Source organism: Pelodiscus sinensis, chromosome 30 (assembly GCF_049634645.1).
Source record: "Pelodiscus sinensis isolate JC-2024 chromosome 30, ASM4963464v1, whole genome shotgun sequence".
Lineage (NCBI taxonomy): Eukaryota > Metazoa > Chordata > Testudines > Trionychidae > Pelodiscus > Pelodiscus sinensis.
This window is the reverse complement of record NC_134740.1, coordinates 1,441,992-1,713,806: the sequence shown is the minus strand read 5'-3', so window position 1 is coordinate 1,713,806 and position 271,815 is coordinate 1,441,992. Positions and strand designations below refer to the sequence as shown.

General features: G+C 57.8%; 19 protein-coding genes and 1 long non-coding RNA gene across 35 annotated transcripts; 11 read left to right on the top strand and 9 right to left on the bottom strand.

The window, feature by feature from the left end:
* Positions 1 to 2,653: 2,653 nt before the first annotated feature.
* Positions 2,654 to 4,311, bottom strand: LOC112546365 (uncharacterized). Its single transcript, XM_025186429.2, has 2 exons — positions 4,250 to 4,311; positions 2,654 to 3,676 (listed from the first exon to the last, which is right to left on the bottom strand). The coding sequence occupies exons 1-2, from the start codon at positions 4,274 to 4,276 to the stop codon at positions 2,654 to 2,656; spliced, it is 1,050 nt and encodes a 349-aa protein (XP_025042214.2). The 5' UTR covers positions 4,277 to 4,311.
* LOC112546366 (uncharacterized) lies at positions 4,303 to 11,529 on the top strand. Of its 2 annotated transcripts, none has more exons than XR_012898118.1 (3): positions 4,303 to 4,435; positions 5,110 to 5,296; positions 8,681 to 11,529. It is a non-coding gene; the product is annotated as an uncharacterized LOC112546366 (long non-coding RNA). The 2 variants fall into 2 exon arrangements; XR_012898119.1 differs by having other exon boundaries at positions 5,110 to 5,886.
* A 3,005-nt stretch (positions 11,530 to 14,534) lies between these two features.
* Positions 14,535 to 25,059, top strand: LOC102450336 (rano class II histocompatibility antigen, D-1 beta chain-like). Of its 2 annotated transcripts, none has more exons than XM_075912017.1 (6): positions 14,535 to 14,972; positions 15,119 to 15,373; positions 16,721 to 16,981; positions 17,105 to 17,338; positions 21,348 to 21,452; positions 21,733 to 25,059. In XM_075912017.1, the coding sequence occupies exons 1-6, from the start codon at positions 14,903 to 14,905 to the stop codon at positions 21,738 to 21,740; spliced, it is 933 nt and encodes a 310-aa protein (XP_075768132.1). In that variant the 5' UTR covers positions 14,535 to 14,902; the 3' UTR covers positions 21,741 to 25,059. The 2 variants fall into 2 exon arrangements, with proteins under 2 accessions (XP_075768132.1, XP_075768131.1); XM_075912016.1 differs by having other exon boundaries at positions 14,547 to 14,972; positions 17,069 to 17,338; positions 21,733 to 25,056.
* Positions 25,060 to 30,874: 5,815 nt separating this feature from the next.
* LOC142821197 (DLA class II histocompatibility antigen, DR-1 beta chain-like) lies at positions 30,875 to 46,373 on the top strand. Its single transcript, XM_075912036.1, has 6 exons — positions 30,875 to 31,004; positions 34,176 to 34,442; positions 34,898 to 35,158; positions 35,247 to 35,534; positions 37,956 to 38,060; positions 38,361 to 46,373. Exons 1-6 carry the CDS (start codon positions 30,935 to 30,937, stop codon positions 38,396 to 38,398), a joined length of 1,029 nt encoding a protein of 342 aa, XP_075768151.1. The 5' UTR covers positions 30,875 to 30,934; the 3' UTR covers positions 38,399 to 46,373.
* Positions 40,770 to 41,702, bottom strand: LOC102453994 (putative olfactory receptor 10D4). Its single transcript, XM_075911879.1, has one exon. It carries the CDS (start codon positions 41,700 to 41,702, stop codon positions 40,770 to 40,772), a length of 933 nt encoding a protein of 310 aa, XP_075767994.1.
* Positions 46,374 to 47,159: 786 nt separating the features above from the next.
* On the top strand, positions 47,160 to 49,210 carry LOC102453755 (putative olfactory receptor 10D4). The gene is made up of 2 exons (XM_075912252.1): positions 47,160 to 47,972; positions 48,053 to 49,210. The coding sequence occupies exons 1-2, from the start codon at positions 47,965 to 47,967 to the stop codon at positions 48,996 to 48,998; spliced, it is 954 nt and encodes a 317-aa protein (XP_075768367.1). The 5' UTR covers positions 47,160 to 47,964; the 3' UTR covers positions 48,999 to 49,210.
* A 4,945-nt stretch (positions 49,211 to 54,155) lies between these two features.
* LOC102453517 (olfactory receptor 10D3-like) lies at positions 54,156 to 55,088 on the top strand. The gene has a single exon (XM_006126710.3). It carries the CDS (start codon positions 54,156 to 54,158, stop codon positions 55,086 to 55,088), a length of 933 nt encoding a protein of 310 aa, XP_006126772.2.
* Positions 55,089 to 64,672: 9,584 nt separating this feature from the next.
* On the top strand, positions 64,673 to 65,684 carry LOC102453264 (olfactory receptor 10D3-like). Its single transcript, XM_006126709.2, has one exon. The coding sequence runs from the start codon at positions 64,673 to 64,675 to the stop codon at positions 65,615 to 65,617; it is 945 nt and encodes a 314-aa protein (XP_006126771.2). The 3' UTR covers positions 65,618 to 65,684.
* A 5,805-nt stretch (positions 65,685 to 71,489) lies between these two features.
* LOC102453006 (olfactory receptor 10D3-like) lies at positions 71,490 to 72,422 on the top strand. The gene has a single exon (XM_006126708.2). It carries the CDS (start codon positions 71,490 to 71,492, stop codon positions 72,420 to 72,422), a length of 933 nt encoding a protein of 310 aa, XP_006126770.2.
* A 7,189-nt stretch (positions 72,423 to 79,611) lies between these two features.
* LOC142821041 (uncharacterized) lies at positions 79,612 to 81,490 on the top strand. The gene is made up of 2 exons (XM_075911802.1): positions 79,612 to 79,814; positions 80,407 to 81,490. The coding sequence occupies exon 2, from the start codon at positions 80,421 to 80,423 to the stop codon at positions 81,471 to 81,473; it is 1,053 nt and encodes a 350-aa protein (XP_075767917.1). The 5' UTR covers positions 79,612 to 79,814; positions 80,407 to 80,420; the 3' UTR covers positions 81,474 to 81,490.
* Positions 81,491 to 86,087: 4,597 nt separating this feature from the next.
* KHNYN (KH and NYN domain containing) lies at positions 86,088 to 104,268 on the bottom strand. 5 transcript variants are annotated; one of them, XM_075911796.1, is made up of 9 exons: positions 104,175 to 104,268; positions 100,466 to 100,532; positions 98,113 to 98,354; positions 91,244 to 92,775; positions 90,303 to 90,433; positions 89,810 to 89,906; positions 89,150 to 89,257; positions 88,891 to 88,992; positions 86,088 to 88,434 (listed from the first exon to the last, which is right to left on the bottom strand). In XM_075911796.1, the coding sequence occupies exons 3-9, from the start codon at positions 98,338 to 98,340 to the stop codon at positions 88,113 to 88,115; spliced, it is 2,520 nt and encodes an 839-aa protein (XP_075767911.1). In that variant the 5' UTR covers positions 98,341 to 98,354; positions 100,466 to 100,532; positions 104,175 to 104,268; the 3' UTR covers positions 86,088 to 88,112. The 5 variants fall into 5 exon arrangements, with proteins under 5 accessions (XP_075767911.1, XP_075767912.1, XP_075767915.1 ...); XM_075911797.1 differs by having other exon boundaries at positions 100,466 to 100,529; positions 104,175 to 104,262; XM_075911800.1 differs by lacking the exon at positions 104,175 to 104,268 and adding an exon at positions 101,870 to 102,412.
* A 10,294-nt stretch (positions 104,269 to 114,562) lies between these two features.
* LOC102452236 (ubiquitin carboxyl-terminal hydrolase CYLD-like) lies at positions 114,563 to 128,557 on the bottom strand. Of its 2 annotated transcripts, XM_075911985.1 has the most exons (16): positions 128,476 to 128,539; positions 128,238 to 128,295; positions 126,265 to 126,697; positions 125,669 to 125,998; positions 125,455 to 125,560; positions 123,409 to 123,716; positions 123,066 to 123,234; positions 122,808 to 122,949; positions 121,048 to 121,170; positions 119,988 to 120,079; positions 119,734 to 119,797; positions 118,410 to 118,551; positions 118,217 to 118,325; positions 117,373 to 117,491; positions 117,052 to 117,268; positions 114,565 to 115,515 (listed from the first exon to the last, which is right to left on the bottom strand). In XM_075911985.1, exons 2-16 carry the CDS (start codon positions 128,249 to 128,251, stop codon positions 115,331 to 115,333), a joined length of 2,553 nt encoding a protein of 850 aa, XP_075768100.1. In that variant the 5' UTR covers positions 128,252 to 128,295; positions 128,476 to 128,539; the 3' UTR covers positions 114,565 to 115,330. The 2 variants fall into 2 exon arrangements, with proteins under 2 accessions (XP_075768101.1, XP_075768100.1); XM_075911986.1 differs by lacking the exon at positions 117,052 to 117,268 and having other exon boundaries at positions 114,563 to 115,515; positions 128,238 to 128,557.
* A 3,975-nt stretch (positions 128,558 to 132,532) lies between these two features.
* NFATC4 (nuclear factor of activated T cells 4) lies at positions 132,533 to 151,249 on the top strand. The gene is given in 13 exon segments (XM_075912303.1): positions 132,533 to 132,697; positions 137,389 to 138,299; positions 138,301 to 138,326; positions 140,971 to 141,133; positions 142,533 to 142,703; positions 142,705 to 142,733; positions 144,942 to 145,114; positions 145,205 to 145,345; positions 146,104 to 146,159; positions 148,883 to 149,009; positions 149,105 to 149,307; positions 149,309 to 149,618; positions 150,496 to 151,249. Coding segments are annotated over 13 exon segments (2,397 nt in total). The 5' UTR covers positions 132,533 to 132,678; the 3' UTR covers positions 150,564 to 151,249.
* A 4,968-nt stretch (positions 151,250 to 156,217) lies between these two features.
* RIPK3 (receptor interacting serine/threonine kinase 3) lies at positions 156,218 to 169,105 on the top strand. Of its 2 annotated transcripts, none has more exons than XM_075912305.1 (11): positions 156,218 to 157,380; positions 157,475 to 157,635; positions 158,215 to 158,264; positions 161,886 to 162,056; positions 162,186 to 162,268; positions 164,832 to 164,997; positions 165,738 to 165,829; positions 166,116 to 166,185; positions 166,655 to 166,743; positions 166,946 to 166,970; positions 168,792 to 169,105. In XM_075912305.1, the coding sequence occupies exons 1-11, from the start codon at positions 157,093 to 157,095 to the stop codon at positions 168,893 to 168,895; spliced, it is 1,299 nt and encodes a 432-aa protein (XP_075768420.1). In that variant the 5' UTR covers positions 156,218 to 157,092; the 3' UTR covers positions 168,896 to 169,105. The 2 variants fall into 2 exon arrangements, with proteins under 2 accessions (XP_075768420.1, XP_075768419.1); XM_075912304.1 differs by having other exon boundaries at positions 156,219 to 157,380; positions 168,789 to 169,105.
* A 4,656-nt stretch (positions 169,106 to 173,761) lies between these two features.
* On the top strand, positions 173,762 to 198,283 carry ADCY4 (adenylate cyclase 4). 4 transcript variants are annotated; one of them, XM_075911804.1, is made up of 26 exons: positions 173,762 to 173,885; positions 175,009 to 175,437; positions 177,625 to 177,822; positions 177,944 to 178,105; positions 178,392 to 178,541; positions 180,061 to 180,203; positions 180,400 to 180,511; positions 184,212 to 184,339; positions 184,436 to 184,594; positions 186,072 to 186,204; positions 186,677 to 186,859; positions 187,110 to 187,153; positions 187,536 to 187,622; positions 187,899 to 187,968; positions 189,723 to 189,820; positions 190,276 to 190,360; positions 190,548 to 190,685; positions 191,196 to 191,300; positions 191,406 to 191,590; positions 192,706 to 192,790; positions 193,062 to 193,220; positions 195,589 to 195,735; positions 195,928 to 196,035; positions 196,281 to 196,395; positions 197,310 to 197,434; positions 197,751 to 198,283. In XM_075911804.1, the coding sequence occupies exons 2-26, from the start codon at positions 175,282 to 175,284 to the stop codon at positions 197,901 to 197,903; spliced, it is 3,228 nt and encodes a 1,075-aa protein (XP_075767919.1). In that variant the 5' UTR covers positions 173,762 to 173,885; positions 175,009 to 175,281; the 3' UTR covers positions 197,904 to 198,283. The 4 variants fall into 4 exon arrangements, with proteins under 4 accessions (XP_075767919.1, XP_075767920.1, XP_075767918.1 ...); XM_075911805.1 differs by lacking the exon at positions 173,762 to 173,885 and adding an exon at positions 174,006 to 174,159 and having other exon boundaries at positions 190,551 to 190,685; XM_075911803.1 differs by lacking the exon at positions 173,762 to 173,885 and adding an exon at positions 174,006 to 174,159.
* A 1,759-nt stretch (positions 198,284 to 200,042) lies between these two features.
* LTB4R (leukotriene B4 receptor) lies at positions 200,043 to 209,382 on the bottom strand. The gene is made up of 2 exons (XM_075911807.1): positions 208,743 to 209,382; positions 200,043 to 204,100 (listed from the first exon to the last, which is right to left on the bottom strand). The coding sequence occupies exons 1-2, from the start codon at positions 208,747 to 208,749 to the stop codon at positions 203,037 to 203,039; spliced, it is 1,071 nt and encodes a 356-aa protein (XP_075767922.1). The 5' UTR covers positions 208,750 to 209,382; the 3' UTR covers positions 200,043 to 203,036.
* A 4,274-nt stretch (positions 209,383 to 213,656) lies between these two features.
* Positions 213,657 to 219,906, bottom strand: LTB4R2 (leukotriene B4 receptor 2). Of its 2 annotated transcripts, none has more exons than XM_075912029.1 (2): positions 219,786 to 219,906; positions 213,657 to 216,856 (listed from the first exon to the last, which is right to left on the bottom strand). In XM_075912029.1, the coding sequence occupies exon 2, from the start codon at positions 216,820 to 216,822 to the stop codon at positions 215,707 to 215,709; it is 1,116 nt and encodes a 371-aa protein (XP_075768144.1). In that variant the 5' UTR covers positions 216,823 to 216,856; positions 219,786 to 219,906; the 3' UTR covers positions 213,657 to 215,706. The 2 variants fall into 2 exon arrangements, with proteins under 2 accessions (XP_075768144.1, XP_075768145.1); XM_075912030.1 differs by lacking the exon at positions 219,786 to 219,906 and adding an exon at positions 218,480 to 218,802.
* Positions 219,907 to 225,777: 5,871 nt separating this feature from the next.
* Positions 225,778 to 245,843, bottom strand: LOC102449606 (uncharacterized). 2 transcript variants are annotated; one of them, XM_014575298.3, is made up of 6 exons: positions 245,683 to 245,843; positions 231,807 to 231,845; positions 230,952 to 231,251; positions 229,615 to 229,935; positions 229,409 to 229,510; positions 225,778 to 228,160 (listed from the first exon to the last, which is right to left on the bottom strand). In XM_014575298.3, exons 1-6 carry the CDS (start codon positions 245,705 to 245,707, stop codon positions 228,003 to 228,005), a joined length of 945 nt encoding a protein of 314 aa, XP_014430784.3. In that variant the 5' UTR covers positions 245,708 to 245,843; the 3' UTR covers positions 225,778 to 228,002. The 2 variants fall into 2 exon arrangements, with proteins under 2 accessions (XP_014430784.3, XP_075767909.1); XM_075911794.1 differs by lacking the exon at positions 245,683 to 245,843 and adding an exon at positions 235,119 to 235,289 and having other exon boundaries at positions 225,779 to 228,160.
* A 549-nt stretch (positions 245,844 to 246,392) lies between these two features.
* Positions 246,393 to 257,582, bottom strand: LOC102452743 (uncharacterized). 3 transcript variants are annotated; one of them, XM_075911791.1, is made up of 7 exons: positions 257,427 to 257,490; positions 255,873 to 255,911; positions 255,101 to 255,255; positions 253,999 to 254,298; positions 252,272 to 252,592; positions 252,061 to 252,162; positions 246,393 to 250,526 (listed from the first exon to the last, which is right to left on the bottom strand). In XM_075911791.1, the coding sequence occupies exons 3-7, from the start codon at positions 255,216 to 255,218 to the stop codon at positions 250,333 to 250,335; spliced, it is 1,035 nt and encodes a 344-aa protein (XP_075767906.1). In that variant the 5' UTR covers positions 255,219 to 255,255; positions 255,873 to 255,911; positions 257,427 to 257,490; the 3' UTR covers positions 246,393 to 250,332. The 3 variants fall into 3 exon arrangements, with proteins under 3 accessions (XP_075767906.1, XP_075767905.1, XP_075767907.1); XM_075911790.1 differs by lacking the exon at positions 255,101 to 255,255 and having other exon boundaries at positions 257,427 to 257,582; XM_075911792.1 differs by lacking the exons at positions 255,101 to 255,255; positions 255,873 to 255,911 and having other exon boundaries at positions 257,427 to 257,570.
* Positions 257,583 to 262,490: 4,908 nt separating this feature from the next.
* LOC142821092 (basement membrane proteoglycan-like) lies at positions 262,491 to 270,317 on the bottom strand. The gene is made up of 7 exons (XM_075911878.1): positions 270,188 to 270,317; positions 269,562 to 269,882; positions 268,444 to 268,764; positions 267,445 to 267,765; positions 266,207 to 266,527; positions 263,932 to 264,036; positions 262,491 to 263,703 (listed from the first exon to the last, which is right to left on the bottom strand). The coding sequence occupies exons 1-7, from the start codon at positions 270,315 to 270,317 to the stop codon at positions 263,609 to 263,611; spliced, it is 1,614 nt and encodes a 537-aa protein (XP_075767993.1). The 3' UTR covers positions 262,491 to 263,608.
* Positions 270,318 to 271,815: the final 1,498 nt, after the last annotated feature.

Genomic DNA, 271,815 nt, shown 5'->3' with positions numbered 1-271,815 from the left:
ATCACATGATCCCTCCCCTGTCACCCACCTCCAGAGAAACAGACGCGAGGGACACCATTCCTACCCAGCCTGGCTAATAAGTATTGTTGGACCTCATCTCCGTGAACCTATCAAGTTCTTTCTGGAAGCCTGTTAAAGTCCTGATCTTCCCAACATCCTCCAGCAAGGAGTTCCACAGGTCAACTGTGCACTGTGTGAAGAACATTCTGCTGCCCATTCATTTCATTGGGAGGCCCCTAGTTCTTATATTATGGGAACAAGTAAATCACTTTTCCTTATTCACTTTCTCCACGCCACTCGTGATTTTTATAGGCCTCGATCCTATCCCCACTTTTCCAAGACGAAAAGTCCCAGTCACTTTAATCTCTCCTTGTCCGTAAAGGGTTACACAGGGAGAAGATGTTGCATTTGGGGCTGTGGTTTCATGTCTAAATGTCTGACCCGAGGTGAAAATGGTTCACAAAAGGCAGAGGGTTGGTTGTCTTGTGCTAGCAAGGCTCACGAATTGACCCTAGTTGTGACTTTAATGGTAAGAAATGAATGAAATTTCCAAAGAGGTTCCCCTCGTGGATCAGCACTACCTTCAATGCTGTGACAGGCCCCAGGAAGTCCCCAAAGACCTCCCATCCCCCTGCCCTAAGCCCCCTGCCCCGCACCATCCGCCCTCTGCCTTAATTTCTGCACCCACCAGCCCCGACTTCCGTTGCTCTTAGCCCTTCTCTGGCTCATCCTCCGCCCACCCCCAACCCGGCTCTCTGCCCACACACCCCTGCTCTCTGTCCTTAGCCCCCCATCCCTGCCCTGACCCCCCCCTTAAACCCTTTGCCATCAGCCCCCAACACCCTGACCTCTCTAGTGCACCCCCACTCCCAGCCCTGAGCCTCTGTCCTGACTTTGGCACCAACACTCGCTGACTTTTGCCCAGACACACAACGGGCCCTCTGCCCTTACCTTCACCCCCTGCCCACACTGCTGCACCCCTACCTCCCTGCTCTGAGCCCCACCCACACCCAGCTCCTGCCATGACTCCTGCACCCCCACACCATGCCCTGAGGCCCCCCCCACACCCAACCCCCTCCCCTGAATCCTGCACCCCCATACCCTGAACCCCCCCACCACATACAACCCCCTGCTCTGAGCTCACCATCCCCCACACCTCCCAGCCTCCTGCATGAATCCAGCACCCCCATTCCCTCCCCTGAGACACCCCCACACCATCCAATCCTCTGCCCAGATGTCTGCACCTTCACAACCTGCTCTGAGCCCCCATCCACTTCCCTGTCTCCTGTGCCCCCAACCCCTGCACTGAGCACCCCACCCCTTGCCCTCAGCCCCACAAACACACAATCCCCTGCCCTATACAATCAGCATTGACATAAAGCGTATACAATTTTATTTTATTTTAAAACCTGATCATAGTTCAGGACCGGAGCAACGTTGGGTCAGTGTGCCAATGTTTTTATATAAAACTTTTTACAGAGATTAAACATAAAACTCTTGACCGATTCCTCTGGTTTCTATTGGATTCTTCCCCTTCAGGGGGCCCAAATTAACTTCCAATCTGTGAGTAACTGTAAAAATTGGAGCGAGAACACGCTATTCCATCGCAGTCTGTGCAGACGATATTTGGAAGGAGGTTTAGGTGAGGCGCTGACAAAGGCTGGAAACGGCCGACGTGGTGGAGAGAGAAGTTTGGGTGGCCCATGTGTCGTCATTCCTCAAGCTGGCTGAGATATTGGTTTTCCAGGGACATTGGGTGGTTTTGCAAAAATATGGACTTTTCTTGGAAACAGAGTCATTTTTTGGAGTCAGGAACCCCAAAAACGCTTGGCAAGAAATGAAATATGTCTCCATTTTCAGCCAATAGATATGTATCTGTTGGAGCAGCCTTTTGCCAAACATTTTGCTGTCAGTCGTTGGCATGTTTTTTGCTTTTCTTTTTTTACTGTTTTTGGTCATTTTCTGCCCAATTTTCTGCAGTACCAGCATGTTCTGGGCCCCTTTTTTTGTTTTGTTTTTTTCAATAGAAAGTCCACATTTTCCATAAGGAAATCAAACACTTTTTCTCATCAGCTGTATTAACGATACTAGGAAGGAAAGGAATTTTAATTAAGCTATCCTTGTGCTCACCAAGGCTATGTCTAGACTGCAAGCCTCTTTCGAAAAAGCCTCTTTCGAAAGAGAGCGTCTAGACTGCACGTGGAATTTCGAAAAAGCAAGCCGCTTTTTCGAAAGAAAGCACCCAGTGAGTCTGGATGCTCTCTTTCTAAAAAGCCTGTTTGCTTTCAAGAACGCCTTCTTTCGAAAGAGCACTTTCGAAAGAAGGCGTTCTTCCTCGTGGAATTAGGTTTACCACCGTCGAAAGAAAAGCCGCATTCTTTCGATTTAATTTCAAAAGAACGCGGCTGCAGTCTAGACGCAGGTGAAGTTTTTTCGGAAAAAGGCTACTTTTCCCGAAAAAAACCCTGAGTCTGGACACAGCCCAAGATTTGGGTCAAGCTTGGAGACAGGAGGAAAATCAGGTGGGGAAACAGCTGGGATCAGGTGGATGAAATGTTGGGCAGGGAAAGATCGGAACGGGAAATATTACAAAGAAGAAGTTGACCTCCATGCATTCAGAATAGCAACATGGTGTCAACTTCCTCCTGAATACTTAGAGGACTGGAGGCAACGGGATGTGGTCGGGCGGGATGTCCTCTTTGGTGAACTGCATGTCTCTACAGAACAAGACGGGCTTCTGGCCAATGCCGAGGTGGTACTGCCAGATGTAGAGGCTCTTTTGGGGATCCAGGGGCACTTGGAGTGACTCCTCCTCATCCTGGGCTTCGTTCCAGTCCTCCTGCTCCGTGCGGACGCTTCTCCCACCGTACTCTGTGTTGAGGGAGAACTGGAGTTGAGTGATGAGTTTGGTGAGGTCTCCTATCCCCAGGGACATATCTGCTGAGATGCTCCAGCTGTGCTCGATACTGGACATCTGCTGCTTGGTGTAGCCCACCTTGCGGACGACCTTGTCAGACCAGGTGATGGTGGAGTCGGACGTATTGTGGAGAGTTTTGATGCACTCCCAGCCAGCGGTCGAGGCCCCCTGGGTGCAGGCCAGGCCCCCGGGGAAGAAGTTCAGCACGTTAGGGTGGATGGAGAAGTAGGAATCCAGGAATTGAAATCTCTCATCCCCATACAGGAAGAATTGCACCCCCCACTTCTCATCCAACTTGATGATGGTGAGGTATTGATCAATCCCGAAATAGTAGAGCCCCTTGCAGTATTCCGGAGGCAGGACAAGGTCGGTTTCGCCTCCAGCTGTGCTCAAATCGTCCACTCTGCGGATGACACCCCGGCCTTGGAAAATGATGAAGAAAGCCCAACGAAGCCTCCCGTAGTGGTCCCCTCCACGGCACCTGGGATGCAGCTGAAAGATCTGAGCTCCCCTATCTGTGCTCAGGTCTTGTACCACCCGGTAGGAGTCACCCTTGAGGATGTAAATATCGGGGTTCTCCCTGCTGGCCACGTAGTGGTCCCCGCCCTGGCAGGCGGGGTGCAGTCTGCGGATCGTGATGTTGCTCCCTTTCTCCAGGAAATCAGGTGTCTGCAGGTAGCAGCCCAGGTCGGAGCGGATGACGCAATCCCCGCTGTCATTGCGGAAGATGTCTGTCCCACGGGAGTCCTGCCGAGGGACCTGGGGCGGGGACGAAACGGGGTGGGGGAAGAGAGGGGAGCAGATGAATAAAGGACGTATGGGAGCTAGAGAAGACGATGGTGGGCCTGAGAGACGTCAGGGGACTTCTCCGTTTCGATCAATGGAAACATTTCTCAATGACATCCGGGCAACAATGAGACCTCTTGCATCACAATGGAGCTACAGCCAATAGAGAACACTGTTGAGGGAGGGCATTGACACCCATGGAGCTGTGGCCCATTCACACCCAAGCTGGCGCCTGGCTCACTGACACCAACAGAGCTATGGGCCATTCACACCTCAACAGGGAGCTGGCCCATTGGCACAAACGGAGCCACAGACATTTGACATTAGCTCCTCTGATCTTATGGGAATCTCTGATGCTTGAAGAGTCCCCTGGCTCCAACCGTGCCCCACACCGGGGATAAGTCTGCAGTGAGGTCTCCTGGATGCGCCTGGGGCTTTCAGCCGCATCTCCATGAGAAGACGTCTCCCTGAGATAGGGAGGGAGGGGAGAGCAACAACCCAGATCCTGCCTTGGGGGCGTCTGACATCCCACGGGAGCCCACTTACCACCGTTGATCTCCTTGACTGGGCCATGCCTCCTCCGCCGTCTGACCTGGCACCTGCAAACTGCTGTCCTCTGTGTGGATGAAGAGGGGAGGAAAGATCAACTGGATCCCGAGCTGTTAGAAGCAAATGTTCTACGGTTTCATTGGCGAGGGCTCACATCTTCCATATCATCAAAGACCAATCAATGTCAGCATTGGAATTTATGTTGAGAAAGAGAGACGGGGTGTGTGGGGATGGATAGATGGACGGGGTGTGTGGGGATGGATAGATGGACGGGGTGTGTGGGGATGGATAGATGGACGGGGTGTGTGGGGATGGATAGATAGATAGATGGGGTATATGGGGATGGATGGATAGATAGATAGACGGGGGAGGGTGGGGATGGATAGATATATGGGGATAGATAGATAGATAGGTGGTGTGTGGGGGGACAGATAGATAGAGGGTGTGTGTGGAGATAGATAGATAGACGGAGGAGGGTGGGGATAGATAGATGGATAGACAGGGGGGGTGGGGATAGATGGATGGATGGATAGATAGATAGATAGAGGGGGTGTGTGGACATAGATAGAGGGGGTGTGTGGAGATAGATAGATAGATAGAGGGTGTGTGTGGAGATAGATAGATAGACGGGGGAGGGTGGGGATAGATAGATAGATGGGGGGTGTGGAGATAGATAGATGGATAGACGGTGGGGTGGGGATAGATGGATGGATGGATAGATAGATAGATAGAGGGGGTGTGTGGACATAGATAGATAGAGGGGGTGTGTGGAGATAGATAGGATTTTTAGGTGTGTGCTAATGTTTCAATTTCAATTCAAATTTCCAGCAGAAAACTAAATGTTTTTTCCTCACTAGAACATTTTGAAGCAGCTAGATCTAGTGGAGAAGGTCGGCATTGACAACACGGGTTGGCTTTGACCCCAGGAGAACGAGGGAGTTCAGGGGAAGAGAGGGAAATCCCTCATTGTGCTCCCCCCACACCTCTCTGGAGCCCCCACTCCTGGCTTGTCGACCCTGGCTAGCCCAGCTGGCTGCTCCCAAGGTTAGATACTCACTGTTGGGAGCAGAGTGTGGTATCCTGTCTGAGGGTCTCCTGGTGGGGTGGGCGGAGCAGGGGACCTCTGTTGAGGATCCTCTACCACATGAGACGGTCACACAGAGAGCTGGTGAGACAGGGCTGGGCTGTTCATTCCTATCGTTTTCCCCGACCGATGTCTGTCTGCGCAGCCAGTGAAGTTGAGGGTCCTGGTAGGTAGAGTATAAGGCAGCTCAGCAGTCCTATAATCTAAACAAGTTGGAGGGGAGCACAGAGAGATGGATTCAGAAGAATTTAAAGAGCCTTGAGAAAATTTAAGGAACAGAAGAGTTGAACACAAAGAAGCCCAAAGAAAACCCAACTCAGCTCAACAATATGTGTATTTATAGGGTCTTGGGCAGCTAAATTCTAACCCATCCTACTATGACCTTCATTGATTTCCATACACTAAGAATGGACAGGTGCATTTCTATAGGTTAGTTAGTTATGATGCGTGCTACTGCATATTCATTAGCATGATCTCATACACGATTCCAGTAACGTTTTTGCTTTGCTTTCTCTTTTGCAGGTACTGACTAATTCTGGTGTCTAGCAGAGTAAGTCAAAATAACTGGTTCCTTAATTTGGTTCCCAAAAGTAAGGGACATCTGCGCTGAACAAGCATTATATATGGGCCAGAAGTTGGTTATGCAAGTCCCTGCAATATGCTTTTGCTGCTCATATAGAATATGATGGGTCTGAAAAAGGGAATAAGGAAAGGTTATGTCCTCATTCCCACAATATAAGAACAAGGGGTCACCCAATGAAATGAAAAGGCAGCAGGTTTAAAATGAGCCAAAGGAAGGTTTTCTTCACACAGCGCACAGTCAACCTGTGGAACTCCTAGCCACAGGAAGTGGTGAAGGCTAGGACTTTAACAGGTCCAAGAAAGAGCTAGCTAGATTCCTGGAGGTTGGGTCCATCAATGGCTATTAGCCAGAGTGTCCCTAGCCTTTGTTTCTCTGGAAATGGGTGACAGGAGAGGGATCCCTGTTGTGATCCCTCCCTCTGGGGCATCTGGCATTGGCCACTGTTGGCAGACAGGACATTGGGCTGGATGGACCGTTGGTCTGATCCAGTCTGGCCGTTCTTCTGTTCTTAATATAAGAACGTAACATAAGAATGGCCAGACTGGGTCAAACCAAAGGTCCATCTAGCCCAGTATCCTGTCTGCCGACAGTGGCCAATAGCAGGTGTCCCAGAGGGAGTGAACCGAACAGGGAATCATCCAGTATCCCTCCCCTGTCATCCATTTCCAGACACACAGACTCTAGGGACACCATTCCTACCCAGCCTGGTTCATAAGTATTGATGGACCTATCCTCCAGGAATTTATTTAGTTCTTTTTTTTTTAACCCTGCTAAAGTCCTGGTCTTCACAACATCCTCTGGCAAGGAGTTCCACAGGTTGAGTGTACAATGCATGATCCAAAACTTCCTTGTGTTGGCTTTTAAACCTGCAAGCTATTCATTTCTTTGGGTGACCCTTCGTTCTTAGGTTCTGGGAACAAATAAATAAGTTTTCCTTAGTCACTTTCTCCATATCGTATCGGATTCAGATCTGTAGATTTCTTGCATTCCAGCTATATGCAATTAATACCTTTAACATAACATCTACTAGAGCATTTTTTTCCTTCCTCCCTCTCCCTTTTCCCCATTTTATTTTGGGTCTGCACATCCTAAACTCCAGTCATCTGAGGAAGTGGGCTGTGCCCACGAAAGCTCACAATATCATCTCCATGTTTTGTTGGTCTAAAAAATGCTACCAAACCATTGCTGTTTTTTAAGTTTAGGGTACAGACTAACTTGGCTACCCCCTGACACTTCTAAATATAATGAATACAAGAATGGGTATAATACAGGTTGAACTTCTCTAGTCCAGCACTTTCTGCTCCGGAAACATCCGTCGTCTGGAATTATTTTAGTTACTCAGATGTCCACGTGTCATGGATGTGGCCAAGTTTCCTGCAGCCCCGTAAAGTTTGTTTATAGCCACCAGGCCTGGCGCTCAGTGGTGTGTGCTGTGATTTAGCTCTATTTTACCCCTCAATGTCTGCTAAGAGCCCAGTAGGTCGTGGAAGTGTTGGTCAAGCTTCTAGACCATATTGACCTCCTGCAGTCCAGAATATTTTCTGGTTCGGAACCGGTCAGGTCCCGAGGATGTCCAACTAGAGAGGTTCCACCTGCGCTAAGTTAATATAAATCAGCCTATGATTCAGGACGGAAGAGCTGAAATATTATGTGTAGGGGGGGAGGGTGTTGTACCGAGCTGTGTGTTGGTACCGAGTGGTAGACCTCTAACAAGGGCCCATCCTGGTACCCTCTGTAGAGTGTCTCTCTGAGCCCAGCCTCTCAGTCGGTTTCCCCTCTGTCTCATTCTCCGCTCAGTAGGAGAACAGTGTCTCCAGGCCTTCTCCTGGAGACTGTGCCCTCAAGGGCACCCCGCTCTGAGCTGTCCCCAGATCTGCCAGCCCCCCCTTCTAACCTTCTTCCTTCAGATCTGGGCTGCAACTCAGTTGCCTCTGATGCTGCAGCTTCTCTTAGGGTGTGTCTAGACTACAGGGTTTTGTCGGCAAAAGTGGACTTTTGTCGACAAAACTAAACCTGCGACTACACTACCGCTGAGTTCTCTCGACAAAGCGTCGCCAGAACTCAGCAGTTTGGTCGACGCTGGTAAACCTCATTTTACGCGGCATAACGGCTTTTGTTGATAGAGTTCTGTCGACAGAAGACGTTATTGCATCTAAACTGTCCTTTGCGTCTACACTGCCATGTCGACAGAGCGGCTTGCTTTGTCGACAGAACTGGATGTAGTCTAGACGCTCTTTGTCGACAGAAGCTTTGTCGACAGTATCTGTCGACAAAACTTCTGTCGACAAAAGCCTGTCGTCTAGACTTACCCTTATAGTCCTCCCCATCTCCTGATTGGCGGGTTACTTCAGGACCTCTCTAGCTTCCTGGAGGACTTCTCTATGGCCCATTACACTGTTTCACTAGGCGGGTGGGGAAGCACTGGGATGGGTTCCCTGAGGAGGGGGTGGAATCTCCATCCCTAGAGGTGTTTAAGTCTCGGCTTGACCAAGCCCTGGCCAGGTTGATTTAGTTGGGATTGGTCCTGCCTTGGGCAGGGGGCTGGACTTGATGACCTTCTGAGGTCTCTTCCAGCTCTATGGTTCTATGACCTAGCACCTCAATGGGCCGAGTATTTCTGTAATATCGGTCCTCTTCTTGCCAACTTGTGTGAGCAGGGCCTGCCTCTCACACTCAGCTTCACTCTGCTTTCTGTTAGGAAGGTCTTGGCCACTGCTGTCTAGGCCTCCAGCCTCACACCCAGCCTGGGCTTATGTTTCAGGCTCTCGTCTCGCTACAATGGAGTCCCTGTCCTGACTACCTCTGCATCCGGCGCCGCAGGAGGTCACGGCAGGATTCGGTGGAATTGCTGATGTAAGGGGTAAGGATCTGGGGAGCTCCTGGACTCACCGTTCCCATCCCCTTTGTGGCCTGTGGCTTTTGTGTGAGCTCTTCCCACCCCGTGAGAACCGTCTTCCAGCTTCCTTGCTGAACTTTCAGGGACAGGCCAGTTTCTGCTGTCGTCAGGGACTTTTCTGGCCTCTTCTCTCACACTGGTGTGAAACAAGTGCAGGAGGGGGCCTAATTCATATTTCCAACAGGCTGGAAGTCATAGAATCCTAGAACACTTGAACGGGAAGGGATCTCGAGAGGCCACCCAGTTCCGACCCCGCCTCCCGCGGCAGGATGATGCACCGTCTAGATCATCCCTGCATGAGCAAACATGAGCCTCACAAGAAACACTCAGTCATGTCCTTGTTGCCAGGTGGCAGGGTGTGGGTCACATGGGCTCAGACCCAGACTGCTGAGTCATAGAATAATAGGGGCATAGAATCCTAGGGCTGGAGGAGACCTCAGGAGTCATCGAGTCCAGCCCCCTGCCCAAAGCAGGACCAACCCCAACTCGATCATCCCAGCCAGGGCTTGGTCAAGCTGGGACTTCAACACCTCTAGGGATGGAGATTCCACCACCTCCCTAGGGGACCCAGCCCAGCGCTTCCCCACCTGCCTAGGGAAATCGTCTTTCCTAATCTCCAACTTAGACCTCCCCCGCTGCAACATGAGCCCATTGCTCCTTGTTCTGCCATCTGCCCCCACTGAGAACAGCCTCTCTCCAGCCTCTTTGGAAACCCCCTTCAGGAAGTTGCAGGCTGCTCTCAAATCCCCCCTTGAGCTTCACTTCTGCAGACTGAACAAGCCCAAATCCCTCAGCTTCTCCAAGTAGCTCATGTGCTCCACCTCCCGAATCATTTTGGTTGTCCTCCCCTGTACTCTTTCCAATGTGTCTACATTCTTTCTGTAACAGGGAGCCCAGAATTGGACGCAATACTCCAGATGTGGCTTCCCCAGTGCTGAATAAAGGGGAACAATCACTTCCCTAGATTTGCTGGCAATGCTCCTCCTAATACCCCCCTAATATGCCATTCGCCTTCTCAGCTACAAGGGCGCCCTGTTGACTCATCTCCAGCTTCCCATCCAGTGTAATCCCCAGGTCTTCTTCTGCAGAATGGCTACTTAGCCCGTCGCTCCCCAGCCTGTACCAATGTTTGGGATTTTTCTGTCCCAAGGGCAGGATTCTGCCCTTGTCTTTGTTAAACCTCATCCCATTTCTTTTGGCCCAGTCCTCCAATTTGTCTAGGAGTCGTCAGTAGCTGAGTGCTGATGTGTGCGCATTCTCCGAGGTTCAAGAGTGAGATTAAAAGTATATATGAGAGGTGACAGCTCCTTTCTAGGTGAAAAGTGGGAGAAATTATTCTGTTAGCTGATCATAAAGTGCATGGAGACTTGTATAATACATTGGACCAATTAATGACTTTCAAAAAGGCACATAATCTGATTTTTTTAGGACAGCGATTAGATAAGGCCACTCGACCCAATCAAAAGTTTTCTCTGTATCTAGAGACACATCTGATTTCAGAGTTTTCGGGATCAAGGGATGGATTTTTCTGATATCGAGCAGTCAATCTCCCTTTAATGACTCCATCTTAATCTGTGTACAGTCAATGAGTTTGGGAAGTGAGGGTTAGCTTGGTGGTTTGAGCATTGGCCTGCTAAATCCAGGGTTAGAATCATAGAATCATAGGACTGGAAGGGACCTCGAGAGGTCATCGAGTCCAGCCCCCTGCCCTCAAGGCAGGACCAAGCTCCGTCTACACCATCCCTGACAGATGTCTATCTAACCTGTTCTTAAATATCTCCAGAGAGGGAGATTCCACCACCTCCCTTGGCAATTTATTCCAATATTTGACCACCCTGACAGTTAGGAATTTTTTCCTAATGTCCAATCTAAACCTCCCCTGCTGCACTTTAAGCCCATTACTCCTTGTCCTGTCCTCAGAAACCAAGAGGAACATATTTTCTCCTTCCTCCTTGTGACACCCTTTTAGATATTTGAAAACCGCTATCATGTCCCCCCTTAATCTTCTTTTTTCCAAACTAAACAAGCCTAGTTCATGAAGCCTGGCTTCATAGGTCATGTTCTCTAGACCTTTAATCATTCTTGTCGCTCTTCTCTGTACCCTTTCCAATTTCTCCACATCTTTCTTGAAATGTGGCGCCCAGAACTGGACACAGTACTCCAGCTGAGGCCTAACTAGTGCAGAGTAGAACGGCAGAATGACTTCACGAGTTTTGCTTACAACACATCTGTTGATACAACCTAGAATCATATTTGCTTTTTTTGCAACAGCATCACACTGTTGACTCATATTCAACTTGTGGTCCACTATGACCCCTAGATCCCTTTCTGCCATGCTCCTTCCTAGACAGTCGCTTCCCATCTTGTATGTATGGAACTGATTGTTCCTTCCTAAGTGGAGCACTTTGCATTTCTCTTTATTAAACCTCATCCTGTTTACCTCTGACCATTTCTCTAACTTGCTAAGGTCATTTTGAATTATGTCCCTATCCTCCAAAGAAGTTGCAACCCCACCCAGTTTGGTATCATCCGCAAACTTAATAAGCGTACTCTCTATCCCAATATCTACATCATTGATGAAGATATTGAACAGTACGGGTCCCAAAACAGACCCTTGAGGAACTCCACTTGTTATCCCTTTCCAGCAGGATTTAGCACCGTTAACAACAACTCTCTGACTACGGTTATCCAACCAATTATGCACCCACCTTATCGTGGCCCTATCTAAGTTATATTTGCCTAGTTTATCAATAAGAATATCATGCGAGACCGTATCAAATGCCTTACTAAAGTCTAGGTATAGGACATCCACCGCTTCTCCCTTATCCACAAGGCTCATTATCTTATCAAAGAAAGCTATCAGATTAGTTTGGCATGACTTGTTCTTCACAAACCCATGCTGGCTATTCCCTATCACTTTATTACCTTCCAAGTGTTTGCATATGATTTCCTTAATTACCTGCTCCATTATCTTCCCTGGGACAGACGTTAAACTGACCGGTCTGTAGTTTCCTGGGTTGTTCTTATTCCCCTTTTTATAGATGGGCACAATATTTGCCCTTTTCCAGTCTTCTGGAATCTCCCCTGTCTGCCATGATTTTTCAAAGATCATAGCTAAAGGCTCAGATACCTCCTCTATCAGCTCCTTGAGTATCCTGGGATGCATTTCGTCAGGACCTGGTGACTTGCTGACATCTAACTTTCCTAAGTGATTTTTAACTTGTTCTTTGTGTATCCTATCTTCTAAACTTACCCTCTCTCTGCTTGTATTCACTACGTTAGGCACACCTCCAGACTTCTCGGTGAAGACCGAAACAAAGAAGTCATTGAGCGTCTCTGCCATTTCCAAGTTTCCTGTTACTGCTTCTCCCTCCTCACTAAGCAGTGGGTCTACCCTGTCCTTGGTCTTCCTCTTGCTTCTAATGTATTTATAAAAGGTCTTCTTGTTTCCCTTTATGCCTGTAGCTAGTTTGATCTCATTTTGTGCCTTTGCCTTTCTAATCTTGCCCCTGTATTCCCGTGTTGCTTGCCTATATTCATCCTTTGTTAGTTGTCCTAGTTTCCATTTTTTATATGACTCCTTTTTTCTTTTGAGATCGTGCAAGATCTCCTTGTTAAGCCAGGCTGGTCTTTTGCCATATTTTCTATCTTTCCTACACAGCGGAATTGTTTGCTTTTGGGCCCTTAACAACGTCCCTTTGAAATACTTCCAGCTCTCCTCAGTTGTTTTTCCCTTCAGTCTTGCTTCCCATGGGACCTTACCTACGAGTTCTCTGAGCTTATCAAAATCCGCCTTCCTGAAATCCATTACCTCAATTGTGCTGGTCTCCCTTCTACCTTTCCTTAAGATCATGAACTCTATTATTTCGTGATCACTGTCCCCTATACTGTCTTCCACTTTCAAGTTCTCAACTAGTTCCTCCCTATTTGTTAAAACCAAATCCAGAACAGCTTCTCCTCTGACATCTAGTGGTTGAGTGGGGGACGTGCCGTGCAGAAGCTAGCCTCATTTGCATGAACATGCCCACTGTGCCTAGGAACTCAAAGGGATGGGCTTTTGGCTAGGCTGGGTCACAAATCTCTTTGTTCTTGGGGGAGGGAGGGTTAGCAGGGTGATATCCTTGTGGTATAAATCAAGGGGAATGGAACCCCGATAATCACCACAACCAAATAATTATGTGTTGTACAAAGTTTACCTTAACAAGAAGTGCGGTGACATTTAAAGATTAAGAAAGTCATTAGGGCATAAGCTTTAATGGGACACACCCCACTTCTTCAGCTGTGACTTTTAAACCTTTCCAATATTGACACGGCCAACACACTTCTAGCTGGCTTCCTTTGTAGCTCTAACAAAACTGAAAACTGCTGCTCCCACATGACTGAAAGATATTTGAGGGTCAGAAAGCTCTTGTCACATGGTTGAAAGATATCTGAGAATGAGGAAGCTCTGAGTGCCCAGAATGAGCAAAATCAGAAACAAAACTTTCTTGTTCACATGGGGAAAGCTGCCTTCTACACACAAAGCATGAAAGTTGTGTGCATGAAGGTAGGGGGCTTTCAGACTTTGGGTTCAATCTTGTAAAGCTAGGCTGGCATCTGGCTATGAGATTTTTGGTTTAGCTGGGCATCTGTAGTACATCCGTGTGCAGCTTCCAGTAATGAGGTTCGACATTCTACTCATAGAAGGGGAAGACACCGTTGGCTGGGGCCACCTTATTTGCGAATGTCTGGTTTTTAGCAGTTTCAGTTTTGCTTCTCCAGTTGTTCAGCTGTGGGCTGACCCCACCACCAAGCCACCTTCACGCTGCATGAACTGTTTTGGTTTTGACATGAAATGTCCCAGGTTTTTCTGAAGAGGGGCAGAAACTCTATTGCTAGGGATGAAGGTGGCCAAGGTGGTATTTGCAAAATAGGGAACAGTTTTCTTAGCACCCCGTCCTCATGGTATTATCATTATTTACTATATCTTTTAGAGAGTTTGTGTGTCTGTCTTTCTGTCTGTGTCTCCGTCCGTTTGTCTGTGAGGGTATGTCTACACTACCCCGCTAGTTCGAACTAGCGGGGTAGTGTAGACATACCCTGAGTCTCTTTATTGAAGAACTTCTCCTAAACGGGAAGAGCCCAAGCCATGAAATTCGGGATGCAGCTTCCTCTTATGGTAACTGAAAGCAAGATCACGGTTTGGTTGTGCCAGGACATGGGATGTGGCTGGAATGGGATTGGTTTGCATTAGATGAAAAGGGAGGGGTGTGATAGAAGGGACAGTTATACACAGGAATGATAATAGGGGCGCAGCAAGCAAAAGGGAGCAATTGTTGGCCGGCAGCACAGCCCCCAGCATGCCAGGCTAGCCCTGGCACCAGGCAACACCAGGTAAATCTTCTAGTTATCAAGAATAACAACCACACTAACAGGTTTCACCTACATTCCCTAGGGGTGTTTTTTGCTGCTTGGTGTCATCTGCACCGAAGGGCCAGGATTTGGAGGGGAGCGGAAAGATGCACCCTGGAGTACCAGCCTATGCTGACTGAGTGCGGGATGGGCCATTTCCAATTGAACTCAAGAGCTGTCCCTTGTAACGGCGGCCTGCTGGCCCCCTCGGGAGCTGCACAGACAGACGCCCTGAGCTGCTAGAAAAGCGTCAGTGGAGCATTTACTGCGGCAATGATTTTCCAGCCACCCCCATTCACCCACAAAGCCCCGTGTTCCCGGCAAGGCACGGCCGACGCTCACAGCCGTGGGTTGGCGCAGCTGGGGGCTGTTCTCGGGCAGTCACAGAAACCTCCCCAGAAAATAAACTCCGGTTGGGCCGGCGACAACTTGTAGACAGCAACTGGAGTTGGAAAGGGTTAATTGTGCGAGTGGGGAGCCAGGCTTCTTGTGAGCCAGTGAGCGAGGCGGGGGAGGGACGGCTGATTTCAGTTCTTGATGTTGCCTCCGCTTGTGGGCGTGGGTTTCCTCTCCTGTGTTTGCTGCCACAGAGACAGAGAGCCTAGCACATGGTGGGCAGCCATTGTATTTCCTGTTGGCTGGGTCCTGAAATCAGCCGCGCCCCCATAAAGCTCCTTTCCTGACCCCTCCAGGGGCATGGCCCCTTGGGTCAGGCGTCTCTCCGTGTCTTTCTGGCTCCTGAATTTCAGCTTCGTCACCTCGGCGGGTAAGTGGTCCTTGTGCTGCCGGATGCCTGGGGCCCATCCCCCATCCCAGCCCCTTGCTTCCAGGGCTGGGTTCAGGAGGGTCCCTTGGGATACTGTACAAAATCTCGGGGTGCCTTTTCCATCCCAGTCTCTCTCCTTCCTGCAGGGCTGCATCGTCTCTCCTTTCTCCAGCTCGTCACCTCACAGGCGGCCCCTGGTCTTCCCAGGCGGCTGAGTGTGGAGAGGGTGAACGACCTGGTGCTCTCCGTCTATGACAGTGAGACCCGCCAGCTGCTTCCTCGCAATGGTTACAAGCAAGACAGGCAGGACTTTTGGAGCCGGTGCCAGGAGTGGGACAACTGGGTGCAGACCACATACCAGGTCCTGACACAGGAGGTGAACACCAGCACCCCACAGTCTGGTGAGTCCCTTGGACCAGCACCAAGCTCAGGAAGGGGGTAGTTGGGCAGCTGAAAGGGAGCTGGGAGAATGGGCACCTAGCTGTTTGAAAGGGGGCAAAGGTGGAGGAAGGTGCTGGGATGCAGGAGTCTTAGGCTCTGTCCCTGGGTCTAATGGGTGATGTGACCTCATCTCTGGGGCATCTCTGGAGGATACCGGGGGGTCTGGCCCAGCAGGGCAGGTGATGGGGTACCCCGGGGGGCAGTAGGTGGGATGTCAGTGACCCGTTGTTACACCGTCTTCCTGAAACATGGAGTTGACGTAATCGTCTTCAACTGTATTGAAAATGGCCTGAAGTCTTGGAAAATCACCTCCAAAATGAAAACGTTTACCTTCAATAGGAGCCTTTTACTCTGTTTGATGCTGTGAGGACTGGCCAGATGTTTTAATAGACACCAGTGCTGTCAAATACATGCTAGGGGTCTTGGATGGTTTCTGTTGACAGATGCTGGGGGCTTCTGTTGGAAGTAGTACAGTGGGATGACATCACCATCAACAATAAAAATATAGCAGCTGATTTTAAAATAGACACCAGTTGAAATCTTTCTTCAGGCTAGAGGTTATCGAGTGAGCAATTTGTGCAGTAAAGTATGTAGCATAAATGAGAAGAAGGAGCCGCAACTAGTTGCTATCAGCACACAAGACATAAGGCTGGATGGACCTTTGGTCTGACCCAGTCTAGCCGCTCTCATGTTCTTAGGTTCAGTCTGACGGAGAAGGTGCTTTCCAGGAGCAATAGCTATTACAAAAGAAATCACAAATGGTTTGAAAATGGAGCTAGTTATTCAAAGCGAGGAAGGCCCGCCGGGGAAAGAAAGGGTTTCAATATGAAGCTGAGGATGAAATTTTGGAGATCCAAAATAATCAAAACCATGCTCAGAGTTGGTCTCCGTGGCAAGTGACACTCGGTGGGTCTGGCCAGCTGGACTCTTCAAAAAGAACAAGGGTCCCGTAGCACGTTACAGACAAACACAAACATTTATAGCATCATAAGCTTTCATGGGCACAACCCCCTCCTTTAGATCAACTCAACTAAGTTTGACTTAAACTACCGGCCTCACAATCTTTGTGACTGGGCCTGATTTTAAGGGGGTCTCTGTGATACAACCCACCACAGCTGGAGCAAAGGAGGCTGGGAGCTAGGACTCCTCAATTCTATTCCCAATTTAAGGAAGAAGGGAGGTTCTGGGTGTGTGTTTGGGGGCAGGGAGCAGAGTGTAGAATTTGTGCGTACAGTACATGGAAGAACTTCCCCCTCCCCGATATCCAGCTGCTGCAAACTGAGGTCCAGCATCTGTTCTGTCCCCAGAGCCCTTCTACATGCAGATCTTGAAGAACTGTGAGCTGGATGATGCCACCGGCGCGGTCCAAATCGTGACCAGATATTCCCTCAACGGGGAGGACGTGCTGCGGTACCAGTCAGACCAGAACCACTGGTTCTCGGTGCACCCAGTGGCCCGGTCCCTGGCTGAGCACTGGAACCGCACCAGGGAGACTTTTGCAGGGCTCACCCCTCAGCGATGCAAGTTCTTGATCGAGGAGAGTAGGGAGTTCATCACTGGGAAGACAGGTGAGCGCTCTGCTGATGCTCCTCAGTCCCAACACACTGCCCTTGCTCTCCCAGGCCCAGTGATACGTAAGCCTCTTTCCCCCACAGCTCAGCCCAAAGTCCGTGTGATCCCTGTCCCAGCAGCCCAGGACCAGCCACACCGCCTCATCTGCCATGTGACGGACTTCTACCCCCGTAACATTGAGGTGACCTTAGAGTGGGGGGAGCAGCTGAGCAGCGGGATCCGGCCCAACGGGGACTCCACCTTCCAGATCCAGGTGTCCATCGAGCTGGGGCAGGAGCGGGCCGGCCCCACAGAGCACGTGTGTGTGGTGAGACACAGCAGCCTGGGAAACACCCCCCTGAGAGTGACCTGGGGTGAGTACTGGGGGGCAGGGCATGGGGAGAGGCTGGCTACTGAGGGAAAGGTCATGGCAGAGATTGGCCCATGGGGTGGGGGGATAAAGGGGAGGTGGGAAAAGCAGAGAGGGCATTTTGGGTGCACCGGGGATGAGTGGACAGAGAGAGGCCTACAGGGGAGTGGGCAGACGTTTTGGGGGGCTCAGAGGAAAGGGAAGCAGAGGGAGGTACTGTGGGCTCACACACCGGAAGTGAGAGGCAGAGAAGAGACGAGACGAGACGAGAAGAGACATGGGAGGGAGCATGGGCCATAAGAGCAGAGACAAAGGGGGACAAGGCAGAACTGGGAGGCAAAATCCAATCAGTATCTTAGAGGCCTGTGTACAAATGCGAGGAGTGTGGGGAATGGGCAGGAAGAACTTGAAGAGCTAATAAATGAACACAACTGAACCCAATAAATGAACCCAATAAATGAACCCAAGCTAGATAATTTCATGGAGGTTAGGTCTATAAAAGGCTATTAGCCAGGGGATAAAATGGTGTCCTTGGCCTCTGTTTGTCAGAGGCTGGAGAGGGATGGCAGGAGACAAATCGCTTGATCATTGTCTTCAGTCCACCCTCTCTGGCCACCTGGTGCTGGCCACTGTCGGCAGACAGGCTACTGGGCTAGAAGGACCTTTGGTCTGACCCAGTACGGCCGTTCTTATGTTCTTAACTGCACCATGGCTGGTATCACAGAGACCTGGCCGGGTGATACACACAACGGGAATATTGGTTAGAAGAGTCCAGCTTGTTCCAGGAGGACACGTGGGGAAAGCAGGGAGGAGGTGTTGCCTTGCATGTTACAAATGTTTCTACTTGGACTGACGAGGAAATGAATGTCGGAGACAGACGTGTTGAGAGTCTCTGGGTGAGGTTAAAAGGGGTGAAAAACAAGGGCGATGTCATGGTAGGTGTTTACCACAAACCACCTACCCTGACAGAAGAGGTGGATGCAGTTTTTTTGAAATAACACAATCATCAAAGCGCAGGATTTGGTGGTGATGGGGGACTTGAACTACACAGACATCGGTTGGGAAACTAACACATCAGGAGACAGATTATCCAGTAACTTCTTGGACTACATTGGCGACATTTTCTTTATTTCAGAACTGAGAAAAATAAACAGTGGGGGAAGCTGGTCTGGATTTGATTTTAAGAAATAGGGAGGAACTAAGGGTGTGTCTAGACAGGGTTTTGTTGACAAAAGTGGACTTTTGTAGAAAAAACTATACCTGCGTCCACACTGCCTTTGAGATATGTCGACATAACGTCGACAAAACTCAGCAGTTTTGTCGACGTATGTAAACTTCATTCTACGAGGAATAGCGCCTTTTGTTGACAGAGTTCTGTCGATAGAAGGCGTTATTGCATCTACACTGTCCTTTACGTCCACACTGTTATGTCAACAAAGCGGCTTGCTTTGTCGACAGAACTGGATGCAGTCTAGATGCTCTTTGTCGACAGCAGCTTTGTTGACAGTATCTGTCCACAAAACTTCTGTCGACAAAACTCTGTAGTCTAGATGTACCCTAGTTGAGAATTTGAAAGAGACCATGAAAGAAGAGTTAGTGATTCTAAGGTACGGTAGAAAGGAGAACAGCAAAATAGAGACAATGGATTTCAGGAAGGCAGATTTTAGTCAACATAGGGTACGTCTAAACTACATGCCTCCGTCGACGGAGGCATGTAGATTAGCCAGATCGGCAGAGGGAAATGAAGCCGCGATTAAAATAATCGCGACTTCATTTAAATTTAAATGGCTGCCCCGCTCTGCCGATCAGCTGTTTGTCGGCAGATCGGGGCAGTCTGGACGCGCCGCGCCGACAAAGAAGCCTTTCTTGATCGGCACAGGTAAACCTGGTTTCACGAGGTTTGTCGGCGCGTCGCGTCCAGACTGCCCCGATCTGCCGACAAACAGCTGATCGGCAGAGCGGGGCAGCCATTTAAATTTAAATGAAGCCGCGATTATTTAATTTGAAATAAAGCACTATTTCGAGATATCCCTTATTCATCATGCAATGAGGTTTACATATCGGTTATTTAGCATATTGGTTATTTCAAAATTTATTTCGAAATATCGGACACATTCCTTGGACGCAGAGTAGCTTGTGGAAGAAAACATTCCCTTATTCCCTTTTTTCCTGCCTCCACAAGCTATTTTGGGATACCTCTGGGATCCGGAAATAGGCTTGCAATGTAGATGTACCCTTAGAGAAGTTAGATGTCTGCAAGTCACCAGATTAGAAAGGCAAAGGCACAGAATGAACTCAAACTAGCTACGGGAATAAAGGGAAACAAGAAGACTTTTTATAAATACATTAGAAGCAAGAGGAAGACCAAGGAGAGGGAAGGCCCACTGGTCAGTGTGGAGGGAGAAACAGTAACAGGAAACTTGAAAATGGTGGAGATGCTTAATTACTTCTTTGTTTCGGTCTTCACCGAGAAGTCTGAAGGAACACCTAACATAGTGAATGTTAGTGGGAAGGGGGTAGTTTTAGAAGGTAAAATAAAAAAAGAACAAGTCAAAAATCACCTAGAAAAGTTAGATGCCTGTAAGTCACCAGGGCCTGATGAAATGCATCCTAGAATACTCAAGGAGCTGATAGAGGAGGAATCTGAGCCTTTAGCTATCATCTTTGGAAAATCATGGAAGTCAGGAGAGATTCCAGAAGACTGGAAAAGGGCAAATCTAGGGCCCATGTTTAAAAAAGGAAATTAGAACAACCCAGGAAACTACAGACCGGTCAGTTGAACTTCTGTGCCAGGAAAGATAATGGAGCAAGTAATTAAGGAATCCATCTGCAAACACCTGGAAGATGCTAAAGTGACAGGTAACAGCCAGTATGGAGCAAGTCATGTCAAACCAATCTGATTGTTTTCTTTATTAGGTTAACAAATCTTGTGGATAAGGGAGAAGCGGTGGATGTAGGATTCCTAGACCTCATAAGGCATTTTATATGGTCTTGTATCACCGTCTTATACAGGCGGTCCCCGGGTTACGTACAAGGGTACGTCTAGACAACAGGCTTTTGTCGACAGAAGTTTTGTCAACAGATACTGTCGACAAAGCTTCTGTCGACAAAGAGCGTCTAGACGACATCCAGTTCTGTCGACAAAGCAAGCTGCTTTGTTGACAAAACCCTGTAGTCTAGACACAACCCTAGATGCAATAACACCTTCTGTCAACAGAACTCTGTCGACAAAAGGCGTTATGCCTCGTAAAATGAGGTTTATCAGCGTCGACAAAACTGCTGAGTTCTGTCGACGTTATGTCGACAGAACTCAGCGGTAGTGTAGACGCAGGTATAGTTTTGTCGACAGAAGTCCACTTTTGTCGCCAAAACTCTGTGGTCTAGACACACCCTAAGATAGGGACTGTAGGTCTGTTCTTAAGTTGAATTTGTATGTAAGTCGGAACTGGTATATATTGTAGGGGAAACTCTAGCCAAACATTTCTCCAGAGCTCAGTTTTATTCTCCCACACCTCACTTCCCTCAGGCCTTTATTCTCAAGCTGAGGTGTCTGCTGAGAAAAGCCGCTCCGCGTCTCCCTGGTCTGCTGGGGGGGGCGCTAGCTTCGCGTCTCCCTGGTCTGCTGGGGGGGGGGCGCTAGCTTCGCGTCTCCCTGGTCTGCTGGGGGGAAGCAGCTAGTGCGGGGTTGCCTCACCCTGTTTGTAAGTAGGGATCCGATGTAAGTCGGATCCATGTAACCCGGGGACTGCTTGTAAACAGAACACAACCTAGATGGGGCTACTGTAAGGTGTGTGCATAACTGTCTGGAGAACCGTTCTTGGGAGTTCATAGTCATGCTGGAAGGGCGTAATCAGAGGGGGGTTGGGTTGTGTGTAGGAGGGACAGGCCGGCCGGAGGAAGGAGGCACTAGTTCAGGATTCCTAGGCAGGGCATGTGGGGGTGGGAAACACCCTATGGGAGAGGAAGGGCACAGGGAGTGTGGAAGATCCTTGACTCAGTCTGTTTTGGGACAGTTCCAGAGTCCCAGCCCCCAAATGTGACTGGTGTCCTGGTACTTGTGGTTGGCTGCATCCTCGCTGTGATGGCTGTCGGGGTCTGTTCACCATGGAGGAGGCCAGGTGAGTGATGCTCCCGGGAGCACAGCGCCCCCTAGAGACCACCCTGCGTCAGCAATAAGAGGCAGAGGAGAGCGCCCCCTGCTGAGTCCCCCTCTCCCAGCCAAGTATCCGCCAGCCTGGCCCTGCTTAGCCTGGGATCCCTGGGGCTCCCGGCTGAAACCTGGCACGCAGCTCCGATTCCTAGTTCCTGTCCCCAACACACACTGGCTCCAGGCATAGGAGGGAGGCCAGGTGTCTGAGTCTCCAGACAGGTCAATTCCTGCTTTGCTTTCTCCTGCAGGGGCCTGAAAGGGACCGTATCACCCAGCACCGACACAGCCGGGGACCCTCAACTCTGCTCCATCCACGGCAAAATCCTCATGCACAAGAGCTTCCTCCAAAGGCGAAAAGTGACCGGACACTAAGTTGGCTCTGCTGGGCCACTGGCTTGTGCTGGGAACACATAGATTATCCCTAGAAAAGAGGAGGTGTTAAGGGGCTGCAGCTAATACCAATACTCCTGAGGTTGCAAAGAGGGAGGTATCTCTGCCCCACCATCCTTTGCTTCTCCCATCCTCCAGTCACCTGGTAAGCTATTGCTAACACCCTCCTGGCAATCGTCTCCCAGGGCCTGTCTACACTCGGAAGTTATTTCAAAAGTACTAAAATCAATTGTCTGTCTCCGTGACGATGTCCTTGAGGCCACTGTGATGAAGGAGGGTTAATTCTGCGGCCAACTCACTAGCCCTGGTCACCAATCGTGTTTGCGCCTTTTACCTGCCATGACAGGAAATGAACTGTGTATGGTCTGCCTTTACAAACTTTACAACGTTCCCTGGCTATGTCACCCCCCTTCCCTCGTCCAAGGAGCTCCCTGTGTTGTTACTACGGATGCCTGTAGAACCCAAGGAGGGATTTCTCACATTACTCCACACGTAAGCCCTGTGGGCTGCCCCGAAGGCAATCGGCCATATTAGAGAGGCGATCACTGCACGGAGGATATGGTGGCCACGGATGGGGAAGGGCTCCTGAAAAGTCCTTGTGCCAACAGGAGTCTGTTTGTGGTTGCTGCAGCGGATCATGTGTCGGGGGAAATTCACAAGTAGTGTGACGGGGGACCGCAAGTGGCTGTGGTACCCACTGCTGTTCCGCTTATCTCCCGCTGAATACACTGACTGTGTGGAACATCTTGTGTGTGTAGGCCCCATTGCTATAGCAACCTCTGACTTTGCCTGGGAGGGTCCTAGGTGCTGCCATCCAGCCCGGGAGACTACAACTCCCATGAGCCCTTGCGAAAAAGGAGGGAAACGGTTGCTCTCTCCCAGGCAGTGCAGGGAGAGAGCTGGTAGCCCCAGTTTGGAGAGAGGAGCCGGCTGGCCCGGGCAGGTTCTGGAGCCTGCTGGGGCTGGGATGTCGCCGGCTGCCGCAAGGCCCAGAAGGGATTGTCTCTGGCGGGAGGAGGCCCTGGTGGAGAAGGGCTGCGGGGAAGGTGCTGGGAGTCACTAGGGCTGTTGGCAAAGTGCTGCCCAGGACACAGCCCACGAGCCAGGCTGACTCTGGGTCCAGAGAGCGGCTGAGGGAGCTGCCCAGGGCCCCAGAGTTGCTGGTGTGTGGTGGGGACTGCTCTGGAGGCAGAGGGATTGTGCAATTGTTGCTCCCTGGACTGACACACACACACACACACACACAGACACCCTGCCCAGGGTTGTCTCCGCACCAGTTGCCAGTCTCCGAGCACGCCCAGGCCAGGCAGTATCTGGGACTCTGAGAGCCAAAGGAAGATAGTCACTGAACTAGGGTATATTGGGACTGGGTAAATAAAGACACGTGTTATTTATTTCCGTGTGCTCGGTTAATTGATTGCTGTCCATTGACGTCTGTTAAACTCTGTGTCTTAATGTTGTTCAGTAAAGGCGTGTGAATTCTAATCTAAGCCACCGGATGTATATTAGTTATAAGGGTTGTTTTGGAGTTGGATCCAGATTATTCCTGGAATAAGTTGATGCCTGGAAAAGCAACAAGGAGTCCTCTAGCACCTTATAAAATAAGGGTGTGTCTCGACTACAGGGTTTTGTCTACAGAAGTGGACTTTTGTTGACAAAACTATACCTGGGTCCACACTGCCTTTGAGTTATGTCGACATAACGTCGACAAAACTCAGCAGTTTTGTCGACGTATGTAAACCTCATTCTACGAGGAATAACGCCTTTTATTGACAGAGTTCTGTCGATAGAAGGCATTATTGCATCTACACTGTCCTTAGCATCCACACTGTTATGTCGACAAATCGGCTTGCTTTGTCGACAGAACTGGCTGTCGTCTAGACGCTCTTTGTCGACAGAAGCTTTGTCGACAGTATCTGTCGACAAAACGTCTGTCGACGAAACCCTGTCGTCTAGACATACCCTAACAGATGTATTGGAGCATAAGCTTTCATGGGCAAAGACCCACTTCATCAGATGCATCCTACGAGGCATAACGGGGAGGTCAACAAAAGGCTTTCCTGTCTACAGGGGAACGTCTAGACTACCCTGATCTGCCGACAAACAGCTGATCGGCAGAGTGCGGCAGCCATTTAAATTTAAATGAAGCCATGATTATTTAAATTGTGGCTTCGTTTCCCTCTGCTGACCACCCTCATCTACATGGCTCCGTCGACGGAGCCATGTAGTTAAGACACATCCTAAGGTGCCACAGGACTCCTTGTCGCTTTTGCAGATCCAGACTAACACAACTACCCCTCTGATACTTGATTCTTGGAGGCTCCCAAGACGCACCAGTAAGTGTGGAGAGGTGGAGGCACTGCTGTTGTTTATGCCATTAGGAGCAAGGGACTGCAGCAAGGAGGAACAGAAGGGTCCCCAACTACCCAACATCCCCCCTGGGATACTCAGGGTCTCTTTTAAGGTGAAACTCACCAGGCACCCAGGCACACAGGGGAGTAACCCCGGGAGGAAAAAGGGGGTGACCCGTGTGTTTAATTCTGGGGGAATCCCCAACTCTGAAGCAAGGAACTGGGGGTGATTCTCGGGTTAGAATTCTTCTCCAAAGATACCAGCCTGTGAAAGGAGCGAGGGGTGGGGTAGGCCAAGCCAAATAAATCCATACGGGAGGGAAATAAAGACTCGGCAGGATGCTGAGTGCAGGCCAGTACCGCCCAAGGCTATCCCTCGAAACAAGCAGACTGGTGTTAAAGGAGGGAACTGAGTAGATGGGGGTGTATGGGGGAGTGGGGTGGAGGCATGTGGTACCTAATGGCAAACTCCATGTTTATATTCATGGATCTGGCCCCAGGTGGGTTTCGGAGCCAAGGAACACAGCAGCAGGAAAGAGAAAAGGCAACCGATGTGGGTCCGTGTTAGAGGCTCTAATTAAATTAAATTAAACTGTATTTGCAGTAGCTTTGTCAGTTTGCTTTGTACGCGCTGGGTTTCATGGGAATGCACCTTCCTTCCTCGGGCAACCTGCCTGTCCCATCAGGGTCCCCAGTGTAAGCTGGGTCTGTCCTAGCTCTCCCCTGACACCTAGTGGTCGAGTGGGGGACGTGCACTGCATAAGTCAACCTCATTTGCATGAACACACCCACTATGCTTAAGAGGTCAGAGGGATGGGTGGGTTTTGTCCAATTGATTGCTTTTGGCTGGGCTGGGTCACAAATCTCTTTGTTTTTAGCGGGAGGAGGGTTAGGGGGTGTTATTCTTCTTGTGCGAATCCAGGACAGTGGGACCCCCATAATCACCACAACCAGATAATTATGTGTTGTACAAAGTCTGCTTAAACACAGAAAGTCCAGTGATCGAATAATAGAATACGAGGACTGCAAGTGATCTCGAGAGGTCATCGAGTCCAGTCCCCTGTCCTCAAGGCAGGACCCAGTACTGTCTAGACCAGGTACTTGAAAGACTAATAAATTCATTAAGGTATAAGCTTTTGTGAGATGGACCTCACTTCTTCAGATGCTTGAAGAGAAAGGAGAAAAAAAGGAAAGGTACAGAGGTGGCAGTGTGACATCGATGCTAATTAAACCAGAATGGCCGTGGCTCATCTCCAGCCATGAGGAGACAGTGAGAGCACTGGAAGAGGAAATTACCGATTGCCGTGTGAGAGCCGTTCTGTGTTTTTGACAGTGTCAAATTCATTTATGAATTCCTGCTTGGCCGTGTCCCCTCGCAGTCTGGTTTGGAAGGGTTATTTTTCTATGAACACAGCAAATTGTGTAGCCTTGTGAGGTATCATTTAAACGCCCAGACCTGCGGCGCATGGGGGAATTCGTGCTCTGTCCCTGTGTGTGAAGATTTGCTTCCTGCATTACTGGAACATTGAGTTTGGGGCTTCCCCAACTGTACAAGACTTTATGTTGCCCCAAAGGAGTCGACGTCCATTAGTAGACAGGTGTGAATGGCGAGTCAACACCCGACCCGTTATCCCCCAGTGTAACATGGCGCGATTTACCCTATGGGCGCCCCCTGCTGGACACTCTGGGAATTGGCTTTTCAGCACTGGAACACCCCATTCTGGCTGATGTCTCCCCCGCTGTTAGCTGTTTTTCTCCACCTCCGTGTTTAGAACCACGTCCCCTTCCAGATCCGTGGTGCTCTCCCCTCTGGGTACTGCCCTGCCACAGAGCCTCCCAATTTCTAGGGACCTACCCCTCTGGGAACCCCAACTCCCTACGCCCATTGTGCCTCAGTGACCCACTGCCGGTTGTCATCTATCCCCTGCCTCAGGGGCAAATTGCAGCCTGACATGGCCACTCACTATTGGCAAGAAGGGGTTGACCTCCTGCCTTCTGCTGTCCTGGCTGCCCCCCTGCAGCCTTAGAATCATAGAATTCATAGAAGACCAGGACTGGAAGGGACCTCGAGAGGTCATCGAGTCCAGTCCCCTGCCCCCATGGCAGGACTCAGCACTTATCTAACCTGCTCTTCAATATCTCCAGAGATGGAGATTCCACAACCTCCCTGGGCAATTTATTCCAGTGTTTAACTACCCTGGCAGGTAGGAACTTTTTCCTAATGTCCAACTGAACCTCCCTTGCTGCAGTTTAAGCCCATTGCTTCTTGTTCTATCCTCAGAGGCCAAAATGAACAAGTTTTCTCCCTCCTCCTCCTGACACCCTTTTAGATACCTGAAAACGGCTCTCATGTCCCCCCTCAATCTTCTCTTTTCTAAACTAAACAAACCCAATTCTTTCAGCCTTCCTTCATAGGTCATGTTCTCTAGACCTTTCATCATTCTCGTTGCTCTTCTCGGGACCCTCTCCAATTTCTCCACATCTTTCCTGAAATGTGGTGCCCAGAACTGGACACAATACTCCAGCTGAGGCCTAACCAGTGCAGAGTAGAGCGGAAGAATGACTCCTCGTGTCTTGCTCACAACACACCTGTTAATGCCTCCCAGAATCATGTTTGCTTTCTTTGCAACAGCATCACACTGTTGACTCATATTCAACTTGTGGTCCACTATGACCCCTAGATCCCTTTCCGCCATGCTCCTTCCTAGACAGTCGCTTCCCATCTTGTATGTATGGAACTGATTGTTCCTTCCTAAGTGGAGCACTTTGCATTTGTCCTTATTAAACTTCATCCTGTTTACCTCAGACCATTTCTCCAATTTGTCCAGATCATTTTGAATGATGACCCTGTCCTCCAGATTAGTCACAATCCTTCCCAGCTTGGTATCATCTGCAAACTTAATAAGTGTACTTTCTATGCCAATATCTAAATCGTTGATGAAGATATTGAACAGATCCGGTCCCAAAACAGACCCCTACGGAACCCCACTTCTCATACCTTTCCAGCAGGATTGAGAACCATTAATAACTACTCTCTGAGTACGGTTATCCAGCCAGTTATGCACCCACCTTATAGTAGCCCCATCTAAGTTGTATTTGCCTAGTTTATTGATAAGAATATCATGCGAGACCGTATCAAACGCCTTACTGATGTCTAAGTATACCACATCCACCACTTCTCCCTTATCCACAAGACTTGTTATCCTATTAAAGAAAGCTATCAGATTGGTTTGACATGATTTGTTCTTTACAAATCTATGCTGGCTGTTCTCTATCACCTTACCACCTTCCAAGTGTTTACAGATGATTTCCTTAATTACTTGCTCCATTATCTTCCCTGGCACAGCAGTTAAAGTAACTGGTCTGTACTTTCCTGGGTTGTTCTTATTTTCCTTTTTATAAATGGGCACTAGATTTGCCCTTTTCCAGTCCTCTGGAATCTCTCCTGTCTCCCATGATTTTCCAAAGATGACAGCTAGAGGCTCAGATATCTCCTCTATTAGCTCCTTGAGTATTCTAGGATACATTTCATCAGGCTCTGGTGTCTTGCAGGCATCTAACTTTTCTAGATGATTTTTGACTTGTTCTTTTTTTATTTTACCTTCTAAAACTACCCCCTTCCCACTAGCATTCCCTATGTTAGGCATTCCTGCAGACTTCTCGGTGAAGACTGAAACAAAGAAGTCATTGAGCATCTCTGCCATTTCCAAGTTCCCTATTACTGTTTCTCCCTCCTCACTGACCAGTGGGCCTACCCTCTCCTTGGTCTTCCTCTTGCTTCTAATGTACTTATAAAATGTCTTCTTGTTTCCCTTCTTTCCCGTAGCTAGTTTGAGCTCATTCTGTGTCTTTCCCTTTCTAATCTTGCCCCTGCATTCCTGTGCTGTTTGCCTATATTCATCCTTTGTAATTTGTCCTGCTTTCCATTTTTTATATGACTCCTTTTTTATTTTTAGATCATGCAAGATCTCGTGGTTAAGCCAAGGCGGCCTTTTGCCATGTTTTCTGTCTTTCCGACACATCGGAATAGCTTGCTTTTGGGCCCTTAACAACGTCCCATTGAAAAACTGCCAACTCTCCTCGGTTGTTTTTCCCCTCAGTCTCGATTCCCATGGACCTTACTTATCGTCTCTCTGAGCTTACCAAAATCCGCCTTCCCGAAATCCATTGTCTCTATTTTTCTGTTCTCCCTTCTACCCAGCCTTAGAATTGTGAACTCTGTGATTTCATGATCACTTTCACCCAAGCTGCCTTCCACTTTCAGATTCTCAACCAGTTCTTCCCTATTTGTGAGGATCAAATCTAGAACAGCTTCCCCCCTGGTAGCTTTTTCAACCTTCTGAAATAAAAAGTTGTCTCCAATGCAGTCCAAGAACTTATTGGATAGTCTGTGCCCCGCAGTGTTATTTTCCCAACATGTATCTGGAGAGTTGAAGTCCCCCATCACCACCAAATCTTGGGCTTTGGATGATTTTGTTAGTTTTTTGAAAAAATCCTCATCCACTTCTTGCACCTGGGTAGGTGGTCTTCATCCTCTCCAGACTGGCTTCAGGCCCTGCAGCCTGGGAGTTTGCCTGGCCAGAGCCCCCCAGCCCTGCCTGTCTTCACCCAGCTGTGCTCTAAGTCAGGAAACCTCCAGCTTCCATGGCAGCCAGGTCTCTCCTGCTCACAGCCAGAGCCAGAGTGAGTCTGTCTGCGCCCCTTCAGGAACCCCTATTTATACAGCCCCAGCTGGGCCCTGATTGGCTGATTTCTGCCTCAGCCACTGGCTCCACCACTCCATGGCTCCAGCCTTCTCCCAAGGCTGGGTTTAAATCCTTTAAGGGCCAGTGTGGGGCAGATGCCCCATCAGACTCCAGCTTCTCGGAGGAGGCGTGTGCCCTGCGGCCGGACGACTGACTCAGCTCACAGGGAGGAACTTTCCAGGAGCTGAAGGAAGTACAGAGGGAGGGAGGGTGATATAATCATTCATCCTCTCCCCACCTCTATCTCAACACATGTTGGCACATCTGGAAGAGAAAGACTTTGAAGGGAGACGTTTGGTCCTGGTCTGGAAAGCCGGCCCCATAGGGGCCTGGGAGAACCATCGCTCAGCAGGAGACAACTCAAACCTGGCTTCATTCCTTTGCATTCAAATTAGATTGTGGGTTTAGGGACCATGCTTGGCGTTTGGGGCAGTTGGGCCCCTCTCTGCCTGGAGCCCTCCTCCCCGGTGGCAGACCCTCAAGAACTGGAGACAATGCCCCTCTGCCCTGTAGCTCCAGCAGCTAGGCCACCCTGCCCTGAATTCAGGGGCCACTGTATTGACTCTGGCCATTAGGCCATACTGTCCTGTGCTGCAGGGCGAGGGGACTGACATCTTATATCTTTGTTGGTTATCATGACACCTTGGGTACGTCTAGACTACAGGGTTTTGTTGACAGAAGTTTTGTCAACAGATACTGTCAACAAAGCTTCTGTCGACAAAGAGTGTCTAGACTACAGCCAGTTCTGTCGACAAAGCAAGCCGCTCTGTCGTCATAACAGTGTGGACGCAAAGGACAGTGTAGATGCAATAACGCCTTCTATCGACAGAACTCTGTCGATAAAAGGCGTTATTCCTCGTAGAATGAGGTTTACATATGTTGACAAAACTGCTGAGTTTTGTCGACGTTATGTCGACATAACTCAAAGGCAGTGTGGACGCAGGTCTAGTTTTGTCGACAAAAGTCCACTTTTGTCGACAAAACCCTGTAGTCTAGACACACCCCTTATGAACTCCAATGAAACTCTCCATCGGGGAACACCACACTGCTCGTTTATAGCCCGTTCCGCTGGGGATCGGACTTTTGCGCATAAAACCACAAAGCCCAAACCCCGACTCCTCCTGCAGTTTGAGTAGTGAAAGGAAAGAGCAGGAGGGTGGACTTGGGTGTAGTTTCAGGGCAGCAAATTCCTTGTCCTAAAATTGAGATTCACATATCGGGACTTGATCCACTGCTGAAAAAAGAAGACTGTTACACCTTACAGATATTAACCAGCCCGGTACACCTACAGCTCACTTCCTTATGGCTAAAACAAAACCGGAGGCCGGTGCTGTGACACGGTTGAGCAATAGTTAACAATATAGTAGCTCTTATCACAGCCTGGGCTGTGTGTGCAGTTTGAGCAAAGACAGAAAAAAACTTCCTTGTTGAGGGTGGGAGAGGCCATTTCCCATTGAACTAAGAGCTGTCCCTTGTCAGACCAGCCTGCGAGCTGCTGGGACAGACGCCCTGAGCTGCTGGAAAAGCTCCAGTGACCTGTGGAGCGTTTACGGAGGCAGTGGTTTTCCACCACCCAGAGCTGACCACAAAGCCCCGTGTCCCTGGCGAGGCCCAGCTGAGGCTCACAGCTGCGGGTTGGCACGGTCAGGGGCTTTCCTGCCTCCCTCACAGAGACCTCCCCAAGAAATAAACACACAACAGCTAATGCAGCAACTGTACTTTGAAAGAGTTAATTGGGGGAGTGGGGAGCCAGGCTCCTCCTCCTGAGGCAGCAAGCGAGGAGGGGGAGGGACGTCCAAGTGCTGTTTTTGTCATGTGCTCAGCTTGTGTGTTTGGGTTTCCCCGTCTCACTCTTCCTGTCACAGCAGCACAGAGCTCAGTACAGGGAGAGACAGCCGTGAGAACTTCAGTCCTCTCAGGCTTGGCTCCCGAATTCCCCCTGTTTTCTCATTCCCCGCAGGGCGATGGCTTCTTGGGTCAAACCCACCTGGGTCTCCTTCTGCCTCCTGTCTCTCTGCTCTGACGTCTGGGCTGGTAAGTGACCCCCGTCCTCATCAAGTTCCATCCCCCATCCAGGAGAGCTGGGCCCAGAACTGCACTCTCTTGAGACCTGAAGTGGTTCAGTGTTTGCACTGCTTCATGGTGGGGGCAGGAATCTCAGCTCAGGGCCTTGGCCAGGGGAGCTGGCCCAGCGAGACAGGGGGTTGACAAGCCTCAGAGAGTGGGAAGGTGAGTGGCAGGGCCCATGTCAGCATCCCGGACGGGCCCCCTACCTGGGCTCTCCTCTGAGCTCACCCTGTACCACAACTCACTTCTTTAGATGCTTGAACAGAAAGGAGAAAAAAGGAAGGGTACAGAGGTGGGAGTTAATTAACCCAGAGTGGTCGGGGGTCATCTCCAGCCGTGAGGAGACGGTGAGAGCACTGGAAGGGGAAATTACCGATTGCCGTGTGAGAGCCATTCCATGTCTTTTGTGGGTGTCAAATTCGCCTATGAATTCCAGCTCAGCCGTGTCCCCTTGCAGTCTGGTTCGGAAGAGTTTTTTGTTTGTGTGAACACGGCAGCTTGAGTTGCCTTGTGAGGTATCGTTTAAATGCCCAGACCTGTGGAACATAGATGTATAAATTGTTCTCTCCTGTGTTACTGAATCGTGCGGTCTGGGATCTCTCCAAATGTACAAGACTTTCTGTTGCTCCAAAGGAGTCAACATCCATCAGCAGACAGGTACTAATGGCAAGTCAACTCCCAACCCATTATACCTCAGTGTAACACAGTGCGACTCATCCTACGGGTGCCCCCTGCTCGACACGTTGTTAACCGTCTTTTCAGCACCAGAGCGCCCCCTTCTGGCTGGTGTCTTACCCACTGTTAGCTATTTTCCTACCCTTGCAAGTTTGGACCGACATCCTAGTCATCTGGGAGAACTGGGAGAACTGGGAGAACCGTCTCTCAGCATGAGATGTCACACAACCCAACACCGGCTTCGTTTCTTTACATTCCAATTAGATTGTGGGTTTATTTTTCTTTCGCAGGGAACTAACTTTGGTCTCTATGCCGGCTTCTCGTGCTCACCTATAATCTGTCTCTGCCGTGACTCACTCTGTCGTATATCCAACCCAAAAGGGTGTGTTTTAGCTTGAAGTGCTTGAGGGACTCTCAGGACAAGTTAGTGAGGCCAGTTTCTCTTTGGTCAATGAGGATCCAGACTTCAGAGGGGCATCTCCGTGAGCTCACCTCCCCCTGGCCCAGAAGGGTTTCACCCCACACACTGGTGGAGGAAGACCCGCCCCTCGGACTGCACTGAGCATGCTCCAGGGGATGTGCGGGTATAAAAGGGAGTAACCGAGCTCCATCTAGGCTGACCACCGGAGAGGGAGGACCGCAACCCTTGCTCGTGGGAGCTGGAGGTCCCGAGGTCTGGTCCTGAGATCCGTGGCCAGCAGAACTCCAGGGAATTAGGCATGAGGAGGGGCCCAGAGACCTTGATGCCGCTTGGATGGAGTCTTCAGGCAGCGTGGTAGGACGTGACCCAGGGAGAGTGAGCAATTGGCATCTCCCACCCTTTTGAGGTCAAGTTCACTGGGATTCCCAGCTGGCCCAGAGGAAGACCACTGGAGCACTCATAGGGGCCATGCTCAGGGCCTGGGGGAGTTGGCCCCTCTCTATCTAGAGCCCCCCCACTCCCTAGTGGCAGCCCCTTGAGAACTGGAGACGATGCCCCTCTGCCCTGTAGCTGAGGGCTGCCCCATTGACTCCAGCAGCTAGGCCACTCTGCCCTGAATTCAGGGGCCACTGGCTTGACTCTGGCCACTAGGTCATACTGTCCTCTGCTAGAGGGCGATGGGATTAACTATGGACAATATGCCATGTGGTCCTGAAAGCAAGGGATGCTGCATTGACCCAAACCATCACATCACACAGCTCAGAACCCAAGCCCATTGATTTGGCTCCCACCCTTGGACCTCAGCATGGCAAGGCCTCAGACGGTCGGGTAGACACAGACCCAGCACCAGCCAAATTTGATTGCTGGGCCACACAGCTCTGTCTGTTGGACACCGAGGCAAAGCAGGGGTGCCTGTGTAAATACAACATGGTCCTGGAATCTTTTCTCCTCCTCAACTAGCTCTCAGAGTCTGTTCAGAAGCTGCCTACATCGTTATGGGTCATCATCATGCCTTATGAACTTCCACTCATTTCATCCAATGAAACCCACAATTAGCGAACATGCATGGGCCCTCTTAGCCCAACACAACTCCTCATTTTTATGTTCCGTTCCACTGGGGATCAGACTTTTCTGCATAAAAACCACAATGACCCAACTCTGACAACTCGCTCAGTTTGAGCATTGAGAGGAAAGAGCGGGAGGGTGAACTTGGGAATAGTTTCAGGGCGACAAATTCCTTGTCCCAAAATTGGGATTCACACTTCGGAACTTGATCCAGTTCTGCCAAAAAAAAGGGACTGTTCAACCTTTCAGAGATTAACACGGCCATCACACTTACAGGTCGCTTCCTTCATAGCTAAAATGAAACTGAAATTGCTTCTGTTATATGGTTGAAAGATATGAGACAATCCGGTAGCTCGTGTCCTGAAAGAGCAAAAGCAGAAAAAAAACCCTCCTGTTTGCTCACTGAAAGTACCCAGAGCATGAAAGTTGTGCACACCAAGACAGGGGGGTTCAAACTTGGGGTGGCAGCTTGGAAGGGTAGGCAGCTGGTGGACTGTGAGATTGTTCGTTTAGTTGAGGGGAGGGGAAAGTGTTATTTGTGTTCGTTGGTAGCCAGGCTTCCTGTGAGACACTGAGCAAGGCGAGGGAGGGACGGCTGATTTCTGTTCTGGATCTTGGCTCAGCTTGTGGGTGTGGGTTTCCCCTCCTGTGTTTTCTGTCAAAGCAGCAGAGAGCTCAGTTCAGGGAGGGACGGCCGTTTTATCTCCAGCTCTCTGGGTGCAGACCTCGGCCTCACCCCATAAAGCTGCTTTCTCGACCCCACGAGGGGCATGGCCTCTTGGGCCAAGCCTGTCTCCATGTATGTCTGGATCCTGAATTTCTGCTGCATCACTTTGGCGGGTAAGTGGTCCCTGTGCTGCTGAATGTCTGCCCCATCCCAGCCCCTTTCTGCCAGGGCTGGGGGACGGAGAGGCCCCTCAGGATGCTGTCCCAATCTCAGAGTGCCTCTCCCATCCCAATCTCTCTCCTTCCTGCAGGGCTGCACCGTCTCTCCTTTCTCCAGCTCATCACCCCACAGGCAGCCCCTGGTCTGCCCAAGCGGCTGAATGTGCTGAAGGTGGACGACCTGCTGCTCTCCGTCTATGACAGCGACAGCGGCAGAGTAGTTCCTCGCAATGGCTACAACCAGGACAGACAGGACTTTTGGAGACCGATTAGGGCTGAGTGCCTGTCCTGGGACTCCTGGGTGGAGACCACGTACCAGGCCCTGGTGCGGGAGGTGAACGCCAGTGCCCCACGGGCCGGTGAGTCTCTGAGACCCAGACATGGCTCAGAAAGGGGGTGGGTTGGCAGCTCAAAGGAGCGAGGTAGGAGCTAGGACATGAGGGGGAAGGGACTTCCCTAGTACCTACGTCTTAGCGTGGGGGAAGGGGCTAAGATCTGGGACTCGGAGGCTCTGCCTCTGTGACTAGTGCTTAGTGTGACCTGAACTCTGGGCCATGTGTGGAGGACACCGGATGATTGGTGGGGTGCCCCAAGGAGATGGTAGGTGGGTATTTCATCCCATCAAGTGACAGTCCCAAGGGGATCTCTGTGAGCCAACCTGCAAGACTTTATTGCCAACCCTGTGAGGGACGTGTGTGTTTATGTGGGGGCAGAGGACTATAGGACTCCTGGGTCCCATGCATGGGAGAACTTTCCCCTCCCCCACATCCGGCTAGTACAAACTGAGTAATCCAGCCGTCCCCTCCGTCCCCAGAGCCTTACTACATGCAGATCCTGCAGACCTGTGAGCTGGACGATGCCACCGGCGACATCCGAGCCATCACCAAATATTCCCTCAACGGGGAGGACGTGCTGCAGCACCAGTCGGACCAGAATCTCTGGTTCTCGGTGCACCCGGCAGCCTGGTCCCTGGCAGAGCGCTGGAACCGGGCCAGGGAGACTTTTGCAGAAATCACCCCACAGCGATGCATGTTCATTATTGAGGAGAGTGGGCTGTTCATCACTGGGAAGACAGGTGAGTGCCCTGCCACTCCCTCTCAATCCCAACCCCCAGCCTCTGCTCTCCCATTTCCTCTGACCAATGACTCTTCCTCTCCCCCCAGCCCAGCCCACAGCGCATCTGACCCTCGTCCCAGGGACCCAGGCTCGACCGCACCACCTCGTCTGCCACGTGACAGGCTTCTACCCCCGCCCCATCGAGGTGACCTGGGAGCGGGGGGGCCAGGTGGCCCAGGGGGAGCAGCTGACCAGCGGAATCCTGCCCAATGGGGACCTCACCTTCCAGATCCAGGTGTCCATCGAGTTGGATGAGGAGGGGGGCAACCCCACAGAGCACGTATGTGTGGTGAGACACAGCAGCCTGGGGAACACCCCCCTGAGAGTGACCTGGGGTGAGTACTGGGGGCAGGACATGGGCGGAGCCTGGGAAGGGGGCACTGGCTACTGAGGAAAAGGTCATATCAGAGATGGACGCATAGGGATGGGGGAAATGGGAAGTGAGAAAAGCAGAGAGGGCATTTTGGGGGCACCTGGGGTTGGGTGCACAGAGAGAGGCCTACAGCAGACTGGGAGACATTTTGGGATGATCAGAGGGGACAGGAAGCAGAGGGTGATACTGGGGGCTCACACAGGAGAAGGCAGGGGCAGAGAAAGCAAGACACACGGGAGACAACGTGGGCCATAAATGCAGAGATAAAGGGGAACGAGGCAGAACTTGGGGACAAAATCCAATCAGTATCTTAGAGGCCTGTGTACGAATGCTAGGAGTGTGGGGAATGGGCAGGAAGAACTTGAAGAGCTAATAAATGAACCCAACTGCGCCATGGCTGGTATCACAGAGACCTGGTGGGATAAAACACAGGACTGGAATATTGGTAGAGAAGGGTCCAGCTTGCTCAGGAAGGACAGGCAGGGAAAACAGGGAGGAGGTGTTGCCTTGTATATTACAAATGTTTCTACTTGGACTGAGGTGGAGATGGACCTAGGAGACAGACGTGTCGAGAGTCTCTGGGTGAGGTTAAAAGGGTAATAAACAAGGGTGATGTCATTCTAGGGGTCTACTACAAACCACCCAGGTGGAAGAGGTGGATGAGAATTTTTTTTAAAAAAATCTCAAAATAATCCAAAGTGCAGGTTTTGGTGGTGATGGGGGACTTCAACTATCCAGACATCAGTTGGGAAACTAAGGGTATGTCTACACTACATGGCGCCGTTGACGGAGCCATGTAGATTACCTTTGTAGACATAGGAAAATGAAGCGGCGATAAATAATCACCACTTCATTTAAATTAAAATGGGTGCCGCGCTGTGCCGATCAGCTGTTTGTTGGCACAGCGCTGTAGTCTGGACGCTCCGCGGTTGACATCAAAGGCATTTCTTGACCTCCCCAGTAAACCTCATCCCACGAGGCATAACGGGGAGGTCGACAAATGCCTTTGATGTCAACCGCGGAGCGTCCAGACTACAGCGCTGAGCCAACAAACAGCTGATCAGCTCAGCGTGGCAGCCATTTTAATTTAAATGAAGTGGTGATTATTTAAATCACCGCTTCATTTTCCTATGTCTACAAAGGTAATTTACATGGCTCTGTCAATGGAGCCATGTAGTGTAGACATACCCTAACACAGCAGGGCACAGACTATCCAACAAGTTCTTGGACTGCATTGAAGACAATTTTTTTTATTGCAGAAGGCGGAGAAAACTATATGGAGGGGAAACTGTTCTAGATTTGATTTTAACAAACAGGGAGGAACTGGTTGAAAGTGGAAGGCCACTTGCGTAAAACTGGTCATGAAATCATAGTGTTCGTGATTGCAAGGAACGGTAGAAGGGAGACAAGCAAAATAGAGACTCTGGATTTAGGGAAGGAAGATTTTAATAAACCCAGCTAGTTAGTAAGTGAGGTCCCATGGGAAGCATCACTCAAAGGAAAAAAATTGAAAAGAGTTGGCAATGTTTCAAAGACACATTATTAAGGGCCCAAAAGCAAACTATTCCACTGTGTAGGAATGATAGAAAGTCTGGCAACAGACTGCCTTGGATCAACCAGGGGATCTTGCATGATCTACAAATCAAAAAAGGAGCTGTAAAAAAAGTGGAAACTTGGTCAAATTACAAAGGATGTATATAAGCAAATAATGCAAGCTTATCCTAAAATACTCAAGGAGCTGATAGAGGAGGTAACTGAGCCATTAGCCATGATGTGTGAAAAGTCATGGAAGTTGGAAGAGATTCCAGAAGAATAGAAAAGAGCAAATTTAGGGCCCAGCTATAAAAAAGGAAATAAGAACAACCCAGGAAACTACAGATCAGTCAGTTTAACTTCTGTGGCAGGGAAGATAATGGAGCAAGTAATTAAGGAATTCATCTGCAAACATCTGGAAGATGATAAGGTGATAGGGAATGGCCAGGATGGATTTGTAAAGACCAAATCATGAAAAACCAATCTGATCACTTTCTTTGATAGGCTATCAAGTCTTGTGGAGAAGGGAGAAGAGGTGGGCGTGGGATACCTAGGCTTTAGTAAAGTTTAGGTATGATCCTATCAATAGACTAGGGAAATGCAACCCAGATGGGGCTACTGTAAGGTGGGTGCATAATTAGCTGGAAAAAGCGTTCTCAGAGAGTAGCCCACAGTCATGCTGGAAGTGGGTACCAGGCAGGGTCTGGGAGGAGCAGGCCGGCGGGAGGAAGGAGATGCTGGTTCAGGATTCCCAGGAAGGGAACGTGGGGGTGGGAAAGGCCCTGTGGGAGGGGCGAGGCACAGGGAATACGGAGGACCCTTGACTCAGTCTGTTTTGGGACATTTCCAGATTCCCAGTCCCCGGGCCTGCCTGGTGTCCTGTGGATCGTGATTGGCTGTGTCCTCGCTGCCCTGTCAATCGGCACCCTTGGATTGTTCCTGTGGAAGAGGCCAGGTGAGTGATGCTCCCAGAAGCACAGCGCCCCCTAGAGACCACCCTGAGTCAGCAGTAAGAGGCAGGGGAGAGCGCCCCCTGCTGAGCCCCCCTCTCTTAGCCAAGTACCCGCCAGCCTGGCCCTGCTTAGCCTGGGATCCCAGGGGCTGAGCCCTGGCTGGAGAGCAGTGTGGTGGGAATTTGTCCGCAGCTCCGAATCCCAGTCCCCACCCCCAGCACTCACTGGCTTCAGGCATAGGAGGGAGCCCCAGGGGTCAGAGTCTCCAGACGGGTCAATTTCTGCTTTGCCTTCTCCTGCAGGGGCCTGGAAGCGGCTGTATCGCCCGGCACGGACATAGCCAGGGACCCTTGACTCTGCTTCGTCCACAGCAAAGTCATTAGGCGGTTCCTCAACAACATCTTGCTCAGATGACACCGGGTGACCCAACACGAACAGGCTCTGCCATGCCACCGGCTTGGGTCCACATTACTGCCTTGATTTTCTTGGGTGCTCTCTATGATTTTCTCTGCATGGCTCAAGTCTGCGCAAGCACAGGTAGCCTATGGCAGTGGTGGGAATCCTGTGGTCCCGTGTTTACTGTTGCCACCTGCAGGGAGGCCAGATTTTGCTGGTTTGCATCCACATTGTTTTTTTCTGACGTGACCTGCACAGAAAACCAGGGCGTATGAGGTGAGGTGGACGCTGGTAGCCCTGCTATGATTTAATCAGCACCTCCCGTAAATTCTGGGGATCCAATCGTCGTTAGCAAAACTACCCTGTTCTCAGAGACTTTGTTACAACAGTCTTAACTGCTAAGACACAAGGTCCCGTCGCAGCCTGCAGCCTAGGAGGCTGAAGGGTGCCCCGAATGTTTAACGTCTGTGTCTTTACCGCTAGGACCAGGGTCCCGTCACGGAGGGCAGCCAACAGGCTGACAGACACCCCAGAGTTTATAGGAAGAGCTTATTACATCTCTTCCAACCGCTAGGATACAGGATCCCTTCGCAGTGGGCAGCTAGGGAGGCTGAGAGATGCCCCAACGGATCTATCCTCTGGAAGCGACACGATCCAACGCTCAAGCTCCCCCTATACCTGTCCCTTATGACCAGCTGAAGTTCTTTTAAATTGTGCTTGGTTCTGTTAGAGCAACTGAAGGAGTCAGGTTAAAGTTTAACCAGTTACAGGTTTATTAAAAAGGCTTATAAATCATATGGTCACAATGGCTATTACGCTACTTCTTAACTGCTAGCAAATATAGATCTTAAAATGGTTACAAAGGAAAAGGAAGATAGAAAATAATGGTACCAAGTGACAGCTTAATCTTTAAAGAGCTCTAATTCTATGCATGCACTACGACGAAGGACATATACAGGTACAATTTTTACCCCCTTCTGTGCCTCTCGACTCCAGCGAGTCAGGCCAGGGCCGGTCCCTCAACTCCTCGGAAAGATGAATACGAGGTGGGCGTCCCCTTGGAACCTCGGGATGTCAAACACCAAACCCAACCAGCAGATAGATGGTAGATTGATTGACACTCAAAGAAAATGTGCTGCTGGACCCATCTTTATACCCCTAGGGGCCCGTATCCTCTTTCTTATCTAAGATGCCAAATTGTACTGGTCCGTTTTGTGGTGCCAGTTCTTACAAGGGAGTTTCAAATAATTTACACTTGTAAGAGAGAGAGATAGCTAAATTAGGAGTACCGGACATTCTTTGCTGGGTGGGAGATTCTTCCCCCCCGGACAAGTGTGTGTTCGTATCAATATGGGTTTCAGTCAAGGGCACTCCTCGGGAGCCTCTTGGTCAGCGATTAGTTCGACCAGCCTCTTATCTCTGCTTACAGTTGTCCAGGGTCACTGGATGAGCTAGCATATCTGAGCCTCCTGTTCAAGGCTTTCAAAGACCATGCTGTTTTATTGCTCTGTGTGCCTTGCATGCTTTCAAGCAAGCAAAGATGGATGTTAAGGGGGGAGGTTCATGTCTGGCTACAGCAGCCAACTTCCTTAGCCTCAGTTGGCCATCTCAGGGCTATGGCCCGCTTTGTGCTTTTTACCTTTCCAATCAGGAAATTAACTTTCTCTTGTACAATTACCAAAAAATGGCAACATTATATATCTACGTAGCTCCCCAAAGAGCTTGCTTAATCCTGGTCTACACTAGGGAGTTTTTCAAAATACCTCCCCCCCCATATGTCCAACCCCGTTATTTTGAAACAACGGGCTGGTTATTTCAAAATCTCTACTTTTACTTTCCTCAGGGAACAACGCTCATTTCAACATAGTTCTTTCCAAACAGCCGGTGCTGCTATTTCAAAATAACGACTCCCGGGCATCATTTGAAGTAGTTACTCTCCAGTGCGCCCTGGGGCTCTAAGTCGAGGTTGCGTATCCACATGAACGGAGCCACCTCGGGCTCATTTTGAGTCTCCCCCCAGGTTCAATAGGGAGCAGGTAATAAAACCTACGGGCATCGACACTAGAAGTTGATTGTGAAATTTGATCACTCCCAAAACAACAACATCAAACCAGCATCTCCACACTCCTACGCAGCTTTGAAATTGTCTCCCTAGCAGCATTCCAAAGACGGGTGGGGATTTTAACAGCATTTTGAGAACTCCTGATGGATCGATGGGGAAGGAGAGAGACCCAGAAACTCACAAAAGCCACGTCGGTGTATTTGTGGATGCATTTCCATGCCACCCCAATTGCTACCTCTGCAGTGGCTGCACATCAATTTCCAGACGTCTGACTGCCTCTCAGTTTTCTCAGAGCAGATTTCACGTCCTTGTTGCGCAGTGCATAGATGGCCGGGTTCAGCATGGGCGTCACCACGTTGCCGAAGATCTGAACGGGCGGCCCCAGCACCTGGCTCAGGTGGGGCTGGGTGTAGATCAGAGCGCAGGGTCCAAAGAAGAGCGTTACCACCGCCAGGTGGGAGGCACAAGTGGAGGCCGCTTTGCTCCACGCGTGGGCCGAGTTCATCTTGAGGACGGCGTAGACGATGCGGACGTAGGATGCGAGGATGAGGAGGAAGCAGGTCAAGGGCACCAGACCGATGTTGGTGAAGGCCACGGTTTCGAGGACACGTGTGTCCGCACAGGCCAGCTTGACCACGGGGAAGATGTCACAGAGGAAATAGTCTATCACGTTGGACCTGCAGTAGGGCAGCGTGAAGGTCAGGCCGGCAAGGACGGTGGCGTGGAAGGAGCTGGCAATCCAGGAACTGGTGGCTAGGAGGGCGCACACCCGCTGGTTCATGATGAGCAGGTAGCGCAGCGGGTGGCAGATGGCCACGTACCGGTCGTAGGCCATGACGGTGTAGAGCAGACACTCGGTGCTGCCCAGAAAGTGGCCAAAGAAGACTTGGGCCATGCACCCACCTAGGGAGATGACTCTACTCCGTCCCCAGAGGATGGCCAGCAATTTTGGGACACTGACGGAAGAGAGGCCAATGTCCAGCACAGAAAGGTTAGAGAGGAAGAAGTACATGGGTGTGTGCAGGTGGGGGTCGCCGAGGATGGCGGAGAAGATGACCACGTTGCCCAGCAGGGTGCAGAGGTAGAAGGCTAAGAAGGTGAAGAAGAGGATGGTCTGGAGACCCTCTGTGTTGGGGATCCCTAGGAGGATGAAATGAGTCACTGTCGTGCCGTTCCCCAGCCCCATTTGGGTCTCATTCCTGGGTGGAGGAGAGAGATAAGACCAGTGAGTGACTGAAATGAACATCCACCCTCCCGTGGCCGCAATGCTCCCCTGTCCTTCCACCGCCTCCGCGACTCTACCTCTTTGGGCTTGGTGTGTATGTCTGGCATTGTCATGCCATTTGGGGTGAACGCTGCCCCGGGATGGTGCTGATCTTGGAGGGAGGAAATATTGGCCTGGAGGAGCCTATGGTCCGGAGATGAAAAGTCAAAGGAAACGTCTATTCTATTCTATTCTATTCTATTCTATTCTATTCTATTCTATTGACCTATGCCAATTACTTCTTTTCTATCCTATCTAGGTCCTTACTCCCAAATCTACCCAAGTATCTTTGAGCCTTCCATTTGTCCTAATATTTCTCATTCATGCCATTTGGGGTGAGGTTCTACCCTGGGCTGGTGCTGATCCTGTAGGGAGAAAATATCACCTTTGAAGACCCTACGGTCCATTGATGAAATGACAACGGGAACGTCTAGTCTAGTCCAGTTCAGTCCAGTTTTATCTAGGTTTTTCTTCTCTCCTGACCTATTGCCATTCTGTCTAGGCCAGGCGTGGCCAAGAGGGGTTCCGTGGATCAGATCCAGCCCTCGAAGTGAGTTGATCCGGACCGTAGAGGCCCTACTGCTCCTTCCACCCCCAAGCCAGTCAGCGTCCGTGGTGGCAGGAAGCGTACAAAGTCTCCTCCCGCCCTGCAAATGCTCCCATGTCGTTTCGAAGAGCCGTGTGCTCCTGGCAGGATGGGAGGAAACTTCGCACACTCCCCCCAACCCCAGGCCAATTAGAGATGGCCTAGGGCCACTTAAAAATGTCTGAAGTGGGCCCCGGTCAAAAATTATTGCCCACCCTTGGTCTAGGCTCTTCCCCCAATTCTATTCTGTCTACGCCCTTCTCCAAATTCTAACCAAAGTACCTTAGAGTGAAGAATTGTCCTGGCTTTTTTAATGATGGGGACAGTTGGGTGGGCATTGTGGGGTCCAAGCAGGCAGGAGGGAGAATTGTGGGGTGTCTAGACCCCGCTACACAAATTCTTGGGCATCTTGGTCAGAGCCAGCTGGAAGGGCTGTCTATCAGTAGAACCCACAGCTGGACATCTGTAAAGCTGCACAGTCAACTTGTGGAACTCCTTGCCAGAGGGTGTGGTGAAGGCTTGGACTTTATCAGGGTTCAAAAAAGAGCCACATCGATTCATGGAGGTTAGGTCCATCCAAGGAGCTGGAACCGAGGACGTGGGGGTGTATGCCTCCCTGGCTTGACATGGTCTCCACCATACCCAGTTCGGTTCATTGGTTCTCTAGACACCACTACACAAATTCTGTCAGCACCTCTGGCCACAACTTGTCCTCACTCTGCTATCAGCGGGAAGCTGCCTTCATGCTGGAGGGTGTGGGGATAAGATGAGATTTGCAGGCCAATGAGGAAAGGTTTGCATTTTGCTGGAGAGTTTCCCTAAGCAGGGGACAAAGGGCCAAGGGGAGACACTGGTAGGTCAGGGCTATGGGGAGAGGGAGGTGAATGAGGCAGAGACGGGCAGGCGGGTGCCACATAGGGGAGGACAGAGGGACCAATTTCGCTCCAGGGACGATATTTCGCCCTGGCATGAGGCGGACAGTGACCGGTTCACAGACAGGCAGAGAGAGAGAGAGAGATCTTTCCCAAAGCAGGAGCCTTACACTGGCTGCATCGGGAGTGGTCCTTCCAGCTGATGGCAATTCACCCTTCCTGTCCCCCGGTGATGGCTCTAGCATCTTCTGTCTGTCTCATCTCAACAGCCCCTCTGCCAGGACGGGGACACAGCCTGGGTGCTCGGTGTCCGGACGGGAGCCTTAATCCCCTCCAAAGTGAGTGCGGACATCCCAGAGCACACCGCCCCACGGCAACCTCACCACTTCCAGCCTCCCTGCAGCTCTCCTTGGTTTTTATAGCCCATCCGGCCCCATGGGACCAGGGCTTTGTGTCTCCTCCTGGCTCCTGGTCTGAAGCCTCAGCAGAGTCGTCAATTAATTGAGGTTTGGCAACTTTTTGGCTCTGGAAGCCGGCCCCTCAGGTGGCATAAATACCCATCATGCCATGGGGCAGAAAGGGCCCCATCCGCTACTCCACTAGGGTCCCAATTTTGCTCCTGCTCCCGCTCCCCTGCCTAACATTTTTGGGATTTCCAGGACAGGCTCTGCCCAAGAGTCCGTATTCGCCCATCAGGAACTCGCTGAACTCTTCTTTCCCTCAGTTTCCCCTTGTTATCAACCCCTTTCACACTGAGCTACGCCCTGGGTATCCCCTTCCGGAGTCTCCATGTGTCTGTAATGGGGGCGGCCCACGGGGGCCCCCGTCTCGGTACCTTACTATAGGCCCTACCCTAATCCCGAGGGTGAAAGCCGTGATCATGCCAATAACAAGAGTTGAGTGCCCTCCCGGGTCTGGTGTTTGTGGAGCCCAGCTGACACCAACCAAGAATAACTTCCAACTCTGGTCCCACCCTGGGAACTCGTTGTTAGTATCAACGTTTTAATTAACCCCACGGGTAATTACACACCCTGTGGGTGACGTATCACATTTGCATCTGCCTCGGCATTCTGGCTCCCAAATTAGCTGCCCTCCAGAGGATGGGCAGGGAACGAAAACGATTAGAGGAATCACAAAGGGCCTTGTTAAAACTGCCGGTGCGGGAGCTGGAGTCGATAGATGGGGGAAATCATTCCTAGGGGTGGGAAGACAGCCTGAGACTTGAGGCAGTGTAGCAGAGGCCTGCGGTGAGGTCTGAAGCCTGAGCTAAAGTAGCCAACTCTTTGCAGCTGTTCACATGGGCAAAATAACGGGGCACACCCGCATACAAGAATGAGCGACACCCTAATACGTCACTTGTTCATCTCTCTGCATAAAGACGTATCTCAGAGGCCGTGTGTTTGGCCAGGGTGAGAATGGAAATTTCCACTGTTCACCGAGCTGGTCCATTGTCACGGACCTTCACATGTGAGTGTTCTTTAAACATAGAGCGGGGAATGGGAGCCATGAGTTGCTGGCAACACACCAAACCGGGGGTCTTCTCTGAGAACCGAGTGTGTGAATTTCTTGTGCAGGTCAGCGCCGGCTGGATGGGCTGTCTGTCAGTAGAGCCCACAGCCAGACATCTGTCAACCTGCACCGTCAACCTGTGGAACTCCTCGCCAGAGGATGTGGTGAAGGTCAGGATTTTAACAGGGTTCAAAAAAGAGCTAGATAGATTCATGGAGGTTAATGGCTATTAGCCAGGCTGGGTAGGATTGGTGTTCACAGCCTCTGTTTGTCTGGAGGTGGGTGACGGGGAGGGATCAGGTGAGGATTATCTGTTGCGATTCCTTCCCTCTGGGGCACCTGGCATTGGTCATTGTTGGCTGACAGGACACTGGGCTGAATGGACCTTTGGTCTGCCCCGATCTGGCCGTTCTTGTGTCAACCCCATAGCATCCCTTGTCTCCCTAACCAGGTGCTGTCTCTGCCCATGAAAGAGTTTCCCACCACTGTAGCTAACCACCACCAACCCCCAGAGCATGTAGGAATGAGGCAGGTAGCTATTCTTGCCCAGTGACAAGCCAGTTTTGGTTTGATTCAATCAGCCACCATGCTCTAAAGAACTAGGGGTCGCCAAGTGAAATTCATAGGTCTCAGGTTGTAAACAAACCACAGGCCGTTTTTCTTCATGCAGTGCACAGTCAACCTGTGGAACTCCTTGCTGGAGGATGTTGAGAAGACCAGGACTTAAACAGGCTTCCAGAAAGAACTAGATAGGTTCATGGAGGTGAGGTCCATCAATACTTATTAGCCAGGGTGGGTTGGGATGGTGTTCCTCGTGTCTGTTTGTCTGGATAGGGGTGAGAGGAGAGGGATCGCCTGATGATTCCTTGTGTTCCCTCCCTCTGGGGCACCTGGCGCTGGCCACTGTTGGCAGACAGGACACTGGGCTACATGGACTTTTATTCTGACCCAGCCTGACCGTTCTTGTGTTCTTCTGTTCCTAAAGGCCCCTTCTCCTGAACGCTGACTGTGCAAATGAGAAAGACACAGAGCTGTGTTCAGCCCCAGGAGAAGACGAGGGTGTTACGGCTAACACGCAGCCTGGAACCTCAAAAATCTGGACCCGATTCCAGTCTCTCAAACAGACAACTATTGCGCCCGTAGGCAGCTCAATCAAGATGGAGAGTTTCACCAAGCTAGTAGGAAGGAGGTGCCCAGTGAGATGGGGGAGCCTGGCTCCTTTACCCGGAAAGTCTCTGTGCCTCAGTTTCCCTTTGCACAAGAGCCTCCTTACTGTGTTGGTGAACACTGAAAGGTGGGGTCCGTTCCACATTGTGTCTGAGCAGCATCCGGCCCTGGGACAATTCCCTGGTTTGTGTTGCATGGCAGGAGGGCCTAAGCGAGCAAGAACATCCCATCCACCTGGGAATGGCTGGGTTCGATTCTCAGCTGGCAGAATCGACACGCCTCTCCTATCCCAGTGCAGTTTCTCCTGAGTGACACCAGGCATGTGGCAGGGAAGGGACACAGCCGAAGGGAACCCGATGGGGTTCCCCTGAAGTGGGGCTGGCCCCTAACATTTGGGCACCTGAGGCGGGGAGCTCAAATGACGCCCCCATTCCTCCTTGCTTGGGCCAAAACTTGGAAAGGTCTCAATTTCCGTCCCATGGTGCTACGGCTATTTATGGCGCCTAGGGGCCGGGTCCCAGGGGCCTACGACCGTGATCTGAAATGCTGCCCAGCCTCAATTAATTGGCGACTTTGCTGAGGTCTCAGACCGGGAGCCAGGAGGAGACCCAAGGCCCTGGTCCCATGGGGCTGGATGGGCTATAAAGACCAAGGAGAGCCGCAGGGAGGCTGGAAGTGCTGAGAAAGTCATGGGGCGGGTAGCACCATGGGGCGATGTGATTCCAGCAGCCCTTGTTCACGTCAGAGGGTATTAGGGCTCCTTGCAAGCACCCAGGCTGTGCCCAAGTCCCAGCCAAGGGGCCGTTGGGATGAGACAGACTGAAGATGCTAGAACCATCGCTCGGGGACAGGAAGAGCAAATTGCCGCTAGCTGGAAGGACCATTCTGGATGCAGCCAATGGAAGGCTCCTGCGTTGGGCAAGTTCTTCTCTCTCTCTCCCTGCCTGTCTCTGAACCGGTCACTGTCCACCTCGCATCGGGGAAAAATATCGCCCTGGAGTGAAATCGGTCCCTCCGTCCTCCCCTGTGCGGCACCCGCCTGCCCGTCTCTGCCTCATTCACCTCCCTCTTCCCATAGCCCCGACCTACCAGTGCCTCCCCTTGGCCCTTTGTCTCCTGTTTAGAGAAACTCCCCAGCTAAAGTCAAACGCTTCCTCTCTCGAACCCCCCTGAAAAATAGGAAGCTTTTCCTAAGGTCCAACCTCAACCTCCCTTGCTGCAGATTAAACCCGTTGCTTCTTGTCCCATCCATAGAGGCCAGAGAACAATTTTGCTCCTTCCTCCTTGTAACACCCTTGTAGATACCCGAAAATGACCTAGGAAGAAGAAATACAGTAATTCCTCATTGAACACTATAGTGAATGTCTGAAAATGTTCATGCTAAGCGGAAACGTGCTTTGCGGGGTCAAATTTCCCATTAAAAATAATGGAAAAGACGGGGGTCGCATGTCAGGTGATGGTGGCAACGTCAATTTTTTGTTGGTGCTGGGACATCAATGTCAACATCAGATATCTAGCAAGACAAGTTGCCAAGCTTTGTTAAAACACAAAGATAAATATGTGAGTGAGCGGAGGAGCACTGTGACCATGTATATTCATCCGCTCGTGCATATTTACCACTGTTTTTGCCAACCCATACTGCCGCATGAAGTAGTCCGTCACTTGATTATTTCGTGTTATTTCGGGGATGGTCGTATTATTCGAAAAATGTCCCCCACCCCCAAAATCAAGCTATTGCAAAAACGTGTTAAGTGGGCACGTGTTAAATGAGTAATTATTGTATTAGCCATGAATGTCAGGCTTGAAGGTTAGAACTGGGGCCTACGTAGGATAGAAAAGAAGCAATTGGCATAGGTTGGAGGACTAGACTAGACTAGACTAGACTAGACTAGACAAGACATCCCGTTTCTCCATTTGTATTATGGACACTACAAAGCAGACCTTTCCTTGTCCCATGCTCAGATGTAGCCCTGTGATGCCTTCACCCCAAAAGGCATGACCATGAGAGAACTATGCACCACGTCCAAGGAAAGATTCGCGAGGGCAGTGGATGGAAGGGTGAGATTTACCGTTATAGGACAAAAGGTTTTCTAAATTATTTCAATGATTCTCTGTCCTTATTTCTCTCCTCCACCCAGGAACGAGTCCAAAATGGACCTCGGCAACCGCACGACGGTGACTCATTTCATCCTCCTAGGGATCCCCAACACAGAGGGTCTCCAGACCATCCTCTTCTTCACCTTCTTAGCCTTCTACCTCTGCACCCTGCTGGGGAACCTGCTCATCTTCTCTGCCGTCCTTGGTGACTGCCGCCTGCACACCCCCATGTACTTCTTCCTCTCCAACCTCGCTGTGCTGGACATTGGCCTCTCTTCGGTCAGTGTCCCGAAATTGCTGACCATCCTCTGGGGATGGAGCAGAGTCATCTCCCTAGCTGGGTGCATGGCCCAGGTCTTCTTTGGCCACTTTCTGGGCAGCACCGAGTGTCTGTTTTACGCTGTCATGGCCTACGACCTGTACGTGGCCATCTGCCACCCGCTGAACTACCTGCTCATCATGAAAAGGCAGGTATGCACCCTCTTAGCCACCGGTTCTTGGATCGCCAGCTCCTTCCATGCCTCTATCCTCACCAGCCTGACCTTCACGCTTCCCTACTGCGAGTCCAATGTGGTGGACTATTTCCTCTGTGACATCTTCCCCGTGGTCAAGCTGGCCTGCGCGGACACTCATGTCCTTGAGACCATGGCCTTCACCAACGTTGGTCTGGTGCACTTGATCTGCTTCCCCCTCATCCTCGCCTCCTACGTCCACATCTTCTATGCCATCGTCAAGATGAACTCGGCCCACGCGTGGCGCAAAGCGGCCTCCACTTGTGCTTCCCACCTGGCGGTGGTGACGCTCTTCTTCGGGCAATGCGCCGTGATGTACGCCCAGCGCCAACAGAGCAAAGCGCTGGTGACCTCCATACACATCTTCGGCATCGTGGTGACGCCCATGCTGAACCCGGTCATCTACTCACTGAGGAACAAGGAGGTGAAAGTCGCGCTGAGAAAACTGTGGGGGGATCTCATGCCGGCACGTTGATGTTTAATTTAATGAAATTGAATGTTGATAAATGTAAAGTGATGCACATTGGAAAACATAATCCCAACTCTACATACGATGTGATGGGAACTAACTTAGCTACAACTGCTCAAGAGAGAGATCTTGGAGTCATTATGGATATTTCGCTGGAAACATCCATTCACTGTGCAGCGGCAGTCAAAAAAACAAACTGCATGTTAGGAATCATTAATAAAGGTATAGTGAATAAGATGGAGAACATCTTATCGCCTCTCTATCAATCTATGGGACGCCCACGTCTGGAATACTCCATCCAGATGCGGTCGCCTCATCTCAAAAAAGATCTCTTGGCATTGGAAAAGGTTCAGAAAAGGGCATCAAAACTGACTGGGTCCCCTATGAAGAGAGATTAAAAAGACTTGGACTTTTCAGCTTACACAGAAGGAGCCGAAGGGGGGATAGGATAGAGGTCTGTAAAATCATGAGCGGTGTGGAGAAAGTAAATAAGGAAACGTTAATATTTGTTCCGACAATATAAGAGCTAGGGGCGAGGTTGAATATCCAGAGGTTCCTTTCCATGGGTAGAACACAGAACCAGCTGGCGATGCCACCTCGTGACCTGGGCCAATTTCACAGCAGACCTGGGTTGCCTACCAAGTTAGTGCTTCCCCAGAGTGGGAGTGTAGAGACATCTGGATAAGGAGAGGGTGGTAAGTCAGTGTCGACCCAAGGAAACATGGCAAACAGGGTTCCTCAACCTGATCTGTGAGCAAAAGGCCCACCCAAGTCAGCTGGGAAGCCTCCTTTTCCCTCTGGGTGGTGACCTGTAGGTGCATCCCTCTCACAGTCGCTGTCCTTGGCCAGGGCAGAGCCGAGCTTCAGAGGGGCTTCTGCAAACTTCACCCCCCACCTACTCACTTGCTGCATTGGCCACTCATTGGCCACTGCTCACCACACCCTCCACCGGCCAGCCAGCTGGCTGTTCATCGTTCCTTTCCACCAGCCGGCTGTGCCTCCGACACATCACACATGCTCAGTCCTAACCTTTGCCAGGAAGGCTCTTCATGGTTTGTAGCTCTGGGTGGAAACACCGTCCCACCACCAAAGAGTTTGACTTGCTCTCATTCCAGCGGGCAGTGGGAACACACCCCTGCAGCCGGGATCTATCAGCATTCACAGGGGTGTTGTGAGCAAGACACGAAAAATCATTCATCTGCCCTGAGTAGGCCTCAGTTGGAGGATTGTGTCCAGTTCTGGGCATCACATTTCAAGAAAGATGTGGAGAAATTGGAGCAGGGCCAGAGAAGAGCAACAAGAATGATGAAAGGGCTGGAGAACATGAGCTAGGATGGAGGGAAGGCTGAAGGAATTGGGCTTGTTTAGTTTGGAGAGGAGAAGACTGAGAGGGGACATGATAGTGGTTTTCAGGTATCTAAAGGGTGTCACAAGGAGGAGGGAGAAAAATTCTTCTCCTTGGTCTCTAAGGACAGGACAAGCAGCAATGGGCTTAAATTGCAGCAAGGGAGGTTGAGGTTGGACCTCAGGAAAAACTTCCTAACTGTCAGGGTGGTGAAACACTGGGATAAGTTGACTAGGAAGGTTGTGGAATTTCCATCACTGGAGATATTTAAGAGCAGGTTGGATAGACGTCTATCAGGGATGGTCTAGATGGTGCTTGGTCCTGCCGTGAGGGTAGGGGACTGGACTCGATGACCTCTCAAGGTCCCTTCCCGTTCTGGAGTTTTGTGATTCTATCTCCCTGCACGGAGCACTTGGTGGTTATAAAATAAAAGAGCTATGGATTCTAGGACTGCCCTCATAAAATTGGGACATCTGGTCACCCTTCCTCAACACACTTCCATTTAAGGAGCCCATGGGAATTATCTGTAAATAAGACAATGCCTAGCAGAGAGGGCACCTGGATTCCAGTACAGACTCTTTAGAAGTGTCCCTATTTGCCCACGAGTAACAGATTTCTCCCTTTGTTATCCCACCTGTTAAACAGGGATTATTCAATCCTTGATCACGCTCGGCCATTGCATGTGTGTCTCATTCAAGCGGGGAGAATCTCTCTCGGTCTGTGCTTGGTGTGGCCCAAAGGGTCCCACGTGCCAGTGCTGGACTGTAGGTCCTACCATAATCCCCATGATAAAATCAGTGATGACACCGATCACAGCAGTCCCAGGAAGTTCCAACTCTGGGGTTTGTGACAAAGAATTCAGCTGATGCAGAGGTAACTTCAGATCCTTTCGAGTAGCGAAAAGGCTCTCCAGCAGCTCTGGTGCCCTGGGCAGCTCCCTCAGCCACTCTCCAGACCCAGAGTCAGCCTGGCTCGTGGGCTGCATTCCGGGCAGCACTTTGCCAACAGCCCTAGTGACTCCCAGCACCTTCCCCGCACCCCTTCTCCGCCAGGCCTCTCCCTGCCAGAACCAATCTCCTCCAGGCCTTGCAGCAGCCGGCGAGATCCCAGCCGCAGCAGGATCCAGAACCCGCCCGAGCCATCCGGCTCCTCTCTCCAAACTGGGGCCACCAGCTCTCTCCCTGCACTGCCTGGGAGAGAGCAACGGTTTCCCTCCTTTTTCGCAAGGGCTCATGGGACTTGTAGTTTCTAGGGCTGGATGGCAGCACCAAGGGCCCTCCCAGGCAAAGTCAGAGGATGCTATAGCAATGGGGCCTACACACACAAGATGTTCCACACAGTCAGTGTATTCAGCGGGAGATAAGCGGAACAGCAGCGGGTACCACAGTCACTTGTAGTCCCCCGTCACACTACTTGTGAATTTCCCCCGACACATGATCCGCTGCAGCAACCACAAACAGACTCCTGTTGGCACAAGGACTTTTCAGGAGCCCTTCCCCATCGGTGGCCACCATATCCTATGGGCAGTGATCGCCTCTCTAATATGGCCGATGGCCTTCCGGGCAGCCCACAGGGCTTACGTGTGGAGTAACGTGAGAAATCCCTCCTTGGGTTCCACAGGCATCCCGTAGTAACAACACAGGGAGCTCGTTGGGTGAGGGGAGGGGGGGTGACGTAGCCAGTTCATTTCCTGTCATGGCAGGTAAAAGGCACAAACATGATGGGCAACCAGGCTAGTGAGTCGGCTGCACAGTTAACCCTCCTTCATCACAGTGGCCGCAAAGGATGTCGTCACGGAGACAGCCAATTGATTTTAGTACTTTTGAAATAACTTCTGAGTGTAGACAGGCCCTGGGAGACGTTTTCCGGGTGGGTACCAGCAATAGCTTACCAGGTGACTTTGAAAGGTCTCAATTCTGCCTTCTTCCTGTTCAACTCCTCTACACAGTCTGGCACCTGAGGCGGCCGTCTCCGTTCGCCCCGTGGGAAGGCCAGCCCTGCACTGGAATCAGGGCAGGAGGAGCAAGAGCAGAATCCGGATGCTGGTGCAGCGGGGGATCGGGCCCTTTCTGCCCCACGGCGCTACAATTATTTATGCTGCCTGAAGGCCAGGTCCCAGGGGCCTATGGCCATGATCTGAAATATTGCCCCATCTCCATTAATCAGCGACTCTGCTGCGGTCTCAGACCGGGAGCCAGGAGGAGACTCAAGGCCTTGGTCCCACAGGGCTGGATGGGCTATAAAGACCAAGGAGAGCTGCAGGGAGGCTGCAAGTGGTGAGGAAGCCGTGGGGCGGGTAGCAGCATGGGGCGATGTGCTTCCGGCAGCCCTTGTTCATGTCAGCGGGCATTAGGGCTCCTTGCAAACACCCAGGCTGTGCCTCTGTCCCGGCCGAGGGGCCATTGGGATGAGACAGACGGAAGATGCTAGAGCCATCGCCGAGAGATAGGAAGGAAGAATTGCCATCAACTGGAAGGACCGCTCCCGATGCAGCCAATGTAAGGTTCCTGCTTTGGGAAAGATCTTCTCTCTCTCTCTCCCTCCGTTTCTGCCTGTCTCTGAACCGGTCACAGTCCATCATGCGCTGAGGCAAAATATCGTCCCTGGAGCAAAATCAGTCCCTCCGTCCTCCCCTGTGAGGCACCCGCCTGCCCGTCTCTACCTCATTCACCTCCCTCTCCTCATAGCCCCGACATTCCAGTGTCTCCCCTTGGCTCTTCATCGCCTGCTTAGGGAAACTCCCTGGTGAACGGCAAACCCTTCCTCACTGGCTGCAGATCTCACCATAACCCCTCCCTGGCATGAAATCTGACAAACCCTCCAGCCCCCCAACTTCCAGCTCTTCCAGCTGTGCCTATTTCCCTTCCGCTTCGTGACTCTTCCTACCGTGTCGGACATCATAACGCCCACCCAATCGCTCCCGTCACTAAGGGTACGTGTCTACTGCAATGCTATTTCGAGATGCCGGAGGTATCCTGAACTAGCTACCCCGCATCTTTTGAACGCATCCGCTATATCAAAATATAGCAGACGTAGGTTTCGGCATCCCTGTAACACCCCATTCCTCAACGAAGAAGGGATGTCTCAAAATGGCATTTTATTTCGAAATTTGATGCGGCGTAGATGTGCCAGTTTTTGAAATAGCCTCTTCTGAAAAAGAATCGAATACAGTGACGCCAATTATTTCAAGCTAAGGGTATAGTATAGATGCACCCTAACAGAGTGGGGTCTGTGTTCCATTACATTCATGGGTTTGCGTCTTCCATCCTCCTCCTCTTCCTGAGAGCAAACACAGAGTGGCACAGGCATTCAGAACAACCCCCAGCAGAAACTGAGCACTGCCCTGCCCACATGGGCAACACTTGGCAGAGAGGGCGTGTGAGAGAGAACAAACCATGAATGTGAAATATTAGGACAAATGGCAGGCTCAAAGGTTCTTGGGTAGATTTGGGAGAAAGGACCTAGATAGGATAGAAAAGAAGTAATTGGCATAGGTCAATAGAATAGAATAGAATAGAATAGAATAGAATAGAATAGAATAGAATAGAATAGAATAGAATAGACGTTTCCTTTGACTTTTCATCTCCGGACCATAGGCTCCTCAAGGCCAATATTTTCTCCCTCCAAGATCAGCACCATCCCGGGGCAGCGTTCACCCCAAATGGCATGACACTGCCAGACATACACACCAAGCCCAAAGAGGTAGAGTCGCAGAGGCAGTGGAAGGACAGGGGAGCATTGCTGCCATGGGAAGATGGATGTACGTTTCAGACACTCACTGGTCTTATTTCTCCCCTCCACCCAGGAATGAGTCCCAAATGGGGCTGGGGAACTGCACGGTGGTGACTCATTTCATCCTCCTAGGGATTCCCAACACCGATGGCCTCCAGACCATCCTCTTCTTCACCTTCTTAGCCTTCTACCTATGTACCCTGCTGGGCAACGGGGTCATCTTCTCCGCCATTCTCGGCGACCCTCGTCTGCACACCCCCATGTACTTCTTCCTCTGCAACCTCTCTGTACTGGACATTGGCCTTTCTTCCGTTAGCACCCCGAAATTGTTGGCCATCCTCTGGGATCAGAGCAGAGTCATCTCCCTAGGTGGGTGCATGGCCCAGGTCTTTTTCTGGCACTTCCTGGCCAGCACCGAGTGCCTGCTCCTCACCGTCATGGCCTACGACCGATACGTGGCCATCTGCCACCCGCTGCGCTACCTGCTCATCATGAACCGGAGGGTGTGCTCCCTCCTAGCTTCCGGTTCCTGGATTGCCAGCTCCTTCCACGCCACCATCCTCACCAGCCTGACCTTAACTCTGCCCTACTGCAGGTCCAACGTGGTGGACTATTTCCTCTGTGACATCTTCCCCGTGGTCAAGCTGGCCTGTGCGGACACACACGTCCTCGAGACTGTGGCCTTCACCAATATTGGTCTGGTGCCCTTGACCTGCTTCCTTCTCATCCTCGCGTCCTATGTCCGCATAATCTACGCTGTCCTCAAGATGAACTCGGCCCATGCGTGGCGCAAAGCAGCCTCCACTTGCGCCTCCCACCTGGCGGTGGTAACGCTCTTCTTTGGACCCTGTGCCCTGATCTACACCCAGCCCCACCTGAGCCAGGTGCTGGGGCCGCCCGTTCAGATCTTCAGCAACGTGGTGACACCCATGCTGAACCCGGCCATCTATGCACTGCGCAACAAGGAGGTGAAATCTGCTCTGAGAAAACTAAAAGGGGATCGGACACATGCACGTTGATGTGCGGCTAGTGCAGGGGCAGGAAGTTGAGCTGTATGAAAACGCATCCACAAATACATCTGCATGTCTCCTCTGTGGCTTTTGTGAATCTCTGTGTCTCTCGCCTTCCCTATCTGGTCTATCTGGAGCTCTAGAAATGCTCCTAAAAATCCCCAGCTGTCATAGAATCCTAGAACCCCAGGGCAGGCAGAGACCTAAAGAGACATCGAGTCCAGCCCCCTGCCCAAAGCAGGACCAACCCCAACTCAGTCATCCCAGTCAGGGATGTGTCAAGCCGAGACTTAAACACCTCTAGGGATGGAGATTCCACCCCCTCCCTAGGGAACCCATTCCAGTGCTTCCAACCCACCTAGGGAAATCGTTTTTCCTACTATCCAACCTAGACCTCCCCCACTGCAATGTGGGACCATTGCTCCTTGTTCTACCATCGGCCACCACTGAGACCAGCCTCTCTCCATTGTCTTAGGAAACGCCCTTCAGGGAGTTGAATGCTGCTACCAAATCCCCCCTTGCTCTTCTCTTCTGCAGACTAAACAAGCTTGAATCCCTCAGTCTCTCCTTGTAGGTCAGGTACTCCAGCCCCTCCTCGTAAGTCAAGTCCCCTTCCCTTCAAGAGGGACCTTCCAAATTCTTGGCTTTCTTTCCAAATTGGAAGGAACCCGGATTGTGAGCCATGGAGATCCTCCATGAAATAGGATCCGCTCTCCGTACCCATCCAGCTCAGCATGAATGAGGTGCTCACCTGGCATGGAAACAGAGATGGGTCAGCTTCCCACTGACAGGCTCTCTTGCCCCGATTGTTTTTGCCAGTATTTGCATGTGTACGAGCCAGTATCCACCATGTGAAGCAAAGGGAAGAAAAGTTGGGCTCCCCTTTGGTATCAGGATTCCTGGAAAAAGTTTCCCCATTTCCTTCACTGTAGAATCTGTCCATTTGGGGATCCACACAGGGGAGCGACAGTTGTTCCCCCACCAGGTATTTGGGGCAAGGCGGGTCCACAGTGAGCAAGGCAGGCGCTGCTCGGTATGCACAGGAGCACAAGGGGAGAGTGGAAAGAACGTGAGTCTAAGAGGTACCCCGACACTGTTCCAAACAACCCCACGTTTTTGGTTCCTATCCCCTAGCTAGTGAACCATCCCCTCATCTTTTGGTAGAATCCAAGAATCCTAGAATCCCAGAATCTGAGATTCTGCCAACCCAGTCCCCACAAGATCAGAATCCTAGGATCCCAGGTCTGAACAAGACCTCAGGAGTCATCGAGTCCAGCCCACTGCCCAAAGCAGGACCAACCCCCACTCGACCATCCCAGCCAGGGCTTGGTCAAGCCGGGACTGAAACACCTCTAGGGATGGAGATTACACCAAACGTCTTCGACTTGCTGAAGGGCGAGCATTGCTTAAGGGAGATGCATTGAATTCAGTCGGCACCGAAGAGCACAGAGGACTTTGAAAATCTCCAGCGCAATGCCCACACCTTGAACTCTTCATGTGTTTCGTTATGGTTACGTCTACACTGCAGTGTTTGCTGCAAAAGCCTATGCAAATGAACCACGGATTAGCATATCCCCACGCTTCATTTGCATAATTTATTTAAGCTGGTTTTGTGCAAAAACATGGACTCTTTTCTTGTGCAAAACCCCTGTTGTTTTTGCACCAAAACCCTTGCACAAAAACGGCTTGAATAAATTATGAAAATGAAGCACGGAGATATGCTAATCCACACTTCCTTTGCATAGGCTCTTGCAGCCAACGCCACAGTGTCGATGTAGCCTATAGGTGTCACCCACACACATCTCTGCCGTGTTCTGTCCACCCAACAGCAGGTGAGGCCACTCCCAGGCCGGAAGGTACAGAACTCTGCTCCACAGCCTTTCCGATGGTCTGGGGGACTTTTGGCGCCTGCCATAGAGGCTCACGCCTTTCACTCCAGAAGCCACTGTTTTGATCCCACCCACAGACAGCCCAGGAACGTAGGCCGCCCAACGCTCTCTTTTCGGCCAGGTGCAAGATCCAGAGGTTCCTTTCCATGGGCACAACACAGAACCAGCTGGTGCCACCACCCTGTCACCTGGGCCAATTTCACAGCAGACCTGGGTTGCCTCCCACGTCAGTGCTTCCCCAGCGTGAGAGCGTAGAGCAGGGGTGGGCAATAATTTTTGGCTGGGGGCCACTTCCAAAATTTTAGAAGTGGCCCCGGGCTGGGCCGGAAAGATCAGGGCCTAATACAGAAGAGCAGGACCAGAATTCTTCTAGGCTTCCCCACCCCCAGACCATAATAATTGGTCTGGGGGTGGGGGAGCCCCTTTGCACCCCCCTTTCCACTAGGCACCCACATGGCAAACAGGGTTCCTCAACTTGAACCCTGAGCAAAAGGTCCACCCAAGTCTGTTGGGCGGGGTCCTTTTCCCTCTGGGTTCTCACCCATAGGTGCATCCCTCTCGGGGTCACTGTCCTTGGCCAGGGCAGAGCCAAGGTTCATAGGCCTTCTGCAGACTTCACCCCCCAGCAACTCACTCACTGCATTGGCCACTCACTGGCCACCTGCTCGCCACACCCTCCCCTGGCCAGGCAGCTGGCTGCTAATTGCACCTTCCTTGCAGCTGGCTCTACCTCCCACACATCACACATGCTCAACCCTGGCCTTTGCCAGGCAGGCTCTTCCTGGTTTGTAGCTCTGGGCAGAAACACCGTCCCACCACCAGGGAGTTCGACTTCCAGGGTGTGTCTAGACTACAGGGTTTTGTCGACAAAGGTGGACTTTTGTCGACCAAACTATACCTGCGTCCACACTGCCTTGGAGTTATGTCGACATAACGTCGACAAAACTCAGCAGTTTTGTCGACGGATGTAAACCTCATTCTACGAGGAATAACGCCTTTTGTCGACAGAGTTCTGTCGATAGAAGGCATTATTGCATCTACACTGTCCTTTGCGTCCACACTGTTATGTCGACAAAGCGGCTTGCTTTGTTGACAGAACTGGATGTCATCTAGACGCTCTATGTCGACATAAGTTTTGTCAACAGATTCTGTCGACGATAACTTATGTCGATGTAAGCCTGTAGTCTAGACATACCCCCACTGATTTTAGCCTTCAGCAGGCAGAGGGGCGCGCGCGCGCGCGCACACACACACACACACACACGGTGCCTTGAGATAGAATCCTAGAACACTAGAACTGGAAGGGACCTTGAGGGGTCATCGACTCCAGTCCCTGCCCTCATGGCAGGACCCAGTACTGTCTAGACAAGCTGTGGCCAACCCGCGGCTCACGAGCTGCATGCGGCTTTTCTCCCACTGTTCATGCAGCTCACGAAGTCGCCCCTGAGAATGGCCTCTGCCTCCCGGCTCCCCTGTACTCCCAATATGGCAGCAGCTGGAGGGAGCCTGTTGAGGCCAAAAAGCATAGAAAAGCACTTCTTGCACTTCTTAAAGGGGCAGGCCTTTCTTTTTTCTTTTTTTTTGTTTTTTTGTTCTACAACTTTTCCCTGGCTCTTTGTGCTGGATCCACTAATATCTTGGCTCTTTGTCCGGAATGAGTTGGCCACCCCTGGTCTAGACCCCATCGCTGACATCCCTCAGCATCTCACTGCACAGAGTACTACATGCTTAATATACCTAAAAGCTCCAAAAACTGGGACATCTGGTCAACCCTAACTCAACGTCCATTCATTTAATGAGCCCGTGGGAAATATTTGCAAACCATGACCTTGTGTTTAAGACAAAGGAGAGGGGTGCAGGGGATGTGAAGTCCTGAACAGGCTCTGTCAAAGAGTCCCTATAGGCCTTTCAGAAACTCCCTACAGCACTACGTGCCTCAGTTTCCCCTTATGTTACCCAGGGAGAATTCAGTCCTTTGATGTTCTCATCTAGGACACGTGTGTTGCATTCAGGCTGTGACCCTCTCTTTGCATCTGTCCCGGGTGTTTCCCAAAGGGTCCCATGTCTCGATGGCAGGCTGTAGGTCCTACCATAATACCCATGCTGATGGCAGTGATTGTACACATTCGAAAAGTCCAATCTCATTACAGCTCTGGAGTTTGTGAGAGGGGACACAAGGAACGCAGCTGATGCCAACCCAGAATAACTTCTGAGTCTGGTCTCTGGGGCAGTGAGAAGGCCCAATCTGGCACTCATTAGAAATATCAAGATTTGAATGAACTCCAGTGGCTATTGCACCCTCTGGGATGTGTTCCCTGGGCTGGGGACGACACATCTACAGAGATTAATTATCCCGTCTGCTTCTACCTCTATCTTTGACTCCCAAATTAGGTGCCCCCCAGAGTAAAGGGCAGGACATGATAACAATTAGAGGAACCACAGGGGGATTTATTAAAACTGCCGTGCGAGCGCACGAGTCGAGAGGGTGAGGAGATCATTGTTGGAAACACCTCTCACAGTTGAAGGGGGCCTGAGACTTGAGGCTTTGTAGCAGAGGCCTAGAGTGAGGTCAGAGGCTTTGGCTAAAGTTGCCAGCACTTTGCAGCTGCACACATATACACAATAATTGGGGGAGGGGGTACCCGCATACATGAACGGGTAACCCCCTAATATGTCACTTGTTTGTCTCTGTGCAGAAAGACGTATCTCAGAGGCCGTTTGTGTGGCCGAGGAGGGAATGGAAATTTCCACTGCAGCCAAGCGGAATTGTCCCCCCAAGGCAGGCCCAGCTCGCAGAACCTGGCGAGACTATGGCTGGGGTTGCAGAAACGCACGTGCCAGAAAGGTGGCACCAGCATAGGTCGATCCCAGACACATTCCCCATGAAGAAGAGGAGCGCGCTGACCCATTATAAGGTCAACACGTTGGGGGCAGAAGTTTTGATCACCCCCACACCTACAAGTGAATGGGCAGTTGTGTCCATCAATAGATGACACTGCGACATCAGGGGTCTGTTTTGGAACCAGTTCTGTTCAATATCTTCATCAACAATTTAGCTATTGGCATAGAGAGGACGCTTATTAAGTTTGCAGATGATCCCAAGCTGGGAGGGGTTGTGAGTGCTTTGGAGGATAGGGTCATAATTCAAAACGATCTGGAGAAATGGTCGGAGGTCAACAGGATGAAGTTTAATAAGGACAAATGCAAAGTGCTCCCCTTAGGAAGGAACAATCCATTTGACGGTGTGGGAAGCGACTGTCTAGGAAGGAGTCCTGCAGAAAGGGATCCAGGGGTCAGAGTGGATCACAAGCTAAACAGGAGTCAACAGTGTGATGCTGTTGCAAAAAAAGCCAACATGATTCTGGGCTGCATTCACAGGAGGGTTGTGAGCAAGACGTGAGAAGTCATTCTGCCGCTGTACTCTGCAGCTGATTAGGCCTCAGTTGGACTGTTGTGTCCAGTTCTGGGCAGCACATTTCAGGAAAGATGTGGAGAAACTGGAGTAGGTCCAGAAAAGAGCAACAAGAATGATAAAAGGCCTAGAGAACTTGAGCTAGAAGGAAAGACTGGAAGAATTGGGCTTGTTTAGTGTAGAAAGACCCAGAGGAGACGTGAGAGCGGTTTTCAGGTATCTAACAGGGTATCACAAGGAGTTGGGAGAAAAATTGCTCCCCTTGGCCTCTAAGGATAGGACAAGAAGCAATGATTCGGGGCTGCATTCACAGGAGTGTGGTGAGCAAGACACGAGAAGTCATTCTGCCGCTCTACGCTGCGCTGATTAGGCCTCAGTTGGAGGGTTGTGTCCAGTTCTGGGCACCGCATTTCAAGAAAGATGGGTTAGATGGACGTCTATCAGGGATGACCTAGATGGCACTGGGCCATGCCATGAGGGCAGGGGACTGGACTCGATGACCTCTTGAGGTCCCTTCCAGTTCTAGTGTTCTAGGATCCTAAGATTCGGCGCAAGATGTCACCTGTTTACACCTACATCTAAAGATGTATTTCAGAGGCCAGGTCATCTTCTGACCGAGGGAAGACACAAAGACCCACCGTTCATTGATCCAGTCCATTGTTATGGGGAGACTCATGGGAGTCTACCTAGAACCACTGAACGGGGCAGGAGAACCATGCCTCGTGGGCCATGAACCCAACCGAGGGTCCGCGCTGCAAACCGAATCAATGGATTTATTCGGCAACTCGGTCGGAGACAACCAAAGGGACTGTCTGGTCAAAGCCTCCGTCAACCCATTAACTCCATAGATTCCCGTGTGCCACTCACCTCCCCCTCTGTGCGGCGGCTCTGTATCGGAATCCATTGTAGAGTTTCCCACTACTGTAGCTAACCAACGCCAACCCCTTCGCACAGAAGCCACCCCAGACGTGGGAATGAGGCTGGGATGTTTTCTGCTTTCTTGGCGGGTAGCGAAGCAGGTTTGGTTTGGGTCAATCGGCCGTGATGCTCGAAAGGCCCTTTTTCCTGAACCCTGGTTGCACAAAGAGGAGGAGAACCGACCACGTGTGAGGCCCAGAAAGACACACAGCTACATGTGTCCCAAAGAGAAGAAGTCAGGGTCACAGCTCAAGAGCTGGCTGGACCCCAGGAAATCCACACCAGATTCTAGTCTCTTTCGTAGACACCCATTGGGACCTTCCGCAAGTCAATCAAGATGGAGAGTTTCACCAATCCGGTGGGAATTCTGTGCCCAATGCTGCTGTGAGATGAGGGAGACCGGCTCCCTTACCCGGAAAGGCTCCGTGCCTCAGTTTCCCCTCACACAACGGGGCAGAACCTCCTTACTGTGTTGGTGAGTTGGTGAACTCTGAAAGACAGGGTGTGTCCCGCCCTCCATCTGAGCGGCACCCGGCCCAGGGGCAACTCCCTGGCTTGTGTCGCACGGCAGGAGGTCCTAGGCGGGTGAGAACATCCCATCCACCCTGGGATGGCTGGGTTGAATTCTTGGCTGGCAGAATCGACACAACCCCTGTGACTCCGATGAAGTTACTCCTGTTTGACACCAAGTGCGTGGATGGGAAGGGACACAACCGTAGGGAATCCCATTGGGTTCCCCTGGAATCAGGGCAGAAGGAGGAAGAGCAGAATCCGGTCCCTGTTGAAGCGGGGGATCGGGTCCCTTCTGCCCTATGGCGCTACGGCTATTCATACCGCCTGAGGGCCGGCTCCCAGGGGCCTATGTGTGTGATCTCAAATGGTGCCCAACCTCCGTTAATTGGAGGCTCTGCTGCGGTCTCAGACCGGGAGCCAGGAGGAGACCCAAGGCCCTGGTCCCACGGGGCCGGACGGGCTATAAAGACCAAGGAGAGCCGCAGGGAGGCTGGAAGTGCTGAGAAAGCCATGGGGCGGGCAGCAGCGTGGGGCAATATGCTTCCGGCAGCCCTTGTTCAGGTCAGCGGGCATTAGGGCTCCTTGCAAGCACCCAGGCTGTGCCCCTGTCCCGGCCGAGGGGCCACAGGGATGAGACAGATGGAAGACGCTAGAGCCACCGCCGAGAGATAGTTAGGGAGACTAGCCGTCAGCTGGAAGGACCACTCCCGATGCAGCCAGTGTAAGGTTTCTGCTTTGGAAAAGATCTTCCCTCTCTCTCCCTCCGTCTCTGCCTGTCTCTGTACCGGTCACTGTCCGCCTCGCGTCTGGGGGAAATATTGTCCCTGGAGCAAAATCGGTCCCTCCGTCCTCCCGTGTGCGGCACCCGCCAGCCCATCTCTGCCTCATTCACCTCCCTCTCCCCGTAGCCCCGACCTTCCAGCGTCTCCCCTTGGCTCTTCGTTTCCTGCTTAGGGACACTTCCTGGCAAACAGCCAACCCTTCCGCACTGGCCCACAGGTCTCACCTTAACCCTTCTCTGGCATGAAATCAGACAAACCCCGCCAGCCCCCAACTTCCAGCTCTTCCAGCTGTGCCTGTTTCCTTTCCCGTTCGTGCCTCTTCCTTCCTTCTCGGACCCCATAACGCCCCCTCCCCAACCGTCCCCCTCACTAACAGAGCTGGGACCATTCTCCATCACATTCCCTGGTCTGCCTCTTCCATCCTCCTCCTCTTCCTGAGGGCAAACACAGAGCGGGCTGGGCACGCAGAACAACCCCCAGGCGAAACAGGGCGCTGCCCTGCCCATATGGGCACACCTGGCAGAGAGCATGTGTGAGCATGATCCATAGAATCATAGCGCACTAGAATAGGTAGGAAGATCAAGGGGTGATAAGTCCAGTCCCCTGCCTTCACGGCAGGACCTAGCATTGTCTAGATCAGTGTTTCTCAACCAATGGTATGACTACCATTAGGGGTAGTCAAGAGGAGTCTGGGGGGTACATCAATGCAACCGAAATTTGGAGAAAACTGAATTTTTCTTTTACGTCTTGTAGCACTTTATTATATTGGTACTCTTTGCACCCCAAAATGTCATCCCCTGCCCAGCTATGATTAAGTTATTTAAACAAACGTGTTGCAACAGTAGAAAAAGTGTGTATCTGAAAATTGTACGTACTAGGGGTACTGATAATTGTTTTTTTTAAAGGGGGTGTGACATAGTGGGGGGTACCTTGCTGGTTGCTATGCTGGGGCTGTGGGTGACCCCCGCTGGCTGCTGTTTGTAGCACGGCCCAGCAGACAGGGGATGAGTCACTAGGTAAGGGTCTCTCAACCTGTCCGACCAGCTACCCCCCAGGGAGAGAAACAAAGGAAGGTGGAAAGCCGCCCTGGCTGGGGGCAGGGCTGGAAGAGTTTTAGTTTCTGTCTGGGAAGCAGGGGAGAAGGAGCTAGGGAGGGGGCTGGGATTGTAGGGTCCAGCGACCCCCCCATCTCAAGGGGGGCACTGAGGCCTCTTAGCCCCAGTTCCTGTAACCAGATTACATCTGTGCTGTGCTGTATCCTGGAGAAGCAATAAACTCCCCCTGTTCTACTGGCTGGTGGAGTCTGTCCGTGCCATTACGGGGGTGCAGGAGACGGGCTACCCCAACGCGCCGTCACAGGGAGTACTTGCAATATTTTTTAAGAAACACGTATTTTATTTAAAAAAAAAAGTTTGAAAATCACTGATCTAGACCATCCCGGACAGGTGTGTCTCTAACCTGAACTTACATGTCTCCAGGAACGGAGATTCTGCAACCCCCCTCAGCATCTTATTCCCGTTTTTCACCTCCCGGAGGGGTAGGAAATTTTTCCTAGTGTGCAACCTCAACCTCTCTTGCTGCAGTTTAAGCCCATTGCTTCTTGTCCTGTCCTCAGAGGCCAGGAAGAACAATTTAGCTCCCTTCTCCTTGTGACACCTTTCTCAGTACTTGAAAATAACTAGGACTGAGAAATATTAGACACAAATGGCAGGCTTGAAGGTACTTTGGTTAGAATTGGGGGGTACAGGCCAAGAGAGGATAGAAAAGAGGCAATTGGCATGGGTCAAAGATATAGACTAGACTAGACTAGACTAGACGAGACTAGATGTCCTCTTTTTCCATTTGCATTGTGGGCCCTTCAAGAGACACCATTCCTTGTCCCATGCTCAAATGTAGCCCGGTGATGCCTTCGCCCCAAATGGCATGACCATGACAAAACGATGTACCACAGCTAAAAGAGATTCGTTGGGACACTGGATGGAAGGGTGTGATTTACCATTAGGGGACAAAAAGGCTTTTTAAATTATTTCAATGATTTTCTGTCCTTATTTCTCGCCTCCACCCAGGAACGAGTCCAAAATGGACCTCGGCAACCGCACGACGGTGACTCATTTCATCCTCCTAGGGATCCCCAAAACCGAGGGTCTCCAGACCATCCTCTTCTTCACCTTCTTAGCCTTCTACCTCTGCACCCTGCTGGGCAACGGGGTCATCTTCTCCGCCGTCCTCGGCGACCCCCGGCTGCACACCCCCATGTACTTCTTCCTCTGCAACCTCGCCATTCTGGACGTTGGCATCTCTTCCGTCAGCTCCCCGAAATTGCTGGCCATCCTCTGGGGAAAGAACAAAGTCATCTCCCTAGCGGGGTGCGTGTCCCAAGTCTTCTGCTGGCACTTCCTGGGCAGCACCGAGTGCCTGCTCTACACCATCATGGCTTATGACCGCTACGTGGCCATCTGCCACCCGCTGCGCTACCTGCTCATCATGAACCGCAAGGTGTGTGCCCTCCTGGCTGCCGGTGCCTGGATCGCCAGCGCCTTCCACTCCGCCATCCTCTCCAGCCTGACCTTCACGCTGCCCTACTGCCGGTCCAACGTGATAGACTATTTCCTCTGTGACATCTTCCCCGTGGTCAAGCTGGCCTGCGCGGACACTCGCATCATTGAGAGTGTGGCCTTCACCAACATCGGTCTGGTGCCCTTGACCTGCTTCCTCATCGTGCTCATGTCCTACGTCCGCATCGTGTACTCCGTCCTCAAGATGAACTCGGCTAGCGCCTGGCGCAAAGCGACCTCCACTTGCACGTCCCACCTGGCGATGGTGACACTTTTCTTTGGACCCTGCGCCCTGATCTACACCCAGCCCCACCTGAGCCATGTGCTGGGACCACCCGTTCAGCTCTTCAGCAACACAGTGACGCCCATGCTGAACCCGGCCATCTACACGCTGCGCAACAAGGAGGTGAAAGCCGCGCTGAAAAAACTGTGGGGGGACGTCACGCCGGCACGTTGGCGTTTAACGTAACGAAATTGGATGTGGATAAATGTAAAGGGATGCACATTGGAAAACATAATCCCAACTCTATGTACAATATGATGGGGACTAATTTAGCTACAACTGCTCGAGAGAGAGATCTTGGCGTCATTATTGATATTTCTCTGGAAAGATCCACTCACCGTGCAATGGCAGTCAAAAAAAACAAACTACATTTTAGGAATCATTAATAAAAGTATAGTGAATAAGATGGAGAACATCTTATCGCCTCTCTTTAAATCCATGGGACACCCACATCTTGAATACTGCATCCAGATGTGGTTGCCTCATCTCAAAAAAGATCTCTTGGCATTGGAAAAGGTTCAGAAAAGGGCATCAAAAATGACGAGGAGTTTGGAACGGGTCCCCTATGAAGAGAGATTAAAAAGATGGGACTTTTCAGCTTGCACAGAAGGAGACGAAGGGGGGGTGGGGGGTAGGATAGTGGTCAATAAAATCATGACTGATGTGGAAAAGTGAATAACGAAAAGTTATTTACTTATTCCCACAATATAAGAACTAGGGGTCACCAAATGAAATCAATAGGCAGCAGGTTTAAAACAAGCCAAAGGAAGCTTTCCTTTACTCAGTGCCCAGTCAATCTGTGGAACTCCTTGCCAGAGGATGCGGTGAAGGCCAGGAAATTAACAGGGTTCAAAAAAGAGCTAGATAGATTCATGGAGGTCCGTCAATGGCTATCTGTCGACAAAAGCCTGTCGTCTAGCCAGACCCTCAGTCTCCACACCTTCCTGTGTTGCATCATAGGTGTAACCCGTGCACCTCCTGCCAGCCGTGTTCTGTGTTCTATCCCGCTCAGCAGCAGGTGAGACCACTCCCAGCCCCGAAGGTACAGGAGTCTGCTCCACAGCCTTTCTGATCTTCTGTGCGTCTTTTGGCACCTGCCATAGAGGCCCACTCCTTTTGCCACCGTTTTGATCCCACCCTGGAACAGCCCAGGGGCGTACGCCATCCAACGCTCTCCTTTCGGCCAGGTGGAGCCAGCAGGAACCAGGGCGAGGTTGAATATCCAGAGATAGCAGGTTTAAAACTAATAAGCCAAAGTTCTTCTTCACACAGCATGTAGTCTACCTGTGGAACTCCTTGCCAGAGGAGGCTGTGAAGGCTAGAATTATAACAGAGTTTAAAGAGAAGCTAGATAAATTCATGGAGGTTAGGTCCATAAAAGGCTATTAGCCAGGGGGTAGGAATGGTGTCCCTGGCTTCTGTTTGTCAGAGGCTGGAGATGGATGGCAGGAGACAAATCGCTTGATCATTGTCTTCAGTCCATCCCCTCTGGGACACCTGGCAATGGCCTCTGTCGGCAGACAGGATACTGGACTAGATGGACCTTTGGTCTGACCCAGTACTGCCGTTCTTATGTTCTTGTGGTTCCTTTCCATGGGTGAACACAGAACCAGCTGGCGACGCCACCTTGTGACCTGGGCCAATTTCACAGCACACTTGTGTTGCCTCCCAAGTTAGTGCTTCCCCAGAGTGTGAGTGTAGAGACATCTGGATAAAGGGAGGGAGGCACGTTGGTTTTAACCCGAGGAAACATGGCAAACAGGGTTCCTCAACTCAACCCGTGAGCAAAAGGCCCACCCAAGTCAGTTGGGCGAGGTCCTTTTTCCCTCCGGGTCCTCACCAGTAGGTGCATCCCTTTCAAGATCGCTGTCCTTGGCCAGGGCAGAGCCAAGATTCAGAGGGGCTTCTGCAGAGTTCATCCCCCACCTACTCACTCACTGCATTGGCCGCTCACTGGCCACTGCTCCCCACACCGGCCAGCCAGCTGGCCGCTCATTGCACCTTTCCACCAGCCGGCTCTGCCTCCCACACACCACACCCACTCAACCCTGGACTTTGCCAGGAAGGCTCTTCATGGTTTGTAGCTCTGGGCAGAAACACCATCCCACCACCAAAGAGTTCGACTTGCTCTCATTCCTGCAGGCAGCGGGAACGCACCCCTGCAGCCGGGGATCTATCAGCATTCACGGGGGTGCTGTGAGCAAGACACAAGAAGTCATTCTTCCGCTCTACTCTGCACTGATTAGACCTCAGCTGGAGTCTTGTGTTCAGTTCTGGGCCCTACATTTCAAGAAAAATGGGGAGACATTGGAGAAGGTGCAGAGAAGAGCAACAAGAATGTTGAAAGGTCGAGAGAACATGAGCTAGAAGGAAAGGCTGCAAGAATTGGGTTTGTTTAGTTTGGAAAGGAGAAGACAGAGAGGCGAAATGATAGCGGTTTTCAGGTATCTAAAGGGTGTCACAAGGAGGAGGGAGAAATATTATTCTCCTTAACGTCTGAGAATAAGACAAGAAGCAATGGGCTTAAGTTGCAGCAAGGGAGGTTTAGGTTGGACATCAAGAAAAACTTCCCACCTGTCAGGGTGGTGAAACACTGCAATAAATTGCCTAGGGTGGTTGTGGAATCTCCATCACTGGAGATATTTAAGAGCAGGTTGGACAGACACCTGTCAGGGATGATCTAGACCAGTGGTCCCCAACCTTTCGTGGCTGCTGGGTGCCCGGGGGCGGGGCTACTCATGCACTGTGCTTCTGGGGGCGGGGCTACGTATGCGCCGCATGCCAGGGGGCAGGGCCACCCACACACCACACACCCGGGGCGAGCACTGTGCACATGCTGCGCGCCCGGGTTAGGGGCCACCCACGAGTCCTGCACCCGAAGCTGGCACTGCGCATGTGCTGCGCGCCCGGGACAGAGGCCGCCCATGCGCCACACACCCAGGGCAGGGGCCGCCCACGTGCCCGGAGCTGGCACCACGCATGTTCTGCATGCCAGGGACACGGCCAGCCCAATGTTTCAGCGAGCGCACATAAATGCCCCGGCGGGCGCCATGGCACCCACGGGCGCCATGGCACCCACGGGCACTGCGTTGGGGACCACTGGTCTAGACGGTGCAGGGTCCTGCTGCGAGGGCAGGGGACTGGACTCAATGACCTCTTGACCCTCAATGACCTCTTCCAGTTTTAGTGTTTTATGATTCTATCTCCCTGCGAGGTTTACCAGAGCAATCGATAAAGGGTTCTTTTGTCGACCACACCACGTCTAGACTACCGCGCTGTGTCGGATCAGCTGATCGTCAGCACAGCGTGGCGGCCATTTTAATTTGAACAAAGTGGGGATTATTTAAATCCCCGCGTCTTTGACTATGCCGAGTAAACTACTTTACATCCTCCGTCGACGGAGCCATGTCGTCTAGACGCACCCCTGTATGCATTGCTCTGTAGAGCTTACTGACTAATAAATTAGATTATCTCTAATCGGCTCTGTGTTGAAGCAAATCCAGAATCTTGTTCATCTGTGGCCCTGGGAGTTGACCACAGGAATCGATACAGCTCCTCCAATTCCACGGCAGGGACACCTGATTGACGTAGCTGGGAAGGAGCTCCCCAGAAAACAGGACAGGAGGACCAAGAGCAGAATCTGGACCCTGGCGGAGCTGGGGATCGGGCCCGTTCTGTTCCATGACAATACACGTGTTTATGAGGCCCATGGGTCCATGAGTTTATCTGACATAATTCCCAAGCTCTGTTAATTGGCAACTCTGTCAACATCTCAGACCAGAATCCTGGTGTGATTCCAGGCCCTGGTCCCAGAGGGCCCAAAGGGGATATAAAGCCAGTGAGAGCTGTAAGGAGCTGGAAGTGGTGGGAAAGCTGTAAGGCGGGCAGCAGCGTGGGACGATGTACCGCGGGGAGCCCTTGTTCGCTTTGGCGTGGGATAGGGCACCTGGATGACTACCAAATGCCCAGGCTGTGCCCTTGTCCTGGCCGATGGGCCATTGGGCTGAGACAGCCGGAAGACGCTAGACAGGAATCCTAGGAAAGGAGAATTCCCGTCAGCTGGACGGACTACTCCCGATGCAGCCACTGTAAGTCTCCTGCTTTGGGAAAGATCTTCTCTCTCTCCCTCCAGCTGTCTCGGAGTCTGTCACCATCTCATGCTGAGGGAGGTATCAGCTAAATGTTTTCTTCAGAGGAAATTTGATCTAGCTGTCCGTCCGTCCATCCATCCATCCATCCGTCCATCCATCCATCCATCCCTGGGCTTCCTGCCTCTGTTTCATGGATCTCCCCCTCCCCATCTGTCCTGACCCCAACCTGACCATGCCTCCCCGTCAGCCCTGCCTTGTGAACCCCGCCAGCAAAACACAACTGAGCGCTTCCCTATGGTCCTTCCGATCTCACCCTCTGTCACACGACCGGACCTAGCCTGCTGATCCTGGCCGAGCGATGACCCACTGCAGCCAAGGAGACCAGAACTATGTGTGCTGTGGGGGTGCTGATAAACACTGGGACAAACAGTGCACTGTTGGGGAAACCTCACTCCCCTGGGATACAGAGTCCCCAGAAGGGTCCGAGGCTGGAGGTCAAAGCAGTGAGGCAGGAGAGAAACCTAGAAGGAAAACTTTATTCGGCAGGCAGGCAGGCTGACAGCTACCAGAGTGAGAGCAGCAGCAGCCCCGAGAGACAGGTTCAGGGACCCTTTATACAGTATGCTCAGACAGTTTAGGTGTTGATCATTTTCTTTAACATAGCAAAGTCTCAGCAGAAGTACTCGGAGACGTTTCTGTTCACACCAGGAGTGCTAGAAGTCAGTTTTACAGAACAAAGCCACATGAGAACATGAGTGACAAAGCAAACTGTGACAAAGATAAGAGTTTACATGACAATTTGTGACAGACTAGGCGTCGCCATGAAGTTGAGATAGGAGGCATTGGAAGGGTCTTGGTTAGAGTTAAGATGATTTTTCTCGGTTACAGGGAGAGAAGCCTGGAAAACTTTTAACCCTGACAGCAGTTTTCTTTTAGAGAGTTTTGATTTTTCTCCCACAGCACCCTGGCTACGATGTAAATCACGTCAAGTCAGGCAGTACGGCCGCTTCCCTAGCGCCCCTCGTTCCAGCCTCAGGGACTATATCGATTTCCTTTCTCTTCCTTCCTTTTCCTTCTCTAGCCTCAGCAAATACCCCTCACACCATTAACCAAGTTGGGGCAGCTCTTCGCCACGTGCTTTGCACGTCCCATCCTCCCCCTCTTCCTTCTCACGACCACGGTGCATCCCGTGTAGTTATAACAACAAAACCCGACCAAAACTCGATGCCAAAACACACGGCCTCTCCGGAGAGGGTGAGCGTGAGAGAAAAAGAACAAATCACAGATGGGAAATGCTACTCACAAATGGAAGGCTCTATGGCAGGGCTGGGGGAACCTTTTTGGGGTCAGAGGCTGCTGACCCACAGAAAAATCAGTCGGGGGCCACACACGTGAAAAGAATAAAAATCCCACATTCTCCACACACCAGATTATGGGGGGGGCCACCCTGGTAGTTTTTGTGTGCTCCAGCCGCATGGTGGGGCAGCAGGGGGGCTGGAGCAGCAGCATAGGTTCCCCAATAGCAGGGGGATGCCCCAAGCTTTGAGGGGCCAGATCTAGGCAAGTTGGGGGCCGCCCCCAGCCCTGAGATTCCACACCCCTGCTCTCTGGTACTTTGGTTAGGATTGGGGATAAAGATAAAAACAAAAGTAAAGAAATTAGAATAGAATAGAATAGAATAGAATAGAATAGAATAGAATAGAATAGAATAGAATAGAATAGAATAGAATTCCCCTTCGTTTGCTCCTCTTTCTACCGTAGGACGGTCAAGGCATTCCATGCTTAGCACCAGCGCGGTGCAGCGCTCACCCCAAATGGCATGACACTGCCAGACCATGCCCAATGAAAGTGAGTCATGGGGGTGGTAGGAGGAAGGGGGAATCTTGCAAGCAATAGGACGACAGATCTTTTCGTTTCAATGACTCACTGGACTTCTTTCTCTCCCCTGCCCCAGAAATGAGACCCACATGGGTCTGGGGAACGGCACGGCGGTGACTCATTTCATCCTCTCCGAGCTCCCCAACACCGAGGGTCTCCAGACTGTCCACTTCATCACCTTCTTAGTCTTCTACCTCTGCACCCTGCTGGGCAACCTGCTGATCTTCTTCGCCATCCTCGCCGATCCCCGCCTGCACACCCCCATGTACTTCTTTCTCTCCAACCTCGCCGTGCTGGACATTGGTTTTTCCTCCATCAGCACCCCCAAAATGTTGGCCAACCTCTGCTGTCAACACAAGGTCATCTCTCTGGGTGAGTGCATGTCCCAGGTCTTTTTCTACCACTTTCTGGGCAGCACCGAGTGCCTGCTCTACACCGTCATGGCCTACGACCGGTACGTGGCCATCTGCCACCCGCTGCGCTACCTGCTCATCATGAACCGCAGGGTGTGCGCCCTCCTAGCTGCCGGCACCTGGATTGCCAGCTCCTTCCATGCCACCATCCTCACCAGCCTGACCTTCACACTACCCTACTGTGAGTCCAATGTGGTGGACTATTTCTTCTGCGACATCTTCCCTTTAGTCAAGCTGGCCTGTGCGGACACGCACATCGTTGAGACTGTGACTATGACCAATGTGGGTTTGGTGCCCTTGACTTGCTTCCTCCTCATCCTCATGTCCTACCTCCGCATCATGTTCTCTGTCCTGAAGATGAGCGCGGGCAAAGGGAGACGCAAAGCGGCTTCTACTTGCGCCTCTCACCTAGCGGTGGTGACGCTCTTCTTTGGGCAATGCGCCCTGATCTATACCCAGCCCCAGCGGAGCAAAGCGCTGGTGACCTCTGTGCACATCTTCAGCAATGTGGTCACGCCCATGCTGAACCCGGCTATCTACACGCTGAGGAACAAGGAGGTGAAAGCGGCACTGAGAAAACTGAAGGGAAGTCAAACACCTGCCCATTGACGTGCAGTAGCTGCAAGGATAGTAAGTAGGACTTCATGGAAATCCATCGTCAAATACATTTGTACGGCTCCTCCATAGCTTTGGGGAACCTTGCCCTCTCCCCACACAGCCCCATCTGTCCATCTGGAGCACCATGCATCATAGAGATGCTCCCCCAAATCCCTCGAACTCTGTGGCATGCAGTCGGGGAGACCGTTTTAACACTTCCCAATGGAATCAGAATTCCAAGCAACTGGAGATTTTGTCGATTTTTGTCAATCTCTGCCGTGTTACACAGCTCTGTAGAAGTAAGCGCAGCATCTTCTTGCCAGCTGACAGTCAGGGCAGTGTCTGTGTGTGTGTGTTTCCTAGAAAAGGTTTAACGTTCGTGTTTTTACTGCTAGGACCGGGCCTTAAAGGTGCCCCAACAGATCTGTCACCTGGGAGTGACACAGATCTAAATGCTCAAGCTCTTCCTATGTCTGTCCTTTTATGACCGGCTGAAGTTCTTTTAAATTGTGCTTGGTTTTGTTACAGCAACTGAGGGATTCAGGTTAAAAACTTAAACAATTACAGGTTTATTAAAGAAGCTTATAAATCATATGGTTACAATGGCTATTGCTCTATTTCTTAAATGTTAGCAAATATATATATAGATCTTAAAAATGGTTACAGGAAAATAAAGATAGAAAATAGAAATAATGGTACCAAGTGACAGCTTAATCTTTAAAGAGCTCTAACACTATGTATATATATACTTAAACAAAGGAGCACATTCAGGTACAATTTTTACCCCCTTCTGTGTGTCTCGACTCCAGCGGGTCAAGCCAGGGCCGGTCTCTCAATTCCTAGGAAAGAGGAATATGAGGTGGGCGTTCCCGTTGAACCTCGGGAGGTCAAACACCAAACCCGACCAGCAGATAGATGGTAGATTGACACTCAAAGAAAATGTGCTGCTGGACCCATCTTTATACCCCTGGGGGCCCGTATCCTCTTTCTTATTTAAGATGCCAAATTGTACTGGTCCGTTTTGTGGCGCCAGTTCTTACAAGCAAGTTTCAAGTTAATTTACACTTGCAAGAGAGATAACAAAATTGTGAGTACTGAGCATTTTTTTACTGGGCGAGAGATTCCTCCCCCCGTGGACGGCTGTGTGGTCGTATCAATATGGGTTTGAGTCCAGGGCACTCTTCAGCAGCCTCTTGGTCAGCAATTGGCATATCTCTATTTACAGCCATTCATGGTCACAGCAGCCTGGGCCTTCTGTTCTGTGTTCCCTGTATACTCCAGGCAAGCAAAAATGGATGTTACAAGGGGGGCTTTGAAAAGAGGAGAATCCGGGGGGATAGGAGAGAGGTCTTGGAAAGAGTGAATAAAGAAATGTGATTTACTTGTTCCCACAATATAAGAACTAGGGGCCACCAAATGAAATCAATAGTCAGCAGGTTTAAAAGAAACAAAAGGAAGTTTTTCTTCACTCAGCGCACAGTCAACCTGTGTAGGAATCTTAGTGTCTGCTGATCTTGCAAACGGCCTCTTACAGCCTGTAGCAGATTCCTTGCATTACAGCTCTTAACTATTGCCTCTATACTGAATCTACCCCTTCATATATTAATGAATGAATCGAAATCAGCACGACCAGATAATTAGCACGATAGGCAAGTCGCTTGATGGGCTACGCTCTCCGTGGTCCTGGAAGCAACTGACATGTCCATGTGGATCCTAGGCAGGAAAACTCTGCCCGCCACCCCATGACTCCCATTGGCTGCAGCTCCTTATTCCCAGCCAATGGGAGGTGAGGAGTCAGTACTTCGGGCCAGGTGTGGGGGCAGCATGCAGAGCCTCCCTTCCTCCCTACCACCACCCCCCGCCCCCTGGCCCTAGACAACCTGTGCAACTAGATTCCAGAGATGTCACTTTGAAGAGCCTCAAACAGTCAGGGAAGGCAGGTAGGTCCACTTAGCTCCTCTATGATACCAGACTTTTAGTGGCCAAAAATCTCCCGGATTGGGGTTAGCAATTTTGAGGGGTATCCAACCCAATTCCAGAAGACCCCCAGCCAATCTGGAAGGGTGGCAACCCTAGTTTACTTGATGCTGTGAGACGGGAGTGGGGTTACCAGGCTAGATCGTGGGAAGGAAGGGCTGGGAATCCTCTTGTAGTACCACCTTGGAGTCTGGAGGGGAGCAGGATCTAAGGAGAAGAGTGGAGGTGGGAGGGGACTGGAGGGTCCAGACACCTGATAGGAGGACAGGGGGTGGGGCTGAACCCCCAAAAAAGGCAATTGAATGAACTGATTGCATACAATGTCATAGTGCAGAAATGTATGTCTGGTAAGGTCTTGCATGGAAGCATGTAGCGGTCTGGACTTGAAGGCCAGGCTGAGGTCTGAATACAGACTGTGGTTATGAATCTCGGTCTTTAACAGTATGCTTAGGACCCCTGCCACAAACCCCAACCCTTCCCAACACAGAGTAAGGTGGCCACCTGCCTGGTTTTTATCCCTCCCCAGCCTGGCGAAAATGAACAAGGGAAGGGGAGGGGAGATGGAGTGGGTGAGGCAGGGGTGTTTGCTTTGAAAGTTGGCGATCCTATGGGCAGCATGGTGGAATTTTCCTGAACTTGTGTACACAGCCTTTCCAGGATCTGAACCCTAGAGAAATCAGTCTGACACCTTATAGAGGTCTACACAGTGTAACCTCATGAAATTCACCCTTTTTCTCCATGTAAGGAGAGACATATGCACAGACTCCTCTCCCCAGCCTCCAGGCAGTAATTACTTACACTGGGTTTATTGCTACGCAAAAGTGATTGTATTAGGTATAAGTGACGGATGGCAAAACAAGGAGCAATGGTCTCATGTTGCAGTGGGGGAGGTCTAGGTTGGATATTAGGAAAAACTATTTCCCTAGGAGGGTGGGAAGTGCTGGGATGGGTTCCCTAGGGAAGGGGATGGAATCTCCATTCCTAGAGATGTTTAAGTCTCGGCTTGACAAAGCCCTGGCTGGGTTGATTTAGTTGGGTTGGTCCTGCCTAGAGCAGGGGGCTGGACTTGATGACTCCTGAGGTCTCTTTCAGCCCTAGGATTGTATGATTCTAAGTGGTTATCAGAGATAGCAGACAAAACAAAGTAGGTAACTGAGCAAAATAAACAAACATGCAAACCAAGCTTAATGCAGCAAAGAAATTCATTGCATGTACGATCGCACTCTAAATGTGGTTCAAATTATCTTCACACCCAAACGCTCTTCCTGTCTAGCCCAGGTTTCTTACCCCACTTTGGTCTTAGCTGTTTTCAGCCATCATCTTGGATGGGGTAGCTGGGGAGAATTGATTACCAGGATCACCTAACTCCTCCCCCTTAAATAGGATTTGCAAAAGGCAGGAGTCTGACACACCCTCACCAGCTACTCATAGAAAATTACCGAATTCAAGATGGGTTCCAGCATCAGCCGACATGGTCAGATATCTGTATAGCCATTCGGAACAGGCTGACTTACACGTTCCCAGTAAGATTTAGCTCTTTTACAGTTCATTGTCTCTCACTGCTGGGCCATCAACAGTGGCCACTTTCATTGTGATATCTGAGGCGTCATCCGTGAGTGTGAGCCAAAGCAGCAAATATTAAATTACAGACGCATCACTTAATAGCTCTAACATGTATAAAAAAGATACGTGCCTATAACTAGGATAATCATATTGGCTACGTCTAGACTGGCATGATTTTCCAGAAATGCTTTTAACGGAAAAACTTTTCCATTAAAGCATTTTCGGAAAAGCACGTCTAGATTGGCACGGACGCTTTTCCACAAAAGCACTTTTTACGGAAAAGCGTCCATGCCAATCTAGACATGATTTTGTGCAAGAAAGCCCCGATCTCCATTTTCGCCATCGGGGCTTTTTTGTGCAAAACAATTTCAGCTGTCTACACTGGCCCTTTTGCGCCAAAGCATTTCCGGAAAAGGGCTTTTTCCCGAACAGGAACGTCGAAGCATTTGCGCAAGAAGCACTGATTTTGGACAGAAGAACTTGCCAGTCTAGTCGCAGCCTGAGGGTTTAACACGGCCTCTCCGCCCGGCGTTCAGCAGGCACACGGATTCCTTCTGCTCGGATCAGCCGAGTGAGCTGAGCAGAAAGGCTGGCCGGCTTTGGGTTTGGTTTCCAGAGGGGGGGAAGGTGGCAGGTGGGGAGCGACACCAGGTGGAGGGGAGGTTACATGCAGGAGGGGCACCCCAGCTCGCACCCAGGGCTGCAGGTGCCTTGGGGGGCAGGGCAGGTGCCTGAGCCATTGCACGCTGGTCGGTGGTGTAACCTCGTGGGCAGGAGAAGGCAAGGCCCGGGAGGCTACACGCAGGAGGGGCGCCCGAGCTCATGCCCGGGGCTGCAGGAAGCAGGGCAGGATCCCAATCAGGTCCAAAAGTACCTTAAAACCTTCTCCTGGATGAAAGGTTCTCCCATGCAAAGTTTGGTTGCGGTAGCTCTTATAGTGTCCAAGTTATTAGCACACAAACATACACACATTTTCCTTTCTATACTAGATCACAACTCTACAAAACCACAATCTCCCATGTTTGTCTCCACAGACACTTCAACTCCCAGGCCCGTCCTGTCTCCCAGTCTCTTTCCTTCTTTGGCTTCCATTTCTGACCCCTCTGTAGACCTCCAGCCAAGGAGAAATTCAAGGAAATTACACCCCAAGAACTTGGTGAAAGTTGAAAAAAATTGATTCTTTATTCGGACTTGACAAATGCTTTTTAGCAGTAGATTCGAACCCAGAATGAGCAGAATTCTAATGTGGGTTATACCAAGAGATGACAGAGATTATGTCATGCAATGATCTGCCTTGGTAACGAGATTTGGAGAGAAGAAGGGGAAGGGTTTGGGTTGTGTTCGGGTTACGTGCGACTCCGAAACTTTCAAGGAAGTGGAGGACACTGGAAAGTGGTAAGAATGGATTTGAAGAAACTGACAGGATCCCATTGATTTAAAAGGAAGCCAACACAAGACACAAACTAAGAAGCTTTCGTTCCTGTAGATCTCCAAGGGGTTCAGAAAAAAAAACAATTTTCACCTTTTGGCATCTACATACTTTTCAAAATCTGGCCTACTATAGTTATGGGCTCTATACTCACGTGTCTGGATTTTTTTTTCTTTTTTCAGCTGATTGTGTCCCTCAGAAGTAGGAATTGTGTTGTCAAAAAGCAAATAGAATTCTTAAACATATGTGGCTGTGTCTAGACTGGCCAGTTTTTCCCGGAAAATCAGCCGCTTTTCCGGAAAAACTTGGCAGCTGTCTACACTGGCCGCTTGAATTTCCGCAAAAGCACTGACTTCCTACTGTTTGAAATCAGTGCTTTTTGCAGAAATACTATGCTGCTCCCGTTCAGGCAAAAGTCCCTTTTGCACAAAACTTTTGCGCAAAAGGGCCAGTGTAGACAGCTGCGATTTGTTTTCCGCAAAAAAGCCCCGATTGCAAAAATGGTGATCAGGGCTTTTTTGCGCAAAAGCGCATCTAGATTGGCCACAAATGCTTTTCCGCAGAAAGTGCTTTTGCAGAAAAGCGTCCGTGCCAATCTAGACGCGCTTTTCCGAAAATGCTTTTAACGGAAAACTTTTCCGGTAAAAGCATTTCCGGAAAATCATGCCAGTCTAGACGTAGCCCTGTGTGACTCCGAAACAAAATTTGGTACATGAGGGCCATCTACTGTTTCTCAGAGAGAGAGCTGAATTAGTTGGTAAGTTTCGAAACAATTTTTAAAAAAACAAGGAGTAGTCTGCTGGTTCACGGCAGAAGCAACAGAGACAGCAATAGGTTGGAAATCTACGGGTTTCCGAAAGAAGAGGATTGCTATCCTCATGTGAACCCCAAATCAGGCGATAGAAATTAGAGCCAGCCGGGTGAATCTCACAATATCCTAGGTCACCAATGAAGCTGGAAAACCCAGCAGCGAGATGAAACAAGTAGGCAACCCAAGTGTCCACCTCGGCCCGTATCTCAGGGTTCCATGAGAGGACACGGGGAGCATGGAGGTCAGGGACGGCTCTGAAGGAAAATCGGATTTTTTTGGAAAAAGGAAAATGTTGGTTTCACTGAGAACCTGATGCTGTTTTCTCAGCAAAGTGGAAAAACGTGGTAGAAAAAAGAAGCATTATTCACTAAGGCTATGTCTAGACTGCAGGCTTCTTTCGAAAGAGGCTCTTTCGAAAGAATCTTTCGAAAGAGCCTCTTTCGAAAGATCGCGTCTAGACTGCAGGCGGATCTTTCGAAAGAGAAATCCGCTTTTTCAAAAGAGAGCACCCAGCGAGTCTGGATGCTCTCTTTCGAAGACAGCCTCTTTACATTGAAGAACGCCTTCCTTCGAAAGAGGAACTTTTGAAGGAAGGCGTTCTTCCTCGTGAAACGAGGTTTACCGCCATCGAAAGAAAAGCCGCGTTCTTTCAAAATAATTTCGAAAGAACGTGGCTTGAGTCTGGACGCAGGGGAAGTTTTTTCGGGAAAAGGCTACTTTTCCCGAAAAAACCCCTGAGTCTGGACACGGCCAAAGGCTGGGTCTACACTGCCGCTTTTTTCGAAAAAAAGCTACGCGCCATGCACGCCACAGTTTGTGTAGCTTTTTTTGATTTTTTTGTTGGAAGAGGCTTTTTCAACATTTGACCCATCTAGACTGGGCCAAATGTCGGGGGAAAAAAACCCTCTTTTGGAAGCCCCCTTATTCCTTATGGAACGAGGAACACAGGGCTTGCAAGGAGCGCATTTGCTCTTCTGCAAAACAAGCGGAAGAGCAAACACATTCTCTGGACGCGGAACAGTTCTTCTGTTTACTCGCGGGACCGGTTTAGAGCCAGCTCCCAGCCAGCCCCAACCGGGATCCAGATGCCCCCCGGGGCCTTAGCCTCCTCCCCGCCTCACACACCATTCGGCAGGAGTTGGCTCATGGTGGCCTGGCCCGATTCAGGGTGTAGCCCCCACCAGGTCTGGCCGGTCTACCCCAGAATCCCCCCCTCCCTCAGCCCCCCAAGATCGGGATCGTCCCGTGGGCAGACTCCTCCCCCAACTCATAGACCCTTCCCTCGTCTCCAAGGTGGGGCAGGGGGAAGGACCCAGGCGCCCCCCCCCGCCCCCCCCCCCCAGCGAAACCCCGTTCCCGGCCCTTTAAGGGCTGGGCCGTGGGAGGAGCCGCCCGGCCGCTTCCCCTCCCCGTTAGCTACAACTTCCGTAGAGGGGCGGCCCCTCGCGTCCCCGGCCCGGAGAGGCCTTGAGCGCAGCGCTTTGGAGAGGGGCGCACGGACCCGGGAGCGCAGCGCTTTGGAGAGGGGCGCACGGACCCGGGAGCGCAGCGCCTTGGAGAGGGGCGCACGGACCCGGGAGCGCAGCGCTTTGGAGAGGGGCGCACGGACCCGTCTCCCTTCCCGGTGAGATCCGGGGGCCAGGCCCGCCCCTTTCTAGGCTGCCCCACAGCCCCTCCCCTGGGGTCTCTGCACGTGGGGCCTGTCCGGGGGGGGGTCTCCACCTTCTGGGCTGGGGGAAGCAGTGGCTTCCACACCGCTCCCCCCCACCCGGACTTTAGTTCCTCTCCCCCAAAGGCCTGGGCTCCCCCACCCCCACAAACCCAGGGTCTGGGCTCCTCTTCCCCCCCATAGACACCCCACTTAGGGCCTGCCCCTCTCCCACACACTGGCAGGGCCTGGTCCTCACACCCAAACCCCGGTCTGGGGTCTGTCTTTGCACAAGCCCAGCCCCAATCTCTGCCTGCCCTGAGCCCCGGGTCGGGGTGCTCTGCAGAGCTGTGGGAAGTCGGTGGGGGGCTGCCCAGATTTTGTGCCTGGCCTCCAGGGATCCCCTCCAGTTCCCGGCCTGAGCTCCCGCGTGGCCGCTGGCCTTGGGCCAGGGGGTGCTGGCAGCCAGGCCCGGTTGGAGCAGGGGTTGGGGGGTTCCTTTCTCCCCACTGCCCTGGAAGTTCTTCCCCAGGATCTCCCCTCACTCTCCTCCTCTGCTGCCCCCCAGGCTCTGAGCCCTCCATGGCTGGGATCGTCCCGCGGGCCGGCGCCCCCGGCACCGACGTCTTCGCCACCCCCGACGGCTTCTTCGTGGTGCGCTCCGACCTGGGCTGCTTCCTGCGGGCGCTCACCGGCCTCGCCCCGGCGGGGGCCGAGATCTGCCGCCTGCACCCTGCCTGCCAGGGCGGGGACCACTACGTGGGTGAGGCCTCCGGCGCCGCCGTCTGCATCCTCCGGGGGGAGGCCTTCCAGCGCACGGCCGACCTGGGTGCCGCCCCTGGCCCCGAGGCCTTCCCCCTGCACCCCGCCTGCCGCGGCGGGGACCACTACGTCTCCGGGGGCGGCCGCTTCGTCGTCCTCTTCCTGGCCCGCGGCGTGGCCCTGTCCGTGGCCGACTTGAGCACGGGGGCCGGGGCGGAGGAGACGCCCCTGGACCCCGCCGCCCGCTGCGGGCTCTACTACTACGCCCCCGACGCGACCCGCCTGGCGTTGCTGCGAGTGGACGCCCAGAGGGGACTGTGCACCCAGGTCGGCTCCGGCTCCGGCCCCGGGGAGGTCCTCCCGGTCCCGGCAGCCGTGGCCAGCTTCCTCCCCGGCGGGCTGGCGCTGGTCCACGGGGCCGCCTTCGGGGCATGGGAATGCATCCAGCGGCTGGAGAACGACACGGACGGGCCGCTGCCCGGCAGCTACGAGCTCAGCCGGCCGGTGGGGTACGTGGAGCAGAAATGGGCCGACTGGACCTTCTCCCCGGCCGGTGCCCCGGCGCCCGCGGACCTCGCCGGGGCCCTGCTCCGGGCCCAGTTCGCCCTGCCCCCCGCCTACGGTGGGCTGGGGCTCCGGACGGAGCAGGAGGAGTGGGAGGCGGCGGCGGAGGAAGGGGAAGAGCTGAGGATCATTCTCCAGCCCCGGCAGAAGCTCTATTGGTGGCAGTACCGCCTGGGCTTGGGGGCCCGGCCTGTCCTCTTCTGCCGCTCCCTCAAGGTGACCCGGAGTCTGGCGCCGCCCGACCTCCTGCCGCTGCCCCGCTCGGGCACAGGGGCCGTGACTAGGGAGGGGAGGCTGGTGGCGGAATAAATGCACTGTTGGCGGTGGATGGCTTCGCTCCCTCCCTGGGTGGGGAAACTGAGGCACGGGAGGAGGCCGGGGTACGGCGGCTCTAACCACTGCACTGCACTTCCAACCTGGAAGTGGGGGGGGGGAGAAACTCCTGTGTCCTGGCTCACTGGGCTCTAACCACTAGGTGCTGCTCCTCTCCCCGAACCGAAGTCTGGATTTCCCCACCCCCCATCCGGAACCAGGCAGACAAGCTGGCAGCAACTTTTCTGACGGTGCCCCCTAGTGTCCTTGGTGGGCATCACCCCCATGGGGCAGGCTCCACCCCAGTGCGATCCACGTCACAAGGGGGGCGGGGGTACAGGGGAGAAATGGGGTTTGACTCAACAGGGACCCCCTCTCCGCCTTCCTGCTCTAGTTAACAGGTTTGGATCAGTCCTATGAAACTTACGTGTGGTGGGGGAAGGGGAGTGGAGCTTTGGGGTGACCTGGGATGAATTTGGGGGAGGGAAGCCCGGCTGTGGGATGCTGGGGGGTGGGCTTTGGCATGTGGGAGCTGAGGAAGGTGGGGTGTTCAGAGGAAGCCCCGTGCCTGTTCCTGGGACCTCGTTCCCCCCCAGAGCTGGTCGCAAACCTACATGCTTTGGCATGGTCTCTGCGACTCAGTTTCCCTGGCTGTGAAATGGGGTGAGGAGCCCTCTTACCATCCAGGGTGGGGCGGTTGAATTGGGACCACCACGTCACCGGATCCGGCCTGTGGCTTCCACCCCATACCCTGCCCCAAGTGGCCAGCTGTGTGGGACCCTGAGTCCTCTGCACACCACCCTGCACTGCCCCGCCCCCAGCACCAATTCTGCCACTCCCATTGGCTGGAAACTGGCCCATGGGAGCTGCTTGGGCTGTGGTGGTGGGGCGGAAGGGATGTACCTCAGAGGGCATGGGGGGGCCCCAAGAGTGTGGAACCCCCCAAGCAAGTGCCTCTGTGCCAAACTCCCAGCCCCCCTCCTCCCCCGGCACCCCACCCCCCTACCAAGCTGACCTCTGTAGCCAGCCTTCATCCCTAGGGAAGAATGTGACCCTCGGCCCCTTAGCCAATTCTTGGAGCGCCCCCCCCCCCATCAAAAACTATACCCCCCCCCTCAGTCCCACGAGATGGTAAGACCACGGGGGAGAGGGCTAGTTTTCAGGAGGCGTGGGGGCACCCGGCCCTGATCTCAGCTGGCGCTCTCCAGCCTTTTTAAGGTGGGGGGGGGGACACCATCAGCCCCTTCCTCTTCTTCCTGCACAGCAGGCTCCCAGGGGAGGGGGGCAGCTCGGCCGTGCCGGCACTGGAGAGCCCCCGGCCAAACCGTCAGGATCAGCTGCCGGAGGTTCTGAGAGCTGCTGGCAGATCCCGATCCACTGGGTGGTGCCCCCGGCTCATGGGGACACCCCAACTCAGCCTCTCACTCTCCATCCGCCCCATCACCTCGCCACGTAGCTCCCTGCCCCCCACCCTGTGTTCGGGCATCTCCACCCCACCCCAGCAAGGCCCATCCGGAGGGGTGAGGGGGGCCCTTAATCTCTGGCTCTCTCTAGGGACAGCGGCCAGCCTGTGTCCTGGGAGCAGGTGACCTTCCATCCCTCTGGAAGAGGGGACAGAGCTCCTGCCAACAGCCGCTTGCTGCCCCATCCTGGGATACACTCCCCCCCCAACCGTCAGTCTGGAGTCACGCCCACCCCCATTGGTACAGGGCTGGATTCAGATCTCCAGCTGCTCCCGACGCTGCTCGCACGTTAGCCCCTGGCTGCTCAGGGTTTGTGCTGGAGGGTTGTTGGGCGGATGTTTGGGGCATCGCCAGGACTCCTGGGTCCCATTCTGGGAGAGGCGCGATGAGCCTTGCTCAGCCCAACTTCCATCCCCCCACCTCCCGGAGTCTGAAAATGCAGCGTCCTCCCAATTTATTTCCCAGCGTTATCAAAAAATGCATTCCTACCTCGCCCCGGAGAGAGTCTAAAAGTCGATGAGGTGGGGTAACGGGGGGCCGAGCCCTCCCCCTTGGGGAGAGAAGACGGGAGGAAGACAAGACCCAGGGCTGTGTCTAGACTGGCCAGTTTTTCCGGAAAATCAGCCGCTTTTCCGGAAAAACTTGCCAGCTGTCTACACTGGCCGCTTGAATTTCCGGAAAAGCACCGACTTCCGACTGTTTGAAATCAGTGCTTCTTGCGGAAATACTATTCTGCTCCCGTTCGGGCAAAAGTCCCTTTTGCACAAAAGTTTTGCGCAAAAGGGCCAGTGTAGACAGCTCAGATTGGTTTTGCACAAAAAAGCCCCGATCGTGAAAATGGCGATCGGGGCTTTTTTGTGGAAAAGCGCGTCTAGATTGGCCACGGACGCTTTTCCGCAAACAGTGCTTTTGCGGAAAAGCGTCCTGCCAATCTAGACGCGCTTTTCCGAAAATGCTTTTAACAGAAAACTTTTCCGTTAAAAGCATTTCCGGAAAATCCTGCCAGTCTCGATGTAGCCCAGGAGAGAGGAAGGCAGGGGCTGTGGTCGGGAGAGCGCCGTTGGATGGCAGGAAGACGAAGGCTGAGCTGAGGGTGGCGGATCGTCTCCGAGCACGGAGCGGAGAAGGGGGAGGCGTAGGGAGAGCACGGCCAGCGGGGAGGGGGGTTCTTGAGGGGATGGCGTAGGGAGGCCATAAAATCAGAGAACACTAGAACTGGAAGGGAGCTCGAGAGCTCCTCATGGCTAAGACATTCGAGGACGCGCTCTAGGCACCAGCAAAACAAGCAGGTGCTTGGGGTGACACGTGGCCAGGGGCGGCTCTCTGGCCCGCAGGAGGAGCAGGGGGGGAGCCCCGTACCTGGCTGCTCGGAGCCTGCCCTGGAGCGATGGGCATTGTGTGTGGGCACCCCCTGCTGGGGCGTTTCCTGGAGGGTGGCCATGGCTGCTGCGTGACACTGAGCCCGGCAGGGCAAGCCCCGGTTGTGGTGGTTGCTCCTAGCAGCCGGCTCCTGGCTCGCTGGAGTTGAGTTCAGGGGCTCGGCGGGCGCTGGGACTCAGCCACAGCAGAGCGGTCACGACAGCCGTTCCTGCCACTGCCAAGCAGCTAGGGAGCAGAGTGACAGCGAATAGCAGCCAGGCACACACGCAATCCTGACCCCCTACTTCCCCGGGGGTTCTCCAGCAGCCTAGCCAAAGGCGGGGAAGTTGGGGTGGGATACAAAGGAACGAAAGAGAAGTCAGAGTCCCGTGTGAATACCAGGCGCTCAGCCTCAGCCGTAACATCCCCTCCCTCCCAGCCCTTCCTTCTGTATCCGACACAGCGCGGCTTTGGGTGAAAGTGGCTCCTCAGCCTCGTAGGGAGGGAAGGAGAGAGAGAGAGGGAGGGGCTTTCTGCTCCGGTGCACACAGATTTATGGCTCCCAGGATGCACCTGGGTCGTAGGATCCCGAGTTCCTTTTTCTCTCAATACTCAGAGTTCGGAAATAAAAGCCCAAATATTCCCCAGACTGTCACAACCGGGGAAAGGTTGCAAGGCAAGCCCATTCCCTCTGCTTAAAAAAAAAAAAAGCACTCCTCCTGTGAATGATGAAGAGCTGGTTAGAAGGAAACACGCCTACGCAGTCTAGGGAACCTTCCACCTAAAACCGATACACACTCCTTTAAAGGAGAAGATAAACCAGCTCGTCTCCAGGGCTTTATAACCACTGAATGCATCCTGAGTTGCACCTGCAAATTTCGCTACCTGGGCGGTCGATTTACTGATCACCCTGTCCTGGGCCATGATGGATGGCTGTTGTTGTTGGGTTTGATAAGCTATAGATGTGTTCTCTATTGGGCACGGTATGGACCAGGTATAGAAAATCCAAATAGTCTCCCGCAAATGTTTACCAATCCATTGGATACAATAGGGCTGTGTCTAGACTGGCAAGTTTTTCCGGAAAATCAGCCGCTTTTCCGGAAAAACTTGCCAGCTGTCTACACTGGCCGCTTGAATTTCCGGAAAAGCACTGACCATCTAATGTAAAATGATCACTGCTTTTCCGGAAAAACTATGCTGCTCCTGTTCGGGCAAAAGTCTTTTTCCGAAAGACTTTTGCGCAGAAGGGCCAGTGTAGACAGCACAGGACTGTTTTCCTCAAAAAAGCCCTGATGGCGAAAATGGCGATCGGGGCTTTTTTACGGAAAACCGCGTCTAGATTGGCCACGGACGCTTTTCCGCAAAAAGCGTTTTTGCGGAAAAGCGTCCTGCCAATCTGGACGTGCTTTTCCGAAAATGCTTTTAACGGAAAACTTTTCTGTTAAAAGCATTTTCGGAAAATCATGCCAGTGTAGACGTAGCCTAGGTGTCACCATCTTTATTAGCTTAGAATCAGAAGGGTCGCCCTGTTCATCCGAATCTGCATAAACAACCAGAAATCCTGTGGCACCTTACAGACCAACACATTTATTGGAGCACAAGCTTTCTTGGGCATAAGTGGGTCTTTTGCCCACAAAAGCTCGTGCTCCAATAAATCCGGTGGTCTATAAGGTGCCATAGGACTTCTCCTTATTCGCCCATTTTCTGTAAGCATGGCTTTTGGACCTCCCTCTCGGGTCTAGCAATTTAGTTTGGTAATTGTGATGTTATTAAAATTAAATGAATACGCTAGTAGGAAATTGTTTTATTTCACTAACTACACATTTTCCGTTTTTTTTAAATTTTAAACAGTAAAAAAAATCATTGGAAAGTGCAAACGTGTAAAAAGCCAGCAAAAAAGGGAGCGGCCAAAAACGTTTTTTGCTTCGGGCGGCAAAAAACCTAGAGCTGTCTAGATCATCCCTGATAGACATTTCTCTAACCTGCTCTTCAGTATCTCCAGAGATGGGGATTCCACAACCTCCCTGGGCAATTTATTCCAGTGTTTGACCACCCTGACAGGTAGGAACTTTTTCCTAATGTCCAACCTCAACCTCCCTTGCTGCAGTTTAAGCCCCTTGCTTCTTGTTCTATCCTCAGAGGCCAAGATGAACAAGTTTTCTCCCTCCTCCTTAGGACACCCTTTTAGATACCTGAAAACGGCTCTCATGTCTCCCCTCAATCTTCTAAACTAAACAAGCCCAATTCTTTCAGCCTTCCCTCATAGCTCATGTTCTCTAGACCTTTCATCATTCTTGTTGCTCTTCTCTCGACCCTCTCCAATTTCTCCACCTCTTTCTTGAAAGGAAGTGGGACTCTAGGAAAGGCGGGTGGAGCAAAGACAAGGGTGTTGACCGGGATTTTAGGCCTGGCTGTGGGCCAGAGGAAGGAGACAGGCGAGCACGGTGGCCAAAGCCAGGAGAGAAACTCCACCAAGACGTTGTACCTCTTACAACCAAGCTGACTTTGAGCGCCCGCCGTAACAATTTGTGTTTTAAGGTCCACGGCGGGCCTGTTGCTCAGAGGCGCTTGGAGCTTTGACGACATCGGAGCCAGGCAGAGATAGATCTGGAGGGAACAGGGCATGGACTTGGAAAAGTATCCCCATACGGTGGGCTCAGAACACAGACCAGCAGGGAAGCCCGGAGTGACGGCCCCTAGAATGGAAGATCTCCATGCATCAGCAAGATGTGATGACCAGCCTCCTACAAGGGGCAGATAAAGCTGGCACAGTGGAAGGGACATTGAGTGAGGAAGTCAGAAGTGGGGTGGAAAAGTAGAAACTCAACCTTGGATTCCTCCAGCTCTCTCGTCAACTTCTCCCCGCCACCAACTGCAACGACGGATGGTGACCATGCCCACGCCCGCTCCGTCAGCCCGGCTCTGGGCCTCCAGCGTGGCTGGGTTTGGAGGCCCACCAGGAGGGAGTCCCCAGAACTTGGTTGACTTGGAGAACCAACACTTCTTCTACAGGGAGTCTTTGGTCATAGCTTTTAGGTATTGCGGTCAGTTTTCCAGAATAAATACACCGTGGCCGGTCCCTTCTCCATCACGGGGGACGAGCCATGCTCAGGTGAGTTCTACTAGTCTCCACGACTGCAACAATATCTCCTCTGGGTACCAGAGAACGGTGTTGCGTGTTTCTGTCCCAGAAGGCACCTTCAATGAATTGTCCTTTGAGGTTTGGTGAAGTCCAAACTGGGGGCACCTGGATCAGCCACCAGGCCCAACCTAAGAGGGATGAGAGGAGGTAACCCACCACCAATGCGGGTGGGCCACAGAAGCAGATAACAGCCTACTGCTGCTACCCAACCATGAGATGTACTTCTGCATCTCTGTGATGTTGGCACTTACGGTGGTGGCGTCAATCCCTGCCGGTGACTCGGTAAACCACGTAACGTGCTGGTTTGCAGGCTAACAACCTACTGCTGCTACCAGCCGACAGCCTTCCTCCCGCAGCTCCGTTAGTTAGGACTGTGCAGTCAAGCCCTCTGGCAGCCTTGTCCACGTGACAGGATAACAGCTTGCTACTGCTACCAGCCGGGGGAGTTACATGGGACAGTCCTCCTCAGTTGTGGTCCTGAAAATCCTCAGCTCTGCTCTGGTTCGGCATGTGCCATGGGAGATGGTCACATAACGAGGTGGTCCAGGTAGGAGGTTAATAGCATTCCGTGGCTCACGACGTTCAGCTGGGATTTTGGGTGGATCGGCTCCCTGCTGATGAGAAGAGAAGGGTGGACCCCCGGAGGGGCCAGAAATAGTCGACAGGGACATCTCAGAAGTTGAGGCTCAGCAGGGCTTCTGAGAGCTTGTTGAGGTCCCGGCTGCACGGTTCTCGGTGCAGGACAAAATCCACCTTCTGCTCCTGCCCCATGAAGATGGCCAGCAGCGCCTGCCTCAGCCGCTCTGTCTCCCACGGCATCCGTACTGCCTCCGCCTCCTCTGCCTTCTCCTCCTGGGGCTGCCTCCGCCGCTGCCGCTCCCCGGGCGGCTTCCGGTCCCGCAGCCGCAGCACCTCTGTCTGGGACGCCGGCCGGCTGGGGGCGGGAAGGGGGACCCCGCGCCCCGCGAAGGAGTGGCACGTGGGTGGCTTCGGCCTGCCAGGAGGAACATGGAGAGAAAGTGAATTTCCGCTCCCGACCACCCCAAGCGTGATCCCCTGGTGGTGGGCAGTTCCTACGTCTGACCAGCAGGGGGCAGGTAAGCATCTGGCAGTCAAAAATACCAGCCTTCAAGGGCGTGTGCAGCCCCGTCCCCGGGTGCCCAGCAGCCCCAAATGATTGGAGACCATGGCTCTAGACCGTTCATCATTTGTGTTGCTCTTCTCGGGACCTTCTCCAATCTCTCCCCCTCTCTCCTGAAATGGGGGGCCCAGAACTGGACACCCTCCTCCAACCGAGGCCCAGTCAGCGCAGCGTGGAAGGATGACTTCTCCGATCGGGCTCCCCACACCTCCTTCAAGAGATTTTGGCCCATGGGGCATTTCTGTGTCTCCATCCCTCCCTGCTGAAGGGGCTGGGCCGGGAGAGGCCGTTCTTGGCACGAGTAGGTACCTGAGGGGTTTCTGCAGGAATTCGTCCAGGGTGGGACCCTCTCGTCCCAGGGGGTCGTCAGGAACCATGAAGATGTTGCCCACGAAGGTGAATTGCAGCAGCCTGAGAAGGGGAGGGAGGGAGTTCAGAATCCCACCAGCACCCCATGTCCCGCTCCCTGGCCCCACCGCCCTGGTGTCTCACCACTCCCTGGCCCACTTAGTGCCCGGCCCCAGGGCCAGGTGGGAACCGGCGCCCCCTCGAGGAGCGACGGGCTCACCTCTCTTTGATGATCCCGACCCATTTCTTGGACTCCTGCATGAGGTCCCGGAGCTGGTCGTTGGTGACGATGATCCCGTCGGTCTCCTCGGCCAGCTTGAGCATGAACCTAACCCGAAGGAGAAACGTGAGATAGCCGCACCGGGCTGGGTATGGGACGCCAGCAGTACCGGGCACTGGCCACAAGGTGGCAGCAGAGCCCCATGAGCCGGCCCACAGGGGGCCCCCTAGGGGAGCAGTGAGGTGAGGGGCATGAGAGGGTCTCTGGTACCCTGTTCTAAGCCGGCTGTGGGGCAGGAGTGAGGGGCACCAGCACGCACGGCTGGGGGGGCAGGGGCTGTGGGTTGCTGGAGGGGCAACAGCAGGGATGGGGGGGCAGGGGCTGCGGGGTGGGGGTTTCTCTTTCCATTTCACCCTTTGGTTCTGCTCCAGCTGCAGCCGCAGGGATTTTCTGCTTCACACACACACACACACCCCGTCCCTCACGTGACCAACTGGGTGCAGAGGGGCCCCCGGCCTCGGAAAGCCCAGCGGGGGCGGGGCTCCAAGTCCCAGCCCCTCGGGTCTGTACCTGCCCGGCTACAGGGAGCCCACACTCCGGCTGGGGCCGCACAGCGAGTGGGAAGGAAGGGTCCCTGGAGACGGGGGGGGACGAGTTTACCTGTCGTCGTAGGGGGTGATGCGCTTCCCTTCCACCTGGCGGGAGGGCGTCAGCGACAGGAGGCTCAGGTCCCGCAGCTGCATCAGGAAATGTCTCTCTGGGGTGGAAGGGCAGAGGGGGTGAGCAGGGCAGGACGGGGGGGGGGAAGGGATGGGCTCTAGGAGGGAGAAACAGAGGGGGAGGGCGCTTCCCTTGGAGGTGGGGCCATGTAGGCGAGGATCTAGCCCTAGGGGGCAGCAAGGTGTAGGGTAGCAATGGGCCCTAGGGGGCCAGCCTTGGGGGGAGGAGCAAAGGATACTAGGGGGCCAGCCTGGGGGGGACCAAAAGGCCCTAGGGGGCCAGCCCAGGGAAGGGGTAGTGAAAAGCCCTGGGGTGGCAGAGGTACAATATCACACAAGACCATGAAGGCGAGTCCCCAGGTACGAAGCTGGGGGCACAATCGCAAAGGCAGGACCATCGTCCGTCCCCCCTGCCCGCCCAACTCCCTTCTTACCTTCCACCCTGGCCGCCTTCCCCATCCGCCACTGCGGCACGAAGACTGTCACCTCCCGGTGCCCCCGGTCCCAGAAATACTGCACAGCCAGGGCAATGCCCCGGCAGGAGAAGAACTGGTGTAAGCCGTGCCTGCAGAAGGGACGGGAGGCGATGGTGAGGCATGGAGGGTTGGACAAAGATGGGGGGAGACCGGCCACTATCCAAGGCGTGACGTTCCCATCGGTTCCAAGGTGAGACTAGGTCCCAGAAAGCTGAGTGCCTTGTGCATAGGCCTCAAGACCAAACTAGCCCTCAGGACCGGTCGTTCCTCTGAAGACTTCAAGAGAGGACCAAACCCAGTGGCCTACAGACAAGGGAAGCCTACAGCTTTGGGGACAAGACTGGTCCCAGGAAAATCTAAAATAGAGTCCTGAAACCTAGGTCAATCTTGAGGTCGATGGTCAACCCTTGAGGTCTACAGTCAACCCTTGAGACTTGAGGCCTACAGAGATGTCAAGTCTAGGATCTGAGTTTGTTCTTGGGACCTATGGGGCAGATCAAACAGAGAAAGATGTGGGGCCTGATCAGACCTTGAAGCATGAAAGAAAGTAACGTCCAGAGTCTTGCCATGGGTTCTAGTCTTGAGGTCTAGTGGGGTCTACAGGAAAAATCAAGCCTTTGGGTTTGGAGCGTGGCTAAGTCATATTGAGGCCTATAGGACCATCACGCCTAGATTGTTCTGGCTAATCTGGTCTTGAGATCTATGGAAGTCAACCATAAAATGCTGGGGCCTATTTAACTCTCAAGGGTTACTCCTAGAGTCCTGAGGCTAGTTCACGTGGACTGAGGCCTGCAGGCAAGATGGAAGACCTATGTCAATGGGGTTAACAGCTTAACTGGGCTCACCATCCACCACGTGCTAGGTCTCCAGAGCAAGATGCATCTACACAGGCTACTTACACCATGGCTATGTTGCTGCCATCGATAATGATCCTCCGTAGGTTCTTTTTCCCGGGTGTGTTGGCCAAGTTGAGCTTGAAGGGTGTCTGGATGGCTTCCTTGAACCGCTGGGCTCCAGTCACGGTCGGCACTGGGTCCATGTCCACAGTTGGCTGGCTCTCCTCGGCTGCCCATGCAGGCGAAGCCACAGGGGTCACGTCCATGGGGAAATCAGAGCTTTCTGAGAAGGGAGGTGGGCCACGAACCGCCCTGTGGAGACAAGACCCGTCTTTCCTCTCTGGCTCACAGTGAGGTGGACCCTGGAGATACACCTTGCCATTGGAGAGGGCCGGCACTCCCTCTCTGCGGCTGCCTCTGCGCTCCGGCCCATTCTCCACCCTGGCCTCCTCTTGGCGGTTGGCTTTCTCGTTGAGTTTCCTCAGCAACCCGGCCAAGGGGGCCCCTGTCTGGAGCTCTGCTGGGATCTCGCTGGGGGAGTGGCCACAGTTGGCTGCCGCTGCCTTGATCACCTCCAGCAGGTATTCGTTTTCATGTTGGGTGCTCTCCAGTGATGGCGGAAGAGAAGGAGGAGGAGGAGGAGGAGACGACATCTCCCTTGCCCGGGGCTCCTGGAAGGGCACAGGGCCACGCTCCTGCCGGGAGAAGGATGCCTGCTCCATTTGGACCCTGTCCAGGATCTGCGAGGGGGTCTCTCGCACACCGCCATCCTTCAGTACCTTCTTCACCACCCGCTCCTCGTAACCCATGGTCTTGAAGAAGTTGAGCATCATCTGAAACTCCTTCTCCGTCCATGACGACGACAGGGCCCCGACCGATGGTTCCTTCTCCTCTTCATCCTGGCTGGTCTCCTCCGGTCCCCTTTCCTCCACACCTCTCGCCACATCCTGACTGCGGGGCAACGTTGAGTCTTCCTGAGCCTCCTGGCTAGTGCCCCAACCTGGGGTCGGTTTCGATGACCGCTCATAAAGCGCTGGCCGCTCACCCTCCAGCTTTGTCCGGTCTGGAGGTCTACTGATGTCAAAGAAGTCCTGGGATTGTCCCTGAGGCCTACCCCCACCAGCTGCTTTGGCTTCCCACCATGGCGGCCGGTCTTGACCGACGCCCGGTGGCCCGCAGGCACCGTTCCACGGTGCCCGGGCCCCATCTTCCTCCTGGATGTCCCGCACCAGGTTGAGCAGCTCCTCCTTGAGCGGGGTGGGTAGGATGAGCAGGTCCATGGCGTGTTTGTCATCATGGAACTCCACCAGCTCCCGGAAGGCCTTCTTCACTAGCACGTCCTGCTCATCGGGCAGCCGGGGCGTCTTCTGGTACTTCTCCACGAACTCCTGGATACGGCTCTGAGCCATCACAAAGGCCTCGGCTAGGCCTGAGACCAGCAGGGAGCCGGGGTTGAGCAGGACCAGGTGGGCAGAGGTCCCTTTAGTGAGGCAGTCCAGGAAGAGACCTTGAGCTCCCACGAAGACGCATTGCATGTCCTTAGGGTAGCAGACTTCCTCGCTCAACTCCGGGTTGCAGAGACCCTTGATGTAGTCCTGGAGGACACGACAGAGGGACAGGGTTAGGACGTGCTATGGCAGGGCATCGGCTGACATGAAGGTTCCCTCGGCTCACTGTGTATCATGAGCCCTCTACTGCATGGCACTGAAGGGGAGTCTCCAGCAGCCTAGGTTGATGCTTTATTTTGAAGTCAGGGTTCTCTGTGCAACACGTTCAAGACAGAGGCCCTGACTTCCATTGGATTTTATTGGGCATAATGAGGCCCAGAGCTTGATTGGGGTCTGGGCAGTACCTGGCACAATGGGATCCCAGTATTGGCTGGACTATGTGTAGCACCAAACATTATCTTGATCAGGGCACTAATATCTGTAATTATACACATGTGTACCGACAACATCTGCATTTCAATCACAGTTTGGGAGGAAGGAAAGCCCGTCGCTTAAAAGTTAGGAAATGCTCGAATTGCAAATGTCTGGGTAACCTTAACTCTGCCCCTCTTGTGGATACTTCATGATGCATTTATTTACATGATCACACGTATCTATCCTTATACAAACCCCCACTCTTGCACTATCACTGAATCCTTCCATCCTTGCACTACCTGTCATCCGCCCATCCACCCCCATACACCTTGCTGTCTAACTGTCCCCATCCACCCCCTCTCTATCTATCCTCACACACCCCTTCCATCCATCCATCCCCCCCCACACACCCCTATCTATCCATCCATCCCCCCCACACCCCTATCTATCCATCCATCCCCCCCACACACCCCTATCTATCTATCCATCCATCCCCCCCACACACCCCTATCTATCTATCCATCCATCCCCCCCACACACCCCTATCTATCTATCCATCCATCCCCAAACACACCCGCTCTATCTATCTATCCCCATCCACCCCCTCTATCTATCTATCTATCTATCTATCTATCTATCTATCTATCTATCTATCCCCACACATAACCCTCTATCTATCTATCTAGCCATCTCTCCCCACACATCCCCTCTTATCTATCTATCCCCACGCCCCCTTTCTATCTACCTACCCCCACACATCCCTTCTATCTACCCCCCCTCACACACACCCTCCTATCTATCTGTCCCCACACACCCCTTCCATCCATCCATCCCCCCACACACACCCCTATCTATCTATCCCCACACCTCCCCTCTATCTATCCATCTCTCCCCCCCCCCCACACACACACACTTTTATGTATCTATCCATCCCCACACCCCCTTTCTATCTACCTACCCCCACACACCCCTTCTATCTATCTATCCCCCCCACACACCCCTTCTATCCATCCATCCATCCCCACACACACACCCCTATCTATCTATCTAGCCATCTATCCCCACCCCCACCTCTATCTATCCATCTCTCCCCCCACACTCCCTCTTATCTACCTACCCCCACACACCCCTTATATCTACCTACCTACCCCCCCACCACACACACACACCTTCTATCTATCTATCTATCTATCCCTGCACACCCCCTCTATCTATCTATCTATCCCCGCACACCCCCTCTATCTATCTATCTATCTATCTATCCCCGCACACCCCCTCTATCTATCTATCTATCTATCTATCTATCCATCCCCGCACACCCCCTCTATCTATCTATCTATCTATCCCACACACCCCCTCTATCTATCTATCTATCTATCTATCTATCTATCTATCTATCTATCTATCTATCCCCACACACCCCCTCTATCTATCTATCTATCTATCTATCTATCCATCCCCACACACCCCCTCTATCTATCTATCTATCCCCACATTATCTATCTATCTATCTATCTATCCCCACACACCCCATCTATCTATCTATCTATCTATCTATCTATCTATCTATCTATCTATCTATCTATCTATCTATCTATCCCCACACACCCCCTCTATCTATCTATCTATCTATCTATCTATCTATCCTTCTGTCCACTGAAATGCAGGGAGCCTCTCCAGGAGGCGTTAGGAGCTGCTGGTACCAGAACCAATAGTGAATACAAAGGGTCTGGGATGGTTCCCCTCCCTCCCGCCCCACGGCCCCCTGCTCGCCCAGCTGTGGCCTCCCGCCGCCGCCTTTCCTTCCTCCCCCCCAGTGCGCAGTCGAGCGTGTGGGTGGGACTGAGTGGCAGGAGGGGAAAGATGGTTATTTTGGTTGCAGTTTCCACCCAGGTTTTACGTCCCCGGCAGAAGAAAATTTCCCCGAGGTCTGGGCGGGGTGCGGCAGGGGGGTGGGGAGGGAGTGAAAATGAAAACGGCCGGGGGAGGGGAGCGTGGCCTGAAATGCAAGTCACTTCCTAGCGTGTCGGTGCGTCTGGCCGGTCGGCTCCTTGCAGGGCCTCCCGCCTCCCCGAATCGAGCCGAGGGGAGGGAGTGGGTGGGCTTGGCCGACCGAGGGCCAATCCTGCTAGGGTCTAACACAGTGCTATCACAGGCGGGGTGCCAATCTGGGGGCCTGGCACGTGGGGGTTGGTGATAAGATTGGCAGCCCTCCCCAAGCATCCCTGAAGGGGGCGGGGCTCAAAATGGAAGGGGCGGAGCCTGTGGGCCACCAGGCCTCAGCACTGTGTGGACCAGTGCATGCTCCCCGCCACCTCTTAACCCTCCGACACCCCGGCTTCCGCAGGCAGCCCTAAAAGCTGCCAGGAGCACTCCACATGGCACTCCGGCGGCGATTAAAAGGGCCGGTGCAGGGACAGAAACATCCGTAAAATGCAGCTGGCTGGAGAAAGACACGAACTAGGACTCTAACCGTGATCGCCTGGCCCGGGGATGCCGGCCAATGATGGGACGTTAAAGAGACCAGGCACGGTTGTCCTTCGCTCTCCTCGCCGGACGACGCGAGCGGAGGCCTCCTGCCGGCCGACTTAAGCTCAGAGCACAGGAGCGGGATCACATTGCATGGGCGCAGCAGGGCAAGGATTCCTAAGTACGAGGGGTGAGGGACCTGGGGTAAGCGCCTGTTCCTCGGGGCAGGGAGGAAGCGGACTATGGTGGCCATCTGTGGGGACGGGGCCACCTGTCACAAAGGCAGGCTCCCCTGGGTGCCCAGACAGACCGGGGTGGCCAAGGGGACCGTCTGGGACTTCTAGGAATCGGCTGGGGGCGTCAATGCACAGAACTCCTGGCCAGTCGGGGCTTTGGGTCTGGTTCCAAAGTCTGCTAAGCGGTTGTGACCGTGCTCTCGGGCCATCGAAGGACAGAACCATCAAGGGCCAAATCCTCAAAGGGATGTGTATCAGAGATCTGCTCATATCAACTCCAAAGGAGCTACGGCCCATTGACCCCAGCTGGGATCTGCCCCATTGACCCCAGCTGGGATCTGGCCTATTGACCCCAATGGAGCTACGGCCCATTGACCCCAGCTGGGATCTGCCCCATTGACCCCAATGGCGCTACGGCCCATTGACCCCGGCTGGGATCTGCCCCATTGACCCCAATGGAGCTACGGCCCATTGACCCGGCTGGGATCTGCCCCATTGACCCCAATGGAGCTACGGCCCATTGACCCCGGCTGGGATCTGCCCCATTGACCCCAATGGAGCTACGGCCCATTGACCCAGCTGGGATCTGCCCCATTGACCCCAATGGAGCTACGGCCCATTGACCCCGGCTGGGATCTGCCCCATTGACCCCAATGGAGCTACGGCCCATTGACCCCGGCTGGGATCTGCCCCATTGACCCCAATGGAACTACGGCCCATTGACCCAGCTGGGATCTGGCCCATTGACCCCAATGGAGCTACGGCCCATTGACCCAGCTGGGATCTGGCCCATTGAGCGTGGTGGGCTCTAGGCAGCCAAATTTTGGGTAAAATTTCATCTATCTATTCCAGAGGCAGGGCAGGGTGTGAAGGCACCAAGACTCAATGTTACAACCGCCAGTGCACAGCCGGGGAGTGAGGAGCAATCGGGAGGCCTCAGGGTGCAAGGAAACTCACCCAGGATGGAGACAGGTGGGGGAAACTTCAGGTGAGAAGAATTAGCCACCAAACCTAACGAGTCAGGATGTGGTTGAACTGCGCACAGGGTGTTGGTAGAACACCCAGACCTGTCACACACCCACTCCCAAGTTGCTGGGACACACATTCTAGGGCAGGGTGTTAAATTCCTTCGGGAATGGTGAGACTCCCCCATGCAGGGCTGTGACAGCTACACATATAAGAGGGAGTGGGGGGGTATGTGTATTAAATCCCTTAGAGATTCATCCCGTTGTGTGTTATCTCATGCTCGTGGTGGTGATACACCCGTGCTTTGCACCCCCGCAGGTCGGTGATCAGTATCCGCGGTGGGGGGTGGTCAGTACTCACACGCCCGGGGCTGTGATATATTTACCCAGGTGGGGTCGGGGGACAGCCATACACACGGTTCCACGTGCACTGACCGCCTGCTGCTGCACATGGGGGGGATGTAGGTCTCTGCACAAAAGTCGGGAAAGGTTGGCCATTTTATCAAGCGCTCCAACACTGCAGAGGGGAGTCTTGGATGGATGGACGGATTGATGGATGGATGGACGGGCAGATAGGGTAGGCAGAAGGGTGGACGGATGTGTATGGGGACAGATGGATGGTGGATGGATGGATGAATGGGTGAGTGAGCAGAGGTGGGGGGGATGGACGACAGACAAGGTGGATAGACAGACAGACAGACAGACAGACAGATAGAGGGGGTGTGTGGGGGGATAGATAGATAGGCAGGCGGACGGACGGACGGGTCTGAGGAAGGATGGGCGGATGGGCAGGCGGGTGGGCGGACGGATGGATGGACAGACGGACAGGGTGGAGGGATGGACGGACAGGGTGGTGGGAGGGAAGGTGGTGTACAAGGGAGTTGAAAAATATGTACCTGGATAGTGGGGTGTGCTGTGATAATTGGAGGAGTGTGGGAGGATGTGTGTGTGTGTTGGTTGGAGGTTAGAGGAGGGGGAATTGTCTGGGGATGGGTGTTTGCGTGGATGGGGATGGGTGAGGAAGAGATGGGGTGTATGTCTGCGGTTGCGGGAACGGATGGAAATGTCGGGGATGGATGAGTGTGTCAGTGGGACAGGAACATGGGGGGGGGGATAGGGCTATTTTGGGGAGGCAGGAGCCTGCGGGGGAGGTGTCCGGTGATGGGGGTGTATGTCAGATGCTGGCAAGGGAGACCAGGGGAGTGAGAAAGGAAAGGGAGTGTCGGGGGACGGGACGGTGTCGGAGGACGGACGTGGCATGAAGGTACAAGGGGTGCGTCGGGGGATGGGGATAGAAATGGGGGGAGGGCACATTTGGGGGGAGAAGGGATGTGTCACAGGATGGGAGACTGGAGCACGGAGGAGGGTGGGAGTCAGGGAACCCAGTAGCCCCCCATTACCTTTGCTTTCTGCAGCTCCTGCCGGGGGCCCTGCAGCTGCAGCCAGATCTGCCCAGCGCCCGGCGAGGCAGAGGAGGGGCCCGGCTTGGCCCCCAGCACCCCCAGCACATTCAGCTCCACGCCGAAGAGCCGCTCGATATGGGGCCGCTGCTCCGTCACGGCCACCCGGGCCTCCTCGGGGATGGCAAACTCATCCAGCCCCCCCGTCGCCATGGTGCCTGCCTCCATGGTACCTGCCTCACCTTGCGGGGGGGGAGGGAGAGAGAGAAGGAGGGGAAAGAGATGAATTAGTGGTCATCCTGAATTCACAGGGGTGCTGGGTTGGTGAAGAACGCGGGCACGGGGCAGGCATGAGGGGAGGGTGTCTCCGGGTATGTCTACACTACAAAGTTAATTGGAAATAACAGCAGCTATTTCAAATTCACTTTACCAGCATCTGCACAGGCAAACCGCTAGTTCGAAATAGCGGAGCATTTACTTCGAATTTGGTAAACCTCATTCTACCAGGAGTAACGCCAAATTGGAAATAGCTATTTCGAATTTAGTGCTGTGTAGACACTTCATTCGAAATAGGGGGCCTCCAGCCCTTCCCAGGGAGCCCTGGTGGCCACTCTGGGCACAACCAGGAAAACTTACTCTCCTCTCCCCCAGCCCCGGAGCCATTCAAGGGGTAGACCCTGGCCACAGTGCCTGTGCCAGCTCCCAGCCTGCCAGCCCAGAGCCAGCAGTGGCCACCGAGGCCCCTGACCCAGTGGCCCCAAAACAGGAGCCCGCAAGCCACTGGCAGCCAGCCCTCCACCGCTCCCCAGGAGCTGTCTGCCAGCTCCCAGGAGCCTGACGGGGCTGGAGAAGGCGGGCACCTTCCTGGTCCAGGGTGGAGATCATGGACCTTCTTCAGGTTTGGGGGGGATGCCCCCAACGTCCATGACCTCAGCCCTAGTCAGAGGACCATGGCCGTCTATGGCAGGGTAGCTGCCAGCCTGGCCACCAAAGGCCACATGCAAACCCAGGAGCAGGTTAGCATGAAAGTCAGGTTGGTCCGGCGAGACCCCCCAACTCTAAGCCCTGAGCTTCCCCTCCCCCTTCTTCCCCTGGCTTCCCCTTTCCAGCTCCCTCTTCCCAGGTTTCCCCCTCCTCTCTCCCACCTTCTCTCTTCCCCTCTTCGGCCTCCTTTTCCCAGTCTCCCCAGAGGTTCATCCCCCCCCCCAGTTTTGTTCAATAAACCCAGTTTCTATTTTTGAACATACGTGTCTTTTATTTGACATCAGGAAGGGGGGCTAGGGAGGGGTAAGTGGAAGGACGTGAGGGAGGAATGGGGCACGAGCCCCCAGTGGAGAGGACCAGGGAGGTTCTGAAGGCTCTGAGGGGTGGACGCTCTCCCTCAGGACCTCCTGGATCCTGACAGCCCCCCGATGGACCCCCCGGATGGCAGCCTGCAGCAAGTGCAGCCGGGCTGATGGCAACGACCCCACGAGACGCACCGGCGTGCCCAGGGGCAGCTCTGGCTCCATGTGGCCGAGTGCTGTGGTGTCCCGCGTGCGGGCGCTCAGGGCACTCCAAGCCAGGACTGCTTTGCTGTCCCTCATCCAGGTAGACAAGCAAGCGGGGAACCCTGAGAACTGTCTGTCCGGGGTGGGGGTCGGGTCCCTTTAAGCACGGAGCTCAGTTAGCCTCAGGCAGCAGCCTCACACACTAAGTCCTAACCTGATGCCCTGCCGGCACTGGCTCCAGCCAGCCTTAACCTCGGTTCAGGGTCCACTCAGTGTGGACGTGCTATTTCGAAATAGTTTGTGTGGCTAGATGTGTTATTTTGAATTAGCTTAATTGGAAATGGTTAATTCGAATTAAGCTAATTCGAAATAGCACTGTAGTGTAGACATACCCTTAGACTTTGCACAGGAAATGTAGACTACCCCTTAGCCTTTCGGTGCCTTCCCATAGTTCCCCAGGAGGGCACCCACAATGCACTGGGAGCAACTTGGCACAGTGCAAAGGGACCGTGGGTTCCCCCCTCCGGAAGGGGAATACTTTGTGGTGGAAGCACGTTTATAAGGATATACACAAATCTGCACTAGAGATCGAATTGGGCTATCGGGCACTCAGGGCACTGGGATTGGTCCTGCCTTGGGCAGGGGGCTGGACTTGATGACCTTCTGAGGTCTCTTCCAGCTCTATGGTTCTATGAAATATCTCCCCCCAGCAACCGATTCTTAAACCGGTTTAAATCCCTTAAACCAGTTCCTGTGTAAACGCTCTAATCTCGGTTTGAAGCGCCAATTGCTTCTCACCAAATCAGCTATTCTGGGAGCAAACTGAAGCTGTGGGTTAAACTTGGAGCAGACTCCGTCCTTACCTGAATTTTCAATGTTTCCGTAGGTTCCGATGTTTCAGACGTTGCTGGCTTAGATCTCGGAACGCTGCTAACCAAAAATATAGATAGAAGAATTAATAGATATTACAGGTTAATTCTGCAAGATAATACTAAGTGATATATAATTGATTGCAAATACACAATAATTATACGGCTGTAACGGTAATTGTAGTTAGTAACTAATGTATTGATTTGGATTGATTGTAGATTTACAATTATAATAATTAAGTACAGTTTACCAATGAATTATAAATATGTAACCAATCATACAAAAATAAGTCATATGAATATACCATACATAAACATGTATTAATACTAGGATCATCTCTTGATGATGAATTAGGTTATATTTTATAGTTCATTAATTCATAAAAAGGTATTGGACCTAGCAATTAATGAACTGTTAAACATCTATTAATATTATGATCGTCTCGATGATAAATGAGGCTATGTTTACCAGTTCATTACTTGCTAAATCCAATACCTTTTTATGAATTAATGAACTATAAAATATAGCCTCATTCATCATCAAGAGATTATCATAATAATACATATTTATGTATTGTATATTCGTATGACTTATTTTTTATGAGATTGGCTACATTATTTATAACTATTTATCATAAGAGATGGTCATAATTAATTGGATACCTGACAATAATGAATTCTAAATAGTAATTAATGAATTATAAATAATTGCTCATAATGAATACATTATAATATTCACACTAAATACACAGTGCGGACTAACATTGAATTATAAATGGCAATGAATTATAATGAATATACTGTATAACCAAACTAAACTATTAAAATAAACGTAAGAATTACATTAATATAAAATGCATAACGATGAATTGTAAGGAGGAACAAGTGAATTATTAATCATATATAATGGATCATAATACATGCAAATCATCACAGCAGTTAATACAGAGTACACATCACAAAAGAGTTATAGGATGGATTGCAATAAGTCACCTCTCATGTATTATAAATAGCAAAAATCATCATCAATAGGACCGTCATATTAATACGCACTAGGTAACAGCATTTATTTTATAATCAGTAACTAATGGATTATTAATATCAGAGCTCGCACCATGATTGAAAGGAACAGCCACTGTCATGGATATTCAGAACATAACAGCCATCAATCACAGGCCCTAACGAGCACATTAGAAAGAATGGATCCACATATCAGGTAATAATGGCAATAATTATAGCGGGTGCGTGATCTCTCTGAATTCTGAGCAGCCACTAAGGAATGGTCAACGATCTTCGCATCGTATCGTTTCGCGACTCTCCGGCGTACAACTAGACTAACGTAGGAACGCTAAATAGAGGATCGGAAAGCAAATATCGGTTCCTGGTGCGGGTCGATACCTGGGATTAGTATGGAGTGAACGCTAATTCAGTCCAACTAATTAATTCTGTAAATTAAACAGGAGCTAATGCCAGCTAAGAGTGATAACACGGCAACACAGCAAACAGCAGACACCGCCACGTGGAACACGCTACATAGCAGCTAATGAAGAAGAGCTAATTGTAAATAAACACTCATTAGCTGGAAGGAGGCAGCCAGCCATCGCCCCTCCCCCATGCCCAGGCTCATCAGCGGATCTCAAAGCGCGCTGGGAGGGCACTGAGAAGCTCAGGATCGCCACCCCATGGCGCCAAGGGGGAAACTGAGTCACAGATGGGCGGGGCTTGGCCAAGATAACCAGCAGCCTAGGGGCAGAGCCAGGAAGAGAGCCCCCGCCCCGCTCTAACCACTAGCCCCCACTGCCCTTCCCAGAGCCGGGCGGAGAACCCAGGAGTCCCGCCCCGCCCCCGGCCCGCCGGGATCGCACCCACCGGCCCCCCGGGCCCGGCTGCCACAGGCAGGCTGCGGGCGAGCTGGGAGGCTCCGGCTGCTGCGAAGTTTCACTTCTCCTGCCGCTGTGTCTGGTTCTGCCCCCGCCCCCTGACCCCCGAGCCCCCTCTGTGCCCCCCACCCCCCGGCCCTGCCCCCCTCCCTGCCCCTGAGCCCTGCCCCCTTCCCTGGACCCCCTCTGTGCCCCCCACCCCCCGGCCCTGCCCCCCTCCCTGCCCCTGAGCCCTGCCCCCTTCCCTGGACCCCCTCTGTGCCCCCCACCCCCCGGCCCTGCCCCCCTCCCTGCCCCTGAGCCCTGCCCCCTTCCCTGGGCCCCCTCTGTGCCCCCCACCCCTGGGCCCTGCCCCCCTCCCTGCCCCTGAGCCCTGCCCCCTTCCCTGGGCCCCCTCTGTGCCCCCCACCCCTGGGCCCTGCCCCCCTCCCTGCCCCTGAGCCCTGCCCCCTTCCCCAGGCCCCCTCTGTGCCCTCCACCCCGCCCCCCTCCCTGCCCCTTCCCCAGGCCCCCTCTGTGCCCCCCACCCCCACACCCTGCCCCCTCCCTGCCCCTGAGCCCTGCCCCCTTCCCTGGGCCCCCTCTGTGCCCCCCACCCCTGGGCCCTGCCCCCTTCCCCCGTGCCCCTCTGTGCCCTCCACCCCCACACCCTGCCCCCTCCCTGCCCCTGAGCCCTGCCCCTTCCCCCGGGCCCCTCTGTGCCCCCCACCCCTAAGCCCTGCCCCCTTCCCCCGGGCCCCTCTGTGCCCCCCACCCCCGGGCCCTGCCCCCTTCCCCCGGCCCCTCTGTGCCCCCCACCCCCGGGCCCGGCTGGCTCTGCCCCTGTACCGCTTTCTGCCCCCCGGTCCGTCCGTCTGTCCACCTCGCCATCCGCCCGGGGATTTCCCTCTGCAGCCGCGCGCCCCTCGGTGCCCCCCCCCAGCGCGCCCCTCTGTGCCCCCACCCCCCTACCCTGCCCCCCTCCCTGCCCCTGAGCCCTGCCCCCTTCCCCCGGGCCCCTCTGTGCCCCCCACCCCTAAGCCCTGCCCCCTTCCCCTGGGCCCCTCTGTGCCCCCCACCCCCGGGCCCTGCCCCCTTCCCCCGGGCCCCTCTGTGCCCCCCAACCCCGGACCCTGCCCCCTTCCCCCGGGCCCCTCTGTGCCCCCCACCCCTAAGCCCTGCCCCCTTCCCCTGGGCCCCTCTGTGCCCCCCACCCCCGGGCCCTGCCCCCTTCCCCCGGGCCCCTCTGTGCCCCCCAACCCCGGACCCTGCCCCCTTCCCCCGGGCCCCTCTGTGCCCCCCACCCCTAAGCCCTGCCCCCTTCCCCTGGGCCCCTCTGTGCCCCCCACCCCCGGGCCCTGCCCCCTTCCCCCGGGCCCCTCTGTGCCCCCCAACCCCGGACCCTGCCCCCTTCCCCCGGGCCCCTCTGTGCCCCCCACCCCCGGTCCGTCCGTCTGTCCACCTCGCCATCCGCCCGGGGATTTCCCTCTGCAGCCGCGCGCCCCTCGGTGCCCCCCCCCCCAGTCCCAAGGCATCTTTCCGGCCCCACAGCGCGCCCCACCCCCCTGGGAAATTCCAGGCTGTGACGCGAGGGGGAGGGGTGTGGGGGGGGGGGATTGTTCAGCTGGCTCGGGGCATCAATGGGAGGAAAATCGGAGGTTTCCCGCCTGCCCCCCCCCCCCCCCGGGGCTGTTTCATATTTCCTGATACCCCGCCCCCCCCCTTGCCGGGCGCGGCCCAGACCCCCCCCGAGACCAGCCCCGCCCCTAGGTGCGACCCCGCAAGGGCCACAGTCTGAGGGGGGGAAACTGAGGCACGCACGGGGGGGAGGGAACGGGACTTACCCCCCGTCTCGCCGCGGCGTGGTCTGTCCCAGGCCCCTGCCCTGCCTCAGCTGATCCAACAGCCCCTCGCTTCCTGGGGGTGGGACCGCGCTATTTCCGCCCCGCCCCACTCTTAACCCTTTGGGCACCGGCCTCGGAGTCCCGCCCCCGGGCCGGGCTCAGCACCCAGGAGTCCTGGCTCCCCGCCCAGCGCTCTCACCACTAGACCCTACTGCCCAGCCTGAGCCGGGCTTAGCACCCAGGAGTCCTGGCTCCCCGCCCAGCGCTCTCACCACTAGACCCTACTGCCCAGCCTGAGCCGGGCTTAGCATCCAGGAGTCCTGGCTCCCCGCCCAGCTGCTCTTACCACTACACCCTACTCCTCACCCTGAGCTGGGCTCAGCACCCAGGAGTCCTGGCTCCCCGCCCAGCTGCTCTCACCACTAGCCCTCACTTCTCTTCCAGAACCTGGGACAGAACTCAGTACAGTAGTCTGGATTCTCAGCCCTCTACCTATTATACCTCCCTGCTGTTCCCTTTTGTTTCCAGTCCCACATCTTGCCCTTCAATAAAAATCCCCCCAAAACCACCTGCCCTAGGAAATTCCCCCCCAGGGAAGGAATCAAAAACCAAGCAGCATTTTGGGAGGGGACAAACCCCCTCTAGGTTGGTTTTCATTCACCACTAGTTCTCCAGGCGTTCGAGGCCCACAGGCCGGTTCTGGGGGGCAGGAGAGGGTCCACGCTGGATCTTCGCGGATTGACGGCATCGTGAAATCAGCTTGTCGGATTTCCTGGAGAAGCAGGTGAGAGGAACCCCGGGTGTCCAACACTGGGCCACTTACCCATCTCCGGGCAGTGTCGCTGATGTGACTCGGTTGGAAGATTTGCCTCCATCGGGGGCGGATAAAAATGAACTTCTCTTGGTCCTCGAAGGGCAGAAAAGTTCCACAGCCACCCCGACCCCCCAACACAGGCTTCTTCCACCCCCCCCTTCCCTCTCCTGAAACTAGCAAAAATCCCACCGATAACGTGTCTTGAGGTTGAGGTTGGACATTAGGAAAAACTTCCTGCCTGTCCGGGTGGTGATAAATTGCCCAGGGAGGTTGTGGGATCTCTGTCTCTGGAGAGATTTTAGAGCAGGTTGGACAGACGCCTGTCAGGGATGGGCTAGAGCGGACGGTGCTTGGTCCTGCCACGAGGGCAGGGGGCTGGATTGGTGTCCTCTCGAGGTCCCTTCCCGTTGTAGGCTTCTGAGAGTCTACTGGGGTATGTCTACTCTACAAAGTTAGTTCGAATTAACTTTGCTAGGCGCTACACAGGCAAACCGCTAGTTCGAATTTCAATCGAACTAGCGGAGCGCTTCAGTCGAACTAGGTAAACCTCACTCTACGAGGATTAACGCCTAGTTCCAATTAAGTTAGTTCGAATTAAGGGCTGTAGGGCAGACATACCCCAGGATAGCCCACGACGTTGAAACCCACAACGCCGCAGGAGATGGGGCTCCGAAGTGGAGGAAGGGCCCCCGCGAAGAGCTGAGGTGGAGAAAGAGAAAGTCGGTGGCGGAAAGGAATAACATTTTAAAACTCTCCAGGGAAGGAAGGGAGGATGCTTGTTGGACTCCTGCACCATCTACTGGATAGAGATGGAACATAAACCAGCCACTGCCTCAGACCAAAGGCCTAGCGGGCCCAGGGTCCTGTCTGCCCACAGTGGCTAGCGCCAGGTACCCCAAATCCTCACGTGATCGCTCCCCTGTCACCCACCTCCAGACAAACAGAGGCGAGGCACACCATCCCCACCCATCCTAGCTAATCACCATTGATGGACCAAACCTCCATGAATCTATCTAGCTCTTTTCGGAACCCTGTTACAATCCTGGTCTTCACCACATCCCCCAGCAAGGAGTTCCACACGTTGGCTGTGCGCTGCGTGACGAAAAACTTCCTTTGGTGTGTGTTAAACCACCAATTCCTTTCATGGGGTGACCTTTCGTTCTGAGAACAAGTAAATCACTTTTCTTTATAGACTTTTCCCACACCTTCCTCGATCTCTGTCCTCTCCCCCTTTAGTTTCCCCTTTCTGAAGCTGAAAAGTCCCAGCCTTTTTCATCTCTCTTCCTATGGGACCCGTTCCAAACCCCTCATTGTTGGTGGTGCCATTTTCTGACCTTTTCCCAATACCGTTTTTGAAATGCGGCGACCACATCTGTACGCAGGATTCAAGAGGGGGGCGTCCCAGGGTTTTCTACAAAGGCAGTAAGATAGTCTCTGTCTTATTCTCTCTCCCTTTTTAAATGATTCCTCACATGCGGTTTGCTTTATGCACGGCCGCTGCACACGGAGTGGAGGTTTTCAGAGAACTATCCACAATGACTCCAAAATCTCTCTCTCCAGGGCTACGTCTAGACTGGCATGATTTTCCGGAAATGCTTTTAACGGAAAAGTTTTCCGTTAAAAGCATTTTCGGAAAAGCGCGTCTAGATTGGCAGGATGCTTTTCCGCAAAAAAGCCCCGATCGCCATTTTCGCCATCAGGGCTTTTTTACGGAAAACAGTCCTGTGCTGTCTACACTGGCCCTTTTGCGCAAAAGTCTTTCGGAAAAAGACTTGCCCGAATGGGAGCAGCATAGTATTTCCGGAAAAGCACTGACAATCTTACATGAGATCGTTAGTGCTCTTCCGGAAATTCAAGCGGCCAGTGTAGACAGCTGGCAAGTTTTTCCGGAAAAGTGGCTGATTTTCCGGAAAAACTTGCCAGTCTAGACACAGCCCAGTGGTTAGAGCTAAATTAGTCCCCAGCATTGTATACCTCTGAGGACAGGACAAGAAGCAATGGGCTTAAATTGCAGCAAGGGAGGTTTAGGTTGGACAGTGGGAAAAACTTTCATCCGGGTGGTCAAACACTGGAATAAATTGCCCAGGGAGGTTGTGGAATCTCCATCTCTGGAGATATTTCAGAGCAGGTTGGATGGACATCTCTCAGAGAAGGTCTAGATGGTGCTTGGTCCTGCCAGGAGGGCGGGGGATGGCGCTTGATGACCTCTCAAGGTCCCTTCCCGTTCTAGTGTTCTGTGACTGTGACAGATGCAGAAAAAGTGAACAAGGAAAAGTTATTTCCTTGTTCCCAGAACATAAGAACGAGGGGTCGCCCAAAGAAATGAATAGGCCACAGGTTTAAAACCAACCCAAGGATGTTTTGCTTCATGCAGCACACAGCTAACCTGTGGAACTCCTTGCTGGGGGATGTGGTGAAGGCCAGGACTTGAACAGGGTTCCAAAAAGAGCTAGATAGACTTATGGCAGTTAGGTTCATCAATTAGCCAGGATGGGTAGGAAGGGTGTCCCCAGCCTCTGTTTGTCTGGAGGTGGGTGACAGGAGAGGGATCAGTTGACGATTCCCTGTTTTGTTCCCTCCCTCTGGGGCATCTGGTATTGGCCTCTGTCAGCAGACAGGACACGGGGCTAGATGGACCGTTGGTCTCACCAGTACGGCCGTTCTAAAGTTCTTATCTCCCCCACAAACAGCCAAAGGCTGATGGTCCAGGTAGCAAGTTGCCAGATAGAAATCAGAAGCCAACGGCTCTGAAATCAAGGTGAATAAAGCCAAGAAGGTCGTACGAGACCCTTCTCTTCCACCGGCCCTACGCCCCTTTCTTTGAGGGCTTCGGGCGGGGGAGTTCACAGAGGCAGCTGGAAATGTCCCGGCCAACATCTGGATAGACGCCCCCTCCTGCAGCTGGAGAAGGCGCCTGGAAATTGTGTGTTGGAGACCGGGTTTGCCTCGGTGTGTCCTTTCAAACTCAGCTCCCGAGAGTTGCCAGCCAGACCCGAGCATTGGGAGGGGAGATATTGACCGGTGGATTCAAACTTTTATAAAGCCAGGTTACGTGGGTTCTGCTGTTCTCCTGGAGACAGGGCAGCCCCCTGTGCGGTGTATGGTGGGGGGTTCAAATTCTGTGGGCTCCCTGTCCCAGAACAGGGCTTTAAAGATGGATGAGATCACGAGGATTCCCAGCCCTCCGCGAGAACCCCCCCACCCCCCCCACACACATCTCACAATACAGAGAAATTGCGAAACTTTCTGTTTCTAGACCAGTTTTACATTATTTTCTCAACACATCTCAGTTTCCAGGCCTTGCACCCCATCTGGACACCCCCAGAAATGACACACAGCCGCCGCGTCTGCGGGCTGCCCACGGTGATTTCAGCAGCGACTGATTTCTCGTGACCTGCGTGCTCCCCGATGAATGAATATGTGGTGATTCATTATGAATAAGCGAGTTCCTCTTGTGGGAAAGAGCAGAAGCCAGCACTAGAATAAGGAGGCTACTGGACGCAACAAAACGGGGGCGGGGAGGGATCCCCCATTTAATTCCAGTCCACCAGGGGAATCCCCTGAATTGTCATCCAACCGGCAAAGAAATGGGGCTAGATTGAAAAGCAAACAGGTGCCTCGGTAAAATTACAACACAACTGTCATGCCTACCATCTTCCCTGGGCCTTACGCCATACAGAAGGACTACTTTCTCCCTTGTCCGGATAGGGAAACTGAGGCACGCTGCGAGGGCGGGTCAAATTTTTCAGAGGTGCAGGGGCCCACGCCCATTTCTCCGCCATGGCTTGGTCCATGTGGAAGCTTTAGGGGGAACCGACATTTACTTTCACACGTCAGTCGTTCCATGCCTCAGTTTCCCTGATTTGCCCCATCCCACGGCCATGACAGCGTCTTCACCAGGGATTGAACCCCGAGATGGATAAATTCCACTCCAGGGATCTAACCAACACAGCCAGACCTCCTATGACTTGCTAATAACTCTGGGCGGCCCACCCACTCCCCTGATATCCAGGCATGAACATGAAGGCACGTCGAAGGAACTCAAGCCATTCACTCCCCTGTTGTCCTCCGGGATTGACCCTTGGGATCTTAGCGGACGAGTTAACTGACCCACCTGGGGTGGCCAAGCCAAGCTCTGGCCCAACAACCATGAGAAGGTAGGGAGGTGCCACGTGGACACCACAGAACGTGTTGGCCCACACTGGATGGGCCCAACCCAAGGTAGCTCTAGACCTAGGGCAGTGGGAGGGTGGTGGGTGCGGTGGGATCTTTGGAGAACTTGATGTCCCGGCAGAATAAGAGGGGCTCCTGGCCCAGCCCGAGACGGTACTGCCACACGTAGAGGCTCTGCTTGGGCTCCAGGGTGGCTTGGAAGGTCTCCTCTTCTTCCCGCACTTCACTCCAGTCCTCCTTCTCCGTCTTGACGTTGTTCCCGCCGTACTGGGCCGAGAGGGAGAACTGGGCCTTGACGACGGCCGCCATCAGCTCCCCGGCCTGGAGTGAGGTGGATGCCCCCACCTCCCAGTTGCGCCCGAGGCTGGCCACCTTCTCCTTGGCGAAGCCCACCTTCCTGGCCACGGCATGGGTCCAGGTGATGGGGGTGTCCGAGTCATTGGAGAGGGTCTTGATGCACTCCCAGCTGCCGAAGGAGGGTCCCCTGGTCAGGGCCAGCCCGCCGGGGAGGAAATTCACCAGGTCAGGGTGGATGGAGTAGACCCCGGCCAAGTTGGCGTTGGCCAAGCTCTTGTAGATGTAGAACTGAGCTCCCCATCGCGGGTCTACTGTGACCGCTGCCCAGTAGCTGCCGATGCCGAAGTAGTAGAGGCCCTGACGGCACCGGGGGTGGAGAGGTCTGTCTTCCCCGTGGGAGTCGGTCCTTAAATCGAACACACCGCGCATCACCCCCCGGCCAAAGAAGAGGATGAAGAAGAAGTTGGCGCATTTCACATAGTGATCCCCGCCCCGGCAATTGGGGTGCAGCTCGTAGACCTTGGCCCCTTCGTCCATGCTCAGGTCCTGCACCACCCGATAGGAGTCGCCCTTGAGGATGTAGATGTCGGGGTCTCTCTCGGAGCCCAGGTAGTGGTCCCCGCCTTGGCAGGAGGGGTGCAAGGCCCGGATCTCCAGGCCCCGCCCGGTTTCCAGCCGCTCCGTCCGCAAGTAGCAGCCCAGGTCGGAGCGGACCACAACATCCCCGTCTCGCTTCCTGAAGATGCCGGTGCCGGGGGCGTCTTTCCGGGGGACGATCCCGGCCATCGAGTCGAAATCCTTGCGGGAGACAGCAAGGAGAGGGCGGGAGGAAAGGGCGGCGGCCGGGCCCGGCCCTGAGCGGTCCCTGCGTGAGCTGGTTCGGCCTGGTCGCTCCTTTGCTGCTCTCCCTCCGTGGGTTGAGAACCCAGGCCAGGAAGTGGCGGAGGCGACGCAGCAGATGTTACAAGACCGGCAGGGCGGAGGGAAGCGGGTTGTGTAAACACAGGAGCAGCCAGCAAGGTCGGGAGGTTGGAGCGGGCGGGGCCTGAGGAAGCTGGTTGTAAACTAAGGGGCCCCTTGTAGGACTGGTGAGATGGGGGAGGGAGAAGGGAGGGAAATTGTACCAGGCCCCCACATTCAGGGGGTCTCCAATAAATCCCAAACTGGGGCAAAACGGAGCGGGGGGACCCAGTGCATATCATGTGCCCCCCAATTTTTCTCAGGAGGCAGTGTTGTCTAGTGGGTAGAGCTGGGGTCTGGCTCTGCTACCAGGCAAGACCTCAGACCAGTCTCTTTCCTTGCGCGTGACTCGCTTTCCCCGCTGGTTGGTCCACGGCGACTGGACAGAGTCTTTCTCCTACCACGGTGGAAATAATTAACCGCTGCCACTTTAGTCTTCTCTCCGGGCTGTGGAGATGAGGCCAAAATTACCTCCCATGCCGGAGACCCTGGCCTGTCTCTTCCACTCACAGGGTTGGCCAACCCAACTCTTAGATGCTCCCCACCTTTGGTCCACGAAGCCCACGGAGATGCCTTCAGACCGGCACCCCATCACTTCCCCCCTTCCCACCTCCTTTGGGGGCTGGTCCCTCCAAAAGAAAGATTTGCCCCCGAAAACATTGAGTCACCCCCAAAGGCCAGTGGAAAACCTCCAGCTCCATGCGGCCTACCAGACCCAAGACGTCCTTCGGGATGGTTGGGGAGTCTTGTTGGGACTTTGAAGCCGCTAGGCCGCCCTTCACGGCCCGCCTGCCCCCACCACGGTGTGCCGCGCCCATGGTTAGCGTGATACACCATGAAGGAGCCAAACGCCCATGAGGCGGGACATGGTAGGTCACGAGGAGCCGGGATTTTAGGGGTCTCAGAGACCGGTGTCCGCTCTCGGGCCCATGCAACCCGTGAGGTGGGGACAGTCCTCAGGGTCGCTTGGGTTTTGGCCTTGCTCCATGACCATCTCCGCCCTGCGACCTGGCTGGTGCATTGTGGGTCCTTTCCGCTTCTCTTTCCCCGACCCCGGCCGGTGACTGCTGGGGTTGGACGCCTCGGCAGCAGCCATTGATTCGGCCTCCATCCACAGCCCAAGAGGAGGAAGTGGGGAGTTGTGGGGGTTCAAAGGGGGGATGTTGCATACAGGGGGGCTCTGAGTGCCTCGACATGACTGGTTTAATGGGACAAAGGGGGGAGTTTGTTGGGTCAGGGAACAGCCCCGAGTTGGAGCCGGGGGGTCTGGGACCCTGGTGACCCCGACCCTGCTCAGAGGACACGGCCGGTTCTGGCCGGATGACAGACAAGGGGCTGTAGAGAGGGACCCCGGCGACCGGCCGCAGCGAGAGGAGAACATTGGACGGAGAGGGACGCGGAGAAGAGGGGCCAGGCGACCCTCGTACCTGGGGAGAAGACACTGGATGGGGGACGGGCTGTGGCTGGGGGTATTGGAGACTCCGCTGGGAGATGGGGGCTGGTTTTTGGGGGAACTGAGGGCAAAGCAGGCAGGCTCAGGTGGCTGCAGGGGAGATGGATGTGGGGGCCGAGGCCAGCTGGCCTGAGAGACCCGTTGCTGTTCAAAGCTCAATAAACCCGCCTGTTTGGTGCTGGCTGATAGTCGCTCTGGGCTGGAGAACAGGGGGGCGCTATTCCTTCTGGGAGGGGAGGCCCTGGGGAGCCAGACAGAGTGGACCCCACAAAGGGGATCACGGCGGAGGCAGGTGGCTGGAGTCCCGGAGGGGCAGCCCCCCAGGTGACAGTGGGCCCCCCAAGAGAGGGTCGCCGCACTGGAGTGGACTCCCTGAGGAGTGGAGGGGCTCCCCGAGGAGGGGCTGCCCCCTGGGAGTGGGGGGTCCGCCCTGGAGCCGAGAAGTGTGGACACGACTTGTGAGCTGTGACAGAGTCACTCTAGATCCTCCCCATAGGCCACTGGAGTCGTCTCTCTAGGCTTAGCCCAAAAGGCCCCACGACCAGGGGGTTTTAGCTCCATCCCCTTGGCTGGCTTTGCCCCCCCAACCCTCTTCGGTATGTGGCCTGGGTCCTGCCCCTCAGGGCCACGCCGGTCACTCAATGGGACCGCCTGGGTTGCTACCGTACCGCCCGCTCGCTCAGCCAAGAGCAGTCGATCCAGCTGCAAAGCCAGCACCAGATCGGTCTCCTTCCGGGTGGCGGTGGATCGGAGCACGGACCGGCGTGGGGAGGCGACACCCACAGGCAGAACGCTTCGTACGCCACCACGGCCGCGCCTTCCACGTTTCCTGCGTGGTCTTCCTGCCCACAAAGGACGGGAGCCAGCCCCCCCGGCTCTCCCCGTCGCCCATTTGCCCCCCAACGCCGCCGGCACCTCTCCCAAGCCACGAGGCTGGCCATAGGGAGCGGGCAGTGGGGATCCAACGGGGTGAGTCCGGCATGGGGGCAAAACACGTATCCACGTCCCGTCCACCACATCTGCAAACGTGCAGGGTTCTAGATAGCAAATGTGCGTCCGTGTCCATATCCGGGCATCCCCATCCGCGGGGGTAGATACCCATGGCTATACAGAGGGTATCCCTGGATTTGCAGGGTTGTCCCACTGTGAGGACCACCCCAAGCCTTCTCCGGCCACCCCGACCGGCTCGGCTTCCTGCCCAACGTTCCTGACCCCCACCAGGACGATCTCTGCCCACAGCTGGGACTTCCTCAAGACGAGTCGGGGGCCCCGGGACTGAGAAAGTGACCCGCAAGGTGGGTTAGACTCATAGAAACCCAGGGCGGGCAGAGACCTCAGGAGTCATCGGGTCCAGCCCCCTGCCCAAGGCAGGACCAACCCAACTCAATCAACCCAGCCAGGGCTTGGTCTAGTCAGGACTTCAACACCTCTAGGGGTGGAGATTCCACCCCCTCCGTAGGGAACCCAGCCCAGCGCTTCCCCACCCGCCTAGGGAAATCGTCTTTCTTAATCTCCAACCTAGACCTCCCCCACTGCAAGGTGAGACCGTTGCTCCTCGTTCTGCCCCCGCCGAAAACAGCCTCTCTCCAGCCTCTTTGGAACCCCCCTGCAGGGAGTTGGAGGCTCCCCCCTCCGACATCCAGCGACTGGCGAGACTCTGGACACGTGCGAAGGACCAGCCCAGCCAAGCCTCCAAGAGAGAATCGCCACCGGCCCCATCCAAAACGGACCATCCCTGGTGCTTTCGAGGAAGGCAGCTCACGAATCACACCCCGGCTTAGCCTGGGGGAGATGCCTCCCCGAGAGCATGCCAGTTAGCAGGGGAGGATGATCAGCTCCAGCGCTCGCGATTGCAATGCGACCTGGATTCTGTGTCACTCCAGCCCCTGGCCCCTGTGATGGCGAGAAACCGATTTTCCAGCCGGTGTTGGTTGGCGGCTGGTTTGCCGCCATCCGTTCGCCTGCCAGCAGCGTCCTTTCAACAGCCCGCCCTGGTATTCAGTCCACCCCCGGCCGAGGAATTTATAGATGGCAGACGGATCCCCTGTCAGCCGGCCTTTTGCTAGACTAAACAAGAGCGGAGCTTTCACTCTCCTCTTGTCAGCCTGGATCGCTGCTCCCTGGGTTGTCTCTCCAGTGCCTGCTCTGTAATCCCTCCATCGGGAAGAGGGGGGATGGATGAACACCCCCCAGATTCCAAACCTCTGGTCCCCCGCCTCTCCTGGAGACCCGCCCGGGCCGCTCGGTGCGGCAAACCTGAGCACTGAAGTGGCACGGGGGACCACCTGCCGAGTTAGAAACCAGGTGGGGCAAGCTCTCCTGGGCACCGGGAGACTCGAAGGAACTGGTCTACCCAGGCAGGTTTGCAAACGATGAGTCTTTAATCTGGATTAGTTGCCTGCATGGAGGTGGACAGATAGGAGCTTGTCCCTTCTAAGGGGTGCCAGATTCCACCTGGCCCTGGGGGACCAGGACTGGAGCGCATGGCCTGTCCTTTAGGGGGCGCCAGATTCCACCTGGCCCTGGCGGACCGGGACTGGAGCGCATGGCCTGTCCTCTAGGGGCCGCCAGGTCCCACCTGGCCCTGGGGAACCGGGACTGGAGCGCATGGCCTGTCCTCTAGGGGCCGCCAGGTCCCACCTGGCCCTGGGGAACCGGGACTGGAGCGCATGGCCTGTCCTTTAGGGGGCGCCAGGTCCCACCTGGCCCTGGGGAACCGGGACTGGAGCGCATGGCCTGTCCTTTAGGGGGCGCCAGGTTCCATCCGGCTCCGGGTGACGGGGACTGGAGCACATGGCCTGTCCTTTAGGGGGCGCCAGGTTCCATCTGGCCCCGGGGGATGGGGACTGGAGCGCATGGCCTGTCCTCTAGGGGCCGCCAGGTTCCATCTGGCTCCAGGGAACCAGGACTGGAGCGCATGGCCTGTCCTCTAGGGGGCTCCAGGTTCCATCTGGCTCCGGGGGACGGGGACTGGAGCGCATGGCCTGTCCTCTAGGGGGCACCATATTCCACCTGGCTCCAAGGAACCAGCACTGGAGCACATGGCCTGTCCTTTAGGGGGCGCCAGGTTCCATCTGGCCCCAGGGGACGGGGACTGGAGCACATGGCCTGTCCTTTAGGGGGCGCCAGGTTCCATCTGGCCCCGGGGGACGGGGACTGGAGCACATGGCCTGTCCTTTAGGGGGCGCTAGATTCCATCTGGCTCCGGGAGACCGGGACTGGAGCACATGGCCTGTCCTTTAGGGGGCGCCAGGTAGCTCCAATCCATCCCCTTTAAGGGGCGTAAGGATACAAGGTGGAGCCAAAGGTCTGAGAAGTAGTTCCAAGCCAATTCTTCAAGGCACATGTGCCCCGTCCGTGGTGCAAATCAAGTTCCCCAGCTGGGCAGCAGTCCTGCGGCTGGTGGTGCCCCATCACGCTGTCCCCAATCACCGTATCCCTCCGCCCAGGGGAGAGGAACTATTTGTAGAGCCCCAGGGTGGGGCTGTGATAGAGGCACATGTAGGCGTCGCAGAGCAGGCGTCGGGCGCAGGGGGGCAGGGATTTGGGGTCCAGTCCCTGGAGTTCCTCGGGGCTCATCTCCAGGTAGTCGGCCACCTCCGGGCAAGGCGTGACCTGCGGGATGTTGAAACCGTTCTCGCCGCCTGGAGAAGAGGGGGGGAGGGAGAAAAGTAGAGAAGGGTGAAATAACGGGGTGGAAAGGAGGAGAAAATGGGAAGGAGAAACTGGAGGGAGGAAAGAGAGAAATGAGGAAACAGAGAGAAGACGGGGAACCAGGAGCGAACGAGTGAAGGGACGGACACAGAAAACAGGAGCGGGACAGAGCAAGAGGAGAACGGAGGCGCGAAGAGAGAAAACAAGAAGGAGAAAAGGGAGGGAGAGAGAAGGGGAGGCCAAGGCTGGAACCAGAGGGATGGAAAAATGCTGAGAAGGATGGCAAGGAAGGCGAGAGAGAGGAGAACCGGGGGGAAAGAAGAAGGAGAGCAAGTCAGGAAAACGTGAAAGAAAAGGGGGGAAGAGGGAAGAGAAGGGGAAAGACAAGTGCAGAGCAGAAAACGGACACAGCGGGGAGAGAGATGATGGGACGGGGAAATGGAGAAAAGAAAAGAAGGGAGAGAGGAGGAAAGGGAAGTGGGAGAAGAAAGAAAGAAAGAAAGAAAGAAAGAAAGAAAGAAAGAAAAGAGAAAATAAAAGGTGAAAGAAAGAAAGAAAGAAAGAAAGAAAGAAAGAAAGAAAGAAAGAAAGAAAGAAAAGAGAAAATAAAAGGTGAAAGAAAGAAAGAAAGAAAGAAAGAAAGAAAGAAAGAAAGAAAGAAAGAAAGAAAGAAAAGAGAAAATAAAAGGTGAAAGAAAGAAAGAAAGAAAGAGAAAATAAAAGGAGAAAGAGAAAGAAAGAAAGAAAGAAAGAAAGAAAGAAAGAAAGAAAGAAAGAAAGAAAGAAAGAAAGAAAGAAAGAAAAGGTGAAAGAAAGAAAGAAAGAAAGAAAGAAAGAAAGAAAGAAAGAAAGAGAAAAGGTGAAAGAAAGAAAAGGTGAAAGAAAGAAAGAAAGAAAGAAAGAAAGAAAGAAAGAAAGAAAGAAAGAAAGAAAGAAAGAAAAGAGAAAATAAAAGGTGAAAGAAAGAAAGAAAGAAAGAAAGAAAGAAAGAAAGAAAGAAAGAAAGAGGACGGAAGGGCTGTGTCCAGACTCAAGGTTTTTTTCGAATAAACTTCACTTGCGTCTAGACGACAGCCGCGTTCTTTCGAAATTAAATCGAAAGAACGCGGCTTTTCTTTCGACGGCGGCAAACCCCATTGCACGAGGAAGACCGCCTTTTTTCGAAAGTGCTCTTTCGAAACAAGGCATTCTTGAATGCCAACGGGGCGTTTTCGAAAGAGGGCATCCCGACTGCCTGGGTGCTCTCTTTCGAAAACGCGGCTTGCGTTTTCGAAAGTACGGCTTGCCGTCTAGATGCTCTTTTTCGAAAGAGGCTTTGCAGTCTCGACGTAGCCTGAGAGGAGAAAGGGGAGAGCCGGTGGGAGGGAAAGGAAGGGAGGTGGGTGGCAGGGGACAGGGGGGAAGGGAGGAAGACAGGAACGAAGGATGGAGGGGGCAGGGGACAGGAAGTGGGGTGAAGGAAGGAGGGGGTGGGGCAGGAGCAGCGGCGGGGGAAACCGAGGCGGAGGGGCGGCGGCGCGGCTCACCCTGCCGGTCGGCCATGCTGTCGAAGAAGAGCCAGTGGCGGGGGCGGGGGCCGTGGCGGGCGAAGGCCACGTAGTGGCTGGTCTCGATGCAGAGGGCGGCGTAGAGCTGCATGGTCTGGCGGGGCGGGGGGCCGGGCGGGGGGGGCCGCTGGGCCAGCTCCGGGGGCAGGCGCAGGGCCCGGGGCTGGTGGGAGCGCCGGGCCCGGTGCCGGTGAACCTGGGGGGGAGGGGTGGTTAGAGCAGGGGCGGGGCAAGTCCCACAAGTGCCCCCACCCCTATGCATACTCCGCCCCCCAAAGCCCCCCCCCCCCGGCCGGTTACCTGCTGGCAGCAGAGGGCGCAGAACTGGCGGGTGCCGCCGGCCGCGATGCTGGGGTCCCCGTAACACTGGGGGCACTCGCTCAGCGCCAGCGCCTGGCAGATGCTGCACTCCCGGGGGGCTGCCGATGGGGGGGGTGGGGGGGTCAGTGGTGGCGCCTGGCCCCTCCCCCACCGCATCCCCCTTCCCCCTCTCTGTGCCCCATCCCGCCTCCACCTGCCCCTCCCCACCGCCTCCCTCTTTCAACCCTGCCCCCCAGGCCCTCCCCGGCTTTATGTCCTGTCCCTCTTCCCACTTCCCCCTGCCCCTCCCACCGCCTCCTTCTGACCGCCCTTCCCCCTCTTTATGCTCCGCCCCCAACTCCCATGCCCCTCCCACCGCCTCCTTCTGACCTCCCTTCCCCCTCTTTATGCTCCGCCCCAACTCCCATGCCCCTCCCACCTCCTTCTGACCTCCCTTCCCCCTCTTTATGCTCCGCCCCCAACTCCCATGCCCCTCCCACCACCTCCTTCTGACCTCCCTTCCCCCCCTTTATGCTCCGCCCCCAACTCCCATGCCCCTCCCACCGCCTCCTTCTGACCTCCCTTCCCCCCCTTTATGCTCCGCCCCCAACTCCCATGCCCCTCCCACCACCTCCTTCTGACCTCCCTTCCCCCTCTTTATGCTCCGCCCCCAACTCCCATGCCCCTCCCCCACCACCTCCTTGCACCCCCCCTTCTCCCTCTTTCAGCCCCCACCTCCCGTGCCCCTCCCCCACCCCCACCGCCTCCTTCTGGCCCTTCCCTTCCCCCTCTTTGGGCCCCACCCCTCCCCCCATGCACCCCCCCAGCCCCCCCCCCCACTCACTGCCCTCCAGCAGGTCGGTGAGGTCCAGCTCCAGGCTGGGCAGGATGGTGGCGAAGGCCTTGTAGTCCCGCCCGTTGCGGGGCATCTGCAGGATGAGGCAGGAGGGGGCCTGGCGGGGGCGACGGGGGGGTCAGTGTGGGGGGGCGGGAGGGGGGTGGGAGGGGACCCCCCCCACGCTTCCTCCGCCTCTCACCTCGGTGAACTTGAGGTCCCCAGCAGCCAGGGAGGCCTCCAGCAGCTGCTGCACCGTGGGGACCCCCCGGCCGGCCCCCCTGGCGCCCCCCTCCATGAAGATCTGGTAGAAGATGCAGCCCTGGGAGTCCTTATCCGCTGACCTGGGGGGAAGGGAGAGACAGGGGTGGGTGGGGGAGGGGCTGGGGAGCTGCGGGGTGAGGGGGGGAGATGGGGGTTGGTGGGGGGAGGTGCTGGGTAGCTGCAGGGTGTGGGGGGGAGATGGGGGTTGGTGGGGGGAGATGGGGGTTGGTGGGGGGAGGTGCTGGGTAGCTGCAGGGTGTGGGGGGGAGATGGGGGTTGGTGGGGGGAGGGGCTGGGTAGCTGCAGGGTATGGGGGGAGATGGGGGTTGGTGGGGGGAGGGGCTGGGGGAGCTGCAGGGTGTGGGGGGGAGATGGGGGTTGGTGGGGGGAGGGGCTGGGTAGCTGCGGGGTGTGGGGGGAGATGGGGGTTGGTGGGGGGAGGGGCTGGGGGAGCTGCAGGGTGTGGGGGGGAGATGGGGGTTGGTGGGGGGAGGGGCTGGGGGAGCTGCAGGGTGTGGGGGGGAGATGGGGGTTCGTGGGGGGAGGGGCTGGGTAGCTGCAGGGTGTGGGGGGGAGATGGGGGTTGGTGGGGGGAGGGGCTGAGGGAGCTGCAGGGTGTGGGGGGGAGATGGGGGTTGGTGGGGGGAGGGGCTGGGTAGCTGCAGGGTGTGGGGGGGAGATGGGGGTTGGTGGGGGGAGGGGCTGGGTAGCTGCAGGGTGTGGGGGGAGATGGGGGTTGGTGGGGGGAGGGGCTGGGGGAGCTGCAGGGTGTGGGGGGGAGATGGGGGTTGGTGGGGGGAGGGGCTGGGTAGCTGCAGGGTGTGGGGGGAGATGGGGGTTGGTGGGGGGAGGGGCTGGGTAGCTGCAGGGTGTGGGGGAGACTTGGAGGTTGGTGGGGGAGGGGCTGGGGAGCTGCAGAGTGTGGGAGGGAGACGGGGGTTGGTGGGGGGAGGGGCTGTGGGAGCTGGGGGGCGTGGGGGGAGATGGGGGTTGGTGGGGGAGGGGCTGGGGGAGCTGCAGGGTGTGGGGGGAGATGGGGGTTGGTGGGGGAGGGGCTGGGGAGCTGCAGAGTGTGGGAAGGAGACGGGGGTTGGTGGGGGAGCTGCAGGTGTTGGGGAATGGGGCATTGGGGGGATAGTGGTGGGGGAGCAGGCACCTTGGCAGGAGGGGGAGGGGCTATAGGGAGGGGGGACCGTGCCAGACAAATGGGGCTGGGGGAGGAGAGGGGGAGGAGCCAGAAGGAGGGGGCGGGGGGCTCTTACCGGATCGTAAAGAGGGGCTCCACTTTCAGCACCCGGAAGAGCAGGGTGAGAAACTCCTCCGGGTCTGGGGGGGGGGCACAGAGGTGAGAGCAGGGACCCCCCCACACACAGCCCCTCCCCAATCCCTTACACCCCCAAACCTCCCCAGCCCTCCTCCCCTCCCCCCATCCCCTCCCCCCCACCGCAAGCCCTCCCCCCATCCCCTGCGGCCCCCTCTCGCCCCCCCGCCCTGTGCCCCCCCCCAGCCTCCCCACCTTTCTCCTCGCTGGTGAACCCCGGGGAGCGTCCGGCTTCCTCCAGGACCCGCCGCAGGGCCATCACCTTGGTGGCACAGACGTAGCCGTGTCTGGGGAGAGGGGCGTGGGGGTCACCCCGCTGGGAATCTGCACACAGCCCCCCCATCCCACAGCCCCCACCCCCTGGGGCCCCCGGCCCCGGGACAGAGCCCTCCGCACCCCCAGCCTCCCCCGGAGACGCCCCCCCCACCTCAGAGTCACCGTCCCCCCAGCGGGACCCCCACCCTTGCCCCCCAGAGACTCCCCTCCCCCACAGACTCTCTCCCATACATAGCCCTTCTCTGGTGTGTCCCCCCACCCCACAGTCCCCCCACCCCCTCAGACTCCCCACGTCCCAGAGACCCCCCCCCACAGACCTCCTCCCCCCCCCACAGACCTCCTCCCCCAGAAAGACCCACCCCCACCCCCATCCCCACAAATCCCCTGTCCCAGAGAACCCCTCCTCCACACACCTCTTCCCCTAGATGGTCCCCGCCCCCCCACCCCCCCTCTCTCACCCCACGGAACCCCTTGCTCCAGACAGACCCTCCCCTCACATCTCCCCTCACCAACCCCGTCCTCCTAGAGGCCCCCCTCCCTTACTGCCCTTCCTCCAGCCTCTCCCAGAGATACCCTCTGCCCCCCCAAACACCCCTGACCCCCAAAACACCTCTGCCCCTGAGACAGCCCCCCAAAATACCCTCTGCCCCCAAGACACTCCCTGCCCCCAAAACATGCCCCTGTCCCCAAGACAGCCCCCTGAGACACACCCCTTCCCCCAAGACACCTCTGCCCCCCAAGACACACCCTGCCCTTGAGACACACCCCTTCTCCCCCAAGATAGCCCCCCGAGACATGCCCCTGCACCCCCGGAGACAGACCCCCGAGACACACCCTGCCCCCCGAGACTGCCCCGAGACACACCCCTGCCCCCCGAGACATGCCCCTGCACCCCCGGAGACAGCCCCCCGAGACACACCCCTGCCCCCCGAGACTGCCCCGCTCCCCAAGACACGCCCTGCCCCCCCGGGGCTCGCACTTGCGCAAGGGGTTGACGATCTCCGTCCTCAGCAGGTCCCGGGTCTCCTCGTAGGACGCCCCGTCGTTCTTGTCCGCCGGGCGCAGCAGCAGCGAGTCCAGCACGGAGCTGAAGGCGAACATGCTGTGGGGATGGGGAGGGTCAGGACGTCGGGGTTCCCTCCCCAGCTCTGGGAGGGCAGTGGGGGTTAGTGGTCAGAGCAGCGTGGGAGCCAGGACTCCTGGGTTCTCTCTCCAGCGCAGGGAGGGCAGTGGGGGCTAGTGGTCAGAGCAGCGTGGGAGCCAGGACTCCTGGGTTCTCTCTCCAGCGCTGGGAGGGCAGTGGGGGCTAGTGGTCAGAGCAGCGTGGGAGCCAGGACTCCTGGGTTCTCTCTCCAGCGCTGGGAGGGCAGTGGGGGCTAGTGGTCAGAGCAGCGTGGGAGCCGGGACTCCTGGATTCTCTCTCCAGCGCTGGGAGGGCAGTGGGGGCTAGTGGTCAGAGCAGCGTGGGAGCCAGGACTCCTGGGTTCTCTCTCCAGCGCTGGGAGGGCAGTGGGGGCTAGTGGTCAGAGCAGCGTGGGAGCCAGGACTCCTGGGTTCTCTCTCCAGCGCAGGGAGGGCAGTGGGGGCTAGTGGTCAGAGCAGCGTGGGAGCCAGGACTCCTGGGTTCTCTCTCCAGCGCTGGGAGGGCAGTGGGGGCTAGTGGTCAGAGCAGCGTGGGAGCCAGGACTCCTGGGTTCTCTCTCCAGCGCTGGGAGGGCAGTGGGGGCTAGTGGTCAGAGCAGCGTGGGAGCCAGGACTCCTGGGTTCTCTCTCCAGCGCTGGGAGGGTAGTGGGGGCGAGTGGTCAGAGCAGCGTGGGAGCCGGGACTCCTGGGTTCTCTCTCCAGTGCTGGGAGGGTAGTGGGGGCTAGTGGTCAGAGCAGCGTGGGAGCCGGGACTCCTGGATTCTCTCTCCAGCGCTGGGAGGGCAGTGGGGGCTAGTGGTCAGAGCAGCGTGGGAGCCGGGACTCCTGGGTTCTCTCTCCAGCGCTGGGAGGGCAGTGGGGGCGAGTGGTCAGAGCAGCGTGGGAGCCAGGACTCCTGGGTTCTCTCTCCAGCGCTGGGAGGGCAGTGGGGGCGAGTGGTCAGAGCAGCGTGGGAGCCAGGACTCCTGGGTTCTCTCTCCAGCGCTGGGAGGGCAGTGGGGGCGAGTGGTCAGAGCAGCGTGGGAGCCAGGACTCCTGGGTTCTCTCTCCAGCGCTGGGAGGGCAGTGGGGGCTAGTGGTCAGAGCAGCGTGGGAGCCAGGACTCCTGGGTTCTCTCTCCAGCGCTGGGAGGGCAGTGGGGGCCAGTGGTCAGAGCAGCGTGGGAGCCAGGACTCCTGGGTTCTCTCTCCAGCGCTGGGAGGGCAGTGGGGGCGAGTGGTCAGAGCAGCGTGGGAGCCAGGACTCCTGGGTTCTCTCTCCAGCGCTGGGAGGGCAGTGGGGGCCAGTGGTCAGAGCAGTGTGGGAGCCAGGACTCCTGGGTTCTCTCTCCAGCGCTGGGAGGGCAGTGGGGGCTAGTGGTCAGAGTAGCGTGGGAGCCAGGACTCCTGGGTTCTCTCTCCAGCGCTGGGAGGGCAGTGGGGGCGAGTGGTCAGAGCAGCGTGGGAGCCAGGACTCCTGGGTTCTCTCTCCAGCGCTGGGAGGGCAGTGGGGGCGAGTGGTCAGAGCAGCGTGGGAGCCAGGACTCCTGGGTTCTCTCTCCAGCGCTGGGAGGGCAGTGGGGGCTAGTGGTTAGGGCGGGAGGGGGAGTTGCTCACCTGAAGAGGGTGGCGTCAAGGTAGCAGGAGTTGCAATGCCCCTGGATCCCCTTTTTCCAGCCCGTCAAGCGCTGGGCCCCTTCCTCGCCCAGCTCCGGGGGGGTGTCCTCCGGCACCCGCTTGCTGGCATACACCCTGAAATCTGGGGGGGGGGGGATAGAGGGAATCAGACCTGGGGGGGACTCTGTTCCTCCTGCCCCAGGGGGGTACAACCCCTTGTGCCCCGTCCCCCTCCCCCTCCCCCTCCCAGTGTCCTACCCAGCGAGTTGCAGCGCAGCACGGGGTTCTTGGGGGGCTGGGGTGCCCCGAAGCGGGCGTCGGGCCGGCAGCGGCGCAGCTTGACGAACAGGGCCTTGCCGGGCGGGCACTGGAAATACCGCACCCCCCGGTAGATCCCGTCTGTACAGCCCGACGGGAGGGGGTCCTCCTAGAGAGAGGGGCAGGGGTCATGTCAAAGGGGGAGCCAGGGTCCCTAGGACGAGCCCAGGGGGTGGCCTTAACCTCCTCAAGCCCCAACCCATGCCCCATGGGGGTGACCCCACAAAGGACGGTACTGGGGGGTCCCATAAAGCCCCCGTATCTGTCCCCGTTGGTCTCTCACCAGCTCCAGCCCTGCAAGGGTCTCCCTCACATCCGGCGGCTCCCCAATCCAGCGGATCACCCCGTAGATGGGGGGGTCGTGCACCTCCACCATAGAGTTGATCTCCAGCAGGGGTGAAGACAACTCTTCCTCTTCCTCCTCTTCCCCCCGATCCTTGGGGTCTCCCGTCAACGGGGAGGAAGGGGAACCAGGAGGGGACTTCCATTCTGGCTGGGGCGGGTACCGGATGGAAGAGGGAGACGGAGGGTCACTGAGGAGCCCCGGCGGGGGGTCGTTGCTCAAGGCCTTGGGGCCTTCATCCGCCTTTTCTGTAGGGAAACCAACCAACATGGCAGACGATGGGTAGATGGGGCCTCTTGGGTGACCCTCTTTGCCGGCGGGACCTTCCCATAACTGGGGCACCCATCTTGGCCACTGGCCATCGACTGGCACTGGTGGGGCCATCTTGATTGTCAGGGAGAGACCGCCACAGGGGCAGCCATCTTGGCCAACAGTCATTGACCACTACTGAGTTGGCCGTCTTGGCCAACAAGCATTGACTGCCGGGGAAATGGTCATCTTGGCTAACAGTCACTGGGATGGCCAAGTCGGTCAACGGGCATTGACCACCACTGTGGTGGCCATCGTGACCAACAGTCACTGGCTGCTACTGGCCATGGTGGAACAACAGGCATTGACCACAATGGGGGTAGCCATCTTGGCCAACAGTCCTTGACCACTACTGAATAGGCCATCTTGTCCAACAAGCATTGACTGCATTGACCCCTACTAGGGTGTCCATTTTGACCACTCGACATTGACCACTACTGGACGTGTACATCTTGGCCTATAGTGACTGATCGCTACTGGGGTGGCCATCTTGGCCAACAGGCATTGATTATCACAGGGATGGCCATCCTGGCCAGCTAGCAAGAAGATCGGGAAGGGATGTCATTGCCTCTCTGGGAGAGGCGCCATGAGCCCTCTTGTTGGCCAAAAAAGGTTGATGTATCTCAGGGTATGTCTACACCGTAAAGTTAATTCGAAATAACAGCAGTTATTTCGAATTAACTTTAATAGCATCTACGCAGGCAAACCGCAATTTCGAAATAAATTCGAAATAGTGGAGCCCTTATTTTGAATTTGGTAAACTCATTCTATGAGGTAAAACCAAATTGGAAATAGCTATTGTGAATTAAGTGCTGTGTAGACACTTCATTCAAAATAGGGGGCCTCCAGCCCTTCCCAGGGAGCCCTGGTGGCCACTCTGGGCACAGCCAGGAAAACTTACTCTCCTCTCCCCCAGCCCCGGAGCCATTCAAGGGGTAGACCCTGGCCACAGTGCCTGTGCCAGCTCCAAGCCTGCCAGCCAAGAGCCAGCAGTGGCCACCGAGACCCCTGACCCAGTGGCCCCAAAACAGGAGCCAGCCAGCCAGTGGCAGCCAGCCCTCCACCGCTCCCCAGGAGCAGTCTGCCAGCTCCCAGGTGCCTGATGGGGCTGGAGAAGTTGGGCGCCTTCCTGGTCCAGGGTGGAGATCATGGACCTTATTCAGGTTGGTAGACAAGCAAGCGGAGAACCGTGAGAACTGTCTGTCCGGGGTGGGGGTCGGGTCCCTTTAAGCACGGAGCTCACTTAGCCTCAGGCAGCAGCTCCATACACTAAGTCCTAACCGGATGTCCTGCTGGCACTGGCTCCGGCCAGCCTTAACCTCGCTTCAGGGTCCACTCAGTGTGGACGCGCTATTTCGAAATACGTTTTGTGTCTAGATGCGTTATTTCGAATCAGTTTTTAGGTCTAGATGCGCTAATTCGAATGAGCTTAGTTCGAATTAACTAATTCGAATTAAGTCAGTTCGAATTAGTGCTGTAGTGTAGACGTACCCTAGATGCGTTATTTCGAATTAGCTTAGTTCGAATTAACTACTTCCAATTAAGTTAATTTTAAATAGCACTGTAGTGTAGACATACCCAGTGATGCCAGAGCATCAGCAGAGCCAATGCCCTCTGTGCAAAAGAGCCACGCCCAGAAGACGGCCTCTGACCCCTTTTGTTTACTGGAGGTCCTACCTTTATATACTTTGGAGATTGGCAGAAGCATCCCGTACTCTGGAGATGGGAAGTGGCAGAGTAACTGGCCTTTGAATTTGCCGTCCCATGAGCCAACAGGCTGATCCTGGAAAATAAAGGGGGTTAAGGAAAGCGGCTCCCAATTTATAATCCCCTCAATCGGGATCTTGCTCTCTGGTCCCACCCTGGCACTTGGGGGTCAGTGCCCTCTCACCAGGTGGATCCCCACGAAGATCCCAGCCACCTCCTTCTTGGGCAGATAGTCACAGAACACCACAGTGCCCTTGGGGGCGCTGTCATCCATCTGGAAGACAACCCGGTCACCGAACTCCAGGGGCGGAGATTTGAGGGGGTCCCCCATGGCCAGCTGGAGCCTGTTGCACGCCCGGTGGCCGCCCCGGGGGGCCATTGGGGGGCTGCGTTTCGCCCCCTCGTCCGGCTCGATCCGGTTCACGGGCACGAAGACCCCGCAGTTCTCCTGGCATGAGAAGAATTTCTGGCCTCGGAAGGAGCCATCGGTGAAACCCTTCCCGGCTGCTGATCCCTAGAGGGGAACAGAAGACGGGGGTTGACAAGGATGCCCCACAGTGCCCCCCACCCTGCAGCCAGATCAGGGCTGGTGCCTTCCCATGTCCCACTGCCCGTGATCTCACCGGTCCTGGATGGGGCTCGTGCCCACGGCAGGGGAAAGGCCCCATGTCCTACTTCCCATGGTCTACCTGGCCCAATGGAGAGGAAAGACCCCAGGGTCCCATTCTTGCCAGACTTGGATGGAGGATGGCGCCCCCTAGAGGCTCCCGCTCCACTCACCACCAGCTCCACCCCGAAGATGACTCCAGCCTGCTCCTTGCTGTCCCCCATGGGCCCCCGGTAGCGCAGGATGCCCCGGGCCTTCTCCCCGGAGGCCGAGGTGATCTGGACCCGGACCCGGTCGCCCTGGCGCAGGGTCCCCCGCCGCCACAGCAGCCCCTCCTGCCCGAAGAGCCCCAGACGCTCTTCCGCGTTGGTCACAGCCTGTAGCATCCCCGCCTGCTCCTTGCTCAGCTCGCGCACCGCCTGGGCGGGCACGTGCACCGCAGCCTGCGTGTCCAGGAGCTTGGCCCGGAAGGGGCGGTCTGGGGCGGGGGGCTCGCCCGCCTGGCACAGGAGGCTGCCCCGGGGCACCTGGCCCCCGTCGTCCAGAGCAAAATCCTGCACCGCGATGAAGAATCGGCGCGGCCGCATGGCCCCAGGGGGGTGGGACCTGAGGGGTGAAACAGCGAATCAGAAAGGGGTGGACGGGGGCGGAAGTGGGGTGAACAACTGAGGGGGGGGCACATCCAGGAGGGAGGGATAGCATGCTGGGGGGGGGGCATAATGAGGGGAGTGGGGAGATCAACCTTAGAGGATAGTTGAGGAGACCAGGCAGTGGGGCTGAGCTGGGATCACCAGCAGGCGGGTTCAATTCAGATGGGGAGTGGGGAGACCAGTATCGATGTGGGAGAGACCAGCACAAGGGGATGACCCAGGGAGACCAGCATCAGGGGTCAATTCAGATGGGGAGTGGGGAGATCAGTATCAGAGGGGGAGAGACCAGTATCGGTGTGGGAGAGACCAGTATCAGTGGGGGAGAGACCAGTATCGGTGTGGGAGAGACCAGTATCGGTGTGGGAGAGACCAGTATCGGTGCGGGAGAGACCGGTATCAGTGGGGGAGAGACCAGTATCGGTGCGGGAGAGACCGGTATCGGTGGGAGAGAGACCAGTATCGGTGTGGGAGAGACCAGTATCAGTGCGGGAGAGACCAGTATCGGTGGGGGAGAGACAGTATCGGTGCGGGAGAGACCGGTATCAGTGGGGGAAAGACCGGTATCGGTGGGAGAGAGACCAGTATCAGTGCGGGAGAGACCAGTATCAGTGGGGGAGAGACCAGTATTGGTGAGGGAGAGACCAGTATCAGTGGGGGAGAGACCAGTATCGGTGTGGGAGAGACCAGTATCAGTGCGGGAGAGACCAGTATCAGTGGGGGAGAGACAGTATCGGTGCGGGAGAGACCGGTATCAGTGGGGGAAAGACCGGTATCGGTGGGAGAGAGACCAGTATCAGTGCGGGAGAGACCAGTATCAGTGGGGGAGAGACCACTATTGGTGAGGGAGAGACCAGTATCGGTGAGGGAGAGACCAGTATCGGTGCGGGAGAGACCAGTATCAGTGGGGGAGAGACCAGTATCAGTGGGGGAGAGACCAGTATCAGTGCGGGAGAGACCAGTATCAGTGCGGGAGAGACCAGTATCAGTGGGGGAGAGACCAGTATCAGTGGGAGAGAGACCAGTATCGGTGGGGGAGAGACCAGTATCGGTGTGGGAGAGACCAGTATCGGTGGGGGAGAGACCAGTATCGGTGCGGGAGACCAGATTATGGGACTGACCTGGGGAGACCACCATCAGGGGTCAATTCAGATAGGGAGTGGGGAGACCAGTATCAGGGGAGAGACCAGTATCGGGGGGGGGGGAATCCAGATTTAAGGGGCAGTTGTGCAGGGGGCAGAAGAGGGCAGGCTATGGGGTGATGAGGCAAGAGAGGAGCCCAGGCTGGGGGCAGCTAATCAGGGATGGGGGACAGGAAGGAGAGGCCCATATCCGGGACGGGAAGTAAAGAAACCAGGCCTGGGGGTGATCTGGGGGAAGGGAGAGCAGGCTGACTGGTGGGGGGAGGGCACAGGGCCCACGGGAGTGTGCGCTCCTGCCCTAGGGGGCGAGAGACCCGGCCTGGACACCCCATGGAGGACGCCCCCTCCCCGACTCGCCTGTCGCCGGTCATCCCCGTCCGGAGGTCATGTGCTGAGCTGGGGGTCCCCCGACGAGCTGCAGAAAAGGGGTGCAGGGGGGGGGAATGACACAGGAAAGTTTGAGAAAGAGCGAAAAGGAGACACAGCCGGGTGGGTGGGAAACCCCCCTCCCCCCCCGAGCCTGCAACCGCCTCCTTCCTCCCTCCTTCCTCCTCCAGGAAGCCTGCTGTGTCCTCCTCCCCGCTCCCCCCACCACCTGGGGCCAGGAGGGGCAGGGGCAGAGGGTCCCAGTGCTTCCTCCCTGTACCGGGGACTTGCAGGAGAAACCCTGGAAAGAAACAAATGAGGAAGTAGCAAAGGCAGGGGGAGGGCCTTCAGCAACAGGGGGTGTGATTCTGAGGGTGTGATGAGGGGCCAGGACCAATGACGGTGAAGGGGCGGGGACAGGGGTGGGGAAAGAAAGAAAGAAAAGCAAAGCAAGTTTCTGTCTCTCTATTGGTCCTTCCCAGCTATTTCAGGGAGGGAGCAGGACCTTGTATCCCATGGGGCAGAGAGAACAGGAGGGGTACTTTCAAGCCCACAGTCTCTGACACAGCTGGGCCCCATAGATGGGGGCTGATTTGAGGGTCTCTCATGGGGGAGGCAACAGCCTACATGACCGCAGGCCGGCCCCCTTGCAGGATTGGGGCACCCAGCAGCTGCAGATGGGGGGACACACACAGCTGTTCTGCAATGGGCACTAGGGGGCAGCAGAGGGTGGGTGGGGAAGGGGCGGCTATACTGTATAATGGGCACTAGGGGGCAGCAGAGGGTGGGGAGGGGAAGGGGCAGCTATACTGTATAATGGGCACTAGGGGGCAGCAGAGGGTGGGGAGGGGAAGGGGCGGCTATACTGTATAATGGGCACTAGGGGGCAGCAGAGGGTGCGGAGGGGAAGGGGCCGCTATACTGTATAATGGGCACTAGGGGGCAGCAGAGGGTGGGGAGGGGAGGGGCGGCTATACTGTATAATGGGCACTAGGGGGCAGCAGAGGGTGGGCGGGGAAGGGGCGGCTATACTGTATAATGGGCACTAGGGGGCAGCAGAGGGTGGATGGGGAAGGGGCGGCTATACTGTATAATGGGCACTAGGGGGCAGCAGAGGGTGGGTGGGGAAGGGGCGGCTATACTGTATAATGGGCACTAAGGCAGCAGAGGGCGGGGTGAGGAAGGGGCAGCTATACTGTATAATGGGCACTAGGGGGCGGCAGAGGGTGGGTGGGGAAGGGGCGGCTATACTGTATAATGGGCACTAGGGGGCAGCAGAGGGTGGGTGGGGAAGGGGCGGCTATACTGTATAATGGGCACTAGGGGGCAGCAGAGGGTGGACGTGGGGAAGGGGCGGCTATACTGTATAATGGGCACTAGGGGGCGGCAGAGGGTGGACGTGGGGAAGGGGCGGCTATACTGTATAATGGGCACTAGGGGGCAGCAGAGCGTGGGGGGAAGGGGCGGCTATACTGTATAATGGGCACTAGGGGGTGGCAGAGGGTGGGGCGCTGATACCCCTTCGGGGGAGGGGCCCTTGGGGCCATGTGACCGCCCCCTACTGGCCATGGGCGCCCATTGACCCTGGCGATTCGCCCAGGCGCTGTACGGCGGTGGAGGGGGGGATCTCCCGCCCAGTCTCTGGCCCGGGGCCAGCGCCGCGGGGGGGGGGGGGGGGGATTTGGGTTGGGAAGCGGAGCCAGCCCCACGTCAATGGGAGACGCAGGGGGGGGAAGGGGGAGGCGTTAGTGGAGTGGGCTCCGAGGCTCAGCCGGGGCGCTATGGGGAGCGCAGAGGGGCGAGAGGAGAGGGGCGGGGCAGGGAAATCGGCAGGTGGGGGGGTGGAGGGGCAGGAAAGCCGGGGAGCGGGGCTGTGGGAAGCAGGGAGGGGCTGGTCGTTTGGGTCAGTCCCCTCCCCACAGGGTCCCGGCTGGCCCGGCCTCCGGGCTCTCCATATCGGCTGCGTCCGGGCCCCCAAGTTTGGCCGGGTCCCAGCCCCCCGCCCCCCCCCCCCCCCCTTGGCCTGGTTTCCATTAGTGTAACGAGAGCCAGGGATCCCAGGGCTGCTCTGCTTTGTTTTATCCACGTCACTTACTCGCTGGTCATGGAAAAGGGAACCTGGAAACTTTAACCCCCCCGGGCTGGGGGGCAGGGGCGGGAGTGAGGGGCAGGGCTGGGGGGCGCAGGTCTCGGGGGCCAGGGGCTGCAGGCTAGGAGTGAGGGGCACTGGCAGGGCTGGGGGGCGGGGGCTGCAGGGTGGGGAGTGAGGGGCACTGGCAGGGCTGGGGGGCAGGGGCTGCAGGGTGGGGAGTGAGGGGCACTAGCAGGGATGTGGGGCAGGGGCTGTGGGTTGGGAGTGAGGGGCACTGGCAGGGCTGGGGAGCCGGGGCTCGGGGGGGGGGGGTAGGAGTTAGGAGCACCGTGGAGGGGCGGCAGAGCCAGGGCTGCTGGGAGGGAGTGAGGGGCAGGGCTGGGGGGCGCAGGGCTGGGGGGCAGGGGCTGCAGGCTAGGAGTGTGGGGCACTGGCAGGGCTGGGGGGCAGGGGCCGGGCTGAGGGGGCAGGGGCTGCAGGCTAGGAGTGTGGGGCACTGGCAGGGCTGGGGGGCGGGGGGCTGCAGGCTAGGAGTGTGGCGCACTGGCAGGGCTGGGGGGCGGGGGCTGCAGGCTAGGAGTGTGGGGCACTGGCAGGGCTGGGGGGGCGGGGGCTGCAGGCTAGGAGTGTGGGGCACTGGCAGGGCTGGGGGGCGGGGGCTGCAGGCTAGGAGTGTGGGGCACTGGCAGGGCTGGGGGGGCGGGGGCTGCAGGCTAGGAGTGTGGGGCACTGGCAGGGCTGGGGGGCGGGGGCAGGGCTGGGGGGCAGGGGCTGCAGGCTAGGAGTGTGGGGCACTGGCGGGGCTGGGGGCGGAGGCAGGGCTGGGGGGCAGGGGCTGCAGGCTAGGAGTGTGGGGCACTGGCAGGGCTGGGGGGCAGGGGCTGCAGGCTAGGAGTGTGGGGCACTGGCAGGGCTGGGGGCGGGGGCGGGGGGCACCCAGAGAGCCGGGGGGGAGTCTCCGAGGGGAGTTTATTTCCCGGTACCGGGGTCTAGCGGGGCTGCGAGAAGCCCGTTCCCGTGGCAATGGGGAATCCGGGCCGGGTCTTCCCCGCCGCCCGCGCCCAGCTCGGCCCAGACTAGCGGGCGCGACTCAGGTCCCGCCCGCTTTGAACCGGGGCGCCCCTCACGGGTCAGCGCGGAAACCCGGCGCGGATTCCTGCCGAGCAGGAACGGACTGGGACGAAGGGGCCCCACATCGGGCCCGCGGGCCAGATCGGAGCTGGCGCGAAAGACCCCATTCCCTGCCCCACTGAGCCGGCCAGTCGCCCCTCCTAGGGCTGGAATGGGGCCAGCGCCCCCTAGAGGGAAAGGCCCCATTCCTGCCCCACTGAGCCGGCCAGTCGCCCCTCCTAGGGCTGGAATGGGGCCAGCGCCCCCTAGAGGGGAAAGGCCCCATTCCCTGCCCCACTGAGCCGGCCAGACGCCCCTCCTAGGGCTAGAATGGGGCCAGCGCCCCCTAGAGGGGAAAGGCCCCATTCCCTGCCCCACTGAGCCGGCCAGTCCCCCATCCTAGGGCTGGAATGGGGCCAGCGCCCCCTAGAGGGGAAAGGCCCCATTCCCTGCCCCACTGAGCCAGCCAGTCCCCCATCCTAGGGCTGGAATGGGGCCAGCGCCCCCTAGAGGGGAAAGGCCCCATTCCCTGCCCCACTGAGCCAGCCAGTCCCCCATCCTAGGGCTGGAATGGGACCAGCGCCCCCTAGAGGAGAAGGATCCCCATGTTCCGTTCCCTGCCCCCCTATCCAACCAATTGCCAGCGCCCCCTACAGGGGAAAGTCCCCTCCGAGCCAGCCGGACCCTGCCCTGGGAAGGTGCCCACACCAGCCTCTGTCTCTTTAAATCCCCATCCGCGGGGAGCCCCGACCCCAACGTCTTCTATGGGGGGTGGGCGGAGCTCCGCGAGCAGGCGTCCAATCAGGGCGAGGAGGACCGTTCCATTCGCAGGAAGACGGGGGAGAAGCAGCTCTTACTCCAACCCCCCCTCCTCCGAGGTGTAATAGTTTTGTGGGCGGGTCCTTAAACATGACAGCCAGAGGGGGCGGGGCTGGGAGGGGGGAATGTGGGCGGGGCTCGGGGAAAAGTTTAGGACAACTTTTTTTTTTATTTGACGTTATAATAAGAGTCGAAAAATTGAGGCGAGGGAAGGAGGGCGAGGAGGGAGGAACATCTGCCCCCGCCGGTGGAATAAGGGGGTGAAGGTTTATTGGGGTGCCCCCAGGACTTCCCCCATTCCTCACTTTATTGGGGGACCCCCCCACCCAGACATGGGGGGCGGCCAGCTGCGAAGACGAGGACCTGGAATTTAAGCTGATTTTTGGAGAGGAGGAGAAAGACCCCGCGGGCATGGGGGTGTCTCTGGAAGGTGAGGGATGGGGGGGCAGGGGAGTTTTTGGGGGGGCTACTCTTAAAGGGCCAGCGTGGGCTGGGAGGGGAGCCTTAAAGGGCCAGTGGGAGTTTTGCTGTTCCCTGGGTGGAGGAGGATGGAAAGTTTTCTCCTATTAAGGATGAGGGGGAGTGGGGGGGGGCTCTGTTTCCATCTCCCCCCCCCCACACACACACACCCGTCTGGTTTCTCATGTTATGGCAGCTCCTGGGGACGGATGCTCGGAGCAGGCCAAGGGGCATGGGATGACGGCTTGCGGCGCCTGAGTACCCCCTCCAGCTACAGGGCACTGCTGTGGGGAAGCTCGCAGCCCCGGATCCCACCCACCTCCCTCCAGCGAGGGCACTGCTGTGGGGAAGCTCGCAGCCCCAGATCCCACCCACCTCCCTCCAGCGAGGGCACTGCTGTGGGGAAGCTCACAGCCGCAGATCCCTCCTACCCCCTCCAGTGTGGGCAGTGCTGTGGGGAAGCTCGCAGCCCCCGATCCCACCCACCTCCCTCCAGCGAGGGCACTGCTGTGGGGAAGCTCGCAGCCCCAGATCCCACCCACCTCCCTCCAGCGAGGGCACTGCTGTGGGGAAGCTCACAGCTGCAGATCCCTCCTACCCCCTCCAGTGTGGGCAGTGCTGTGGGGAAGCTCGCAGCCCCCGATCCCACCCACCTCCCTCCAGCGAGGGCACTGCTGTGGGGAAGCTCGCAGCCCCCGATCCCACCCACCTCCCTCCAGCGAGGGCACTGCTGTGGGGAAGCTCACAGCCGCAGATCCCTCCTACCCCCTCCAGTGTGGGCAGTGCTGTGGGGAAGTTCGCAGCCCCAGATCCCACCCACCTCCCTCCAGCGAGGGCACTGCTGTGGGGAAGCTCACAGCCGCAGATCCCTCCTACCCCCTCCAGTGTGGGCAGTGCTGTGGGGAAGCTCGCAGCTTTAGATGCCCCCCCGCCCTCCACCACAGTTCCCTCCAGGTAGGCCACTGCTCAGGGAAGTACGCAGCCTCAGAGCCCCATCCTCTTCAGCTGGGGGCACTGCTGTGGGGAAGCTTGCAGCTCCAGAGCTCCCTCTCCAGCTAGGGCACTGCCATGGGGAAGTTCACAGGTCCAGAGGCCTTCCCCTTCCAGCTAAGGCACTGCTCGAGGAAGCACGCAGCCTCAGAGCCCCGTCCCTTCAGCTGGGGCACTGCCGTGGGGAAGCTCACAACCCCGACACAGCCCTGACACAGGGGTGGGAAGAGAATTCCCCCCCAGTAACAGGCCCCGTTCTCTCTCAGCCCCTCCCCCTGGACTGGGGGAGCAGGGTGGTCTGCCTGTGTCCCCCCCCCATCCATGCCTCCGTCTGGCACACCACGTTAACTAGAGCCCTCAGACTCGTACGGCCCCCCCTCCCACGCCCCATTCCTGGCCCAGTGCCCCGCGTTCCCATGGCAACGCCGGGCCTGCCAGCAAAGGCGAATGTGCCTTTAATTGGGTTCATGTGTCTGCCCCCCCCAACCAGGCTGCCCCCCTCCACAGGCTGGGGGCGAGTCGCAGGCCCTAGGCCTGGGGCCCAGGTTATGAGATGTTCAAACCCTCATCACCTTCCTGAGGGAGGCGGGGGGAGACAGGGGGAGCTGCAGCTCCCCTGATCCCAGCCCCCTCCCAGCAGGGGGCGCCGTGGAGCACTGGCTGTGGGGGAGCTCCTGGCTTCTCCAGCCCCAGCAGGGGGCGCTGTGGAGCACTGGCTGTGGGGGGAGCTCCTGGCTTCTCCAGCCCCAGCAGGGGGCGCTGTGGGGCACTGGCTGTGGGGGAGCTCCTGGCTTCTCCAGCCCCAGCAGGGGGCACTGTGGGGCACTGGCTGGGGGGAGCTCCTGGCTTCTCCAGCCCCAGCAGGGGGCGCCAGGGGGCACTGGCTGGGGGGAGCTCCCAGCTTCTCCAGCCCCAGCAGGGGGCGCTGTGGGGCACTGGCTGTGGGGGAGCTCCTGGCTTCTCCAGCCCCAGCAGGGGGCGCTGTGGGGCACTGGCTGGGGGAGCTCCTGGCTTCTCCAGCCCCAGCAGGGGGCGCTGTGGGGCACTGGCTGTGGGGGAGCTCCTGGCTTCTCCTGTCCCAGCAGGGGGCGCTGTGGGGCACTGGCTGGGGGGAGCTCCTGGCTTCTCCAGCCCCAGCAGGGGGCGCCAGGGGGCACTGGCTGGGGGGAGCTCCCAGCTTCTCCAGCCCCAGCAGGGGGTGCTGTGGGGCACTGGCTGTGGGGGAGCTCCCGGCTTCTCCAGCCCAGCAGGGGGCGCCGGGGGCACTGGCTGGGGGGAGCTCCCAGCTTCTCCAGCCCCAGCAGGGGGCGCTGTGGGGCACTGGCTGGGGGGAGCTCCTGGCTTCTCCAGCCCCCAGCAGGGGGCGCCAGGGGGCACTGGCTGTGGGGGAGCTCCTGGCTTCTCCTGTCCCAGCAAGGGGGCACTGTGGGGGCACGGGCTGTGGGGCCTGGGGTGTGGGGGGGGGGCACTCCTGGGCAGCCCAGTCTCAGGGCTCTTGGGGTTTTAGTTTTGTGGGGCACACGGCTCGGGGGAAGGGGTCCATCATCCGGCACCAGGACGCCCCCCTCCCCCTCCGTCCCAGCCGAGGAGAGAGGCAGGGCCCTTAAATGAGAAGCAGGTGTGCTTCGGGGCTGGAAGCCGGGCCGAGATCACATTGTGTCTCTCCAAATATTTGCATTTTCGTGGGAAGGCGGCTTTCCTGCCGGTGGTTTGCAGCACAGACATTTCTACCCGCAAGATTCCTGGCCCTCGCGCCCGGGCCCCACGGAAATGCCATGGCTGCAGGGCAGGACAGGAACCTGGCACCCTCCGGGGAGGGGGGCAGCCCCAGGTGCTAGGGTGGAAGGGGACAGCCACTCGAAGGCTTTTGTGATGTGAGAAATTATGATCTTGTTGCCCCTAACACCAGTGGTAGTTGGAGATAATAACCTACTACTGCGGTGTGTGTGAAAGGGAGAGAGAACGAACAACCTACTACTGCTGGTGTGTGGGTAACCTAATACGGCTGGTAGGAAAGGTTAGAGAGAACAGCCTACTACTGTTATGTATCTGTGTGTGAGAGAGAACAACCTACTGCTGCTGCGTGTATGAGAAAGAGAGAAAACAACCTACTGCTGCTGCATGTGTGGGAAAGAGACAGATAACAACCTACTGCTGCTGCGTGTGTGAGAGAAAACAACCTACTGCTGCTGCTTGTGTGGGAAAGAGAGAGAAAACAGCCTACTGCTGCTGCGTGTGTGAGAGAAAACAGCCTACTGCTGCTCCGTGTGTGAGAAAGAGAGAAAACAACCTACTGCTGCTGCGTGTGTGAGAAAGAGAGAAAACAACCTACTGCTGCTGCGTGTGTGGGAAAGAGACAGATAATAACCTACTGCTGCTGCATGTGTGAGAGAAAACAGCCTACTGCTGCTGCGTGTGTGGGAAAGAGAGAGAAAACAGCCTACTGCTGCTGCATGTGTGAGAAAGATAGAAAACAAGCTACCGCTGCTGGTGTATGTTAGAGCGAGACTACTTTAGATGAAGGTGTGCATGCATTATAACATAATACAGCTGGTGGGTAGGGTTAGAGATAACAACCTACTACTGCTGTGTGTGTGAGAGAGAGACCCAGAAAGACAGAAAGCAACCTGCTATGGATGGTGTGCGGGTTGTGATTGCATATGGCTGATGGGGTTAGAGATAACAACCTACTCCTCTTGTGTGTCTCAGAGAGAGAACAACCTACTACTGCTAGGGTGTGTTAGAGGTGATGACAATGGTATGGACATATATAATAACCTAACACAGCTGGTGGGTGGGGGGTCAGGGATCACAAGTATGTATGTGTGTGTGTGTGTGTGAGAGAGAGAGAGAGAGAGAGAGAGAGAGAGAGAGAACAACCTACTACTGCTGCGTGTGACAGAGACACAGAGACAGAAAACAACCTGCTATGGATGGTGTGTGGGTTGTGATCACCGCATACAGCTGGTAAGATTAGAGATAACAACCTACTACTGCTGTGTGTGTGTGTGTGTGTGCGTGTGCAAGAGAACAACCTGCTATTGCTGCGTGTGAGTGAGAGACACAGAGACAGAAAACAACCTGCTATGGATGGTGTGTGGGTTGTGATCACCGCATACAGCTGGTAAGATTAGAGATAACAACCTACTACTGCTGTGTGTGTCTGTGTGTGTGTGTGTGTGCGTGTGCAAGAGAACAACCTGCTATTGCTGCGTGTGAGTGAGAGACACAGAGACAGAAAACAACCTGCTATGGATGGTGTGCGGGTTGTGATCACCGCATACGGCTGGTAGGATCAGAGATAACAACCTACTACTGCTGTGTGTGTGTGTGTGTGTGCGTGCAAGTGAGTGAGAGAACAACCTACTACTGCTGCGTGTGAGTGAGAGACCCAGAGAGACAGAGAACAACCTGCTATGGATGGTGTGCGGGTTGTGATCACCGCATACGGCTGGTGAGGTTAGAGATAACAACCTACAACTGTTGTGTGTCTGAGAGGTAGTACAACTTACTACTACTGCGCGGGGGTGCTACAGGCCACGACAAGGGTGTGAACATGTATAAGAACCTCACACAGCTGGTGGGTGGGGGACAGAGATCACAAGTGAGTGTGGGTTTGTGGGGGGGGGTCTCTGCGACCCCCTCCATCTCTGCCCCTCTCTCCCTCCCCAGACCTGGACTCCGAAGACCTCCCTGCGTGCTGTCCCTTGGACCTTGGAGACCCTCCGGCCTACGCCTGCCCCCTTGGCATCCCCTGCCCGCCTCGCCTGGGCGGCGGCCCCCGGGCCGGCATGCACTCCCCCCCGCCCCGCCCGGCGCGGGACGACACCTTCGAGAGCCAGCCGGCGCGCTGGGTGCGCCTGGGGGCCGAGGCCCGCGTCCTGGAGTGCCCCAGCATCCAGATCACCACCATCTCGCCGGGGGCCGAGTGGGACTGCTCCCCCCGCGACTACCTGGCCCTGGACGCCTACGGCGGCTACCGGGAGGCCCCGGCGGCTTCCGGCTTCTTCACCCCCAGCCCGGCCAGCAGCGGCAGCGCCTCGCCCTGGAGTTTTTTCTCGGACGACGAGGCGGCGGGCGGCGGCGGCGACGACGTGGAGCGGGAGCTGAACGAGGCGGCCGCCCGCTTCGCCCTCAGCTCGCCCTGCGGCTCGCCCAAGCCCTGGGCCGGGCTGGAGGAGCCCTGGGGGCTGTACCCCGGCGGGCGGGGGGCCGAGGACGGCTGGGTGGCCCTGGCGCCCCGCCCGGCCTCGCCCTGCGGCAAGCGACGCTACTCCAGCTCGGAGACCCACTCCTCGGCCTCGCCCTGCCTCTCCCGCCGGGGCAGCCTGGGCGAGGAGGGGGGCGGGGAGGGGGCGGAGGGGCCGGGCGGGGAGGGGGCGCCCTACGAGGCCGCTGGCCCGCGGCCCCCGCCCGAGAGCATCCCGCAGAAGGCCCGCAGGACCTCCAGCGAGCAGACGGTGGCGCTGACGCGGAAGGAGGAGGGGGGCTGCAACGGGGACGACGGGGGGTTCGGGGCGGCCCGCAAGGAAGGGATGGACTATCTGGCCGTGCCCTCCCCGCTGGGCTGGACTAAGGCCCGGAGCGGGGGGACACAGCCCCGTCTTCAGGTACCGGCTGCTAACGGACCCCCCCGGATAGCAACCGGCGCCCCCTAGAGGGGACAGGCTCCACCCCCTCCCCGACAGCCAATCCCAGCCCTGGAGCTAGATTGCAGCTAGAGGAGACAGGCCCATGCCCCACCCCCTCCCAGACAGCGCCCCCTAGAGGAGACAGACCCATGCCCCACCCCCTCCCAGACAGCGCCCCCTAGAGGAGACAGACCCATGCCCCACCCCCTCCCAGACAGCGCCCCCTAGAGGAGACAGACCCATGCCCCCACCCCCTCCCAGACAGCGCCCCCTAGAGGAGACAGACCCATGCCCCCACCCCCTCCCAGACAGCGCCCCCTAGAGGAGACAGACCCATGCCCCCACCCCCTCCCAGACAGCGCCCCCTAGAGGAGACAGGCCATGCCCCACCCCCTCCCAGACAGGGCCCCCTAGAGGGGACAGACCCATGCCCTACCCCCTCCCAGACAGGGCCCCCTAGAGGAGACAGACCCATGCCCCCACCCCCTCCCAGACAGGGCCCCCTAGAGGAGACAGACCCATGCTCCACCCCCTCCCAGACAGGGCCCCCTAGAGGAGACAGGCCCATGCCCCATCCCCTCCCAGACAGCGCCCCCTAGAGGAGACAGGCCCATGCCCCCACCCCCTCCCAGACAACACCCCCTAGAGGGGACAGACCCATGCCCCACCCCCTCCCAGACAGCGCCCCCTAGAGGAGACAGGCCCATGCCCTACCCCCTCCCAGACAGGGCCCCCTAGAGGAGACAGGCCCATGCCCTACCCCCTCCCAGACAGCGCCCCCTAGAGGAGACAGGCCCATGCCCTACCCCCTCCCAGACAGCGCCCCCTAGAGGAGACAGGCCCATGCCCTACCCCCTCCCAGACAGCGCCCCCTAGAGGGGACAGACCCATGCTCCACCCCCTCCCAGACAGCGCCCCCTAGAGGAGACAGGCCCATGCCCTACCCCCTCCCAGACAGCGCCCCCTAGAGGAGACAGGCCCATGCCCTACCCCCTCCCAGACAGTGCCCCCTAGAGGGGACAGACCCATGCTCCACCCCCTCCCAGACAGCGCCCCCTAGAGGAGACAGACCCATGCCCCCACCCCCTCCCAGACAGCGCCCCCCAGAGGAGACAGGCCCATGCCCTACCCCCTCCCAGACAGGGCCCCCTAGAGGAGACAGACCCATGCCCTACCCCCTCCCAGACAGTGCCCCCTAGAGGAGACAGACCCATGCCCCATCCCCTCCCAGACAGCGCCCCCTAGAGGAGACAGACCCATGCCCCATCCCCTCCCAGACAGCGCCCCCTAGAGGAGACAGGCCATGCCCCACTGCCTCCCAGACAACACCCCCTAGAAGAGACAAGCCCCATTGCTTGTCCCTCAGAGCCAGCCAGCCCCTGCCCTAGAGGAGACAGGCCCCCTGCCCCTGTCCCCACCCCTCTGCCAGCCTGTCCCAGGTTGCCAGCTGCTGCCCAGCTGCATCTGGCATGGGCTGGGCTCTGTACTAACAAGCTGTCAAGCTGGCCCCACGGCGGCCGGGCCGGAGCCGCCTGTTACAGATCCCAGACCCTGGCTTGGCACGCAGGGTGGCGGCTGCCGTAAACACGGCTCCCGGCGCCACCGCGCCTTCCCTCTTAAGGCAAACCCCCGGCGCCGGGGCCGAACGGGGAGCCCCCCGCGGCACGGCGCCCCCTGGCGCTGCAGTGGGGTGAGCATGGGGGGGGGCCCTGCCGCGGAGCCCCCAGGCCTCTGCTCAACATCTCTGTCCCAAGTGCTGCATGGGGTCCTGATGTCCGGGGAGAGCGCACCCTGCTGGACCCCTGCCCCGCAGCACCCCCTAGTGCTGCACAGGGGCCTGACAGCCAGGGGAGAGCTCCCCCTGCTGGACCCCTGCCCCACAGCACCCCCTAGTGCTGCACAGGGGCCTGACAGCCAGGGGAGAGCGCCCCCTGCTGGACCCCTGCCCCGCAGCACCCCCTAGTGCTGCACAGGGGCCTGACAGCCAGGGGAGAGCGCCCCCTGCGGGACCCCTGCCCTACAGCACCCCCTAGTGCTGTACTGGGGCGTGACAGCCAGGGGAGAGCGCCCCCAGCTGGACTCCTGCCCCGCAGCACCCCCTAGTGCTGTACTGAGGCGTGACAGCCAGGGGAGAGCGCCCCCTGCTGGACCCCTGCCCCGCAGCACCCCCTAGTGCTGCACAGGGGCCTGACAGCCAGGGGAGAGCGCCCCCAGCTGGACTCCTGCCCCGCAGCACCCCCTAGTGCTGCACAGGGGCCTGACAGCCAGGGGAGAGCGCCCCCAGCTGGACTCCTGCCCCGCAGCACCCCCTAGTGCTGCACAGGGGCCTGAGAGCCAGGGGAGAGCGCCCCCTGCGGGACCCCTGCCCTACAGCACCCCCATGTGCTGTACTGGGGCCTGACAGCCAGGGGAAGAGCCCCCTGCTGGACCTCTGCCCCACAGGGCCCCCTTGTGCCGTATTGGGGCCTGACAGCCAGGGGGGAGAGCACCCTGCTGGACCCCTGCCCCACAGCGCCCCCTACTGGGAGCAGCCCTTACTGAGCCCCGCCACATCCCCCCAGAGCACAGCGCCCCCTAGTGGTCAGAGCACCCTGCAGGACTGTGCTCTCCTTCTCTGCCCTAGGTCGTCCGCCCTGCCCCCCCTGGACTGGCCCCTGCCCAGCCAGTACGAGCAATACGAGCTGCGGATCGAAGTCCAGCCCCGGACCCACCACCGGGCCCATTACGAGACCGAGGGCAGCCGGGGGGCCGTGAAGGCTGCCCCGGGGGGCCACCCCGTGGTGAAGGTATCTGAACTGCCCTCGAGGCACCCCTGGATCCCCCCATGAGCCCCCCTTCTGGGGCCCCTGGTAGGCCTGGGCTGGGAATGGTGGGGGGGCCTGGATCCCCCCCAGATGCGCCTGCACATTTCTCTTGCAGGCAGATGGGGGGGCTACAGAGCAGGAGGGGGGGCCCAGAGATGGGCAGCTGGGGGCAGCCGGACGTCTCCTTCGCCGCGGCTCTGGGCCTTTTTCCGGCGCTCACTCGGCTGGGTCTGTGTGTGATGGGGGAGGGTTCCAGCCCCCTCCCGTTGCCCAGTGCCCAGCCCCCGGAGCAGGGGGGCAGGGGCAGGGACGGCAGGCGGGTGGCCTTTCCCACGCTCCGCACCAGGCCCGGGCTGCACATGCGTGGGAAGTTTGTGTGTGTGGGGGGGGGGTGCGCACAGACACCGCAGGGGCTTAGCCCTTCCAGCAGGGGGCAGCTGGGCCGTCCCCTCCTCCCCCCCCTACAGTGCAGGACCCCCCCCCCCCACTGACTCCCCCCCCCTCGCCTGGAGCACAAGAGAGCAGGGTTGATTTGGGAGGGTGTGAAAAAGAAACAGAGAAAGGGGGTCAGGCCACATGGACGGGCTCTGTGTAGTTGTGGGGAGGGGGGTCTGCAGGGGAGGGGGGTTGTGGGGGCTTCTGGGGCTGGAGGGGAAGAGGAAGGAGGGGGAAGAGAGAGGCTGGAGGGGGAGGGGGGCATGTGTGGTAGGTGCCCCCCCCCATTATCCCTGTTCCCAACCCCAGTGAGCACCTCCCATTTCAGGTGGGGGGGGGATTCGGCCCGTGATCTCCTTTCCCCCCCTTCCCGGAACGTTCCATTTCACCCAAGGCCGGAGAGAGGGAAGGAATCTCCCCTCCCCCCCCCCCCCCCCCCCGCTGCCTTGTGCCTGTTCCAGCCTAAATCTAGTCCAGCTGTGGGTCCCGCCCACTGATTGCAAACAGCTGGGCCTGCCCTGGGGGGAGACCACCAAACCGCTGGCGCCGCCCCCCCCCAGGCCGGCTGAGGGCCAGTCTCCGGGGGAAGGGAGGGCTGAGGCACGCGAAGGGGCGTGGAGAGAACCCGAGCGCCTTTGAGGGAGGAAACTGAGTCACGGGAGGAGGGAGCGTTTGCCAGGGATGGAGTCCAGCTGGGAAAGCCAAATCCACAGCCGTCTCCCTCGGAAGTCGATCCAGGCCAGGTTTCCCTGCCCGTCCCCCTTCCTGGGAGGGAACTCTGGGAGGGGAGGGGGTTCCTTGCCCCCTCTCTCTTCCCCATTGGAGGATCCAGTCCAGGATTTCCAGCTCTCCCCCCATTCCTGCCCTTGGGAAATCCCAGCTGGGGGATGGAGGGCCGAGCGGATCCGGGTGCTGTTTCCTGACCGGTCTCCCCTTCGCCTCCTAGCTCCTGGGCTACGACGAGAAGCCGCTGACCCTGCAGATGTTCATTGGCACGGCCGACGAGCGCAACCTGCGGCCCCACGCCTTCTACCAGGTGCACCGCATCACGGGCAAGATGGTGGCCACCGCTAGCTACGAGACCATCGTCAGCAGCACCAAGGTGCTGGAGATGTCCGCTGCTGCCCGAGAACAACATGGCTGCCAAGTGAGTTCCCCGGGTTGCGCCCACGCCTGGATCCAAACCCGTCCAGAGTCCATTCCCAGGGCTGCAGGGATCCACTTCCAGGTTTTCTCCCACTCCTGGATAAAATTCACCCAGAGCCATTCCAGGGGGAGAAGGGATCTGCCTCCGAGTTTTCTTCCCATCCCGGGACAGCGCCACCCACAGCCCATTCCCAGGGCTGCAGGGATCCGCTTCCAGGTTTTGTCCTACTCCTGAATCAAATCCACTCAGAGTCTATTCCCAGGGCTGCCAGAATCCACATCCGGGTTTTCTTCCCATCCCAGGACAGCACCACAGAGAGTCCATTCCCAGGGCTGCAGGAATCCGCATCTGGGTTTTCTTCCATCCCGGGACAGCACCACCCAGAGCCCATTCCCAGGGCTGCAGGGATCCACTTTCAGGTTTTCTCCTACTCCTGAATCAAATCCACCCAGAGTCCATTCCCAGGGCTGCCAGAATCCACGTCCGGGTTTTCTTCCCACCCTGGGATAGCGCCACCCAGAGCCCATTCCCAGGGCTGCACGGATCCACTTCCAGGTTTTCTCCTACTCCTGAATCAAATCCACCCAGAGTCCATTCCCAGAGCTGCAGGGATCCATGTCCGGGTTTTCTCCCACTCCTGGATCATATTCACCCAGAGTCCAATTCCAGGGCTGCCGGAATCCATATCCGGGTTTTCTTCCCGTCCCATGGCAGTGCCACCCAGAGTCCATTCCCAGGGCTGCAGGGATCTGCTTCCAGGTTTTCTCCCAGTCCTGGATCAAGTTCACCCAGAGTGCATTCCAGGGGGAGCAGGGATCTGCATCCGAGTTTTCTTCCCAGAAAGAACAGGACCACCCAGAGTCTGTTCCCAGGGTTGCAGGAATCCACATCCGGGTTTTCTTCCCATCCTGGATAGCGCCACCCAGAGTCCATTCCCAGGACTGCAGGGATCCACTTCTGGGTTTATCCCACTCCTGGATCAAATCCTCCTAGAGTCCATTCAGGGGGAGCAGGGATCCGCATCCTGTTTTTTTTCCCATCCTGGGACAGCGCCACCCAGAGTCCATTCCCAGGGCTGCAGGGATCTGCGTCCAGGTTTTCTTCCCACCCCAGGGAACCCCCCGGCCCGCCCCCCCAAGAGTCCATTCCCAACACTGCAGGCTTCCGCATCCGGGTTTTTTTCCCAACCCAGGGCAGCGCCACCCAGAGCCCGTTCCCAGGGCTGCAGGGATCCAGTTCCAGACTGCATCTGGAATCCACACCAGTTCCCCCTTCCCACAACCAGGAGTCCATTCCAGGGCCACAGGGGATCCGGTTCCGGGTCTTCTCCCCATTCTGGGGCGGTGACATCCCAAAGTCCAATCCAGGGGACACAGAGATCCAGACCCAGGTCCTCTCACCATCCAGAGAGTGGGAGGTGCCTCCTGGGATCCATTCCAGGGTACAAAGTAGTCCCGTTCCAGATCTTCCTATCTGCATAAGGGCTGCACATCAGGGGAATCCACTCCAGGGTTTCTCCCCCCCACCCAAGGGAGGCTGCCCCTAGAGCCCATTCCAGTGAGACCAGAGATCCACTTCCAGGTCTTTCCCGTCTCCCATCCTGGGGGTCAGAGGGTGAAGTGGAGGAAACTGGCTCCGGGTTTTCCCCATCTTCTTTAGAAGCTGCACCCCAGAGTCCAATCCTGGGAGCTCCAGGATCCAGCTCCGGGTTGTCTCCCTGTTCTTTAGAAGCTGCACCCCAGAGTCCACTCCTGGGAGCTCCAGGATCCGGCTCCGGGTTGTCTCCCTGTTCTTTAGAAGCTGCACCCCAGAGTCCACTCCTGGGAGCTCCAGGATCCAGCTCCAGGTTTTCTCCCCCTTCCTTAGGAGCCGCACCCCAGAGTCCAATCCTGGGAGCTCTAGGATCCAGCTCCGGGTTTTCTCCCCCTTCCTTAGGAGCCGCACCCCAGAGTCCAATCCTGGGAGCTCAAGCACAGGGCTCCAGGTTTTCTCCCTCTTCTTTAGGTGCTGCCCAGGCCCCAATCCAGGGCACTCCCAGATCCCGATCCAGGTTTTTCTCCTCCCGCCTGCCGGAGTCCAACCCAGACAACACAGGGAGCCGGCTCCGGGTTTTGCCGGCCTAGGCTGGGGGGGATGAGGGGGTCCCAAGGGTATCAAGTGCCCCCCACTTTGCAGGGCCCCCCTAACTCTTTGTGTCCCCCCCTCCAGCATTGACTGTGCGGGGATCCTCAAGCTGCGGAACTCGGACATCGAGCTGCGGAAGGGCGAGACCGACATCGGGCGCAAGAACACCCGGGTCCGGCTGGTCTTTCGGGTCCACGTGCCCCAGGGCAACGGGAAGGTGGTGTCCATCCAGGCCGCCTCGGTGCCCATCGAGTGCTGTGAGTGCCGGTCGCCGGGGGGGGGCGGGGCGGGGGGGGGGGTCTGCCCGTGGGGTCCGGGCGCTCACGGATCTCCCCCCCCCCCCCCAGCCCAGCGCTCGGCCCAGGAGCTGCCGCAGGTGGAGAGGAGCAGCCTGAGCGCGGGGGCGGGGCGGGGGGGCGAGGAGATGGTGCTGTCCGGGGCCAACTTCCTGCCCGACTCCAAGGTGGTCTTCATCGAGCGGGGGCCCGGTAAGTGTGCGCCCCTCCCCTGCCATCTTGTCCCCCCCCCCCCAGTGGGACCCACAGTCCCTCCCCCTGCCCCTGCTGGGACCCTCTGTGCCCCCCGCCCCCACTGTCTCCTTCCCAGCCCCTGGGACCCTCAATCCGTCCCCCTGCCCCTACTGGGACCCTCTGTGCCCCCCGCCCCTGCCGTCTCCTCCCCCCCCCCCACTGGGACCCGCATTCCCTCCCCCCGCCCCTGCTGGGACCCTCTGTGCGCCCCTCCCCCGCCATCTCGTCCCCCCCCCCCCAGTGGGACCCACAGTCCCTCCCCTGCCCCTGCGGGGACCCTCTGTGCTCCCCGCCCCCACTGTCTCCTTTCCAGCCCCTGGGACCCTCAATCCCTCCCCCTGCTCCCACTGGGACCCTCTGTGAGCCCCTCTGCTGCCGTCTCCTCCCCACCCCCTGGGGCCCTCTGTGCCCCCCGCCCCTGCCGTCTCCTCCCTGCACTCTGGGACCCATGGTCCTTCCTCCCACCCCTGCTGTGCCCCACCCCCACCATCTCCTCCCCACCCCCTGGGACCCTCTGTGCCCCCCACCCCCACTGGGACCCTCTGTGCGCCCCCTCCCCCACCGTCTCCTCCCCCCACTCCCGCTGGGACCCTCTGAGCCCCCCTTCATCCCCACTGTGCTATCCTTGCCCCAGCCCTCCCTCCCTGCTTTGCCCCTCCCTTCCCCTTTGCTCCACCCCTCAGTGGCCTCTCAGCCAATGGCCTCTCTCCTATCAGATGGGAAGCTCCAATGGGAAGAGGAGGCCTGTATCAACCGGCTCAAGAGCAATGAGGTGAGAAAATCCCGGAGTGGATTGAGCCCCGGGGAGCAGGAGGGAAATGGGGGAAATCCCGGAATGGATTGAGCCCCGGGAAGCAGGAGGGGAATGGGGGAAATCCCGGAATGGATTGAGCCCCGGGGAAGCAGGAGGGGAATGGGGGAATCCCGGAATGGATTGAGCCCCGGGAAGCAGGAGGGGAATGGGGGAAATCCCGGAATGGATTGAGCCCCGGGAAGCAGGAGGGGAATGGGGGAAATCCCGGCGTGGATTGAGCCCCGGGAAGCAGGAGGGGAATGGGGGGAATCCCAGAGTGGATTGAGCCCCGGGAAGCAGGAGGGGAATGGGGGGAATCCCGGAGTGGATTGAGCCCCGGGAAGCAGGAGGGGAATGGGGGAATCCCGGAGTGGATTGAGCCCCGGGAAGCAGGAGGGGAATGGGGAAATCCCGGAGTGGATTGAGCCCCGGGAAGCAGGAGGGGAATGGGGGAATCCCGGAGTGGATTGAGCCCCGGGAAGCAGGAGGGAAATGGGGGAAATCCCGGAGTGGATTGAGCCCCGGGGAGCAGGAGGGAAATGGGGGAATCCCGGAGTGGATTGAGCCCCGGGAAGCAGGAGGGGAATGGGGGAATCCCGGAGTGGATTGAGCCCCGGGAAGCAGGAGGGGAATAGGGGAATCCCGGAGTGGATTGAGGCCGGGGGAGCAGGAGGGAAATGGGGGAATCCCGGAGTGGATTGAGCCCCGGGAAGCAGGAGCGGAATGGGGGAATCCCGGAGTGGATTGAGCCCCGGGGAGCAGGAGGGGAATGGGGGAATCCCGGAGTGGATTGAGGCCGGGGGAGCAGGAGGGGAATGGGGGAATCCCGGAGTGGATTGAGCCTGGGGGAGCATGAGGGGAATGGGGGGAAATCCTGAGTGGATTGAGGCCGGGGGAGCAGGAGGGGAATGGGGGGAATCCCGGAGTGGATTGAGCCTGGGGGAGCATGAGGGGAATGGGGAAATCCTGGAGTGGATTGAGGCCGGGGGAGCAGGAGGGGAATAGGGAAATCCCGGAGTGGACTGAGCCCCGGGAAGCAGGAGGGGAATGGGGGAAATCCCGGCGTGGATTGAGCCCCGGGAAGCAGGAGGGGAATGGGGGGAATCCCAGAGTGGATTGAGCCCCGGGAAGCAGGAGGGGAATGGGGGAATCCCGGAGTGGATTGAGCCCCGGGGAGCAGGAGGGGAATGGGGGAATCCCGGAGTGGATTGAGGCCGGGGGAGCAGGAGGGGAATGGGGGAATCCCGGAGTGGATTGAGCCTGGGGGAGCATGAGGGGAATGGGGGAAATCCTGGAGTGGATTGAGGCCGGGGGAGCAGGAGGGGAATAGGGAAATCCCGGAGTGGACTGAGCCCCGGGAAGCAGGAGGGGAATGGGGGAAATCCCGGCGTGGATTGAGCCCCGGGAAGCAGGAGGGGAATGGGGGGAATCCCAGAGTGGATTGAGCCCCGGGAAGCAGGAGGGGAATGGGGGAAATCCCGGAGTGGATTGAGCCCCGGGAAGCAGGAGGGGAATGGGGGAAATCCCGGAGTGGATTGAGCCCCGGGAAGCAGGAGGGGAATGGGGGAATCCCGGAGTGGATTGAGCCCCGGGAAGCAGGAGGGAAATGGGGAAATCCCGGAGTGGATTGAGCCCCGGGGAGCAGGAGGGAAATGGGGGAATCCCGGAGTGGATTGAGCCCCGGGAAGCAGGAGGGGAATGGGGGAATCCCGGAGTGGATTGAGCCCCGGGAAGCAGGAGGGGAATAGGGGAATCCCGGAGTGGATTGAGGCCGGGGGAGCAGGAGGGAAATGGGGGAATCCCGGAGTGGATTGAGCCCCGGGAAGCAGGAGCGGAATGGGGGAATCCCGGAGTGGATTGAGCCCCGGGGAGCAGGAGGGGAATGGGGAATCCCGGAGTGGATTGAGGCCGGGGGAGCAGGAGGGGAATGGGGGAATCCCGGAGTGGATTGAGCCTGGGGGAGCATGAGGGGAATGGGGGAAATCCTGGAGTGGATTGAGGCCGGGGGAGCAGGAGGGGAATGGGGGAATCCCGGAGTGGATTGAGCCTGGGGGAGCATGAGGGGAATGGGGGGAATCCTGGAGTGGATTGAGGCCGGGGGAGCAGGAGGGGAATAGGGAAATCCCGGAGTGGACTGAGCCCCGGGAAGCAGGAGGGGAATGGGGGAAATCCCAGAGTGGATTGAGGCCGGGGGGAGCAGGAGGGGAATGGGGGAATCCCGGAGTGGATTGAGCCTGGGGGAGCAGGAGGGCAATAGGGAAATCCCGGAGTGGATTGAGCCTGGGGGAGCAGGAGGGGAATGGGGGAATCCTGGAGTGGATTGAGCTTGGGGGAGCATGTTGGGGGACAGGGAACATCCCAGAACGAATCAGCCGGGGGGAGGAAATGCTAGAGTGGATTAATGGTGGGGACACCTGCAGTGGATTGATTGTGGGGGAGCAGGGTGTGGAAAACCTGGCCAATCCCAGAGTGGATCCAGCATGGGGGAGCAGTGGGTACCGTGGAAATCCTGGCATGGCTGGAGCGTGGGAGATGAGGGAAATCCCGGAGTGGATCGACCATGGGGGAGCGGGATTGGGGTGAGGTAAATCCTGGACTGGATCCACCTTGGATCTGGATTCCTGGGAAAGATTTCCAATTCCAGCTCCCCCCAGGATGGGGGCATTTTGCTCCCCGTCTCACCCAAATCCTGCCCCCTCCAGACCACGCTGACCCTGACGGTCCCGGAATACAGCAACCCACAAGTGGCCCGGCCGGTCCAGGTCTATTTCTACGTCTCCAACGGGCGGCGGAAACGGAGCCCGACCCAGGCCTTTAAGTACCTGCCCGGTGAGCAGGGGACGAGGGGGGGGCTGTGGGGTGGGTGGGGTTTGGGGGCGTTCCCTCTCCCCCAAGTTCTGACTCTCTCCCACATCTCCCCACAGTGATCTTCAAGGAGGAGCCTCCCCCAGACTCCCCCCTTCGCAGCTTCCCCTCCAGCCCCCCCTACCCCACTGAGGGCCCCGGGACCATGGAGGTTTCTCCCAGTGGCCCCCACTTCCCCGGCTACCCCGATGGGCCCCCCTACAGGGCGGGCTACTGTCCTTCCCCCACGGCCTTTGGGAGCCCCTCCCTGTACCCCGAGGGACCCCCCGCTGCTCCCTTTGACGGCCCCCTACCCCCACTGCCTGGCCCCCGAGCCCCCCCTCTGCTACTCCCCCACGGAGCAGTATGGGGGGGCAGGGCTGACGGTGCCCCCCCACTTCCAAACGCTGGGCTACCGGCCCCCCCACTTCCAGGCCCCCGCCCAGCTCAGCCCCCCATCAGAGGGAGCCAGAGCCCGTCGCTGGGGGGATCCGGAGGCCAGGGAGGCCGAGGAGGTGGAGAAACCACGGGGCAGTGGATACCGGGCGGCTTTTCGGGACAGCCTGCCGGTGCAGGGCATCACGCTGGAGGAAGGTAACGGGGATTCCCCCTCTAGGGGGCAGGGAATGGGGCAGGGGGCCTGTCCCTTCTCGGGGACGCTGGTGTGACCGGCCCCAGGGGGGACAGGCCGGCTCAGGGGGGGCAGGGAACAGAGCAGGGGGCCTGTCCCTTCTAGGGGGCGCTGGTGAGACCAGCCCCAGGGGGGCAGGCCGGCTCAGGGGGGCAGGGAACAGGGCAGGGGGCCTGTCCCTTCTAGGGGGCACTGGTGTGACCGGCCCCAGGGGGGACAGGCCGGCTCAGGGGGGCAGGGAACAGAGCAGGGGGCCTGTCCCTTCTAGGGGGCGCTGGTGAGACCGGCCCCAGGGGGGACAGGCCGGCTCAGGGGGGCAGGGAACAGAGCAGGGGGCCTGTCCTTTCTAGGGGGCGCTGATGAGACCGGCCCCAGGGGGGACAGGCCGGCTCAGGGGGGCAGGGAACAGAGCAGGGGGCCTGTCCTTTCTAGGGGGCGCTGGTGAGACCGGCCCCAGGGGGGACAGGCCGGCTCAGGGGGGCAGGGAACAGAGCAGGGGGCCTGTCCTTTCTAGGGGGCGCTGGTGAGACCGGCCCCAGGGGGGACAGGCCGGCTCAGGGGGGCAGGGAACAGTGCAGGGGGCCTGTCCCTTCTAGGGGACGCTGGTGAGACCGGCCCCAGGGGGGACAGGCCGGCTCAGGGGGGCAGGGAACAGAGCAGGGGGCCTGTCCCTTCTAGGGGGCGCTGGTGAGACCAGCCCCAGGGGGGACAGGCCGGCTCCGGGGGGCAGGGAACAGGGCAGGGGGCCTGTCCCTTCTAGGGGGCACTGGTGTGACCGGCCCCAGGGGGACAGCCTGGCTCAGGGCTCCCCTCACTCGGTGTTTCCCTCTTTTCTCCCAGTGACCGAGATCATCGGGCGGGACCTCAGTGATTTCCCGGAGCCGCTCTGCGAGGGCCAGGGCAGCTGAGACCCCAGGGCCCTCCCGGGTCCGGCCGTCTCCCGCCTGGCCGTCCGTCTGTCCCAGCTCCCCGCCAGGCATGCCTGTCCGTCTGTCCATGGCCCCTAGCTCTCTTTCTGTCCATCCGTGTGCCCTAGCTTTCTGTCCAGCTGTCCCAGCTCCCCACCAGGCACAGCTCTGTCCGTCCGTGCTAGCTCTCTGTCTGTCCATCCCCACGGCCTAGTTCTCTGTCCGTCTGTCCCAGCTCCCCGCCAGGCACGGTTCTGTCCATCTATCCATGCCCCCAGCTGTTTGTCTGTCTGCCCATGCCCCCTAGCTCGCCGTCCATCCACCCTCGCTCTCTGTCCGTCCATCCGTGTGTCCTCTCCGTCCGTCCTGTTGGCCTGCTCGAGCTGTCTGTCTGTCCTGCCAAGCGCTCTGTCCCTCCGCCCTAGGTCTCTGGCTGTCTGCAAGACGGATCTGCCTGTCCAAGCTCCCCGTCCATCGCCCTTCCTGCATCACGGATGGATGATCCCAAAGGGCCCCTCCATGTTGTCTTCCCCCCCCCCCCCGGGTGCCCCAACCTCCCGGGCATCACAGCTCCTTCTGTGAGCGGGGGTCTCGGGGAGGGGGGTGATCATGTCACCCCTGTTCCCCCTATTCTCTCTGCCCCCTCCGCAGCATCTCCCCAGGGGCACAAACACCCAACGGGGGGGGAATAAAAATTCCTATTCCCTCCCCAAGACTCTGCCTCACCCACTCAGCAAGTGGGGGCAGGGGTCCCAAACATTCAGCGCGCCCCCTGAGCTAAAGTGGGGGAGGAGGCAGCACCCCAGGGGGTCCCTCCCCCCCGATCTGCCCCTTCCACCCCTCCAGGGGGGTACACCAGAGTTCAGGGCCACAGCCGTCCCGGGGTGCATGGGGAGAGGGGAAACTCGGATTTATATTTTTATACCAGTTCTTCTCCCTTTCCGGAATGAACGGATTAAAGAAACGACTCAACCGATCCACGGCTCTTTGATTGACAGCGGCGGGGGGACAGGACAGTGGGGGGGGGAAGAAGAGGGAGGAACAGACCCCCCCTTCTCCACCCCACCCGCTGCTGCCCCTATGCCCCTTGTAAGCGGATCAGTCCGGGGGGAAGGGCGATACGCTGGTGTTGGCACGGACAGACGGACAGACACCGTCCCTGTTGGAGTCACCGGTCCCGGGCGGAGGAGCCGTGGGGGGCGGGGGGGGGGGCTGGATCGGTCTGGCTGATCCTCCCGGACGTCCCCACTCTTACAGCAAACCAGTTTGTGATCAGGGTTTGGCTGTTGTGTTGGCATCGGCGGGTTTTCGTCGACGATGGGGAGGTGCCGTCGGGGTGGGGTCTGGGGTTTCGCTTTGGTTCGTCCCGCCCGGCCCAATCGGTCGGTTCTTGGCTCCTTCCCGAGCCCCCGTGAGGTCCTGGATGTCACCTCGCGGGTGGGAGGTCGTGCCCGCTGGTGGCGTTACGACGGGCTGCGGCGATTCCTCTGACGACAGACGTCGCCGGCCTGCCCGCGCCTTTCGGGATGGGTCAGTGGCTCCGTTCCGCATGGTGTGTGGGGGGCTGTCTGCTCCATAACCTGGGGTCCCCCTGCGCTGGGCTGTGCGATTCCCAGGACTCCCCCACGTGTGCATTGCCCAGACACCGAGGCCTATCCTGAGCAGATAACAAGGCTCATCCTGGGGCGACAGAGTGTGACGGACCAGGCGGTCTGAGCACAGCTGAGGGCATCCGCTCAGGGCAAATTGCTCAAATCCGGGGCTCCCTACAGCCCCCAGACTGGTGACCTCTCCACACAGGCCACACACCAGTCCCACAGAGCACTTCAGCTGCCTGCCTGAAGCCTCACGAGCAAAACCCCTCCGACACCCCAGCAATATCCGTGCCCCAGATGGCCCCGGGCCTATACACAGGTGGGGGGTCCTAGCACCCAATCCCACCTACCCCGAACAAGTTCTGTCCGGTTCCAAGAAACCAGCCACAGATCCCTGGTCAATTTACCCTCTGGATCTTACCCACAAATCACGCTGGGCCAATCCTTTAGAATCTATATCTAAAGGTTTATTACTACAATAAAGAAAAGCCTGAGAGTGAGGCTGTTAAAGGATAGTACGTTACATGCACCGAATCTCCCAGTCCTCGATGCAGGCTCTAGCAGAGATGTTGCAGCTGCTGGTTAAAAGTCCTTATTGCACATCCTACGATCAGGATGGGTTCACAGGTCTTCTGGGCTCTTCGATCCCTGCAGTGCTGCCTCTGGGATGAAGTGCTGAGCTGAAGACCAAGATGGTGTCGACCACATGGCCTATTTATCCCTCCTTCCTGGTCTCTTCTTGGCTGCAGCAGGTCACCTGGCCAGTGGCCTATCCCTGTGTCCCCTGCTGGCAGCTCTTAGGTGTCACCATTCCTGAGGTGTGTCCTTGGCCCATTGAGTGCCATTGTCCCACAGGGCCTCGCTCATTAGCATGTCTATAGGCTGGGCTCTGCCCAATGCTCAACCACATGCAGAGAGATATTCAGTATCCACACATTACAGATCCCTACCTCCACACACAGACATTACACAGATCTGTGAAGAGCAGAGACAGAATCAGAAGAAAGTAGCTTTTGTTTGACTCCTCCCATGGCCCCCTTTGCACCACTTTTGGGGTGAACACCCCCCCATGGGTGCAGCAGTGATCCGGCTGCTCCCCTCACAATCCAATAACGTGACACAGAGAAAGGCAGGGAGGCGGACACGGCCCTGGGAGCGAGGCAGCGAGGAAAGGAACAGACTAAGCCGGGTGCTGAGGGTAGTGGGGGCGACGGGCCCCCTAACCCAAGGGGTCGGAGGCAGCCCGGCCCTGACTCCGGTACCCACATCACGTCTGTGCTGGGCTGTGTCCCGGACAAGCAATAAACCCCTTTCTTCGACGGGCTGGCGGAGTCTTTGCTCGCGGCTACGGGGGGGCAGGATCGGGGGACCCCGGCACGCTGCCACACACGGCCTGCTGCTTTGCTCTGCGCCGGAGGAGCAACCTTTGTCCCGGAAAAGGCGTGTGCCCGTTGGCACAAGGAACATCGCCTGCCACTTCCACCCCGCCCCGCCACCTTGGCACCCTTCTGCGGGTTTCGTGAGACTCCGCTTAAAACTCCTCCCTTCCGGCCCGGCCTCAGAACCCGAAACGGGCGCCCCCGTGCCTGCAGGGAGAGGGGAAGCACCTTTCTGTTGTCCAAAAGTGGGGCCAGCAGGGTAAACTGAGGCACGGCGCTGTGCATAAAGCTTCCCGTGAGTGACCTGGCTCGGTGCAGGGGGGTGCAAGGAAGGGATGGAGGATGGCTGAGGGTACGGGGTTGAGGAAATGCCTCTCTGGTGCCCGTAGAGAGCTGTGTACCGCGCGGCCTCCTAGCCCGGAGCAGCTGTCTGTCTGTCTGAGGGTCGGTCTGTCTGTCTGTGTCTGAGGGTGGGTCGGTCTGTCTGAGGGTCTGTCTGTCTGTCTGAGGGTCGGTCTGTCTGTCTGTCAGAGGGTTTGTCTGTCTGTCTGTGTCTGAGGGTTGGTCGGTCTGTCTGTCTGAGGGTCTGTCTGTCTGTCTGAGGGTCGGTCGGTCTGTCTGTCAGAGGGTCTGTCTGTCTGTCTGAGGGTCGGTCTGTCTGTCAGAGGGTTGGTCTGTCTGAGGGTCAGTCGGGTCTGTCTGTCAGAGGGTCGGTCTGTCTGAGGGTCTTGTCGGTCTGTCTGAGGGTCAGTCGGTCTGTCTGTCAGAGGGTCGGTCTGTCTGAGGGTCTGTCGGTCTGTCTGAGGGTCAGTCGGTCTGTCTGTCAGAGGGTCGGTCTGTCTGAGGTCTGTCGGTCTGTCTGAGGGTCAGTCGGTCTGTCTGTCAGAGGTCGGTCTGTCTGAGGGTCGGTCTGTCTGTCTGAGGGTCAGTCGGTCTGTCTGTCAGAGGGTCGGTCTGTCTGAGGGTCGGTCTGTCTGTTCTGAGGGTCAGTCGGTCTGTCTGTCAGAGGGTCGGTCTGTCTGAGGGTCGGTCTGTCTGTCTGAGGGTCGGTCGGTCTGTCTGTCAGAGGGTTGGTCTGTCTGAGGGTCTGTCGGTCTGTCTGAGGGTCAGTCGGTCTGTCTGTCAGAGGGTTGGTCCTGTCTGAGGTCGGTCGTCTGTCTGTCAGAGGGTTGGTCTGTCTGAGGGTCTGTCGGTCTGTCTGTCAGAGGGTCGGTCTGTCTGAGGGTCGGTCTGTGGGTCTGTCGGTCTGTCTGAGGGTCGGTCTGTCTGAGGGTTGGTCGGTCTGTCTGAGGGTCGGTCTGTCGGTCTGTCTGTGGGTTGGTCTGTCTGTCTGAGGGTGGGTCGGTCTGTCTGTGTCTGAGGGTGGTCGGTCTGTCTGTGTCTGAGGGTCGGTCGGTCTGTCTGTGGGTCGGTCGGTCGGTCTGTCTGAGGGTGGGTCGGTCGGTCTATCTGAGGGTCGGTCGGTCTGTCTGTGGGTCTGTCTGACTTTCTTTCTGCTCACACACGCACCTTTTCCTCCTTTCTTCTCTCCCCCTCGCCCCCTTCCCCCCGGCCCGGCTCCCCCGCCGCCGCTCTCCGAGCCTGCCCCGGCCCCTCGCCTCGCCTCGCTGCGCGCCCGGGAAGTCCCGGCGGGCGGGCCCGCGGCGCAGGGGGAAGTGAGTCGGGGCCCGCGGGGCAGGAAGAGCGAGGCCGGCGCGGAGCTGACGCGGCGGGCGGGCTGGAGTCACAAGTTTCGGTGCGGGCCGGGGCCGGGCGCGGGGCCGCGGTGAGGGGCGCGGCCGGGGGGACCGGGCTGAGGGCCCCTCCTGTCCCGGGCAGGGATGGCGGCGGGCGAGGCGTTCCGGGAGCGGGTCCCGCGGGAGAGCCTGGAGGACTGGGAGTTCATCGCCTCGGGCGGCTTCGGCGTCATCTACCGGCCCGGCACCGCGACTGGCGCATCCCCATCGCCGTCAAGAAAACTGAGCCGGTAAGTGCGGGCCTGGGGCTCCCCCCCGCCGGCCCCCCCGGGGCTGCCCCCCCCCCGCCTTCCCTCCCCCCCCGGGGCTGCCCCCCTCGCCGCTCCCCCCGCCGCCCCCCCGGGGCATCAACCCCCCCGCCTTCCCTCCCCCCCCCGGGGCTGCCCCCCCCGGCCTTCCCTCCCCCCCCGCGGCTGCCCCCCCCCCGCCTTCCCTCCCCCCCCGCGGCTGCCCCCCCCCGCCTTCCCTCCCCCCCCGCGGCTGCCCCCCCCCGCCTTCCTCCCCCCCCGAGGCTGCCCCCCCCGCCTTCCCTCCCCCCCCGAGGCTGCCCCCCTCTCGCCGCTCCCCCTCGCCGGCCCCCCCGGGGCTACCCCCCCCCGCCTTCCCTCCCCCCCGGGGCTACCCCCCCCGCCTTCCCTCCCCCCCCCCCGGGGCTGCCCCCCCCCGCCTTCCCTCCCCCTGTGTCTGCCCCCCCCCGGCCTTCCCTCCCCCCGTGTCTGCCTCCCCCCCGGCCTTCCCTTCCCCCGGGGCTGCCCCCCCCCACCGGGCATGTCCCCCTCGGCCGCCTTGTCCCTCCCCCTTTTCCTTCTGCCCTCATCGCCTTCCCTCCTTCCCCTGTTCCTTCTCTGCTCCCCTCCCTTCCCCTTTCCCTCCTTCCCTCTCTGCTCCCCTCCTCTTTCTCCCCTTCCCCTTCCTCCTCCCCTTCCCTCTCTGCTCCCTCCCCCTTCCCCTCCCTCCTTCCCACCAGCTCCGAACTTTCTTCTCCCTTCTACTTTCTCTCTCCCTCCACAGCCCTCAGTTTCTTCTCCCCTCTGTGGTCTCTGCCCCTCCTTTGTCCCTGCTTCTCCTGCTTCCTTCCTAGGACCCCGGGGCTGGCAGAGACCTCAGGAGGCACCGAGTCCAGCCCCCTGCCCAAAGCAGGACCCACCCCCACTCAGTCATCCCAGCCAGGCCTTGGTCAAACCCCCCTCCCTCGGGAACCCAGCCCAGCGCTTCCCCACCCGCCTCGGGAAATCGTTTGTCCTAATCTCCAACCTAGACCTCCCCCACTGCGAGTGGAGCCCATTGCTCCTTGTTCTGCCACCTGCCCCACTGAGAACAGCCTCTCGCCAGCCTCTTGGGAGCCCCCCTGCAGGGAGTTGCAGGCTGCTCCCAAATCCCCCCTCGCTCTGCCCTTCTGCAGACTGAACAAGCCCCAATCCCTCAGCCCCTCCTCGTAGGCCAGGTGCTCCAGCCCCCAAAATCATTCTGGTCGCCTCCGCTGGCCCCTCTCCAATGCGCCCACGTCCTTTCTATAGTGGGGGGCCCAGAACTGGACACAACACTCCAGATGTGGCCTCCCCAGCGCCGAATGAAGGGGAATAATGACACCTCTGGATCTGCTGGCCATGCTCCTCCTAATGCCCCCCAATAGGCCATTCGCCGTCTTGGCTGCAAGGGCGCCTGGTTGGCGTCTGTCCAGCTTCTCGTCCACTCCCATCCCCAGGGCTGTTTCTGTCTTCTCATCCCCTCCCGCCTCAGTTTCCCCCATCCCTGGTTCCTCTCCCCTGCCCACAGTGACACCTGCAGCTGGGAGGAGCTGCTGGCCGAGGCCCGGGCCATGGACAAGGCGCGTTTCATCTACATCCTGCGGCTCTTCGGCCTCTACGAGGAGGAGGAGGAGGGCTGGGCCGGTGGCCCCCGGCTGGGCATTGTCATGGAGTACATGGAGTGCGGGAGTCTGGCCAGCCTGCTGGAGAGGGTCCGGCCAGTGCCCTGGGCCCTGCGCTTCCGCCTGCTCCACCAGGTGGCGCTGGGCATGAACTACCTCCACGGGCTCCGCCCACCCCTGCTGCACCTGGACCTCAAGCCCAGCAACGTCTTGCTCAACCCGGAGCTGGACGTCCGGGTGAGTGAGCCTCTCCCCTGCCGGCCGGCTGGGTCGGCGCCCCCTAGAGGGGGCCCGTTGCCTGACACCCCCCATTGCTCTGCCCCCCTCCCAGCTGGCGGACTTTGGGTTGTCCAAGTTCAAGCGGGGGACCACCAAGCAGAGGGCTGAGCAGTCGGAGGAGGACGACGACTACGGGGGCACCCTGGAGTACATGCCCCCCGAATCCTTCGTCAGTCTCAACTACCGGCCCACACCCGCCACCGACGTCTACAGGTCAAAGAACCCCGACTCCACCCGCCAGGCACTAGGGGGCACTGTAGTGCAGGGAGCAGGGCAGGGAGCCCACTAGGGGGTGCTAGTCACAACCCCTGGGACCCACAGAGGCACTAGGGGGCGCTGTACTGCAGGGAGCAGGGCAGGGAGCCCACTAGGGGGTGCTAGTCACAACCCCTGGGCCCCACAGAGGCACTAGGGGGCGCTGTACTGCAGGGAGCAGGGCAGGGAGCCCACTAGGGGGTGCTAGTCACAACCCCTGGGCCCCACAGAGGCACTAGGGAGCACTGTACTGCGGGGCAGAGGGCCCACTAGGGGGTGCTAGTCACAATCCCTGTGACCCACAGTGGCACTAGGGGATGCTGTAGTACAGGGAGTGGGGCAGGGGGCCCACTAGGGGGTGCTAGTCCTGACCCCTGGAACCCACAGAGGCACTAGGGGGTGCTGTACTACAGGGAGTGAAGTAGGGGGCCCACTAGGGGGTGCTAGTCCTGACCCCTGGGACCCACAGTGGCATGTTGGCATGGGGCCCCTCTCCCGTCCCCAGCTCCCAACCAGCCTCCTCTCTTGCCCCTGCAGTTACGCCATCCTCACCTGGTCTGTGCTAACTGGCGAGCAGCCCTACCCACGTGAGTGTCACCCCGCCCAGGGGGGGACCAGGCTTGGCCTGGGTTGGAGGGGTCACCAGAATCCAAACACACTGGGCCTCTGGTGGACAGGGAATCCCTGTGACCCCAGCAGTATGGGGCCCATGGCTCTCACAGGCCCAGTTCTCAGTCCCTCTGCTTAGAGCCCTGTGAGCTGCGACAGGAACAAACCCAGCGTCCTTACGAGCCCTGATTGTGGGGAGACAGAGAGGCGGGTGGGAGAGGGCAGGCAGCTGGCTAGAGACACAGACCATGGGATGGGGAGTTACATGGAGCAAGGGGGCCTAGGAAGACCTGGGGGGCTGGTTTTATCCACAACAAATCCCTGCAGACTGGGGCAAAATACTTCAGCCCTCTCTTGCCTCAGTTTCCCCAGCCAGGAAGCAGGATTGCATTGTTTTCGCTTGTGGCTGGGGCGGCCTCTTCCAGGTGCTGTCAAAAAACTGGGTTGGGAAGAGGCCGTAATATCCCAGCTTGGAAGTCCCTTCCCACCGCTGGGAGTTCAAATCCCAGAACCTCTGAAAATAATGAGTAGGGACATCTCAGTGGAGCGAGGCCATTGGGAACATGGCCCGGATCTCAGTAGTGTGTAGGCACTGGAAATCAAATGGGATGGCGGGTAATTTCCTTAAACCCCGGACAAATTCCAATTTCTCTCCCCTGCGCCAGCCGGACCTCGGCAGAAAATAATACCCTGGCTGACCACAAGGGGGCGTATCTGTGCATGACTGTGATGTCTCTTACTCACCACAAGGGGGCAGACCCGTGCATGACTGTGATGTCTCTAATTCTCCACAAGGGGGCGTATCCGCACACTACAGTAAGGCGATGTCTACACGCGCACGGCTTCTTACGCGAGTAATATGCAAATGAGGCGAAGCGTGGAATATCGCCGAGCCTCATTTGCATACCTAATGAGCCACCATTTTTTTCAGACTTTTCAGGTGTAACGGCGTTGCGCAAGAGGGTTTTTCTTGCGCAAGGAGGGGCCGTGTAGACTCTCCTTCTTGCGCCAGAGCCTCTTCTGAAAAAAAGGGTGGCTCATTAAGTATGCAAATGAGACTCGGCGATATTCCACGCTTCGCCTCATTTGAATATTACTCGCGCAAGAAGCCACGAGTGTAGACATCGCCTTACTGTATGCGTCTAACTCACCACAAGGGAATAGTGATAGTAATGTAGCCATGTTAGTCCGGTGTAGCTGAAGCGAAAAACAGGACTGTGTAGCACTTTGAAGACGAACAAGATGGTTTATTAGATGTTGAGCTTTCGTGGGTGTGACGACGCGTTGGGGGTCCCCCGTCTCCTGCACCCCGAAATGGCACAAACAGACTGCACCAGCCGGTGGAATAGAGGAAGTTTATTGCCTCTCCAGGATACAGCACAGCACAGATGGAATCTGGTCACAGAGCTGGGCTAGGCTGCCTCAGGCCCCCTTGAGATGGGGGAGACTGGACCCCTAAACTCCAGCCCCTTTCCCTAGGCTGTCTCCTCCATGCTCCCAGACAGCCAGCCACTAACCCACTCTCTTCCAGCCCTGCCCCCCAGCCAGGGCAGCATTCCCCCTTCCTTTGTTCCTCTCCATGGGGGGTGTCTGGCCACTGGTTTGCATAGTGACTCATCCTGTTTTGCTGGGTCGTGGTACCCACGGCAGCCAGTGGGGGTTACCCCAGAGCCAGCAGCATAGAAACCAGCCAGGTACCCCCACTACGTCACAGTGGGCCAGACCCACTTCCTCAGATCAAATAGTGGAAGAAAATTGTCCCAACCATATATACCAAAGGATACAATCAAAAAAATGAACACATATGAAAAGGACAAATCACATTTCAGAACAGAAGGGAGATGAGGAGGGGAGGTAAATGTCTGTAAGCTAATGATATTAGAGGTGATAACTAGGGAAGCGATCTTTGTAATGGGTGAGATAATTAATGTCTTTGTTTAGACCATGGTGATAAGTGTGGAATTTAAGCATGAATGACAGTTCAGAGGATTCTCTTTCAAGTCTGGTGTGAAAAGGTCTTTGAAGCAGGATGCAGGTAATTAAGTCGTTGACACAGTGTCCTTTCTGGTTGAAATGGCAAGAAACTGTTTTTTCTTTGTGATCCTGTCTAATATCTGTGTTGTGGGCATGGATCCTTTGGTGAAGTATCTGAGACGTTTGTCCAATGTACATAGTAACCGGACACTTTTGGCACATGATAGCATCAATTATATCTCTGGATGCGCAGGAATATGTGTTCTTGATCTTATAGCTCAATTGTTTAGGTCCAATAATGGTATCAGCAGAATGAATATGTGGATAAAGCTGGCAACGGGGTTTGTTGCAAGGGAAGGTACCAGGGTTGGTATTAGTGTGGTATGTCCTGTGGTTGTCGGTAAGAATCATCTTGAGGTTAGGTGGTTGTCTATAGGAGACTATGGGTCTGTCTCCCAGAGCCTCTTGGAGTTTAGTATCCTGTTCCAGTACAGGCTGTAATCTATTGATAATGTGTTGGACAGGATTAAGTTGGGGGCTGTAGGTGATGACAAGTGAAGTTCTATTGTTGGTTTTCTTGGGTCTGATAGCAGACCTATGTAACTTTGTTCTCACCCACAATGATTTCCAGTTTGAGAACAACTTATACCTCCAGATCAGCGGCACAGCCATGGGTACACGCATGGCCCCGCAGTATGCTAATATCTTTATGGCTGACCTAGAATAACGTTTCCTCAACTCCCATCCCCTTTTACCCCTTCTCTACTTACGCTACATCGATGACATCTTTATGATCTGGACGCATGGCCAAGAAACACTGGAGACATTCCACAGAGATTTCAACAACCTACACCCCACATTCACCCTCAGCCTGGACCATTCTCACGAGAGATCCATTTCCTGGACACCACAGTACAAATCAACAATGGAAAATTAGACACCACCCTCTACAGAAAACCCACTGACTCATACAGTTACCTACATGCCTCAGCTCGCATCCAGAACACACCATACGATTTCATATGTGTTCATTTTTTTGATTGTATCCTTTGGTATATATGGTTGAGCCAATTTCCACGTATTGATCTGAGGAAGTGGGTCTGGCCCACGAAAGCTCATCACCTAATAAACCATCTTGTTAGTCTTTTAAAGTGCTACATAGTCCTGTTTTTTGCCTCACCACAAGGGGGTGTATCTGTGCACGAGTGTTATGTGTGTAACTCACCACAAGGGGGCAGTGTCTGTGCTTGAGTGTTATGTCCCAGACTCACCACAAGGGGACATATCTGTGCACGAGTGTTATGTGTGTAACTCACCACAAGGGGGCAGTGTCTGTGCTCAAGTGTTATGTCCCAGACTCACCACAAGGGGACATATCTGTGCACGAGTGTTATGTGTGTAACTCACCACAAGGGGGCAGTGTCTGTGCTCAAGTGTTATGTCCCAGACTCACCACAAGGGGGCGGATCTGTGCACGAGTGTTATGTGTGTAACTCACCACAAGGGGGCGGATCTGTGCACGAGTGTTATGTGTGTAACTCACCACAAGGGGGCGGGATCTGTCCATGGCTGTTATGTCTCTACCTCACCAGCCCTTGTGCTCACCGCTTTCCCCCTTGCTCCAGATCTGAACCCAAAAATCATGAGCTCTCTCCTCCACCTGCATGTCCCCCGGGGCCAGAGACCCGAACTGGAGTCGCTGAAGGAAGTCACGGGTGTGGAGGGCCTGGAGACCATGAAGGAGTTAATGGAGCGCTGTTGGGACAACGAGAGCCAGCAACGGCCCAGCTTTAAAGGTAAAGACTGTGCCAGGGAGGGCGGTTCGGGCCATAGAACGGTACTCGGGGCATTGGAGGGAGGTGGTCGGGGGCGCTCTCCTGGGTGGTCTGGGCTAACCCCCGTGCCCTCTCGCCTTTCTCCTTCAGAATGCAGCGACCTCACAGAGATGATTGTTTCCTGCCACAAGTCCCAGATGGTTCCGGCCGTGCGTCAGGTGCAGGACGTGCTGGTGAGGCCCCGCCCCCATGGTGGTTCCCGTTCCATCCTCCGCGCCACCACAGAGAGCCACTAGGGGGCAGCACCCGCCCGTAAAATCTCACCCCTCGGACTGAAAGAGCCAAAACAGTCCCCACGCCCCAACCCCCAGCATTTCGCAGAGGATAAATCTCTCACCTGCCGCAAGAAGGGAGCAATTCAATCGACAGCGGGAATCACGCGCCCAGAAGGGGAAGGGTCTGTCTAGGGAGGAGTCCTGCAGAAAGGGGTCTAGGGGGTCAGAGCGGCCCACGAGCTAAATAGGAGCCAACTGGGCGATGCTGTTGCACGAAAGCCAACAAGGTTCTGGGCTGCACGAACAGGAGTGGGGCGAGCGAGAGAGGAGAAGTCATTCTTCCGTTCTACTCGGCGCTGGTCAGGCCTCCGTTGGAGGATCGTGTCCACTTCTGGGCACCGCATTTCCAGAAAGAGGTGGGGAAATTGGAGAAGGTCCAGAGAAGAGCAACGAGAAGGATGAAAGCGGGCTGGACTTGATGACCTTCTGAGGTCTCTTCCCGTTCTCTGATTCTATGAAAGGTCTAGAGCGCAGGAGCTAGGAGGGAAGACTGAAAGATTTGGGCTTGTTCAGTTTGGAAAGGAGAAGACCGAGAGGGGACGTGAGAGCAGTTTTCAAGTATCAAAAAAGGTGTCCCAAGGAGGAGGGGGAAAAATTCTTCTCCTTGGCTTCTGAGGACAGGACAAGAAGCAAGGGGCTTAAACTGCAGCAAGGGAGGTTTGGGTTGGACATTTGGAGAAACGACTTGTCAGGGTGGTGAAACACTGGAATAAATTGCCTAAGGGGGTTGTGGACAAAATATGGCCCAGAGCCCGGATCCAGGCCATGAAGCCACCGGATCCAGCCCACGGACCAGCCTGCTGCAATTTAAAATACAGTCCAGAGGGTGTGTGGGGGGGAGGGGGACTTTGTGGGATCTCCGCACCCCCAGCCCAATCCTCAGGTTCTATTGGCTGGGAACAAGCAGCCAATAGGAGTGGAGAGATTTTGCCTCTGGCACCCCTCCCACTCCTCCCCCAGGTCACAACTCCCTCCAAGACTCTGTACCCCCTCCTACACCTCTCCCCCAGGCCAGAATCCTCTCCTGCACCCCCACCCCCTGCCAGACCCTGCACCCCAACACCCAGGTCACAGCCCTTTCTCTTTGCCCAAACTCCCTCTTGGACCCCACAGCACCTCCTACACCCCAGTCCCTTACCCTGTGTGTCCTCGCGCAGCCAACCTCCACCATAGACCCCGAACCCCCTCCACAGACAAGGGCGGCCGTTGGCCACTGTCCAAAATCTGGGAGGACCCCCCCACCAAAAATGATTGCCCACCCCAGAGCTAGACCATGCTTGATCCTCCCAGTTGTGTGTGAATCCCTGCTGTTCTCACCATGTGCCACAAGGGGGCGGCGCTGCACCAGAACGAAAATCAGACTCTCTACCTGTAGTTCATAAACTTTTGTTTCCTCCACCAATTTCCCCCCCCCACACTCTGTCTCTCCCACTGCCCCCCTCACCTACTTCCTATTTCCCCCCCACACCCCACTGTGCCCTCCCACTTGCCCCCTCTTCCCCCCCAAGACCACCAGCTCACCTTAGGGCCCAGGCACCCAATTAGTGTAACCATGACTGCGAGCCACTAATCAGGTGGGAGGCCTTTCATTCTCGCCTCTAAGGCCACCCATGTGTGCACCTTAGGGGGAACCCTCCATGCATCACCTGAACAGAGCTTCCACCCCACTGATGGTCCATGGACCTCAGTGAGAGAACCTCATCCACCCATCCACTTGAACCCCATCCACTCACCGATCCACCCATCCATCCAAGCATCCACTTGAACCCCATCCACTCACCCATCCACCCATGCGTCCGTTTGAACCCCATCCACTCACCCATCCATCCATGCGTCCGTTTGAACCCCATCCACTCACCCATCCACCCATGCGTCCGTTTGAACCCCATCCACTCACCCATCCATCCATGCGTCCGTTTGAACCCCATCCACTCACCCATCCATCCATCCGTCCATCACTCTGTCCATCTATCTATCCTCATACACCTCCTCTATCTATCTTATAGATAGAGAGAGAGAGAGAGAGGTGTATGGGGATAGATAGAGGGGGTGTATGGGGATGGATGGATGGATAGATAGATAGAGGGGGGCTGTGGGGATCGATAGATAGATAGAGGAGGGTGTATGGGGATAGATGGATATCTATCTATCTCCACACACACCCTCTATCTATCTATCTATCTATCTATCTATCTATCTATCTATCTATCTATCTATCTATCTATCTATCCCCACACACCCCCTCTATCTATCTATCTATCTATCTATCTATCCCCACACACCCCCTCTATCTATCTATCTACTCACATCCCATCTATCTATCTATCTATCTATCTATCTATCTATCTATCTATCTATCTATCTATCTATCTATCTATCTATCTATCTATCCCCCCCCCCATCTTTCTGTCTGTCTGTCCCCATACTCTCTCTCATCCCGATCCCCAAATTGTCTCCTCAGATGAAGATGGCCAGTTCTCCCAGCCACGAGTCCCGACCTCCGTTCAACATCCCTACGCCTGCTGCAGCTGAGAGCTCCCATCCCCACCCCCCTCCACCGTCGTCCATGGGCCTCTCTGAGCAATTCCAGACCCTTCGCTTTGAGGAGCCCCCCTCCCGGGGAAATGGTGAGCGGGTCCCCCTCTTGGACTGTCTGCCTCAGGCACCAGCTGGTGACGTTCGGGATGTGGAGGGAAGCTGTTCTGGAGACTCGGCGGGAAATCCTGGGCAGGGATTCCTGCCACCAATGGGTCCATATGTGGACTTCCATGGGGGCTGGGACAGTGTGAGAGTTCCCAGCAGTCACATGTCAATGCAGGAAGTCCCGCCCCAAATGTGGCCACGGAGAAAGGCCTCCCTCACGAGTGGCCACCTCGGGAGTCTTGTCTCGGATGTGGCATGAGGCAACACAGGAAGTCCCACCCAAAAAGGCAGCTGTGAGGGAAGATTCATCCCCAATGTGGCAAGGCAGTATCACAGGACAGGAAGTTCCACCCAAAATGGGGGTGCTAGGAGAAGTGCTGCCTCTCAAGTGACTGGGCAGGAAGTCAGGTCTCCAGTGCAAGCTAATTGGTGACAATAGAGGAAGTCCCACCTCCTGAGGTGACATGACAGAAATTCCTGCTTTCAATGGAGCTGGCCAAGAAGTGCTAACCCAGGAAGTCCCGCCTCTTGCGTGTCGAAACAGGAAGTCCCATCCCACCACCAGAGTGCCAACACAGGAAGTCCCGCCTCCAGAGTGGTGGGATTTCCTGAATGGGCTGGTGTGGCTCTTTTCCCGGCCCGAGGGAGTCTAGGTTGTTCCGGGAACCGGGCTCCCCATACGCTCTGGGATATGACCCGGTAGGACTGTCTTTATATCCCTCAGGAGCCGTGCCCGAGAGAGACCCGACGCAGACGGAGCATCGGCAAGGTCCTGGTACCCCTCGGCCCAGCGGTGTCAACATACGTCCCCCACAAGTAACTGTCAGCCAGTGCCCCCGCCCCGCTAAGTGGGGTGACTTCTGGGGGTGGGGGCACATTTCCGCTGCGGGGGAGGGGTTCCCATGTAAACGGCTCCCACGCCTCACCCCAGAGGGGGCGCATCTCCGCCCCCGGGGAAGGGTTCCTGCCTAACCCGCCCCCGTGACCCATCCCACGGGGGCCCTATCCCGGCACTGGGAGGGGGTACCCCTGTGCGTTATATCTGCAGGGATCTTGTGATTTGAAGCACCCGGGATTAATCAAATCTCTCTTCTCTTTCAAGGGAACATACGACTTCCGTCAGGGTGAATATGGCCCCCCCAACACAGCCCCATCTCGGTCTAGACCCTCAGGTACTGTGGGGCAGATCCAGGGGGAGGAGGGGCTGGGCTGGGGGACTGCGGGGGCAATCCAGGAAGAAGGGGTCGACCCTATACATGTTCTTCCCACTGCAGTACCGACATCTCACCACCAGGTGGCAGGTTGTGACTGCCGTTAATATAGGCTGTCCAGAGACCGCGCTAAGAATCTCCCCTTTAAGAGCCCCCTTAAAGGAGAAGTGGTCATGGCATTTGCCATCTGGCAGGGAGAAAATTTCACCCTTAAAGGGGAGTTTCCAAGGCACAGAACCGGCCCCTGCATCCACCAAGGAGGAACTCCCCTTTAAGAGCAAATTAAAGGGGAAGTGTCCTTGCTTGGCAGGGAGGAAGCCCTGCGTCCACAAGGGAGGATGGGAGAGGTGGGAATAGAGTTTGACAGTGGAAAAAACGCCACCCTTAAAGGGGAAGTGCTCATGAGCCTTAATTTTTTTTCCCCCTCCAGACCACCAGTTGAAGCCCTTCCCCCCCACTCAGACCCAACCAAAGTTCCCGGCCCCGGGGCCAGCGCAGCCCATGTTCTCATGGCAACAGGTGAGGAGGGGTCCCTCCCCCCGGGAGGGGGAGGTGTTGGGAGGCCGGGGGATGGGAAGAAAGCTTTCAAGGGGGCTGGAGGGGGATCTAGGGGCTGGGGAAGCAGGGAAGAGGAGGGGGCGTGGGGAGGAGGACATGGCTGGAGGGAGTCTCCGGAGGGCCCGGTCCCTGCTGCTTAACCCCCCTCCCCTCTGTCTTTCAGCCACCTGCCTACGGGTTCTACCCAGGTGAGCCGCGCACCCGGGACATCTGCCCTGCACCAGGCTGGCTCCCAGGGGTCCCCGGTCTACTCCTCAGAGAGCACTCAGACTCGGGCAGCTCCAGATATTTGGGCTGGGGGAGTCCCCCCGTGGGTGGCCCCCAGAATGATCCGGGGGGTTGATGTGTGTAAGAGAGAATCCATCTGTCCCTGGCCACACCCTCCATCCATTCGTCCAACCCGTCCATCTGTCCGTCCATCCATCCATCCCATACACACCCACCCACCCTGTCTTTCCGTCCACCTGTCCATCCATCCATCCTTCCTCCCATCCATCCATCCACCCACCCATCCGTCCATCCATTCATCCAACCCGTCCATCTGTCCGTCCGTCCATCCATCCATCCCATACACACCCACCCACCCTGTCTTTCCGTCCACCTGTCCATCCATCCATCCTTCCTCCCATCCGTCCATTCACCCACCTGTCCATCCATCCATTCATTCAACCCATCCACACCCATCCAACCCCCCCGTCCGTCCATTCATCCAACCCGTCCATCTGTCCGTCCATCCATCCATTCATCCAACCAATAGACACCCACCCACCCATCCTGTTCTTCTGTCCACCTGTCCATCCATCCAGCCGTCCATCCATCCATGCCCCTGTCCATCCATCCAGGCAGATTTTCTGCCTGGCTCTATCCACTAGGCCCCACACTCCTCCCAAGGAGTCCTGGCTCCTAACCCTCTGCCCGGCTCTAACCACCGGTCCTTCCATCCACCTGTCCATCCGTCCATCCATCCATCCGTCCTTCCGTTGTCCACCTGCCCACCTATCCACCCACATTTCCATCCATCTTTTCTTCCATCCATCCATCCACCCACCCACCTGCCTGTCCATCAGTCGATCCATCCATCCCCATCTGTCCATTCCTCCCCAGACACGTGCATCCATCCATCCATCATTGAGTTTGCAGATGACACTAAGCTAGGGGGAGAGGTAGATCCACTGGAGAGCAGACGGGGTCCAGAGTGACCTTGACAGATGAGAGGGTTGGGCCAAAAGAAATTGGAATGAGGTTCAACAAGGACCAGTGTAGAGTCCTGCCCTTGGGATGGAAGAATCCCAAGTATTGTTACAGGCTGGGGACCGATGGGCTAAGCAGCCGTTCTAGTGGATGAGAAGCTGGAGATGAGTCAACAGGGGCCCTTGTAGCCAAGAAGGCGAATGGCATATTAGGTTGCATTAGGAGGAGCATTACCAGCAGATCCAGAGATGTCATCATTCCCCTTTATTTGGCTTTGGTGAGGCCACATCTGGAGTATTGTGTCCAGTTCTGGGCCCCCCACTACAGAAAGGACGTGGGCGCATTGGAGAGGGTCCAGCGGAGGGCATGACCTACGAGGAGAGGCTGAGGGATTGGGGCTTGTTCAGTCTGCAGACGAGAAGAGCGAGGGGGGATTTGGGAGCAGCCTGCAACTCCCTGCAGGGGGGTTCCCAAGAGGCTGGCGAGAGGCTGTTCTCAGTGGGGCAGGAGGCAGAACGAGGAGCGATGGGCTCACGTTGCAGTGGGGAGATTTAGGTTGGAGATTAGGAAAAACGATTTCCCAAGGCGTGTGGGGGAGCCCTGGGCTGGGTTCCCTAGGGAGGGGGTGGAGTCTCCATCCCTAGAGGGGTTTAAGTCCCGGCTTGACCAAGCCCTGGCTGGGCTGGTTGAGTTGGGTTGGTCCTGCCTTGGGCTGGGCTGGACGTGGTGACTCCTGAGGGCTCTTGCGATCTTTCATGATCCATCCATCTTTTCGGTCGTTCGTTCACCCACCTCCTGCCGTCCCCTCTCTCCAGCAGGCGCCAACATAAGTATCATTGGCCCGAGCTCCGGGGTGCAAATTGGCCACAACAACTACATGAAAGTGACCCAGGTGCAGAAGCCGAAGAAGAAGAAGAAATAAGGGGGCTTTGTTGCCAATCCCTGGATGTGTGTGTGGAAATCCCCCCCACCCCAGCAGAGATCCCCTCGGCCAAGGCACTCTAAATTCCAGCCCCCTCCGGGTATCCCCCCCATTCCTCCTCCAGCAGGGAGTGGGGGATTACAGCCCCAGGAGCCGGCTTCTTGGGGCCATGGGGCATTGTAGCATTAAAGCGCCGGGGAGCGAACACGAGCTCGGCTTTGAGTGGTTTCTGAGAGGCCGGCGCGGAGGTAAGAAAACCACGATAGAACTCACGGCGGGCCGAGGCCGGCCCCACGGCTCCCTCCCCACTTCTGCCCCACACCGAGGGGCCCACCGGCCGGTGGGTGCCCCTCGAAGGGACGGCTGGAGGTCGCTCAGGAGAGATTCCCACAGCCGGCAGCATGTGTTTCTGAAGGTGGTGCACATCTGCCCTGGTTCAGTGCATGCAATAAAATGTATTCTGCACGCAGGTGGAAATACGTAGCAGGGATGTTGCCTGCCAGGGAGGCAGGAGACAGGCCAGGGGGAGAGCCGCTGTCCCCGTCACCTGCCCGAAAGCCCCTCCCTTGTCTGTGACACGAGATAAACACCCCCTCGGCCCGTTCTTCCATCTTCGCCCACGTGGGTGGCTGCAGATGCCAGCTTTGCCCCAGTGGGGGAGGGGCTGGGGGGACCCCAGCTGGGGGTTACAAGGAGCTGCCGTCACCACCCTGTCCCCTGAAAGATCTGCCCTCGCCAGCCCCCCGAGCGAAGGGCTCAAGCCCCCGGTCCAGCCAGCTGAGGTCTCCCGCCCCAGACCAGAGCCTGCAGCACATCTGGGGACCAGGCTAGCCCGGATCTGTGCCCAGGGGGGTGGTGCTGAGCCCCCCATGAACCCCTGTGCCAAGCCCACCCTGGCGGGCGTGTTCCCTGTAGGCCACGCACTTGGGCCGTGATTCCCATGCCACCCAGAGCCGGTAGCCTGTTTCTGGGGGTGGTGCCCCGCCATGGGCGCCTCGAATAAAATTTACTCCGCACAGCAATGGCAGAGAAAGGAGACACATCAGCTCTGCAGGGTGGCGGCTTGGCCGGCCTCTCGTCCGGCTCCTCGCAGAGATGGGGGGGAGGTGGCTCCATTCCTGGAACCCCCCGGGCAGGGCTGGGGAGGGGGGAGAGGTTCTGCCAGGCCCGGCCCCCCCTCCCCCCGGCCTTAGCTGGCTCCAGTCTGGGAAAGTGAGTCTGGCCCTGCTCCGGCGGGGCCCTGGGGTCAGGGAGCAGCTGGCGCAGGGAGGAAGGAAGCCGGGAGCCGCAGGTCCGGGCCAGCCGGGGCGTGGGCGCTTATCGGCCCGCCGGGCCCTTCCTCTGACGCGCGGGAAACCGGCGGGGGGCGTGGGCCGGCTGGGACCCTCGGCCTGCCCCACGGCCCCTGGCAGGCTGGCCCAGCCGGGGCCTCTCACTGCCCCCCACAGCCCTGCCCCCCAGTCCGGTCCGTGCCCCTCGCTCCCCCCCCCCCCCGCAGCTCCTGCCCCCCAGTCCTGCCCCTCACTCCCCCCACAGCCCCTGCCCCCCAGCCCTGCCGGTGCCCCTCACCCCCCCCCCCGCAGCTCCTGCCCCCCAGCCCTGCCCCTGCCCCTCACTCCCCCCCAGCCCCTGCCCCCCAGCCCTGCTGGTGCCCCTCACCCCCCCCCGCAGCCCCTGCCCCCCAGCACAGCCCCTCACTCCCCCCCCCCCGCAGCCCCTGCCCCCCAGCACAGCCCCTCACTCCCCCCCCACCGCAGCCCGTGGCCTGCAGCCCTGCCAGTGCCCCTCACCTCTGCCCCACAGCCCCTGCCCCTCCGGACCTACCGGTGCTCCTGACTCCTGCCCCTCACTCTCCCCCCCTGCATCTCTGCCAGTGCCCCTTGTCCCCCTCCACAGCCCCTGCCCCCCAGCACAGCTGCTCACTCCCCCCCTGCAGCTCCTGGCCTGCAGCCCCACTGGTGCCCCTCCTTCCTGCCCCCCAGCCCTGCCAGTGACCCTGACTCCTGCCCCTCACTCTCCCCCCCAGCCCTGCCAGTGACCCTGACTCCTGCCCCTCACTCTCCCCCCCCAGCCCTGCCAGTGACCCTGACTCCTGCCCCTCACTCTCCCCCCCCAGCCCTGCCAGTGACCCTGACTCCTGCCCCTCACTCTCCCCCCCCAGCCCTGCCAGTGACCCTCGTCCCCCCCCCAGCCCGACAGGGGCCCTTCCCTCCCGACCCCCACCCCCTACCCCCCACTTCCCGCCGCAGCCCACGACCCCAGCCCTGCCGGTGCCCCTCATCTCCCCCCCCCCCCCGCAGTCCCTGCCCCCCAGCCCTGCCCCTCACTCCCGCCCCACAGCTTGGCAGCGGCTGGCTGATCCCGGGGGGGAGGGGGTCTGGGCCGGCAGGGCCTGGCGGGACGGGGAGGGGCCCAGCCCAGGGCGATGTGTCGGGGGAACCAGCCCAACCAGCTTTTCAGCTCCTGCTCCGCCTCCCCGGAGCCTGGCTCTGCCCCCGGGTCTCTGCTCTCCCGCTGCACCCGCAACCGGAGCCCGCTCCGAGCACTAGGCCCCACTGCCCCCCCAAGGAGTCCTGGCCCCCAGCCCCCCCAGGGCTCTAACCACTAGCCCCCACTGCCCCCCCAAGGAGTCCTGGCCCCCAGCCCCCCCAGGGATCTAACCACTAGGCACCACTGCACCCAAGGACTCCTGGCCCCCAGCCCCCCCAGGGCTCTAACCACTAGGCACCACTGCCCCCAAGGACTCCTGGCTCCTAGCCCCCCCCCCCAGGGCTCTAACCACTAGGCACCACTGCCCCCAAGGACTCCTGGCTCCTAGCCCCCCCCCCAGGGCTCTAACCACTAGCCCCCACTGCACCCCAAGGAGTCCTGGCTCCTAGCCCCCCCCCCCAGGGCTCTAACCACTAGCCCCCACTGCCCCCAAGGAGTCCTGGCTCCTAGCCCCCCCCCCCCCGTGCTCTAACCACTAGGCCCCACAGTCCCTCCAGGGAGTCCTGGCTCCTAGCCCCCCCCCCCAGGGCTCTAACCACTAGCCCCCACTGCACCCCAAGGAGTCCTGGCTCCTAGCCCCCCCCCCCCGTGCTCTAACCACTAGGCCCCACAGTCCCTCCAGGGAGTCCTGGCTCCTAGCCCCCCCCCCCAGGGCTCTAACCACTAGCCCCCACTGCCCCCAAGGAGTCCTGGCTCCTAGCCCCCCCCCCCCGTGCTCTAACCACTAGGCCCCACAGTCCCTCCAGGGAGTCCTGGCTCCTAGCCCCCCCCCCCCAGGGCTCTAACCACTAGCCCCCACTGCACCCCAAGGAGTCCTGGCTCCTAGCCCCCCCCCCCCGTGCTCTAACCACTAGGCCCCACAGTCCCTCCAGGGAGTCCTGGCTTCTAGCCCCCCCTGTGCTCTAACCACTAGGCCCCACAGTCCTTCCAAGTCCTGGCCCCTACCCCCCTGCCACCAGACCATGGGGAAGATGGAGCCTGCATCTCCCAGTTTGCCTGGCCTGCTGGGGACCCAGCCCAGTGGGGGGGGGGGACACCCCCGGGGGTCAGAGGGCGGGGTGGCGCTTTGCCCAGCAGAGTCTTGCACCCGCCTCCATTAGCAGATCCCCCAGCGGTGGGGGCTGGGGGGGAATTTCCAGGAAACCATTAGAGCCCAACTCCCCCCCCCCCCCGGCTCCTCTGCTCCCAGCCACCGGGAGACAAATGGGTCTGCTGGGCTCCAGCCAACCTGCTGCAGAGTCCGGCTGTGGGGGGCTGGGCGTCAAGCTCCCATGTATTGTCACCCGGGGGGTTGGTCAATCCATAAAGGGAAACAGAGTCACTGAGCCGGGGTGGGACCAGCCCAGTGTCCAGCTACCCCCACCCCCACTGCCCTCCAGAGCCAGGGAGAACCCAGGAGTCCCGGCCCCCAGCCCCCCTGCTCTACCCACTGGCCCCCACTGTCCTCCAGAGCCAGGGGGAGAACCCAGGAATCCTGGCTCCCATGCGGCTCTAACCACTAGCCCCCACTGCCCCTCCAGAGCCAGAGAGAACCCAGGAGTCCCGGCTCCCATGCGGCTCTAACCACTAGCCCCCACTGCCCTCCCAGAGTCAGAGAGAACCCAGGAGTCCCGGCTCCCTTACGGCTCTAACCACTAGCCCCCACTGCCCTCCCAGAGCCAGAGAGAACCCAGGAGTCCCGGCTCCCATGCGGCTCTAACCACTAGCCCCCACTGCCCCTCCAGAGCCAGAGAGAACCCAGGAGTCCCGGCTCCCATATGGCTCTAACCACTAGCCCCCACTGCCCTCCCAGAGTCAGAGAGAACCCAGGAGTCCCGGCTCCCATGCGGCTCTAACCACTAGCCCCCACTGCCCTCCCAGAGTCAGAGAGAACCCAGGAGTCCCGGCTCCCTTACGGCTCTAACCACTAGCCCCCACTGCCCCTCCAGAGCCAGAGAGAACCCAGGAGTCCCGGCTCCCATATGGCTCTAACCACTAGCCCCCACTGCCCCTCCAGAGCCAGAGAGAACCCAGGAGTCCCGGCTCCCATGCGGCTCTAACCACTAGCCCCCACTGCCCCTCCAGAGCCAGAGAGAACCCAGGAGTCCCGGCTCCCATGCGGCTCTAACCACTAGCCCCCACTGCCCTCCCAGAGTCAGAGAGAACCCAGGAGTCCCGGCTCCTTTACGGCTCTAACCACTAGCCCCCACTGCCCTCCCAGAGTCAGAGAGAACCCAGGAGTCCCGGCTCCCATGCGGCTCTAACCACTAGCCCCCACTGCCCCTCCAGAGCCAGGGAGAACCCAGGAGTCCCGGCTCCCAGGGAGCAGATGAGCCCCGCCCCTCCCCCACTCGGCTACCCCCTCGGAGCCCCGCCCGCCCGGACGCCTGGGTCCCCTCCCCCACGTCTCCGCCCCGGGCACGAAGGAGTTAAGGAGGCGGGGGGGGGGGGGGGAGGGGACCGGCTCCGGCTGCGGGGCGGGGAATCTCCAATCTCGGTCTTCCCCGAGCCCGGCCACCAGGTGAGGGGCGCCCCGGGGGGCGAGGGCGAGGGCCCTTTAATGGCGGGGGGGGGGGGGGCTGAGGCCTTTAGCCCTGGGCTGTGTCCCCCTGCACCCTCTCCAGCTGAACCCCCCCCCCCCCCAGCGGGGCAGCTCCCGGGAGGCGGGAAAGGGCCCGTGATCCCGTTCGGAAGGGGAAACTGAGGCACGGGGCCGTGTGTGGCGGGGAGGCGGGTCACTTCCTTCTAACCGCTGGGCCACCCTTCCCCTGGGACAGACGGACACAGACAGCGGGGTGGGTATGGACAGAAAGGGGAAAACTCGGTCCGTCTGATCCCCCGCAGACAACATGGGGCACCAGAGTTGGGGGGCAGAGCTGGGGGAAGGAATGAGGGGCACTAGAGGGCTGGGGCGTAGGGCTGGGGGGAGTGAGGGGCACCAGAGGGCTGGGGCATAGGGCTGGGGGGAGTGAGGGGCACCAGAGTTGGGGGGCAGGGCTGGGGGCAGGAGTGAGGGGCACTGGCAGGGCTAGGGGGCAGGGCTGTGGGGTGACAGAGAGGGGCCCTGGCAGGGCTAGGGGGCAGGGCTGTGGGGTGACAGCGAGGGGACCAGGAGGGCTGGGGGCAGTGGCTGCGGGGCACGAGCTAGGGGCCCTGGCAGGGCTAGGGGGCAGGGCTGTGGGGTGACAGCGAGGGGCACTGGCAGGACTGGGGGGCAGAGCTGAGGGGGGAGCGAGGGGACCAGGAGGGCTGGGGGCAGTGGCTGCGGGGCACGAGCTAGGGGCCCTGGCAGGGCTAGGGGGCAGGGCTGGGGGGAGCGTGGGGCACCGGTAGAAGTGGGGGGCAGGGCCGGGGGGAGCATGGGGCACCGGTAGAAGTGGGGGGCAGGGCCGGGGGGAGCGTGGGGCACTGGTAGAAGTGGGGGGCAGGGCCGGGGGGAGCGTGGGGCACCGGTAGAAGTGGGGGGCAGGGCCGGGGGGAGCGAGGGGCACCGGTAGAAGTGGGGGGCAGGGCCGGGGGGAGCGTGGGGCACCGGTAGAAGTGGGGGGCAGGGCCGGGGGGAGCGTGGGGCACCGGTAGAACTGGGGGGGAGCCGGGGGGCGGCTGGCCGCACACTGACCCTTTCTTTTCCTTTCCTTCCCCAGGTCACCGATCGAGCCGGGGCCCCCAAGTTTCCCGCCCCCACTGCCCCCCTCACTCCCCTCGTGGGGCCCCACCCCTTTGCCCTCAGGAGTCTCCGGGCCTGGCCCCCAGGGGGCGCCAGTGTGCCAGGGGCAGGGCCCAGGCCAGGGAGCTGGGCGGGGGAACCCCCAGGGGCCCCCCAGGGCGGGAAGCGGGGGGCTGGGTGACAGGGTGCCCCGGGGCGATGTGAGGGGCCCGGGGGCCCCACGGGCGGGGGAGGGAGGCCACTGGGGGGGATGGGGTGCTGCCCCCGCCCCCCGGCCCAGCGCCAGGCCCTGTTCTATGAGACCTACTACAGCCTGAGCCAGCTCTACCCGCTGCTGCTGCTGCTGCTGCTCATCGCCCTGGGCACCTGCCTGGCCCTGCTCACCGCCCACCTGGCCAGCGGCAGGGTGAGGGGCCGGGGCGGAGGGTGGTTGGGGGGTGGGGGGGCCGGAGCATGGGGGGGCGAGGGCCATGGGGGGGTTGGGGTGTGGGGAGGGGCTGGAGTATGGGGAGGTGGGGGCCATGGGGGGGTTGGGGTGTGGGGAGGGGCCGGAGCATGGGGGACGTGGGCCATGGGGGGGTTGGGGTGTGGGGAGGGGCTGGAGTATGGGGAGGTGGGGGCCATGGGGGGGTTGGAGTGTGGGGAGGGGCTGGAGTATGGGGGGGTGGGCCATGTGGGGGTTGGGGTGTGGGGAGGGGCCGGAGCATGGGGGGGTGGGCCATGTGGGGGTTGGGGTGTGGGGAGGGGCTGGAGTATGGGGGGGTGGGCCATGTGGGGGTTGGGGTGTGGGGAGGGGCCGGAGCATGGGGGGGTGGGCCATGTGGGGGTTGGGGTGTGGGGAGGGGCCGGAGCATGGGGGGGTGGGCCATGTGGGGGTTGGGGTGTGGGGAGGGGCCGGAGCATGGGGGACGTGGGCCATGGGGGGGTTGGGCCATGAGAGGTTGGGGCGTGTGGAGGGACCGGCATGGAGGGGGTTGGCCACGTGGGGTTGGGATGTGGGGAGGGGCTTGGGCGCAGGGGGTTGGGCCATGGGGGTTTGAGGCATGGACAGGGGCCAGAGTGTGGGGCATGGGGGGTTGGGCCATGGGAGTTTGGGGCATGGGGAAGCACCAGGGTGTGGCGTGTAGGGCGTGGGGGATTGGGCCATAGGGGGTTGGGGCGTCGGGTCTGGGGCGTGGGGGATTGGGCCACGGGGGGTTGGGGCGTTGGGTCCGGGGCGTGGGGGATTGGGCCACGGGGGGTTGGGGCGTTGGGTGTGGGGCGTGGGGGATTGGGCCATGGGGGGTTGGGGCGTCGGGTCCGGGGCGTGGGGGATTGGGCCATGGGGGGTTGGGGCGTTGGGTCTGGGGCGTGGGGGATTGGGCCATAGGGGGTTGGGGCGTCGGGTCCGGGGCGTGGGGGATTGGGCCACGGGGGGTTGGGGCGTCGGGTCCGGGGCGCGGGGGATTGGGCCACGGGGGGCTGGGGCGTCGGGTCCGGGGCGTGGGGTATTGGGCCACGGGGGGTTGGGGCGTCGGGTCCGGGGCGCGGGGGATTGGGCCACGGGGGGCTGGGGCGTCGGGTCCGGGGCGTGGGGGATTGGGCCACGGGGGGTTGGGGCGTCGGGTCCGGGGCGTGGGGGATTGGGCCACAGGGGGTTGGGGCGTTGGGTCTGGGGCGTGGGGGATTGGGCCATGGGGGGTTGGGGCGTCGGGTCCGGGGCGTGGGGGATTGGGCCACGGGGGGCTGGGGCGTCGGGTCCGGGGCGCGGGGGATTGGGCCGTGGGGGGCTGGGGCGTCGGGTCTGGGGCGCGGGGGATTGGGCCGTGGGGGGCTGGGGCGTCGGGTCTCGGGCGTGGGGGATTGGGCCGTGGGGGGTTGGGGCGTCGGGTCTGGGGCGCGGGGGATTGGGCCACGGGGGGTTGGGGCGTCAGGTCTGGGGCGCGGGGGATTGGGCCGTGGGGGGTTGGGGCGTCGGGTCTGGGGCGTGGGGGATTGGGCCGTGGGGGTCTGGGGCATTGGGTCTGGGCCGTGGGGGGAAGCTTGGGGCGTTGGGTCTGGGGCGTGGGGGATTGGGCCGTGGGGGGAAGCTTGGGGCATGGGGAGGAGCCGGAGGAGGGAGGCGCCGGGGGGCTGGCTCATGGATTGGGTGCTGAGAGGGGAGGGGCAAGAAGGGGTCCCGCGGGAGGGAGGCCCTGACCCCCCGGTGTCCCATAGTGCAATCTGCTGGCAGGGGAATTAAGGCAGCTCCCTGCCCCCCTGCCCCTCCCTTTTATTGCCCCTCTGAGCTGTGCTGCCCCTCACTCCCTCCCCTCTGCCCCCTTGTGACAATCCCTCCTACCTTTCCTCCCCCGCAGCCTCTCTCCCTACTGCCCCCACCCAGCCCTGCAAGCCACCCTCCTCCATCCCCATCCCTTCCCCCAATCGCACCTCCCCCACATCCCCGTGCCCCACGGCCCATCCAATGTGGCCCTGGGGGAAGGCCCCTCTGAGCTGGGTCTGGGCCCCTCCGAGCTGGGTCTGTGCGCAGCCCCCCAACACCACAGACACCCCTGGTGCCCTAAAGGGGGGGACGGGCCCTGGGATTTCACTCCACCCCCGTTCTGCCCCCCAGGAATTCGCCTCCAACTTGGGCTTCCTGCTCACCTTGCTGGTGGCCTTGGCCGTCTTCTCCCTCATCCTCCTGCTGGTCTGCATCGAGAGCGTCTTCCAGCGCTGCACCCGGCTCTTCTCGGCCCTCATCTGGGCCTGCCTCCTGGCCATGGCCTACGTCTCCGTCTTCACCAGCGGGGTGGTCAACGCCTGGGACCAGGTGAGAGTGCGAGGTGAGGGGACGGCCCAGTGGCAGCATGGGGCAGCAGAGGGTGGGGGAGGCCGTTATGGCCGCCGGTGCTCCGTGGTGCGATCCGCCTGGCCTGTCTCCCTCCCTCCAGGTCTCCTTCTTCCTCTTCATCATCTTCACCGTCTACACCATGCTGCCCGTCGGCATGCGGGACGCCGTGGTCGCCGGCCTCGCCACCTCCCTCTCCCACGAGGTGGTCTTGGGGGCCTACCTGTCAGCCAGGCGGGGGCTGCGGGCTGAGCTGGCGGTGCAGGTGAGTCCCCCCGTCCCCTTCTAGTCGCACCCCTGGGGACCCTTCTTCCTCCATAGCCGCCCCTCCCCTCGCTGCCTGCTGCCCCCCCCCACGCCTGGTGTCCCTTCCCAACCGCCCCACGTCCTACTGATGTCTCCTCTTTCTCAGCCCCATATTGACACCTTCGCTTAGCTGTGTCCCGCTCCCGGCCCCCCAGCTGTCCCCCACCCTCCTCTCCTCCTTAGCATCCCCAGGGACCCCACGGATGCTCTGCCCCTGAGGCCCATCTCATCCTTCTCCCCCCCAGCTCCTGGCCAATGCGGTGATCTTCATCTGTGGCAACCTGGTGGGCGCCTACCACAAGCACCTGATGGAGGTGGCCTTGCAGGAGACCTTCCAGGAGACCTTCAAACTCATCCACTCCCGGGTCAAGCTGGAGTCTGAGAAGCGGCACCAGGTGAGCGGAGGGACTCCTGGGTATTCATTGGTCTGTCTTATCTCCACGTACCCGCTCTGTCCTTCTGTCCGTCTGATAGTCACACTGTCCGTCCGTCCACCCACCCATCCATCCATCCATCCACCCATCCATGTGTCCGTCCGTCCGTCCACCCGCTCGTCCAGTAATCCATCCACTGACCTGACCCACCCACCCACCCTTCTATGCAACCATCCATCCATCCGCCCACCCCTTCTTCCACCCTCCCATCCATCCACCCACCCATGTGTCCATCCCTCCATCCGCCCACCCACCCACCCTCCAATCCATCCATCCTCCCATCCATTCGTCCGTCCATCCACCCACTCGTCCATCCATCCACTGACCTGACCCACCCACCTTTCTATCCAACCATCCATCCATCCGCCCACCCCTTCTTCCACCCTCCCATCCATCCACCCACCCATGTGTCCATCCCTCCATCCGCCCACCCCTCCTTCCATCCTCCCATCCATCCATCCACCCACGTGTCCATCCATCCATCCATCCATCCATCCACCCTCCCATCCATCCATCCATCCATCCATTTGTCCGTCCATCCACCCACGCGTCCATCCAGCCATCCATCCACTGACCCACCCATCCTTCTATCCATCTGTCCATCCACCCATCCACTCACTCTCCAATCCATCCAATCCGTCCGTCCGTCCATCGACCCGCCAACCCATCCATCCAATCCATCCATCCCTCATCCATCTGTCCGTCCACCCATCCATCACTCTTCCTTCCATCCATCCACTCATCCGTCCATCCACCCACCCACCCTTCCATACATCCACCCATCCATCCACCCACCCCCCGATCCATCCAATCCATCCCTCATCCATCTGTCTGTCCACCCACCCATCCACCCTTCCTTCCATCCATCCCTCATCCATCTGTCTGTCCACCCACCCATTCACCCTTCCTTCCATCCATCCCTCATCCATCTGTCCGTCCACCCACCCATCCACACTTCCTTCCATTCATCCCTCATCCATCTGTCCATCCACCCACCCACCCCCCGATCCATCCAATCCATCCCTCATCCATCTGTCTGTCTACCCACCCATTCACCCTTCCTTCCATCCATCCACTCATCCATCTGTCCATCCGCCCACCCACCCATCCACCCTTCCTTCCATCCATCCCTCATCCATCTGTCTGTCCACCCATCCACCCTTCCTTCCATCCATCCCTCATCCATCTGTCTGTCCACCCACCCACCCACTCTTCCTTCCATCCATCCCTCATCCATCTGTCTGTCCACCCACCCACCCACTCTTCCTTCCATCCATCCCTCATCCATCTGTCTGTCCATCCACCCTTCCTTCCATCCATCCACTCATCCGTCCATCCACCCACCCATCTCCCTGCCCATCCATCCCTCCCTCCCCATATGCAGCCACCTGTTCATGGGCTCTGTCTAGCCTTCCCTATAGCCATCCACCCCCTCACCGCCCCACCCCCCACTCACACTGCACACCCCCTCCTTCCCCAGGAGCACCTCCTCCTCTCCATCCTGCCCGCCTACATCGCCATGGAGATGAAGGCCGAGATCATCGAGCGGCTGCGGGACGGGGGGCGCCAGGAGAGCGCCAACAACTTCCACAACCTCTACGTCAGGCACCACAAGAATGTCAGGTACCGACCCCGCCCAGGCCGGGAGGTGGCAGCGGGGCGAGGGGGGGATGGGCGGTAGGAGCAGGGGAGGGGGGTGGGGTTCCCGGCGGGGCAGTTCCCAGTGCGAGGGGGGAGGGGAGGGGGAGGGGGTGTCTCCCCGACTCTCAGTGCTGCCCCCACCGGCCTGACGCTGCCTCCCCTCCCCCGCCCGGCCCAGCATCCTGTACGCCGACATCGTGGGGTTCACCCGGCTGGCCAGCGAGTGCTCCCCCAAGGAACTGGTCCTCATGCTCAACGAGCTGTTCGGCAAGTTCGACCAGATCGCCAAGGTGAGACGGCCCCCCCCGAGGGACCCCTCCCCACCTCATCAGGAGAGCCTGGCCCCTCCCTGGGACCCCTCTGCCCCACAAGGGGACCCCCTTCTGCACCCTGTGGGACCCCCCACCCTGGCCCCTCCCTGGGACCCCTCTGCCCACAAGGGAACCCCCTTCTGCACCTTGTGGGACCCCCCACCCTGGCCCCTCCCTGGGACCCCTCTGCCCCACAAGGGGACCCCCTTCTGCACCTTGTGGGACCCCCCACCCTGGCCCCTCCCTGGGACCCCTCTGCCCACAAGGGGACTCCCTTCTACATCCCTGGGGACCCCCACTCTGGCCCCTCTCTGGGACCCCTCTGCCTCACAAGGGGACCCCCTTCTGCATCCCGTGGGACCCCCACCCTGGCCCCTCCCTGGGACCCCTGTGCCCCACAAGGGAACCCCCTTCTGCACCCTGTGGGACCCCCCACCCTGGCGCCTCCTTGGGACCCCTCTGCCCCACAAGGGGACCCCCTTCTACATCCCTTGGGACCCCCACTCTGGCCCCTCTCTGGGACCCCTCTGCCCCACAAGGGGACCCCCTTCTGCATCCCATGGGACCCCCACCCTGGCCCCTCCCTGGGACCCCTCTGCCCCACAAGGGGACCCCATTCTGTATCCCATAGGACCCCCACTCTGGCCCCTCCCTGAGACCCCTCTGCCCCACAAGGGGACCCTCTTCTGCATCCTGTGGGACCCTCCCACCTACAGAAACACCCTCCCCCCACAACTCCCCATGGATCCACCTCCTACTCTGTCCCGGACATGGGCCCCTCTCCATGCCATCCCCTGCAGCCCCATGGGGAGACCCATTGCCTCAGACTAAGACCTCTCCAGCCCCATGGAACTCGTGTTCCTTGGAAGCGGCGTGCTTGGGCAGCCACCCTAGCAGTCCAGTTTCTAGTGGTGGTGCACATCTCTGCATGCCTCGGTGCACTGAATAAAATTTAGTCCACACGCGGATTGGGAAAAATTAGAGGTTACATCGCAGGGGATGCCCTCATTTCTTCTGGGTACCTCCAGGGGCCCTCCCCAGCCCCGCTCTGTGTCTCTCTCTTTCTCCCATGAGGGCTGGCGGAGCCGACCAGCACTAGGCCAGGAGAAAAACAGACCCGGGTGATGCTTGGAGGGTTAGCAGGCGAGAGGCGAAGGGAGGTGGTCACCTTTGTAGTACTTAGCTGCTGCATGCAGTCCTGGTGTCCGCCTCTTCGACAGGGCATTGGAAACTTGGAGAAGGGCCAGAAAACTAACTCGCGGGGGTGGAGGAAATGCCTGAGACTTAGACAACGTCTCCTTGAGTTTCTCAACAAGCTTGGGAGATGCCCAAAGACGTCCCGGGGGATACTCGAGGATATTTGAGGCCTGTTTAAGCTACTGGAGAAGGAACAAGCGCCCGTGGGTGGAGGTTGGACAAGGAACAAGCGCCCGTGGGTGGAGGTTGGACAAGGAACAAGCACCCGTGGGTGGAGGTTGGAGAAGGAACAAGCGCCCGTGGGTGGAGGTTGGAGAAGGAACAAGCGCCCATGGGTGGAGGTTGGAGAAGGAACAAGCGCCCATGGGTGGAGGTTGGAGAAGGAACAAGCGCCCGTGGGTGGAGGTTGGAGAAGGAACAAGCGCCCATGGGTGGAGGTTGGACAAGGAACAAGCGCCCGTGGGTGGAGGTTGGAGAAGGAACAAGCGCCCGTGGGTGGAGGTTGGAGAAGGAACAAGCGCCCATGGGTGGAGGTTGGAGAAGGAACAAGCGCCCATGGGTGGAGGTTGGAGAAGGAACAAGCGCCCATGGGTGGAGGTTGGAGAAGGAACAAGCGCCCATGGGTGGAGGTTGGAGAAGGAACAAGCGCCCATGGGTGGAGGTTGGAGAAGGAACAAGCGCCCATGGGTAGAGGTTGGAGAAGGAACAAGCGCCCGTGGGTGGAGGTTGGAGAAGGAACAAGCGCCCGTGGGTGGAGGTTGGAGAAGGAACAAGCGCCCGTGGGTGGAGGTTGGAGAAGGAACAAGCGCCCGTGGGTGGAGGTTGGAGAAGGAACAAGCGCCCGTGGGTGGAGGTTGGAGAAGGAACAAGCCCCCGTGGGTGGAGGTTGGAGAAGGAACAAGCGCCCGTGGGTGGAGGTTGGACAAGGAACAAGCGCCCGTGGGTGGAGGTTGGACAAGGGGCAAGCCCCCGTGGGTGGAGGTTGGACGAGGAACAAGCGCCCGTGGGTGGAGGTTGGAGGAGGAACAAGCGCCCGTGGGTGGAGGTTGGAGAAGGAACAAGCGCCCGTGGGTGGAGGTTGGAGAAGGAACAAGCGCCCGTGGGTGGAGGTTGGAGAAGGAACAAGCGCCCGTGGGTGGAGGTTGGAGAAGGAACAAGCCCCCGTGGGTGGAGGTTGGACAAGGAACAAGCGCCCGTGGGTGGAGGTTGGACAAGGAACAAGCGCCCGTGGGTGGAGGTTGGACAAGGAACAAGCGCCCGTGGGTGGAGGTTGGACAAGGAACAAGCGCCCGTGGGTGGAGGTTGGAGAAGGAACAAGCGCCCGTGGGTGGAGGTTGGAGAAGGAACAAGCGCCCGTGGGTGGAGGTTGGACAAGGAACAAGCGCCCGTGGGTGGAGGTTAGAGAAGGAACAAGCGCCCGTGGGTGGAGGTTGGAGAAGGGACAAGCGCCCGTGGGTGGAGGTTGGAGAAGGGACAAGCGCCCATGGGTGGAGGTTGGAGAAGGAACAAGCCCCCGTGGGTGGAGGTTGGAGAAGGAACAAGCCCCCGTGGGTGGAGGTTGGAGAAGGAACAAGCGCCCGTGGGTGGAGGTTGGAGAAGGAACAAGCGCCCGTGGGTGGAGGTTGGAGAAGGAACAAGCGCCCGTGGGTGGAGGTTGGAGAAGGAACAAGCGCCCGTGGGTGGAGGTTGGAGAAGGGACAAGCGCCCGTGGGTGGAGGTTGGAGAAGGGACAAGCGCCCGTGGGTGGAGGTTGGAGAAGGAACAAGCGAAAGGGCCAGTGTAGACAGCACAGGACTGTTTTCCACAAAAAAGCCCCGCTGGCGAAAATGGCGATCGGGACTTTTTTGCGGAAAACCGCGTCTAGATTGACCATGGACGCTTTTCCGCAAAAAGAGCTTTTGCGGAAAAGCATCCTGCCAATCTAGACGCGCTTTTCCGAAAATGCTTTTAACGGAAAACTTTTCCGTTAAAAGCATTTTCGGAAAATCATGCCAGTGTAGACGTAGCCTCCCTGTCTACACTGTTCTTAAATCTCTCCAGTGATGGAGACTCTGCAACCCGTCCTAGACAATTTATTCCAGTGTTTAACCACCTGGACAGGTAGGGAGTTTTTCCTAACGTCCAACCTCAACCTCCTTAGCTCCATTGCTTCTTGTTCTATCCTCAGAGGCCAAGAAGAACAATTTTTCTCCCTCCTCCTTGTGACACCCTTTTAGATACCTGAAAACCGCTCTCCTGTCCCCTCTCCGTCTTCTCCTTTCCACACTAAACAAGCCCAGTTCCTTCAGTCTTCCCTCATCGCTCATGTTCTCCAGACCTTCCATCATTCTTGTTACTCTTCTCTGGACCTTCTCCCGTTTCCCCACCTCTTTCCTGCAATGTGGGGCCCAGAACTGGACCCAGCCGAGGCCGAATCCGCCGCTCGCGTCCCGCCCCGAGCTCCGGGGGGCAGTGACGGATGCTCTCGGCTCTCGTTCTCTAGGACAACGAGTGCATGAGGATCAAGATCCTGGGCGATTGTTACTACTGCGTCTCGGGGCTGCCCGTGTCCCTGCCCAACCACGCCTGCAACTGCGTCAAGATGGGCTTGGACATGTGCCAGGCCATCAAGTGAGTGCGGGCGGCGGGCGGGGGCCGTGGGGATGGGGGCTAGGGGGCGGCCCGGCCGGCTCTGTGAGCTCTCCCCTCCTTCTCGTCCGCCCCCAGGAAGCTGCGGGACGCCACCGGGGTGGACATCAGCATGCGGGTCGGGGTGCACTCGGGGAACGTGCTGTGCGGGGTCATCGGCCTGCAGAAGTGGCAGTACGACGTCTGGTCCCACGACGTGACGCTGGCCAACCACATGGAGGCCGGAGGGGTGCCCGGGTGAGAGGGCGGGGGGCTCCCGCGGGGTCGTGGCGGCACCGGGTGTGTGTGCGTGTGTGCTGTCACACAGACACACATGTGCACACACGCAAACACAGAGACGCACACGCACAGACATACAGAGACGCACACACATGCTCGCACACACTGTCATACCCACAGAGACATACAGACCCACAGAGACACACATGCGCTTACACATATACAGACACACACACACACAGAGACACAGGCATGTGTGTGTCTGTGTGTGTGCACATGTGTGTGTCTTTGTGTGTGTGTGTGCATGTGTGTGTCTCTGTGCGTGTGTGTGCATGTGTGTCTCTGTGTCTGTGTGTGTGCGTGTGTCTGTGTGCGTTTGTGTGTGTGCGCGTGTGTATCTCTGTGTCTGTGTGTGTGTGTGCACATGTGTATGTGCGTCTCTGTGTGTGCGCGCGCACATGTGTGTGTGCGTCTGTGTCTGTGTGTGTCTGTATGTGCACGCGCACGTGTGTCTGTGTGTGTGCACGTGAAGGTGTCTGTGTCTCTGTGTGTGAGTGTGTGTGTGTCTCTGTGTGCATGTCTGTGTGTGTGCATGCAGGTGTCTGTGTCTGTGTGAGCGTGTCTGTGTGTCTCTGTGGGTGTGTATGTCTCTGTGTGGGTGTGAGAGAGTGTGAGAGCACGCGTGTGTGTCTCTGTTTGCGTGCGTGCATATGTGTGTCTGTGTCTCTGCACGTGCATGCGTGTCTGTCTGTGTGTGAGCGTGTGTGTGCGTCTCTGTGTATGTCTCTGCTCTGGGTGTGAAAGGGCGCCCCCTGCAGGCGGAGGGAGGAATTGCACATGTGTGGGTGTGAACGGGCGCCCCCTGCAGGCGGAGGGAGTAATTGCACGTGTGTGGGTGTGAACGGGTGCCCCCTGCAGGCGGAGGGAGGAATTGCACGTGTGTGGGTGTGAACGGGCGCCCCCTGCAGGTGGAGGGAGGAATTGCACATGTGCGGGTGTGAAAGGGCGCCCCCTGCAGGCGGAGGGAGGAATTGCACATGTGTGGGTGTGAACGGGCGCCCCCTGCAGGCGGAGGGAGGAATTGCACATGTGCGGGTGTGGAACGGCCCCCTGCAGGCGGAGGGAGGAATTGCACATGTGTGGGTGTGAACGGGCGCCCCCTGCAGGCGGAGGGAGGAATTGCACGTGTGTGGGTGTGAACGGGCGCCCCCTGCAGGCGGAGGGAGGAATTGCACGTGTGTGGGTGTGAACGGGCGCCCCCTGCAGGCAGAGGGAGGAATTGCACGTGTGGGTGTGAACGGGCGCCCCCTGCAGGCGGAGGGAGGAATTGCACGTGTGTGGGTGTGAACGGGCGCCCCCTGCAGGCGGAGGGAGGAATTGCACATGTGGGTGTGAACGGGCGCCCCCTGCAGGCGGAGGGAGGAATTGCACGTGCGGGTGTGGAACGGCCCCCTGCTGGCGCACAGAGGAGTTGCGAGCCCCTCTCCCCCCCCAGGAGGGTGCATATAACGGAGGCCACCTTGTCTCACCTGGGCGGGGTCTACGCGGTGGAGGAGACCTGCCGCTGGCAGCGCGACCCCTTCCTGAGGGAGAACAGAGTCAAGACCTTCCTAGTCATCGACCCGTGGGTGAGTCCGGGGCGCTGGGCCGGCGCTGGGTGCAAGGGGTTAATGGGGGGCATGGGGGTTTCTCCTCTCTGGGGTGCCGGTTCTGGTCTGCCCCCCCGCCCCCAGGATGGGAAGCTGGTTCGCTCAGGGGGGCAGGGCAGGAAATGGGAGACAAGAACTTTCCCTTCTGGGGGCTGGGCCTCGCCCGGCCCCACGGCTTGGGGGGCAGGGACCGGGACACCAGGACTTTCCCTTCTGGGGGGCTGGTCCCCGCCCGGCCCCACAGCTCGGGGGGCAGAGACCGGGACACCAGGACTTTCCCTTCTTGGGGGGGCTGGTCCCCACCTGGCCCCACGGCTTGGGGGGCAGGGACCGGGACACCAGGACTTTCCCTTCTGGGGGGCTGGTCCCCGCCTGGCCCCACGGCTTGGGGGGCAGGCCCTGGCCCAGGGGCTGAGTCTCTCTGCTGCTCTCTTGTTTTCCATGGGGCCAGGCGGGGGCGGAGAGCGGAGACGACGCCCTGTCCCCGGTGCCCGGCGAGGGCCAGAAAGTGAGGGCCTCGGTCCGTATGACCCGCTACCTGGAGTCCTGGGGGGCAGCCAAGCCGTTCGCCAACCTCCAGCACCGCGACGCCCTCCCCACTGACACGCTGGGGGCCTCCAGGAACAACCACTCGGTGCGTCCAGCAGGGGGAGACGGGGCGTCTGGAGCCAGCCCTGCCCCCTCCCCCGCCACGCCGATCCGGCCCCCCCCACTACTCCCGACAGCCCCCACCTTGCTCGCTGCCCCCTAACCGCCCCCCCAGCTCCAGTCCTCGCTCCCCCCACTCACCCCTGGGGGCAGCAACGCCGCATGTCCCGGCCCTTAAAGGGGCAGTGCTATACAGGGCCCCCCTCAAATGTGTGCCCCCCCTTTTCTCTCCTCAGGACAGCTCTCTGGGCTCCCTCAACCAGGCCAAGACAGTGGAGCGGTAAGGCCCCCCCGGCCTGTCGCTGGACAGTTCTGGGAGGCAGGGGGGTAGGTGGGGAGGGCCGTGAGGGATGGGGTGCGAACCGTGAACCCCCAAAGGGGAGGCTGCTTCTCCTCCCCTGTCCTTGGTGGATGTGGGGGGCTTGGCTCCAAGGGACAGAAACGGGGGGGGACTGTGAGGAGGGTCTGAGGTTCCCAGCCAGTGGGGGGGTTACTTTGGGGGTTCAGGCTGTGGGAAATGCGGAAGTGGGGGTCAGTGCAGCGGGTGGTGAGGAGGTCAGGCTGGGTGCAGAGTGGGGGGGGTGGGTGCACCCCAGTTGAGAACCACTGCCCTTATGGGTCTCTCTCCCCTCCGCCATGTCCCCCCCCCACTCTGTTTTCAGGGTTCGCTCCCCCAGGGGGCCGGACGAGGAGCTCGACGGGGTGGATGAGAAATTCTTCCAGGTGCTGGAGCAGCTCAACTCACAGAAGTAGGCTCCTGGGATTTTGGGGGGGGGGGGAGAGAGGCAGGCGGGAGGGGCTGTGGAAGAGGTGGGGGGGCTGGAGAGAAGAGGGTGGGGGAGGGGAGCTGGGCTGGGGGGAGAAAGCAGAAGGGGAGCAGGTGGGGGGCATGAAAAAGCGACCGGAGGGAGCAGGACGTGGGGGGGAGGGGCAGTGAGGGGGTGCCTGTGTGTCGGGGGGGGCTATCAGATCCCGCAGCCCCCACACCTCCCCCCTCTCCCTCCCCCCCTCCCCCCCCATTGCAGACAATGGAAGAAGTCGGAGGATTTTAACCGTATCACCCTGTACTTCAAGGAGAAACAGATGGAGAAGGAGGTGAGCCGCCCCCCCCCCCCGGGGCACTGCTGGCGGAAGCTCGCAGCCCCCCAATAGGCAGGGCACCAGCCCCCACCCTCCCCACCGGATCACAGCTATTCCAGCCGGAGGGGGAGGCGCGGCAGCAGGGGGTCCCCTGGTGGCCACAGTTGCTCACTGCAGCTCTTGCTGTCTCCTGCAGGGGGCCCCTGCTCCCCGCCCCACGGGCCCCCTGGTGGCCACAGTCGCTCACTGCAGCTCTTGCTGTCTCCTGCAGGGGGCCCCTGCTCCCCACCCCATGGGCCTGCTGGTGGTCACAGTCGCTCACTGCAGCTCTTGCTGTCTCCTGCAGGGGGCCCCTGCTCCCCACCCCATGGGCCCCCTGGTGGTCACAGTCGCTCACTGCAGCTCTTGCTGTCTCCTGCAGCGAGCCCCTGCTCCCCACCCAATGGGCCCCCTGGTGGTCACAGTCGCTCACTGCAGCTCTTGCTGTCTCCTGCAGGGGGCCCCTGCTCCCCACCCCATGGGCCCCCTGGTGGTCACAGTCGCTCACTGCAGCTCTTGCTGTCTCCTGCAGCGAGCCCCTGCTCCCCACCCAATGGGCCCCCTGGTGGTCACAGTCGCTCACTGCAGCTCTTGCTGTCTCCTGCAGTGGGCCCCTGCTCCCCACCCCACAGGCCCCCTGGTGGTCACAGTCGCTCACTGCAGCTCTTGCTGTCTCCTGCAGGGGGCCCCTGCTCCCCACCCCACGGGCCCCCTGGTGGCCACAGTCGCTCACTGCAGCTCTTGCTCTCTCCTGCAGGGGGCCCCTGCTCCCCACCCCACGGGCCCCCTGGTGGTCACAGTCGCTCACTGCAGCTCTTGCTGTCTCCTGCAGGGGGCCCCTGCTCCCCACCCCATGGGCCCCCTGGTGGTCACAGTCGCTCACTGCAGCTCTTGCTGTCTCCTGCAGGGAGCCCCTGCTCCCCACCCAATGGGCCCCCTGGTGGTCACAGTCGCTCACTGCAGCTCTTGCTGTCTCCTGCAGGGGGCCCCTGCTCCCCACCCCACGGGCCCCCTGGTGGTCACAGTCGCTCACTGCAGCTCTTGCTGTCTCCTGCAGGGGGCCCCTGCTCCCCACCCCACGGGCCCCCTGGTGGTCACAGTCGCTCACTGCAGCTCTTGCTGTCTCCTGCAGGGAGCCCCTGCTCCCCACCCCACGGGCCCCCTGGTGGTCACAGTCGCTCACTGCAGCTCTTGCTGTCTCCTGCAGGGGGCCCCTGCTCCCCACCCCATGGGCCCCCTGGTGGTCACAGTCGCTCACTGCAGCTCTTGCTGTCTCCTGCAGGGGGCCCCTGCTCCCCACCCCACGGGCCCCCTGGTGGTCACAGTCGCTCACTGCAGCTCTTGCTGTCTCCTGCAGGGGGCCCCTGCTCCCCACCCCATGGGCCCCCTGGTGGTCACAGTCGCTCACTGCAGCTCTTGCTGTCTCCTGCAGGGAGCCCCTGCTCCCCACCCAATGGGCCCCCTGGTGGTCACAGTCGCTCACTGCAGCTCTTGCTGTCTCCTGCAGTGGGCCCCTGCTCCCCACCCCACAGGCCCCCTGGTGGCCACAGTTGCTCACTGCAGCTCTTGCTGTCTCCTGAAGGGCCCCCTCCCCCACCTCATGGGCCCCCTGGTGGCCACAGTCACTCACTGCAGCTCTTGCTGTCTCCTGCAGGGGGCCCCTGCTCCCCACCCCATGGGCCCCCTGGTGGCCACAGTCGCTCACTGCAGCTCTGTGTCTCGCCCTGCAGTACCGGTTCTCTGCGCTGCCGGCCTTCAAGTACTACACGGCCTGCACCGGCCTCGTCTTCCTCGCCAACTTCCTCATCCAGATGCTGGTGGCCCACAAGTGAGAAGACACCCCTTTCCCACCAGCACCACCGGTGCCCCTCCAACTTGACCCACAGCCCTGCTCCCCCAGCCCCACCGGTGCCTTTTCCTCTCAACCCACAGCCCCTGCCCCTCAGGCCCTGCCGGTGCACCTCCCTACCAACCTGCAGCTTCTTCCCCCCCCCAGCCCTGCCCCCCAGCCCCACTGGTGCCCCTCACTCCCCACCTGCAGCCCCTGCCCCCCCAACCCCACCGGTGCCTTTTCCTCCCAACCTATAGCCCATGACCCCCAGCCCTGCCAGTACCCCTTCCTCCCAACCCACAGCACCTCCCAGCCCAGCCCTACCCCCAGCCCTGCTGTTGCCCCTCACTCTGACCCACAGCCCCATCCCTGCCGGTGCCCCTCCCTCCCGCCCGCCAGCCCCAGCCCCCAAGTGCTTGGGTCATTTCTGGTTTTTGGCTGTTCTCTTGCAGGACGGTGGCTCTAGGGATCTCCTACGGCATTGCCTTCTTCCTCTTCCTCCTCCTCCTCCTCACCTGCTTCGCTGGGAACCTGGCGGTGAGTGGGCAGGGCAGGGCACCACTGCGGGGGAAGCTCGCAGCTCCAGAGGTGCCCCTGTCACCTCCCTCCCCTCCCCTCCCCCATGCCCTCGTTGAGTGGCGCTTATGGTCCGGCAGCCCCTGGCTGGGGGGGGCATCTAACCTTGTCTCCCCTCCCCCATGCTCCCCCCACCCTGCTCCCCCAGAAGGGTTTCCAGAAGGGCCCCAAGATGCTCGCTTGGGGGCCCCGCCTCTCGGCCGCCGTCTGCACCCAGCCCTGGCTCCGCGTCAGCCTGGGTATCGCCACCATCCTACTGGTCCTCACCATGGCCGTGCTCAACCTCGTGAGTTGCCCCCGCGGGGTAGTGGGGGCTAGAGGTTAGAGCAGGGGGCTGGGAGCCAGAACACCTGGGTTCACACCCTGGCTCTGGAAGGGTAGTGGGGCTGAGTGGTTAGAGCAGAGGGTGGAGAGCCAAGACTCCTGGGTTCGCACCCTGGCTCTGGGAGGGTAGTGGGGCTGAGTGGTTAGAGCAGAGGGTGGAGAGCCAAGACTCCTGGGTTCGCACCCTGGCTCTGGGAGGGTGGTGGGGCTGAGTGGTTAGAGCAGAGGGTGGGGAGCCAAGACTCCTGGGTTCGCACCCTGGCTCTGGGAGGGCAGTGGAGGCTGGTAGTTAGAGCAGGCCAGGCTGAGAGCCGGGACTCCTGGGTTCTCTCCCTGGCTCTGGGAAGGGAGTAGGGTCTAGTGGTTAGAGCGGGCTTGGCTGGGAGCCAGGCCACCTGGGTTTTGTGCCCCCCCCCCCCCCCCCGCTGTATCCCTCTCGCTGTCTATGTGTCTCATCTTCCTCTTTGGACAGTTCTTCATTCCCCTGCCCCGGTGTCCTCCACCTTCCCACAATGCTGTGGTGCTGCTGAACGCCAGCCAGGAATCTCTCTCCACCGATGCCTTGTTCAGCCTCCCGGTAAGCTGGGGGGGGGGGTCTTTTCACTCTCCCTTGCCCCGCCCCCTTTCCCCTGCCAGCCCCGCCCCCTTTCCTCACAGGCCCCACCCCCTTCTCTCCCCCCAGTACTACATTTACTGCAGCATCCTGGGGCTGGTCTCCTGCTCCCTGTTCCTGCACATGAACTTTGAGCTCAAGCTGCTGCTGCTGACGCTGTGCCTGGTGGTCTACAACGTCCTCTTCCTGCACAGCCGCGCCTGGCTCTCCGACTGCTACGTGGGGCGCCTCTACCCCAACCAGACCCTGCTCAGGTAGCGCCCTGGGGGGCCGGCTGGGGGAGGGCACCCCTGAGGGGCTGGCTAGGGGAGGGCACCCCCTGGGGGCTGGCTGGGGCACAGCACTCAGAGGAGAGCACCCCCTGAGGGCAGGCAGTAGGACATGGCTCAGGGGCTATGGGAGAGCACTTGGGGGAGAGCGCCCCCTGGGGGCTGGCTGTAGGACATTGCTCAAGGGCTATGGGAGAGCACTTGGGGGAGAGCGCCCCCTGGGGGCTGACTGGGGGAGAGCACTCGGGGGAGAGCGCCCCCTGGGGGCTGGCTGGGGGAGAGCACTTGGGGGAGAGCGCCCCCTGGGGGCTGACTGGGGGAGAGCACTCGGGGGAGAGCGCCCCCTGGGGGCTGGCTGTAGGACATTGCTCAGGGGCTATGGGAGAGCACTTGGGGGAGAGCGCCCCCTGGGGCTGACTGGGGGAGAGCACTTGGGGGAGAGCGCCCCCTGGGGGCTGGCTGCGGGAGAGCACTTGGGGGAGAGCACCCCCTGGAGGCTGGCTGGGGGAGGGTGCCCGCGGTGGGCCCCGATGTGCTCAGCGAAGCTGGGCTGGGCACATGGGTTGCAATGGGGGAGCTGGACTGGCTGGACACTCAGTTGCCCCCCGTGGGCAGGGAGGGGAGGGGCTGGGTTATCAATCGGTACCAGGTCCTGGCCGGCCAGGCCCCCTTCCCCCCCATCCCAGTCAGGAGCAGGTGCCGGGCCCCATGTCCGACAGCAGCTCTGGGGCAGCAGGAGCCCAGGGAGGGGAGGTGCTGGAGGAGACCCAGCCAAGAGGAAGTGGGAGGGGAGCGAGTGTGGCCATGAGGAATGAGGCAGGATAGGGGCGTGGCTTGTGGGAAGGGGTGGGGCAGGGGCGGGGCCTTGAGGGAAGAAGCGGTATAGGGGGCAGGGCTTGAGAGAAGCAATGGGGCGGGGCTTGAGGGAAGAGAAGGGGCGGGGCTTGAGGGAAGAGAAGGGTGGGGCTTGAGGGAAGAGATGGGCGGGGCTTGAGGAAGAGATGGGCGGGGCTTGAGCCAGGGGCGGGGCAGAACGGGGCTGGCTGCCAGCAGCGAGACAGAAGCTCTCTCTGCTACCCGGGTTTCTCTCCTCTCCTCAGACCAGGGGTCCTGAAGGAGCCCAAGCTGATGGGAGCCGTTTCTCTCTTCGTCTTCTTCTTCACCCTGCTGGCCTTGGCTAGACAAGTGAGACCGGGGCCCCGTGGGGGGAGGTGCAGCTAGGCCAGACCCTTTGGGTCCTGTCCCCCTCTCCCTTTCCCTCCCCCTTCCGGGCTGGGAGCTGCTGGGTTCCCGTCTCCATCCTAGTCCGTCCTGGTGCTGGGCCCCCTCTCCCGGATGCCTGGGTCCCACGGCCCATCCCTGGGTCCCAGTCTCCTCCCTTGGGCGGTGGGGAGTTCCGGGCCCTCGGCGGGGAGCCCTGACCCACGGGCTGGGCCCCTCCGTGTCTCCCTCCAAGAACGAGTACTATTGCCGCCTGGACTTCCTGTGGAAGAAGAAGTTCAAGAAGGAGCGGGAGGAGATCGAGACCATGGAGAACCTCAACCGGGTCCTGCTGGAGAACGTGCTCCCGGCCGACGTGGCGCAGCAGTTCATCGGCCAGAACCGGCGGAACGAGGTCAGGCCGGCCGCGCCCCTCCCCTTTAAGCCGGCAGTTTTTGTCTGCCGCCCTTCGGCGTGCCAGAGCTGCCACCCTGTGGCCACGTCGGGGAATGCCGCCGGAAGGAAATGAGCTCGGGACTGGGAGAACTTCGTGGACTCGTAGAACAGGAAGGGACCTCGAGGGCAGCAAGTCCACGGCAGGGCCAAGCACCGTCTAGACCAGGGGTGGGCAATGAACGGGATGGTTCACCAGGGTTAGCGCCTGGTGGTCTGCCACAGGTACAGGCCACCACAGCTCCCATTGGCCGGGAATGGTGACCCACAGCCAATGGGAGCTGCCGCCCCCCTGGGTTTGTGGCAGGTCAGTACAGGGGGGAGGTTGCTTTCCCAACACAAATGTGGTGGCCCGGAGCAGCGGAGATATCCAGAGGGAGGCTTCCTTGAACCACCTCACAGCCCTGCTCCACCCCATCCAACGTCCCATCTCCAGCTGTGGCCGCTCTGCCGACCCTTCAGAGGACGGTGGGAAAAAAATTCCTCAGGAGGCGTCTGGCCAATTATGAATCGAGAGGCAAAAGACATGTTTGACTTGCCCCATCCTGGTTCCTTCACTCATAGGGAGATTGTCCTGGATGCTTGGGTCCCATTCCCCATCCCACTCCTCATGTGGGGCGGAGGCCAGTAGGGCGTGTGGAGCTCTGCTTTCACACTAGGGTGTTTTTACACTCCCCAATAGACCCTCCTTTTGCTGGTGGTCAGCAACCTTCTTCTCTTCTCTAGCCTCAGTTTCCCCCAAGTGAGTTTATCCCATTTGTTCTTGGGCCGGCATTGTCCTTCAGCTCCGTTAGCTCTTCCCCTCCCTGGGGGGTCCTCCCTCCCGATGCAGTTATGCATTTTAGGATAAACTACCCCAGCTCGTTTGCCTCTTGTCAGACCGATTCTCCATCCCAGGAGCCCTTCTCTGCACCTGCTGCCGTTTGGATGAGTGCGAATGAGCTAATCCCTTTGGTAGCTCTGAGTGGTTCCAACTCTGGTGTTGAATTGCTACTGTGGGATCTGTGGGGGATGTATTGGAGGCTTCTTGATGGGCTTGTCGGGTTGGGTGGTGGTTGGGTTTGGCGGGTCATAGCGTTGGTTGGGTTGGGTTTTCTTTTGTGCGAGAGGATGGATGGATTCAGGAAGTGGTGGTCAGATGTGCTAAGGAGGGTCTCAATTGCGATGGTCTGGCTGGGTTTTGCTTTGGGTTGTGCTGCAGCGGGGGTGGGTTTGGTGCTGGCTTTTATGGGTCCTCTTGGTTTTGGCCAGTTGGATTTGGTTGACTTTGGATTTGGTTTGTTGAGCAGAGCTGAGGTGGTGGGCCTTGGTGCTATGTTAGCTGGGGCTGGTGTGTAGCGTTGGTTAGGGGTGATTGTATTTGGCTACTTTTTGTGATACCTTGCGTGGGTTTGGTGATGCCTTCATGAGTAGGGGGTGGTTGTCCTTGGTGCCCTGTGCTAGTTGGAGGTGCCTGTGTTTAGTTGGCCATGGTGAGGGGTATGTGAGCTGCAGTTGGCGAACTGTGGTGGGTTGTGTTGACAGGATGGTTGGATGGGTATGGTGATGACTTAGGGTGCTCAGCCGTGGTGATCACCCGAGTGGTTGGGTTCAATGCCTGCATGGGTTGGAGATGTCTGGCTTTGGTTGGCCTTGTGGGTTGGGCATGGATGGTGCGGTGTGGTCTGCTAGGCTGCATTGTTGGTGGGTGGTTGGTTTTGGTTGGCTGGTTGCGGTGGGTTCCGGTTGGCTGGGATGGGTTATGTTGAGTGCGGGGTTGCCTGGGTGTATTGGCTAAGGATGACGGTTGAGATTACTTGACTCTATTGGCCGTACTGACTGTGAAGACTGGACAGGGTTGGTGGGGTCCATGCTGGTTGGGTTTGGTTGGCTGTAGAGTTGGCTGTAATATGCTGGTTGGGGTGGGTTCTGCTTGGCCGGGGTGGGTTGTGTTGAGTGTGGGGTTGCCTGGGTGTATTGGCTAAGGATGACGGTTGAGATTAGTTGACTCTATTGGTCGTACTGACTGTGGAGACTGGACAGGGTTGGTGGGGTCCATGCTGGTTGGGTTTGATTAGCTGTAGAGTTGGCTGTGATATGCTGGTTGGGATGGGTTCTGCTTGGCCGGGGTGGGTTGTGTTGAGTGCAGGGTTACCTGGGTGTATTGGCTAAGGATGATGGTTGAGATTAGTTGACTCTATTGGTCGTACTGACTGTGGAGACTGGACAGGGTTGGTGGGGTCCATGTGGTTGGGTTTGGTTGGCTGTAGAGTTGGCTGTGGCTGCAGTTGTGGTTGCATCTCCCCTGCCCATGCTCTGTGTAAATGACGTGCTGTCTCTCTCCCATACAGGACCTTTACCACCAATCCTACGGCTGTGTCTGCGTTCTCTTCGCCTCCATCCCTGACTTCAAGGAGTTCTACTCCGAGTCCAACGTCAACCACGAAGGGCTGGAGTGTCTGCGGCTGCTCAACGAGATCATTGCGGATTTTGATGAGGTCCGAGGAGGGTTCAGATAGGATCTGGGCACTGGAAGGCGGGCCAGCGTCTCAGCATGTTGTAAATGACCCAGGGGTTGATCTGGGGCAAGTGGGCTGCTGAGTCGATAGAGCCGGTTGGGCTGAGGAGCCAACCCAGGGGCAATAAGGGGCATGAGATGGGGCTGAATTGGTTTATTTCCAATCCTACAGCTGCTCTCAAAGCCAAAATTCAGTGGTGTGGAGAAGATCAAGACCATTGGCAGCACCTACATGGCCGCTACGGGATTAAATGCCACCTCTGGCCAGGACAATGAGCAGGTACCTCCTTTCTGAAGCTCCAGCAAAAATTTCCCCCATTTTCCCAGAATCCCTTGGGGCTGAGTGTCTGCTGCTGTACTTTCCCTGTGTCCCATCTCTTCTAGACCTTTCCTTGTCTCCTGGGTGTATGCCCTCATGGATGGGTTGACTTCTTTTTCATTGGCAGTGGGTGGGGCTAGGCATCGGTTCCCTGCTTGTGATTGGTGGCTTTGCATCCTCTCCCACTGTGGGGTTTACCTTTTCAGGATGGCGAGAGGAGCTACACCCATCTAGGCATCATGGTGGAGTTTGCTGTGGCCCTGATAGGCAAGCTGGACATTATCAACAAACACTCCTTCAACAGCTTCAAACTCCGTGTGGGTGAGTCCCCTCTGACCTATATTAAGGAACTATCAACCTAGGCTTTGCAACCTTAGCCATCCATTGGTGGCCAACATTAACATGGCCAGCATTGACCCTGTTGATTAGCCATGGTTAATAGCCAACATTGAACCTGCTGGTTGGCCATGGCCAACAGCCAACGTTGAACCTGCTGGTTGGTCAGGGCCGACAGCCAACATTGAAACTGCCAGTTGGCCAGGGCCAATAGCCAACATTGAACCTACCAGTTGGCCATGGCCAATGGCCAACATTGGCTTTACACGTTGGATACACCAACATTGGCAAGTGTTGATGGCACTCAATTGGCCAGGCTTCCCCAATCTCTAGCAATGACATCGCCCTTCACTGACACAACAATCAAACCCATCCAGTTACCCAAGACGGGGCCTACTCCTACCAGCCAACAGAGTCCACTCCACCAAAGCAACTCCAGGCAACATCACAACCTATCAAACCCGAACACCCCCAACTAACACCATGCAGCAAATCAAGCAAATCCACCCCCCGCCCACCTACACACACCTTGGCTCGCCAAACCCAACCAACACAACCATCCCCAAGGTCAACCAGATCCAACCGGTCAAAATCAATAGTACCCATCAAACCACATCTGTGGGGGGCAGTGTTGTCCTTACCCAGTCGACTCATCCGGGGGGAATGTGCGTAGGAGTGGGGGGCTAGTTGATGGTTGGCCAGGATCTCAGTGTGCTGGAATTCTAGGGGTGCAGAGAGGGGATGTTGAGGTTCCGTGCTGGGATTTCCAGGGTGTTCCCACAGCCATGCCAGATAACTGTTGAGGTTCCCATAAAACGCTCATGTGGTCTCCCCCTGCACAAATCTGAATAGCTCCATCCCCCCAGCCTACTACACCTGTCTCTTTCCCTCCTTCCTAGGTATAAACCATGGCCCAGTGGTGGCGGGTGTGATCGGAGCCCAGAAACCCCAGTATGATATTTGGGGGAACACGGTCAACGTGGCCAGTCGCATGGAGAGCACCGGGGTGCTTGGGAAGATCCAGGTACGAGGCATGACTGTGAGGCGGGGAGAGCTGTTGAGGGGTGTCTCACCAGACTAAGGTTCCTAGAGGGGCATGCAGTGGGGAAATTCCCTAGAGGGGAGAAAAGGGGGGAAGCATGGTTCCCAACCTTGCCTAGGTCCCACCAGTCAGGACCTGCACAGTGATGGTGGCATAGAATCCTAGGGCTGGAGGAGACCTCAGGAGGCCATTGTGTCTCGCCGCCTGACCAAAACAGGACCACTATGGGGAGCCTTGCAGCACCAGAACCCCCCAGCCAGGGATCGAGGAAGGGCAATTGTTCTCCCGTCCTTCTCAGGTCACAGAAGAGACGGCCAAAGCCCTGAAGACCCTGGGTTACACCTGCTACCTCCGTGGAGTCATCAAAGTCAAGGGAAAAGGCCAACTACGGACCTACTACGTCAGCACGGACTTATCCCGCTCCAGCTTACAGGCTTCCATGCTCAGCTGAGAGCTCGCCCCCTGGAGAAACGGACGCGTCACAGCCGACCGAGGGCCCGTCTCCTTCCATCCCACCGCAGTACTTCCTCCCCACCACTGGGGGGAGCCGGCACAGGATAGACATGGCTTTGCATTCATCTCATTCATGTCATGAGCTGATGCCTGGACTCGGCCTTTCACTCGGGGACAAGTGAAGGGCTGGGAGAGATTTTGGGGGGGGGGGCTCAGAGGGAGTAGAATCTACCTGAAGGAGGCAGACGCATGGGAGAAATGACCCCCCTCCCCAAGATCTGAGTGAGCCAGGATGGGGGGGAATATGGGGGAGTGTGGATAAACAGGAGCCCCCTCAGTGAGGGGCCAGGGCAGCAAGATAAAAGGAATTTCCCCTTCTCTCCGTTCTTCCCTGAAGGCCACCACCCCTTCTCCAGCCTGCGGATGTGCTGTGGTCTCAGCCTTGTATGCGTAGGCACTTCCTGTTACCCCAGATCAGTCTCAGGAAACCGCAACTTCCGGAGAGACCAGAACTGGCTTCCCCAGCGAGATCCGCTTTCCCCCAGAGCCCCGGCGGGCTGGAGGGGGCTGAAGCCAGCGGATGGGGGGGGGGCGGGTGAAAAGGCCCTGAATGGTGTCGGGAGGGAGGGAGGCGTGTGGGGGTTGAAGCACCAGTAGCCGGTCACCCATGCCTGGTGCAAGACCCACGTTCTGTATGCCCTGGCTGAAACGTTCAAGGAGGCTGGAATTTGCGGGCTGGGAGGCGGCCGCAGCCTGGTTGCTTTTCTCCCCCGGCAAAGTTTGGCCACTTCCGTTCCACCGTTGGGGCGGCTTGGCCCATGGGCCGATCTGGCGAGCTCTGGGCAGCTATTGCACCCCCTGGCTTCGGAGAGGGGGCATGGAACTGGGCAGGGAGCTGGTGTGGCGGGGGGAGACGCCTTTCACCAGGGCTGTGAACTTCTGGCTGGGTTTGGCCCGGCTCTCTCTCTTGGGGAGAGACTTCACAGCTAGGACCCTCTCTGGACTGGAGGTCTCACAGGCTCTGGGCCAAGAAGATGCTGAGGACCAGACCTGGGAGCAAGGCGCCCTCCAATCTTCTCCATCCCGGGGCTAATCAGCGGGGAGGCATTTGAACCTCTCCCAAGTGCCAGCCTCTCTCCCTCCTGCTGTCGGGGTCTCCTGGCCAGGCCCAGGAATGTGGGGAATGGGGTGAGGAATCTGGGAGGGGCTGGAGGCAGGCAGAGGGTGGGACAAGGCACTGAGAAAGGGGCCTTGGCTGGCTGGGAAGGGAGACAGGGACCGAGAGGGGAGACAGGGGCTGGCTGGGAAGGGAGACAGGGACCGAGAGGGGAGACGGGCTGGCTGGGAAGGGAGACAGGGACCGAGAGGGGAGACGGGCTGGCTGGGAAGGGAGACAGGGACCGAGAGGGGAGACGGGCTGGCTGGGAAGGGAGACAGGGACCGAGAGGGGAGACGGGCTGGCTGGGAAGGGAGACAGGGACCGAGAGGGGAGACGGGCTGGCTGGGAAGGGAGACAGGGACCGAGAGGGGAGACGGGCTGGCTGGGAGGGGAGACAGGGGCTGTCTGGGAAGGGAGACAGGGACCGAGAGGGGAGACAGGGGCTGTCTGGGAAGGGAGACAGGGACCGAGAGGGGAGACAGGGGCTGTCTGGGAAGGGAGACAGGGACCGAGAGGGGAGACAGGGGCTGTCTGGGAAGGGAGACAGGGACCGAGAGGGGAGACAGGGGCTGTCTGGGAAGGGAGACAGGGACCGAGAGGGGAGACAGGGGCTGGCTGGGAAGGGAGACAGGGACCGAGAGGGGAGACAGGGGCTGGCTGGGAAGGGAGACAGGGACCGAGAGGGGAGACAGGCTGGCTGGGAAGGGAGACAGGGACTGAGAGGGGAGACAGGGGCTGGCTGGGAAGGGAGACAGGGACCGAGAGGGGAGACGGGCTGGCTGGGAAGGGAGACAGGGACCGAGAGGGGAGACAGGCTGGCTGGGTAGGGAGACAGGGACTGAGAGGGGAGACAGGGGATGGCTGGGAAGGGAGACAGGGATCGAGAGGGGAGACGGGCTGGCTGGGTAGGGAGACAGGGACTGAGAGGGGAGACAGGGGCTGGCTGGGAAGGGAGACAGGGACTGAGAGGGGAGACAGGGGCTGGCTGGGAAGGGAGACAGGGACCGAGAGGGGAGACAGGCTGGCTGGGTAGGGAGACAGGGACTGAGAGGGGAGACAGGGGCTGGCTGGGAAGGGAGACAGGGACCGAGAGGGGAGACGGGCTGGCTGGGAAGGGAGACAGGGACCGAGAGGGGAGACAGGGGCTGGCTGGGAAGGGAGACAGGGACCGAGAGGGGAGACAGGGGCTGGCTGGGAAGGGAGACAGGGACCGAGAGGGGAGACAGGGGCTGGCTGGGAAGGGAGACAGGGACCGAGAGGGGAGACAGGGGATGGCTGGGAAGGGAGACAGGGACCGAGAGGGGAGACAGTGGCTGGCTGGGAAGGGAGACAGGGACCGAGAGGGGAGACAGTGGCTGGCTGGGAAGGGAGACAGGGACCGAGAGGGGAGACAGGGCCTGTCTGGGCAGGGAGACAGGGACCGAGAGGGGAGACAGGGGATGGCTGGGAAGGGAGACAGGGACCGAGAGGAGAGACGGGCTGGCTGGGAAGGGAGACAGGGACCGAGAGGGGAGACAGGGCCTGTCTGGGCAGGGAGACAGACCAAGAGGAGAGACAAGCATCTGACAAGGGAGACAGGAACTGAGGTGGCAGACAGGCTGGCGGGGCAGCGAGACAAGAACTGAAAGGAGAGACAGGCTGTCTGAGCAGGGAGACAGGGGTTGGCCGGGCAGGGACACAGGCTCCAAGAGCTGAGGGCTGGTGGGGTGGGGGGCTTTTGGGGCAGAAGTGGGCAATGGGTCATTTAGTCTGAGCTCAGGGAACATTGGGCAAGGAGAGCAGGAGTGGAAGCCAGGGAGAGAAAGGGGGAATTGGGTAGGCTGGTGTCTAGTTGGGGCTGATGGGGAAGCCGGGCACACAGAAGGGAGTCTGGTGGGTGCGGTGGGATACTTGGGGTTCCTATCCCATGTGGCCCCACGTCGAGTGCAGGGTGTGAGTGGATGAGGATGGGATTGTCAGCCTTGTGCCCCATGGCCTAGGGCTAGTCCAGCGCTGTTGCCCTCTGAGTCCCCATCCCTGCAAGCGTGGGCCCACCGAGTGGATGACAACTTTCTACTGCTGCGCTCCACCCTGCCGAGGAGCCGCAGGAGGGAAGGCTGCCACCGTCACGTCACTTTTCTGAGGTGGTTTTTATGAAAGCACGGGAAATCACCCTCCCTCCCCACAAAGCGGCCATAAAAGGAGATGCTGAGCCTGCCCGAGGGAGGACACACCTGAAAATCGGGGCCAGTGCAAAATCGGCTGCAGTGGCACTCTGTCCGTGCAGCGTTGGGTGTGCGTGATTATTCTGTGTACGGTCGCGTAGGAATAGACAGCACTGCTGGTTTGTAATGGATGTCTCTGGGGCCGTTCCTCCGTCTTGCCTGGCAAGAAAACACGCATGCACACGCACGCACACGCACACACACGCATGCACACGCACACACACTCTCTCTCTCTCTCTCATTCCTACAGGCTACACAGAAACTTTCCTTTAATGAAGCAAAGGTACAGAAGGTGATTTCATGACACACTGGGAGGGGTCATGATTTCACGCCAACCATTCCTCCCCCTTCCCCCGGGGCAACTCTGAGCTAGTGCCCCCTGCTGGCAATGAGTTGAATCCTGGCTTTAAGGAGGGGAGGGCCAGCGTGTAGGCCCCCCAAATGCATGTCCGCGTGGAAGGGAGACCGGGAAAACTCCCTGTTGAAATCCCAGATTTCCTGTTCTAATCGGGCTGTGAAAGGAGACATAGGGGAAGGATGGGTTTGTGGTCCAAGGCTCCCTATTCCTGCCTTGATTTCCCCATTGGCAAAACAGGGCTAATAATCCTGCCTTCGCCCATTTGGACTTCAAGTTCCTAGAAGCAGGGTCCATTCTCCCGCGTCCTCCTGTCCCTACAACGCTGGGGCAAGTCCCTTTTCCGTATTCACACCAGGTCTGTTCTCCTTGTGCGGATGGACTGGTCCCTGCTTGTATCAAGGCCGAGATGGCGCTAGGTCCTGGGAACCCGGGTTGGTTCTCATTTCGTCCCAGGAAGGAAAAAAACGGGTGGTGGTGTAAGTCTGTTCAGATCAATTCACACCCCCCTCCCCAAAGAAGAAGCAAACAAGCACTCTCCCAGGAAATTCCTGATTGCTTCATCATCGGTCCATGAAGGAGCTGGTTGGGGTCTTTTCACCCTCACCTTTTAAGCTACCCACGAAGATATGCCCCCTTCTTGTTCCACATAGTCACAGGGTTAGCTCAAAGTCTTGGTGGATGCGGTGGGATTGTTGGCGTTTCCACCTCACATGACCCCAGGGCTATGGTCTGGGGTGAGTGGAGCTCCTGTCCAGCACAGACACAGGGTTCACCCAAGACGTTGGTGGCTGCGGTGGGATTGTTGGCATTCCCATCCCACATGACCTCAGAACTAGTCCAGAGTGATGGTGGGTGTTCAGGGGGTGAGAGGAGTTCCTGGTCAACACGGACACAGGGTTCACCCAAGACGTTGGTGGCTGCGGTGGGATTGTTGGCGTTCCCATCCCACATGACCTCTGAGCTAGTCCAGAGCGATGGTGGGTGTTCAGGGGGTGAGAGGAGCTCCTGTCCAACATGGACACAGGGTTCACCCAAGACGTTGGTGGCTGCGGTGGGATTGTTGGCGTTCCCATCCCACATGACCTCAGAACTAGTCCAGAGTGATGGTGGGTGTTCAGGAGGTGAGAGGAGCTCCTGTCCAACATGGACACAGGGTTCACCCAAGACGTTGGTGGCTGCGGTGGGATTGTTGGCGTTCCCATCCCACATGACCTCAGAGCTAGTCCAGAGTGATGGTGGGTGTTCAGGGGGTGAGAGGAGCTCCTGTCCAACATGGACACAGGATTCACCCAAGGCGTTGGTGGCTGCAGTGGGATAGCTGGAGCTCCTGTCCCGGATGGCCCCATGTCGAGTCCAGGGTGTTGGTGGATGCGGTGGGATTGTTGGAGAGCCTGTCCCCATGGCTTAGGGCTACTCCAGCGGGTTGGTGGAGAGGGTCATGCTGTCTGGATTCCCATCCTGCATCGCCTCCAACTTGGCCTCCTCGCGCAACTGGATGGTCCGCCCTGTCCCCACCCGTGTGCTGGACATCTCCGATGCCGTCCCCTCAAACAGCTTGGCCATGAAGCCTATGCCGGCTGTCTTGATCAGGGCGCCGCCCGTGAAGGCATAGAGGATGGGGTTGACGCTGCTGCTGAAGAAGGCCAAGGCCGTGAGGGTGGGTCGGGCCATCTTCCCCGCCTTGGTGAGTCCCTGGGAATGGCTCACAGCCCCAGTCACATCCAGGAGGTTCACCACATGGAAGGGCAGCCAGAAGACGGCAAAGGCCACCACGATGAGCACGATGAGCCGGTTGGTGCGGCGCTTCCGCCGGAAGCGGGTCTCCCGCAGGCGGCGCCCGATGACGCAGTAGCTGCCGATGATGGCGGCGAAGGGGATGGCGAAGCCGGTCAGTGTCTCAAAGAGGTTGTGGAAGATAAGGTGGCCCATGGTGGGGTGGGACAGGTCGCAGAGGAGGTGCCGGCCTCTGAGCACCAGCTTGCGGTAGAAAATGACCGGCAAGGCGAGGAAGAAGGAGCCCACCCAGATGGCCAAGACCAACGACCTGACCACCATGGCGGTGCGGATCTTCTGGGAGATGAAGGGCTTGGTCACGGCCAGGCAGCGGTCCAGGCTCATGAGGGTGATGAGGAAGATGCTGGCGTACATGCTGACGCCGCAGACGTAGTGGCAGATCTGGCAGACCACGGGGCCAAACTCCCACCGCCCGGCGCTCAGGAGCCGGAGGAAGAAGGGGGCGGTGAGCAGCACGGCACAGTCGGCCACGGCCAGGTGGAGGATGAGGAGGCAGGTGACCGTGCGCTTCTGGACGCGCCAGAGGGCGCTCCAGACCACGAAGACGTTGCCGGGGAAGCCCAGGATGAAGGCCAAGGAGAGCACGGCCAGGCCCAGCTTGGCACCGGGCAAGGGTCCCAGCGCGCCCGGCAGGGCGGTGGCGTTGGAGGTGGCGTTGCTCATCGGGGCGAGGGGTTGCTCTGGGGGACGGGAGAGTGGGTGAGTCAAGGCACCGGATGGGTGCTGCTCTGCTGCGATATCCCCCTACCGCTCCACCCAGCCCTACGCGGCCCTCCGACCCCCATGGTCCCTCGGTGCGCCTCCAACCCCCGTCCCATGTCCATTCCAGTGCCCCACGTCCCCCTGTAGACAGCCCCACAGACTCCTCTCTGTCCCCATCCCCACCTACGGCACCTTCTACCCCACAGTCTCCCCTCCGGCTACATCCAGCCACCCCCCATCCCGACCTACGGTCCCTTCTACCCCACAGTCTCCCCTCTGGCTACATCAATCACCCCCCATCCCCACCTACGGTCCCTTCTACCCCACAGATGCCCCTCCGGCTACATCCAACCACCCCCCATCCCCACCTACGGCCCCTTCTACCCCACAGTCTCCCCTCCGGCTACATCCAGCCACCCCCCATCCCCACCTACGGCCCCTTCTACCCCACAGCCTCCCCTCCGGCTACATCCAACCACCCCCCATCCCCACCTACGGCCCCTTCTACCCCACAGTCTCCCCTCCGGCTACATCAATCACCCCCCATCCCCACCTACGGCCCCTTCTACCCCACAGTCTCCCCTCCGGCTACATCCAGCCACCCCCCATCCCCACCTACGGTCCCTTCTACCCCACAGATGCCCCTCCGGCTACATCCAGCCACCCCCCATCCCCACCTACGGCCCCTTCTACCCCACAGATGCCCCTCCGGCTACATCCAGCCACCCTCCATCCCCACCTACGGCCCCTTCTACCCCACAGATGCCCCTCCGGCTACATCCAGCCACCCTCCATCCCCACCTACGGCCCCTTCTACCCCACAGTCTCCCCTCCGGCTACATCCAGCCACCCCCCATCCCCACCTACGGTCCCTTCTACCCCACAGATGCCCCTCCGGCTACATCCAACCATCCCCCATCCCCACCTACGGCCCCTTCTACCCCACAGATGCCCCTCCGGCTACAACCAGCCACCCTCCATCCCCACCTACGGCCCCTTCTACCCCACAGATGCCCCTCTGGCTACATCCAGCCACCCTCCATCCCCACCTACGGCCCCTTCTACCCCACAGATGCCCCTCCGGCTACATCCAACCACCCCCCATCCCCACCTACGGCCCCTTCTACCCCACAGTCTCCCCTCCGGCTACATCCAGCCACCCCCCATCCCCACCTACGGCCCCTTCTACCCCACAGATGCCCCTCCGGCTACATCCAGCCACCCCCCATCCCCACCTACGGCCCCTTCTACCCCACAGTCTCCCCTCCGGCTACATCCAGCCACCCCCCATCCCCACCTACGGCCCCTTCTACCCCACAGATGCCCCTCCGGCTACATCCAACCACCCCCCATCCCCACCTACGGCCCCTTCTACCCCACAGTCTCCCCTCCGGCTACATCCAGCCACCCCCCATCCCCACCTACGGCCCCTTCTACCCCACAGTCTCCCCTCCGGCTACATCCAGCCACCCCCCATCCCCACCTACGGCCCCTTCTACCCCACAGATGCCCCTCCGGCTACATCAATCACCCCCCATCCCCACCTACGGCCCCTTCTACCCCACAGTCTCCCCTCTGGCTACATCAATCACCCCCCATCCCCACCTACGGCCCCTTCTACCCCACAGTCTCCCCTCCGGCTACATCCAACCACCCCCCATCCCCACCTACGGCCCCTTCTACCCCACAGTCTCCCCTCCGGCTACATCCAGCCACCCCCCATCCCCACCTACGGCCCCTTCTACCCCACAGATGCCCCTCCGGCTACATCCAATCACCCCCCATCCCCACCTACGGCCCCTTCTACCCCACAGTCTCCCCTCCGGCTACATCCAGCCACCCCCCATCCCCACCTACGGCCCCTTCTACCCCACAGTCTCCCCTCTGGCTACATCCAGCCACCCTCCATCCCCACCTACGGCCCCTTCTACCCCACAGATGCCCCTCCGGCTACATCCAATCACCCCCCATCCCCACCTACGGCCCCTTCTACCCCACAGATGTCCCTCTGGCTACATCAATCACCCCCCATCCCCACCTACGGCCCCTTCTACCCCACAGTTGCCCCTCCGGCTACATCAATCACCCCCCATCCCCACCTACGGCCCCTTCTACCACACAGATGCCCCTCCGGTTGCAGCCAACCACCCCCCATCCCCACCTACGGCCCCTTCTACCCGACAGTCTCCCCTCCATCCGCATCCATGGCCCCCCGTCCCCACCTACGGCCCTGTCTGCCCCACAGACACCCCTCCATCCGCATCCACCCCCCCATCCCTGTCTGCCCCACAGACGCCCCTCCATCCGCATCCACTCACCCCCCATCCCTGTCTGCTCCACAGATGCCCCTCCATCCACATCCACCCACCCCTAATCCCTGCCTAAACCCCCATCTACCCCACAGACATCCCACCCATCCTCCCTGTCTGTCCACTCCCACACCCCTCCATCCACCCCATGGGTGTCTGTCTAGTTATCCCCCTACATCCGTCCAGCTCCATACACACCTTGCTAGGTAGCCCCCTCTACACGCGCGGTGTCCACCCCAGCCCCATGCATCACCCCCTGGCTACAGACCCTTCCCTAAAAATACCCCTCCATCGCCTCTAGCTCTCCAGCCACCCGCCTACACACCCGTCCATAAGAACATCAGAACGGCCAGGCTGGGTCAGACCCAAGGTCCATCCAGTCCAGTGTCCTGGCTGCCGACCGTGGCCAATGCCAGGTGCCCCAGAGGGAGGGAACAGAAGGGGGACTCCTCACACGATCCCGCCTGTCGCCCATTCTCAGCCCCGGACAAACCGAGGCTACAGACACCAGCCCTGCCCGTCCTGGCTAGCAGCCATTGATGGCGCGAACCTCCATGAATGTATCTAGTGCTTTCTTGAACCCAGTTCAAGTCCTGGCCTTCAGCACCTCCCCTGGCAAGGAGTTCCACAAGTTAACGGTGCTCCGCGTGAACAAAACCTCCTTTGGTTTGTTTTAAACCTGCTGCCTTTTCATTTCATGGGGTGACCCCTCGTTCTTATGCGATGGGAACACAGCAATAACGTTTCCTTATTCTCTTTCTCCACACCGATCACGATTTGGTAGACCTCTATCGTATCCCCCCGTCACCTTAGTCTCTCCCATTCACCCCCCGTCCGTCCGTCCATCCATCCATCCATCCATCCATCCATCCATCCGCCTCTCTCCCTCCCCAGACACACCCACCCATCCATCAGCCATCCCTCCCTCTCCTCTCTCTCGCTGGTTGCCCCATGCCATGGGGCGGAGGAGGCAGGGGGTTGGGGGGTTCCCAAGGCGGGAAGAGGTGAACAGTTTCCTAAGGACAGTGCGGGCAGCTGATGGGGCAACTTCCTCCCAGCTCTTGCTCCGTGTGGTGCTAATTCTCAGCCGTCCCCTGCGAGCAGGGGGGCAGCGGGGAGGAGGACGTGGCAGCGACATGGAAGAGGGGACGCTCCCCGCCGAGAGGGGTGAAAGTGCCAGGAGGGGGACGGGCGGCCGGGGGCATGGAAGATCGGCCGTCATCGACCGGGCTGCTCTCCATCCCCGCGCAGGGGGCAGGGGAGATGGGAAGTTGATAAGTAACTTAGACCATGTGGTTTCCTCTCCTCCTCCACATATACAGCCCCCCGGCCCTGCCGGTGCCCCTCATTCTGACCCACAGCCCCTGCCCCCCAGCCCTGCCAGTGTCCCTCACTCCTGCCCTGCAGCCCCTGCCCCCCAGCCCTGCCAGTGCCCCTCACTCCTGCCCCGCAGCCTCTGCCCCCCAGCCCTGCCAGTGCCCCTCACTCCTGCCCCGCAGCCCCTGCCCCCCAGCCCTGCCGGTCCCCTCATTCCCCACCCACAGCCTCTGCCCCCCGAACTCTGCCGGTGTCTCTCACTCCTGCCCCACAGCCCCTGCCCCCCAACCCTGCTGGTGCCCCTCACTCCCCACCCACATCCCCTGCCCCCCGAACTCTGCCGGTGTCCCTCACTCCTGCCCCACAGCCCCTGCCCCCCAACCCTGCTGGTGCCCCTCACTCCCCACCCACAGCCTCTGCCCCCCGAACTCTGCCGGTGTCTCTCACTCCTGCCCCACAGCCCCTGCCCCCCAACCCTGCTGGTGCCCCTCACTCCCCACCCACATCCCCTGCCCCCCGAACTCTGCCGGTGTCCCTCACTCCTGCCCCACAGCCCCTGCCCCCCAACCCTGCTGGTGCCCCTCACTCCCCACCCACAGCCTCTGCCCCCCGAACTCTGCCGGTGTCACTCACTCCTGCCCCACAGCCCCTGCCCCCCAACCCTGCTGGTGCCCCTCACTCCCCACCCACAGCCCCTGCCCCCAAACTCTGCCGGTGTCCCTCACTCCTGCCCCACAGCCTCTGCCCCCCAACCCTGCTGGTGCCCCTCACTCCTGCCCTGCAGCCCCTTCCCCGCCAGCCCTGCCGGTCCCCTCATTTCCCACCCACAGCCTCTGCCCTTCGAACTCTGCCGGTCCCCTCATTTCCCACCCACAGCCCCTGCCCCCCAACTCTGCCGGTGTCCCTCACTTCTGCCCCACAGCCTCTCTCAGTCCAGCCCTGCCCTCCCCCCAGCTCTGGGCTCCTCCCCCCTTGGCAAGAACTGGACACTCACGGTTCATTCTAGGGCTCGTCGTCCGGCTCAGAGCCTCCTGCAGGCCGGTCAGTCGTGGGGCGTCTGTCGGGGCCCCCCAGCCGCGCTGGCTCTGCCGAGGTGGCTGACTCAGCGGGGAGGCGGATGGAGCGGAAGCCGGGGCAGGGTTGAGTAACCCACAGGCAGATCCACCCCCCGGAGACCTGGCTGCTTGGCGGGGTGACCTGAAAACCAGTGGGGAAATACTGGAACTTTTTCCAGGGTGGGGGAGGGGACCGTGCCGTGGGGCAGACCCAGAGCCCGAAGCGCAGCCTGGCCCCGAAGGGATCAGCCAAGGCCTGGGAGCCGGGAGCCGGTGGGGGGGACCCAGGCATCCGGCGCGGCTCGCCCTTCCCCGGCTCCCGGGATACCGGCCCGCAGCCCTGGGGCGGGGACAGGTTCCTACACGCGGAGCCAGGCGGGGCTCTTAGTCACCCGCCCCGCCGGGCGAGTGTGGGGGAGACGGCTCCGGCCTGGGCCCCCTCCCGGCCTGGACCCATAGCTCAGCGCCCCCTGCCGGGCCCCTGGAGCCTCCCTGCGGCGCAGCGCCCCCTGCTGGGGCCCCGCCGTCTCCTCCCCGCAGCGCCCCCTACTGGGGCCCCGTCCCCTCCCGGCAGCGCCCCCTGCTGGGTCCCCGTCCCCTCCCGGCAGCGCCCCCTGCTGGGTCCCCGTCTCCTCCCCGCAGCGCCCCCTGCTGGGTTCCCGTCCCCTCCCAGCAGCCCAGCGCCCCCTGCTGGGTCCCCATCCCCTCCCTGTCTCCCCCCTGTAGCGCCCCCTGCTGGGTCCCCATCCCCTCCCTTTCTCCCCCCTGTAGCGCCCCCTGCTGGGTCCCCGTCCCCTCCCGGCAGCCCAGCGCCCCCTGCTGGGTCCCCGTCCCCTCCCGGCAGCCCAGCGCCCCCTGCTGGATCCCCGTCCCCTCCCGGCAGCACCCCCTGCTGGGTCCCCGTCCCCTCCCGGCAGCGCCCCCTGCTGGGTCCCCGTCCCCTCCCGGCAGCGCCCCCTGCTGGGGCCCCGCCGTCTCCTCCCCGCAGCGCCCCCTACTGGGGCCCCGTCCCCTCCCGGCAGCGCCCCCTGCTGGGTCCCCGTCCCCTCCCGGCAGCGCCCCCTGCTGGGTTCCCGTCCCCTCCCAGCAGCCCAGCGCCCCCTGCTGGGTCCCCATCCCCTCCCTGTCTCCCCCCTGTAGCGCCCCCTGCTGGGTCCCCATCCCCTCCCTTTCTCCCCCCTGTAGCGCCCCCTGCTGGGTCCCTGCCCCCTCCCTGTCTCCTCCCTGTAGTGCCCCCTGCTGGGTCCCCGTCCCCTCCCTTTCTCCCCCCTGTAGCGCCCCCTGCTGGATCCCCGTCCCCTCCCGGCAGCCCAGCGCCCCCTGCTGGGTCCCCGTCCCCTCCCGGCAGCCCAGCGCCCCCTGCTGGATCCCCGTCCCCTCCCGGCAGCACCCCCTGCTGGGTCCCCGTCCCCTCCCGGCAGCCCAGCGCCCCCTGCTGGGTCCCCGTCCCCTCCCGGCAGCCCAGCGTCCCCTGCTGGGTCCCCGTCTCCTCCCGGCAGCGCCCCCTGCTGGGTTCCCGTCCCCTCCCGGCAGCGCCCCCTGCTGGGTCCCCGTCCCCTCCCGGCAGCCCAGCGCCCCCTGCTGGGTCCCCGTCTCCTCCCGGCAGCGCCCCCTGCTGGGTTCCCGTCCCCTCCCGGCAGCGCCCCCTGCTGGGTCCCCGTCCCCTCCCTGCAGCCCAGCGCCCCCTGCTGGGTCCCCGTCCCCTCCCTGCAGCCCAGCGCCCCCTGCTGGATCCCCGTCCCCTCCCGGCAGCGCCCCCTGCTGGGTCCCCGTCCCCTCCCGGCAGCCCAGCACCCCCTGCTGGGTCCCCATCCCCTCCCTGTCTCCCCCCTGTAGCGCCCCCTGCTGGATCCCCGTCCCCTCCCGGCAGCCCAGCGCCCCTGCTGGGTCCCCATCCCCTCCCGGCAGCGCCCCCTGCTGGGTCCCCGTCCCCTCCCTGTCTCCTCCCTGTAGCGCCCCCTGCTGGGTCCCCGTCCCCTCCCTGTCTCCTCCCTGTAGCGCCCCCTGCTGGGTCCCCATCCCCTCCCTGTCTCCTCCCTGTAGCGCCCCCTGCTGGGTCCCCGTCCCCTCCCTGTCTCCCCCCTGTAACACCCCCTGCTGGGTCCCTGACCCCTCCCTGTCTCCCCCTGTAGCGCCCCCTGCTGGGTCCCTGCCCCCTCCCTGTCTCCTCCCTGTAGCGCCCCCTGCTGGGTCCCCGTCCCCTCCCTGTCTCCTCCCTGAAGCGCCCCCTGCTGGGTCCCCGTCCCCTCCCTGTCTCCCCCCTGTAGCGCCCCCTGCTGGGTTCCCGTCCCCTCCCTGTCTCCCCCTGTAGCACCCCCTGCTGGGTCCCTGCCCCCTCCCTGTCTCCCCCCTGTAGCGCCCCCTGCTGGGTCCCCGTCCCCTCCCTGTCTCCCCCCTGTAGCGCCCCCTGCTGGGTTCCCGTCCCCTCCCTGTCTCCTCCCTGTAGCGCCCCCTGCTGGGTCCCCGCTCCCTTCCTGCAGAGCAGCACCCCCTGTTGGGTCCCTGCCCCCTCTCTGTCTCCTCCCGGCAGTGCCCCCTGCTGGGTCCACACCCCCTCCCTGTCTCCTCCCAGCAGAGCCTCCTGTCGGGCAACCGGGCCCTCCCTGCAGCGCAGCACCCCCTGCTGGGTCCTCACTCCCTTCCTGCAGCGCAGCGCCCCCTGCTGCGTCCCCACCCCCTCCCTGTCTCCTCCCAGCAGCACCTCCTGTCGGGCAACCGGGCCCTCCCTGCAGCGTCCCCTCCCTGCAGTGCAGCACCCCCTGCTGGGTCCTCTGCCCCATCCCTCCCAGCCTAGCACCCCCCTGCTATGCCTCTGCCAACCCCCCCTGTGGCCCAGTGCCCACAGCCAGGGAGAGCACCCTTATTGAACCACCCCCCGGCCCCCTGCAGCGCCAGGCCTCCTAGCACCTCCCCCCCCACCCAGGGCCAGGCTGTGAGCCAGCATCCCGCTGCAAGCCCTGACCTACTTCTCCCTACGTGCTGCTGCGGTGGAGGTGAGCCCCGCCGGGCCCACGCCTTCGTGCAGGCTGAGAAAAGTGGGGCAGGGGGGGGGGGGAAGGCTTTGAGAGCTGCCCTGCGCCTGGCGATGCATCCAAAGCAGAAAGGACCCCAGGAGGCCTGGCTCCTGGTTCTAACCACTAGGCCCCACTCCCCAAGTCTGGAGAGAACCCGGGGTCCTGGCTCACGGCCACCGTCCTCCAGCTGTAACCACTAGGCCCCACTCCCCAAGTCTGGAGAGAACCCGGGGTCCTGGCTCACGGCCACCGTCCCCCAGCTGTAACCACTAGGCCCCGCTCCCCAAGTCTGGAGAGAACCCGGGGTCCTGGCTCACGGCCACCGTCCCCCAGCTGTAACCACTAGGCGCCACTCCCCAAGTCTGGAGAGAACCCGGGGTCCTGGCTCATGGCCACCGTCCTCCAGATGTAACCACTAGGCCCCACTTCCCAAGTCTGGAGAGAACCTGGGGTCCTGGCTCACGGCCACCGTCCTCCAGCTGTAACCACTAGGCCCCACTCCCCAAGTCTGGAGAGAACCCGGGGTCCTGGCTCACGGCCACCGTCCTCCAGCTGTAACCACTAGGCCCCACTCCCCAAATCTGGAGAGAACCCGGGGTCCTGGCTCACGGCCACCGTCCTCCAGCTGTAACCACTAGGCCCCACTCCCCAAATCTGGAGAGAACCTGGGGTCCTGGCTCATGGCCACCGTCCTCCAGCTGTAACCACTAGGCCCCACTCCCCAAGTCTGGAGAGAACCCGGGGTCCTGGCTCACGGCCACCATCCTCCAGCTGTAACCACTAGGCCCCACTCCCCAAATCTGGAGAGAACCCGGGGTCCTGGCTCAGGGCCACCGTCCTCCAGCTGTAACCACTAGGCCCCACTCCCCAAGTCTGGAGAGAACCCGGGGTCCTGGCTCAGGGCCACCGTCCTCCAGCTGTAACCACTAGGCCCCACTCCCCAAGTCTGGAGAGAACCCGGGGTCCTGGCTCACGGCCACCGTCCTCCAGCTGTAACCACTAGGCCCCACTCCCCAAGTCTGGAGAGAACCCGGGGTTCTGGCTCACGGCCACCGTCCTCCAGCTGTAACCACTAGGCCCCACTCCCCAAGTCTGGAGAGAACCCGGGGTCCTGGCTCACGGCCACCGTCCTCCAGATGTAACCACTAGGCCCCACTTCCCAAGTCTGGAGAGAACCCGGGGTCCTGGCTCACGGCCACCGTCCTCCAGCTGTAACCACTAGGCCCCACTCCTCAAGTCTGGAGAGAACCCGGGGTCCTGGCTCACGGCCACCGTCCTCCAGCTGTAACCACTAGACCCCACTCCCCAAGTCTGGAGAGAACCCGGGGTCCTGGCTCACGGCCACCGTCCTCCAGCTGTAACCACTAGGCCCCACTCCCCAAGTCTGGAGAGAACCTGGGGTCCTGGCTCATGGCCACCGTCCTCCAGCTGTAACCACTAGGCCCCACTCCCCAAGTCTGGAGAGAACCCGGGGTCCTGGCTCACGGCCACCGTCCTCCAGCTGTAACCACTAGGCCCCACTCCCCAAGTCTGGAGAGAACCTGGGGTCCTGGCTCATGGCCACCGTCCTCCAGCTGTAACCACTAGGCCCCACTCTCCGAGCCAGGATGGAAAGCAGGTGTCTTGGCTCCCAACCCCCCCTCCTCTAACCACTAGCCTCCACTCCCCAAGTCTGCAGAGAACCCAGGAGTCCCGGCCCCTGGTCTCCCTGCTCTGACCACTAAACTCCACTCCCCTCCTAGAACTGGGAGTCCTGGCTCCCAGTTCCCCCCTGCACTAGGCCCCTGCTCCCCTCACTCTGACCCACAGCCCCTGGCCCCGGCCCTGCCCCCCATCCATGCTAGTGCCCCTCACTCCTGACCCCTCACTCCTGACCCACAGCCTCTGCCCAGGAGTTCTGCCCCTCCCCCTGACTCTAACCACTAGACCCCACTCCCCGAGCCAGGAGGGAACCTGGGAATCCTGGCTTGCTCCCCTTACCATGACTTCCCCGAGCCGAGCCGCCTAGACCCCAGCCCGGTTGTGTGCCCAGACTCACAAGAGGAGCCCAGCCCTGGCTTATTTCTGAATTAAAGAGACAAGGGATGGGAGGGGAAACTGAGGCACATTGAAGGGAAGCTCCTTCCTCAGGTGCCGCAGCTGATCCGGGGATGGAAATTAGGAGTCCTGGCTCCCAGGCCCCTCCCCCCCTTCCTGCTCTAACTACTAGCCCTCACTCCCCTCTCAGTGCTGGGAAGAGAACCCAGGAATCCTGCCCCCCTCTTCCCTGCTCTAACCACTAGCCCCCACTTCCACCACAGTGCTGGGACCAGAACCCAGGAGTCCTGGCTCCAAGCCCACCTCCCTGCCCCCCCCCCAACCCTTAGGACCCTAGCCCAGTGTCTACTTAGCCCTGCCCGTATAGTCTGTCTATTGCATGGCTGGGCCGGCCTGTCTCCTGGGCTGCCCGTGGGCTGCTGGGAGAAGGACACGACTGGCATCGCGATGCCCACATTTCTCCCCCAGGGGGCAGCAGTGGGCCCCCCCTTGAGTACAGAATGGGAGTCGGGCAGACAGCCGTGCCCCTTTAAAGGCCCCTTAAAGGGGATATGACCCTGAGGCTCAGAGTCTGGCAGTGAGAGGTGCTGCTCTTAAAGAGGAAACGGTCACGAAGACCAGAAGCTGGCAGGGAGAAACGTTGGGCACCAAGCAACTTTCCTTTAAGAGCAAATTCAAGGGGAGGTGTCCACAAAGACCAATATCCAGGGGTGAGCCACATTCCGCACCAAGAAACGCCCCTTTAATAGCAAATTAAAGGGGAGGTGTCCACGAAGAACAGTCTCCAGTGGTAAGAAACATTCAGCAACGAGAAATGCCCCTTTAAGAGCAAATTAAAGGGGAAGTGTCCACAAAGACCAATATCCAGGGGTGACACACATTCGGCAGCAAGAAATGCCCCTTTAAGAGCAAATTCAAGGGGAGGTGTCCACAAAGACCAATATCCAGGGGTGAGCCACATTCCGCACCAAGAAACGCCCCTTTAATAGCAAATTAAAGGGGAGGCATCCACGAAGAACAGTCTCCAGCGGTAAGAAACGTTCAGCAGCGAGAAATGCCCCTTTAAGAGCAAATTAAAGGGGAAGTGTCCACAAAGACCAATATCCAGGGGTGAGCCACATTCCGCACCAAGAAACGCCCCTTTAATAGCAAATTAAAGGGGAGGCGTCCACGAAGAACAGTCTCCGGCGGTAAGAAATGTTCAGCAACGAGAAATGCCCCTTTAAGAGCAAATTAAAGGGGAGGTGCCCACGAAGACCAATATCCAGGGAGGAGACATATTCGGCAGCGAGAAATGCCCCTTTAAGAGCAAATTAAAGGGGAAGTGTGCACAAAGACCAATATCTAGTGGTGAGACACATTCGGCAGCGAGAAATGCCCCTTTAAGAGCAAATTAAAGGGGAGGTGTCCATGAAGACCAATATCCAGGGGTGAGACAGGTTTGGCAACGAGAAATGCCCCTTTAAGAGCAAATTAAAGGGGAAGTGTGCACAAAGACCAATATCTAGTGGTGAGACACATTCGGCAGCGAGAAATGCCCCTTTAAGAGCAAATTAAAGGGGAGGTGTCCACGAAGACCAATATCCAGGGGTGAGACAGGTTTGGCAGCGAGAAATGCCCCTTTAAGAGCAAATTAAAGGGGAGGTGTCCACGAAGACCAATATCCAGGGGTGAGACATGTTCAACAGCGAGAAACGCCCCTTTAAGAGCAAATTAAAGGGCAGGTCTTGGCGAGGCTCCAAGTCTGGCAGGGAGGAACTCGGCTCTTAAAGGGAAAGCATCCATGGGAAGCCAACTGGGGCAGAGACGCTCCACCCTCAAACGGGAGCAAGCAGGAGGGAGCCAAGCAGGGCTAAGAGGATGCGCCTTGGTGGGGACCCCGTTCCGGGGGTGCCGACTGCCCCCCGGCTCCATCCGGCCAGGCCCCCTCGCCCCTTGTCTCCGGCCGGCCCCTCCCCACCGCCTCCCCCACCACCGCGTTCTTGTCCAGGTCCCTCTGCGAGAGCGACTTCCTGGGCACCTCCCCGGAGGCCCCCTCGAAGAACTGGGCGATGAACGTGGCGCCCGAGCTCTTGATGAGGTCCCCGGCGGCGAAGACGTAGAGGACGGGGTTGATGCTGCTGCTGAGGAAGGCCAAGGCGGTGGCGCCAGCCCGGCCGGCCTTCCAGGCCCGGCTCAGGCGCTCCGCCGCCCGCCCCGAGGCCACGTTGGAGGCCACCTGCAGCACGTTGACCACGTGGTAGGGCACCCAGAGGGCGGCAAAGCAGATCACCAGGGCGGCGATGAGCTTCCCCGTCCGGGCTCCCCGGCGGCGCCAGCGCCGTCCCCGCAGCCGCACCAGGATGGCGGAGTAGCAGCCCACGATGACGGCGAAGGGCACCACGAAGGCCACCACGGTCTCCATGGTGAAGTGGAAGATGGCCAGGCCCGGCGTGGCATGGCAGGGCTCGCAGATGAGCCGCCGGCCGGAGGGGTCCTTGAGCAACTGGCGGTACACGAAGGCTGGCACAGCCAGCAGCGCGGCCACCACCCAGAGGGCCGCCAAGAGCTTCACCACCAGGCGCTTCTTGCGGATGGCTTGGGAGAGGTAGGGCCGGCTGACGGCCAGGCACCGGTCCACGCTCATGAGCGTGATGACGAAGATGCTGGCGTACATGTTGACGCAACACAGGTAGTAGACCCCCTTGCAGACGGCCACGCCGAAGAGCCACGTCTTGAAGGTGAGGAAGAGGATGAAGAAGGGCGTGAGGAGCAGGACCACCCCGTCGGCCACCGCCAAGTTGAGGACCAGCAGGCAGGTGACCGAGCGGTGGCTGGCCTTCATCTTCCACAGGATGCTCCACACCACAAAGAGGTTGCCCGGCAGCCCGATCAGCGCCGCCAGGAGGAGGAAAACGATGCCGGTCATGCTGGAGATGGGGGACGAGAGCAGCGTGATGTTGCCGGAGGTCTCCAGGCAGCGATTCATGGTGGCATCGGGCGCGGGGCTGGGATGGGTTAGCCTGGGAGGGGAGAAAACAAGGGTTCAAGGGCTCTAGATAGATAGAGGGGGGGTGTGGGGATAGATAGATAGATAGATAGATAGATAGATAGATAGATAGATAGATAGATAGATAGATAGATAGATAGATAGAGGGGGGGTGTGGAGATAGATAGATAGATAGATAGATAGATAGATAGATAGATAGATAGATAGATAGATAGATAGAGGGGGTGTGTGGAGATAGATAGATAGATAGATAGATAGATAGATAGATAGATAGATAGATAGATAGATAGATAGATAGATAGAGGGGGTGTGTGGGGATAGATAGATAGATAGATAGATAGATAGATAGATAGATAGATAGATAGAGGGGGTGTGTGGGGATAGATAGATAGATAGATAGATAGATAGATAGATAGATAGATAGATAGATAGATAGATAGATAGAAGGCGTGTGGGGCAGAGATAGATAGAAGGCGTGTGGGGCAGAGGTAGATAGAAGGCGTGTGGGGCAGAGGTAGATAAGGTGCGTGGGGATGGATGCGGAGGGGGAGGCAGGTTTCTATGGGGCTAGACGGACGGAGAGATACACGAATACGGGACGTTCATATGGGGAAAGAAATTAGAATAAGAAAGAAAGAAAACTGCAGCTCTGTGGATACGGCTCACTGCTGCCCCCCAGCCCTGCCGGTGCCCCTCACTCCCACCCCACAGCCCCTGCCCCCCAGCCCTGCCGGTGCCCCTGGCTCCCACCCCATAGCCCCTGCCCCCCAGCCCTGCCACTGCCCCTGGCTCCCACCCCACAGCCCCTGCCCCCCAGCCCTGCCACTGCCCCTGGATCCCACCCCATAGCCCCTGCCCCCCAGCCCTGCCACTGCCCCTGGCTCCCACCCCACAGCCCCTGCCCCACAGCCCCTGCCCTCCTAGCCCTGCCACTGCCCCTGGCTCCCACCCCATAGCTCCTGCCCCCCAGCCCTGCCACTGCCCCTGGATCCCACCCCATAGCCCCTGCCCCCCAGCCCTGCCACTGCCCCTGGCTCCCACCCCACAGCCCCTGCCCTCCTAGCCCTGCCACTGCCCCTGGCTCCCACCGCACAGCCCCTGCCCTCCTAGCCCTGCCACTGCCCCTGGCTCCCACCCCATAGCTCCTGCCCCCCAGCCCTGCCACTGCCCCTGGATCCCACCCCATAGCCCCTGCCCCCCAGCCCTGCCACTGCCCCTGGCTCCCACCCCACAGCCCCTGCCCCACAGCCCCTGCCCTCCTAGCCCTGCCACTGCCCCTGGCTCCCACCCCACAGCCCCTGCCCCCCAGCCCTGCCACTGCCCCTGGCTCCCACCCCATAGCTCCTGCCCCCCAGCCCTGCCACTGCCCCTGGATCCCACCCCATAGCCCCTGCCCCCCAGCCCTGCCACTGCCCCTGGCTCCCACCCCACAGCCCCTGCCCCCCAGCCCTGCCACTGCCCCTGGCTCCCACCCCACAGCCCCTGCCCTCCTAGCCCTGCCAGTGCCCCTGGCTCCCACCCCACAGCCGCTGCACCCCAGCCCTGCCGGTGCCCCTCGCTCCCACCCTGCAGCCCCTGCCGCTACAGTCCCTGTCCCCCCAACCCTGCCGGTGCCCCTCTCTCCGGCCCCACATACCCCCTGGCAGGCGTCTCCTGTCCTCTCCTAGCTGGGTCCCTCCGTGGCCAGGTGGGGCTGGCGGGAAGCTGGGCACGTCTGGACTGGAGCCCTGAGTAATGGGGCCCCGGAGCAGGGGCTGGGCCGGGGGGGGGGGGGGTCCCCAGCTCGCTCCTGTGGGCTCCCAGGGAGGGAGGGGTCGGGGATGCACCCCTCTGGCGTCCCCGCCCCCGCCCGCCCGCCCGCCCGCCCGGGAAGGATGACGGGGCAGGATGGGTGCTGGGGGCTGATAACGCCCGGATCCCCCAGGGGGAGAAAACGGGATGGTTGTGAGGCTCCGCCCCTCACGCCACAGCCCCTGCCCCACAGCCCCTGCCCCACAGCCCTGCCCCACAGCCCTGCCTGTGCCCTCAGTCTAGACCCCCAGCCCTGCCCCCCAGCCCTGCCCGTGCCCTCACTCCAGACCCCCAGCCCTGCCCCCCAGCCCTGCCCGTGCCCTCACTCCAGACCCCCAGCCCTGCCCCCCAGCCCTGCCCATGCCCTCACTCCAGACCCCCAGCCCTGCCCCCCAGCCCTGCCCGTGCCCTCACTCCAGACCCCCAGCCCTGCCCCCCAGCCCTGCCCGTGCCCTCACTCCAGACCCCCAGCCCTGCCCGTGCCCTCACTCCAGACCCCCAGCACTGCCCGTGCCCTCACTCCAGACCCCCAGCCCTGCCCCCCAGCCCTGCCCGTGCCCTCACTCTAGACCCCCAGCCCTGCCCGTGCCCTCACTCCAGACCCCCAGCCCTGCCCCCCAGCCCTGCCCGTGCCCTCACTCTAGACCCCCAGCCCTGCCCCCCGGCCCTGCCCATGCCCTCACTCCAGACCCCCAGCCCTAACCCCATCCCTGCCCATGCCCTCACTCTAGACCCCCAGCCCTGCCCCCCAGCCCTGCCCGTGCCCTCAGTCTAGACCCCCAGCCCTGCCCCCCCAGCCCTGCCTGTGCCCCTCACTCCTGACCCTCAGCTCCTGCCTCCCAGCTCTGGACCCCCCCCACTCCTCCCGACCTACAGCCCTGAGCCCCCCAGCCCTGCTGGTGCCCCTCACTCCTGACCCTCAGCCCCTGCCCCCCAGGTCAGGGCCTCCCCAGTCCTGCCAGTGCCCCTCACTCCTGACCCCCAGCCCCTGCCGTCCAGCGCTGCTGGTGCCCCTCACCCTCACCCCACAGCTCCTGCCCCTCGGCCCTGGGACCCCTTCCCCATTTGAAAGGTGCCGGTTTCTCCAGCCCCTGCCCCCCATCTCTCTGACTGCTCCTGCTCTCAGCAGCCCCTGGGCCGGACTCCCCTACCTCCCCGGGGGGGGCGTGCGGCTCCGTCCAGCTCCCGCCGGGTTTCCCGAGACGGACGCAGACGGGACCTCTGGGCTGCAGCTGCTGAGGCCTGCAGGGCCCCGCGATGTGCCCAGGCAGGACTCTGCACCCAGCCCGGCCACCCACGCCCACCCCAGTCCTCTGCCGGGGCGGGGCAGGCCGGGGAATGGCTGCGCCCCGGCCAGGCGTGCTAGGACCCGTGATGGGGAAGCCCTGAATTCCTGCCCGTCACATCTCACCCGGAGCAGCCACTTCCTGCCCCCGTGGAGGGGAACCAGGAGTCCAGGCTCCCAGCCCCCTGCTGCTCTACCCACTAGCCCCCACTGCCCTCCGGGAACTGGGGAGAGAACCCAGGAGTCCTGGCTCCCAGCCCCCTGCTGCTCTACCCACTTGCCCCCACTGCTCTCCGGGAACTGGGGAGAGAACCCAGGAGTCCTGGCTCCCAGCCCCCTGCTGCTCTACCCACTAGCCCCCACTGCCCTCCGGGAACTGGGGAGAGAACCCAGGAGTCCTGGCTCCCAGCTCCCCCTGCTGCTCTACCCACTAGCCCCCACTGCCCTCCGGGAACTGGGGAGAGAACCCAGGAGTCCTGGCTCCCAGCCGCCTGCTGCTCTACCCACTAGCCCCCACTGCCCTCTGGGAACTGGGGAGAGAACCCAGGAGTCCTGGCTCCCAGCCCCCTGCTGCTCTACCCACTAGCCCCCACTGCCCTCTGGGAACTGGGGAGAGAACCCAGGAGTCCTGGCTCCCAGCCCCCTGCTGCTCTACCCACTAGCCCCCACTGCTCTCCGGGAACTGGGGAGAGAACCCAGGAGTCCTGGCTCCCAGCCCCCTGCTGCTCTACCCACTAGCCCCCACTGCCCTCCGGGAACTGGGGAGAGAACCCAGGAGTCCTGGCTCCCAGCCCCCTGCTGCTCTACCCACTAGCCCCCACTGCTCTCCGGGAACTGGGGAGAGAACCCAGGAGTCCTGGCTCCCAGCTCCCCCTGCTGCTCTACCCACTAGCCCCCACTGCCCTCCGGGAACTGGGGAGAGAACCCAGGAGTCCTGGCTCCCAGCCCCCTGCTGCTCTACCCACTAGCCCCCACTGCTCTCCGGGAACTGGGGAGAGAACCCAGGAGTCCTGGCTCCCAGCCCCCTGCTGCTCTACCCACTAGCCCCCACTGCCCTCCGGGAACTGGGGAGAGAACCCAGGAGTCCCGGCTCCCAGCTCCCCCTGCTGCTCTACCCACTAGCCCCCACTGCCCTCCGGGAACTGGGGAGAGAACCCAGGAGTCCCGGCTCCCAGCTCCCCCTGCTGCTCTACCCACTAGCCCCCACTGCCCTCCGGGAACTGGGGAGAGAACCCAGGAGCCCTGGCTCCCAGCCGCCTGCTGCTCTACCCACTAGCCCCCACTACCCTCCAGGAACTGGGGAGAGAACCCAGGAGTCCTGGCTCCCAGCCGCCTGCTGCTCTACCCACTAGCCCCCACTGCCCTCCGGGAACTGGGGAGAGACCCCAGGAGTCCTGGCTCCCAGCTCCCCCTGCTGCTCTACCCACTAGCCCCCACTGCCCTCCGGGAACTGGGGAGAGACCCCAGGAGTCCTGGCTCCCAGCCCCCTGCTGCTCTACCCACTAGCCCCCACTGCCCTCCGGGAACTGGGGAGAGAACCCAGGAGTCCTGGCTCCCAGCCCCCTGCTGCTCTACCCACTAGCCCCCACTACCCTCCGGGAACTGGGGAGAGAACCTAGGAGTCCCGGCTCCCAGCCCCCCTGGCGCTTGCGAACACCCAGCAGAGCAGACCAGTCCCTGGCTGCCGGGTGCCCCGCGGTTGGGGGGTCGGTGTGTGTCCAAGGCCGGGCCGCAGGGCAGGAAGAAGAGGAGGCTGATGAGGCTGGACAAAGAGCCGCCCACGGCCAGCCCCAGGGTCCGAGGGTTGGGAGCGTGGGGGCGCGTGAGGGAAGGACACGGCTGGGGGCCTGCTACCCCCTCCTGGGCCGTGTGCGTGTGTCTCTGTGTGCGTGCGTGTGCGTGTGCGTGTCTGTGTGTGTGTGTGTGTGTGCGTGTCTGTGTATGTCTGTGTGTGCGTGTGTGTGTGTGTCTGTGTGTGTGCGTGTGTGTGTGTGCGTGTCTGTGTGTGTGTGTGTGTGTGCGTGTGTGTGTGTGTCTGTGTGTGTGCGTGTGTGCGTGTCTGTGTGTGTGCGTGTGTGTGTGTGTGCGTGTGTGTGCGTGTGTGCATGTGCGTGTCTGTGTGGGTGGGTGGGTGGGTGCTTCCCACTGCTGGAAGGGAGGAGCTGTGTGTGTCTGTGTGTGTGCGTGTCTGTGTGTGTGTGTCTGTGTGTGCGCGCGTGTGTGTGTGTCTGTGTGTCTGTGTGGGTGGGTGGGTGCTTCCCACTGCTGGAAGGGAGGAGCTGTGTGTGTCTGTGTGTGTGCGTGTCTGTGTGTGTGTGTCTGTGTGTGCGCGCGCGTGTGTGTGTGTGTGTGTGTGTGTGTGCGTGTGTGTGTGTGTGTCTGTGTGTGTGCGTGTGTGTGTCTGTGTGTGTCTGTGTGTTGCTTCCCACTGCTGGAAGGGAGGAGCTGTGTGTGTCTGTGTGTGGTGCGAGCGATGGAGGGACACGACTGGCTTCCTGCTGCCCCCTGCTGTTTTAACAGCCACATCACGAGGAGTACAAGGCCCCTTGGCAGCGTGTGTCTCGCCGCCCTGTATCCCTGCCGGGTCCCATCCGGGTTTCCTTTTCCCCAGACTAATAACCCTCCCGCCCAGCCCCCTTTCACAGCGAGAGGAGGATGCTCCCTCTAATGCCCCCCCCCCCGTCCCCGTCACAATGATTGACACGGGAGAGCCCACACTTGGGATTTTATTACAACCGGTCGGATTTAAGGGATTTCGAGTGCAAACAGGCCAAGCAAGAGAAACGACAAATCTGAACCACCCCAAAACACGGCGCCAATTCCAACCCTTCCCAGCAACTTCTTACAAACTCCCCCCACACCGGTCCTTACTCCAGCTACGCCTGCAAGCCTGGGACGATGGTTCGGGTCATTCTCTTGGGTGGGCCAAAGACCCAAAACTTCGTATCTTAAAGAGCCTCCCCTTTAGGGTGGGAATTCTCGGTTTCTACATTCCTCCCTTCCGTGGACAATTCCCAGCTGGGCGAAGTCGTCCCGTGTCTTCGTACGACTAACCCCTGCCTTGACTCAAAGGAGGAAGGAGGCTGTTTACAGGTGATCAGCTAGACCTTGAGGAAAACACCCTGGGTGTCTTCCATGTAAACCCATAATCCATTGCATCCCCAGATCGCCAACTTCGCACCCAAGAGTGAGCCATGCTCCAAGACACAGACCTGTCCGAGAAGAGGGGTAAATCGGGCAGCTTTATTCATAGAATCACACAACCATAGAGCTGGAAGAAACTTCAGGAGTCATCAAGTCCAGCCTCCTGGCCTAGGTAGGACCAATCCCACCTAAATCAACCCAGCCAGGGCTTGGTCAAGCCGACACTGTATTGCCCAACACAACGTCTGCGTGGCCACAATGTGGCACCAGTTACACCCGTTGATCTATTTTAATATGTTAATTCACACACCGATCGCTCCTTTCCTGATTAGTAATCTTAGCGCCGACACCATGAATATTAATAAGCAGGCGATGAACACAATTAGACCCACCCCTCCTGGCTGTTTACAAAATGCCCAAATAAATCAACACCTTTCTACACGGCAAACTTTCCAAATCAAGCGTTCACTGGGGCTGTGTCTATACGGCATTTGGGGGGGGGGGTTGCGGAAGAGGTTTGCATACCTTGCGCTCTCATTTGCATATCTTCTGCCAATCCTTTTTGTGGACATAGTTTGTTCATTAAAAAACCCCCGTGTAAATGGGGCCATTTGTCGGGAAAAAAAAAACCCATTTGCGCACGATCCTCTTAACCTCGATTTTTCTCTGTAGGTGACAGGTGCTTTGCAGCAGGGGCTGCTCTCTAGGGCTGCCCTGAGAAGCCTTGTGTTTGCCAGAGGGGAAACTGAGTCACGGCAGGGCAAGAGCCCTGCCCAGGCAGGGAGAGAGGGATGGGTTAGGGTTAGGTCTGAGGGAGACAGGACAGGTAAGAAGAGTCTGCCAAGAAGACTTCTGCCCACAAGGGGTGCCCGGCATGGGGACACCATGACCACAAAGCTACAATCCAGTGGCCTGTGTGAGTGAGGGATGGTGTTTCGGGATGGGTGGTAGATTGTCACCAGCCAGTCCGGCTGGAAGGACAGAACAAGTCGGGATCCGCAGGGGTCCAGTTCTGTTCCAGATCGTCAACAATTTTGATATCAGCATAGAGAGGATGCTAACTATGTTTGCAGATGGAGAAATGCGAAGTGCTGCATTTAGGAAGGACCAATCCATGTCACACACACAGAGGAGGAAGCGACTCTCTAGGAAGGAGTCCTGCAGAAACAGATCTAGGGGTCAGAGAGAGTCACAAGCTAAGTAGGAGTCAACCACGTGACACTGTTACAAGAAAAGGACAATAGATTCTGGGCAGCGTTCACAGGAGTGTTTTGAGGAAGACACAAGAAGTCGTTCTTCTGCTCTACTCTGCACCGATAAGGCCTCAGCTGGAGGATTGGGTCCAGTTCTGGGCACCGCAGTTCAGGAAAGAGGTGGTGGAATTGGAGAAGATCCAGAGAAGAGCAACAAGGATGATGAAAGATCTACAGAACATAAACAAGGAAGCTGTGTCTAGACTGGCCAGTTTTTCTGGAAAATCAGCCGCTTTTCCGGAAAAACTTGCCAGCTGTCTACATTGGCCGCTTACATTTCCGCAAAAGCACTGACGATCTCATGGAAGATGGTCAGTGCTTTTGCGGAAATACTATGCTGCTCCCGTTCGGGCAAAAGTCCTTTTGCGCCAAACTTTTGCACAAAAAGGCCAGCGTAGACAGCTCAGCTTTGTTTTGCGCAAAAAAGCCCCGCTGGCGAAAATGGCGATCGGGGCTTTTTTGCAGAAAAGCGTCCTGCCAATCTAGACGCTCTGGGTATGTCTACACTACCCCCCTAGTTCGAACTAGCGGGGTAATGTATGCATACTGAACTTGCTAATGAAGCCCGGGATTTGAATTTCCCGGGCTTCATTAGCATAAAGCCGGCTCCGCCATTTTTAAAAGCCGGCTTGTTCGAACCCCGTGCCGCGCGGCTACACGCGGCACGGGCTAGATAGTTCGAACTACGTAATTATTCCGAACTATCTGTACGCCTCGTGGAACGAGGTGTACAGATAGATCGGAATGGCTACATAGTTCGAACTATCTAGCCCATGCCGCGTGTAGCCGCATGGCACGGGGTTCGAACAAGCCGGCTTTTAAAAATGGCGGAGCCGGCTTTATGCTAATGAAGCCCGGGAAATTCAAATCCCGGGCTTCATTAGCAAGTTCGGTATGCATACATTACCCTCCTAGTTCGAACTAGGGGGGTAGTGTAGACATACCCTCTGTTCCGAAAATGCTTTTAACAGAAAACTTTTCCGTTAAAAGCATTTCCGGAAAATCATGCCAGTGTAGACGTAGCCGGAGTGTGATAGTTTTTTCTCACAGAGAGAAAACTGTTGCTTGCCATTTTAACCAGACTGACCAGTCTCTCAGGGTATGTCTACACTACCCTAATTCGAACTAGGAGGGTAATGTAGGCATACCGCACTTGCAAATGAAGACCAGGATTTGAATTTCCCGGGCTTCATTTGCATAAACCGGGTGCCGCCATTTTTAAATCTCGGCTAGTTCGAACCCCGTGCCGCGCGGCTACACGCTGCACGGAGTAGCTAGTTCGGATTAGGCTTCCTAATCCGAACTAGCTGTGCTCCTCATGAAATGAGGAGTAACGGTAGTTCAAACTAGGAAGCCTAGTTCGAACTACCTAGTTCGAGCCCCGTGTAGCCGCGCGGCACGGGGTTCGAACCAGCGGGGTTTTAAAAATGGCGGCTCCCCGCTTATGCAAATGAAGCCCGGGAAATTCAAATCCCGGGCTTCATTTGCAAGTGCGGTATGCCTACATTACCCTCCTAGTGCGAACTAGCGGGGTGGTGTAGACAGACCCTCTGTGACCTTAAAACAGGCATATTGCTTCAAAGAGACTTTAACTCCAAACTTCAAAGAGAAGTCTCAGAACTGTCAGTCGTGCTTAAATTTGACACTTTACGTATGGGCCTTAACAAAGATGCTCATTATCTCACCCATGACAAAGGTATCACCCACGTATCACCCCTAATAGCACTACCTCACGGACACTCCCCTCCCCCCCCACCCGTTCTAAAATCTGATTTGTCAACTTTATATGTGTTCACTTTTTTGATTGTATCACTTTGGTATCTATGGTTGTGACAATTTTTTTCCACTATTTGATCTGAGGAAGTGGGTCTGGCCCACGAAAGCTCATCCTCTAATAAACCACCTTGTTAGTCTTTAAAGTGCTGCATCGTCCTGTCTTTTGTTTCACATAAACTAGGAAGTTAGACTGAGACAACTGGGCTTGTTTCGTTTGGAAAGGAGAAGACGGAGAGGGAACAGGAGAGCGGTTTTCAAGTATCTAAAAGGGTGTCACAAGCGGAAGGGAGAAAAATTGTTCCCCTTGGCCTCTCGTGATCGGACAAGAAGCAATGGGCTTAGACTGCAGCAAGGGAAGTTGAGGTTGGACATTAGGAAAAACTTCCTGCCTGTCAGGGTGGTTAAACACTGGAATAAATTGCCCAGGGGGGTTGTGGGATCTCTATCAGCTTGGAAAAGAGGAGACTAAGAGGGGATAGGATGGAGGTCTATAAAATCGTGAGTGGTGTGGAGAAAGTGAATAAGGAGACGTTATTTACTTGTTCCCATCATATAAGAACTAGGCGCCACCACAGGAAACTAATGGGCAGCAGGGTTAAAACAAAGAAAAGGAAGTGCTTCTTCACACGGCACACAGTCAAGCTGTGGAACTCCTCGCCGGAGGAGGTTGGGAAGGCTTGGACTATAACAGGGTTTAAAAGAGAACTAGATACATTCAGAGAGGTTAGGTCCGTCAATGGCTATTAGCCAGGACGGGTAAGGAATGGGGTCCCTCGCCTCTGTGTGTCAGAGGGTGGAGATGGATGGCAGGAGAGAGATGGCTTGATCATTCCCTGTCCGGTTCCCTCCCTCTGGAGCGCTGGGCGTTGGCCGCTGTCTCAGACAGGACACTGGGCTAGTGGGACCAGCACTTAGCGTTCTGCTAAGTGGCTTCCTCTGGGCTGAGGCCTGGGTTCTCCCCTCAGCCACCAGCCTCGTCTCCACCCATTAGACCGACCAGCCCTTCCCTCTGTGCGGCCGAGTAGGGCTTTGTGCTCAGGAAATCCAGCCACACGACCACAGACGCACCGCCGCACCCCCCACACACACACGCCACGGCTGTGACGAGGTGCCTTCTGCAACGGCTCCTCTCATCAACAGGCGCTGGCTGTGGCATTGGTTCTGAAGCCAACCCGTGCCTCAGTTTCCCCACTGCATGGCTCCTTGGTGGGAAGAAAGCTGAGCGGACTCTCCGAGCAAAGGTTTCCCCCTCTTCTCACCCCTCCCTCGGGGAGAGATAAACCCAGCTCTGCTTGGGAAGCCTCGGCACATGTCCCTGAGCATGATCTAACCATTAGACATCCCTTCCCTTCCAGAGCTGTGGAGAAAATGTAAGACCCACCTCCTCTCTTCTAACCCCTAGACTCTACTCCCCTCTCAGCTCCGGGTATGGACCAGAGACGCCACGGAAATGCCAGCTGCCCCACGTATGTCCCAGCTGAACACGTACCCGACACAGATGATAATACCTCTGAGGCAGTAACAGGCCCCCGACCGCTGTCGCTGCCTCCATGATCCTCCAGCGTCGCGGCCAAGGGGCTGTTCTCCGCTCCAGCAAGCAGCTCGGTGATTGATGGGAACCACCAACCTCAGCCTAGTGCCACAGGGGAAGGAGTTGCCACTTGTGGTTCGAAGGGGAATCGCCCTGTTTGTGGCAGCAATGCGGGGCCCATGACACACACCATGGGGAGGAGAAAGTAACCACAGTGAAGGAACCCAAACTCAGAGGCCAGCGGGGTGTCATGACAAGCTGGAGAGGGGCCATTTACAGGGATACACGCAGCCTGGAATATACATAGGGAAGGAAAGACCTCGGGATGAATGCGAATGAAATTTCTTTCTTTCAACAGGCCCCGTCAGGAGATGAGCCGTCACATCTGTTTCTCGTATTCGTCGTCTCGGCGGGGCGGGAGCGTGGGGCTGGAGACCTCGCTCGTCTTGGCGCGGCCGGGCTGATCGGCGACCAACTGAAATGGGACTGAGCAATACTCCCCTTGGCCCCGAGCCGAGCCCTGTGTGGGCTTGCGACCTGCAGAGGGAAGCACGTGAGGACGGCCGCAAAAACAGCCACATTGGGGAAGGGGACCCAGCAGGGGGTGCTGGGCCACAGGGAATGGGAGGGTCAGCAGGGGGTACTGGGCTTCATGGGGTGGGGTGGGGGCCCAGCAGGGGGTACTGGGCTTCATGGGGTGGGGTGGGGACCCAGCAGGGGGTACTGGGCTGCATGGGATGGGGTGGGGACCCAGCAGGGAGTACTGGGCTGCATGGAGCGGGGTGGGGACCCAGCAGGGGGTACTGGGCTGCAGGGAGTGGGGTGGGGGCCCAGCAGGGGGTACTGGGCTGCATGGGGTGGGGTGGGGGCCCAGCAGGGGGTACTGGGCTGCATGGGGTGGGGGCCCAGCCGGGGGTACTGGGCTGCATGGGGTGGGGTGGGGGCCCAGCAGGGGGTACTGGGCTTCATGGGGTGAGGTGGGGGCCCAGCAGGGGGTGCTGTGCTGCATGGAGCGGAGTGGGGGCCCAGCAGGGGGCACTGGGCTGCAGGGAGTGGGGTGTAGGCCCAGGAGGGGGTGCTGTGCTGCATGGAGCGGAGTGGGGGCCCAGCAGGGGGTACTGGGATGCAGGGAGTGGGTGTAGGCCCAGCAGGGGGCACTGGGCTGCATGGAGTGGGATGGGGACCCAGCAGGGGGTACTGTGCTGCATGGAGTGGAGTGGGGGCCCAGCAGGGGGTACTGGGATGCATGGAGTGGAGTGGGGGCCCAGCAGGGGGTACTGGGCTGCATGGAGTGGGGTGGGAGCCCAGCAGGGGGTGCTGGGCTGTATGGAGTGGAGTGGGGGCCCAGCAGGGGGCACTGGGCTGCAGGGAGTGGGGTGGGAGCCCAGCAGGGGGTGCTGGGCTGCATGGAGTGGAGTGGGGACCCAGCAGAGGGCGCTGGGCTGCAGGGAGTGGGACGGGGACCCAGCAGGGGGTGCTGGGCTGTGGTTGCCACTCCCCACCCCCAAAAGAGTTGCCTTTTAGCCTGGCAGATGCCTCGGCAGTATGACTGGGTGGAAGTTACCTGGCTGCATCTCCCCAGAGACAGCTGCATTTCATGAGGTGGGACAGAGGAGTTGGAGGGGAAGCTACGGAGCTGGTAGGCAGCTCAGAGTTACTTTCAGCAATGGCCATTTTCCCAGGGGAGACTTGGGCAGAGAAATATCGGGGCTCCTCCAACGTTCTGGGGAAACTGAGGAAGGGAGGAGCGGGAAATGTGCCTCTACTCCAGAATGAGGCAATTACCTTCCCTCATCATGTAGAGGTGGAAGAGGAGGAAGAGGAGGATGTTCATGGCGAAGAAGAATCCACACAAAGCCAGGTGCCAGACCCAGAAATTGCTGCGCTCTGTAAAAAGACGCAAATTGATACAAAATAGCACCCTGATGTCTCCACTGCCCCCTGCTGGAGGGGAGGAGCCCAGCTCTGTGCGTAAGTGTGTGTTTGGTCACCTGTCATAGTCACGTTCACAGCCAAGCTCCTGGAGGACAGAAGCCACCTCCCATTCATGTTCTCTTCGTACGCGCAGGCGAATTCCCCGGCGCTGTCGGGACCAGCCTGGGGGATGTTGAGCTTCTGAGAGCTGGCCCTTGTCTCTGCTGCGTTGCCTTCCAGCCCCATGTCCTCAAGGGAGAAATTGCCTCCGTCCTTATAGAAGTGAAACCGCCGTTCTCCAAGATTGTCCGGGGCCGTGCAGGTGATAATCAGCGGGAGCCCGTCTCTCACCACTCCAAATGGAGGATCCACAGTCAGCACCGGCCAGGGAGGGTAATCTGAGCATGAGTCAGGAGGGGGAGGAGATGGGGAGAAAGCAGAGAGGTTGCCCGAAACTCAACACGGATAAAGTTTCATCTTGTACCTCAGGCCTTCCTACATGAGGACTTTTGTGTAGCTGGAAGTGAGAGTCTAGGCTTGCTACCAAGCAAGTGTTCCTAGACATTAATTTCCACATTGGGCAACCTGTTTCTAGGAGTGAAGACACCCAGTTGCTCTCAGCGGGGGGCAGGGGTCCACCTGGTGTTTTGCCATTTTGTTGGCAGACAAGTAGGGATATTGGGTGCTAAGCTTTGAGCAACTGAGTAGGCGCTTTGAGTGCCACGTTGTTGACTATTGTCTGGGCACGAGTGCTGTTTTGTTCACCATGCTGTAGCATATTGAGTGCTATGAAGTTGTGTAGGCATGTTGTGGGCACATTGAGTGCCATGATGTTGGCCATTGCGTGAGCATGTTGAATGTCATGTTGTTGGCCAATGATTAGGAATGTTCAGTGTCATGTTGTTGGGCAATGATTAGGCATGTCCCGTGTCATATTGTTGGCCAACGAGTAGGCATGTTGAGCGACATAATGTTGGCCATTTGGTAGGCATGTTGAATGCCATGATGTTGGCCAATGAGTAGGCTCATTGAGTGTCATGCTGTTGGCCACTGAGTAGGCATGTTGAGTCTCATGAGCAGGCAAATTGAGTGACATGTTGTTGGCCATTGGGTAGGCACGTTGAGTGTTATGTGGTTGGCCATTGGCTAAGCCTGTTGAGTGACACGTTGTTGGCCATTGTGTAGGCATGGTGGATCACAAGAGACTGGCTGTTGGGTGACCACTCTGGTAGCCATGTTTGTAATGGAGCAGCCATGTTCCTGGCAGTTGGTTTACCGTATTGGGTGGCTGTATTAACCGAGAAATCAGTGGTGTGGGGCAGTCTTCTTGGGGGACTGTGTTGCTGGCTCCTTCCTTGTCATATTTTTGTTTGCCTATGTGTTTATGTGCCTTGGAAGGGTTCACCGAGCTCACCTCTCGCTCTGATGGGGATCTTATTGCTCCAGCTGGATGTGATCTGAGAACCACCTTGCATCAGCGAGTATCTGCAATGGTACAACCCCCCGTCCTGAGACCCCGCGAGGCTCAGGTTGTAGGTCTCACTTCTCGTGGAGGAAGCGGTGACTGAGATAGACTTCCCAATGCCGTTGTTGAACTGGAAACCTTGGATTCCAGCCACTGAAAGGGGAGCGGTGCACGTCATCTCCAAAGTGTCTCCGGGGAGGTACTCCAGCTTCTGGTGCTGCAGAGACAGGGATGGGGCTTCAGAGGTACCTGGGGAAGGAAAACGTCCATGAGCACCAGCTGGGAAGGAAGGCAGAAGTGGCAGCCAGGAGAGGAGCCCCTGGCTGCTCCAGATTTGGCTACCGACAGGCCCAATTGGAGACTTAGGACCCACCCCCCTGGAGCAGATGGGTACAGAATGGTGGGGCAAGGACAGGAGAAAGGCGGGGATGGAGAAGGGGAAGGAGCCAGATGTTCTTCATCGGGGTGGGCACCTAAACTCAAGCCCTTGCGGGAAAAGGCTCCCGAAAACACACCCTATCCCTCACCTCCCACTAGGGGGCAGCAATGCGCCCATGCAGCCTCCAAACTCCCTGGGCAAAGAACCCACGGACTTCGCTCATCCGTGGGATCAGAAGGTGACTCTGAGGTGGGGCTGGATGAAGAGAGATTGGTCTTCGCATGGGGGAGATGGATGGGTTTCCCCCCACAGATCCCCCCCCCCCAAGATCCCAAGCCCCAGAGCATAAGCCCTGAGAAATCCTTCTCCAGAGACTTTCCCACCCCAAAATGAATTATTGTAGCTGGCTCAGAAGTCCACATTACCTTGAAGGAGCACCAGCCGGGGCAGAAGCTGAAGAGTGGCTGAAAGAGAAAAGAGAGGATGAGTGATGGTTCTGTGGTGGGAGGAAGGGGAGGACAAGTATGCTGGGAGTTAGGGATGCGAGGAAAAAGGTGGGGAGAGAGGGGAGAGGGGGCGTGGACTATGGGATAGTGCAGCTCAGGTGTGAAAGAAAGAAAGAAAGAAAGAAAGAAAGAAAGAAAGAAAGAAAGAAAGAAAGAAAGAAAGAAAGAGGCTAAAAAGTGGAAAGAGAAAGAAAGAAAGAAAGAAAGAAAGAAAGAAAGAAAGAAAGAAAGAAAGAAAGAAAGAAAGAAAGAAAGAAAAAGGCTAAAAAGTGGAAAAAGAAAGAAAGAAAGAAAGAAAGAAAGAAAGAAAGAAAGAAAGAAAGAAAGAAAGAAAGAAAGAAAAAGGCTAAAAAGTGGAAAGAAAGAAAGAAAGAAAGAAAGAAAGAAAGAAAGAAAAAGGCTAAAAAGTGGAAAGAAAGAAAGAAAGAAAGAAAGAAAGAAAGAAAGAAAGAAAGAAAGAAAGAAAAAGGCTAAAAAGTGGAAAGAAAGAAAGAAAGAAAGAAAAAGGCTAAAAAGTGGAAAGAAAGAAAGAAAGAAAGAAAGAAAGAAAGAAAGAAAGAGGCTAAAAAGTGGAAAGAAAGAAAGAAAGAAAAAGGCTAAAAAGTGGAAAGAAAGAAAGAAAGAAAGAAAGAAAGAAAGAAAGAAAGAAAGAAAAAGGCTAAAAAGTAGAAAGAAAGAAAGAAAGAAAGAAAGAAAGAAAGAAAGAAAGAAAGAAAGAAAGAAAGAAAAAGGCTAAAAAGAAAGAAAGAAAGAAAGAAAGAAAGAAAGAAAGAAAGAAAGAAAGAAAGAAAGAAAGAAAGAAAGAAAAAGGCTAAAAAGTGGAAAGAAAGAAAGAAAGAAAAAGGCTAAAAGGTGGAAAGAAAGAAAGAAAGAAAGAAAGAAAGAAAGAAAGAAAGAAAGAAAGAAAGAAAGAGAAAGAAAGAAAGAAAAAGGCTAAAAAGTGGAAAGAAAGAAAGAAAGAAAAAGGCTAAAAGGTGGAAAGAAAGAAAGAAAGAAAGAAAGAAAGAAAGAAAGAAAGAAAGAAAGAAAGAAAGAAAGAAAGAAAGAAAGAAAGAGAAAATGCAGAGAGAGGACACAGAAGGAAAGACTTGCAGGGAGAGAGAGAGAGAGACAGCCAGAAAACAAGCCAGCAAGAAAAGAAAGAGAAAGCAAAACAGTAGAATGATCTAGAAAGAAAAAAAAGGAAGAGGAAAAACAGAAAAGAAAGTTCAGGGAGGACGAGTGCAGAGTCCTGCCCTTGGGCCGGAAGAATCCCAAACATTGCTACAGGCTGGGGACCGACGGGCTAAGGAGCAGTTTGGCAGAAAAGGCCCCGGGGATAAAGTGGATGAAAAGCTGGAGATGAGCCAACAGGGCGCTCTTGTAGCCAAGAAGGATAACGACATATCGGGGGGCATTAGGAGGAGCGTTGCCAGCAGATCCAGAGAAGGGATTATTCCCCTTTATTCGACTCTAGTGAGGCCACATCTGGAGTATTGTGTCCAGGTCTTGGTCCCCCACTACAGGCAGTCCCCGAGTTACGCGGCTCCGACTTACGTCGGATCCGCAGTTACGAACAGGGATTTTCTCGCCCCGGAGGACTGGAGCTGCGGGACGCCTGGTCCCGCCGCCCGCCTCCTCCGGGGCGAGAAAAGCTGCTCCCCATCTCCCTGATATGCTGGGGGAGCCAGCAGACCAGGAAGATGGGGAGCAAAGCCGCGGAGGACCCGGCTGGATCCGCGGCACTTCCAGCTGATCTGGAAGCGCTGCGGGTCCGGCCCAGGTCCTCCGCCGCTTTGCTCCGCATCTCCCTGGTCTGCTGGGGGGGGGGGGGACGCAGCTAGTGCCCCCCCCAGCAGACCAGGGAGACGTGGAGCAAAGCCCGGGGCCTGTGGTAGAGCAGGTGAGGCGCTGCCGGTTGGTCCCACAGCACCGCTCCTCGGCGCTACTGGACCAACCCGGCAGCACCCCAGCTGCTCTGCCCCAGGCGTCCCCAAGTCAGCCGCTGCTGAAACTGACCAGCGGCTGACTACAGGAAGCCCAAGGCAGAGTTGCTCTGCCCCGGGCTTCCTGGAATCAGCTGCTGATCAGTTTCAGCAGCAGCTGACTTGGGGATGCCTGGGGTTCTTCAGTTGAATCTGTATGTAAGTCAGAACTGGCGTCCAGATTCAGCCGCTGTTGAAACTGATCAGTTCTGACTCACATACAGATTCAACTTAAGAACAAACCTACCGTCCCTATCTTGTACGTAACCCGGGGACTGCCTGCAAATGCCAGCAGGTCCAGAGATGTCATTATTCCCCTTTATTCGGCTTCGGTGAGGCCGCATCTGGAGTATTGTGTCCAGTTCTGGGCCCCCCACTACAGAAAGGACGTGGATGCATTGGAGAGGGTCCAGCGGAGGGTGAGCAAATTGATTCAGGGGCTGGAGGGCATGACCTACGAGGAGAGGCTGAGGGATTGGGGCTTGTTCAGTCTGCAGAAGAGAAGAGCGAGGGGGGATTTGAGAGCAGCCTGCAACTCCCTGCAGATGGGGTTCCAAAGAGGATGGAGAGAGGCTGGTGTCAGTGCAGGCAGGTGGCAGAACGAGGAACAACGGTTTCCCGTTGCAGTGGGGTAGGTTTAGGTTGGAGATTAGAAAAAACGATTTCCCTAGGCAGGTGGGGAAGCGCTGAGCTGGGTTCCCTAGGGAGCTGGTGGAATCTCCATCCCTAGAGGTGTTTAAGTCCCGGCTTGACCAAGCCCTGTCTAGAATGATTGAGTTGGGGTTGGTCTTGCTTTGGGTAGGGGGCTGGACTCGGTCTCTCCCGAAGTCCCCACCCACCCTGGGGTTCTGGGATCCTCGGAAAACCGAGCATACAGCATGAAGAAGCAGAAGCATCAACTCGAAGGAGACGCCCTTGAAAGCAAAAGCAAGGCAGAGACCGAAGCATGAGAGATGCGAAGCAGAGGAAATCCAGGGGGGAGGAGGAGAAAGCCAGCAAGCCACCAGGAGGGACTCGAGACCACTCGAGAGAGAGCAGCAGAAGAACCAGACCGCGATAACAGAGACATGCACGCAAGAAACACACTAGAAAGAGCGAGTCAGTGGCCGGGAGAGAGAAAAGAGAGAAAGGAAGGGGGGAGTGAGAAAGGGCAAAGGAAGGAGGGGAGTGAGAAAGGCCGAAGGAAGGAGGGGAGCCGGCCGGCCAGGAGGGCTGGAGGAGAGGTAGGAGCGAGCAAGGAAGGGCACAGGTGGAGGGGGGCGCTTACCCAGCAGAAGTAGAGTCCGCGCCATGCTGATCCAGTCGCTCCGGGCTGGGAGCTGGGTTCTCACTCAGCCACCGGCCCCAGCTCTGCCCGGGGGGAGGAGTGTCACCCTTGCTGTGGTGTGGCGTGAACGTGCCTCCCAGCCTCTGTTTCCTCCGCGAGGCGAGAGGCGTCGCGTCATCCCGGCCGGGCTCTTGTGAAATCTCACCACACACTGGCCACCCGCTTGGGGTGTTTCTCTGCCCCCCCTCTCCTCCGGCGCCTTGCAAGAGCCGCTCGGCTCAGCCACCCCAAAGGCCTCCACCTGCTGCGTGGGGAAACTGAGGCACGGCACGGGCCAGGCTAGCAGCCTGAGGGCAGATTTGCCTGGGTCGTTGTGCTCGGGTATCGGCACTGAAGGGAGCTCGTGGAACACCCATCCCTGGATATCCCGACCGCCACCATGGAGAGACACCTGCTGGGGTATAGAGGGAGGGGGCAGGAGCGGGGGCGGGGGTAGGTCTACAAGGCCCCATCTCAGGCAGGGGCTGGCTCCATGGCTCTCCAGGTCCCTCCCAGCCCCAACTAGGATGAAAGGGAGGGAAAGGCCCTATGGGACGGGGGTGGGCTACCAGCTTTGCCCAGTACTCTGGGGTGTGCGCATTTAGCAGGGTGACTCTCCTGGGGCGGAGGGGAGTTTATCAATTGGATCCGGGTGCTGCGTGTGCTCTGCTATGGGGCTGAATTCTCCCTGCCGCCCATTCCCCCTCCCGCTGGAGCGCCCCTGCAGGAACTAGGCTCCTCAGGACGGGGTCCTCCCCACCTTAGCACCCCCACTGCCGCAGCACGTCTGAGAAGACTGGGGCATCAGCTCTGACACGCTGACCCCTCCTACGTCCCTGGACTCGGCAGGATGGGCTAACAGCAACGCCCCACTGCACCCCCATGTGCCTTTGGGCTCCGTGGCCTGGACTGGACAGGACTTTATGCTGCCATCCTCATAAAGCCGCAAGTTCAGCCCCTCCCGATCCCCTTCTCACCCCACAATCATTCCCGGGGAAACCACACGATGAGCAAACCCCACCGGAGTTTGGGCCCTGCCGGGATCTTCTGCTTGGGGCCGAGAAGCGTCGCTGCAGGGCGAATGGGGAAGCCAAACAACCCCCTTGAGGAAGAGCGAGCGAAAGAGAAAGAGAGAAGCAACCCGCTTCACAATGACCGTTATTTACTTCTGCGTAGTGAAAAGAGTGACACCCTGGAATCTGAATTGACTCCGGTTGCAGGTGTGAAAACCGTTTCCATAGGGCAGGAGGCTGCGCATACAGAGGTCGTTTCGGGGGGCGGGGAGGGAGAAAGAGAGAGAGTTCCCAGGGGGGTCCCCAGAGGGGGATGGAGCCGGGGGTCCGGAGGGCAGCAGACGAGCAGAGCCGACCCCCAGCACGATCAGACGGGCGATGAAGACGTCTCAATGGAACGGCTGCAGTTTCAATCCAGGCATCAGGACAGGTTTCTTGGGCAAGGGGCGGCGTCCTGACAGGGACAGGACAACGGTGGGACGAGGACACCGGATTAAACAGGCGAGACGGCAGAGACTGATCACGCCCGGTGAGGGGGAGTTCCTTGAAGGAGCTCACCAGGGAACTAGGCGCGGTCAGTGGCCTGGCTGGCAATAGGGTCCGTACGAGAACTGGTCTGATAACGACTCATTGGGGTGGGAGCAGGCCTGGGTTCATTAGCATCGGGAGCAGGGATTTCCCAGCAGGCCGTGCGTCTCGGCTTTCGGTATCCCAGAGTGCAGTGGGGCCCTGCCTTGGAAGAGCGGGTCTCCACGCTGGCTGCTACTGAGCTGGGTCTCGGCGCTGTCGTCAGTGCCGGTGAGGCTGGGGGGTTCCTGCCTTGGAACGTCCTGGGGCCGTGGCTCCTTCGCCAGGAATCACAGAGCGGGCGGGTAACTGTGTGTGTGTGTGTGTGTGTGTGTGTGTGTGTGTGTGTGCGCATCTCCTGCCCCCTGCTGGAAGGGACAAGCCCTGCTCTGTGTGTGTGTGTGTGTGTGTCTCCTGCTCCCTGCTGGAAGGGACAAGCCCTGCTGTGTGTGTGTGTGTGTGTGTGTCTGTGTGTGTGTGCATCTCCTGCCCCCTGCTGGAAGGGACAAGCCCTGCTGTGTGTGTGTGTGTGTGTGTGCGTGTGTGCGTCTCCTGCTCCCCGCTGGAAGGGACAAGCCCTGCTCTGTGTGTGTGTGTGTGTGTGTGTGTGTGCGCCTCCTGCCCCCTGCTGGAAGGGACAAGCCCTGCTCTGTGTGTGTGTGTGTGTGTGTGTGTGTGTGCATCTCCTGCCCCCTGCTGGAAGGGACAAGCCCTGCTCTGTGTGTGTGTGTGTGTGTGTGTGTGTGCATCTCCTGCCCCCTGCTGGAAGGGACAAGCTGCGCTCTGTGTGTGTGTGTGTGTGTGTGTGCATCTCCTGCCCCCTGCTGGAAGGGACAAGCCCTGCTCTGTGTGTGTGTGTGTGTGTGTGTGTGTGTGTGTGTGTGTGTGTGCAGGTCTCCTGCCCCCTGCTGGAAGGGACAATCCCTGCTCTGTGTGTGTGTGTGTGTGTGTGTGTGTGTGTCCTGCCTCCTGCTGAAAGGGACAAGCTGCTCTGTGTGTGTGTGTGTGTGTGTGTGTGTGTGTGCATGCGCGCGCGCCTCTCCTGCCCCCTGCTGGAAGGGACAAGCCGTGATCTATGTGTGTGTGTGTGTCTGCGTGTGCATCTCTGTTCTGTGTGTGTGTGTGTGTGTGTGTGTGTGTGTGTGTGTGTGAGTGTGTGTGTGTGTGCGTCTCCTGCCCCCTGCTGGAAGGGACAAGCTGTGCTCTCTGTGTGTGTGTCTCTGTGTATGTATCTTCTTCCCCCTGCTGGAAGGGACAAGCTGTGCTCTGTGTGTGTGTCTCTGTGTATGTATCTTCTTCCCCCTGCTGGAAGGGAGGAGCCCAGCTGTGTGTGTGTGTGTGTGTGTGTGTGTGTGGATCTGCTGCCCCCTGCTGTTTTAACAGCCACATCATGAGGAGTACAAGGCCCCTTGGCAGCGTGTGTCTCTCCGCCCTGTATCCCTGCCGGGTCCCATCCGGGTTTCCTTTTACCCCAGACTAATAACCCTCCCGCCCAGCCCCCTTTCACAGCGAGAGGAGGATGCTCCCTCTAATCCCCCCCCCCCCGTCCCCGTCACAATGATTGACACGGGAGAGTCCACACTTGGGATTTTATTACAACCGGTCGGATTTAAGGGATTTCGAGTGCAAACAGGCCAAGCAAGAGAAACGACAAATCCGAACCACCCCAAAACACGGCGCCAATTCCAACCCTTCCCAGCAACTTCTTACAAACTCCCCCCACACCGGTCCTTACTCCAGCTCCGCCTGCAAGCCCGGGACGATGGTTCGGGTCATTCTCTTGGGTGGGCCAAAGACCCAAAACTTCGTATCTTAAAGAGCCTCCCCTTTAGGGTGGGAATTCTCGGTTTCTACATTCCTCCCTTCCGTGGACAATTCCCAGCTGGGTGAAGTCGTCCCGTGTCTTCGTACGACTAACCCCTGCCTTGACTCAAAGGAGGAAGGAGGCTGTTTATAGATGATCAGCTAGACCTTGAGGAAAACACCCAGGGTGGCTTCCAGGTAAACCCATAATCCATTGCACCCCCAGATCGCCAACTTCGCACCCAAGAGCGATCCATGCTCCAAGACACGAGAGACAGACCTGTCCGAGAAGAAACAGGCACTCCAGGAACGGAGATGGTAAATGAGGCTGCTTTCTTGCCCACGCATGTTCACCTTGGACGTTGGACACAACGTCCGCATGGCCACAATTGGGCACCAATGATACCCCTTGATCTATTTTAGTCTGTTAATTCGCACACCGATTGCTCCGTTCCTTATTAGTCATCTTATCTCCGACACCATGAATATTAATAAACAGGAGATGAATACAATTAGACCCACTCCTCACGGCTATTGATAAAATGCCCAAATAAATCAACACCTTTCTACACTGCAAACTTTCCAAATCAAGCAATCCCTGGGGCTACGTTTGTGGGGTTTTTTGCAGAAGAGGCTATGCAAATGGCACATTCATTTGCATCTCTTGCACTCTCATTTGCATATCGTCTGCCGATCCTGTTTGCGGAATAGGTTCTGCCTTTAAAACACCCTGTGTAGACCGGGCCATTTGTCGGGGAAAAAACTTCCTTTTACGCACGATCCTGTAAACCTCGATTTTTCTCAGTGGCCGACAGGTACTTTGCAACAGGGTTTGCTCTTTGGGGCTGCCCTGAGAGGGCTTGTTTGCCAGAGGGGAAACTGAGTCATGGCAGGGTAAGAGACCTGCCCAGTTAGAGAGAGAGGGATGGGTTAGGGTTATGGCTGAGGGCAGGGGTGCGGAGAAATGAGGGGGAAGAAGAGTCTTGCAAGAAAACCTCTGACCACAAGGGGGCGCCAGGCATGGGGACACTCCACCCACAAAGCCACAACCCAGAGGTCTGTGTGAGTGAGGGATGGTATTTCGGGATGGGTGGTAGATTGTCACTGGCCAGTCCTGCTGGAAGGGCAGAACAAGTCGAGATCCACAGGGGTCTGTGGTGGGACCGGTTCTGTTCAAGATCGTCCTCAACGATTTCGATATCGGCATAGACAGGACGCTTCTTACGTTTGCCGATGCTCCCAAGCTGGGAGGGGTTGCGAGTGCTTTGGAGGACGGGCCCTAATTCAACATGATCTGGACAAACTGGAGAAACGGTCGGAGGGCAACAGGAGGAAGTTTGAGAAGAAGAAACGCGAAGTGCTGCTCTTAGGAAGGAGCAATCCGTGTCACACGCCCAGAAGGGGAAGCATCTGTCTAGGAAGGAGTCCTGCAAAAAGGGATCTAGGCGTCAGAGGGGGTCACAAGCGAAATAGGACTCCACAGGGTGACACTTTTGCAAGTAAAGCGAAAAAGATTCTGGGCTGCGTGACCAGGAGGGTTGTGAGCAAGACACGAGGAGTCGTTCTTCCGCTCTATGCTGCCCGGATGAGGCCTCAGTTGGAGGCTTGGGTCCAGTTCTGGGCACCACATTTCAGGGAAGAGGTGGAGGAATTGGAGAAGGTCCAGAGAAGAGCAACAGGTCTAGAGAACATCAACTAGGAGGGAAGGCTGAAAGAATTGGGTTTGTTTAGTTTGGAAAGGAGAAGACGGAGAGGAGACAGGCTAGTGGCTTTCAAGTACCTAAAAGCGTGTCCCAGGGAGAAGGGAGAAAAATTGTTCTCTTTGGCCTGTGAGGACGGGATAAGAAGCAATGGGCCTTAAGCTGCAGCAAGGGAGGTTTCGGTTGGACATTAGGAAAAAACTTCCAGCCTTTCAGGGTGGTGAAACACTGGGATAAGTTGTTGGGTGGCGTTTCTGGACTCTCCATCCCTGGAGATATTGAAGAGCAGGTTGGACAGACGCCTGCCAGGGACGGGCTAGACGGTGCTTGGTCCTGCCGAGGGCAGAGGACGGGACTCAGTGACTCCCATGGTCCCTTCCCGTTCTAGGGTTCTGTGATTAGGAGAATATTCTTATTTCATTTCTTCAGTTCCCACCCTCTGGGGCACCAGGCGTTGGCCGCTGTCGGAGGACAGGACACCGGGGTAGCGGGAGCAGCATAGGTAGTTAGCGCTCTGCTAAGTGGCTTCCTCTGGGCTGAGTCCTCGGTTCTCCCTCAGCCACCAGCCTCGTCTCCACCCCTTTGTGTTTTGCGCTCAGGGAATCCAGCTCCTCCCTCCTCCCCCCCTGCCATTTTCCGCTGCAGGAAGCAGCACAGGGATTGGTGGGAACTGCCAACCTCTTCCCAGTGCCAGAGGGGAAGAAGTTGCCACTTGTGGTTCGGAGGAGAATCACCCTGTGTGCAGCAGCAATGCGGGACCAATGACACACACCATGCAGGGGAGAAAATAACCACAGTGAAGGAACCCAAACTCAGAGGCCAGCGGGGTTTAATGAAAAGCTGGAGAGGGGAACACACAGCCTGGAATATATGTAGAGCAGGACGACCTCAGGAGAAATGCAAAGGAAAAATCTTTCTTTCTCTTTCTTTCTTTCTTTCTTTCTTTCTTTCTTTCTTTCTTTCTTTCTTTCTTTCTTTCTTTCTTTCTTTCTTTCAACACACCCCATCAGGAGATGAGCCTTCGCATCTATTCCTTGTACTCATTGTCTGGGTGAGCTGGGGGGGTGGGGCTGGAAGCCTGGCTTGTATAGACGGGGCCAGACTGGCCGGACTGATCAGCGACTAACAGAAAGGGAACAGAGCAATACTCCCCTTGCAATGGAGCTGAGCCCTCTGTGGGCTTGGGACCTGAGAAAGAGAGACGTGAGTGAGGATGCCCACGAAAACAGTCACACTGGGGCCGGAGGCTTAGCAAGGGGGCTCTGGGCCGCAGGGACTGGGAGGGCCCAACAGGTGGCGCTGTGCTGCAGAGACTGCAGTGGGAGCCCACCAGGGGGCGCTAGCCTGCAGGGAGTAGAGTAGAGGTCCAGTAGGCGGCGCTGGGCTTCAGGGAGCAGGCCTGGGAGGCTCAGTAGGGGGCACTTTCGCCTTCCAAGTAGTGCTGACCCCCACACCTCAGTGTTGCACTAGGGGGCGCTGTGCTGCATTTAGAGGGAAGGGTCCCCCCACGGATGGTACGGCTTCCCTAGGCCTCTGTGTTCCCATTTGTTTCTGGCCTGCAGTGCATCCCCATCCACGTCCGGCGGCGGAACAGCTGCCGTCGCCCACCCCAGGGGTGGCCGCATCCAGGGAGGCTACCCCGCTCTGGCTCTGCGCTGTGGTTGCCACATCCACCCACAAAAGAGTTGCCTTTCAACCTGGCAGATGCCTAGGCAGTATGTCTGCATGGCAGTTACTCGGCTGCAGCTCCCCAGAGACAGCTGCATTTTGGCAGGTGGGACAGAGGGATTTGAGGAGAAACTACAGAGCTGGTAGACAGCTCAGAGTTACTTCCAGCACTAGCCGTTGTCCCAGGGGAGACTTGGGCAGAGAAATATCAAGGCTCCTCCAACGTTCTGGGGAAACTGAGGAAGGGAGGAGAGGGAAATGTGTCTCTACCCCAGAATGAGGCAATTACCTTCCCTCATCATGTAGAGGTGGAAGAGGAGGAAGAGGAGGCCGTTCATGGTTTAGAAAAACCCTCACAAAGCCAGCTGCAGAAATTGCTGCACTCTGTAAAAAGACACAAATCGATATGAAATAGCACATAGTGGTGTCTCCACTGCCCCCTGCTGGAGGGGAGGAGCCCTGCTCTGTGGGTACGTGTGTCTGTGTGTGTTCGGTCACCTGTCATGGTCACGTTGACAGCCAAGCTCCTGAAGGACAGAAGCCACCTCCCGTTCATGTTCTCCTCGTACGCGCAGGCGAATTCCCCGGCGCTGTGGGGACCGGCCTGTGGGATGTGGAGCTTCTGAGAGCTGGCCTTTGTCTCTGCTGCGTTGCCCTTCAGCTCTGTGTCCCCAGGGGGAAACTTGGATCCATCCTTGTAGAAGTGAAACCGCCGTTCACCAGGATTGTCCGGAGCCGTGCAGGTGATAATGGGCGGGAGCCCGTCTCTCACCACTCCAAATGGAGGATCCACAGTCAGCACCGGCCAGGGAGGGTAATCTGAGCATGAATCAGGGTGGGGGGGTAGGAGATCGAGAGAAAGCAGAGAGGTTGCCCTAAATTCGACACGTATAAATTTCATCTGATACCTCGGGCCTCCCTACATGAGGATTAACATGTAGCTGCAAGTGAGAGTCTAGGCTTGCTACTAGACAAGTGTTGCTAGACATTAATTTCCACATTGGGCAACCTGTTTCTGGGAGTGGAGGCACTCAGTTGTTCTCAGGGAGGCAGGGGTGCATCTCGTGTGTCGCCATGTAGGGATATTGGGTGATAAGCTTTGAACAACTGAGTAGGCACTTTGAGTGCCATGTTGTTGACCATGCCTTAGGCATGTTGAGTGCTCTGTAGTTGTCTAGGTATGTTGTTGGCCATTGTGTGGGCACGTTGAGTGCCATGATGTAGGCCATTGTGTGGGCACGTTGAGTGCCATGAGGTTGGCCATTGAGTAGGCACGTTGAGTGCCATGAGGTTGGCCATTGAGTAGGCACGTTGAGTGTCATGAGCAGGCAAGTTGAGTAACATGTTGTTGGCCATTGGGTAGGCATGTTGAGCAACATGTTGTTGGCCATTGGGTAGGCATGGTGGGTCACAAGAGGGTGGCTGTTGAGTGACCACGCTGGTGGCCATGTTTGCAATGGAACAGCCATGTTCTTTTCAGATAGTCTACCATGTAGGGTAACTGTATTGACTGAGAAATCAGCCATGTGGGGCAGCCATTGTTAGGATCTAAATGACATCTGGGGGACTGTGTCGCTGGCTTCTTCCTTGTCATATTTTTGTCTGCCTATGTGTTTATGTGCCTCGGAAGGGTTCACCGAGCTCACCTCTCGCTCTGATGGGGATCTTATTGCTCCAGCTGGATGTGATCTGAGAACCACCTTGCATCAGCGAGTATCTGCAATGGTACAAACCCCCGTCCTGAGACCCCGCGAGGCTCAGGTTGTAGGTCTCACTTCCCGTGGAGGAAGCGGTGACTGTGATGGACTTCCCAAAACCGTTGTTGAACTGGAAACCTTGGAGTCCAGCCACCGAAGGGGGAGCGGTGCATGTCATCTCCACAGTGTCTCCGGGGAGGTACTCCAGCTTCTGGTGCTGCAGAGACAGGGATGGGGCTTCAGAGGTACCTGGGGAAGGAAAAAGTCCATGGGCACCAGCTGGGAAGGAAGGCAGAAGTGGCAGCCAGGAGAGGAGCCTGGCTGCTCCGGATTTGCTACCGACAGGCCCAATTGGAGACGTAAGACCCACCCCCCTGGAGCAGATGGGTCCAGAATGGTGGGGCAAGGACAGGAGAAGGACGGGGATGGAGAAGGGGAAGGAGCCAGATGTTCTGCATCAATGGGGTGGGCACCTAAACGCAAGCCCTTGTGGAAGAAGACCCCCAAAACACACCCTATCCCTCGCTTCCCACTAGGGGGCAGCAATGCGCCCATGCACCCTCCAGACTCCCTGGGCAAAGAACCCACCGACTTCCCTCATACGTGGAATCAGAAGGTGACTCTGAGGTGGGGCTGGATGAAGAGAGATTGGTCTTCGCATGGGGGAGATGGATGGGTTTCCCCCCACAGATCCCCCCCCCCTCCCCAAGATCCCAAGCCCCAGAGCATAAGCCCTGAGAAATCCTTCTCCAGAGACTTTCCCACCCCAAAATGAATTATTGTAGCTGGCTCAGAAGTCCACATTACCTTGAAGGAGCACCAGCTGGGGCAGAAGCTGAAGAGTGGCTGAAAGAGAAAAGAGAGGATGAGTGATGGTTCTGTGGTGGGAGGAAGGGGAGGACAAGTATGCTGGGAGTTAGGGATGCGAGGAAAAAGGTGGGGAGAGAGGGGAGAGGAGGAGTGGACTATGGGATAGTGCAGCTCAGGTGTGAAAGAAAGAAAGAAAGAAAGAAAGAAAGAAAGAAAGAAAGAAAGAAAGAAAGAAAGAAAGAAAGAAAGAAAGAAAGAAAGAAAGAAAGAAAGAAAGAAAGAAAGAAAATGCAGAGAGAGGACCCAGAAGGACAGACTGCCAGGGAGACAGCCAGGAAGACAAGAAAGAGAAAGCAAAACAGTAGAACGATCTGGAAAGAAAAAAAAAAGAAAAAGGAAAAGGAGAAAAACAAGTTCAACAGGGACAAGTGCAGAGTCCTGTCCTTGGGGTGGAAGAATCCCAAACATTGCTACAGGCTGGGGACCGACGGGCTAAGCAGCAGTTCAGCAGAAAAGGGCCTGGGGGCTATAGTGGATGAGAAGCTGGAGATGAGCCAACAGGGGCCCTTGTAGCCAAGAAGGCTAATGGCATATTAGGTTGCATTAAGAGGCTGGCGAGAGGCTGTTCCCAGTGGGGCAGATGGCAGAACAAGGAGCAACGGTCTCATGTTGCAGTGGGGGAGGTTTAGGTTGGAGATTAGGAAAAACGATTTCCCTAGGCGGGTGGGGAAGCGCTGGGCTGGGTTCCCTAGGGAGGAGGTGGAATCTCCATCCCTAGAGGTGTTTAAGTCCCAGCTTGACCAAGCCCTGGCTGGGTTGGTTGAGTTGGGGTTGGTCTTGCTTTGGCCAGGGGGCTGGAAACACTCTCTCCCAAGGTCCCCACCCGTCCTGGGATCCTCGGAAAACCAAGCCCGTAGCATGGAAAAGCAGAAGCACCCGCTTAGCAGGAGACGCCCTTGAAAGCAAGAGCAAAGCAGAGACTGAAACATGAGACGCGAAGCGGAGGAAATCCAGGGGGGAGGAGGAGAAAGCCAGCAAGCCCCAAGACCGCTCAAGAGAGAGCAGCGGAAGAACCAGACCGCGATAACAGAGACAAGCAAGCAAGAAACACACTAGAAAGAGCGAGTCAGTGGCCGGGAGAGAGAAAAGAGAGAAAGGAAGGGGGGAGTGAGAAAGGGCGAAGGAAGGAGGGGAGCCGGCCGGCCAGGAGGGCTGGAGGAGAGGTAGGAGCGAGCAAGGAAGGACACAGGTGGAGGGGGGCGCTTACCCAGCAGAAGTAGAGTCCGCGCCATGCTGAGCCGGTCGCTCCGGGCTGGGAGCTGGGTTCTCACTCAGCCACCGGCCCCAGCTCTGCCCGGGGGGAGGAGTGTCACCCTTGCTGTGGTGTGGCGTGAATGTGCCTCCCAGCCTCTGTTTCCTCCGCGAGGCGAGAGGCATCGCGTCATCCCGGCCGGGCTCTTGTGAAATCTCACCACACACTGGCCACCCGCTCGGGGTGTTTCTCCGCCCCCCCTCTCCTCCGGCGCCTTGCAAGAGCCGCTCGGCTCAGCCACCCCGAAGGCCTCCACCTGCTGCCTGGGGAAACTGAGGCACGGCACGGGCCAGGCTAGCTGTGACGGACCGGGCCGTGTCTGGGCACAGCTGAGGGCGTCTGCTCAGGGCAAATTGCTTGAATCCGGGGCTTCTTACAGCCCCCAGACTGGTGACCTCTCCAAACAGGCCACAAACCAGTCCCACAGAGCGCTTCAGCTGCCTGCCTGAAGCCTCCTGAGCAAAACCCCTCCGACACCCCAGCAATATCCGTGCCCCAGATGGCCCCGGGCCTATACACAGGTGGGGGGTCTTAGCACCCAATCCCACCTACCCCGAACAAGTTCTGTCCGGTTCCAAGAAACCAGCCACAGATCCCTGGTCAATTTACCCTCTGGACCTTACCCACAAATCACGCTGGGCCAATCCTTTAGAATCTATATCTAAAGGTTTATTAACACAAGAAAGAAAAGCCTGAGAGTAAGGTTATTAAAGTACAGTACGTTACATGCACCGAATCTCCCAGTCCTCGATGCAGGCTCTAGCAGAGATGTTGCAGCTGCTGGTTTAAAAGTCCTTATTGCACATCCTACGATCAGGATGGGTTCACAGGTCTTCCGGGCTCTTCAATCCCTGCAGTGCTGCCTCTGGGATGAAGTGCTGAGCTGAGAACCAAATGGCATCGACCACATGGCCTCTTTATACCCCCTTCCTGGCCTCTTCTGGTCTCAGCCGGTCACCTGGTCCTCAGCCTCTCTCTGCTGGCAGCTCTTAGGTGTCCGCCCTCCTGCTTTAGGTGTGTCCTTGGGCCATCAAGGGCCATTGTTCCACAGGGCCTGGCTACTCAGCCTGTCCATAGCAATGCTCAACCACATTCAGAAAAATATTCAGCTTCCACACAGATTACAGATCTACACACACAGACATTATACAGTCACATAAACAGTGTACACAGGATCAGAAAACAACAAGCTCCCATTCAATACCCCACATGGCTCCCCCCAGACCAATTTCTGGGGCCAACACCCCCACCTAGGGGTGCAGCAGCGATCTGGCTGCTTCCCTCCATTTCAGTAATGTGACACTAGCAGCCTGAGGGCAGATGGGAGGGGAAACCATTTGCCTGGGTCGTTGTGCTCGGGTATCGGCACTGAAGGGAGCTCGTGGAACACCCATCCCTGGATGTCCCGACGGCCACCCTGGAGAGACGCCTGCTGGGGTATAGAGGGAGGGGGCAGGAGTGGGGGCGGGGGTAGGTCTACAAGGCCCCATCTCAGGCAGGGGCAGGATCCATGGCTCTCCAGGTCCCCCCCAGCCCCAACTAGGATGAAAGGGAGGGAAAGGCCCTATGGGACGGGGGTGGGCTACCAGCTTTGCCCAATACTCTGGGGTGTGCGCATGTAGCAGGGTGACTCTCCTGGGGCGGAGGGGAGTTTATCAATTGGATCCGGGTGCTGCGTGTGCTCTGCTATGGGGCTGAATTCTCCCTGCCGCCCATTCCCCCTCCCGCTGGAGCGCCCCTGCAGGATCTAGGCTCCTCAGGACGGGGTCCTCCCCACCTTAGCACCTCCACTGCCGCAGCACCTCTGAGAAGACTGGGGCATCAGCTCTCACATGCTGACCCCTCCTACGTCCCTGGACTCAGCAGGCTGGGCTAACAGCAACTCCCCACTGCACCCCCATGTGCCTTTGGGCTCCGTGGCCTGGATTGGACAGGACGTTACGCTGCCATCCTCATAAACCCCCAAGTTCAGCCCCTCCCTATCCCCTTCTCACCCCACAATCATTCCCGGGGAAACCACATGATGAGCAAACCCCACCGGCGTTTGGGCCCTGCCGGGATCTTCTGCTTGGGGGCGAGAAGTGTCACTGCAGGGCGAATGGGGAAGCCAAACAACCCCCTTGAGGAAGAGCGAGCGAAAGAGAAAGAGAGGGATCTTTTGAGAGGGATGAGTTAGGGTTAGTTCTGAGGGCGGGCGGCGGAGGGAGGGCGGGGGGGGGGAGAGAGAAAGGACAGGTAAGAAGAGTCTTGCAAGGAGACCTTTGCCCACAAGGGGGCGCCCGGCATGGGGACACTCCGCCCACAAAGCCACAACCCAGAGGTCTGTGTGAGTGAGGGATGGTATTTCGGGAAGGGTGGTAGATTGTCACTGGCCAGTCCTGCTGGAAGGGCAGAACAAGTCGAGATCCACAGGGGTCTGTGGTGGGACCGGTTCTGTTCAAAATCGTCCTCAACGATTTCGATATCGGCATAGACAGGACGCTTCTTACGTTTGCCGATGCTCCCAAGCTGGGCAGGGTTGCGAGTGCTTTGGAGGACGGGTCCTAATTCAACATGATCTGGACAAACTGGAGAAACGGTCGGAGGGCACCAGAATGAAGTGTGAGAAGGAGAGATGCAAAGTGCTCCACTTAGGAAGGACCAATCCGAGTCACACACACAGAAGAGGAAGCGACTCTCTAGGAAGGAGACCTAGAGAAACAGATCTAGGGGTCAGAGAGGCTCATCAGCTAAGTAGGAGTCAACCGCGTGACGCTGTTGCAAGAAAAGGAAAATAGATTCTGGGCAGCGTTCACAGGAGTGTTTTGAGGAAGACACAAGGAGTCGTTCTTCCGCTCTACTCTGCACCAATTAGGCCTCAGCTGGGTCTAATTCTGGGCATCACATTTCAGGAAAAATGTGGAGGAATTGGAGAAGGTCCAGAGAAGAGCAAGAAGGATGATGAAAGGTCTAGAGAACATAAACTAGGAGGTTAGACTGAAAGAATTGGGCTTGTTTCGTTTGGAAAGGAGAAGACGGAGAGGGAACATGAGAGCCGTTGTCAAGTATCTAAAAGGGTGTCACAGGGAAGAGGGAGGAAAATTGTTCTCCTTGGCCTCTGAGGACAGGACAAGAAGCAAGGGGCTTAAACTGCAGCAAGGGAGGTTTAGGTTGGACATTAGGAAAAACTTCCTGCCTGTCAGGGTGATGAAACACTGGAATAAATTGCCCAGGGGGGTTGTGGAATCTCTATCAGCTTGGAAAAGAGGAGACTAAGGGGGGATAGGATGGAGGTCTATAAAATTGTGAGTGGTGTGGAGAAAGTGACTAAGGAGAAGTGATTTACTCGTTCTCAGAATATACACAGTAGGGGCCACCCAATGAAATGAATGGGAAACAGTTTTAAAACAAAGAAAAGGAAGTTCTTCTTCACACGGCACACAGTCAAGCTGTGGAACTCCTCGCCGGAGGAGGTTGGGAAGGCTTGGACTATAACAGGGTTTAAAAGAGAACTAGATAAATTCAGAGAGGTTAGGTCCGTCAATGGCTATTAGCCAGGACGGGTAAGGAATGGGGTCCCTGGCCTCTGTGTGTCCGAGGGTGGAGATGGATGGCAGGAGAGAGATGGCTTGATCATTCCCTGTCCGGTTCCCTCCCTCTGGAGCGCTGGGCGTTGGCCGCTGTCTCAGACAGGACACTGGGCTAGTGGGACCAGCACTTAGCGTTCTGCTAAGTGGCTTCCTCTGGGCTGAGGCCTGAGTTCTCCCCTCAGCCACCAGCCTCGTCTCCACCCATTAGACCGACCAGCCCTTCCCCTCTGAGCAGCCCAGTAGGGCTTTGTGCTCACGAAATCCAGCCACACATCGTCTGCTGCACACACTCCCACCCCCGCACCACAGCTGTGACAAGGTGCCTTCTGCAATGGCTCCTCTCACCAGCATTGGTTCTGAAGTCAACCCGTGCCTCAGTTTCCCCACTGCATCACTCCTTGGTGGGAAGAAAGCTGAGTGGACTCTCAGAGCAAAGGTTTCCCCCTCTCCCGACCCCTCCCTGCCCCATGTATGTCCCACCGGACGTGAATCTATCTAGCTCTTTTATAAACCCTGTTAAAGTGCTGGTCTTCACAACATCCTCTGGCAAGGAGTTCCACCGGTTAACTGTGCGCTGTGTATCAGACACAGATGATAATATCTCTGAGCCAGTAATAGGCCCCCGACCACTGTCGCTGTCTCTCTGATCCTCCAGCGTCACGGCCAAGGGGCTGTTCTCCGCTCCGGGAAGCAGCTTGGCGATTGGTGGGAACCACCAACCTCAGCCTAGTGCCACAGCAGAAGGAGTTGCCACTTGTGGTTCAAAGGGGAATCTCCCTGTTTGTGGCAGCAATGCGGGACCCGTGACACACACCATGGGGAGGAGAAAGTAACCACAGTGAAGGAACCCAAACTCAAGAGGCCAGCGGGGTGTCATGAAAAGCTGGAGAGGGGCCATTTACAGGGATACACGCAGCCTGGAATATACATAGGGAAGGAAAGGCCTCAGGGTGAATGCGAATGAAATTTCTTTCTTTCTTTCTTTCTTTCTTTCTTTCTTTCTTTCTTTCTTTCTTTCTTTCTTTCTTTCTTTCTTTCAACACGCCCCGTCAGGAGATGAGCCTTCACATCTGTTTCTCGTATTCGTCGTCTCAGCGGGGTAGGAGCGTGGGGCTGGAGGCTCGCTCGCCGTGGCGGGGCCAGACTGTCTGGGCTGATCGGTGACTAACCGAAATGGGACCGAGCAATACTCCCCTTGGCCCCGAGCCGAGCCCTGTGTGGGCTTGCGACCTGTAGAGGGAAGCACGTGAGGACGGCCGCAAAAACAGCCACATTGGGGAAGGGGACCCAGCAGGGGGCGCTGGGCCACAGGGAATGGGAGGGTCAGCAGGGGAAGCTGGGCTGCAGGGAGTCGGGAGGGAACCCAGCAGGGGGTGCTGGGCTGCAGGGAGTGGGGCGGAGACACAGCAGGGGGCTCTGGGCTGCAGGGAGTGGGACAGGGACCCAGCAGGGGGCGCTGGGCTGCAGGGAGTGAGGCGGAGACACAGCAGGGGGCTCTGGGCTGCAGAGAGAGGGGTGGAGATCCAGCAGGGGGCACTTGGCTGCATGGATTGGGGTGGAGACCCAGCAGGGGGCTCTGGGCTGCAGGGAGTGGGACGGGGACCCAGCAGGGGGCTCTGGGCTGCAGGGAGTGGGGTGGAGACACAGCAGGGGGCTCTGGGCTGCAGAGAGTGGGACGGGGACCCAGCAGGGGGCTCTGGGCTGCAGGGAGTGGGACAGGGACCCAGCAGGGGGCTCTGGGCTGCAGGGAGTGGGACGGGGACCCAGCAGGGGGCTCTGGGCTGCAGGGAGTGGGACGGGGACCCAGCAGGGGGCTCTGGGCTGCAGGGAGTGGGACAGGGACCCAGCAGGGGGCTCTGGGCTGCAGGGAGTGGGACGGGGACCCAGCAGGGGGCTCTGGGCTGCAGGGAGTGGGGTGGAGACACAGCAGGGGGCTCTGGGCTGCAGAGAGTGGGACGGGGACCCAGCAGGGGGCTCTGGGCTGCAGGGAGTGGGGTGGAGACACAGCAGGGGGCTCTGGGCTGCAGGGAGTGGGACGGGGACCCAGCAGGGGGTGCTGGGCTGCAGGGAGTGGGACGGGGACCCAGCAGGGGGCTCTGGGCTGCAGGGAGTGGGACGGGGACCCAGCAGGGGGTGCTGGGCTGCAGGGAGTGGGACGGGGACCCAGCAGGGGGCTCTGGGCTGCAGGGAGTGGGACGGGGACCCAGCAGGGGGTGCTGGGCTGCAGGGAGTGAGGCGGAGACACAGCAGGGGGCTGTGGGCTGCAGGGAGTGGGACAGGGACCCAGCAGGGGGCGCTGGGCTGCAGGGAGTGAGGCGGAGACACAGCAGGGGGCTCTGGGCTGCAGAGAGAGGGGTGGAGATCCAGCAGGGGGCACTTGGCTGCATGGATTGGGGTGGAGACCCAGCAGGGGACGCTGGGCTGCAGGGAGTGGGACGGGCACCCAGCAGGGGGTGCTGGACTGTGGTTGCCACTCCCCACCCACAAAAGAGTTGCCTTTCAGTCTGGCAGATGCCTCGGCAGTATGACTGGGTGGCAATTACCTGGCTGCGCCTCCCCAGAGACAGCTGCATTTCAGCAGGTGGGACAGAGGGATTTTAGGGGAAGCTACGGAGCTGGTAGGCATCTCAGAGTTACTTCCAGCACTAGCCTTTTTCCCAGGGGAGACTTGGGCAGAGAAATATCAGGGCTCCTCCAACGTTCTGGGGAAACTGAGGAAGGGAGGAGAGGGAAATGTGCCTCTACTCCAGAATGAGGCAATTACCTTCCCTCATCATGTAGAGGTGGAAGAGGAGGAAGAGGAGGCCGTTCGTGGCGAAGAAGAGTCCACACAAAGCCAGCTGCCCGACCCAGAAATTGCTGCGCTCTGTAAAAAGACAAAATCGATACAAAATAGCAGCCTGGTATCTCTGCTGCCCCCTGCTGGAGGGGAGTAGCCCTGCTCTGTGTGTATGTGTGTGTGTGTGTTCGGTCACCTGTCATGGTCACATTGACAGCCAAGCTCTTGAAGGACAGAAGCCACCTCCCGTTCATGTTCTCTTCGTACGCGCAGGCGAATTCCCCGGTGCTGTCGGGACCAGCCTGTGGGATGCGGAAATTCCGAGATCTGGCCCTCATCTCTGCTGCGTTGCCCTCCAGCCCCATGTCCTCAAGGGAGAAATTGCCTCCGTCCTTGTAGAAGTGAAACCGCCGTTCTCTAGGATTGGCCGGGGCCGTGCAGGTGATAATCAGCGGGAGCCCGTCTCTCACCACTCCAGATGGAGGATCCACAGTCAGCACCGGCCAGGGAGGGTAATCTGAGCATGAGTCAGGAGGGGGAGGAGATGGGGAGAAAGCAGAGAGGTGCCCCAAACTCAACACGGATAAAGTTTCAGCTTATACCTCAGGCCTTCCTACATGAGGACTTTTGTGTAGCTGCAAGTGAGACTCTAAGCTTGCTACTAGGCAAGTGTTGCTAGACATTAATTTCCACATTGGGCAACCTGTTTCTAGGAGTGGAGACACCCAGTTCTTCTCGGGGACGGGATGGGACCAGGGTCCAGATTCTGCTTCACCATGTTGTTGTCAGACTAGTTGGGATATGGGGTACCAAGTTTTGAGCAACTGAGTAGCATGTTGTTGGCCTTTGGGTAGGCACATTGAGTGCCCTGTTTTTGGCTATGGTGTAGGCACATTGAGTACCATGTTGTTGGCCTTTGGGTAGGCACATTGAGTGCCCTGTTTTTGGCTATGGTGTAGGCACATTGAGTACCATGTTGTTGGCCTTTGGGTAGGCACATTGAGTGCCGTGTTTTTGGCTATGGTGTAGGCACATTGAGTACCTAATTTGCCATTAGGTAAGGCTACCATGTCGTAGGGTAAAGTGGAGGGATAGCTCAGTGTCTTGAGCATTGGCTTGCTAAACCCAGGGCTCTGAGCTCAATCCTTGAGGCCATTTAGGGATCTCGGGCAAATCTGTCGGGGATAGTACTTAGTCCTGCTGTGAGAGTTGGGCGACTGGACTCAATGACCTCTCAAGGTCCCTTCCTGCTCTGTGAGATTGCATATCTCCATATATTATACTAAGGATCATGTTGTTGGCCATTGTCTAAGCATGAGTACTGTGTTGTTGACCATGCTGTAGGCATGATGAATGCCATGCAGTTGTGTAAGCATATTGTTGGCCATAGTGTGGGCATACTGAGTGTCATGTTGTTGGCCAACTAGTAGGCACATTGAGTGCCATGATGTTGGCCATTGTGTGGGCATGTTGAATGTCATATTGTTCGCCAACAAATAGGCAAGTTGAGTGCCATGATGTTGGCCAATGAGTAGGCACATTCAGTGTCATGTTGTTGGTCATTGGGTAGGCACATGGAGTGTTATAAGCAGACAAATTGAGCGACATGTTGGCGGCCGGCGGCCACTAGGTAGACACGTTGAACGTTGAATGTCATATTATTGGCCATTGTGTAGGCATGGTGGGTCACAAGAGCTGGCTGTTGGGTGACCTCGCTGGTGGGTGTGTTCATAATGGAGTAGCCATGATCCTGGCAGTTGGTCTACTGTATTGGGTGGCTGTATTGACCGAGAAATCAGCCGTGTGGGGCAGCCATCATTAGGATCTAAATGGCATTTGGGGGACTGTGTTGCTGGCTCCTTCCTTCTCATATTTTTGTCCGCCTATGTGTTTACGTGCCTTGCAAGGGTTCACCGAGCTCACCTCTCACTCTGATAGGGATCTTATTGCTCCAGTTGGACTTGATCACAGAATCAGCTTCAATCACCCAGTATCTGCAATAGTACAACCCCCCATCCTGAGATCCCATGAGGCTCGTGTTGTAGATCTCGATTCTCGTGGAAGACGTGGTGACTGAAATAGACTTCCCAATATCGTTGTTGAATTGGAAGCCTTGGATTCCAGCCACCGAAGGGGGAGCGGTGCATGTCATCTCCACAGTGTCTCCGGGGAGGTACTCCGGCTTCTGGGGCTGCAGAGACAAGGATGGGGCCACAGGGACACCTGGGGAAGGAAAACGTCCATGGGCACCAGCTGGGAAGGAAGGCAGAAGTGGCAGCCAGGAGAGGAGCCCCTGACTGCCCCAGATTTGGCTACCGACAGGCCCAATTGGAGACTTAAGACCCACCCCCCTGGAGCAGAGGGGTACAGAATGGTGGGGCAAGGTCCATAGAAGGTGGGAATGGAGATGGGGAAGGAGCCAGATGTTCTGCGTCAATATGCTCCTAAACACAAGGCCTCGGGGGAAGATGCCCCCCAAAGCACACCCTATCCCTCACCTCCCACTAGGGGGCAGCAATGCGCCCATGCAGCCTCCAGACTCCCTGGGCAAAGAATCCACCAATTTGATTCAACCATGGGATCGGAGGGTGTGACAGACCGGGCCGGGACTGGGCACAGCTGAGGGCGTCCGCTCAGGGCGAATTGCTCAATCTTGGGGCTCCTTACAGCCCCCAGACTGGAAACCTTCCCAAATAGGCCACAAACCAGTCACACAGAGCGCTTCAGCTGCCAGCATGGCCAGCCAGAAGCCTCACAAGCAAAACCCTTTGACACCCCAGCTCTCTCAGGGCCCCAAACAGCCCCAGGTCTAACACTCAAGTGAGGGGTTTTAGAACCCAATCTCACCTACTCCGAACAAGTTCTGTCCAGTCCTAAGAAACCAGCCACAGATCCAGATCAATTTACACTCTGGACCTTACCCGCAAACCACACTGAGCCAATCCTTTAGCATCTACAATCTAAAAGTTTATTAATAAAAGAAAGAAAATCACGACAGTGAGGTTGTTAAAGCATCCTACATTACATGCATTGAATCTCCCAGTTCTCGATGCAGGCTCTAGCAGAGATGCTATGATTGCTGGCTTAACAGCCCTTGGTGCACATCCTATGTCAGGATGGGTCCACAGGTCTTTCCGGCTCATTGATCCCTGCAAACTGCTTCTGGGATGAAGAGATGAGCTGAGGACCAAGATGGAGTCAGCCACATGGCATATTTATACATCCTTCCTGGTCTTTTCTAAGCTGGTGACAGTCACATGGTCAGTGGTCGGGCACCTAGATTCCTTCTCAGGTGGGTCTCTGGTACTTAAGAGACCGATTGTCCCTGGAAACTTGCTAAGTAGCATGCCCATAGGGTGAACCTTCCCTGCCTATTGCTCAACCACAGACAGAGAAGCGTCCAGTATTAACACAGAGTACATATTCCTACCTCCACACACAGACATTATAAAGGTATATGAAGAGCAGATACAGAATCAGTAGAAAGTAAGTGCTTGTTTGACACCTCATATGGCCCCCTTTGCACCAATTTACTCCCCCCCTTGGGTACAGCAGTGATCTGGCTGCTCCCCTCAAAATCCAGTAACGTGACAGAGGGTGACTCTGAGCTGGTGCTGGAATGGCCACTGGGCTGGATGAAGAGAGGTTGATCTTCGGATGGGGGAGACAGATGGGTTTCCCCCCACAGATCCACCCTCAAGATCCCAAGCCCCAGAGCATAACCCTGAGAAATCCTCCTCCAGAGACAACCCCACCCCAAAATGAGTTACTCTAGCTGGCTCAGGAGTCCACATTACCTGCAAGGAGCACCAGCCGGGGCAGAAGCTGAAAAGTGGCTGAAAGAGAGAAGAGAGGATGAGTGATGGTTCTGGGGCGGGAGGAAGGGGAGGACAAGCATGCTGGGAGTTTGGGATGTTAGGAAAAAGGTGGGGAGGGAGGGAAGAGGAAGAGTGGACCATGGGATAGCGCAGCTCAGATGTGAAAGAAAGAAAGAAAGAAAGAAAGAAAGAAAGAAAGAAAGAAAGAAAGAAAGAAAGAAAGAAAGAAAGAAAGAAAGAAAGAAAGAAAGAAAAGGAAAAATGCAGAGAGAGGACCCAGAAGGACAGACAGCCAGGGAGACAGACAGCCAGAAAACAAGCCAGGAAGAAAAGAAAGAGAAAGCAAAACAGTAGAATGATCTGGAAAGAAAAAAAAGGAAAAAGGAAAAGGAGAAAAACAAGTTCAACAAGGACAAGTGCAGAGTCCTGCCCTTGGGCCGGAAGAATCCCAAACATTGTTACAGGCTGGGGACCGACGGGCTAAGCAGCCGTTCTGCAGAAAAGGCCCTGGGGGCTACAGTGGACGAGAAGCTGGATATGAGCCAACAGGGCGCTCTTGTAGACAAGAATCCTAGTGACATATCGGGGGGCATTAGGAGGAGCGTTGCCAGCAGATCTAGGGAAGTGATTATTCCCCTTTATTCGACTCTAGTGAGGCCACATGTGGAATATTGTGTCCAGTTCTGGGCCCCCCACTACAGAAAGGATGTAGGCACATTGGAGAGGGGCCAGCGGACGGCAACCAAAATGATTCGGGGGCTGGAGCACATGCCCTATGAGCAGAGGCTGAGGGAGTTGGGTTTGTTCCATCTGCAGAAGAGAAGGGCGAGGGGGGATTTGAGAGCAGCCTTCAACTTCCTGCAGGGGGTTCCCACGAGGCTGGCGAGAGGCTGTTCTCAGTGGGGGCGGATGCCAGAACAAGGAGCGATGGGCTCAAATCGCAGTGCGGGAGGTTAGGGTGGAGATTGGGAAAAACAATTTCCCTAGGCGGGTGGGGAAGCGCTGGGCTGGGTTCCCGAGGGAGGGGGTGGAATCTCCATCCCTCAAGGTGTTAAAGTCCTGGCTTGACCAAGCCCTGGCTGGGATGGTTGAGTTGGGTTGGTCCTGCTTTGGGCAGGGGGCTGCACTCGGTGCCTCCCAAGGTCTTAGCCCATGCTGGGGTTCTGGGATCCTCAGAAAACCAAGGGCGCAGCATGGAGAAGCAGAAGCACTAACTAGTAGGAGACGCCCTTGAAAGGAAGTGCAAAGCAAGGCAGAGACTGAAACCAGAGAGACGCTAAGCAGAGAAAAGCCGGGGGGAGGAGGAGAAAGCCAGCAAGCCAGCAGGAAAGATACGAGACCGCTCAAGAGAGAGCAGCGGAAGAACCAGACCGCGATAACAGAGGCAAGCAAGCAAGAAACACACTAGAAAGAGAGAGCCAATGGCGGGGGGAGTGAGAAAGGCTGAAGGAAGGAGGGGAGCCGGCCCGCCAGGAGGGCCGGAGGAGAGGTAGAAGCGAGCAAGGAAGGACACAGGTGGAGGGGGGCTCTTACCCAGCAGAAGTAGAGTCCGCGCCATGCCGAGCCGGTCACTCTGAACTGGGAGCTGGGTGGTGTGAACATGCCTCTCAGCCTCCACACCAGGCGCGAGGCGTTGCGTCATCCCATCTGGGCACTTGTGAAATCTAACCACACACTGGCCACCCGCTCAGGATGTTTCTCTGCCCCCCTCTCTTCCGGCGCCTTGCAAATGCAGCTCAGCTCAGCAGGACGTCATCCACTGCAAAGGCCTCCTCCGCTGCGTGGGGAAACTGAGTCACAGCCCCGGCCAAGCTGGCAGCCTGAGGGCAGATGGGAGGGGAAAACATCTGCGGGGTGGTTATGCTCGGGTATCGGCACTGAAGCGAGGTCGTGGAAGGCCTGTGCCTGGAGGTCCCTAAGGCCCATCTTAGAGAGACACCTGCTGAGGTGTTGGAGGGAGGGAGGGTGCAGGAGTGGGGGGCAGGGGTAGGTCTACAAGGCCCCATCTCAGGCAGGGGCTGGATTTCATGGCTCTTGAGGTCATTCCAGCCCCCACTAGTTCTGTGTAGGGTGAAAGGGAGGTAAAAGGACTATGGGACGGGGGTGGGGAACCTTGGTTCGGGGCTTGCCTTGATGGGGACTGTGAGATGCAGGACTCAGCTCCCCCGCCCCGCAGAGGCATGAGGGACCCTGCTGGCTCCCAGTAGCTGCAGGCCCCTGCTAGGGGGCAGGAAACAGGTCTGTGTGCAGCAGGAAAATGTGTTGCTCTTTGGGGAGGAGGTGTGGGCAGGCTCTGGGCAGTAGGAGGGTGTGGGAGTGGGGTGGAGGTGTGGGCGGGGTGTGCGCAGGAGGAGTGTGTGGGAGCAGGGTGGAGGTGTGGGTGGGGTGTGCGCAGGAGGAGGGTTTGGGAGCAGGGTGGAGGTTTGGGTGGGGTGTGAGCAGGAGGAGGGTGTGGGAGCGGGGTGGAGGTGTGGGCAGGCTCTGGGCAGGAGGAGAGTGTGGGAGTGAGGTGGCTGCGTTGGGCGGGGTGTGTGCAGGAGGAGAGTGTGGGAGCGGGGTGGAGGTGTGGGCGGGGTGTGTGCAGGAGGAGAGTGTGGGAGCGGGGTGGAGGTGTGGGCGGGGTGTGCGCAGGAGGAGGGTGTGGGAGCGGGGTGGAGGTGTGGGCGGGGTGTGTGCAGGAGGAGGTTGTGGGAGCGGGGTGGAGGTGTGGGTGGGGTGTGCGCAGGAGGAGAGTGTGGGAGCAGGGTGGAGGTGTGGGCGGGGTGTGTGCAGGAGGAGGGCATGGGAGCGGGGTGGAGGTGTGGGTGGGGTGTGCGCAGGAGGAGGGCATGGGAGCGGGGTGGAGGTGTGGGTGGGGTGTGCGCAGGAGGAGGGCATGGGAGCGGGGTGGAGGTGTGGGTGGGGTGTGTGCAGGAGGAGGGCGTGGGAGCGGGGTGGAGGTGTGGGCGGGGTGTGTGCAGGAGGAGGGCATGGGAGCGGGGTGGAGGTGTGGGCAGGGTGTGCGCAGGAGGAGGGTGTGGGAGCGGGGTGGAGGTGTGGGCAGGGTGTGCGCAGGAGGAGGGTGTGGGAGCAGGGTGGAGGTGTGGGCGGGGTGTGTGCAGGAGGAGGGTGTGGGAGCGGGGTGGAGGTGTGGGTGGGGTGTGCGCAGGAGGAGAGTGTGGGAGCAGGGTGGAGGTGTGGGCGGGGTGTGTGCAGGAGGAGGGCATGGGAGCGGGGTGGAGGTGTGGGTGGGGTGTGCGCAGGAGGAGGGCATGGGAGCGGGGTGGAGGTGTGGGCGGGGTGTGTGCAGGAGGAGGGCATGGGAGCGGGGTGGAGGTGTGGGCGGGGGGTGTGCAGGAGGAGGGCATGGGAGCGGGGTGGAGGTGTGGGCAGGGTGTGCGCAGGAGGAGGGTGTGGGAGCGGGGTGGAGGTGTGGGCAGGGTGTGCGCAGGAGGAGGGTGTGGGAGCAGGGTGGAGGTGTGGGCGGGGTGTGTGCAGGAGGAGGGTGTGGGAGCGGGGTGGAGGTGTGGGTGGGGTGTGTGCAGGAGGAGGATGTGGGAGCGGGGTGGAGGTGTGGGCGGGGTGTGCGCAGGAGGAAGGTGTGGGAGCGGGGTGGAGGTGTAGGCGGGGTGTGCGCAGGAGGAGGGTATGGGAGCGGGGTGGAGGTGTAGGCGGGGTGTGTGCAGGAGGAGGGCATGGGAGCGGGGTGGAGGTGTGGGCGGGGTGTACGCAGGAGAAGGGTGTGGGAGCGGGGTGGAGGTGTGGGCGGGGTGTGTGCAGGAGGAGGGTGTGGGAGCGGGGTGGAGGTGTGGGCGGGGTGTGCGCAGGAGGAGGGTGTGGGAGCGGGGTGGAGGTGTAGGCGGGGTGTGCGCAGGAGGAGGGTATGGGAGCGGGGTGGAGGTGTAGGCGGGGTGTGTGCAGGAGGAGGGTGTGGGAGCGGGGTGGAGGTGTAGGCGGGGTGTGCGCAGGAGGAAGGTGTGGGAGCGGGGTGGAGGTGTAGGCGGGGTGTGCGCAGGAGGAAGGTGTGGGAGCGGGGTGGAGGTGTAGGCGGGGTGTGCGCAGGAGGAGGGTATGGGAGCGGGGTGGAGGTGTAGGCGGGGTGTGTGCAGGAGGAGGGTGTGGGAGCGGGGTGGAGGTGTGGGCGGGGTGTGCGCAGGAGGAGGGTGTGGGAGCGGGGTGGAGGTGTGGGTGGGGTGTGCGCAGGAGGAGGGTGTGGGAGCGGGGTGGAGGTGTGGGCGGGGTCTGGGCGGGGGTCGGTTAATGTTGCCCATCAATTCACACACAAGGGAGTGGAAGGAACATTAAGGAGACTGAGGGAGGTAGCACGGTGGAAAGGTCTGGAAAACTTAAGGAAAGTTGTGAGCAACACTGTCAAAAATTGACCAGATACGCTACCTTTCATCCTGGCAGCTAGCCGTAGTAGCAACCATCGGAGAACAAACATACAGCCGTTTCCAACCCTGTTTGGACAGTCGAAGAGGCTGATGGTAGACCCCACACAGATAAGTTTAGGATCAGGAGACACTGCTGTAGCAACACAGCAGCATGATCATTTTCAATGGCTCAAACCATTACAAGAGGACAAATTGACCCCTGCAATACCGAGCTAACGAGGCCATTAATAAGAGAAGCGATACCCTCCGTAAACAGAAAGCTGGTAACTCCAGGCTCTCCGGGCCCGGAGACATGCTCCCGTATGTCAAACTGGGTAAAAGAGAGCATACTTTGGAATCGAAATGGGTAGGTCCCTCTTCCATTGTGGGCCAGCTTAGCCCTTTGGCGGACCGAATAGATAAAGATGGAAAATGAAAACGGGTCCATAGACTAATTAAGGAACCCCCCAGCCTCATCGGCATTGAAGTTAGGACGGAGGGACATCTCATTAGCATACAGGATGGAGACCGGCTCTTCCAGGCAGGAACCTCATTGAATTCTGGGATATCGAAAGCAGAGAAACACGGCCTGAAGGGAATTCTCTGCTCCAGATGCTAAAGAATCCAGGCCTGTTCCCACCCAAATTAGTCATTATCAGACCAATTCTACTAACGAGCTTATTGACAGCCAAAATACTGCAACTGCCTAGTTGCATTGTGAGCTCGTTCAAGGAACATCCCCCATAGCCAGGTGTGATCAGTCTCTGTTGTCTCGCCCGTTTCTCTTCAAGTGATTGTCCTGTCCCTATGAAACCTCCTACCCTTGCCCAAGAAAAATTGTTCTGATACCTGGATTTAAACAACATCCGTTCCACTGAGACGTCTTCATCTCCTGTCTGATCGTGCTGGGGGCTCTGCTCTGCTCGTCTGCTGCCCTCCGGACCCCCGGCTCCTATCACCGTTTGGGAACCCCGATCCGGGCAAGCTCCACCGATAGGTGAGGTCTCTCTCTCTCTTTCTCTCTCCCCCTGCTCATCGCTAACTACCTCTCTAAGAAGACCCTCCAGACCCTACCCTATATAAACTGTTATAACATTTGTAATCGGTTTCAATTTCGATTTAATAGTGTCACTGTTTTCACTGCTCCGAAATAAATCACCTTCATTGTGAAGCTGGTTGCTTCTGTCTCTTCCTTTCTCTTTTGTCCGCTCTTCCTCAGGTGGGGTTGTTTTGGCTTCTCCATTCGCTCTGCATCAATACTTCTTGTCCCCAAGCGGCAGATCCCTGGCGTGACCAAAATCTCGTGGGGTTTGCTCATCGTGTGGTTTCCCCGGGAATGATTGTGGGGTGAGAGTTGGGATCGGGAGGTGCTGAAGCTGGGGGTTTATGAGGATGGCAGCGTAAAGTGCTGTTTAATTCTGCCCACGGAGCCCAAAGGCACATGGGGGTGCAGTGGGGCGTTGCTGTTAACCAGTGTGCTGAGTCCAGGGATGTAGGAGGGGTCAGCGTGTGAGAGCTGAGTGCCCAGTCCCCCCAGGGGTGCTCTGGTAGTGGGGGTGAGTGTCTGTGTGGTGCTAAGGTGGGGAGAACCCCGTCCTGAGGAGCCTAGTTCCTGCAGGGGCGCTCCAGTGGGAGGGGGAATGGGCAGCAGGGAGAATTCAGCCCCATAGGAGAGCACAAAGAAGCACCCGCAGCACCCGTCTGGCATAAATTGCTAGTTTCGTCCCCTGGAGGCTAGTCCAATTTGCCTCAAGAAGACAGTCACGCTTTCTGGCTGGGTCCAACTCCATTTTATTGTTTGCAAACAAGGTTGACAGAGGAGCTCAGTGCTCAAAGCAAGGTCGACCACGGGCAGCGCCCGAGCTGAAACTTTTATGGATTCCACATTCCTTCTGGCTAGCGTGTCGCAACGTGATTGGTTACTGCAAGTTTATTTAGTTCCCTCTGGGTATGTCTACACTACCCCGCTAGTTCGAACTAGCGGGGTAATGGAGGCATACCGCACTTGCAAATGAAGCCCGGGATTTGAATTCCCAGGGCTTCATTTGCATAAGCCGGGCGCCGCCATTTTTAAATCCCGGCTAGTTCGAACCCCGTGCCGCGTGGCTACATGCGGCACGGAGTAGCTAGTTCGGATTAGGCTTCCTCATTCCATGGTTCGAACTAGCCGGGATTTAAAAATGGCGGTGCCCGGCTTATGCAAATGAAGCCCGGGAAATTCAAATCCTGGGCTTCATTTGCACAGGCGGTATGCCTACATTACCCTCCTAGTTCGAACTAGCGGGGTAGTGTAGACATACCCTTATAGAAAAAGAGCTAGCAGAAAGTTTAGCAGCTACTAAGGCCTGCGCAATCAGCAAAATGATACGTGCTGTTTTGAGCTTAAGCAATGGAGGGGAAGAAGCACACTTAGTTTTTACTACAATCGGATAGAATTGTGAACCTCCCTCCGGCCCCGTCAGTGTAACCCTAATAAATGAGCACACCCCAGAGTATTGGGCAAATCTGGTAACAGTCGTGGGGCTCATCCTCCCACCCCGCAGTGGCATGAGTGACCCCTCAGCTCCCCACAGCTGTAGACCCTGCTAGGGGGCAGGAAACGGCTCTGTGTGCTGCAGGAAAGCGCTCCCAAACTCCCCTCCACTCTGCATAGACCCCGCCCACATCTCCACCCTGCTTCTGCACCCTCCTCCCATCCAGACCCCACCCCCATCTCCATCCCATTCTTGCAGAGCCTCATGGGACTAGCCCCAGGTGCCAGAAGAGTTAATCCAACCCTGGGGGTAACTCTGATCCTCAGCACCTCCCCCACCTCCATTGGGCTGGAGTTTAAGGGGAGCAAGGGGGAGTCTTTTTCCTTGCTTCTCATTTGGTGGTCAGATCAGCGAGGGTGTTTTATTCCCTGCTTCTTGCTAGTCTGTGACCCTGACTGATTTTTCTGCGGCTCCGTGGCCCCCCAGCCCCAAAAAGATTCCCCACCCTGCCTTAGGAGATTAGAGGGGTGTTTAATACCAAAGAGGAGACAGGGAATTTACAGTGATTCACATCGTCTTCAATCCTCATGGCAAAGGAGGGAGATCTGCTGAAACGTTAGGAGAATCGAAACGTCCTCCTTCCTCGCAAACACTCCCAGACTCTCTGCGACAAGTAAAGAGACGCAATCTTATTTCATTGGGTTGGGGACATTTTCGGCACAAGGGGTTCTCTGCTCACCCCGAAGTGGGCAGGAGACCTGGCACGTGACCACTCGTGAGACGGAGACCTCAGCGTCGTAAGCTTCATGGCTCTTCATTAACCTTATGACACGTTGAGGGAAAACTAAGGCAGCAGGGTGGGAAAGAGCGGTGTGGGTTCCCGCAGAGGCTAAAAAGTGTCTGGGTTCATTGATGCCAGGGGTATCGGCGAGTAACTGCCAATGGAGCCATCCTTCTTGGTTCTGTTTATCGACCACCTGGAGCCTGCCAAGGAGGGAATCAACATAACGTCTCTTGGAGTGATCCTGTCCCACGTTAAGGCACCTGAATCCCAAATAGTAGGTCCCGTTCCCCTTCCTACCATCTCTCTCTTTTGCACCAGCATCATACAGCTACCAAATTACCCAGAATCTCCTTGATACGGAGACTTGAATTTTCATCCTGAATGGCAGATTCCCCCTTCACACCCACCTCTCTCCTGTGCCCACGCACCTTTCCTTTTCCTCACACAGAGACAGAGGAGGAGTAGAAGTAAAACCAGAGCCAGCACACCAGCTGCAGCCCCCGCCACCAGGGGGATGGGCAACGACGTGACACCTGGGGAAAGGGCAGAAGGGGAGGAGTTAATGGGTAGGAATCGTAGGGAAAGAAGAGTGAATATGGATCTACTAGATCGACTCCACCCCGGCCGGTGCAAAGAATCCCAGGTGCCCTTCCCTTTAAGGGATGGTTTTCTGCCTGCCCGATGCATTTCGGGGCCAGCCTACGATGTGATTGGATTTTGATAGGACCGCGCAAAACATCATCACAATTACCATTCTATGTTGGCACCAAATCTTGTGCAGGGAGAGCACAAAACAAAGTGTCTATTGCCAGCTGAGGGTGCGCCGATTGGGTTTCCATGAGTCACATGCCTTTTTGGGGGGCGAGGGGATGAGCCTTTGTGTTTGATGGGGTTGTTCCTGGGAAATTAGCAACAGACCTGGTGGAACTGGTGTGGAACCAGTCGAGCGAATCAGAGCACTTGGTTGGCAGGGGACATTAAGTGGTGCCAATCCACACTGGAGGAACTTGGCTGGGAGCATTCAGACAAACCTGTAAGTCATGGCCGCTGCCTAAAAAAGGAACTGAGTTGTTCATGGGCAAGTTGAAATCAGGGTGGGAAAGACTGCATATTAGAAAAATGATTTTCCTAGGCGGGTGGGGAAGCACTAGCATGGGTTTCCTAGGGAGGGGGAGGAATCTCCATTTGTCATAACCATGAGGGTTAGTCAGCAGCCAGGGGATTAAGGGGTTAACTATGTCTTGGTATCAGCTCAGCCAATAGAAATACAGGGTAGGGATTTCAAATTGGAAGAAAGGAACTTTGGTGTTTTCCCTCCTTTCTCTCTGAGACGGTTTGCTCTCTAGATACGGAGGGAGACAGAAGACATGTCTCTCTCCAAAAAAAAGACTCTTAATCATGTGTGAGTAGGGTAAAGTTTAAATAAATCCTTCTGATTTTATTGTTTTCTCGGTTGGGAATTTGGATCTGATCTCAATGCAACTAAGTTTTCGCCCATGGAGGAATCCTCCATGACTATATTAATTGGTGGCTCTTACCATCTAGCCATTCCAGCTCGAGCTTGTAACTGGGGTATTGTTTTAATAATAAAAATTCTTTTTCTTTTATTAACCTTGTACTGGTTAATTTCTATATCCTGGAAAATTGGTAGGATCTGCAGGCCTTTGAGGAGGGGACAGGAATCAGAACTGTAGCTTGTATTTTCGTTTTTCTATTCAAGCTTTCTGGAGAAAAGTTGGGGTTGGTTTCAAGTGTTCACCCCTGGACACCAATTTGGGAGGATTAAAGGGATTCCCTCCATGCGGACATGGTCCTAAAAAGGGCCCTGGAGGTTACTCCATTGGTCTTCCATTCAGCTCATCACTCCGGGTGCAAGGCGATGGCCTGCTGGACTTCTTGGTGGCCAACATGGCAAAGACAAGGATTCTGTAGGACAGGTTGGGTGTGCCTTGTAGTACAAGACCCCGGGTTTGGGGCTGTAAGTAATTATGAAGCAATTCAGCTGGCTATGAGCCCATCTGCAAACCCACAATATGACACAGCCCTAGGGACATGCCAACACCGGAACGTTACATGGGGGCACTTCAGTAGGATTCCTGAGTGTTGTTAATATCCTCTTTTCAACAGGGCATCTCTTTGGAAGGAGAAGAGGGGCCACTGGTGTGATTCAGGGGTTCTTGTGGGCGTTCTGGGACACTCACCTTTCACAGTGACAGTCACGGCCAGGCTCCTGGGGGAGGCCCGTTCACCATCTCCTCGTACCCACAGGTGAATTCCCTGGACATGTCAAGGCCAGCCTGGGGGATGATCAGTTCAGGCCTTGAGGCACTAGTGTCGAACGTGGTCCCATTTTTGTAGAAGTGAAACGTCTGCTAACTGGGGACTAGGGGCAGCAGAGGGCGGGGCGGGAATGGGGAGGATATATTGTATAATGGGCATTACGGGCAGCAGAGGGTAGGGTAGGGAAGGGGCGACTATACTTTATAATGGGCACTAGGGCAGGAGAGGATGGGTCGGGGAACGAGCAGCTATACTGTATAATGCGCACAATGGGCACCAGAGTTTCTGCATGATAGTGCTTGCAAGTTGAATGCTTAGGGGGGCTGTGTGTGTGTGTGTGTGTGTGTGTGTGTGTGTGTGTACAGGCCATACTAACTGTTCCATTTGTCTAGACCTGGTTGTGTGTTCCTACGGCAGCCTCACCTTTCAAGGTAACCATCACAGCCTGGCTCCTGGTGGAGGGAATCCATCTCCCGCTGTCCTTCTCCTCGTACCCGCAGGAGTATTCCCCAGAGCTGTTGGAATCCGCCCGCGGGATGCTCAGCACGGCGACGTTCCTAGGTGGGGTGTCTGGCGTCGTGATGTGGGTCTTGGACCCTGCCTTGATCTCGGATCCGTGCTGGTAGAAGTGGAACCTCCGCTCTGCAGCGTCCCAGGGCGCCGTGCAGGTGATGACAAGGGGGTGCCCTTCATTCACCTCTCTGGATGGGGGATCCACACTCAACGTCGGCTTTGCAGGGGGGCCTGAGAAGAAAAGCAGTGTGTGAGGGGCCACTCGGGCAAGAGAGGGAGGAAAGAGAAGATGAAGAATGGAACGGGCGTGAAGAATGGAACGGGAATTTGGAGAATGGAACGGGCGTAGCTTCCATCCCGCTATGGCAGTGGAGACATGGTTGGAGTGGGACAGAGAAATGCATCCTCCCAAAACGGTTATTGGGTTACCCTATGGAGTGGGAAGAGGTGGATACTGGCTTTCCCTGGGTGACCAGATAGATTCCCTCCTTGGCGACTCCTGGGTTTTACAGTTGGGCGACCCGTCCGTTGTTGGTAGTTGGGCGGCCATGTTTCACACGTACCCTTTGAGCCCCTATATTGGAAGAGTGTTAGTATCTGGGCAGCCATGTTGGGCAGAGACATTATTGTCTCTGGAGAGGATGCGTTCATCGTTCCTTAGGTTGAGTGCGAGCCGCCATATTCCACAGGCATGTAAAACTGCAGCCACACAAGAGCCAGGCTTCTGGCCACGTGGGGTGGCCATGAATAATATTGGGGAGAATGGCTGGGAAATACAGTACACCAGAGGAACCATGGGAGAGATTCCTGCTCCAGAACAACTATAGGGCAGACAGAGCCTCTTCCGTGACGGAAACCCATGAAATGCTATTGACTGACAATAGGTAAAAATGCATGTGTGTGTGTGTCTGTATGTGTGAGTGTCTGTGTGTGTCTGTCCAGGCCACACTCAGCTTTCCATGTGTCTAGGGCTCGTTGTGTGTTCCTACGGTAGCCTCACCTTTCTCTGTGTGTGAGTATGTATGCATATAAGTGTCTATGCATACGTGTGTATGTCTCTGTGTGTCTCTGTGTGTGTCTGTCTGTCCAGGCCATACTAAGTGCTCCGTGTGTCTAGACCTGGTTGTGTAACCCTATGGCAGCCTCACCTTTCAAGGTAACCATCACAGCCTGGCTCCTGGTGGAGGGAATCCATCTCCCGCTGTCCTTCTCCTCGTACCCGCAGGAGTATTCCCCAGAGCTGTTGGTATCCGCCCGCGGGATGCTCAGCACGGCGACGTTCCAAGGTGGGGTGTCGGGCTCTGTGATGTGGGTCTCAGACCCTGCCTCGATCTCTGCTCCATGCTGGTAGAAGTGGAACCTCCGCTCTGCGGTGTGCCCAGGAGCCGTGCACGTGAAGACGAGTGGGTGCCCCTCATTTGCTTCTCTGGACGGGGGGTCCACACTCAACGTCGGCTCTGCAGGGGGTCCTGAGGAGAACAGCAGCGTGTGAGGGGCCACCCGGGCATGAGAGGGAGGAAAGAGAAGATGCGAGTTGGAGAATGGAATGGGCATGGCTTCCATCCCACCATGGCAGTGGAGACACGGTTGGAGCGGGACAGAGAAATGCATCCCCCCAAAGACAGTTATTGGGTTAATCTACGGAGCCAAAAAGACGCGGGACTTAGATTCCCCTGGGTGACCAGATGGATTGCCCATTTGTCCACTCCTGGGTTTCTTTTTAGTTGGGCGGCCCGTCCATTGTTGCTAGTCAGGCGGCCACGTTTCTCACGTACTCCGTGAGCTTCCATGTGGGAAGAGCGTTAGTATCTGGACAGCCATGTTGGGGAGAGACAATGTTGTCTGTGGAACGGCGGTGTTCACCGTTCCTTTGGCTGAGTGCGAACCAGCATATTCCACGGGCATGTTGACCTACAGCCACGCAGGTGCCAGGCTGCCGGCCACATGGGGTGCACAAATGTATATATATGCGTATGCATACGTGTGCGTGTGGCAGTGTTTGTCTCTGAGTCTCTTTGTCTGTGTGTGTCTGTGTGCATAGATGAGTGTTTCAGTGTATGCATACTTCTGCGTGTGTGTGTCAATGCAGGCCATACTAAGTGTTCCTGTTTTCTATTGCTCGTTGTGTGTCCCTACAGCAGCCTCACCTTTCAAGGTGACCATCACAGCCAGACTCCTGGTGGAGGGAATCCATCTCCCGCTGTCCTTCTCCTCGTACTCGCAGGAGTATTCCCCAGAGCTGTTGGTATCCGCCCGCGGGATGCTCAGCACGGCGACGTTCCTAGGTGGGGTGTCAGGCGCCGCGATGTGCTTCTCGGCTCCTGCCTCAAGCTCGGCTCCTTGCTGGTAGAAGTGGAACCTTCGCTCTGCAGCGTCCCCGGGAGCCGTGCAGGTGATGATGAGGGGGTGTCCTTCATTCGCCTCTCTGGACGGGGGGTCCACACTCAACGTCGGCTCTGCAGGGGGGCCTGAGGAGAACAGCAGCGTGTGAGGGGCCACCCGGGCAGGAGAGGGAGGAAAGAGAAGATGCGGATTGGAGAATGAGACGGGCGTGGCTTATATCCCGCCATGGCGGTGAAGACTCGGTTGGAGCGGGACAGAGAAATGCATCCCCCGAAAGAGGGTTACTGGGTTACCCTACGGAGTGGGACACAGGCGGGACTTGGCTTTCCATGGATGACCAGAGGTTTTGCCCCCATGGCCACTCCTGGGATTTTTTAAGTTGGGCGGCCCATCCGTTGTTGCTAGTCAGGCGCCCACATTTCTCACGTAGCCTGTGAGATGCCATATTGGAAGTGCGTTAGTATCTGGGCAGCCATGTGGGGCAGAAACGCTGTTATCTCTGGAACGGCGGTGTTCACCGTTTCTTTGGCTGAAGTGCGAACCGCCATATTCCACGGGCATGTTGAACTGCAGCCACGCAGGTGGAAGAGTGCCGTCCACATGGGGTGGCCACGAGTAATAATGGGGAGAATGAGTGGGAAATCCCGTACGCCAGAGGAACCATGGGAGAGATTCCGGTTCTAGAACAACTATGGGGCAGACAGAGCCACTTCAGTCATGGAAACCCATGAAATCCTATTGACTGACAATAGGTAAAAACTCATGTGTATGTGTGTGTCTCTCTGTGTGTGTAGGCATGCGTGTCTGTGTCTATGCATAACTGTGTGTGTCTCTGTGTATGTTCGTGTGTGTGTGTCTGTACGGGCCATACTACGTGTTCCGGTTTTCTATCGCTGGTTGTGTGTCCCTACGGCAGCCTCACCTTTCAAAGTGACCATCACAGCCTGGCTCCTGGTGGAGGGAATCCATCTCCCGCTGTCCTTCTCTTCGTACCCGCAGGAGTATTCCCCAAAGCTGTTGGTATCCGCCAGCGGGATGCTCAGCACGGCGACGTTCCTAGCTTCGGTGTCGGGCTCTGTGATGTGGGTCTCGGACCCTGCCTCGATCTCTGCTCCGTGCTGGTAGAAGTGGAACCTCCGCTCCGCGGCGTGCCCGGGAGCCGTGCAGGTGACGACGAGTGGGTGCCCCTCATTTGCTTCTCTGGACGGGGGGTCCACACTCAATGTCGGCTCTGCAGGGGGTCCTGAAGAGAACAGCAGCGTGTGAGGGGCCACCCGGGCAGGAGAGGGAGGAAAGAGAAGATGCGAGTTGGAGAATGGAACGGGCATGGCTTCCATCCCGCCATGGCGGTGGAGACACGGTTGGAGCCAGACAGAGAAATGCATCCCCCCAAAGACAGTTATTGGGTTACTCTACAGAGCCGAAAAGAGGAGGGTCTTGGCTTTCCCTGGGTGACCAGATGGATTGCCCCTTTGTCCACTCCTGGGGTTTTTTTAGTTGGGCGGCCCGTCCGTTGTTGCTAGTCGGGCGGCCACGTTTCTCACGTACTCTGTGAGCTTCCATGTGGGAAGAGCGTTAGTATCTGGACAGCCATGTTGGGGAGAGACAATGCTGTCTGTGGAACGGCGGTGTTCACCGTTCCTTTGGCTGAGTGCGAACCAGCATATTCCACGGGCATGTTGACCTGCAGCCACGCAGGTGCCAAGCTGCCGGCCACATGGGGTGGCCACCAGTAATAGTGGGGAGAATGGCTGAGAAACCCATTCCTGGAGATTTCTCCTCCCGAACAACTATGGGGCAGACAGAGGCTGTTCCGGCACAGATAACTATAAAGAGCTCTTGACTGACATTAGGTAAAAACACATGTGTGTGTGTGTCTACGTGTCTGTATGTGTGTGTGTGTGTATCTGTGTGCGTGTGTACACATGTATATATGTGTGTATGCATAGGTGTGTGTGTGGCAGTGTTTGTCTCTGTGTCTCTGTGTGTGTATGTATATGTGCCTGAGTGAATGAATACCTGTTTGTGTCTGTGTGTCTCTGTGTTTGTGTATACCTACGTGTCTCTGTATATAAACCTGTGTCTTTGTCTGTGTGTGCCTGTGTGCATAGATGAGTGTTTCAGTGTATGCCTACTTCTGCGTGTGTGTGTCCGTCCAGGCCATACTAAGAGTTCCTGTTTTCTATTGCTCGTTGTGTGTCCCTACGGCAGCCTCACCTTTCAAAGTGACCATCACAGCCTGGCTCCTGGTGGAGGGAATCCATCTCCTGCTGTCCTTCTCTTCGTACCCGCAGGTGTATACCCCAGAGCTGTTCGTATCCGCCAGCGGGATGCTCAGTACGGCGATGTTCCTAGCTTCGGTGTCGGGCTCTGTGATGTGGGTCTCGGACCCTGCCTCGATCTCTGCTCCGTGCTGGTAGAAGTGGAACCTCCGCTCCGCAGCGTGCCCGGGAGCTGTGCAGGTGACGACGAGTGGGTGCCCCTCATTTGCTTCTCTGGACGGGGGGTCTACACTCAACTTCGGCTCTGCAGGGGGTCCTGAAGAGAACAGCAGCGTGTGAGGGGCCACCCGGGCAGGAGAGGGAGGAAAGAGAAGATGCGAGTTGGAGAATGGAACGGGCATGGCTTCCATCCCGCCATGGCGGTGGAGACACGGTTGGAGCGGGACAGAGAAATGCATGCCCCCAAATACAGTTATTGGGTTAGTCTACGGAACCGAAAAGAGGAGGGTCTTGGCTTTCCCTGGGTGACCAGATGGATTGCCCCTTTGTCCACTCAAGGGATTTTTTTTAGTTGGGCGGCCCGTCCGTTGTTGCTAGTCGGGCGGCCACGTTTCTCACGTACTCTGTGAGCTTCCATGTGGGAAGAGCGTTAGTATCTGGACAGCCATGTTGGGGAGAGACAATGTTGTCTGTGGAACGGCGGTGTTCACCGTTCCTTTGGCTGAGTGCGAACCAGCATATTCCACGGGTATGTTGACCTGCAGCCACGCAGGTGCTAAGCTGCCGGCCACATGGGGTGGCCACCAGTAATAGTGGGGAGAATGGCTGAGAAACCCATTCCAGGAGATTTCTCCTCCCAAACAACTATGGGGCAGACAGAGGCTCTTCCGGCACGGATAACTATAAAGAGCTCTTGACCGACATTAGGTAAAAACCCATGTGTGTGTGTGTCTG

Coding starts and splice junctions, on each gene's coding strand:
- LOC112546365 (XM_025186429.2), bottom strand. CDS start 4,276: ATGGCCCAGTCAAGGAGATCAACGGTG. Junction 3,677..4,249: donor AGTCAAGGAGATCAACGGTG/GTAAGTGGGCTC, acceptor TCCCCGCCCCAG/GTCCCTCGGCAGGACTCCCG.
- LOC102450336 (XM_075912016.1), top strand. CDS start 14,903: ATGGCCCCTTGGGTCAGGCGTCTCTCCGTGTCTTTCTGGCTCCTGAAT. Junction 14,973..15,118: donor CAGCTTCGTCACCTCGGCGG/GTAAGTGGTCCT, acceptor TCCTTCCTGCAG/GGCTGCATCGTCTCTCCTTT. Junction 17,339..21,347: donor CCCCCTGAGAGTGACCTGGG/GTGAGTACTGGG, acceptor GTTTTGGGACAG/TTCCAGAGTCCCAGCCCCCA.
- LOC142821197 (XM_075912036.1), top strand. CDS start 30,935: ATGGCTTCTTGGGTCAAACCCACCTGGGTCTCCTTCTGCCTCCTGTCT. Junction 31,005..34,175: donor CTGCTCTGACGTCTGGGCTG/GTAAGTGACCCC, acceptor TCCTTCCTGCAG/GGCTGCACCGTCTCTCCTTT. Junction 35,535..37,955: donor CCCCCTGAGAGTGACCTGGG/GTGAGTACTGGG, acceptor GGACATTTCCAG/ATTCCCAGTCCCCGGGCCTG.
- LOC102453994 (XM_075911879.1), bottom strand. CDS start 41,702: ATGGGGCTGGGGAACGGCACGACAGTGACTCATTTCATCCTCCTAGGG.
- LOC102453517 (XM_006126710.3), top strand. CDS start 54,156: ATGGGGCTGGGGAACTGCACGGTGGTGACTCATTTCATCCTCCTAGGG.
- LOC102453264 (XM_006126709.2), top strand. CDS start 64,673: ATGGACCTCGGCAACCGCACGACGGTGACTCATTTCATCCTCCTAGGG.
- LOC102453006 (XM_006126708.2), top strand. CDS start 71,490: ATGGGTCTGGGGAACGGCACGGCGGTGACTCATTTCATCCTCTCCGAG.
- LOC142821041 (XM_075911802.1), top strand. CDS start 80,421: ATGGCTGGGATCGTCCCGCGGGCCGGCGCCCCCGGCACCGACGTCTTC.
- KHNYN (XM_075911796.1), bottom strand. CDS start 98,340: ATGGAGGCAGGCACCATGGCGACGGGGGGGCTGGATGAGTTTGCCATC. Junction 89,907..90,302: donor GAAGGCGGCCAGGGTGGAAG/GTAAGAAGGGAG, acceptor CTTCCACCCCAG/AGAGACATTTCCTGATGCAG. Junction 88,435..88,890: donor TTCCTGCAGAAACCCCTCAG/GTACCTACTCGT, acceptor TCCTCCTGGCAG/GCCGAAGCCACCCACGTGCC.
- LOC102452236 (XM_075911985.1), bottom strand. Junction 125,561..125,668: donor TCTTCGTGGGGATCCACCTG/GTGAGAGGGCAC, acceptor TTTATTTTCCAG/GATCAGCCTGTTGGCTCATG. Junction 120,080..121,047: donor ATCGTCAACCCCTTGCGCAA/GTGCGAGCCCCG, acceptor CCCTCTCCCCAG/ACACGGCTACGTCTGTGCCA.
- RIPK3 (XM_075912304.1), top strand. CDS start 157,093: ATGGACAAGGCGCGTTTCATCTACATCCTGCGGCTCTTCGGCCTCTAC. Junction 157,636..158,214: donor CCCGCCACCGACGTCTACAG/GTCAAAGAACCC, acceptor TTGCCCCTGCAG/TTACGCCATCCTCACCTGGT. Junction 162,269..164,831: donor GTCAGGTGCAGGACGTGCTG/GTGAGGCCCCGC, acceptor TTGTCTCCTCAG/ATGAAGATGGCCAGTTCTCC.
- ADCY4 (XM_075911804.1), top strand. CDS start 175,282: ATGGGGTGCTGCCCCCGCCCCCCGGCCCAGCGCCAGGCCCTGTTCTAT. Junction 186,205..186,676: donor TCCTAGTCATCGACCCGTGG/GTGAGTCCGGGG, acceptor CCATGGGGCCAG/GCGGGGGCGGAGAGCGGAGA. Junction 189,821..190,275: donor CAGATGCTGGTGGCCCACAA/GTGAGAAGACAC, acceptor GTTCTCTTGCAG/GACGGTGGCTCTAGGGATCT.
- LTB4R2 (XM_075912029.1), bottom strand. CDS start 216,822: ATGAATCGCTGCCTGGAGACCTCCGGCAACATCACGCTGCTCTCGTCC.
- LOC102449606 (XM_014575298.3), bottom strand. CDS start 245,707: ATGGCGCGGACTCTACTTCTGCTGG. Junction 231,846..245,682: donor GCGGACTCTACTTCTGCTGG/GTAAGCGCCCCC, acceptor TTTCTCTTTCAG/CCACTCTTCAGCTTCTGCCC. Junction 231,252..231,806: donor CCGGCTGGTGCTCCTTCAAG/GTAATGTGGACT, acceptor TTCCTTCCCCAG/GTACCTCTGAAGCCCCATCC.
- LOC102452743 (XM_075911790.1), bottom strand. CDS start 257,535: ATGACGCAACGCCTCGCGCCTGGTGTGGAGGCTGAGAGGCATGTTCAC. Junction 252,593..253,998: donor GATCCCTATCAGAGTGAGAG/GTGAGCTCGGTG, acceptor ACTCATGCTCAG/ATTACCCTCCCTGGCCGGTG. Junction 250,527..252,060: donor CCTCTACATGATGAGGGAAG/GTAATTGCCTCA, acceptor TTCCCTCTACAG/GTCGCAAGCCCACACAGGGC.
- LOC142821092 (XM_075911878.1), bottom strand. CDS start 270,317: ATGCCCGTGGAATATGCTGGTTCGCACTCAGCCAAAGGAACGGTGAAC. Junction 269,883..270,187: donor CCCACATGGAAGCTCACAGA/GTACGTGAGAAA, acceptor TGTTCTCTTCAG/GACCCCCTGCAGAGCCGACA. Junction 267,766..268,443: donor TGTGATGGTCACCTTGAAAG/GTGAGGCTGCTG, acceptor TGTTCTCCTCAG/GACCCCCTGCAGAGCCGACG.